A 288,358-nucleotide genomic window follows, 5' to 3' on the forward strand; every position below is an offset into this window, starting at 1 on the left:
AGGCCTTTTACTGAGTGGTTAAGACGCTGGTTAGGATGTACACATCCTATATCCCAGTGCTGGGTTCAATACCTGACTCTGATTCCTTACTCCGGCTTCCTGCTAATGAGACCCTGGGAGGCAACAGTGATGGGGCAAGTAACTGGGTCCTTGCCATCCACATGCGAGACCTGGATTGAGTTTTGACTTCCTGGCTTCAACCTCCTAGCCATTGTGGGCATTTGGGCAATGAACTAGCAAATGGAAGACCTCAATCTCTCTGCCTCTGTCTCTCTCTGTCTCTCAAATAAAATAAATTTTTTAAAAAATCAGGGACAACTAAGGCAAGGAGTCAGGGATATTAAGAATTTGAGGGGCAGCAGTGGTGACATGTCATTTTGGATGGTGGAGGAGGGCTCAGAGGTGTCAGCAGCATGGCCTGTAGCACAAACTGTGTCACCTGCTGCTTAGCAGAGGTAGCAATAGTGGTATCCTCCCTAGGCAGTGCCACTGGGCTGTGGTTCCCATTGGGTAACTTCCGAGGCTCCAGAAGTTCTGTGAGTCACCAATACCTTTCAATAAGTTCAGTTTCTGCTCAAACCAGTTAGGGTTGCTTCTCACTGTTTCCAATTAGACTTTTGATCAATATACAGTTGAAGAACCATATTGTTATGGTTGTGACAATATTGTTCACTGTCCCACTTGGGTTCATTTCTTTATCGGTGGATTTAAGGTCACATATCTTTGTCATTTTGCAGAGAAAGTTCCAAGCACTAACTTCAAGTGCATTTCCTTTCTCACACTCCACAGATTACCTTTATGGTATCCTTGGTTTTCCAAGCTTGCAATCTACTGTCCATTGTGCCATGTGCTTTCTTGCTTTTTCAATGATGTATTTGTTTATTTGAAAGGTGGCATAACAGGGAGAGGGCAGCGAGAGATCTTCCATCTGCTGGCTCACTCCCCAAATGGCTGCAACAGCCAGGGCTGCACTAGGCCAAGCTAGGAGCCTGGAACTCCATCTGAGTCTTCCATGTAGGTGGCAGGGACCCAAGCACTCATGCCTTCCCAGGTGCCTTGGCAGGGAGCTGGATCACAAGCTGGCACTTAAATGGGATGGCGGTGTTACAGGCAGCAGCTTAACCCTCTGTGCCACAATGCCAGCCCCATATGGTGTCCTTTCAATATTCAGGACTCTGCTTTTGGGAGCCCACTCTCTTCAGCTCCCACATGGGCCTCCCGCTCCCTAGGTCTGCTCAACAACTCATAGCCACAGTCCCTTTCGTGATTCTCCTAATTGAGATTCACCACCTCTATGTGTTGTGTATTTCTCTTTCTTGGTTTCCTTTTTCATTTTACTGAATTTCATCTTCAGCTAATTTCCTATGCGAGGCCACGTGTAAAAATAGCCTACTCTGCCCCTACATTTGATTGATAGTTTGTGTGTAGAATTCTAGAATATGACAGCTGTTCACCAAACCCGTGTCCTTCTCTTCCTAGGCTCCCGGTTAGACGGCATTTCCCAGCCTCCCATACAGCTGGGTGTGGCTGTGGAATGTGGCAAGAACCACTGCAGGCGTAGTCTACAAAACCCTCCCATGGACAGTTCTCTATTTATTTTATTTTCTGTCAGGCTTGAGAACAGAAGATGATGATAACCTTGGAAGTTCCGTGTAGGAAACAGGGGAGGTACAAGCCCTCTGTTCTTCCAGCAGTCCTTCAGCTTTTGCCTTTGGGTCTTGTTCAAACAAGAAAACATCCTAGCCTTTCCTGAACATAGAGAAAAGCAGCGAGCTTCCCTAAGAGTTAAGGAAGTCTCATAGGCAAAAAAACAAGTTTGAAATAATACTCAGTATCTCTCCTGATTGCAGTAGGCTGGAATTAGAAATTAATAAAAAAAGGAAAGCTGGAAAATCCACAAATATGTGAAAATTAAGTGACATAACCTTTAATAATCAACCACAGAACAAATCGTAAAGGAAATTAGAACATATCTTGAGATATGCAAAAAAAAAAGGCACAACATAACAAAACTGAGAGGAGGAAGCAAAAACAGTGCCAAGAGGGAAATTTATAGCTGTCATATACATACATAAAAAAAGAAAGGGCAGGCACTGTAAGTTAGGCCACTGCTTGGGATACCTGCAACCCATGTTGAAGTCCTGGCTCACGTCCTGGCTGCTCCATGCTTCCAATCCAGCTTCCAACTGGGTGGCTGTAGATGATGGCCCAAATATTTGGATCCCTGCCACCCACATGGGAGACCCAGATGGAATTCCTGACTCTTGGCTTTGGCCTGGCCCAGTCCTAGCTTTTGTGGGCATTTGGGGAGTAAACTAGCAGAAGGAAGATTCTCTCTCTCTCTCTCTCTTTCCCTTTCTCTTTCTGTAACTCTGTCTTTCAAATAAATGAATAAATAAAATAAGTAGATAAATAAATAAATCCTTTAAAAACTAAGCCTGTATTTTCAAAAAATGTCAATGTCATTGTAATTAAAGAAAGGCTAAGGAACTATTCCAGATTAAAATGGCAAAAAGACGTAACCACTAAATACCTTGAATAGTATGGTCTGAATCTTGAATTAGTTGGAAAATTTTACTATTAAAAGCATCATTGAGACAACTGGCAAAATTTGAGTACAACCTGTACATTCAACTACATGTTGAATTTCTTGATTTTGATAATTGCCCCTTAGTTCTGTTTAAGCAGGTACAAGTATTCATGTGTATGTATTTTAGAGTAAAGAGCATGTTGTTCACAGTTACTCTGAAATGACAGAGAGAGAGAGAGAGAGAGAGAGAATATGATAAAGCTAAACTGTTAACAATGGTTAAAGTGAGTAAAGAGTATTTAAGATTTCTTTGTATTTTTTTCCTGCAAATTTTCCTTAAGTTGATAACTACATAAAAATAAAAGTTTTTAAAAAATAATCTTTGGGGAGTATCTACTGTGTGTCAGACGTTACTGTCAGCATTTGAGATAGCAAACACACTTGGATGTTACCAAAATTCTTTGCCATCATAGGGTTTACATTTCAGCAGGATAAAATGAAATAAACTAGAAAAGCAAAACTATATTGTCTCCTGGGTTGTGATGGTGAAAGGCAGGAAAACAGGCAGAAGGATGAGAAATTCCAGACCAGGACACTTGCCGTTTTAAGCAGGTGATGGCTTAGCTGCCTCTTCTGTACCGCTTGAGACCTTTTCATCCTCACCTCTCTCTTATTCCAGGCTTAGGTGTGCCATGTGCAGACTCCGAGCAACTCTGATGGACATGCAACCTGATAGCCCCACCTACGTCTTATCTCCCATCTTGGGACTTCTCTGTAGATGAGGAGGGATGGGCCACACCTCTCAGTGCACGAACAACCCAGAAGTGCAGGTCATTTAGTGCTCTTCCTGGTCTCACGTCCGACTAATGTGAGGCAGGAGCTTATGGTCATGCACTTCCTTTCTCTTCCACTCCTGTCAATGGAGGGCTACTTTGAATGACTCCTGATAGGACTGAGGAACCTGTCACCCCTCACCCCTACTTTGTCACGCATCCTTGCATCCTTGAACTTGGTTCTGCCATCTTCCCTGCTGGGCTCCTCTTCACATCAGCATTGTCTCAGATTCTATTTTCTGGGGGAAACTAAGTTAAGACACTGGGCGGGTAGGAGCTATTGAGAAGGTATCATTAACTTGGGAACTTACTGAGCATTTATGACAATTTGATGAGCCAGGTTATTCTGTTATCATCTGTTCATCGCTGAGGAAACTGGGTCTTGGGAGAATGACATAACTTGCCCAAGACTACTCTCTGTCTCCTCTCTCCCTTTGTGGTTTTTGAATGCAGCTTTGACAGTTCCCGGGTCTACCAGTTAGGTCAACAGGAATTTAATAAGGAGATTTTTATTGTTGATATTTTTGTTGTTGTCTTTGTTTGTTTGTTTTGATCAATGCTGGAGTTTCCATATTAAGGGAGGATTAAAAATGAGAGTCATGGTGATAGTGATAGTTGAAGCCTTACTGGATCAGTGAGGATAAGCTAGAGCTTGATACGCTACCAAGCAACTTCAGAATCTAGTGGCTGAGAGTAAGATTTGGTTCATGCTCATGTTACATTTCAAACACTTCACTGCAGGGCAACTGAGAGCTTCCACTCCGCAAAGTTTTGTAACCGGGCCAATGGGCGGCCATCACCCGGAACGTGGCTGCTTCGTGTAGCAGAGAGAAAGAGGGTAAGAGGGTGTGCCGGGTGGGCTCACATCAGCAATTCACGTTCTGCACAGAAGTTAGATCAGTGGCAGTCTGTTCACAACTCCTTAGCCGGGACCGCCCCCCTCCCCCAACTAAGAGAAGCAATCCCACCAGGGGGCCAGAAGGCAGAAAACCAGAAATATTTGTTAACCAGCACCGGTGACTGCCACACCCACTGCAAAAACCTCAAGGGGAAATGAAACTCAGGTGACAGGCAAGTTCTTCATGGTCAGCATCTTGTTCCCTTTTTACAAATTATTAATTTATTTAATTTGGAAGGCAGAGATTGAGAGCGAGAGAGAGAGAGAATCTCCCATCTGCTGGTTTACTCCCCAGATGGCTGCAGTGGCCAGGAGTGGGCCAGGCTGAGGCCAGGAGCCTGGAACTCCATCCGAGTCTCCCGTGTGGGTAACAGGGGCTCAAGCCCTTGGACCATCTTCTGCTGCCTGCCCAGATACATTAGTGGGGAGCTGGATTGGAAGTGGAGCAGCCAGGACTCAAACTGGTGCCCATTTGGGATGCTGGCATTGCATGATGTGGTGGCTTAACCCACTGTGCCACTTGTTGGTCCCAACTGTCTTGCTCTCATCTAGAGAATCTTCTTTAGTGATGATGGAGACATAACCCCCTTAGAATTTATATCTGCTTAGTGTTAAAGTCCAAGTGTTTAGCTTCTTGCTAATGTGCACCCTGGGAGACAGCCGTGACGGCTCAGGCAGTTGGATTCCTGCCGCCCGTGTAGGAGATGGATTGAGTCCTTGTAACAGCCCAGGCCACAACAGGGATTTGGGGGATGAACCAGCAGTGGGAGCTCTGTCTGTGTGCCCATCTCTCTCTCACTCTACCTCTCAAATAAACAAACAAAAATAATTTTTTAAAGCAAAAGCTTGACACAAATACACCACCAAAACAAAACAAAAAAACCCAATCAAACAAGCAAAAAAACAAAACAAAACAAAACAAAACAAAACAAAAAAACCCACAGGTGGCAACACTGCTGAAATGAACAGTGAATTTCTTTTTAACCTAAATTTGGCTATATCTCACAGTTTATACATTACCCAAATAGGAACAGAATATAAAAGTGTTACCACTATTTATAAAATTCACTATTTAAAGTCTGCCAGCGTAAATTCTGTTGTTTCAGTCCAGTGGTACAATGAAAATGGAAAGAGCACTCCTGTGTCGATTTGCTTCTTTGTTCTAGATTTTGCATCATGGGAAAAGGTTGATCTTAGAATTTTTCTTGTTAGGACACTGCTTGGGTACTGGCATCCCGTAGTGAAGAGCCTGGGTTTGAATCTTGGCACTGCTCTTGATTCTAGCTTCCTACAGATGTGCGCCCGGGGAGGCAACAAGTGCTGGTTTCCTGCCACCCGTGTGGAAGCCCTGTGTGCAGTTCTGAGTGCTTGCCTGGCTGTGGTGGGCATCTGGGGAGTGAAACAGTGGATGGGAGAGCTCTTTCTGTCTCTGTACCTCTCTGTCTCTCTCTGTCTGGCTGCCTTTGAGATGAAATGAAAATGAATAGATAAAAAAGTTTTTGAAGTCTTTGTCCCGAAGAGTCTATTAACTGTTCTTTGAGAAACGGTTCCTGCCGCACGTAAATCTGACGTTAGCCATTTTTCAACTGAACTGCATATTTCCGCTTATTGATTATGGTGTCCCCATGATGTCTTTATTGAAGAGAACAGGTTATAGTGATGGCTTCCTCCTTGTCTGCATAGCTTTCCACTTTATCACAAACAGAAATGAAATCACCCTCACACAGGTTTCTTTTTTCAAAGCTCTCAGTACTTTGCCTATCTCCTCCTGTTATCGGGAAATGAATTATTGCATAGTTTATCTTAGCATCTCCCAGGTAGCTGCCTTTTGTTTTTCTACTTTACTTTTTATCTCTCTCTCTCTGTCCCCTTTTATAAAAGGCAGAGACATGAAGAGAGAAAACACAGAAAGACAAAGAGAGATTGTCCATCTGCTGGTTCACTCCCCCAGATGCCTACAACAGCCAGGGCTGGGCCAGGCCAAGCCAGGAGCCCCAGATTCCATCCAGATCTTTCGTGTGGGTGGCGGGATCCAAGTACTTGAGCCCTTGCCTGTTACCTCCAAGGGTACACATCACCGGGAAGCTGGATTGGAAGTGGGGGACCCAGAACTGATGTAGGCCCTCTGACATGGAATGTGGGTGTCCCAGCTGGCAATGTGATGGCTGCCTCTCACCATGGACTTGACTTTGGATGGATGGGTGAGTGACAGGGTCAGATTGTAACTTTAGGAAAAGCAGGCTGAGAACAGCGTGAAGCTACATGATTGTGACTCGTCCGCGTGTACTGGGGATCAAGATTTGCATTAAACAAGTACTGAAGGCATTGCTGAGAGGGATATGATTCATCATTTGGGTCTGGAAGTTGGTCGAATGTTCCCTTTATTTTCTCTATTTTTGTTGAGTGTCTGGGCCCTTGCTCTAAAGGTGATAATCCAGGGACTTCTTTATTCATGAGATCAAATTAGGGCTGAGAGTGGAGGGAGAAGCACTTCCTCTCTCTCTCTCTCTCTCTCTCTCTCTCTCTCTCTCTCTCTCTCTTAAAGATTTATTTATTTGAAAGGCATAACTAGAGAGAGAGAGAGAGAGAGAGAGAACGTCTTCTATCAGCTGGTTCACTCCCCAAATAGCCGCAACGGCAGGAGCTGGGCTGATCTGAAGCCAGGAGCCAGGAGCCAGGAGCCTCTTCTGGGTCTCCCACTTGGGTGCCATCTTCTGCTTTCCCGGGCCATAGCAGGGAGATGGGTTGAAAATGGAGCAGCTAGGACTCAACCGGGTGCCCATATGGGATGCGGCACTGCAGGTGGCGGCTTTAACCACTACACCACAGCACTGGCCCCAGCACTTCCTCTCCTGCACACTATCAACTTCTTGCCCCCTCTTGAATGCAAGGCCAGCAGTGAGATAGACTCTCTGTCTCACTTTGCAGTAGCCGTCTCTGTACTCACATCCCCGCCGGTGCCGATCCCGCTCTAGCCCGGCCTCGCGGCTCCCCTGAGGCTACGGTTCCCCAGGCCCCTTTGATGTCCACAGGAGGGGACATGTCTGAGGCCCACAGGAGGGGACAACATTCCCTCAAGGCCTCCTCCTGCTGCTCTGACCTGACCAGGACATGCCTCTTTCTGTGTCCCACACTATCTGCCCTACCCACGCACTGAAGCAACGTTGCTTATTTTTCCATGATTCAAAGGACTCCCCAGGGAAACCTCTTTGCTTGTGGCCTGCCTTGCCATGAGGTGCAGACCCATTTAGGGGCCTGGCTACAGGTGTTGGATCCTGGTTGTATTCGTCCTCCCTCCCCTGGCATTTTCTCCCCGTGGGACGGGACACAAACAGTGTGACACACTGTTCCTTCAGTGCAAAAGCTCATGCAAATAAATCAGGGTAACGGGCTTGGACGTTTATTGCTAAAAATGAAAGAGTTTTAGAGGAGAGAGAGGTTTTAAAAGTAATACATGCTCGGCCGGCGCCGTGGCTCAACAGGCTAATCCTCCGCCTTGCGGCGCCGGCACACCGGGTTCTAGTCCCGGTCGGGACACCGATCCTGTCCCGGTTGCCCCTCTTCCAGGCCAGCTCTCTGCTGTGGCCAGGGAGTGCAGTGGAGGATGGCCCAAGTGCTTGGGCCCTGCACCCCATGGGAGACCAGGAGAAGCACCTGGCTCCTGCCATCGGATCAGCGCAGTGCGCCGGCTGCAGCGCGCCTACCGCGGTGGCCATTGGAGGGTGAACCAACGGCAAAAGGAAGACCTTTCTCTCTGTCTCTCTCTCACTGTCCACTCTGCCTGTCAAAAAAAAAAAAAAAAAGTAATACATGCTCAATGTAGAAGCCATTCGGAAAATGTAAACATGTATAAAGAAATTCAAATTTCCACTAGAGAGGCTGGTCTGCAGGTAAGACACCACTTGAGATGCCTGGGTCCCCTATCAGACTGGCCGGATTTGATGCCGGGCTCTGGCTACTGATTCCAGCTTCCTGCTAATATGCACCCCGAGAGGCAGCAGCAATGGCTCAAGTCCTTGAGCCTCTGTACCCACATGAGAGATCTGGACAAAGCCTCTGGCTCCTGGCTTCTGATCCACCCACTTCCATCCATGGCAGCTACTTGGGGAGTGAATCAGTGGATAGAAGACCTCTCTCTCTCTGTCCCACTATCTCTCTGTCTGTAACTACCTCCCCAATAAATAAATAAATATTTAAAAAATTACATATGCACAATATAGTTTTTTGAAAGTCAGTTAAAGGTATATTTTCATTGTTAGTAAATACAAATGGACATAATTTTTAATGAATTAGCATTCCATTAGTTTATTCTTTTATTTATGGGTTACTTCCAATTTTTTATATTATAAACAAGGCTATGGATTCTAATTATCTCATTAAAAAATACTCCTAGAAATGAAATTACAGAATCAACGTATTTGCACAATAGGATCTATCACACAGATTGCCAACATGCCCTCTAGTAATTCTACTTATGTACACTCTGGCCAGCAGCTGGTGAGAATGCCTAGGTCACATCACTGTGTTTTTGACTTATCCTTTATGCTAACTTTAAAAAGATGTATTTTCTTTTCATTTTCCCTTTTTGTAATGCTATTGTGGTAAGAGCCCTTTACATCAATGCTAGCCTCTTAACAGCTTTGTAAATGTACAACACACTGTTGTAATCCACAGACCCAGTGAGTGACCAATTCTTAAACCCTTTGACAGGATGACAGGTGAATGGCTAAATTCTGTTGACCTCAATTTACGTGGATTTGATTGCTTATGAGCCAGAACGGCTGTTTATTTGTCATTTGTATGGATATTTTTCATGAACTTCCTTATCATGGGCTTTGATGGCTGCCCAGTTTTCCTTTGGAGTATTTGTGTCAAGACAATATTTATGTATTCAAGCAAGGCAACAGCAATTATTACTCTTATTATGTAGAGTGAATGGTTGACAAGCCTCCTACATAAGAACCGCCTGCCACTGGACAAAATGTGGCACAGGGACACCTCTGCAGACCTGTTGGATTGGATTCTCCACATTAATATCAGCTCTGTGAGAGTAGGAACCAGACATATCTTCTTCATCACTCATACTGTAGTGTGCAGCACAGTATCGGCAGGTCTAGGAGCTTAATAAATACTGTCTGAGATTAATAAACTCCCCTTATTCTTTGCTTTTTGGAAGTCTTGCCTGCATTGTATACCTGCCTTCTTATTGCCAAATTAGAGTAGGCAGTTTCACTTCTCAGACCAGTGTAAAACTACATCTTCTGAGTTGGGGGGAAACATGGCTTGAATTCCATGTTATGCTTCAGAGGGAAGGAGGAGGTGACCCACAATGAAAGTTAGGGAGTAGGGCAGCTAAAGGGCATTTGTAGGTCTTCTACTCAAGTCCCGCTGCTTATATGTACTCAATGGGGTTTGTTTGAAGGCAGGGAGAGTGGGAAAGAGGGAAGAAGGAAACAGTAAAGTGTAGTATGGGAAATTTAATTATCTAATGTCTGCCTTAATTTTAACATGATATTACAAAGAGCTTTCAAAAAGGTCATGGAAAATGTTTATTCTGAAAAAGTTATCCATGGATTTGAGAATGTTTTTTTAAAGATTTATTTATTTTATTTGAAAGGTAGATTTACAGAGAGAGAGACAAACAGAGAGACAGACAGACAGAGAATCTTCCATTTACTGGCTCATTCCCAAATGGCCACAAAAGCAAGAGCTGGGCCAGGCTGAAGCAAGGAGCCAGGAGATTCTTCTGGGTCTCCCACACGGGTGAGGGGCCCAGGGACTTGGGCCATTTTCTGCTGCTTTCTCAGGTGCATTAGCAGGGAGCTGGATCAGAAACGGAGCAGCCAGGGATGCTGCCATGGCAGGAGGCCGCTGAACCCACAAAGCCACAGTGCTGGCCCCTGATTTGAGAACTTTTAATACCCAAATAAACTCCCCCTTAATTCCATTTTTTTTTCCAGCACCCTCATATTTACATCTAGAATTGAAGTAAAGCAGAAGTTATCCATTTTTAAAATAGGTATGCTAATAATGTAAATAAAATATTCAGTTTCATCCATTATAACCCTGCATCGGATCAGGGCTAAAGAAATAACCTCTCTGTGATGAAATATCAATGAGGCTCAGAAAACCTGGAGCAGGAATGGATTAATTTGTCAAGAGGGCACAAGAATTTTGAAGTCCTTTTTATGTGAGCCACAGCGGCCAGAGTTGTTGACTATTGTACATGAGCGATTGTGTTGCTGTGCTGTTTCCTGGCCCAGAATTTAACTAAGGTTTCGCAAAGGCAGACAGGGCATCAGAATCTGACGACATGCGTTGTAGCTCTCCATTGGCCCATAACGTCCATGAGGGCAGCCACTTGACTGTTTTGCTCACCACTGAGCATCCAGGTATGGCCGACAAAGTGTCTGGACCACTTTAGGTACTCAGTAAATATTTGTTGATTGAATGAGTGAATGGATGCATTTTCATAAATGAAAATAGTTGATCAGGTACCAAGATTAGGCATTAAATAAATTTTTTGAAAATTCTTCCATCGCTCTACAGTTTTAATTGGAGTTTTTTTGCTTGTTTGTTTTTCTTTTTCGGAGAGTCAAGTCATTTTCTTTTTGCTGTCTAGTGAATTAACTCTAAACTCCTTGGTCAGGCCCGTGAATTCCTCCATGATAAGCTCTCCAGTTACATTCCTAGCATTACTAATGTTCACCTGACACCAGTGGTCCAGCTAAACAGGGACAATTGCTCTCTCGTTTTGTAAAGTGGACCTTTGCATTCTTCTGCTGTTTGATTCTCTCCAGCCAGGTCAACATCCCTTCTCCTCTGTTCAGACTTCCGTCACGCTGCCTTGGTGAACACCAGGATGGCTTTCCCAGCATCCTTTCTCTTCTCTGTGTTGCTTCCCCAATTTCCTTTTGAGAGGGAACCTCCTGCATGTTGGAAGAAGCTCAACTCAGTTACTGGTGCTAAAGAAGGAAGAGAGCAGTTAACATAATCCTACCTGCAGGCTGTGGGTGTTGATTCAATGCATAACAGAGCCTGAGCAGAGACAAATCTTTGCTGGGTTGCTCACTTTCTTTTTAATTTTTATTTATTTGAAAGACAGTTACACAAAGAGGTAGAGACAGAGAGAGGGGTCTTCCATCCACTGGTTCATTCCCCAGATGGCCGCAATGGAAGGAGCTGTGCTGATCTGAAGCCAGGAGCCAGGAGCCAGGAGCCAGGAGCTTCCTTCAGGTCTCTCATGTGGGTGCAGGCGCCCAGGGAATTGGGCCGTCTTCTGCTGCTTTCCCAGGCACATTAGTAGGGAGATGGATCAGAAGTAGACCAGCTGGGTCTCGAACTGGTGCTCATATGGGATGCTGGCATTGCACCACAGTTCCGGCCCTGGTTGCTCACTTTCTAATCCAAGTGAGGTAAGGAGGCAGGTAGCCCTGGAAATTGTTGGTCAACAGGTGGAGCTGACACAGTGGGAGGCAAAAAAGAAGCTGATCCTTGACAGTATCGTTAATATCCCACAAAGCCCATCTTCTACTAGGTTTTGGGTGATGTGAGCCAATGAATCATCTTTATTGTTTAGGAGGTTTCTTTGTTATTGTTATTTGCACACGTACTACCCCTCTTCTTAAAAACTAGCAGTCCAGTCTCCCTCCTCAGCATTTTTTCATATTCCCATTGGTATATAAGGATATCACACGAATATATATATATACACAATATATATATACATGTATATTTAAATATTGCTGTACTATGATTTCCCGCAGTTTGTTATCTGAACAAATTCATTTATTAAACAAATGAAACTTTCAAAGATAGATAAATTTCAGTGGTTATGGAATTAACCTGGGACAATTAATTGATTTACTTTATTTATATGGAACTTTTCTAGTGTGGTTTAAAAATACCTTAGAGGGGCCGGTGCTGTGGCATAGTGGGTAAAGCCACCAACTGTGTTGCTGGCATCCCACATGGGCAACAGTTCAAGTCCCAGATGCTCCACATCCAATCCAGCTCTCTGCTATGGCCTGGGAAAGCAGTAGAAGATGGCCCAAGTCCTTGGGCCCCTGCACCTGCGTGGGAGACCCGGAGGAAGCTCCTGGCTCCTGGCTTTGGATCAGCGCAGTTCTGGCCATTGCAGCCATCTGGGGAATAAATCAGTGGATAGAAGACCTCTCTCTCTGTCTCTACCTCTTTCTGTAACTCTGTCTTTCAAATAAATAAAATAAATCTTTAAAAAGAAAAAAGAAAAAAAAAACCAGATAAATTGGACTTTACCATAATTGAAAACTTTTACATCAAGGGATTATCAAAAAAGTAAAAAGACAACCTATAGAATGGAAAAAAATTTGCAAACTATATATCTGATAAGGGTCATAATATACAAGGAAGTTTATAACTCAAGAAAAATTTCAAACAACCCAATTAAAAATGAGCACCTGGAAGAAGCTCCTGGCTCCTGGCTTGCTCCTGGCCCAACCCCAACCATTGCAGTCATTTGGGGTGTGAACCAGTGGATGGAAGGTGTCTCTCTCTGTCTCTTTCTTTCTCTCTGTATTTCTGCCTTTCAAATAAATATATAAATAAATACTTAAAAGCAAAACAAAACAAAATGCCCCAAGTATATGAGAAATGCTCAACATTCTTCGTCATTAGGGAAATGCAAATCAAACACTCCCAGGGATTCCTGTAATCACAAAAACCGAAAATAACAGGCGTTGGTGGGGATGTAGATAAATTGGAATTCTTGTGCGTGGTTGGTGGAAATGTAAAACGGTTCAGCTCCTGTGGTTGCCGGAAATGCTGAGGTGCTTCTTAATGGATGTGGGGTTTCCTTTCGGATTCATGAAAATGTTTTAGAACTGAATAGAGGTGGTGGTTGCCCAGTATTTTAAATGTACTAAATGCTACTGAATTGTTCACTTGAACAATTGAATGAGTCAGTAGGAGCAAAACATATGTTTAATGCTCAGCTAGCAAATAGTTTTCAAAACTGAATTAATGAACAACTGTTATTCTCAGCTAAACTTCCAAAATGGATAGAGAAGAAAGCAGCATTACCCCAACTGTGGGATGCGTTCCGTGGATGGTAGGTAAGATAAGTAACACTTTAAATAATAGTGCCTCACAAAGTAAGAAATGTGAGTTAACTTACAAGAAACATAATACGTTATAATGGTATGAGGATGGGGAGGGCAGTGAATGGAACTTGGGTGATTAATGGGACAAAGTAGTGTAAAGAAACACACTTCCGATTTGGATTATGAGACCCTGAGTTTTTTGATATCCATGCAGTTTCAGACATATCTCTAAGCCCCTCCGCACTGCAGTTACTGCCTACCTCCTAGAGCTTTTTTAGAAAGTGCTATACAAACCTAAGGTATCATTCAGTGACTGTTTGTGTTGGATGTTTTGTGTATCCTACGGACTGAGAGCTCCCGGGCTGCATTTCCTGGAGTCTCTTGCTAGCAAAGCTCTGATGAAGTGTAGCTCGGGCCAATGAGATGCACTCATCGGGATGTGGGATGTGGAAGGTACAAGGAACAGGTCATTCCTCCTGTATTAGCAGTGGCAGACATGAAAGGTTTGACAGAAAGAAATTTTTGTAGTGAGGATGGACTCCCAAGAGCACTCCTAACAGGTCCTGAGCTGCAGGGCGAGTGGGACTTGGCCGTGATCATCTGTCATTTGCTGGATTTTGTGATCTAAGGGAACAGCAGTCTCCTGACTTGGTGTCCACAGCTGATGTGGAATAGCCTGAAAGTTAGTGCTGGTCTACTCTGAACTTTCCTCTGTTCACTTCTTCCAAAGGCTTTGTATGCATTTGATTCCCTATATTGAATACCTTTCTGCCAGTAGTACCTTGAGTAGTTCCTTTTTTGCTTACTGAACTCTCAACTGAGATACCATGGGTTTCATTAAACTTATGATAAACTGCTATTTTAATAGTACTATGACAGTTAATGTTTGTTGATTGTTTACTATCTACTCATCACCGGATTGAGCGTTTTACATACATAATCTCACTTGGTTCTCCTAAGAACCCTTCGAAGTAGTTTCCATTACTATCCTCATTTTGCAGGGGAACGAGTGGAGGTAGAGAGTCGCATAACCAACTGAAGTCTCAGAGCTGGAAAGCAGCAGAGTTAGGATGTGAACTCAGGTGGTCTGACCCCAGGGATTGCTTCCTTACTCTATCTACATTCTTTAGTTCAACTCTGTACACTGAGGTTTACATCAGGGCTGAATTCAGAAATGCCTGAGAGACAGACAGACCAACATTCACTGGTTCACTCACCAATGCCTACAATAAATAGCAGGGACTGGGGCAGGGCTGAAGGCTGGAGCTAGGAACTCAATCCAGGTCTCCTACATGGGTGGCAGGGACCCCACTATTTGAGTCACCCTAAGCTGCCAGCCAAGGGTGAGAATTAGCAGGAAGCTGGATTGGAAGCTGAGTAGCTAGGAGCTAAACCAGGCACTCCAATATGGAATGTGTGCATCCCAACTGGAGTTGCAACCACTAGGCCAAACATCAACCCCGGAGGCTTTGGGTTTCAGGAGGATGTCACAGCACATGTACTATGTATAACTTACGAAGTGGTATAAGTGGGATCTGCAACAGCACTTGGTAATGGAGCACCCTAGGAGTGTTGCAGCAAACTGAATGTTCATATTAAACAAGACAATGACAATAAATACCCAGAGGAGAGTCTGGTTTATTTATTAAAATTTTAGCTAAAATATAGCTGAACTTAGCTGCAGTACTACCATGGTTTGGATATGGTTTAAGAGATTCCAGAACTGTGAGCTAAATAAACCTCTTCTTTGCAACTTACCCACTCTCGAGTATTTTGTTACAGTAATGGAGAACAGACTAATACAAACATTTCTTGTCAACTCATTCTAGGCACCTGCAGATGTGTAAAAAACCACACTAAACTCAGTCGCTTAAGACAGCAATCTATATTGCTCTCATGGTTCACTGGGTTGACCAGGCTCAGCTGAGACATCCTCACTTGGGATTTCTCATGGGGTTGCATAGTTGTGGCTCGAGGCATCTGGAGGCCTGACTGCTGGCCATTCAAATTGCCTGCCCACAAGGCTAGCAGACCATCTATATGTGGCCTCTCCATGCAGCCACGGGTTCTTTCAGGAGAGTGTCTGAGTTTGGAGAGGAAGTCTGCTAAGAATTGCAGTGACCCAGGGGGAAGCTGCAAGACTTCTCACCATCTGGTAGAAATCACTCAGCATCACTTCCACTTTAGTCTCTTTTTGTCAAAAGTGAATCACAGGGCCCGGTGCTGTGGCGTGGCAGGTTAATTCTCCACCTGCGGTGCCGGCATCCCAAATGGGCGCTGGTTCTAGTCCCGACTGCTAGCTACTCTTCCAATCTAGCTCTCTGCCAGGCCTGGGAAAGCAGTAGAAGATGGCCCAGGTGCTTGGGCTCCTGCACCCACGTGGGAGACCTGGAAGAAGCTCCTGGCTCCTGGCTTTGGATTGGTGCAGCTCCAGCTGCTGCGGCCATTTGGGGAGTGAACCAGTGGATGGAAGACCTTTCCTTTCTCTTTGTCTCCTTTCCCTCTCACTGTCTTTAGCTCTTTCAAATAAATAAATAAATCTTAAAAAAAAAAAAAAAAGTGAATCATAGGACCAGCCCAGATTTAAGAGGAGTTGCATAAATGAGTGTGAAAACTGGGGGGGAGGGGCTATCTATGAAAACTAGCTATCACACAACTTAATTTACAAGCACAAGCATTTACAAGTTAATTAAAAAGTCATGTACATGAGGCCAAAATTTTATCACCCTAAAATGGAGACAAATATGCTATAGCATTGTAATTAAATTTTTAACATTTTTTAAAAAATGATTTATTTATTTATTTGAAAGGCAGAGTTACAGAGAGGGAGAGAGATCTTCCAACTGCTGATTCACTCCCTAAATGGCCGAAATGGCTGACGCTGGGCCAATTCAAAGCCAGGAGCCAGGAGCTCCTTCTGGGTCTCCCATGTTGCGTGTAGGGACCTAATCCCCTGGGTTATCTTCTTCTGTTTCTCAGGCTGTTAGCAGGGAGTAGGATTGGAAGTGGAGCAGCCAGGGCTTGAACTGGTGCCCATGATGCCAGCTTTGCAGGTAGTGGCTTTACCTGCTATACCAAGGCACCAATTCCTTTCTTCTTTCCTCCTCCTCCTTTACCACCTCCTCCTTCTCCTCCATCTCCTCCTTCTTTCTTTTAAAGATTTATCTATTTATTTGAAAGGCAGAGTTACAGAGAGAGAGAGAGGAAGAGGCAGAGAGAGGGATCTTCAGTCTACTGGTTCACTCCCCAAATGGCTACAACTGCTGGGGCTGGGCCAGGCCAAAGCTAGAACCAGGAGTTTCTACCAGGTATCCCACGTGGGTGCAGGGCCCCAAAGTCTTGGTCCATCTTCCACGGATTTCCCAGGTGCAATAGCAGGGAGCTGGATCAGAAGTGGAGCAGCCGGGACTCACTGACACCCATATGGGATGCCAGCCTCAAAGGCTGTGGCTTAACCCACCCCACCATGGCGCCAGCCCCCATTTTTCACTATCTTATAACACTTCTTAATATAAGTGTGCTTTATGAGACATAAGTAGAAGTTAAATAAATGCCATGGTATCTCAGCAGTGGCCAAGTGGATGGTTGAAGTATCACAACTGTTGGTTAAACAGGTGGAAGAAATTCTCCAAAGCTGTAAAAATGCAGTGAGATTTTTTTTCAAATGGTGTGGCATCATTACAGATTTCTGGTAAACCATGACAACCACTTTGGTATGTAATCAGGCACTGGGTGGTTGTGAGCAAAAAAGCAGAGAGGCAGCCTTTATAGAGGAAAACCAGCAAGTCAGTTCTGTTTTTTCTTTACTTTTTTTGGGGGGAAGGGGGAGGAGTCACAGATCCCTTTGGCATATGCAAAATGTTAGGAACTTTCTGCCCAAAAGCATATCTGGTTCCTTCCTTCTCTCAATCCTTCTTTCCCCCTGCTCTCCTTTCCAGTTTTTTTTTTTTTCCTGCTCTGCTCCTCCGCTCCCTCCCTCCCTCCCTCTCTCCCTCCCTCCCTTCATTCCTTCTACAATTATTTAAGGGCAATGATTCTTTTTCTGTTTTTTGTCAACTTTTATTTAATAAATATAAATTTCCAAAGTATAACTTTTGGATTATAGCGGCTTTTCCCCCCAAAACCTAACCTCCCTCCCATCCACGACCATCCCATCTCCCACTCCCTTTCCCATCCCATTCTTTATCAAGATTCATTTTCAATTATCTTTATATACAGAAGATCAACTTAGTATATACTAAGTAAAGATTTCAACAGACTGCACCCACACGGACACACAAAGTATAGAGTACTGTTTGAGTAGTCGTTTTATAAGGGCAATGATTCTGTATCAGACACTCACCAATGAATAGGATAGAGCAGAAGAAAGGTAAGTTCCCCAAGGACATGGCATGTATATTCTGAAGATGGAGAGCTAGGGAAAAAAAAAAAAAAACCCTAAGCCCAGTGCAAAATAAGACAATCTCAAAGTCAGTAACAAACTATACACAAACTCTCACATAGAATTTAATGGAGTTCGCTGAACTTCCATGGACTCACTGCTCTGCAATCAAAAACTTCTCTTTTTAATCCTTTGATAATTTTTTAAAAGATTATTTATTTATTTATTTATTTGAAAGTCAGAGTTACACACAGAGAGAAGGAGAGGCTGAGAGAGAGAGGTCTTCCGTCATCTGCTGGTTCACTCCGCAAATGGCAGCAATGGCCAGAGCTGTGCCCATCTGAAGCCAGGAGCCAGCAACTTCTTGCAAGTCTCCCATATGGGTGCAGGGGTCCAGGGACTAAGGACCATCCTCCACTGCTTTCCCAGGCCATAGCAGAGAGCTGGATTGGAAGTGGAGCAGCACCCATATGGGACGCCGGCACTGCAAGTGGCAGCTTTACCTGCTACGCCACAGCGTCGGCCCCAGGATAACTTCTTTATATAGCAGTGTGCACCTGATTGGTGATCAGCGCATCACGTTTTCACCTACACTGCATACACGGATGTTGATTGATGGAGTATTTTTTATTGTAATGGAAAACAGACTAATACAAGCATTTCTCATCAACTCATTTCAGGAATCTGCAGATGTGTAAGAAACCACACTAAACTCAGTCGCTTAAGACAGCAATCTATATTGCTCTCATGGTTCACCGGGTTGACCGGGTATTGAAACTGGCTTTTTTAATCAATAGAAGGGCACTGGCTTCTTATCAAACTTCACAAGTTACTTGACTTGTGAGTATGTGTATGTGCCCTGCAAGATTTTCCATAGCCTCATCTGCTTCCCACCCCCACCTCAGGGAACTATCTAGTTATCCCTCTTAAAAAAATTAAATGGAGGCAGGCGCTGTGGCTTAACAGGCTAATCTTCCACCTTGCGGCGCCGGCACACTGGGTTCTAGTCCTGGTTGGGGCACCGGATTCTATCCCGGTTGCCCCTCTTCCAGGCCAGCTCTCTGCTATGGCCCAGGAAGGCAGTGGAGGATGGCCCAAGTCCTTGGGCCCTGCACCCCATGGGAGACCAGGAGAAGCACCTGGCTCCTGGCTTCGGATCAGCGAGATGCGTTGGCCGCAGCGGCCATTGGAGGGTGAACCAACGGCAAAAAGGAAGACCTTTCTCTCTGTCTCTCTCTCACTATCCACTCTGTCAAAAAAAAAAAAAAATTAAATGGATCAGATAGCCATGGATTCACATTTCAAAGTTTCAGTTTACAGGAGATTCTAGGAACCAACCCTTTCATCTGTATTTTGAAGATGGGTAATTTGCTTTGGGAGGTTTCTTTTTTTTTTCCCCTCTGTGTTCTATATTCTTATGTTCTCACCACAAATTGTACTTCTGGTCTTCATTAGTCCAGGATTCTGTACTTTCACTTTTGGCAACGTTTTAAGTGCTGCCATTAGCATAGCACATGACTTTTGCAAAAACGAAGTGCAAGTGTGCATCTCTTTTATTCCATTGATAGGAGACATAGTTTTCAACCTTTGGTATTTGTGAGATATTTTAATTAGTACTGCAAATTGTGAGCCCTACCTCCTTTAACTTTTTGGTGACTTATTAAGCTTTTATCCTTTCTTCAACTGGAACAGCACTTTAGTATCACAAAATATGATGTCGGAACAAATATATTCATGGAGGGAATATAATCTAAATGTAATTATTAATTAAAATTACTAGCCTTTTAATCAAAATTATTAAGTGTAATTATTTAGAGCAGAGATTGGTAAACCATGGCCTTATGTGTCAAGTTAATCTATTTCCATAAGTAAATTATTTTTTTTTTTTTTATTTGAAAGGCAGAGTTACAGAGAGGCAGAGGTGGAAAGAGAGAAAAATAGGCCTTTTATCCGCTGGTTCACTCCCCAGATGGCCGCAATGGTCAGAGCTGCACTGATCCGAAGCCAGGAGCCAGGAGCTTCTCCTGGGTCTCCCATGCAGGGTGCGGGGGCCCAAGGACTTGAGCCATCTTCTACTGCTTTCCCAGCCCATAGCAGAGAGCTGGATGGGAAGATAAGCAGCAGGGACTTGAACAGGTGCCCATATGGAATGCTGCCGCCATAGGCAGAGGCTTAATGAAACCCAGCCACTCTTATTCTTGTACATATCATCCATGGCTGCTTTCCAATTTATTATCTTCCCCGCTAAGAAGAAGTCTGTGCTTCCCTTGTTTAGAGAAAAGGTGATTCTACCTGTGTTTCTTTGATAATCATTGACATAGACACCATGGTACATTGACATATTGCCAATTATGCCATAAGCAGATGGCACAGGCATACTGCAGACCTGCCATATGTCAAGCGCTGTGCTAGGGATGTGTAGTAAAAATTCTTTCATTCTTAATTTCTAATGGTATTTCCAAGGTGCTTAATAATGAAAATGATGGCAAATTCTTAAAGTTACAGTACTTAAGAACAGTACAGGATGTATACTGAGGCGACTGGCTGTTGACATTTGTCGACATTATATGGGGATTTCTGAATTTTAATAACACTATAGAATCAGAATGAGTGCTATTATTGAAGCATAAGATTGAGCCAATGGTACTCATGATAGAGCCCCAAAGAAAGTGTTTTTTAAAATGACTCATAATTAACAGCAAAGCATCTGAAATTTCCACCTCATTGTGCCAAACAAGACTGTGGCGGGGTTGTCCCTCCCAAATCTCTGTCAGTCCGTTCACCAGTGACTGGGCTCTTTGCAGTGAAGTCCCTTGAGTGATGCCCCTTGTCTCTGTGGTTCCCCAGGTCTCACTAAGCGATAGACGCTCAGCCACAAACATGGGCTTTCTTAAATTTTTTTTTAAAAAGATTTATTTTGTTTATTTGAAAGTCAGAGTTACACAGAGAGAGAAGGAGAGGCAGAGAGAGAGAGAGAGAGAGAGAGAGAGAGAGAGAGAGAGGTCTTCCATCCCCTGGTTCACTCCCCAATTGGCTGCAACAGCCAGAGCTGTGCTGATCCAAAGCCAGGATCCAGGAGCTTCCTCTGGTCTCCCACATGGGTGCAGGAGTCCAAGGACTTGGGCCATCTTCTATTGCTTTCCCAGCCCATAGCAGAGAGCTGGATGGGAAGTGTAGCAGCCAGGACTTGAACCTGCACCCATATGGGATGCTGGCACTGCAGGTGGCGGCTTTACCCGCTATGCCACAGCGCCAGCCCCAAATATAGACATTTAATTCAGTAAATCTTTACTAGTTTTTCCATGTGCAAAGCAATCTGCTGGGTCCAGTGGGGGCCCCTAATGCAACACCAGTGAAAGCACAAAAAGTTGGTGGAAAAGCAGAATGAAAAGACACATTTATTTTGGTGTGTAAAGATAAAGGCTTATTGGGGCCAGCGCTGTGGCACAGTAGGTTAATCCTCTGCCTGGAGCACTGGCATCCCATATGGGCACCGGTTCTAGTCCAGGCTGCTCCTCTTCCAATCCAGCTCTCTGCTATGACCTGGGAAAGCAGTGGAAGATGGTCCAAGTGCCTGGGCCCCTGCACCCACATGGAGATCGGGAAGAAGCTCCTGGCTCCTGGCTCCTGGAGATCAGCGCAGCTCTGGCTGTTGCGGCCCTTTGGGGAGTGAACCAACAGAAGGAAGACCTCTCTTTCTCTCTCTCAGTCTGTAACTCTACCATTCAAATAAATAGATAAAATCTGTTTTTTGTTCTTTGTTTTTAAAGATAAAGACTTACTCATTTGATGGTAAGGATGGAATAAGCTGCCTTGAGTATATTGTTGATCCTCAGTTGTGGGGATTGTAGAGGAAGACACCTTATGTGTATTATGTGCGTCTTGTGTGAACATTGTTAATTCCCCATGGAGTTCGGGCTTTTGGCTGTTGGAAATGGAGCATGTCCCAATTTGTGTGATCACTCATCTGAGACTTCAATAATTTGGCACAAGTATTTGGGAGTTGAAAAAGTGTCCCCTGTCCTTCAAATTCCTGGTCTGCTTTTACTCCATTTATGAAACTAGTTATACCATTTCCTTGTATCAGGATCATAAAAAATACACTCGTTTTCATAAACCTGGTTCAGAAGAATGAAGGGCGACTCAAAGGCAGGTATAAGTTTGTATTTTCTTAGGAAGTGTTCACATGAGATCAGAAGACTGGAGAGCTACAAGGAGTCCTAACCTCACTCACTTCTTCAAGTCTGTGTTCTGGGGAACAACCCGGGACCACGCCTCCTCCTTCCCAGCCCTCCTGAGCAACACCGTGCACAGCACCCACCCAGCACCCAGTTTCTTCGTGTCAGTTTTCACCAGCTGGAGAAGAGAAATAGTAGCAACAGCACAGACCCGCCGGCTTCAGTAATTCTAGTTCAGGAAGCCTTTTAGTTATGTGCACACCCTAACTTTTCTAGTGTCTACTGAATAAATCATTTAACTGTCAGCTAATTACAGCGTTGGAAAGTTTACATCATTCATCTTTTTATGGCACCTCTTAATGGAAGACTGTGGAGATGGAGCCTCTTGACAATTTCCACGATATAAAAAAGGAAAGCTGACCTACAGAAAGATGGGACAAAGATGAACACTGAGGCAGCCTGAAGCAGCAATGGGATCGGACACAGTAGCCTACTTAATGCCGCGATCTGTGCGCGTGGAGCCAGTTCCTGAGAAGCGACACAAGTGTGATTTGTGTCACAAGCAATGCCATTTCACCGACTGGATGATCTCCAACTTGCCACCGAGCGCTCCGCTTGCTCCCGCAACTACCCCTCAGAGCAGACACGATTAGCCCCCTGTACAGAAGTAGAAAGTGCAAGGTCTGACACCAGATAAGCCCTGGAGCCAGAGAGGAAGAAACCAGCCAGTCTGGCTCCGGGAACCACGCTCTCGTCCCCTACTCTGCTGACAGAGACCCGCCAGGTCTCAGCCATTCTTTTTGACACATCAAGTCGCACACGCCAAGTGTCGGTCATTTCCGTGCAAACGCCTCGAAGCCCTGCTGTGGGTGTTGGGCCTTCCCTGAACTCGCGCCTGCCGCTCAAGGAAGCCGGCTTTGCGCCCAGGGAGTCCAGCGCACCCCGCGCCTCCACCTGCAGCCCCGGGCCCGCGCCCCCGCGCCCGGCGGGAGCGCGCACGACGGGAGCGCGGGAGTGGCGCGCACGTGCCGCCGGGAAGGGGCCGCCCGGGCCGCGCCAAGATGGCGGCGGCCGCGGCCGCAGCGGCGACGGTTGGCGGCGGCCCGTGAAGCGGGCGGGGCCGGCGGCGCGGAGGCGGGGTCCCGGGCGAGCCGCCCTGGGAGGCGGGGGCCGTTTCCATAGCGGCGGCAGGAGGTGTCGCGCCGGGGAACTTCCTGGTTCGCGGGCTCGGCTTTGCCGGGATCCTCTTGGAAGGGAAACAATGGGGCGGAGGGCACTGCGGTAGCCGCCGCCGCCGCGCCGCACCAGCTTGGCCGCCCGGGACTGCCCGCCCTGCCCGCTGCTCGTTGCTCTCGCCGACGGGACCGTCCGGAGGTAAGTTCCTGTCCTCATCCCTCGCCACAGCCGGCCGGCAGGGGCGGCTTCCCGGGGCGACCTCCCGGGCGGGGATTCGGAGTTGGCCCCAGGGAGCCGGACGCCGCCATTCCCGGACCCGGGAGGAGGGGACGCCGCTGCGGCTCGCGGGCACAGCCCTGGAAGCGGGCAGGCTGCGGGAACGTGCGCGGGGTGCCCTCGCCGGCTTCTCCCCGGCTTTGCGTGTTGGGGGGTCTGCGGGGTGATTGGCAGGTTGGCGGGCGCCAGGCTGGGGGCCTCGCGCAGGGGGCCCAGGCGGGGGCTGCGGCTGCCCAGCGCCCGGGTTGGGGGGGTGGGTGGAGCCCGCTGCCCTCTCCCCCGGTGCAAGTTTCGGTCCCGGGGGAGACGAGTCTCCCGTGCAAGTTTCGCTGGCGTCCTGCAGAGTGCGAGCGGGCAGAAGTGAGGCAAACTTCGTGCTCTGAAATGACTGCCTTGGTGCGGCGGAACTGTCTCTCCCTGCGGCGGGGCGAGCTAGGGGGTGAATGAGGGGTGTGGGAGAAGCCCGGGAATCGGTGCACCTTGGCAAAGTTTTGCACAGTAGTTTGGAGCTCACGAGTGTGGGGCGGCGCGGCGTTTGCAGCGCGAGAGCACGGTTCCTCGCAGGTGTTTGAAAGCTGGAAAACGGTGGAAGCCTGCGGACGTTTCTGTAACTTGGACATTCTGTCTCTCCCCTGCCTCTTTTCCACGCAGATGAAGGAGACTGTAGACTTGAGCACGCCTGTCCCGTACGGGACTCGGAAGGAGGCTTGTTGAGTTGGAAAATACCCCATCTTTGGATATAATTTGACACGAATAGAGAAAATAAAAGTGGGGATACTGTCTTAAGTATTGTACTTTCTGGAATAAAATGATTTCAGTCCTACATTAATCCTTTTAAAAAAGAAAAATCTTTGGGGGTAAATATGATTTTCTGGCTCAACTTCGAGAAGTTGCACAGAAGTTTATGATAGATCACCCTGGCCAAGTTGCTCCTATCCTATATTGAGTCTCTGGGACGAAGGCAAGGTGTTTTTTTTTCTTTCCTGAAGTCATCTTAATAAGAATCAGTAAATTAGCAGGCATCAAACGAGTAGAAGTTTATTTGCTTTTAGTTTTTATTCAGCCAAACCCTAAAATTAACAGAAGTTATTTCTGCATTTTGCCATTACTTTATAATCGAAGTTGTAAACATGGTATATAGTTCTTTACTTAAAATGTGTTTGGATTCTGTATTCTACATGGGCAATTAAAGTGTGGCAAAGCAGAAAAGAAAAATATTACACTCAGAAAAGTAAAAATTAACTTGCAAAGAAAAAACAGCCCTAATTGCAAATACAGGTATCCCGAGTCAACAGAAATTCCTTTGCAGATTGTGTAAAGTAATGAGTTGTCACACAAGCATTCACAGCATAATTTGCCAAATATTAAGAATTTGAGCCCTGAGACTTAAGTGTATATGCCTACTTACTGTTTTTAGCTGGGCTGTGTTTCAGGTAAGGATAGTCCATTACCAGGTTTCTTTCTTTCTTTCTTTCTTTTTTTTTTTTTTTATAGATATATTCATTTATTTGAAAGGCAGAGTGACATGGAGAGGGAGAAGGTGGGAGCCCACAATTCCGATCTGTTTTCTCATGTTGGTAAGGGGTGCGGTGTGGGGGGAGGCCCAAGTACATTCCCAGGCACATTAACAGGAAGCTGGATCAGAAGCCGAGCAACCTGGGCTAGAACTGGCAATCTCAGTAAGCAGAGGCTGAACCCTCTGTGCCACAACTACTCCAGCCCTCCCCCCCATTACTAGTTTTAAGAATGTTTTGAGATGCAAATACCTCCTAGGGAGGACTTTGGTTAAACGTAGTGGTGAATGTTTTGAGATGCAAATACCTCCTAGGGAGGACTTTGGTTAAACGTAGTGGTGAGTAGTAGTGGCTGGTTGGGTGCTGTCTATTGACTGACAACCTTAAGTGTTGTAGGGCACCCAGAGAGACCTATCCGCCACAGCAGATGCAAGCTGGCTGGCTGGTCTGTCTTTGCTGTCTGTATCAAGTTATTCTTACATTTTGTAGCCCGTGAAGATGAGTGAAAAAGAGGCCACTAAGTTCAAGTTAGTAGCAAATGGAAAACAAAAACACCTGCTTTGGGTAAAAAGTACCAGGAGTGTTAAGGCAGTTTGAAGTTGTCAGGGCTTGGAATTCGCAAGCTTTTGGAATTGTTGCTTCAGCTAGAGAGGAGACAAGTGATTAAGTTTTCTGGTCTATCTTTGCAGTTTCACTGTAACCATTCTTGTTGTATAACTAGTGCCGTTGAGACCATTAATTATCAGAAAGTTACTGTTTGTCCCTGTATCCCTCTGTGATTTTTGAAAAGGTATATTCTGTTTTCAGATGTGGTTTAATTATATTTGTTGACTCATTTTCCCCTTGCATCTTTACAGTGGAAGTCGATATAGAAGTAATACTTTGAAAGAAATCTGATTTCTAGTGCACTTTTGGTTAGTATTTGGGGATTAGCCAGTGGGACCCAGAGTTATGAAAACATGGATTCTCAGCTGACTTATCTCATTTCCAGGCTCATGCACATTCTTAATTTTTTTTTTTTTTAAAGCTTTCATTTACTTATTTGAGAGGTAGGGTTACGGATAGAGACAGGGAGAGACAGAGAAAGGTCTTTCATCCGATGGTTCACTCTCTGAATGGCTGCCACTGCCAGAGCTGCGCTGATTAGAAGCCAGGAGTCAGGAGATTCTTCCGGGTCTCCCATGAGGGTACAGGGGCCCAAGCACTTGAGCCAACTTCCACTGCTGTCCCAGGCGATAGCAGAGAGCTGGATCAGAAGTAGAGCAGCCAGGACACAAACCAGTGCCCATATGGCATATGGGGGTGGGGGGTGCTTAGCCTGCTACACAGGTCCCTCCATGATTTTTAAAAGCTTATTTCTTTGTAAAATTGGGGAGAATTGTAAATTCTAATTTGTTTATTTGATGAATATTTCAACAGCGCCTTCTGTGCACCTGGGAACCTTGTGTTGGGTACTTGTTTTCAGCCATGTGGGATGAGTCCTTTGAAGTAAAGCACAGGAGGCTATAAAATCTGTAGCTTGGGAACCTAACTTGATTTTGGGGGAGTCAGGGCACATTTTCCTGAGGAAGTGACTTGGAAGACCTGAAGGGTGAGGAGGAGATCATAGGAGAAGCGGAGAGTTGGGTAGGAGGGAAGCTGGGAGAAGAACATGTATACAAGTCGATGAAGAGGTGGTTGTGAGGTTAAGTAGGTCAGAATGCTTGTATGTTAATTCCCTACAGGGCTCATAACTGATTGCTAGTACTTATGCACATAAGACTCTTGGCACCATTCTCTATCCATCTGAATGAAGTGGCTCAGTTTTGTTCTAAAGCCATTATAGAAAGGGAGTCAGCGCAGGTGACTAACCACATTAGACCTGGCGTCTAAAGTCTGTTGGTTCCTTTGCTTGCTAGTTTCTATAGCTGTGAAACTGGCATTAAATATTAAATAAAATATTCTTTGATTTCTTTACAGGGATATTTTATGGTATCTGGGTAGTTTTTTTATTGCATTCATCTTTTGAAGAGCTTACACTACCTTATTTAAAATGCTTACTTCTCACTAAAGTAATCCATCCTAAAATAAGTAGCAGGTAGTTCATTTGCATCTAGAAGGGTCAGGAGTGATTTTGGAGTTTCACACCTTACTTTTTCTCTATCTCTCTCTCTCTTTTTTTTTTTTTTTGACAGGCAGAGTGGACAGTGAGAGAGAGAGAGAGAGAGACAGAGAGAAAGGTCTTCCTTTTGCCGTTGGTTTACCCTCCAGTGGCCGCTGCGGCCGGCGCACCACGCTGATCCGAAGCCAGGAGCCAGGTGCTTCTCCTGGTCTCCCATGGGGTGCAGGGCCCAAGCACTTGGGCCATCCTCCACTGCCTGCCCGGGCCACAGCAGAGAGCTGGCCTGGAAGAGGGGCAACCGGGACAGAATCCGGCGCCCCGACCAGGACTAGAACCTGGTGTGCCGGCGCTGCAGGTGGAAGATTAGCCTATTGAGCCACGGCGCCGGCACACCTTACTTTTTAGATTGTTTTTGGATCTAAAGAGATTACATATGATTTAGCTATTCTGCAAGAGGTACATATTGCACCTATGCACCTTGCTGAAATTGATAGGAGAATAAAAAAAGTTATAATTTTATCCTAGAATTTCCCTTTCACTGAGTTCACATGAATTAAAAACATTGATTTTCTCATGAAATAAGTGAAAGTGCCATTCAAAAGCTTCTTAATATATTAATTTTGTAAGATATTGTTATATAGATCACTGATGGCAAATTGACATTTTATTATGGATTAATATTATTTATCAGTCACTTGGCTCTCTTATGCTTTTAAAAGTTTGTATTTGTTTCCATTTTTATTTGAAAGGCAGACACACCCACATATACACACATACACACAGACAGACACACATATAGAGATCTTCCATCTGCTGGCTCACTCTCCACATCTCTGCAACAACCATTGCTGGGCTGGGTCAGAGCCAGGAGCCTGGAACTCCCTCTGGGCCTCCACATGGGTGGCAGAGATCCAGCTGCTTGAACCATCATCTTTGCCTCCCAGGGTTTCCATTAAGCAGGAAGCATGATTGGAAGTGGAAGAGTCAGGCTTTGATTTGGAACGTTGGCATCTCAAGCATTAGTGTAACCTTTGCACCTAATGCCTACTCAAGGCTTCTTGTTATTTCTTTTTTTTTTTTTTTAATCTTAATGTTTATTTGCATATCCATGATAATGGGAGAAAAGACAAGGTGAAGTATGATTTTGAGTCAGTTACAGGGGCCGGCACTGTGGCACAGTGGGTTAACGCCCTGGCCTAAAGTGCTGGCATCCCATATGGGCGCCGGTTCGAGTCCCAGCTGCTCCACTTCCGATCCAGCTCTCTGCTGTGGCCTGGGAAAGCAGCAGAAGATGGCCCAAGTCCTTGGGCCCCTGCACTCATGTGGGAGACCCGGAGGAGGCTCCTGGCTCCTGGCTTCGGATTGGCACAGCTCCGGCTGTTGTGGCCAATTGGGGAGTGAACCATCAGATGGAGGACCTCTCTCTTTCTGCCTCTCCTCTCTCTGTGCAACTCTGACTTTCAAACAAATAAATAAATCTTTAAAAAAAAAAAGTAAGTTACAGTGAAAAAAATGGACTAGATGGGGAGGCTAAAGCGTAGAAAAGTTAGAGGTGTGAGTGTGTATGTGTGTGTTGGGGGTGCTGGATATTTTTGTGTATTTCCCTAAGGCATACATTAAAAAATAATGAATTGGTATATAATAACTCTTTACTGACAATAATATTAAAGCTAATTTTAGGGGCTGGCGCCATGGCTCACTTGATTAATCCTCCGCTTGCAGAGCCGGCATCCCATATGGGTGCCGGGTTCTAGTCCCGGTTACTCCTCTTCCAGTCCAGCTCTCTGCTGTGGCCCGAGCGGGCAGTGAGGGATGGCCCAAGTGCTTGGGTTCCTGCACCCGCATGGAAGACTAGGAAGAAGCACCTGGCTCCTGGCTTCAGATTGGCATAGCTCCGGCCATAGCAGCCATTTGGGGTGAACCAATGGAAGGAAGACCTTTCTCTCTGTCTCTCTCTCTCACTGTCTAACTCTAGCTGTCAAATTTAAAAAATAAATAAATTAATTAATTAAAATAAACCCTAATTTTAAGAACCTGTTTGTCTCACCTGTTCTGTGTTCATTTTTTTCTCTTTCATTGTTTTGGGTTGATTCTTCAAAAAGTTCATGGAAAATACAAATTATGGAATAACTATGCATGGCTATAAAAACTTTTACAGTTGGGGCTGGTATTGTGTGATAGTTGGTAAAGATGTCGCCTGCAACACTGGCATCCCATATGGGCACTGGTTCGAGTCCCAGCTGCTCCAGTTCTGATCCAGCTCCCTGCTAATGGCCTGGGAAAGCAGCGGAAGATGGCCCAAGTAACTTAGACTCCTGCCACCCATGTGGGAGACCCGGATGAAGCTCCTGGCTCCTGCTTCAGCTTGGCCCAGCCCCAGCTGTTGGGGAGTGAATCAGCAGATGGCGGATCTCTCTTTCTCAGTCTCTTGCCCCCAGCCCCGTAACTGTACCTTTCAGATAAATGAAATAAATCTTTTAAAAAGTTTTTTTACAGCTAAATGGATATGTTGATTTTGTTTCCATGAACTTTTTGAAGTATTCTTGTAATCTTATCAAAGTTTAGTGTTAATTGAGACATTCATTTTTTTTCTGGACGATGCAGGACCTTTGAAACATTTAATTTCTTCCTTTCCTTAATTCATTATGGCCATGTTTAAAAACGCATATATGTCGGGGCGGGTGTTTGGTGCAGCGATTAAGCTGCGCTTGGGATGCCCACATCACTTACCAGAGTGCTTGGGTTTGAGTCCCAGCACCACTCTCTTCCACCTTCCTGCTAATGTACATCCTGGGAAGCAGCTGATGATGGCTCAAATACTTGGATTCTGAGGCCGGCGCTGTGGCTCAACAGGCTAATCCTCTGCCATTGGCGCCGGCACACCGGGTTCTAGTCCTGGTCGAGGCGCCGGATTCTGTCCCGGTTGCCCCTCTTCCAGGCCAGCTCTATGCTATGGCCCGGGAGTGCAGTGGAGGATGGCCCAAGTCCTTGGGCCCTGCACCCCATGGGAGACCAGGAGAAGCACCTGGCTCCTGGCTTCAGATCAGCGTGGTGTGCTGGCTGCAGCGCACTGGCCGCGGCGGCCATTGGAGGGTGAACCAATGGCAAAGGAAGACCTTTCTCTCTCTCTCTCTCTCTCTCTCTCTCTCTCTCTCTCACTGTCTACCTTGCCTGTCAAAAATAAATTAAAAACAAACAAACAAAATACTTGGATTCTGGCCATGCTTGTGGGAGACTCAGTTTGGGCTCCTGGCTCCTGGCCTTGTCCTGTCCCGGTTCCTATGGTTATTTGGGAAGTTGAACCAGTGGATGGAAATATCTCTCTCTCAAGTAAATAGACTTATGTATAAAAAAGTAAATCTACTTAAAATTGCAGTGGCATATTTTTGTTGTTTATGCTGTTACTGTTCAGTAAGATTTGCTGCATTACTGACCTTCCATCTGGAACAATTTTCTTTCTGCCTGAAGAATACCTTTCAGGATTTTTTTTTCTCAGAGTGGATCTAGTTTTGAAAAATTTTCTAACCTTTTATCTGAGAATGTCCTTATTTAGCATTCATCCTTGAAATATATCTTTTCCTGGGTATAAAATTCTGGAATGGAGGGGCTCGCGCTGTGGCAGAGTAGGTTTAGCCTCCGCCTGCTGTGCTGGAATCCCATAAGGGTGCCAGTTCGAGTCCCGGCTGCTCCATTTCTGATCCAGCTCTCTGCTAAGGGCCTGGCAAAGCAGTGGAGGATGGCCCAAGTGCTTGGGCCCCTGTATCCATGTGGGAGACCCAGATGAAGCTCCTGGTTCCTGGCTTCAGATCAGCCTAGCTCAGCTCTGCTCTGATCATTGTGGCCATTTGGGGAGTGAACTAACAGATGGAAGATCTCTCTCTGTCTCCCTCTCTCTGTTTAACTCTGCCTCTTAAATAAATAAGTAAATCTTAAAAAAAAAAAAAAAATTCTGGATCAGAACATACACTGGTTTATGTCAGTTCTTTGGAGAGATTATAAATTTTGGCATCCTTATTTCTATTCAGAAGTTAGCTGTGGTTTTTGCTTCTTTTTTTGGTTATTTGTTTCTTGGGCCATTTTTAATATTTTCTTTTTGACTTTGAATTCAAGATGATTTTCTCTCCGTCTCTATTTCTGTCTCTGACTTTGCCTTTTCGCTCTCGCTCTGTTTCTTGTAGGGAGTATCCAGACTGTTTTGATGCTATGACTTGATATGTTTCATCAATTTTAGAAAACTCTCAACCACCATCTCTTTAAATGTGGCTCTTCTCCATTCTCTTGCTTTGAGCTCTGTTGCACAGTGTTAGCCCTACTCACTGAATCCTCTGTGTATTTTACCGCTCCTTTTGTTTTTTCATACTTTTATTGCTTTTTTGTTTTGGATATTTTCTTTTGATCTGCCTTCCAGTTTACTAATTTTCATCTCTGTCTAATCTGCTATGAAGTATATTCTCTGGGCTTTAAATTTTGGCTGTTATATTTTTCATTTCTAGAATTTTATTTATTTTTCAAATGTGCTGCGACTTTTTAAAAATAGCTTTTGGTTTCCTATCAAAAATTTCAAGCTTTACACATTTCTTTTTGGACAGAGTGAACATGGTAACTCTACTCCAGAGTCCTATGAGTTTTTTCTTATATTTTCTGTATTTCTAAAGGAGTTTTGTCTCCTGTATACTTGCTTGTCTTTGATTGTGTGCTGCTCATTGTGCTTGAAAAAGTATTTCTAGAAGTAATCCCAGGTGTAGGTAAGGATTTTTCCATTGCTCTTTCTTAACAAATTGAAATTTAAAAAATTATTTATTTTCACTTTATTTGAAAGAGAGAGAGAGGGAGAGAGAGAGAGAGAGAGAGAGAGGTATTACCCATCCTCTGACTTACTTCCCAAATGCCTGCAACAGCTGGGACTAGGCCAGGCCAAAGTGAGGAATCAGGAACTCTGGGTCCCCACCTGAGTGGCAGGGTCCCCAATACTTGAGCCATTACCTGTTGCTTTGCAAGGTGCGTATTGGCAGGAAGCTGAATTGGAAGTGGGGGATCCAGGACTTGAACCACTCCTCCAAATGGAATGTGAGCATCACAAATGGCTTCCTAACTGGTATACCAATTGCCTCCCTGGAGTTTTTTTTTTTTCCCCAGTAATGCAAGACTTGGTTTAACTGACTTCTACCTTTTCTTTTGTGAGTCAGTTTCTTGAGCTTTTTATTCCAAAGCAAAGGATGGCTCTCCCTTGGGGCTTCTTACCCTCTTGACAATTTTGTTCTTGGCCATTTGGAGAGTGAACCAGCGGATAGAAGACTTTTCTATCACTCCCCCTCTCTGTCTGTAACTCTACCATTCAAATGACTAAATAAGTAAATATAAATAGCAAAAAAAAAAAAAAAAAGTTTTGTTCTGTATCCCTCAATACTGCCTGATTGCTTCTTTTTTTTGGTTATATTAGCCTCTTGGATACCATTTTGACCAGGCATGCTTTTTCATTGTAGATCCTTTACTTTCTTGGATTGTAGCTAATGTGAGAGAGAGAGAGAGAGAGAGAGAGAGAGAGAGAGAGAGGCAATGTGAGAAAGAAAGAGAGAGAGAGAGCGCAAGTGAGTGAGCTCTCCCATCTGCTGGTTCACTCCCTAAATTCTCACAGCAGCTGGGGCTGGGTCAGGCTTAAGCCAGAAGCCAGGAACTCAGTGTGTGTCTCCCATGAGAGCAGCAGCTATCCAAGTGCCTAAGCCGTCACCTGCTGCCTCGCAGGGTGTACATTAACAGGAAGCTGGGGTTGGGAAAACAGCTGAGATCTGAAGCCAGGCACTCTGATATGGGATATGGGCTTTCTAACTGGCGTCTCAACTGCTATACTGAGTGCTGGCCCACTCCTTCCTTTTTTCAAAATAATAAAGTATAATGTACATACAGTAATACGCACTCATCTTAAACACATACCTCAAAGAATTTTTAAAATTAGTTAATTTTAAAGGCATAGCATCAGAGAGAGGGAGAAGCTGCTCTGCTTCCATTCTGGCTCCCTGCTAATGTGTCTGGAAAGGCAGCAGATGATGGCCCAGGTGCTTGGGCCCCTGCCACTCACGGGGAGCCCCAAGCTGCTGGCTTTGGCCTGGTCCACTTGTGGCTATTGTGACCATGTGTGGAGCAAACCACCAAATGGAAGACTTAGCTGTCTCTCCTTCTGTCCCTGTCACTCTGCGTTTCAAATAAATACATAAGTAAATCTTTAAAAAAAGAGTTTCTGTCAATGTTATTAGTTGTGTCACTATAGGCAGTTCATTATATAGAACATTTTTGACACCCCAAAAGCTTCTGCCACACTCCTTTCCAGTTGGTATTCCTGCCATCCTTACCTTAGACAGCAAGTTCTCAGTTTTCTGTCCCCACAATTTTGAGTTTCCTCACATATTTGTGATTTGTGAAGCTGTCTCTGCATCACCTGGTTTCAGTGAGGGCTGCTGGAAGGCTGGACCTTGTGTGCTGGCTGATGGCAGGACACCTAGATGCTGCCTAGCCGTGTGGCCTCCGCTTGTCCACAACACGGTGGCTGTGTTCCCAGGGAGAGGGAAGATGGAGAGGGGGAGACAAGATGAGGCACGCAGAAGTTACAGCGCCTCTTACGGCTTTGCCTTGGCGCTTGTGCAGTGTTACTTCTCCTGCTTTCTCTTCTTCATGGAGGTAGAAACCTACCCAGGTTTAAAGAAGAATAGGGCACAGACTGTGCATCTTGATGGGGAGAGAAGCTTCTGGAAGAGTGTGTACAACCAGAAATATTGCAGTTGAATGTTATTAGAAAATACAGTCTGCCATAGTGGTAGCCTAACACTGTAATACATTACAGTGTATGTATCCATTCTACTTTTCATAGACACTTGGGTTGTTTCCAGTTTTTCACTATCAGGGTAAAGTTGCTGTGAACATTCACATGCATCTGTGTTGTTGGGACATCTGAATTCCTTGCTTTTGAATATAATCCCTAGCAATGGAATTGCTGATTAATAGGTAGACATATTAGTCTTAGTAGTTGCTACCAGTTTGCCAGAGTGTTTGTACCAATGATATTTTTAACAGTTTAAAACTCTACTCAGTATATTTTTGTCCAGCTCTTTGACTTTAAGCAGGAGGGTTGGTGTGTAACACCTGGTCTGCCCTTGCTGGAGATGCGGGTCCCTTGTCGTGTTTTGTGTGTAACTTTCCATGTACATGTGCTTTGGTTTCCCAGCCAGGTATTTGGATATTGAGAATAGGGACGAGGTAGAAGACCTAATTGTGAAGTAATAGAGTAATTTTGAACGCAGCATCTTAGAATATTAAATCAGTGCTAAGGATTCTAAGCGTGCTTATAGTATTTTATTGTATATTATTATAATTAAATACTTAATTAGCATTCTTAGAAATCAAATTAGTGCTGAAAGTAGTTAACATTTTCAGGCTATATACATTAATCCCAGAAAATAAATTTCTAGGTTTTTTAAAAAAGAGTATTGGAGATAGAATACCATTTCTCTTCACTTTATGTCACATTTTGATTCAGTGTTTTATTATCAATTTGGATTCTAAGATTTAATTTATTTATTTGAGAGGTAGATTACAGAGGAAGAGATAGAGAGAAAGGTCTTCCATCCAGTGGTTCATTCTCCAAATGGCTGCAACGGCTGGAGCTGGCCGGGAGCCAGGAGCTTCTTCCGGGTCTCCCGCGTGGGTGCAGGGGCACAGGCACTTGGGCCATCCTCTACTGCTTTCCCAGGCCATAGCAGAGAGCTGGAACGGCAGAGGAACAGCCGGGACTTGAATTGACGCCCGTATGGGATGCCGCTGGTGCAGGCACATGCTTAGCCAACTGTACCACAGCGCTGGCCTCTTGGTTTGAGTTCTAAGCTTATCCACTCAGCTTGCTTGAACAATAGTTTTCTGACTGTTAAAAAAACATTTCCCTCCAAGGTTAATGATTGACCATCACTTGGGCTTCCTTTGTCTCCTTTACTGTTAGTGATCACTTCGACTTCTCCCAAGTGTTGATTGAATCTGCCCCATTTTATTTATTTATTTTTAAGAAAACAACATTTTGGACCAGTTTGTTTTAGCTCATGTCTGGGTTATTATAATTATCAATTGATCCTACTTATAATACTAAGGAAATTAGAGTCTTTCTAGTTGCCCACTGAATTAAAACCCATTTTTAAGTCATAAATGATACAATGCTGGAAAGATAACTTGAAAATTATATTTCAACTGTATTATTTTATTTATTTATTTATTTATTTTTAACTTTTATTTAATGAATATAAATTTCCAGTGTACAGCTTATGGATTACAATGGCTTCCCCCTCCCATAACTTCCCTCCCACCCACAACCCTCCCCTTTCCCGCTCCCTCTCCCCTTCCATTCACATCAAGATTCATTTTCAAGTCTCTTTATATACAGAAGATCAATTTAGTATAAAGATTTCAACAGTTTGCACCCACATAGAAACACAAAGTGAAACATACTGTTTGAGTACTAGTTATAGTATTAAATCACAATGTACAGCACATTAAGGACAGAGATCCCACATGAGGAGCAAGTGCACAGTGGCTCCTGTTGTTGACCCAACAAATTGACACTCTAGTTTATGGTGCCAGTAACCACCCTAGGCTGTCGTCATGAGTTGCCAAGGCTATGGAAGCCTTCCAAGTTTGCCGACTCTGATCATATTTAGACAAGGTCATAAAAGACAGAGTGAGGATAGTAACCAATGATCCTAAGAGTGGCATTTACCAGGTTTGAACAATTATACAGCATTAAGTGGGTATTAAGACTAAAAATGGATCACTACTGATAGATATGTTAACTACAAAAGTATTTCCTTTGCCATAGCCCTTTTTAACGCATAGTCCTTTGGCAGTGCTGCGTGCTAGGTCAGCTGGAAATTTTAATTCTGGTATTACAAATGAGAAAACAGACTCAGGCAATTGAATTGAATTGCTAGAAATGCAAGGCAGACTTCTCTCAGCCATCCTGCAGCTAACAACACATTCAGAAGAAGAGAACTAAAGAGAAATGGAATAAAGTGGGAATTGAGAGCTTTTTAAGGGACTCTAAATATTGTCAGGTTCCTCAAAACCAAATACATGATATCCTTCAGTTTAGCTGTTATCTGTACAGCTCAGGCATTATGTGCAGTTCTGATACGATGTGGCAAGTATGACATTGAACAAATTTTGAGCCACTTTTGAACTTGCCTTCCCCAGCTCCAGTCCAGTCAAAGCTAAGCCCAGGTTAGTTTTAGTGGATTGGGTGGGCACCAGCTTTGGTAATTGTCCCAGACTCCAGCCCTGGTACAGCCTGAACCTGTTCTGGCTTTGGTGGGTGTGTTGGTTGCATACACCTGCCTGGGCTACAGTGCCCCCTTCATCATCTTGCCGTAGGTTTGGAGTACCCTTGACGCTAGTCCCAGAATGGACTGAGGCCACCTTGGTTTTGGTGGGTGCATTTGGTTGTACATACCCAACTGGAATGTGTGACTTCCTTCTCTCATGAGCCCTAGATGTTTGGAGTACTGTAGACACAAGCAATGCTGTGACCTGAGCCTACCTTAGCTTTGGTGAACATGGTTGGTTGCACGACCTACCTGGGCTGTGCAGCTCCCTTCTCTAGTACAACCCTGTGTTGGTGAGCACCCCAGATTCCAGCACTGCTGTGGCCCAAGCCTGCCCCAGCTTTGATGTGCATAAATGGCAAAGCACATGTATCCCAGATTTGGGCCTGGCACTTGTACAACCCTGGTCACTACCACCAAGACCTGCATGTCCCTGCTAAGCTGCGAGGAATCCCCCACGTTCCTGCTTTCACTGCCATCATTGACAGTGAATGATGCCCTTTAGCATCCAACTGAAACTAAGGCCAGATTTACCTACAAAACCTAGACCTGAAGACACATCTTGAGGAAGCAGCCTTCAATCCATGAAAGTCCCCCTTTAAAAAAGCAGTAGAGGCAACTGATGGGCCAGATGCACACATATCAGCACAGGGGCACTAGAAGCATGAGAAAACAAGGCAGCTGGATGCCCTAAAGGGAATCCAAAACCCTTTAATGTCAGACTCTGTAGGAAGGGAGACTAAATGTCTGATAAAGAACTTAGAAGAATGATTATGGGTTGGAGCTATGGCGAAGCAGGTAAAGCTGCCGCCTGCGGCACTGGCATCCCATGTGACCTCTGGTTCGAGACCGGCTGCTGCACTTCTGATCAGCTCTCTGCTATGGCCTGGGAAAGCAGTAGAAGATGGCCCAAGCACGTGGGCCCCTGCACCTGCGTGGGAGACCCCAAAGAAGTTCCTGGCTTCGGATCTGTGCAGCTCTGGCCATTGCAGCCGGTTGGGGAGTGAACCAGCAGATGGAAGATCTCTCTCTCTCTGTACCTCTCCTTCTCTCTCTGTGTAACTCTGACTTTCAAATAAATAAATAAATAAATAAATCTTTAAAAAAAACAAGTTTTAGAAATTCAGTAAGTCAAAAAATACAAGAGGCCTCGACGACAGATCAAGCAGAAGAAATATTTGAACTTACAGATGAGTTTTTTGAAATATCCAAACCTAAAAAAGAGAAGAAAAAGAAAAGAACAAATGAAAACAACCTCCAAGACCTGTGGAACCCCATTAAATGAACAAATGTTTGAGGTGTGGGGATTCCTGAGTGCAAAGAAAGGGGTAAAAGCCTAGAAAACCTATTCAGTGGCCAGCGCTGCGGCTCAATAGGCTAATCCTCTGCCTGTGGCGCTGGCACACCGGGTTCTAGTCCCGGTTGCTCCTTTTCCTGTCCAGCTCTCTTCTGTGGCCCGGGAGTGCAGTGGAGGATGGCCCAAATGCTTGGGCCCTGCACCCACAAGGGAGACCAGGAGAAGCACCTGGCTCCTGGCTGCGGATCAGCGCGATGCGCCTGCTGGCAGTGGCCATTAGGGGGTGAACCAACGGAAAAAGGAAGACCTTTCTCTCTGTCTCTCTCTCTCTCTCTCTCACTGTCCACTCTGCCTGTCAAAAAAACAAACAAAAACAAACAAACAAAAAAACACAAAACCTATTCAGTGATGCAGTATTTGAAAACTTTCCCAATCTGCAGAAAGATAGGGATATTAAGTACAGAAGACTCATAGGACCCAAGAAAGACATAATCCTCACTTTGACCCACATTACATTCAAACTCTCAAAAGTATAGCAAAGAATTCCCAAATTTGCAAGAGAAAATTGCCAAGTCAGTTTAGGTGGAACCCTCATTAGATTAACAGCAAATTTTCCAGCAGAAACCTTATAGGCCAGGAGGGAATGGAAATATAAGGAATTTGAAAAAAAAAAAAAAAAAGGTAAACTAAGTCATTGCGCATCAATAAAACTTTGAATATAAAAGGTGTAAATCCTCCAGATAAAAGATACAGACTAGCTGGATGGATAAAAAAGCAAGACCCAACAATATGCTGCCTATAAGAAACACACTTCAGGGCCGGCACTGTGGTGCAGCAGGTTAAAACCCTGGCCTGCAGCGTTACCACCTCATAATGGTGCTGGTTCGTGTCCTGGCTGTTCCACTTCCGATCCAGCTTCTGCTAATGCATCTGGGAAAGTAGCAGAAGGCGACCTAAGTCTTTGGGCCCTTGCACCCACATGGGAGACATGAAAGAAGTTTCTGGTTCCTGGGGTTCGGATCCACTCAGTTCTGGCCATTGCAGCCATTTGGGAAGTGAGCCAGCAGATGGAAGACTTGTCTCTCTCTTTCTCTACCTCTCTCTGTAACTCTTTAAAATAAATAAAATATATCTTAAAAAAAACACACACTTCTCCAGAAAAGACACACAAATACTGAAAGTGAATGTTGAAAAAGGTATTTCATGCAAATGGAAGCCAAAAGTGAGCAGGAATAGCTACACTTATATCAGACAAGACAAAAACTGTTCAAAGAGACAAAGGTCACTGTATAATGATCAAGGGATCAGTTGAATAGAAAGGATGATGATTTTGAATGCATGTGCACCTAATACTGGGTTTTTACCAAACATTATTAGATCTAAGGGGAGATATGAGCTTCAATATAATAGTAATAGGGAACTTTAAAATCCTGTTTGCATCATAGGATAGATCACCCAGATCTACCTATAGAGTAAACCTGTATTCTAGGCCCAGAATGTTCTATCCAATAGCTGCAGAGTACACATGCTTTTCATCAGCACAGGGAACGTTGTCTAGGAAAGACCATATGTTAGGCCACAAACAAGTCTCAGCAAAATTTAAAAAAATCAAAATCAGATCATGTATTAGACCACAGTGGGTTAAAACTAGGAGTCAACAACACAAGAAACTCTAGAAGTTGTACAAATACAGGGAGACTGAACAACATTTCTCTGAATGAACAATGGGTCATGGAGGAAATCAAAAGTGAAATTAAATTTCTTGAAGCCAATGAAAACAGAAATGCCTCATCCCAGACTTAGGAGATAGAACAAAAACAGTATTAGAATTAAGTTTGTAGGAACAAGCACCTACAATGAAAGATACAAAGATATCAGATGAACAACTGTATTTCAAGGATCTAGAAAAACAAGTGCAAACCAACCCCAAAGTGATTATCAGGCCAAGAACAAATGAATAGAAACTAATAAAACATAAAAGATCAGTGAAATTAAGAGTTAATTCTTTGAAAAGAAACAAAATTGATAAAACACTAGCTAAGTCAATTAAGAAAAAACAAAAAATAGAGATAAAAGGGAGATATTATAACTGATACCACAGATATACAGAGTATCATTAGGGACTTTTATGAGCAAATATATGCCAGCAGATTGAAAAACCTTGAAGAAATGAATAAATTTCTAGATACGTGTAATTTACTAAGGCTGAATTGTGAAGACATAGAAAACACAATAGACCAATAAAGAGTAATGAGATTGAATCACCAATGAGTCTCCTAACAAAGAAAATCCCAGGACCAGCTAGCTTCACTCTTTAGTTCTACCGTATTTATATGGAAGAACCAACACCAGTTTTTTTTTTTTTTTAAGATTTATTTATTTATTTGAAAGTCAGAATTACAGAGAGGAGTGGCAGAGAAAGAGAGAGAGAGGTCTTCCATCCAATGGTTCACTCCCCAGTTGGCTGTAACAGCTGGAGCTATGCCAATCCGAAGCCAGGAGCCAGGAGCTCCCTACAGGTCTCCCATGTGTGTGCAGGGGCCAAGGACTTGGGCTATCTACTTCTGTTATCCCAGGCCATAGCAGAGAGCTGGATCGGAAGAGGAGCAGCTGGAACTAGAACCGGCGCCCATATGGGATGCTGGTGCTTCAGGCCAGGGCGTTAACCCGCTGTGCAACAGCGCCGGGCCAGCCAACACCAGTTCTTCTCATAATATTCCAGAAAATTGAAATGGAAGGAATTCTTTTAAATGCATTCTATGAGGCCAGTATTTCTTTGATTCCTAAACCAGATTAAGGATACAGAACAAAAGAAAACTATAGACCAATTTTCTTGATGAGCATAGATGCAGAAATTCTTAATGTAATGTGGACAAATTGATTCCAAAAAACATCAGAAAGATCATGTGGGATTTATCCCAGGGATGCAGGTTTCAGCATTTGCACATTTTTACCCTTCATTCATTATGCTTATAATTTGTTATATCAACGGAATGAAGGGTAGACATCATATGATCATCTCAATAGCTGCAGAAAAGGCATCCATTCATGTTAAAGAATGTCGAGTAAAATATGTACAGAATGAACATACCTCAACGTAATAAAGGCCACATTTGACAAATAATAGCCAGTATCATATTGAATAGGGCAAAGCTGAATGCGTTTCCTCTAAAATTTGGAACCAGATAAGGATGTCTGCTCTCACTGCTCTTATTCAGTATAGTACTGGAAGTTTTAACTAGAGCAATTAGAAAAGAGGAAGAAATCAAAGGCATACAAATATAAAAGGAGAAAGTCAAATTATCACTGTTTGATGATGTAATGATTCTATATATAGAGAATCCAAAGATGCTACCAAGAGGCTTAACGTAGTACAGTTATAGGATATGAAATCACCACACAAAAATTATTTGGACTTCTATATACCAATGAAGAACTTGCTGAGAAACAAATTGTAAGAGCAATCTTATTTGCAATGGTCCACCCTCCCCTATACAATATGTTGGAATACATTTAACCAAGAATGTGAGGGACCTCTATGATGAAAATTACAAAACAGTAATGAAAGAAATTGAAGAATACACCAAAAATTGGAAAGATCTCTCATGGAAGAATTAATATTTAAAATGCCCATATTACCTAAAGTGATTTATAGATTTAGTGTAATATTTGTTAAAATATAAATGACCTCATGGCATTAGAACAGTCCTGAAATTCATATGGAGTCACAAAATTCTCCGAACAGTCAATGCAGTCTTGAACAAATACAACAAAGCTGGAGACATCATACAATACCAGATTTCAAGATATGCTACAGATCTGTTGTAACCAGAACATCATGATACTGGCATAAAAAAGGAACACATACATCAGTGGAACAGAATAGAGATTTAAGAAATGAGTCCATGTGGCTACAACCAGCTGATCTTTGACAAAGATGCCAAAAACATGTAGCAGGTTAAGGACAGTCTCTTTAATAAATGGTGCAGCTAAAACTGGATAGCCATATGCAGGAGATTGAGAATTGATACCTACAGTTTATCCCATATAAAAATCATTTCAAAATGAATGAAAGATCTAATTATAAGACTCCAAACTATGAAACTGCTAGAGAAAAACATAGGGGAGAATTCTCCAAAACATTGGCATAGGGAATGATTTTTTGGATAAGCTCCCAAAAGTACAGGCAACAAAAGCAAAAATAGACAAAGGGGGTTATATCAAACCAAGAAGCTTCTACACAGCAAAGGAAACAACTAGTAGAGTGATAGAAGGAGAGAAAATATTTTCAAACTACTCATCCAACAAAGAATTAATATCCAGAATCTATAAGAAACTCAGAAAACTCAATAATAAAAAACCAAACACTGCAGTTAAGAAATGGGCAAACAATCTGAATAAACATTTCTCGGAAGAAATACAAATGGCCAACATTTATATGGAAAAATGCTCGTTATCACTAGCCATCTGAGAAATGCAAATCAAAACCATGATGAGATATTATTTCATTCCAGTTAAATTGACTACTATCAAAAAGACAAATGCTATTGAGGCTGTGGAGAAAAGGGAACCTTTTTATACTGTTGGTGGGAATGCAGATTAGTACAGCTATTATGGAGTAAAGTATGAAGGTTCCTTAAAAGACTTAAAATAGACCTACCATATGATTCAGCTAGCCCACTTCTGGGTATGTATCGAAAGGAAATGTAATAAGCATATAAAACATACACCTGTATTATGTTGCGGTGCTATTCACAATAGCCAAAATATAGAATCAGTCTACATGTCCATCAGTGGATGAATATATATATATACACATACACACACTTTTTTATGTATATACACATACACATACACACAAATGGAATATTAATCAACCGTAAAATAATCACATTTTCTCACTGTAGCAAAATAAGTAGGACTAGAGATCATGATGTTAGGTGAAATAAGCCAGTTATGGACAAATACCATATGTTCTCTCTCATATGAGGAAGTTAAAAATATAGTAAATCTGAACTTAGAATAGCAGTAATTAGAGACTAAGGAGTGGTGAGGAGCTGTTGAGGGAGATTGGGTTACAAGTAGTAAAACACAATCAAAAGCAATAAATTCAGGTTTTCCATAGCACACAATAGGCTGACTGTAGTTCACAATGATGTATTCTATACTGTATAAAAACTGGAATTGAGGAGCTGGTAAGCTCCAAACACAAGGAGATTTAAGGAAGCATGAAATGCTAGTTGCCCATATAGCAGCTGAAAAATTGTACTGTACCTAGAGAAAGGTACAAGTATTTTATTTGTTAAATAGTGATTAAATAGGGCCGATGCTGTAGTGCAGTAGGTTAATCCTCTGCCTGTGGCACCAGTATCCCATATGGGCTCAGGTTCTAGTCCCTGCTCTTCCAATACAGCTCTCGGCTATGCCCTGGGAAAGCAGTAGAAGATGCCCCAAGCACTTGGGCCCCTGCACCTGCGTGGGAGACCTGGAAGAAGCTCCTGGCTCCCGGCTCCGATCATCCCCGCTCTGGCTGTTGGCGGCCATTTGGGGAGTGAACCAGCGGATGGAAGACCTTTCTTTCTATCTCTCTCTCTCACTGTCTGTAACTCTACTTCTCAAATAAATAAATAAAATATTTAAAATAAGAAACAATGATTAAATAAGTATTTAAATTAATGATTCAAAAAGAAAAAAACCGAAACGGTGACAGTGTGACTGATACAAGTAAAGAAGAAGTTGACATGTTGACCAGTGTAAAGCTACTAGCAATTGATAAATTCTCTGGAAACCTGACTTAAATTGTACCTGTAGCAGGGAAATTAGACCTCCTCCTTATCTTACACTTAATTAACATACACATGTAAACAAACCAATGAAACCAAAAGCCTTCTCCCTTTGCTCTCAGGCCCATCACAGCCTTTGATCTTATTAGCAGGAAGTACACTATTGATTTAGTGAACAAGAGAAAGAAGCCTCCTTTCACTCTAGTGGTGATAGAAGATTTGCTATACTTATGCTGGGAAAATAAGTTTCAGAAATTAAGCAATTTTTAAAAAAGATTTATTTATTTATTTGAAAGACAGAGTTACAGAGAGGCAGAGGCAGAGAGGTCTTCCATCCGCTGGTTCATTCCCCAGATGACCTCAATGGCCCGAGCTGCACCAGTCCAAAGCCAGGAGCTAGGAGCCAGGAGCTTCTTCCAGGTCTCCCACGTGGGTGCAGGGTCCCAAGGACTTGGGCCATCTTTTAGTGCTTTCCCAGGCCATACTAGAGAGCTGGATTGGAAGAGGAGCAGCCAGCCAGGACTTGAACCCATATGGGATGCCGGCACTGGAGGCGGCAGCTTTACCCACTATGCCACAGTTCCTGCCCCAGCATTGTGGGTTTTTTTTGTTTGTTTTGTTTTTTGTTTTTGGCAGGCAGAGTTAGAGAGACAGAGAGAAAGGTCTTCCTTCTGTCTTTTCACCTCCCAAATGGCCGCTACGGCTGGCGTGCTGCTGCCGGTGTGCCGTGCTGATCTGGAGCCAGGAGCCAAGTGCTTCTTCCTGGTCTTCTATGCGGGTGCAGGGCCCAAGCACTTGGGCCATCCTCCACTGCCTTCTTGGGCCACAGCAGAGAGCCGGACTGGAAGAGGAGCAACCGGGACAGAATCCGGCGCCCCAACGGGGACGAGAACCCGGTGTGCCGGCGCCGCAGACAAAGGATTAGCCAAGTGAGCCGCAGCACCGGCCCCCCAGCATTGTGTTTTAAAGAGTGTAAGTTGCAGATAGAACATTATTTATAGAAAGCCCAAGATTTGTGAAGGTACATTAGTGAAACCTTTTGTGTGAATGAATCATAACTTTAGTATTAACTGAAATCTTTTTAAAAAGATTTTTTCTGGGGCCAGTGCTGTGGCGGAGCGGGTACAGCCACCACCTGCAGTGCCAGCACTCCATATGGGTGCAGGTTCAAGTCCCAGCTGCTCCTCTTCTGATCCAGCTCTCTGCTATGGCCTGGGAAATCAGTGGAAATGGCCTATGTACTTGGGCCCCTGAACCTGCATGGGAGACCTTGAAGAAGTTCTTGGCTCCTGGCTTCAGATCAGTGCAGCTCCAGCCTTTGCAGCCATTGGAGAGTGAACCATTGGATGGAAGACCTCTCTTTGTCTCTCTCTCTCTCTGCCTCTGCCTCTCTGTAACTCTGCTTTTCAAATAAATAAACAATTAAAATTTTTTTTCTATTTATTTGAAAGGCAGGGTTGAGAGAGAGAGAGAGAGAAAGAGAGAGCGAGCGAGCTTCTGTCTGTTGGTTCATGCCCCAAATGAGCAATGGCCAGGACTGGGTTAGGCCGAAGCCAGAAGCCAGATATTCCATCCTTGTGGGGGGATAGAGGCCAAAGTGCTTGGGGCTGTCCTTCTGCTGCCTTCCCTGGGCGCATTAGCAGGGAGCTGGATTTGAAGTAGAGCAGCCGGGACTCAACCAGCGCCCATATGGGATGTGGGTGTTGTGGGTAACATCCAGCCTACAACAACGCCAGCCCCCTGTAATTAATCTTTATTATGAGAAGATATTACCTAGGAAACTTCCCTGACATACATAGTTGAACTAGTCAACTTTGAATCTAAATTAAGAGAGGAAGAGACTAGAGGGATCATAATGTCAAGTCCATAGGATGGACTTATCTCTGTAGGCAGTGCCTAGAACACTGCCTGGCCTAGAAAAGCTGCTAGGTGAATGATTACTGAGTGAATAATAAGCTTGTATATTTTCTATTTTAAATTTAAAAACAGAACATTAATCATTTATTGATTTATAAGTCAGGAAATAAATTTTTTTGATTGAGGCATCATTTCTGATACTTCTTTCTTGCTGAGAAAGTTGCGTAAAACACATGGCAGGGTATTCATTCATTGTCATGTTTCTTCGAGACATATTTAATGGACATAAGAGAGTCCATTACATGTAAATTAACAATTCATTTAGTCGCTTATTCTTGGATGTTTAAACTGTTTATATTGTTTGTGCTATTACAAATAAAGCTTCAATGAAGGAACTTTGCTTAAGCTTTTTTTTTTTTTTTTTTTTTTTTTTTTGTGGGGCTGGGAATGGTGATGATAGTTCAACAAATAGCAGTTTAGAAAAACAGGATCTAGGAATTTGCTAGAAAATGAATTGGGATTATACAACTGTGAAGGTGAGATCAGAAGCCTCTGTGGTCAGACAGCTGGGATTCGTCAGCACAAATCATTCAGCTCCTTGGGTATCCAGCTGCTTCTACATGTAGATAATATATAATTATGTATCTTTTCACATAAAGCCATCTTGCAATTTATGGTGGAACTGGCCATCATTTGTATTTGTCTTTTACTTTTAAGGATTCCGAGAGTTACTACAAGTGTTTCTGCCTCTTAATTGTGGCTTGAAGATTGTAAATGCATTTAAATCTTTACATGTGATTGGATTTATTTGTTATTTTTATTCATGATTATTTCCTTCCTAACTTTTGGGGGAGTTTTTGCTTTTTCATTTTCAAAACTGTATACTACTACTTTCATACAGTAGACTAATGTTATGTAAGGACTAGCACAGTGCTGTCCATCCCATCTCCTTAAGTCACCGAGCTTTACCAGTGCACTCCTGAATCCCCTCCCCCATCCTCTCCTGAGGCTGGCTTGAGGAAATCATCAGCCACAAAGTGGGGATCTAGTGTTCCCTTGCTTCTCTTTGACAGCGCATTGCATGTGAATCTATTTCCAAACAGGGTCTCATTAAGTTTACATATGCTAGGGCGTTTGTCAGTAGTATCAGTTTGTATGTAAATATTACATATATTTATCAGTCATCTCTTGGATTTATTAATTTTTTAAAAACTTTATTCCAGAATAATTTTAAATTTACAAAACAAAAATTGAGAAGTAGTACAGTTCGCACATAATCCACACCCAGAGTCCCCTAGTGACACCATCTTTTATCAGTATGATATGGATGTCACAATTTCTAAGCCACACACAGTTTTCACTATTATTAACATCTCATGTTAGTATAACATGTCTCACAATTAATGAACAACACCCAGCTTCCTCTAATTTTTTAATCAAACTCCCTGTATCCCTCCCACCCTCCAGCCTCTAGTATTCAACATTTGTATTTTTTTTAGCTCCGATGTGAGGGAGAACATGTGGTATTTATCTTTTTGTGTCTGACTTATTTCACTTAACATGATATCTTCTAGCTCTATCTATTTTGCTGCAAATGACAGGACTTCATTCTTTTTTATGACTGCATAGTTCTCCATTGTGTATATATACCCCATTTTCTTTATCCGTTGATTTATGTTTTTATTTGCCTACCCATGGTTCATTTGTTTCACTGCTTCATAATACTTGATTATGTAATGATAACATAATTACTCTTTTGCTGATGAGAATTCCAGTTTTTGTTTGTGCTTTTACAAACCTTGCTATGGACATTTTTCTGGACATATCTCAGCATATGTGTAAAAGAGTATAGCCATACGTCTCTCTTTTGCTTAGTGTTTACCTGGTCCACATTTTTAATGCTTTTAGTCCCAGGGTATCTGTGTTCTAATGATTTCTTATGAGTAACAAATGCCTAGACTTTTTAAAATACCGTCTTTTTAACTTGAAAGTGTAGTTTTTTTGCACTTAAGTTAATATATTTTCTCTCGTTAGTCAGTTTTGGCCGCAGTGATGCTGTGTAACATGTGCAGATTTTCAGCGCCATGCAACCACAGACATCTATTTCTGGATCACAGGTCTGTAGTCCGCTGAGTTTGGCTGGATTTGGCTGTAAGCTGTTGGCTGGCTTCAGTTGTGTGTCAGATGTCTACTCAGTCTGGGCCCACAGCTGTCTGGGGCACGGGTGTGCAGGAGGCTGTGGGCACACTCAGTGCTCTTAAAACCCCCTCTCAGAACTCTCTTCCACCTACATTCCAACAAGGTGTATGACTACACCCCCACATCCACAGTGCCTGGGAAATGAGATTCAAACCAGATTTGACAGGAATATTCCAATGTATCTTATATGTGAAATTGTGGGTTTATATATATTATACCTACATATGCATTGTATGTAGACAAATTAATTTTTCTCTTGGGTGCTATGAAAACCAGAAAATAGGATTCTTCTCCTCCTCTTCCTCTTCTTCTACTATCCTCCCCCCCACCTCCCCACCTTCTTCCTTGGATTAGGGGAAGAGAAGGGGCATCTGAACATTTGGTCTTGGGTGCTACTGGACTGCCTTGTTGCTTGAAGGGTTTGGTAGACTGCTTTGAAATTAGGTGGGAGGATCGACATTTTAAAACTGTGATGAGCATAAATAATTTTTTTTAAGATTTATTTTTTATTTATTTGAAAGTGTTAAAGAGGAAGAGGGACAGAGAGAAATCTTCCATCCATTGGTTTTACTCCCAAATGGACACACGGCTTGGCCTGGGCTAGGCTCAAAGCCAGGAGTCTGGAGCTTCTTCTTCTTGGGCCATCCTCTACTGCTTTCCCAGGCACATTAGCACGGTGCTGGATCAGAAGTAGAGTAGCCGGGTCTTGAACCGGCACCCATATGGGATGCCGGCATCGCAGGCAGGGGCTTAAGCTGCTATGCCACAGTGCCGGCTCCCATAAGTAATCTTAAATGACTAAAGTTGTAAGTAGTTTATTGTTGTTTTTAAGAACTAGTCCATGCCATTTTATGTTAATTGTAATACATGTATTGTTGCACATTTGTAAACTGTAAAATTTATATGCATTTATTATCTCAGATGGTAAGATATAAGTTCATATGTATAAGTTTATTTTCCTAGTGTTTTTGACATTACTTTTTTTTTTTATTAAACTTTTATTTAATGAATATAAATTTCCAAAGTACAGCTTATGGGTTACAATGGCTTCCCCCTCCCAAAATTTCCCTCCCACCCACAACCCTCCCCTTTCCCACTCCCTCTCCCCTTCCAATCACATCATGATTCATTTTCAATTCTCTTTATATACAGAAGATCAGTTTAGTATATATTAGGTAACGATTTCAACAGTTTGCCCCCATATAGCAACACAAAGTGAAAAAAAATACTGTTGGAGTACTAGTTATAGCATTAAATAAGAGTATACAGCACATTAAAGACAGAGATCCTACATAACATTTTTTTAAAAAATTAATTAATTTTCTATGCCATTTCCAATTTAGCACCAGGTTGGTTTTTTTTTTTTCATTTCCAATTATCTTTATATACAGATGATCAATTCAGTATATAATTAGTAAAGATCTCATCAGTTTGTACCCACGCAGAAACACAAAGTGTAAAAATACTGTTTCTGTACTAGTTATAGCATCACTGCACATTAGACAACACATTAAGGACAGATCCCACATGAGACGTAAGTACACAGTGACTCCTGTTGCTGACTTAACAATTTGACACTCCTGTTCATGGCGTCAGCAATCTCCCTAGGCTCTAGTCATGAGTTGCCAGGGCTATGGAAGCCTTTAGAGTTCGCTGACTTTGATCTTATTCCGACAGGGTCATAGTCAAAGTGGAAGTTCTCTCCTCCCTTCAGAGAAAGGTACCTCCTTCTTTGATGGCCCCGTTCTTTCCACGACATTACTGTTTTTAGTGCTGAAAAAACTCTTGCTGTCTTAACTCCACTCCTTGGAAAGTATTTATTAGACTTCTTACGGTTATGGATAGGAGGGCATTCTGTAGTATGAGGTGCTTTGATATTACCATTTAGGAGTTTTAAATCTAAGGTAAAATTTCTTTTGGTATAAATTTGAACAAGGAGAACAGTCTTGGTCAGAGATTAGACAGGCACAGATCAGTGCCCTCCTGGGTCATCTGTGAGCATTTAATCTATTTTGTGTATCTGCAACACAGGACCGCCTTTCCTTGTCATCATTTAGTGCACGCCAGGTCAGCATGTTCTACCTCTGATCCCAGGGAGGGGAAACACATCTAACAGACTCCATCAAGCACCAGCAAGAAAGTGTACTTATCCTGAGTTAATTTTTATCATGTATTCTAAAACGAACATGCGCATTATATGTTGTTTTAGATTTCCCATAGAACTCATTTCCTTTGGGATAATTATGTTATCTGGAAATAGAATTCGTTTGCTAGCAAGCATGTGGGATGGAGGTCAGGTGATAACGTGGCAGTGCAGTGATGATATGCTGCTGCTAATTACAGTGTGTGTACCATGCTGAGCGTGCAAATGCTGATGCAGTCTGTTTTCACTTTGCAAATGTCCAGTTCTCGTGGATATTATACTACACTAGTAAAGTGTCCAGATGGGGCAAGCATTGTTTTTTCAAACAACATTGCCTTAACTTGGATTAAAAAATAGAAGTCTTAGTATTATTCTCTTTTCTCAATTGGTTAAGAAAATAAAGAAACCTGGGCCGATGTTGTGGCAGAGTAGGTAAAGCTGCTGTGTGTGACTCTGGCATCCCATATGGGCACTGGTTTGTGTCCTTGCTGCTCCACTTCTGACCCACCTCCTGCTAATGGCCTGGCAAAAGCAGTGGAAAATGGCCCAAGTGTTTGGGCCTGTGCTACCCACGAGGGAGACCAGGGTGAAGTTCCTGGCTCCTGGCTTTAGCCTGGCCCAGCCCTGGCTCTGTGGCCATCTGGGAAGCGAACCAGTCAATGGAAGATCTCTTTGTCTCTGTAGCTCTGACTTTCAAATAAATAAATCTTAAACAAACAAATAAAAAAACAAACAAAAAAACCCAAGAAAACAATCATTGCTTGTGATTACAAGGAGTAGCCTGTTAGTTTGTGAAGCATGAGATAGCATGAAGTAATACAAGTGTAAATTTTGTACCTGATCTTAATTTATCTCTGGAATTTTTTTTTAAAGATTTATTTTATTTATTTGAAAGTCAGAGTTACACAGAGAGAGAAGGAGAGGCAGAAAGAGAGAGATCTTCCATCTGCTGGTTCACTCCCCAATTGGCTGCAACGGCTAGAGCTGTGCCAATCCGATCTGAAGCCAGGAGCCAGGAGCCTCCTCCAGGTCTTCCCATGTGGGTGCAGGGGCCCGAGGATTTGGGCTATCTTCCACTGCTCTCCCGGGCCATAGCAGAGAGCTGGATTGGAAGTGGAGCAGCCAGGACTCGAATCAGTCGGTGCCCACATGGGGTGCTGGCACTGCAGGTGGTGGCTTTACCTGCTACACCACAGCTCCGGCCTTTGGAATTTTATATGTTACACTTTGAACCGTTGAACAAACACAAAATTTTACATGAAGTATTTACCAAGTATATTTTAAAAATATTTAGAAAAGAATGCCTTAAAAGGAAACCTACCCCTAAAGGATTGGGTAGGGCTAGTGTGTTGTGAGACCATTTTTCTTTCTACTTTGTTGTTGTTAACCATGTTTTTTTCCACAATGGATCTGTTGTATTTTTATGATAGGTAAAATGGCCATTATTAGAGAACGACTCTAGCAATAACTTGAGTGGTCTTTATTTGCTGACTTACATAAGTCATTTATATGCCACCAAAAGAGACTGAGCAGATGTGTGTGCTGTATTTGCCCTGGATGGAGTGCTGTCTAAGATTTTGTTTAGCAGTGGAGAAGACTCATGAATAAGTTTCTGTGTGATAATTACTTTATCCATGTTATTTCCTTTTTTTTTTTTTTTAAAGATTTATTTATTTATTTGAGAGTCAGAGTTACACACAGAGAGGAGAGGCAGAGAGAGAGAGAGGTCTTCCATCTGATGGTTCACTCCCCAGTTGGCCACAAGGTCCAGAGCTGAGCTGATCCAAAGCCTGAAGCCAGGAACTTCCTCCCTGTTTCCTACACAGGTGCAACGGCCCAAGGACTTGGGCCATCTTCTACTACTTTCCCAGGCCACAGCAGAGAGCTGTATTGGAAGTGGAGCAGCTGGGACTTGAACCAGTGCTCATATGGGATGCCAGCACAATAGGTTGCGGCTTTACCTGCTATACCATAGCGCTGGCCCCCATGTTATTTACTTTTGAAGTAACTAGTTTCAGAAGGAAAAGGTGAATTAAATGGTGATGTTCTGAAGACTGATTGGTAATCTTTGATATTTAATAAATGACAAAAAGGGAGTCTTCTGGAAGTAGTGGAAAATTCTGAGGCAAAATTATTTTCCTCACTTCCATTTAGAGAACTTTATTTTAAAGGTAGATTTTTTTAAAATACTATTTTTTTCTCTGTTTCCTGACTAGGACATGTATTCCTCTGAGAAACCTTGTATAGATTTTGCTGTAATATCTGATTGGGACAGCGTCTGGAGACATTTCCAGTCATGAGTGAGTATGCTTTTTTGTTTCATTTCAGTCATCTTGGGGCATTTGCAGTGTTGTGCTTACAAAAAGAAAAGATGTGTTACTGGGCAAATTGGAATTACGTTATTTCTTCCGAGGTTGACTCTAATCTGATGTCACCCAATACTGTGCACTTGTCTCTATGGAAAAAAAGAGCTGAGTTCCAGTTGTTCTAAGACGGTAGATGTGGTTGATGAAATCTGCCATTAGCTTCTTGGTTGATTTTTGTTCTGTTACCTAAAATTTTCTGTTGTCTACCTATTGGAGGATGACTCTTTAAAAGTAGGAGCAGGGAACATTGCATGTGACCATAGTTAGCAGAGGTTTCATTGTGTGAAATTTAGTAATTGTGTAACATGGGTTAATTTTATATTTAATTAAAAGAATTCCAGTGTTTTTATTCATGTCTTTGATAGAACAAAGAATGGAGGCTCTTTTGGACTTAACCAAATTTGATGCAGATTTTATCTTAGTTCATCAAGGCATCTTATATGTAATATTTTCTATCCATTCCTTTCTACTTCTGCTTGTTAATGGAGAATGAGATTTTACTATTTTGTGTTAACTGTTTATTTTTAGAGGGTAAGGAAGGAATTGAAATTTCACCCAAACTAGTATCTTACAGCAGTTTTGAAATACAGATTTGCTGATTATGGAAAGTTTGGGATTGAGTGAACATTTCCAAAATGGAATATAATGTTAGAAGACTTAAAATTTTTCACATAATATTTATATTGATTGTATTTACCTTAATAGGAAGTAGGGCAGCTTTGCTCATCAGTTTAATTAAGTAGGCAGTTGATAATGGAAATGAAGCTGTTTGAAACCTTTGAGTGCGTTCTACTGAGAGTAGTATTGTAAGTGATCTTTAATTTTTCAGTGGTATACTCTTGTGATTCACCTTGAATAAACAAGGATGGTTGCTACATGGGTTCAAATATAGATTAAGAAAGAAGCAGCTTTGTTGTTTCTGCTCCATTCATATGAAATTTTGTGATACTATTTGTTTACTGTAAAGTGCTCACTACTGAAGGTGATAATGAATTCATGAAAATTATAAGAGAAAGCTTAAATCTGGAAAATTAACAAAATTTTATTTTATTTACATATATATTTAAAGGTTTATTTATTTGGAAGGCAGAGTTACAGAGAGGCAAAAGGCAGAGAGAGAGAGAGAGAGAGAGAGCGCGCGATCGATTGATTGATCGATCCAGAGGTCTTCCATCCACTGTTTCATTCCCCAAATAGCCACAGCTACTGGAGCTGGGCCATTTCGAAGCCAGGAGCTGCCTCTGGGTTTCCCACATGGGGCCTAAAGACTGGGGCTGTCTTTCTCTGCTTTCCCAGGCTATAACAGAGAGATAGATCCTAAGTGGAGCAGCCCGGACTCAAACCGGTGCCCGTATGAGATGCTGGCACTGCAGGTGGTGGCTTTACCCTCTACGCCACAGAACTAGCCTCCAAAATTTTATTTTGTAATTTTGGAAATTACACTTACGTAGATGTGAGTTTTTTAAAGACAGGTGCCCTGTCCAGTGTCTTTCATGAACTTTTGTGTTTGATAAAATTTATTCTGTGTTGCTGCCCCTGAAAAGTCAGCCCTGCCAGTTACGAAGTTAATACCTTGTAAACCTCATGGCATTTCTTAGGTTTAAATTACAGTGGTTGTATTTTATTTGCAATATTTTTAATTGGTTCTTCTCTGTATCAGTTTTTTTCATTTCTGCTTATTTATAGTTTTTTGGCCCCTTTTTTATTATTTTACCTCTTTGTGAATCTTTTAAATGCTTATTTTAACGTGTTCTTCAGATCATTTGATAATTTAAAATTTTGTCTACAATGAATTTATGTTGTGATGGTTGATAATGTGTTTTCATAATGTTCTGTAAATTTGCAGGCACATTCCAATAGAGGCTTTTTTTTTTCTCCTTTGTCCTGTGTCTCTCTCTGTATTTATTTTTGTGATTTGCCCTGCTGGTCTAGCAGATTTGTAGTTGTCTCTGCCTGGCTTTGGAGATCACAGATCAGAATCAGGTCTGTGTTGGTGGATCAGAGCCCCAGCCCCATGGGGACACTGGGAACATCACAGATTTAGTCACTGAGTCAGCTGGCATTAGGTCAGCACCTTCCTATAAGCTGAAGTCTCCATGCAGTTAGCAGAAGTCTTTTCAATCACTTTCATAATTGAAGACTGCCATCTCAGCCACTGGTTTTAAGCAAAGAGCTTGGCTACCCACCCTGCTTCATCTGACACAGTTTTATTTCTTTTTCCTGATAAGGGCCTGAGTCCAGTCAACTTTTGGGTTCAGCTTGCCTCATGCTTTGTGTTACTGTTAGATCTACAGAAATGTTTAACATGTTTTAGGGGCATAACTATGTCACTTTAGTGATTTGTTTTCACATTATGTCTTATTTTGCTGTGTTTGTTGTGAAGAACGGAGAACAGTGCCAGAGGTGGGGGTGTGTTAACTGCTGGTATTAGAAGAGCATCCAGACTCATTTTATATTTAAGATTCTGTTTTTACAGCTTCTGCTCAGTTCCCCAGTTCCTAAAGCTCTCCTCTGTCATCTGTGCACCACTTCTGTACCGGGTGAGCCCTGCTGTACTTCTGTGTAGCACTCTGCTTGCCTCATTCTAGTTCCTTGCTATTATACTATACAGCATCTGCTTATGTGTTTTTTAAGGGCAAAGACTTTTTTTTTTTTGACAGGCAGAGTGGACAGTGAGAGAGAGACAGAGAGAAAGGTCTTCCTTTGCCGTTGGTTCACCCTCCAATGGCCACTGTGGCCTGCACACCGTGCTGATCAGAAGCCAGGAGCCAGGTGCTTCTCCTGGTCTCCCATGGGGTGCAGGACCCAAGCACTTGGGCCATCCTCCACTGCACTCCCGGGCCATAGCAGAGAGCTGGCCTGGAAGAAGGGCAACTGGGACAGAATCTGGTGCCCCGACCGGGACTAGAACCCAGTGTGCCGGCACCACAAGGCGGAGGATTAGCCTACTGAGCCGCGGCGCCGACCTGGCAAAGACTATTTTATTCCTTGTACCAAACACTGCTCCTGGTACTTAATAGGTGTTAAATATTGCAGAGCCATGGGTGTTCCCAAGTAATTTTCATAGTATGTGGTTAAAATAATTGAAAACGATTCTATATGTCATTATTTTTAGGTGAAATGTGAGCTGTTTCATGGGAATGTGTGTGTGTATAGAGGGTGGCATAGGATAATGTGTTCCAGGGGGTGGAGTAGTGTGGGAAAAGCATGAAGGTCTGACTTCACGTAGGTGTTTCTAAGTAGACATCCTGGATTCTAGAAATGGGAAGGGAGATTGGAAAAGCTGGAGGAGGCCAAATCAGGACCCAGGTCATTTATATTCTAGGAAGTTTGGACCGTATCCTTTAGGGATTAAGGAGCTAGTATTAGAGGATTTCAGTTAGGGGAACACCTTAATAAGATTTTACTCTGAAAAAATTATTCTGACATTTTGGTTAGATGTCAATTAAAAAGATGGATTACACAGGCAGTATTTGCTTCTTTTAACTTTGTCTTAATTTTCATTTCTTTTCATGTTCCCTTTAAATTATGTTGAGTTACAGTTTCTTTTTCTTGCCAATCTGATGGTTTTCTTTAGCACAATAAATTGTTCCTAAGTAGACCACTGTATTAATAGGTTAGTGAGTATTGTAACAGTCCTGTATGCAGCAGTTCCTAGGGAATTATAAGTTCCCTAGAAAGTGGGAACTGAGTATATGCAGAATTCCTGTTTTGGGAAAGAAAATAGAAATCCGGTTAAACAGTAGGATTATATGTCATTAAAGTTTGGATAGAGTTTACAAATCTAAGATTTGGGTGAGAATAATGGGTTAACTAATTTTTTTTCCTTAGTATTTCTCTGTAGATTAAAAGATTAGATACTTATGTGTATGAATGGATTTACCTATGAGGATTTCTCAGCTCTTTGCAAGTCATGAAACCCAGAACTTGGTAGTAGTTCAGCACGTGGGAGAAACTGGTGAAGCTTGGAGGTATCTGGCTCTGATATCTACTTCAAAAGCTGAGGGAATCAGTTTTTCTGCTTACCCAGACCATTCTTGACCCAGTAGATAAGTTGTCCCAACTATAAGGCCTATGGAATTTATAAATGCTTATGTTTTCAGTTTCTATTCTAGCTGATATTTAGCCTTTCAAATTCTGAGGTTGAATATGTATTTTGTAGAAAGTGTGCTTAGGTGATGCTACTATGTTCTTGCGTCTTTTATTTGGGGATTGTTTGTTACAATCCACAGAATATCTTTTGGTTTTCAATAAACTGTTCTTATTTTCCTACATGTGTATACTCTGCAGTATTTCACACTTACCAGATTCATTCATTTTATTTTATGAGATAGTACCAAAGATGAAATAAAGTTGTTATACTTGCAGTGTGGTCGTTAATTTGAAATCAGTCTCTTAGATCTTTAGTGGAGTTTGTAATAACAAGGGAAGTTTATATGAAAAGGAAGTGTTAAACTAAAAAATGATTATTTTGGTGGAATATGTTTTCAAAAAGCCAAGAAAAAAAAAAAAAGAAAAGTGATTAATGAAGATGCTACTTTATTTTCTTTTTGTCAGGGTGGACTGATCCTGTTGGGATTTGCAGTTAAAGTTCTCTTTGCAAAATTATTATGGTTAATTCATCATGCAAAAGTTATAAGAATCTAACTTTGCTTTCTTTTTTTTTAATTTTTTTTTTTTTTACCAGAAACCTTTTATTTAAGGAATACAAATTTGCTGCATTTCACAAATACCACCTTAGGAACATAGGATTCTTCCCCTCCGTCCCTGCCCTCCCACTCTTTGAATATTCTTTCATTTCCCCAATACCAGGAAAGTTTTGCTCTGTAACAAGGCCTGTGATGTTATTCCTAAGGGAGTCTTTTTGCATGTGAATTGTCTTCTTCCAAGTGGGCAATTTAAGAGTGAATCTGTTAGGTTGCAGTGTTTGATCCTGCCCTTCGGCCTAAATAATGGAATGAATTTTTTGAGGTCACATGTGGGTATGAAGCATTTCTCATTCGGCTGCAGAAAAGTTACTGGCAGTGAGTAATGTGGGATGTGGTATAACAGAATAGCAGTAGATATCTTCATGCACTGGAGCAGTGTACTAAAAGTCCATGCAGGAGTGAAGAAAATTTGCTTCAACATTTGTTAGAGCAGGTAATATAAATGATTGATCCCTTTGACTCTTAGACCTATCAGTGTGATCATTTGTGAACTAAAATTGATCACTTGGACTAGTGAGATGGCATCTGTACATGCCACCCTGATGGGATTGTATTGGAATCCCCTGGCACATTTCTAACTCCACCATTTGGGTCAAGACCAATTGAGCATGTCCCAAATTGTACATCTCCTCTGTCTCTTATTCCCACTCTTATATTTAATAGGAATCACTTTTCAGTTAAGCTTTAAACACCTAAGAATGATTGTGTGTTAATTACAGAGTTCAGCCAATAGTACTAAGAGTACTAAGAGTCAAAGGGATCACACAAATAAGACTAGTTTCTGCTAACATTAACTGATAGAATCAAAAAGGGAGAGAAGGATCCAACATGGGAAGCGGGATACACAGCAGACTCATAGAATGACAGACGTCCTAAAGAGCACTCTGGCCTCAGAATCAGCCCTTAAGGCATTCGGATATGGCTGAAGAGCCCATGAGAGCATGGTAGGCATGGAAAGCCAAGACACTGTGGCAAAACAAAAAAAAAAAAAAAAGAAGAAGATGACGACGACCTAAATGAAAGATCTCTGTGAGTGAGATCCCAGTGGAAAGAACCGGGCCATCAAAGAAGGAGGTACTTTTCTCTGAAGGGAGGAGAGAACTTCCACTTTGACTATGACCCTGTCGGAATAAGATCGGAGTCGGCAAACTCAAAAGGCTTCCATAGCCTTGGAAACTCATGACTAGAGCCTAGGGAGATTACTGACGCCATAAACAAGAGTGTCAAATTGTTAAGTCAACAATAGGAGTCACTGTGGGATCTGTCCTTAAATTAGGGTCCAATGTGAAGTAATGCTATAACTAGTACTGAAACAGTATTCTACACTTTGTGTTTCTGTGTGGGTCCAAACTGATGAAATCTTTACTTAATATATACTAAATCAATCTTCTGTATATAAAGATAATTGAAAATGGATCTTGATGTGAATGGAATGGGAGAGGGAGCGGGAGATGGGAGGGGTGTGAGGGGGAGGGAAATTGTGGTGGAGGGGGAGCCATTGTAATCCATAAACTGTACATTGGAAATTTATTTTTACTAAATTAAAAATTAAAAAAAAAATAAATGATTGAATAGATTACTGAGTCCCACAGTGGTGGCTAAAAGTTTCTTCTAAATCTTAGGTAAAAAAAATCCTGCAGTAACTAATAGGAGATTTTTACTGAGTATTGGCTAAAAATTCTCTCTAGGAAATAGCCTATATATGTATTTGTTTATTTTACAAACCCTTGTGTCGAGGGCTGACTTTCAATAGATCTCAGCTAGGGAGCTGCTCTGCTATGTACAAAACCCCGACCCAGAAGCAGGTTGTCTGTGAATGGTTTAGCGCCAGGTGCCCCACAAATGAGCATTGCGTGATTGCGTGACGGATGAGATGGTGCCCCGTCTCCCAGGATGAAGGGCTCTCAGCACCTCACCCTGGTCCTGACATGCAACGTGGGGCTTGGTGGGCTGCTGGCAGGAACTGCTAGGGACCAGGAAATAGCCTATTTAGATATACATCCTGTTTTGTGGAAATAACTGTATACCTCAGAAGTTGGCTAAAACAAAAGCAATTTTAAGTTGAGCTGAATATTAAATACAGCCGTATTGTGGCTGGTGTTGTGGTGTAGTGGGTAAAGCTGCTGTCTGTGACACCGGCATCCCTTGTGGGCCCTGGTTTGTGTCACTGCTGCTCTACTTCCAATCCAGCTCCCTGGTAATAGCCTGGGAAAAGCCGTAGAAGGTGGCCCAACATTTAGGCCCCCTGGCACCCACATGGGAGACTTAGATGAAGCTCCTGGCTCCTGGCTTTGTCTTGGGTTAGCCCTGGCTGTTGGCGGCTGTCTGGGGAGTGAAACAGTGGATGAAAGATTGCTTTCTCTGTAGCTCTTTTAAATAAATAAATAAGAAGTCTTTTTAAGAAAAATACACTGTGTCATATAATGGAATCTTGAAAGAAATGTGTTTGTAAGTGTATTTAGTATTCCTTTGTTATATTGAGACTTATGCTCGAGAAATTTAAATTTTTCAGTGTCAAGCATTCTTTTTTCTTTTTTTTTTTAAGATTTATTTATTTGAAAGGCAGAGTTAGAGAGAGGGAGAGATCATCCCTCTGCTAGTTCACTCCCCAGATTGCTTCAGTGGCCCGGGCTGGGTCAGGCTGAAGCCGGGAGCGTTGTCCCGGTCTCCCACTTCGGGTGGCAGGGTCCCAGGCACTTGGACTATCTTTGGATACTTTCCCAGGCACATTAGAGGGAGCTGGATCCCAGGTGAATCAGCTGAGACTGGAGCCTCTGTCCATATAGGGTGCCAGCACTGCAGGCGGTGGTTTAACCTGCTGTGCCACAGTGCTGGCACCTCAAGCATTCTTTTTTAAAAACTGTATTTCTTTATTTAAGAGACAGAAAGAGAGCTACCACCTGCTGGTTCAGTAAACAAATGCCAGGACTGGCCCAGGACAAACCTGAGTGCCAGGAATGCAATTTAGGTGTCCCACATGGGTGTCAGGGATCCTGTTACTTGGGCTGTCACCTGCTGCCTTCCACAGTGTGCATGCCCTGGCAGGAAGCTGGAGTTGAGAGCGGAGCTGGAAGAGAGTGGGACTAGCACTCCAGGTGGCCTATTGAGTGCTGGGCCGGACACCTGCCCAGAGTAAGGTTTTAATCCCCATGCCAGACACCCACTCTGCAATTTTCTAAATTCTGAATTGAAGTAAGAGTACCCTAAATTACCAAATGCCTTTTGCTCAGATTTACCAGTTGTTTGGATCTTGTTCGTTTGTCTTTCTCTTTCCTTCACACATACACCTCTATACCTCTGCTGTTGGTGAACAAAATGGGTCTGTTTGAGGTATTGCCACATAATCAACCTCAAGTGGGAGTTGCTTGGAGATAGACTTTATTTACTTGTGACATGTAAGGAGACAGTGGGAAGATGTATCTCTGGGAAAGCAACTGCCTTCCTGGGAAGCACTTTGCCCAGGCGTTTATAGCAAGGATTAGGGGAATGTCTTAGATTAGAAAAAGGGACGGGGGTGGGCCCTTCCTGCTTGTAGTATACATCTTCATACATGAGTTCAGAAATCTGACTCAAATTGTTTTCTGCAGCTCTCTGTATTTGTGTGGCCTGGCCTTCTTAGTACAGTGGTGCAAGATAAACTTCCCTGGAATGTACTCTGAAAATCATGCTCAAGTTTAAATTGTTTCATACACTTTGCTCACATTCCTATATGTCCTTTAGACCCAAATCTTACATGCTTAGTTATAGTTTATTAGTTATAAAATATTGATTTGTTAGTGAAACATTTTCTGTGAAAATCTTGTTTCCTTTTATTAGAAGTCTCTTAAATTTTTAGCATAAATGTGTTTACTATAGTAGTATATGCTTAGCAGATCTTTTAAATTATTTGTACTAATTATATCTTAAAGTTTCAAACTAGTAGTATTGTAATACTATTATTGTTCAAATCTGTGTAATTTACCTAATTTTTGTAAGCCTATCAGTACAAGTTTTCTTGTAGAGCTACAGTCTGTTGCGTAATATAAATGCCTTTGGTATGTAAATCAACTTCTATTAGAATTTTTCCTTACAGTACTAGCCAATGCGCTCCAAATGATGTCTTTATACTAGTTTAAAGATCTGCATTCTTAAGGGAACTCTTTAAAATTCTCTCCTTAAATACTAAGTTTTCTGGTGGCAGTACTCTTCAAGTTACCACAGTTGCAGAGACTTGGGTTCGTACACGAGTTTTACTGATAACTAGCCATGTTTGGATGGTGTGTAGCTTGATTTCTTTAACATCCTTCTCCCTTACTCACTTATAAATGGGAGGACTGGACTAGATTACACTAGATTAGAAAGAGAAGCCTTCTTCTAGCTCTAAAATTTATGATTAAGTACTTGAGAATGTTACTGTTTCCAATTTTGCCTTATAAGAACGCATCTATTGGCTCAAACAAGAGTATACCCATATTAAGCTAAACTAAGAAAAACCACATGATTTGGGGCCTACTGGTGTTTCTCAGAGTTGGAGTTTGTGTCTTGGTTGCTTTCTGGAGTAATTGTTGCAAATGCAGCCCCACGTTCTCTGTTCACTCTATGTGTTCTTGTTATTTACCCCCTGTCCAACTGGTTGGAGGAATTGTTACTGGATTCCCAAAACTGGGCCCACTTGCCCGGAGAACAGTAAGCCAGTTGTTGACATGGTGGTGGTGGAGTGAGTAGATACATATTGCGAAAGCATAAAGGAGCTAGGCAGCTATCTCTTAGTTCCTGGGCTCCTTGAGGACTTTGAAGTTGGGATTGAGAGGCACGTGTTCTGTTTCTGTCCAGGTCCCTGCTTGGTCTGCAGTGCTCGTGGCCCCCTTGGGTTGCTCAGTGATGTTAGGTTCTTTGGGGGAATTTTGATGATGGCAGAGTAGGCTCCAGTCAGGCAGGTTGTGGTTACTTCCTGGAAAAGAAACCCAAGACAAGACGGAGCATCAAGATGTTATCTATAGGCAAAATAAATGACCTCATGGGTCTTGTCTTCAGGGACCTTGTAGAGCTGGCCTCACTACTCCCTCAGTTTAGTGAGTTTATTTCAGTAAAAGCAGGGCAAGGAAACTTGAAGCGAAGGGAGGGAGGCCAGGAAACTATGGGATACTAGGACCTGACAGTATCTGGCAGCTGTGTCAGAGTCACTGTGCACTGCTCTCGTTTCATTCTCTTTGGAATTAAAATTCAGAAAGGAATATATGAGGGGCTGGCACTATGGCATAGTGGGTTAGGTTGCCACCTGGGGTGCTGGCATCCCACATGGGTGCTGGTTTGAGTCTCGGCTGCTCCACTTCTGATCCAGCTCCCTGATAATGTGGCTGGGAAAGCAGTGGAAGATGGCTCAAGTCTTTGGGCCCCTGCATCCACGTGGGAGAAGCAGAAGAAGCTCCTGGCTCCTAACTTCTGGCCATTTGGGGAGTGAGCCAGCGGATGGAAGAACTCTTTCTCTGTCTCTTCTTCTCTGTAGCTCTGTGTTTCAAATAAAATGAATAGTTTTTTTTTTTTTTTTTTCCCCTAGAAGAGGGGCTGGAACTGTGGCAAGTTAAGTTGCTGCCTGGAGTATGGACATCCCATATGGGTGCTGGTTCAATCCTTGGCTACTACTTCCAATCCAGCTCTCTGCTATGGCCTGGGAAAGCAGTAGAAGATGGCCCAGGTGCTTGGGCCCCTGCACCCATGTGGGAGACCCAGAAGACATTCTTGACTCCTGGCTTCGGATTGGCCCAGCTCTGGCCATTGTGGCCATTTGGGGAGTGAACCAGTGGATGGAAGATCTCTCTCTCTCTCTCTCTGTCTCTCCCTCTCTCTGTAACTCTGCCTCTCAAATAAATACATCTTTTTTTTTATGAAGGAAATATATGAATTCATAAAAAAATGGAATAAAAAAGGTTTGTTTTTCCATAGATTTTTTTTTGCAGTACTTTTGATTATGTCAAATCAGTTTTCTTAAGTATTCATCTTTTATCTTTTTCGTTTCAAAAAATGGAGTTTGGTTTGATTTTTTACAGTTCTTTTCTTTGTTCTGTGCTATTAGAACTGATGTACTGGTTGGGAAAAAAAAAATCCCTATCTCTTTTCCATGAACTTATTTAAAGCTGGATTTCTATTTGTATTTCTCACTTATCAGAAGATGTAATGGAAAGCAGAGTTTGGTAAGTTATATTTCTTAATATCAACCTGAGTTTTTTAAAAAATTTAATAATGTTTGGATAGCTATATATTTTTGGCATTAAATACAAATAGGCATTTTTTTAAAAAGTGTTATTTATTTGTGAGGCAGAGTTACAGAGAGAGGTAGAGACAGAGAGAAAGAACGAGGTCGTCCATCTGCTGGTTCACTTTTCAAATGGCTTCAAGGGCTGGAGCTGCACTGATCTGAAGCCAGGAATCAGGAACTTCTTCTGGGCTTTTCATATGGGTATAGGGGCCCAAATACTTGGGCCAACTCCTCTGCTTCCCCAGGCCATTAGCAGGGAGCTAGATCGGAAGAGGAACAGCTGGGACTCGAACCAGCACCAATATGGGATGCCAGTGCCACAGGCAGAGGCTTAACTTACTATGTCACATTTTCTAGGCATTTTCTGCTAAGGAATTCACATTTTAGGCATCTTATGATAAGGAATTGGAGGTTGTTGTAAAGGATTCTTCTTGTTTCCCAGAAGTATGAGATTAACATTAAAAATTTAAACTCTTTCTTCATCAAAGTTTATCTAAAGAAGTATTTTGGTCCTTTTTTTTCCTTTTTGGAAGTAGGCAAGGTGACTGACAGTAATTCTTGCTTCTTAACACTGGAGGTTAGAAAGAGTCAGGAATAGAGTGAAAACATCTTCCCAGTTCTTCCCTTTACTCCAGTCTGCCATCGCCACTGCAAGCTGTTAGGCCTTTTTTTTTTTTTTTTTTTTAATATGATTTATTTGAAAGGCAGAGTGACAGAGAACGAGAGAGCATTTCCATCAGTTGGCTCACTCCCCAGATGGCCACAATGGCCAGGCCTGGGCCAAGCTGAAGCCACGAGCTTCATGTGGGTCTCCCACACGGGTGGCAGAGACCCAAGTGCTTGGACCATCCTGGTGCTGCCTTCCAAGCACGTTAACAGAGAGCTGGGTTGCACTCATACTGACATTGTAGTACAGGCTGCCTGTGTTGTAAGCATTGGCTCAACCCATCCTGTCGCAACATCTGCCCCGAAGCACTGAGCTTGATCTCTTCACTGGTCAGCCTTATGTTCTAATAGATGCAAGGTAGAGGCTAATAGATTTGCTTGATTATAATGTAAAATGTTTGTGAAAAGCAAATATGTATATGTGTATTGAGTTTTTGATGTGAATTTAGAATTATTATTATTGTGTATTGTCATTGATAGTAGATATAGATGAAATGTTTTGGTTTAAGAGAGGGGGAACTAGGTAGTACAGTGTTGGTAGAGCATTATGAACATATTTATTTGTGACAATTATGGTACAACAAAGTTTGTATTTAATTTTCAAACCTGCATGAATTTGCTGTTTTAACCGCCACAACTTAGGTTTACATGCTGAGTGATTGATTCAGTCCATTCTAATAGGACCTCTGAGGTGTAATTCATTGGTATGCTTTGTTATAAAAAATGTTTCTGGTAGCAGAAGTAACCTGGACGCTATGAAAGAGAGGATTTACTTACTGCTCAGGGGAAATCTTTGGGTACCATTAGAGGCACTCCTGTGGATAAGGAACTGTTTGTCTTTATTGCCATGCAGGTTGCTCATGGTCTCCTCCAGGTTGCTATATGTGGAGACAATAGAGCCATTGTAGCTTTTTAAAAAAGGTGTCAGCCATAGAAATTTTATGGGACCTTTATACTATGTACCTGTGGTATAATATGTACATGGATATGCAAGGGACTTAACACAGGACGGGAGAGAAACCCCACCCTACTCCTGAGTACCCAAACAGCTTTGTGCTTCCCAAATGATTCCTTAGCAAGAAGTTAATTCTGCACTTAAAAAAATAAAAGTTACTTTAAAAAGTTAACTTGGTTTTGCAAAATTTAGTTCTGACTCTCTGATAACTAAAATATGATAGCAAAGTTGTTTGCCGTTAGAGATTTTAACTGAAAATACAGGCTTTTCCAGCTCAGTGATGAGTTACTTTCTGATGGAAATTAGCAAAATCTAGAGCCACAAAATTTTCCTTTTCCTTTTTAGCTTTCATTAGTATGTATCTTTTCCAAGCAGGTCAGTTTCTAACATCTATCTCCTTACCAATCAATTCAGTTTTTTTTTTTTTTTAAGCAGGATCAGTTATTTATTTTTCAGTTTTGTTTCTGAAAAATATCTCATTAATTGTTAAACCATTTGAGATTTGGTTGCATCAGTCATTCCCCCTCTGCCATTTATGTTTTAGCTTGTAGTTCTGGAAATCCAAGGATATTCTCTTGCATAGCCACAATAAAGTGATCACATATAATTAAATTGATCTAATTCACGACCAGTATTGCCTTGTTGAAAATTTCCCCAATAATGTCCTGTATGTCATTTCCCTCCTGTAGTACAGGATCCAGCTGAGTATTATTCATACATTGCATTTGATTTTCACATCTCTTTAGTCTCCTCTCATTCGGACCAGTTCTGCAGCTTTTCTTCATGCTGTTTATGTTTCTGAAGACTGCAGACCGGTTCTGTTATAGAATATCTTAGTAGAGGGCTGTCTGGGGAACAGACATGTTATGTTAGGTTTTCCATAACTTTTGTGACTGGTTGGGGGGAAGCCTTCTTTGAAGAGAAAGGAGGACTGCTGATGATCTTGATATATTCTGCTGTTTTTGCTCTGTGGTAGAAAAATGTGCTGTTTCTTCTTTAACTGAAATAGGATTTAAGTATCTTACATAAGAATGGGACTTATTGTTCTGCTTTACTAGTTTTTGTTTTGCTTTTATTACAAAGGCTTGAGGAAAATGGTAATGTTTTCTAGAATATGAGATGACTATTTTGAAAGGAGACAACACTTGACTTTATCAAGAAAGATGCCTTTTAGCATAATTCTTCCTTTGAATTATGTTAACACAATCTCAAGATGCTACTGAACAAATATTATAAAGCTACAAAGTATTGCAGTATTGAGTGTAATTTTTTTACCAATAAAATACTGTGGTTATTCTTAAAAACATTGACATTGTTTCTATAAGTATGAGCCGTTCTGTTAACCTGATACCTCTTTGTCTTTGTCCTGATTAACGTTCTTCAGCCAAAAATAGATTAAATGAACATCTCAGACTTCTGATTTTCAATTTCTAGAGATTTATAGGTCATATTAGATTTTAATGTGAAATGTCAAGATACTGTCTATAGTTTAATAATTGTAAGGTGTGATGAAAGAAAGTAAAGTTGCAAAGGATGGGAAATTCAAAATCAGAGTTAGACAACTGTCAAAGTTAGACAACTAGGAGACACATCATAGCATAAACTAATTGTTAAAAATATTTTAAGAGTCACGGTGTTTGAATCTTTGATTTTAAAACATTTCAGGGAAGGGAATTATGGTTTTGAATACATAACAATTATGTTTTTTTGGTATAAGCAGAAATTTAATGAACCCCTACATGTGTATTGCTTCTGTGTGGTCTTTTGCTGAGAATAAAATAGACAAGGTCCTTTGCCTCATAGAGCATACAGTTAGAGGGGAAGACACATAGAGTTAGAGTGGCACCACGTTGTTAATAGGAAAAAGGGAATTCAGGAGTCTGTGGGAGCAGGGAAACCTATTCTCAGGGATGGAGGGAAGTCCACCTTGAGGACATTGTGCTCCACCTGAGACCTGCCCATCTGAGGGGGCAGGAGAGCATTCTAAACAGAGAACAGCATGGAGGAGATCTGGTGTCGTGAGATGGGAATAAGATTAAGAAGTGAGGGACAGATTCAGTATTGATAGAAGTACATGGTTTGGGGCCGGCGCCTTGGCTCAACAGGCTAATCCTCCGCCTTGCGGTGCCGGCACACCGGGTTCTAGTCCCGGTCGCGGCGCCGGATTCTGTCCTGGTTGCCCCTCTTCCAGGCAAGCTCTCTGCTGTGGCCAGGGAGTGCAGTGGAGGATGGCCCAAGTGCTTGGGCCCTGCACCCGCATGGGAGACCAGGAGAAGCACCTGGCTCCTGCCATCGGATCAGTGCGGTGCGCCGGCTGCAGTGCGCCGGCTGCGGCGGCCATTGGAGGGTGAACCAACGGCAAAAAAGGAAGACCTTCCTCTCTGTCTGTCTCTCTCACTGTCCGCTCTGCCTGTCAAAAAAAAAAAAAAAAAAAAAAAATTAAAAAAAAAATTAAAAAAAAAAAAGTACATGGTTTGGAGGAAAGTATGTTTGTAAATTTAGTTGAGATAAAGACTCTACTTTTGCCTTCATGTTATACTATTTCTAGTCTGATTTGAAATAATCTGTTTTGTCTTCCCAAACTTTTTGTCTTTAGAATTATAATCGTAACAGTGAAATAAATACATTCTGAAAATTAGGGGACTAGGTCATTGGTTACCATACTGTGTTAAAGAAGCTATTTGCATTTTTGCATATGACCTTCTGGTATTGTACAGATAGTATGTATTTTTATATAATTGCACTTATAGTTTGCATGCATCTTATATTCAGATTTCTAACACTGACTAGTGTTTAAATAGTTTAAATAGTTGTGTTTCTGTAGTTATTTTAATAATTTGAATTCATAATTATCATATTCTATAAAAGTAATGATAATCATAGCTTATTTAGCCATTTCCCTAATTTTTGGTTGTTTAGGGAGTCTCAGTTTAAAGAAAAATTATTTGAGAAGCAGAGAGCGAGAGAGACACATACACACAGACAGCGGAGACAGAGTGTGTGTCCACTGGTTCACTCCCCAGATGCCTGCAGTAGCTGGGCGAGGCCAGGCTGAAGCCAGGACTCAATCCAGGTCTCCTGTGCAGGCAGCAGGAGCTCCCACTTGAGCCATCAGGTGATATTGCCCTGGGAGCGCACCATCAAGAAGCTGGCGTCTAGAGTGCAGCTGGGGCACTCTGGTATGGGAGGCTGGTATACCATCTGGCACTTTTTATTTTATTTCTAGTAAGATTTATTTGTTTGAAAATCATAGTGTCAGAGAGCTGACATATTAACTGCTAGGCCACATAACTCACTCTGTGGTTCAGTTTTTAAAAAGTATTTACACGGGGCTGGTGCTGTGGTGCAACAGTTAACTAACGCTCTAGCCTGAAGCGCCGGCATCCCATATGGGTGCAAGTTCAAGACCCAGCTGCTCCACTTCTGATCTAGCTCTCTGCTATGGCCTGGGAAGGCAGTGGAGGATGGCCCAAGTCCTGGGGCCCCTGCACCTGCATGGGAGACCTGGAGGAGGCTCCTGGCTCCTGGCTTCGGATTGGTTCAGCTCTGGCCATTGCAGCAATTTGGGGAGTGGACCAGCGGATGGAAGACCTCTCTTTCTCTCTCTCTCTCTCTCTCTCTCTCTCTCTCTCTCTCTCTCTGCCTCTCCCTTCTCTGTGTAAGTCTTTCAAATAAATAAATAAATATTTTTTTAAAAAAAGTATTTACAGAAAGAAAATCACTATTGAATTTGCTTTTTTTCCTTTACACTGGAATTAATCCCATAATCGAGATTTACATTATTGAAATCTGTTTTGCCTATGTCTCTTCCCTTTCTAAGAATAATTGTACCCATTTATAATTTCTCTGGTAATTGGTATACAAAGATATCATTATGTAGGCTACTCAAAATAACATTATGTAGCTTTCAGTTGCGTTATACGATTTTTAGATAGGGTAAGTTTTAAAAAAATTGTGGTAAAATCCGAATGATGAAATTTACCATCTTAATAATTGTAAAGTGTATAGTTCACTGGTGTTAAATACATTCACACTGTTTTCCAACCAGCCTGTGGGGGTAAAGCATAGGCTGCTATAAGATACAGAAAAATTCCTCTGGACAAACCCATTGTATAAGACATGGCTGGTGCAACCCTTTGGAACTGGCTCCAGTTTCTCGGAGCCATCTTGGCCAGATCTATGGACAGCAGCAGGGTCAATATTATCATCAGTCTAAATGGAATAGGGTGACATGGTGCCCCTAATTCCCAGGTGTCCCTTGTTGAATTTTCCAGGCTTCCGCTGTGTGTTGACCCGTCGGCTCCCAGGTGTGAGACTGGAGCAGGGCTGTATGTTCCTCAAGCCTGAGCCATGTGTAGATTGACCAGCTTCCGGTGTGGTCACAGCAGGGCAGTGGGCTCAGAGGGTGACTCTGAGGGGCTTTGGGGATCTGCGGTCACTGTCCACTTGGCAGCAGCCTTTACTGGACACTGATGCCCCCAGGCATCTGTACCTTTAAGGCTGTGGGAGTGGTTAGAAGCACAGGGTAGGCTCCCTTCCTTGTGTGCCTAAGGGGTCCCCTGTGCCAGTCTTTTCCCCATAGGAGGTCTCCTGGCCTGTGAGGGTGCACTGGATTACTTAGGGGCATGGGAAGTCTAACACCCACCGGGGTAACTGGGTTATTGCGGCCAGGAGCTGTAGCTGGGCATGGGTTTCTAAATTTTCCAGTTTTCTCCTGTCTCCGGGAAACTTTATAGGGAGAGGGGCCTGCCAGACAGAATCTCCTAGCTGAGAGCTTGGTTCCTGTCTGGGGTGAGCATCTCCCTCTGTGGAGAACTGGAAGCAGTACTGAAGTCCAGGGTAATTGGGCCTCCTGACAGCTTCCTCACGGCGTGGTTCAGGCTCCGGTTCATGCGCTCAGCTTTCCCTGAACTCCGAGGCCGGGAAGCTGTATGTAAGTTTGATTCCATTGGTACGGCCTTCGCCGGTCCTGTGTGACCTCAGCCATGAAGCAGGCCCGTTATCTGACCCAGCAGAGGGAGGCGTCCGATGCCTGGGTGAAATCTCAGTCGGCAGAACCCTGTACCGTCTCTGGCTTTCCCAGTTCCGGTGGGGAGTGAGTGCCTCCACCCAGCCCGAGGTACAGGCAGTACCCCGCAGGTGTCCGTGGCCCCTGCTGGGCAGTCGTTCAGCAAAGCCCACCTCTGGGTCTCCAAACAGGCTTTGTCCGGTTCTTTGTATTCCCGGCGACTGGGAGGGCCGCTGTTTGGCATTGTTGCGGGCACAAGTGCAGCATCTCTGGGTTATGTTTTTGCAAAGTGTGGGGAGTTTGGCCGCATAATAAGAGCAGTTTCCCAGAGCTTCTAATGCTGTTTTTCCCATGTGAGCGTTTTCATGAAGCTGATGAAGCAGGGGGTGGGCCAGGTGACCTGGGACAAAGAGGCGTCTGTCAGGAAGAGACCACCGTCCGTCCGCACTGGCGATACCCTTTTCTCTTATCCAGTTCTCTTCCTCTGGGGCACACTTTGGGTGTTCAGGCAAAGCCGAGACAATATCTCACCAGGCGGGGTCTAGGGAGTCATTGTCATGGCTGTCTGTTTTGCCTCTAAGTAACAGGTGTGGGCTCCCAGACAGCTTCCAGGAGCTGTAGGATCTCAATTTGGTTTTAATGGCCTCTCCTGCACTGAGAAGTCCTCGTTTCCTGTACAGAGCTCCTTGTACGTGGATGGTGCTGAAAGCATATCTTGAGTCCGTGTAGATGTTTACTTGCTCAATTTCCAGGGCTCTGATTAAGGCTGGCAGCTCTGCCCGTTGTGCTGACCAGCCTACTGGGAGGGCCCCTGATTCTCTTGTTTCTGTTTCTGTTACCACCTCATATCCTGTTGAACGCTTACCATCCAGCAGGAATCTTCTTCCATCAGTGTAGAGGGTGAGGCCAGGAGCAGGCAGAGGCTGGTCTGGGAGTAAACCTTCCTGGTCGTTTCAATGTGGTTATGGTCTGGAGGACCTGGCAGAGCAGGTAGAAAGGTGGCCCGGTTCAGCGTTTTGACAGTTTGCAGACGCACCCTGGGGTTCTCACAGAGGAGGCCCTGACAGTGGCTCATACGTGGGTTGGTGAGCTAGTCGTGCCCTCGTGATCCATCCGGACTGTGACTGCGTGTGGGAGCTTAGTGTTTAGGGTTTGTCCCATACTTGGTCTGTCTGCCTCTTGTGCCAGGAGAGCAGTAGCAGCTAGAGTTCATAGGCAAGCTGACCACCCAGCTGCCCCTGTGTCTAACTGTACGGACAGATAGGCCAGAGGTCACAGCCAGGGTCCTCTGTTTTGGGCTAGGACACGCAGAGCCATTCCCTTTTTCTCATGTACGAACAAATTGAATTCGTGGGTCACATCAGGGAATCCTAAGGCAGGTGCCTCTAGTAGAGCTTTTTCAAGAGCAAGAAAGGCCTCTTGCTGTTGCCCCCATTCAAATCCTTTTTCTCCTTCCTTTGTAGCTTTATAGCGGTGCGTATCCTTGAGTAGTTGGGGATCCAAATGCGACAGAAGCTGGCTGCCCCTAGAAATTCTCAGACCTGTCTCCGGGTTTTCAGAGTTGGGAGGGCCCAGACTTTTCCATTGAGTGATCAGTGGTAGAGAATGGTTGGTAAGAAAATCAGTTGTCCCCCTTGTATAGTGCTGTCTTGGTCAGCCTGTGGGGGCCTCTGATCTCTCACAGGGGCCTTTGGAGTGCTTGTTCTCTGGAAATGCCACTGCTTCTACCACTTTTGCCACTGCCACTGTAGCTGCTGCCACTGCCTGCAGCTCTGTCTTGGGAAAAGGAGACGGTAGCCACCTGTGCTCGTGGCTCTGGGTTGAACGGAGATGCCTCCCTATCTGTTCAGGTGGGGGATGGAACGGATGATGCTGGACTCTCTGGGAGAGGAGGGGCTCCTGGCCTCACGGGGGGCGGGGAGTTGGGGGGAGATAGGGAGGCGAATTGATGGAGAGACTGTGGGAGTCTTGGAAGGCCCTGGGCCTTTTGACTGCGGCTGAGTCCTAGCCACAAGAATTTTGCTCTGTCCCTGTCTGCCAGTGCAGGACCATATCCAAGGAGGTTGCATTAATGCACACTTTGTACGGGAACTAGCCTGGGTGGTCTGCCTGGCTGGTTATCATCAGGCACACCTTCACTGTGACCTCTTGAACTCCTGTGCTGGACTCCCACAGCATGGCAGCCCAGCAGACAGAGCAGCAACTCATCTCTGATGGGCAGGGGGCTCAGCTCTCAGATGGGTGGAGGGAGCGTCACAGAAGCCACACCTCCCCCCACAATGCCTGGCTCAGAGCGTGTCAGCCTCGGCCCGCCATCTAATTGGCCTGGCCCTGCAGCCCACGGCAGCCCCCTCCTCTGCACCCACTTCCCGTGGCTGCTGCCGTGGTGAGCTCCACCCTTATCCTAGATGGGGAGTGGCCTCTGGCAGCTGTTTTACCTTACAAGTCATCTCTTCCACTTCACACACACTTTTTTTTTTTAAGTTAAACCAGTTCTTTTTCTAACTTTGTAAGATCTACCTTAGAGGCCAACATAATAAAGCTCTGATTAACTAGTAGCAAAACAAGCCTGGCAGATTCCACAGAAAATTTTTTTCTTTTAAAGCAGTGATCTTTCTAGATTCAAAAGAGAAATGTGTGGAAACTCAACGTCCAGTTACATTTGAACAAAATTAGCAGAGAAGCCATTACTTTGGCAATTTTATGCATGAGATTGTTGTTTATCAACTCTGTCTCCCTAGATTTTAAATTGAATTTGAGCCCAGTCTTTTACCAAACAAACGCCCCAGGACGACACCTAGTCAGCATTCAGATACCTGAGACCATCTCCGAAACAAACCTATTCAGGCAGCTGCAAGATGGGTCCCAAGGGTGACTGTGGGCCAGGGCCTGGGTGTCCCCGGGGGAAAAGCTCACTGGAGATTGTTAACTTAATTCAGAGAACTTTCGAGTATCGCTGCTCCGTGCTGACAGAGTGCTGACCTTTCTCCTCCCCACTCCCAGCAAAGGAGTGGAGTTAACAAATCACAAACCGGAGAGAGGAAAAAAGTCTAAAATGCACCCCCCCCCCCTTTTTCTCAGAACACATTTTTATGCTTGCGATCCTTCTTAAAGTTTTGATCATACAGTCTAGGACAGTTGGTTTAGAATGGGATTCTCCCATAATGTGCCACCCCTGATCGATGTCACCAAACATCCAGACTGTGATCGCTTCACCCACCTCGCTGCTCTCCTTGTGGGGAACATGGAGCTGCAGATTAGGGCTCAATCAGACTCCGCAGCGGCAGGGCCCTGGAGCCACAAACACATTCACCCCCCAACACACACACTTCTGTTACAGCAGACAGGTACCTCCCTGTGAGGACCCCGCGGGAGCAGTCACAAGGATTGCCGTTTCAGGGACCAGGTGGGTGCCTCCTTGTGAGGACCCAACAGGAGCAATCATAAGGATTGCTGGGGGTGGGGTTGGGGATGATCAGTCTCCCGCTTCCACACAAAGGCGGGCCTCCTACCGTGTCCTGAAGTCCAGGAGGATCTGTCCACTTGTCCTGTTCAGTCAACCGTGGGGAGTCTGTGGGGAGCGGGCTATGGCTCAGGGAGTTAGGATCCCAGAGCATCTGGAGGCACCTTCCAGTTCTCCTTGGGGCTGCTCCCTGGACCCAGCTGAGTCCTGCAGGTGGAGGCTCATGGGGCCAGCCTTGTTTGTTTGTACACAGCGGGGAGTCTCCCAGCACTTGTGTCCCTTTCCCAGCACTTGTGTCCCAGCCCCTACACCTAATTGTTACAGAAGTCAGGTGTGGGAAAACTCCCTATTCTCAAACAGGCACCAGAGACAGGAGAGGATCCAGAGCAGTTAGCTAGGGGACTCATCTAGAATCATTTCCTGAGAACTGAGCCACATCCCCAGGTTTCTTACAATATTTATAGGTTCATCAGCATCATGCCTTAGCTGTTACAGCATTGGTGGGTTTAAATTGCATCCTGTGTGACTCAGGACTGCTTAGGGGGAACTAGCCTATGTGACTTAAGACCAGACTTTCAGTGGTTGATGGGTCTGGTATGTTTATAAGAGACACCTGGGAAGATGTATAGGACAGATTTATGACTGGAGTTACAGAGAGCAGAACTTAGGACGTCTTCCCTCCGTAGACAAGATAGCAGGGAGAGCTGCTTCACTAGCAGCCACTTTTCAAGGTTTATGTTTAGGGGGTAGGGATCCGCTTTCCTTCCTTTGTCTCTGGGACCTTATTTCCTCTACATTATTGGATGTATATACCACATTTTGTTTATCTGTCGATGAGCACATGGTCACTTCCACCTTTTGGCTTTTGTGAATATTGCCGCCATAAACATGGATATGTAAGTATATGCAAATATGGCAACCATAATCATGAATATGCAAGTATATGCAAATGTTGCTGCCATAATCATGGTTATACAAAGATATACCTACTTTTACTTCTTCTGCTTTTCATTTTTTGAACTGCCTTACTGTATAGCAGAGCGCTGCACCAATTTATGTTATGTAAGGGTTTTACTTTCTCTGCATCCTTGTCAATACTTTCTGTTCTGCTGATTATTTTTTTTTAATATCCATCCTAGTGAGGTGATATTTCCTTGTTAGGCAAGGTAATTTTTTTTATGTGTCACTATTTACATTTTTTTGTATAATATAGTTCTTAAATTGTCTTTTCTACCAAAATAATTAATGGAAATTTTGATTCTAAACTTTGGATACTGCTTTTATATCTCCAAAAATGTATTAGGAAGCAATGTAGCTCTTCTATATTTGTTGGAATTTTGTGTTTCCTTTGGGATCTGGGTCATTGTGTGATGGTTGGAAGAAAGAGAACTCATAATACCCAGAAAAGGCAGAGGTGGAAGCAGGTTTCAGAAAGGGTGGAAGAGCGGAACATAGTGAGTACCAAAGATGAGTGATGTGTCTGTCACGGATCCTGTTGCTGGTCTTCCTTTCCTTTTGTAATTAATGCTTTAGGATGACTATGAATTTCATATTGGAGAAACTCTGCAACCATCTCTTTGAATAATGTTAGAGAACTTTTGTGTTTATATTTTCAGGCACTTTAGTGAAGTCTGTGCAAGTACCTTTTATAAATTTTTTTGTGTATGTGTAGAGATGGATGTTTGATCTTAAATGTGATATTATATCGAATTATGGTTTATTCCAAGGCCATAAACATAGACCTAAATGCTTTCTTTAAATTTTTTTTAAATTTATTTTTTATTTTTATTTTTTGACAGGCAGAGTGGACAGTGAGAGAGAGACAGAGAGAAAGGTCTTCCTTTGCCATTGGGTCACCCTCCAATGGCCACCGCGGCTGGTGCGCTGTGGCCGGCGCACCGCGCTGATCCAAAGGCAGGAGCCAGGTGCTTCTCCTGGTCTCCCATGGGGTGCGGGGCCCAAGCACTTGGGCCATCCTCCACTGCACTCCCTGGCCACAGCAGAGAGCTGGCCTGGAAGAAGGGCAACCAGGACAGAATCCGGCGCCCCGACCAGGACTAGAACCCAGTGTGCCGGCGCCGCAAGGTGGAGGATTAGCCTATTGAGCCACGGCGCCGGCTTTTTTTTTTTTTTTTGACAGGCAGAGTTAGACAGTGAGAGAGAAAGAGAGAGGTCTTCCTTTTCCGTTGGTTCACCCCCCAAATGGCCGCCATGGCCGGCGTGCTGCGGCCAGCGCGCTCTGCCGATCCAAAGCCAGGAGCCAGGTGCTTCCTCCTGGTCTCCCATGCGAGTTGCAGGGTCCAAGCACTTGGGCCATCCTCCACTGCACTCCCGGACAGCAGAGAGCTGGCCTGGAAGAGGGGCAACTGGGACAGAATTCTGCGCCCCAACCGGGACTAGAACCTGGGGTGCCGGCGCCACAGGCAGAGGATTAGCCAAGTGAGTCGCGGCGCTGGCCTCTAAATGCTTTTTTTTTTAAAAATTTTTGACAGGCAGAGTGGACAGTGAGAGAGAGACAGAGAGAAAGGTCTTCCTTTGCCGTTGGTTCACCCTCCAATGGCCGCCACGGCTGGCGCGCTGCGGCCAGCGCACGGCGCTGATCCGATGACAGGAGCCAGGTGCTTCTCCTGGTCTCCCATGGAGTGCAGGGCCCAAGCACTTGGGCCATCCTCCACTGCCCTCCCGGGCCATAGCAGAGAGCTGGCCTGGAAGAGGGGCAACCGGGAGAGAATCCGACGCCCCGACCAGGACTAGAACCCGGTATGTCGGTGCTGCTAGGTGGAGGATTAGCCTGTTGAGCCATGGCGCCGGCCCTAAATGCTTTTTAATATCTGTTTTTTATGGTAGCCAAGTTTTAAAAACTAAAAAATGTCATTTGATAGCTTTGTTGGAATCCAGAGCAGGTCCAGATTGTCTGAACGCTGTTTCCTCTGAGCTTTTGATTTTGAAAATGAAGTCATACTTAAATTTCCTTATTATGACTAGGAAATTCTTTTTCCTTCTTTATTTGTGTGTTCATCTGCATGTGGCTTTGGAAAGTTAAAAGAGAAGTCAGTTCTACACAAAGGGGCATTTCCTTTAAAAATTCAAAGTGTAGTAATTAGGAAGTTAGAATATGTTCAGTTATAGTATATTCTCTATGACCTAATTTAATGCACACTGTTTTTCCATTTAAGGGCACACTCTCCCGTCATCCTGTACTTTCAGGAGTCATCTCAGTTGTAATTCAGTAATTGGTTTTGTAATTATGCGTTTAATGCTCATTTCTCACGGTCAGGTGGAAGGAGGTGGATCACCACCGTAATGTAGCAGTTGACATGGCACTCCATATAGTAGGTGCTTACGTCTCATATAAATTAGCAAGATTTTATTGCCTGCAAAGTGCATTTAGGGTGTACAGTCGGTGCCTTGGAAATTTCTCACTGTTGTTAAGATAAGTTGGAGGTATACACACACACACTCACACATACATACAGATATATGTATATGTGTATGTATGTGTATACATATGTCTATGTCTATGTGTATGTATGATATTTGTTTCTTTAAGTGGCCGAGAGAGATAGACAGAGGTCTTATCTGCTGGTTCACTCCCCAAATGCCTGCAACAACTAGGAACTCAATGCAGGTCCCCATGTGGTGTCAGGAACCCAGTTACTTTAGCTATCATTGTTGCCTCCTGGGGCCACAACAGCGGGAAGCTGGATCAGGAGCTGGAGCCTGATATTGAATTCAGGTACTCTGATTTGTGATGTGGGCATGTTAATTGATTTTTTAACTGCTAGGTCAAAGGCCAACCCCGTAGAATATATTTTTATTTCTCATGTTTGTGGGTATTAATTTGCATATATTTATGACAGTTTCCACTGAGTTTCTTTTCTCCATTTAACAAGCAAAACAACTGCCCTTTGGTAAAATATTTTTAAAGACTGACTTTAAAAGAACTGTTAATTAAATCAGTAGAGGTATTTTTGTTCATGGACAATGACTATCATATAATCTACTCTCAGTTTATGTGACAAAAGAGGTATTGTCATCCATAAACACATATTTCACATCTTTTGTTTTAATTTTTTTTCTATTAAAAATCCCATGAAGATAGTTGATTAGTTTTTTTTTTATTTTTTTAAAGACTTTATTTATTTATTTGAGAGGCAGAGTTATAGATAGTGAGAGGGAGATACAAAGAGAGAGGTCTTCCATCCACTGGTTCACTCCCCAATGGCCCCAGTGGCTGGAGCTGGGCCTATCCAGAGCCAGGAGCCAGGAGCTTCCTCCGGGTCTCCCACATGGGTACAGGGGCCCAAGCATTTGGGCCATCTTCTACTGCTTTCCCAGGCCATAGAAGAGAGCTGGATGGGAAGAGGAGCAACCAGGACTCTAACTGGAGCCCATATGGGATGCCAGCCCTGCAGGCAAAGGATTAACCTACTGTGCCACAGACCCATTGATTAGCTTTTGACAGTGTTAATTTTTACATGGATTATTAAGATTGGCTGTAAAAACATCTGAATACTATTTAGAAAGAGATTATTATAGGCTTTTAGGTATAGAAAAGATGTGGAGAAAAAAGCCAACGAATTTTCTTTTTTATAATTGTTATATTTTATATTGTTGAATTTGAAATTTTAGAACAAAGTGATTAAATCCTACTTTTAGAATTTAAGTAGAATGACAAAGAAATGAAGTATATTAACTGATTTATCAACCCAAAGTAGAGACCTGTTACAAAAAGGTTTGTAATTTAATATTTAGTAGTCTTTTTCTCTTTGGAGGCCAATTGAAATCTTGAATATTTAAATTATTTTTATCATTAGAAAGGTGATCTTTCACAATTTCCCCTCCTCATTTATCTACATGTTCTGAAAAAATGACAGTAATTCTAAAATGTATTTCCAGGAAAGCCAAGAAAATCTTCTGAAGTGGGTTAAAAAAATCTGAATCGTTGCCAAAAATGAGAAGATGCTAGGTTGTTATTCATATGGTCAAAATAATTTGTATACATAGAGCACAGTCTGTGTTTATTGCATAAAAAATGTTGATGAAATATCTGAAGGTGTTAACTTACATTAGTTTTTCAAGAATATGTATAATTTTACCTAATTTTTGTAAAATCCATACCAGAAAAGTAGTTGAAGAAGTAAAAAAGATTGTTAGTGCTATCTCTGTATGGTGAGCCTAGATTTTTATTTTTCTTGGTCTACGTTTGAATTCTTACTTTTCTTTAGTGAACATGCATTGTTTTTAAAATAAGAGCAACTCTTAAAGATATGTACTGACAAAAAGAAAATAGGGGGCTAATAATTACCTTCTGGTTCTTTAAGATTCTAGGAAATCGGTGTGAATTGTTTACAACATTATTTTCTATTAATAATGTACTTTTGCTTTAGAATTATATTCTCTTTATAATTTAGGATTACAATGAGTCTCTTTTACTTAGATCCAAAGAAAATGCTCCAAACAAAATGCTTTGGTGCATTTTCTCATGGTTTTATTAAGTGAATGTGAGAAAGAATACAAATGAGGTTAATCTGATTCTTTCCTTCTCTCTCTTTTTTTTTTTCTTTTTCTTTTGGTGAAGGGAGTTCAGAGATTTCTTTCCTTTGCCTAGCTGTTTTTCTTTATACTTTCTGCTGTAGGTTATTTCCTGCTGTTGATCTCTTTTATCTGAAAGAAGTTGAGTTTCACCTTGTATTGTCTTTTCTTTTTTAAAATTTTAATTAATTTACTTGAGAGGAAGGTGAGGAGAGAAAAATAGAGGGGGAGAATAGAGGAAGGGAGGGAGGGTGGGAGGGAAGGAGAGAGAGAGAGAGAGAGACAGACAGACAGACTAAAGCCTGCAACTGGAACTCAATGCAAATCCCCTATGTAGGCAGCAAGAGCTCAGTTACTTGAGTTAACATCATTGCCTCCCAGAGTCTACATTAGTAGGAAGCTGGAATCAGGAGTTGGAGCCAGAACTAAACCCAGGTATTCCAGTGTGGGTTGTGAGCATCTTAATAGCCCCAGCTTTGTATTTTCATTTAGAAAAGGAAAATGAATTTGGAAAGTACAAATAGTTTAGAATAGATAATGATTACATTTATAGTGATGGCATTTGTTTCTCCTTGTTCTCTCGTTCTTGTTCTCTCACATTCTTCTTCGTACACTGGATTTGCAAGTGATCAGGAGGAAAAGCAGGTCAGCAGTTTTTCAAATTAGTCAAAAGTTAGTGATTTTCGGTGTGGGTATATGTGTTACCAGTTTTGCTTTATCAAAATGAAGTATCTAAGGCAGGCTGGCTTTGTAAAGAGAAGATGTTTATTTAGCTCACGGTTTTGGGTGCTGGCAGTTCATGATTAGGCTGCCTATTGATTCAGTCTCTGTTGAGGGCCCAATGTTGGATGGCATCATGGTGGGAGCACATAAGGGATGGGGAAAGGAAGGAGGGAAAGAGAGAGAGAGAGAGATCTTCGATTCACTGGTTCACTCCCCTAAATGACCTCCCACATAGGATGGCAAAGGCCCAACGCCCAAGTACTTGCTCCATCTTTGGCTGCTTTCCTAGCCTCAGTTGCAAGAAGCGGGATTGAAAGTGGAGCAGTCAGGACTCGAACTAGCACTCTGATATGGGATGCTGGTGTTGCTAGCAGAGGCATAACACCTCAAATACATGGAAAGTGCATAGAAAGTGACTTGTAAGAAGTTAAAATTGTTTGGGTAAATGTGCTAGACTCATATATCCGGGGGTTGTAGGTATCAGGAGAGGAAGAATAGCTAATTAATGTCATGAGGAAATTAGGAGGGCTTCTCTAAGGAGAGGACAAAAACTAGATCTTGACGATCTGAGTAGAGGAAATAGGAAAGTCCCTGTAGGTAGAGGGCATGGCATGCACAAAGACAGTCCTCAGGGCCTGGAGCGAAGCCGTCCTAGCAGGAACTCCAAGAGGTGTGTCTGCGGCGATAGATGGAGACCAAATTCTGTGTTTAGGAGTTTGCAGACAGGAAGCCATTAAGGTTTCAAACAGGGGCGTGATAGCAATTTGTGGTTTGAAAGAGTTTTCCGTATGGTCCTCTTCCAGTATTCTCTGTGCTACAGTTTCCCTGATTGTCTTTTGAAAACTGTGCTGTGACCTCAAAATTGGATTCACAGCTACTGTGCTGCGTATCACATTCTTCTTGGTTAGGAGCTCCTTGAGTCTCTAATTATCAGCACCTACCTCTCATATAGTAAGAACTCAAATGGCTGCTTGTTGAGTGCAGTAAACATTACTTACATGATCTTATTTATTTATTTATTTATTTTTTGACAGGCAGAGTTAGAGAGAGAGAGAAAGTTCTTCCTTTTCCCTTGGTTCACCCCCCAAATGGCTGCTACGGCCAGCGCGCTGCGCCGATCCAAAGCCAGGAGCCAGGTGCTTCCTCCTGGTCTCCCATGCGGGTGCAGGGCCCACGCACTTGGGCCATCCTCCACTGCACTCCTGGGCCACAGCACAGAGCTGGACTGGAAGAGGAGCAACCAGGATAGAACTTGGCGCCCCAACCGGGACTAGAACCCAGGGTGCCAGCTCCGCAGGCAGAGGATTAGCCAAGTGAGCCGCAGTGCAGGCCACTTATGTGATCTTAAACATGCCACGCCCCTCACCCCCAGTGTTGTGGTAATAACAGCAGCTGGCTTTTTTGTACGAGCAAGAGGGGAGGAGGGAAGACCCTGATATGCAGAATTTATTCATTTTTGTGGGGGTATAAAAACACCCATGACAGGCAGTGTTAGGCTGCCAGTCAGTGGCTATTAGGCCAGCTTGCACCAATTATCTAAAAATTGTCTTATGAGAGCTAACACATCACCACATGTACTCAGGAATTAGTTTTAAAAAATAAACTAACCTGATCCCTCATGTTTTTAGGTTACAAGTGATTATTTTCATTATATTTTTCAATCCTGCAGTTAAAAAGCATGATATTTTGTTAAATATCGATATTTATTTATTTATTTTATAAAGATTTATTTATTTATTTGAAAGTCAGAGGTCTTCCATCCGCTGGTTCACTCCCCACTTGGCTGCAACGACTGGAGCTGCGCCAGTCCAAAGCCAGGAGCCAGGAGCTGGGAGCTTCTTCCGGATCTCACGCGGGTGCAGGGCCCAAGCACTTGGGCCATCTTCTACTGCTTTCCCAGGCCATAGCAGAAAGCTGGATTGGAAGTGGAGCAGCTGGGACTCGAACAGGCACCCATATGGGATGCTGGCACTGCAGGCGGTGGGTGGCTTTACCCATGACGCCACAGCGCCAGTCCCATTTTTTTTTTTTTTAAGATTTATTTATTTACTTGAAAGTCAGAGTTGCACAGAAAGAAGGAGAGGCACAGAGAGAGGTCTTCCATCAGCTGGTTCACTCCCCAGTTGGCTGCAACGGCCAGAGCTGTGCCAATGCGAAGCAAGGCCAGGAGCTTCTTCCAGGTCTCCCACGCAGGCGCAGGGACCCAAGGACTTGGGCCATCTACTACTGCTTTCCCAGTCCATAGCAGAGAGCTGGATTGGAAGTGGAGCATCCGGTACTCAAACTGGCACCCATATGGGGTGCTGGTGCTGCAGATGGTGGCTTTACATGCTATGCCAAGTGCTGACCCTGAGACAGATTTTCCGTCTGTTGGTTCACTCCCACAATGGCCTGGCCCCACCCAGGCCCAAGCCAGGAATCTGGAATTCACTCAGGTCTCCCATGTGGGTGCTAGGGGCCCAGGCACTTGGGGCATATTCCATTACTTTCACAGGCACATTAGCAGGAACATCCAAGACTCAAATCAGCACTCTTATGGGATGCTGGCATCACAGGAGGCAGCCTACTTTGCTGCATCACAGAATTCAGCCCTGAATTTTCCTAACATGATACAGAATGTCTGTGAAAGCCCTGAAGCAAGCATCATCTTTTATTGGAAGATGCTGACTGTACCCTGTTTAAAATAAACAATTAAAAAGCATCCTTGTTAGAACCACTCGCTTCTAATATATTGACAGTACTAGCTAGTTAGTGCAATGAAACAGAGAGATTCTAGAGGCATAAAAAGGAGAAATGAAATTCATCAGTTACAGATGATGTGTTTGTTTATGCAGAGCAAAACCAAAGGAATTCACAAGTAAATTATCAGAAATAAAGATTTTAGGGGCCGTTGTTGTGACTGCTTCACTTCCGCTCCAACTCCCTGCTAATGCACCTGAGAAAACAGTAGACGATGTGAGCTCCTGCCACCTATGCAGAAGACCCAAATGAAACTCCAGCCCTGGCTTTTCTGGGCCATTTGGGGAGTGAACTCATGGATAGAAGATCTCTTTTTCTGTGTCTCTGTCTCTCCCTCTCTCTTTGTAACTCTGCCTTTTAAATAAATACATAAATAAATATTTAAAAAGAAGATTTTAACAGTGTACTTTCTGTATGAAGCTAATATACAGAAAAGTCATTTGTATATTTACCTATCAGCAGTGAAGAAACCTTTTAAAGAGACTCTTATTTTCAGTGTGTCAAGAAAAATCAAATGACTAGAAATAAATTTAATGAAATATATTTGAAATTATAAGGAAAAATAATCAAACTTTAAAAAGATATTAATAAAAGAGACCAAAAAGGGGAAATAAATGTACTGTGTTTTTGGACTACCTTTTATCATAAAAATATAACTCGTTTCCAGTTGACATACAGACCACTGAAATTCAAATTAAAAACTACCATCATTTATGGGGAACTTTGGAAGTGGTGGAAAGGTAAAGATGTCACAGTGTCTAGGATACTTCTGAGTAACATCAAGAGGGAGGATTTTCTCCATTAGAGAGTGGGACTCACTAACTTGTTTATGGTCACAGTGACTATGGGACTATGGGACTCTGGGATGTTATATGAGGGTACTTAACAAGTTTTGGAAAAATGAAAATAAAAGATATGCTTATTTTGGTACAAAAAACTTTGAAATCAATGCATAGTTTTTTCATTAATATACATTTCCCGTGAACTTTTTGAAGATCCTCCAGCTATATAGTTAGAATTTTATTTTCTAATTTGTGATAATTTCAGATTTCGGAAAATGCTGCAAGAACAGCATAGATAATCCTCATATACTCTTATCCAGGTTTCCTGAATGTTAACATTTTACCATACTTACCTTCTCACTGTATGTTAGCATTCTTTTTTTTTTCCAAACACTGAGCCAGTGGAAGTGTTTTCCCTTAAATTAATCAGGATGTATATCCTAAAATCCAGTATGTTCTATTTAATCTTTATAATGCAGTGGTCACAGAAAATTAACACTGATAGCCCACAGACTGTACTCATTTTCACGTATCACCAATTGTCCCAAACTGTCACAAATTTTCCTTCATATGGTCTGGAATCATGTGTTGCATTTAACTGTCCTGATTCTTATTCTTCTCTAATTTTTTTTTTTTAAGATTTATTTACTTATTTGAAAGTCAGAGTTACACTAAGAGAGAAGGAGAGGCAGAGAGAGAGAGAGAGAGAGAGAGAGACAGAGAGACAGAGAGAGAATGAGAATGTCTTCCATCTGCTGGTTCACTCCCCAGTTGGCTGCAATGGCCGGAGCTGCACCTATCCGGAGCTTCGCTGATCCGAAGCCAGGAGCCAGGAGCTTCCTCTGGGTCTTCCCATGTGTGTGCAGGGACTCAAGGAATTTGGCCATTTTCCACTGCTTTCCTAGGCCATAACAGTGAGCTGGAGGGGAAGTGGAGCAGCCAGGACTCCAACCAGTGCCCATATGGGATGTCGGCACTGCGGGCGGTGGGTTTACCTGCTATGCCACAGCGCTGGCTGCTCTTCTCTAATCTTAACACTTCTCATTTTGTCCTTGTTGTTCGTGATCTTGGCATTTTAAAGTGTACAGCTCACTTACATGTATCAGAGTTTGTAGTCAGATATTTTTACTGATGCATTGTGTGCTTTTAAAAAAAATGAGAAAATGAGAGAAACAAGAAAAGGCTGTCAGTTTCTTAGTGGAAAACTAAGGATTGACAGAAGTGAACTAGAAAGTTCGATTGGTTGCTGTGTGATTTTCATTTTCAAAGCCAATACTAACAACACTGAGAGGATGCTATAATTGACATTTTTGGAAACATGAATCCAGAAATTCAGCTATTTCTCTTCACTGAGCAGATATGCAGCATAGAGTTGATTGAAAGGATCATGTCCCACATATCCCATGTCCCCTACTCCCACCACCCCCAATGGAAACAGAACAGTACTGGGAAAGAGCAAAGCTAACAGAAAGTCATCTCTCAGAAATCTTTTTCAGGAGGAAGGATGTTATTTCTCAGGAGCTACAAACATGGAAAAAAAAAATAGATGTTTAACACCTATGGGATGTTCAGAACTGCCTCAGAAAATGGGAGGAATAGAAGGAATTAGGGAAATTTGAATTGCGTTCAGTTTACATGCTTGTCTATATCCAGTTTTACGGACTTCATTAAGGACCACAATTTTGATTTGAAGTTGCAAGCTTGGCCTTTGATCCATCTGAATTCTTACTTTAATTTCAAGTACAGGCATGCTCATTAGAGAGAATAGATATTTCGGATATTCGCCCTGTTTTGTTCTCTATTTGCCAAGTATTTTCTTAGTGTCATGGGTTTGTAGCACTGATCTCTTAAGTTAGCACCCATATGTAGAATATATTATGGATGGATATATATGTATATGGTGTGACACCTCTTCCTTGTAGAGCTGAAAACTTCACCCTGAATTTTAAAACTATATTTTTACAGAGGAGGTTTGATGGCAGAGAAAGAAGGACTTGTGAGTTTTGGATTCTGTGTTTAACCTTGATTTGCAACCTAGCTGTCCAACTGAAAAATGGGAAAATAACATAGAAGCCTTCACTGTCTGAAGGCAGAGGAATTGCTTTTGACTTGCTTTGGATGGGATCGATTATTTTATGGTATATTAGAAATATCAATAAATGAGAAGGAAAGAAAAATAGGAGAAGACAGTAGGCAGTCTATTAGAGGATAAAATAGCTGGTGAAGAATCCCATTAATAAATGTAACAGTACACCACAGTGAGCCAAATGTCACTTTTCATTTTTAATTAACTCTATAGATTGATTTTGAGAAGGACCTCCATGTGATAAATAGAACCTATAACAAAAACGTTAACTATTAATTGAGCATTTGTTGCAACATGGCTGTTAAAATTTATCTGACAGAGTAGTGGTTGTACTTTTCTGAAATTTTCTGGTCCATGCCTCTGGTGCTGAGAGCAGTGAATTTAGGGAATGTATGTACATGTGAACTTAAACTGTATTCATGTACAAGGATGTCAGAGGTATGTGAGTGTGTTTGTGTGTGGGGGGAAGGCGGAGGAGTAGGAGGAAGATGACAAGGAATTTATAAAATGGTTTTAGGAACCATATCTTTTATGTAAATCTGGGAGCTTAGAGTTAGCAAGATAGATTTTTATTTTTATCCACATTTTTTCCATTTCAAATATGATATTTTTGAGAAATTGGAAAATAGTATTAAGACTTTAAACAGTGCAGGGTATTTCAGTTGGCTACTTAAAAACTTCATGTAGCATCTGTGATCCACTATATGAGGATTTATGGTATAGCACTTTATTTTTTCTGCATGACTTTTTGTGAGGATATATTTTTATTCTGCTTACTGATTTATGGAAGATTACCTGCAGTTTGTTTTGTTTTGTTGCTAACCAGTTAATGCTTTGCAAGGTAATATGTTTTGGACTTTACAGATGGGTTTTTACATGTGCCGAAATCATTTTGAATCCATCGTTGTAAGATGATACAGTGATCCTTTCGTTGTTTCTTATGCACTGCTTCAGAGCCTTCATGGATAGCTAGGCAAAGCATTTATTTCTCTGAAGTTGAACTGTGTTCCTGCTTGAGCGTTCTGAAAGCAGAAATGCAATGAGCTCTTGATGATGAAACCTGTTGGATTTCTGTAGGGAGCAGCTGGAGTCTTTGGCTTGTTAACTAGCAATGATTCAAGTCTTACAGATTGTAAAAGAGCTGGTGACACCGTCAAGGCAAAAAACAGCCACAGTGAAGAAAGGTAGGAATCTCATATAATGAACACTTTACGGCACTCAGATTTTGATAAATGCTGATAAATGCTAATCTAGAGAACAGCTATGAAGGAGTTTTGAGTTTCTATATGTGCTTTTGCTCTTCTGATATATTTTTGTATTTGATAAGGATCAGGTAATGGCATAATTGTTAGCATACATCATTGTTTCTGGTTTTAAACAACAGATTAAGAGCTTATTTTATTTAAAAGTACAAAGAATAAGGGGATATTCTAACATTGCTACTGCAACAGTATTTTTTGCATTGTAACTATCTTCTGGCATGATGTATTTTGGTGACAGGAGAATAATTTCTATAATTCTTTTATTTTAATATTAAAATATAAATATGCATGACAGAAATCAGAACAAGCGAGGATTCTTCCAATAGCAGGGAAAAAGAATAGATGGTTATTTGTGTGAGTGATAATAGTTATAAATATGAATTTAGCCGATGAATGGTAGGTTTATTGTGCTTTTTAGTCTATAATTGCCTTCTTCTATTTATGATTAAATACTTAGTGTTGTTTATATTAATACTAGTCCTATGTGTATAAAACATGTTCCTGGGACATACTGAGGTACATTTTCAAAAATTTTTAATTGTATATCTGGTTCACAGGTCTCAAAATGAGGTAATGTAGATACGTTTTTGAAGGAACACTTGTATTGCTTGTTAAACGTTTCAAATAGTAAATCTCTAAAATAATAATTAGGAATAGATTTTTAAAAATACAGGCCATAAACTAGATTGTTAATACTGACAGTTTCACTGATCTGTGGTATAAAGTTAGTTGATAAATTTACCTATCAGTTTTTCTACATGTGAGATGTGTTGTGCCATTCTGGCTTTATATAAAGATTTGAATAGTATAAGTATACCTTAGATGATGTAAAATATCAGTTATTTTAGATTTTTTTTCTTTAACATGATATGGGCTGTACTTTAAAGTAAAGCTTGAGGTTCCTTTTGTCCTATGTAAAATGATTTATGGTGGTGGTATGCAATAGCATTGTGACATACAGTACAGTCAACCATACACAGAATATTTGAGACTGAAATAAACCTTAGAAATTTTGTTGTCTTATCTCTTTATTTTATAGAAGAACATGGTATTTAAATGATTGAACAAAAATGCATCTCGAAAACAGAGAAATTATGATCATTTACCTTTGGAAATGTGGTAATATTATTTAGGATACTTTGCTTCCTATATTCTACTTTATTTCTCTTCCATTTTCTTTTGAAATAGACTACATTCTGATTTTTAAAAACTTAATACTTTTACTCTGGGAAAATATAAATTAGTTAATTTAATCTAAATCTCTGAAAATGTCAAGATTCATGTAGTTTGGCCTTTAGTTAGGGTTTTTTTTTTTTTTTTTTTTTTTAATCACAATGTATCTTGTAGCTTTGTTTCTAGTCACAATTATAGTTGTATGGGATGTACCCAGGGGGGAAAAATAGTGTTTTCTTGACTTTCAAAGTGTGTATGTGTGTTTGTGTGTGTTTGTGTGTGTGTATGGGGTTTTTTGAAAAGTTCATGGAAAATGCATATAATGAAAAAACCTTGCATTGATTTAATTTTTTTGCACCAGAAATGAACATCTTAAAAATAATTTTTTAAAAAGTGTTTGAGGGGCCGGTGCCGTAGCTCACTTGGTTAATCCTCCGCCTGCGGCACCAGCATCCCATATGGGCGCTGGGTTTTAGTCTCGGTTGCTCCTCTTCCAGTCCAGCTCTCTGCTGTGGCCTGGGAAGGCAGTGGAGGATGGCCCAAGTGCTTGGGCGCCTGCACCCGCGTGGGAGACTAGGAAAAGCACCTGGCTCCTGGCTGCGAATCGGCGCAGCCGGCTGTGGCAGCCATTTGGGGGGTGAACCAATGGAAGGAAGACCTTTCTCTCTGTCTCTCTCTCACTGTCTAACCCTGCCTGTCTAATAATAATAATAAAAAAAAGCCCACCAGATTATTATCAAGCCCCTTCTATCAGGTTCTATTTGCCTCTCAATCAGAAAAATTACTTGTAGCTTAGACAGCACCTTTCTTAGCTCCTCTAATAATGACTCTGTCCTTTGTCCTAGGCCCTGTCTAGTGCACTTGGGCCTCATTGCTTTGTAATCATAACCTCTACTCTACCACCAATGGCTCTACTCCCAACCTGTGTGTACTGATGGTCCTCTTCCCCACTTAATGCTGTATAATTGTTCAAACCTGGTAAATGCCACTCTTAGGATCATTGGTTACTATCCTCACTCTGTCTTTTATGACCTTGTCTAATATGATCAGAGCCGGCAAACTTGGAAGGCTTCCATAGCCTTGGCAACTCATGACGACAGCCTAGGATGGTTACTGGCGCCATAAACTAGAGTGTCAATTTGTTGGGTCAACAACAGGAGCCACTGTGCAGTTGCTCCTCATGTGGGATCTCTGTCCTTAATGTGCTGTACATTGTGATTTAATGCTATAACTAGTACTCAAAGAGTATGTTTCACTTTGTGTTTCTATGTGGGTGCAAACTGTTGAAATCTTTATACTAAATTGATCTTCTGTATATAAAGAAAATTGAAAATGAATCTTGATGCAAATGGAAGGGGAGAGGGAGCGGGAGAGGGGAGGGTTGCGGGTGGGAGGGAAGTTATGGGAGGGGGAAGCCATTGTAATCCATAAGCTGTACACTGGAAATTTATATTCATTAAATAAAAGTTAAAAAAAAAAAAGTGAGAGGAAGACAAACAGAACTCCCCTCATCTGATTCACTTCCCAAATGCCCACATGTTTGGGGCTAAGCTGGGGCCAGAGCCAGGAACCAGGAACCAGGAATTCAACCCCGGCCTCCCACGTGAGTGGTAAGAACTCATGACATGAGCCATCACTGCTACCTTCCCAGGCCTGCATCACTGGGAAGCTAGAGCCAGGAGCTGAAGTTGAGAAGGAAACCCAGGCCCTCTGATGTGGGATGTGGGTATCTTTAACTGCCAGACCAAACACCTGCCCCAGCAAACTTGCCTTTTATTCTACTTTTCCATGAACTTTTTGAAGTTCCTTCATACCTCATATGTGACAGCAAACACCATATAAATAAATGTAGTAAGTGGCTTTCTTCTTGACTTTTTATTTTTTCAGAATTTTCTGTGGTTAGGGAAAACAGAAGAGGCTTATACATAGATTCCTCCCCTCTCCTTGGAAGCCTGTTTCTTCAAACCACCCCCCCCTTTTTTTTTAAAGATTTATTTATTTATTTGAAAGGTAGAGTTAGAGAGAGCGAGAGAGAGAGTGAGCAAGTGAGCTTGAGATCTTCCATCTGCTGGTTTACTTCTCACATGGCAGCAATGACCAGGACTGGACCAGGCCAGAGTCCAGAGCCCAGAGCCCGGAACTCCATCGAGGTCTTTATGTGGACAGCAGGGGCACTTGGGGCATCTTCCACTGCTTTCCCAGGCACATTAACAGGGAACTGAATTGGAAATGGAGCATCCAGGACTTGAACCAGTGCTCATATGGGATATTGGTGTTATGTGTGGTAGTTTAACCCACTGTACCACAATGATGACTCCGAAACCTTTTTAAAAACCTCCTTCTTTATCTTTTAGTTAACAGATTTACTGATAATTATATCCTTTTGCAAAATATTATTACCTTTTACCTTTTTTTTTTTTTTTTTTTTGAGAGGTGGAGAGATAAAGAGACGGCGATACTACTTTTCACAGATGCTTGCAGTCACTGGGCTGGGCTAGGTCAAAGCCAGGAGCCAGAACTCCATTCAGGTCTCCCACAGGAGTGGCAGGGAACCAGATTCTTGAGCCATCATTTAATACTTCCAAGTGTACACATTAGCAGGAAGCTGAAATTGAGATTAGGGTCATGGCCCTAACCTAGGTACTTTGATTTGGGATATGGCCATTCTTTTTTTTTTTTTTTTAAGGTTTTATTCATCTGAGAGGTAGAGTTACAGACAGAGGGAGAGACAGAGAAAAAGGTCTTTCTTCTGTTGGTTCGCTCCCCAGATGGCCACAACAGCCAGAGCTATGCTGATCTGAAGCCAGGAGCCAGGAGCTTCTTCCCAGTCCTCCCACGTGGGTGGTAGGGCCCAAGCACCTGGGCTGTCTTCTGCTGCTTTCCCAGGCCATAGCAGAGAGCTGGACCGGAAGAGGGGCAGCCGGGACTCAAACCGGCACCCGTATGGGATTAAACCTGTGCCACGGCTCCGGCCCCCATTTTTTTTTTTTTTTAAGATTTATTTATTTATTTGAAGGGCAGAGGCAGAGAGAGAGAGGGAGAGGTCTTGCATCTGCTGGTTACTCCCCAGATGGCTGCAATGGCCAGAACTGTGCCGATCCGAAGCCAGGAGTCAGGAGGTTCTTCCAGGTCTCCCACATGAGTGCAGGGGCCCAAGGACTTGGGCCATCTTTCACCGCCTTCCCAGGCCACAGCAGAGAGCTGTATCGGAGGAGGAGCAGCTGGGACTTGAACTGGCGCCCATATGGGACTCTGGCACTGCAGGCGGCAGCTTTACCCGCTTCTCCACAGTGCTGCCCCACCCTGTCCATTTTAAACTGTAAGGCCAAACACCCACCTTTACTTATTTTTAATGTTTATAATGTAATAATTTTTAAAAGGAGGTTTATTTATTTATTTATTTCAATGAGTTGCAGAGAGAGAAAGAGAGGTCTTCCATCTGCTGGTTTACTCCCCAGTTGGCCACAAGGGCTGGAACTGCACCAAGCCAGGTTCCAGGAGCTTCTTCCAGGTCTCCCATGTGGGTTCTGAGGTTCAAGGGCTTGGACCATCTTCTGCTGCTTTCCCAGACCATAGCAGAGAGCTGGATCAGAAGTGGAGCAGCCTGGACTTGAACCGGTGCCCATATGGGATGCCAGCACTGCTGCCCATGGCTTTACCTGCTGTGCCACAGCGCCGGCCCCTATAACATAATTTTTAATATTGGCATTCTCGTTGAGAAAAGTAAGTTATGCAGACAAGTGTAAAACACTGACAGATATGAAGAGAGTTTTTTGTTTTGTATTTATTCGAAAAACAGAGTGACAGATATTCCATCAGCTTGTTGACTCCCCAGATGCCTGCAACAGCTGGGGCTGGGCTAGGCAGAAGCCAGGAGCTCAGAATTCCATCCTGGTCTACCATGTGGGTGACAGGGATTCAAGCACTTGAACCATTAACTGCTGCCTCCCATGATGTGGGTTAGCAGGAAACTGGATCGGAAGCGTAGCAGCCGGGATTTAAACCAAGCACTGTGAGACAGAATGTGGCGGCTTAACCTACTGCACCATAACACTTGCCCCAAAGAAGAGAGTTTTTGAATCACTTTTTAAAAATGTTATTATCAATTTAGATAGATTATATAGAGATTACAGCATTTCTAAATAATATATTCACATTATTCTTAGTATGGAGAAATTGATTTGTGCAGGAAAATTGTCTTAAAGTATTAAAGTAGAGGATGACCCACGCTCTTCATTTTATATTTTTGGTAGCTTGGAAAGCCTGATACCCAGGTTTATTAAAAATATCCCTAAAGCTGGGGTTGGTGTTGTGGTGTACAAAGTAAAGCCCAAATGGGTGCAGGTTTGTCTTCCGGTTGCTTCAGTGCCTATCCAGCTCCCTGCTAATGGCTTGGGAAAGCAATAGAAGATGGCCCAAGTGCTTGGGAGCCTACCACCTATGTGGGAGACCCAGATTAAGCTCCTGGCTCCTGGCTTTGGCATGGTCCAGTCTCAGCTTTTGTGACCATTTGGAGAATGGACCAGTGGATGGAAGATCTCTCTCTCTAACTGAAAAAAAAATTTTTTTTTAAAAATTCCTAAAATAAGAGATTTTGAGTGAGGCCCTGAAAGTTTCTTCTGATAATAAAAACATAAGGTTTGGGATCTGACCTACCTTTTTCATTCCCACTTTCATTTCTTAACACCTCTTCAGGATTATTGCAATAGCCTCCTCACTCATTTTATTCAGTATGCATGCCCTGCGCACTTACTGCATCTTGGATGCAAGGCTACACAGATGTATCCTAAACAAACTCAGATGTAAGTGGTCAGAGACAAAAGTCTGGAATTCGAATAGGATAAGTGTTATAATAGGGCTTCATGGGAACTGCAAGGAGGAAAGTGTGGAACTGATCTTAGTTTTGTAGTGAGGAAAGTGAAGGAATCAAATGCTCTGAGGATTAATGCTGTCAGGTGAGCCAGATCTTAAAGGATACAGAAAGGCTGGGTAAAGTGGGGGATGAGTGAAGAGAACATGTGTAAGTTAAGAGAGGACAAAATATGTTACAGAGAAAAGGCAAGTTATTAAATGTGATTAAAAAAAAAAAAAGTAGGTTAAAGGGAGGAGGCTTTTAGCTTAGCACCTGTGTCCGCCATCAGTACCTGGATTCGATTCCTGGCTCTGGCTCCTGCCTCCCACTTCCTTGCCTCCCTGGGAAGCATGGTGAGGTTCCTGCAACCCACACGGGAGACCTGGATTATGTTCCCTGCTTCTGGCCTTGCCCCTGGCTGTTGTAGGCAATTGGGATCTCTCTTGCTTTCTCTTTCTTTTTCTTGGCCTCTCAAGTAAATAAAAGATATATGAAAAAATTGTTAAAAAAGTCACAGAATAGTGGAGATGAGGATGGAGGTGCCCATACATGAAGAGACCACGTGTAGACCATCTGAAGAAATTTGAAAATATTCTTAAGGTGTTAGTGGGAGAAAGTAACTGGTCATTTAATCTGTGCTCCATCCTCCCATTGCTGCCTGAAGTGGTTTTCTGAAGCACTTCATCGTAAGACCTGGAGTTTGGACTGAACCTTCATTTTTGGCTGTGCCACTAGATTCTCCCCCGCTCCCCTGCCCCGCCCTGCCCCCTCTGTGCCAGCTCTGGCGGAATACTTGGAGTTTCCTAAACATGCTGCTCCACCTGGACGGCAAGTTTTTGAGCTCCTGTCTCCAACATTGCATTCCTTCTCAGATCCAACACCACCCCCTCCAAAATGCAGGTTCCCTGACCTTTTCTCCTGTCACCCATCTAAGAATCCTTTTTCTTCATATCCTCTTAGCAGTTCACTTTCACTTCTATTACCTATACCTTTTAAATTCTGTATATGATGGTTATGTTTATTAAATCAGTAAATGTTACTTGAAATACCTTTTACCTTACTGAACATTTTTGCTTGCATGCTGTGGTAAATAATTTAGATAGATAATTTAGGTTGTTGTCACGATATTAGATTAAGTTACATATTAAAGTTAATTAGTTCAACAGTGGACAGAGACTATGTAAATAACCCCTTTGTGATAGTTTGTAACAGATGAGTATTTTCAGCTTATATTTAAAATGTGCTTATAGTTTGCTACATGTGTTAACACTTCAAACTCAAAAAACTGAAGATATAACATTTAGTATACTTCACTTAGTTGTAGGTTTGTAGTTCATTATGATTGACAAAGAGCTTTTTGCTCTTGACCAAAAAAGAATATAACATGGTAACAATTACTAAAGGAGAATTTGAGAAATGGATATTGTGGCAAACACTGTCCACTGCCCACTCAACTGCCATTCTCTCTTAAATCTTTGTTAATAACAAAATTTTGTTTTTGTTTGGAATAGTATTTTGCTCAATTACAAAAACAACAACAAATGAATTGTACTACCAGCAGCCTGTAGGGGATTTCTGGGAGTTGTGCCTTCTGAGACAGTTGTCACCTTTGCTTCTTTTTACCTTTGCTTTCTTTGGCAATTCTTGCAATTGTAGCAACCGTAATGTGACCATGAGGACAAAAACACCAGTGGCCTTAATGTACATTTATACTAACGCTGAATTACCTTTAGACTTCTTGGTTAGAGCAACAAACCTGCCTATTATGGCATCCAGTGTGATGAAGAATAACTTCAGAAACAAATGTGTGTCATTTAAATATAAATTCTTGTAGTAAACAGTCTAAACACTGTTAAAGAGGACTTTGTTTTCTGCTGGGTTTGGGTGGTGTCGATGAGATTTCCTTACTGCATGTCCTAAGGTGAAACATGGAGCAGGGCTGTTAGTAATGTGGTAAGAGGGGTCCCGACACATCAGAGGCCATGATCTAACCACCGTGGGGTTTCCGGCAAGTCCGTGAATGGCCCTGTGCCATGGAGTTGGCCAGCCAGTATGTAATGAGATGTTTTCTGGGATCTCAGAGGACACTGACGTGCTCTGTTCCTTGAAGCCACTGTTTGGTGTGTATGTGGTAACCTCTTGGATTACAGTAGCAATTTATAATGCTTCCCTATGTTTATTCTTGCCATATGCACACATAGTGATTAAGTTACAGTAGTCTTAACAAAGTTTTACATTTGGCTTGGTTATGAATAGCTTTTAGAGATTTTCAGTTTATTGCTAAGTTGATACACAGTTGTGTGAGTGATTTAATGAAGGAAGAAGGCAGCACAGAGGAGCGTAGTGAGCGTGGACTCTTTTGGGGCAGTTTGGGGATTCGGTCCTGGATTCCTGGATTTGTTTGTTGACTAGCTGTGTGTCCCTTAACTTCCCTGTGTCTCAGATTGTTTTTCTGAATAGCAGGAATGATAATAGTCTGTACTTCACAAGGGTGTCAAGGATTGAATAAGGCATAGAAAGGACTTAATTGTAAGATCAAATATAACCGACTGTTAATATTTTTATTGATTTTGCTACTTTTATCATTGTTCTTAATTACTGTTGTTGCGCTCCTGATCTCTTAGATGACTAATAGTTGTTCATGTCTAAGACAGAATACATGGCTCTATGGACAGTGATTCAGTATGGTGATGTTTATTAATCTTTTTTTCAATAATTACATATTTGAGAGAGAGGGAGAGCAAGCTCACTTGTGCATGCATGTGTGAGAGCTCTCATTGCTGGTTCACTCCCCCAGTGCCCACAAGGGCCAGAGGTAGGCCATGCTGAAGCTGGGAGCCATGAACCCAATCCATTGACTTCAGCCATCGCTGCTGTTTCACAGAATCTTTATGAGTAAGAAGCTGGACCTAACCCAGGTACTCCAATGTGCAGGCATCCTAATTGGCATCTTAACTGCCAGGCTATATTCCTGCCTCTAGAAATCTTTATAATAGTGTCAGTTCTTTTATACTTAGAAAACTTTAAGCAACTTATTGTTTACATTTAGAAATGTAATACTTGAATAAAAATTGTGTTTATGTTGTGGGCAAAGTTAGTTGAAGAAAGTTTTATCAAGGCTTTACTTGATTTAATAGAGATCCTGATTAGTAGCCTTTTTTGGTTGATTGATTTGAAAGGCAGAGTTACAAAGAGAGAGGGAGAGACAGAGATAGAGATCTTCCATCCTCTGATTCACTCCCCAAATGACTGCTATAGTCCTCGCTGGGCTGGGTTGGGCTGAAGTGAGGAGCCAGGAGCTTCTGGGTCTCCCACGTGGTTGCGGGGGCCCAAGCATTTGGGCCGTATTCTGGTGCTTCCCCAGATGCATTGGCAGGGAGCTGGATGGAAAGTGGAACAACCAGGACTCAAACCAGTGCCCATATGGGATGGCAGCATTGCAGGCAGCAGCTAAGCCCATTATATCACAATGCTAGCCCCAATAGCCTATTTTTAAAAAAACACCATTATAAGAAAAATGAGCCAATTTTATATTGCTCATTGCCCAATGTACACTGTCTTAACTATGGTAAAGAGATTTTGAAGTAAAAGTGCATTTTTCAGTCATGCTTGAAACTCCTTGGTTATTTGAAGGATTTTCTTTGAATTGTTTAGCTCCTAAAATTGATGGCTACCTGGGCAGCATTCCTCTCTTGCTTGTTATTGAGGCTATCAAGCAGTCCTGTAGGAAAGAGTATTGTTGGAACTTTCCAACATGGTAGCTGCTAACCACATGTGGCTACTTAAACTTTGGAGTTAACAGGAAGTAAAAGGAAAACTCCAGTTCCTCAGCTGTAGTACTCAGAAGACCATTGCAGGAAGTCCTGTTGGGTACAGTATGCAGCGAGACTGCCTGGGTTCAGGTCTTCAACTCCCTCCTTACTATTCATGCAGCCTTGGGCAAGTTGTTGAGTTTCTCTGTGCCTCAGTTTCCTCATGTGTAGAACTGGACTGATAGTAAGGAACAGGCATTCTCATAAGGTTATTAATTGTGTATTAAATGAGTCAACATTTGTGAAGTGCTTAGAACAGCCTAGAACATAGTAAATATGTGTTATTTGTTAAATAAATGTGCATGATGTTCAGGTTTAGAGTGCTTTGTAATTTATTAATGTATGTTGATTATCTTTTTTGTTCTTCCTGTATTTTCTGTTGCCTTTTTGAGAAAAAATTATATATACACCAACTAGTTTAAATATATTTAAAATTTTTTTATATACATATAAGATTTATTATGTATTTGAAAGGCAGAGTGACACAGAGGGAAAGATCTTCTCTTCATTGGTTCACTTCCCAAATGGCTGCAATAGCCAGGGCTGGGCCAGGCTGAAGCCAGGAGCCAGGCACTCCAGCTGGGTCTCCCATACAGGTGGCAGGGGCCCAAGTACTTGGATATGTCCACTGTTTCCTCAGGTACATTAGCAGGCAATTGGATTAGAAGTGGAGCAGCCAGGACTTGAACTGGCACTCAGACATGGAATGTTGGCATCATAAGTGGCGGCTTACCCTGCTGCGCTGTGGCATGGGCCCTATATTTATATTTGTATTTTTCCATTTTTTTTAATTTAAAAATTGATTTTGACTGCTCACTGCTTTCAGGATGAAGTACAGACCTCTTTGTCAGCCATTTTAGGAACTCCAGCCTGCCCTTTTCAACTCATCTTTCGCTGTCCCATTCTGACTAGTTGTTCCATTTGTCAGTTAATCATTGCCTTTGTTGTTGAAAATGTTTAATGGTAATGGTTTCATCGCCTCAACTGGTGCATGAGCTCTCCCAAGATGTGTAGCATTATAATCTGTATATAGTAAATGTTCAGCATATGCTTGTTGGATAAAAGTGTTTTCAGTTTTTGAAATGGAATCAGTATTTCTATTAATATCAAAGCTGCATTTGTTCAAGTAATCCCTGCAGTAAAGGGAATCTGAAACCCATCCTGCCATCTGTGATGTCAGCATGAGCAATGTGCCTCTTCTCACAAGCCTCTACTTCGTTCTGTCCTTGTGTGTCTCAGTGCTGAGGGGCAGGACGACAGTGTGATCGCTGCCGTTCACTGGCCTACAACATGGTGACCCTCCTTTCTGGATGACCCTTCTTAGAGGATGCTGATTTTACCTTGTTTCTCATTTCTTTAAATTATCGCCTGTCTTTTGTGGCGATAATTATACATAAATACTCAAATGAATGCAACAAAGGAAAAGCGGGGTCAGCAAGAAAGAAGAGAGGCAGTCGGCATTTAGCCTAGAGTGGTTGGGATGCCCATATTCCACATCCGAATGACTAGGTTCCATTCTCAGCTCTGGCTTCTGAGCCTGACTTCCTGTTAATCCAGATCCTGGGAGGCAGCAGTGATGCCTCACATAATTGGGTTCCTGCCACCTTTGTGGGAGATCTGGATTGTGTTCCCAGCTCCTTGCTGAGGCCCCAGCCTGTATAGGTATTTGCGAGTGAACCAGATGGGCGCTGTCTGTGTAAGACAGTTCCATTTCTTAGTTAATCACTGTTTTTGTTATTGAGCTCCAGATGGAAGCTCTGCATTAGGTAGTCTCCCCTCCACCCCGCCCCCACCAGTTTGTCAAATAAATTAAAACACACACACACACACACCTAATTTAACAAGTAAAATGTAGTTTTTATGTTTCTTTTTAAAAAAAATTTACTTGAAATGTGGCTTACAGAGAGGGTGAGACACAGAGAGAATCTTCTAAATGCTGGTTCAGTCTCCAAATGGCTGTAAGAGCCAGGTTGGGCCAGGTGAAGACAGAAGCCTGGGACTCTGTTTGGGTCTCCCATGTGGGTGGCAGGTGCCCAAGCACTCAAGCCAACTTTCACTGCTTTCCCAGGTAAGTAAGAGCAGCCAAGACTCCAACCAGCGCTCACATGGTATGGTGGCATTGCAGGCAGTGGATTAACCTGCTGCAGCAGAGCACCAGCCCCTTTATGTTTTTATAATAATGACTTCTAGGTATGATTTAGGTTATTTTTCACTTTTTTTTAAAAAAAGATTTATTTATTTATTTGAAAGGCAGAGTTACAGAGAGGCAGAGGCAGAGAGGGAGGTCTTCCATCCGCTGGTTCACTCCCCAGATGGCCACAATGGCCAGAGCTGGGCTGATCTGAAGCCAGGAGCCAGGAGCTCCTGGTCTCTGGGTCTCCCACATGAGTGCAGGGGCCCAAGGACTTGGGCCAGCTTACACTGCTTTCCCAGGCCACAGCAGAGAGCTGGATTGGAAGTGGAGCAGCCGGGACTAGAACCAATGCCCATATGGGATGCTGGCACTGCAGGCAGCAGCTTTACTGGTAAAATGCTGCAGTCTTACTGTGGTGCATTCTACATCCTGGACACCATCCTAGGCTCTAAATCCTGCCGCCATTGCTGGAAGCAGGTGACCACATGGCCCAACCACAGATGTCAGCTCCACCCCCATCCTAATGGGATTTGCTGCTCTTACTTTCCTGCCCACCCCCGGCCAAGTTTTAAGAGGACCTGTTCTGAACATGTGGCTCGCTCACTCTCTGTCTCTTGATCTCTTTGTCTTACTCTCTCCTTCTGTCTCTTTTCCTTCTTCACCCTTTCCCTCTGATCTGTCTGGTTTCCCCCACCAATAAACCCTTTCCCTTACTCTGGTGTTTGGTGTGTTTTGTGGTGACCTTACAAGCTTTACCCGCTACTCCACAGCACTGGCCCTTTATTTTTCACTTTTTTTTTTTTAAGATTTATTTATTTATTTGAAAGGTGGAGCTACAGGTAGAGTGGTATAGACAGAGGGACAGAAAGAGAGATCTTCTGTGTGCCGCTGGCCAGGTTCAGTCCAGGAGTTGGGAATTGCATTTGGGTCTCCCATGTGAGTGGCAAGGGTCCAGGTAGTTTGGCTATCATCTGTTCTTTTCCAGGTGCATTAACAAGAAGCTGGAATGAAAGTGGAGGAGCCAGTGTTGTAGGCTAAAGTAGGCCAAAATTAATATTTCAGGCTCTTGTCTTTTACTTAGAGAAGAATTCTAAGCACAGGCCCAAACAAGACATGCAGCACAGTAAGGTTTAGAATTTATTTAGAGAGTGAGGGGAAAACACAGGACCATGAGGGCTTTATTAAGGGAGAGTGGGCCAAGAAGGGTAAAGGGGGAGCTCCATACCAGTTGTTTCCAGGGGTCCGTGAGGAGAGAGGGAGCAGGCCAGAGAATGCGAGCAGGTCATGTGGGCGAAAGAACTGGGGAGAGCAGCGTCAAGTCAAGGGCGCAGGCGGGCCCAGAGCTCTCCAGGCCTCTTATTCACTTCCAAAAGGGGAGTGGTTACAGTCTGATTGACAAGTGAGTGGATACAGGTGAGATTGTGGGGACCAGGGTTGTGTGGCCTCCAGCTTTTGAACCTAATCCATCTCCTTGACCAGTCTCATATCACCAGCACTCTGATATGGGATGCCAGTGTCACAGGCTGCAGCTTAGCCCACTGTGCCACAACACAAGCCCCATGAATAATGTTTGTAGCTGAAGACACTAAGACATCTTATGAAGTACTGCTTCAATATCTTGTGTTGCTTTCTTGGGTGTTTTAGAGGTGGCCTAGGGGACAGCTGGGAACCATTAGAGCAGGGGTACCAAGTTTCCTCTAAAGATTTGTTTGTTTATTTCAGGGGTAGAGTTGTAGACAGAGGGTTCACTCCCAAATGGCTGCAATGGTCTGAACTGGGCCAATCCGAATCCAAGACCCAGGAGCTTCTTCCAGATCTCCCTTTGGAGATCTCCCATGTGGGTGCAGGGGCCCAAACACTTGGGCCATGTTCCAGGCCGTAAGCAGGGAGCTAGATCAGAAGAGGAGCAGCTGGGACACGAATAGGCGGAGGCTTGACCTACTACTATGCCATAGCACTGGTCCCTAGAATAGCTTTTTTAATATACCTGTACATATTACCTTGTAGAATACGTATTTGTGATTATTATTATTTTTAAAGCTGTCATGTTTATTAAACTGTGAGCTTCCAGAGGTCAAGGACTGCAACTCATTGTTCAGAAGAAAAGTAATTCTGAAGTGGTTCATGAGCTTGCCTGGTATTTATTTCTGGAGAGCTTATCATTGAAGTGATGAATGTGTGCATGTATAATGGATAATTGATAAATTTAATCAGTTGACTAATTACTAAGAGGATTCAATTCTTACATTATTTTATTTTATTACTGAAACAGACTGCCCAGTAGACATTATGAACTGAACATCCTCTCGAGAACAATTAGGTTTGCTGGGAGTTATTTTACTTAGAGTACTTCTTGGAATTAAATGTTTGGTTGCACGATTCTCTTGATGTAATTTAAATGTCATTTAAGTGTGCTGCAGTGCCTGCATTCAGATAACTTGTTACCCTTCAGACATCCAGTGTGGTTTCTCTCCCATTTGGCAGACACCAGATGCAGTGATTAATAAAGGTCATTGTGCTGCTCCCTCGTGGAGAGCTTCTAATGACTGTCACCTGAACATCTGCTGGTTCCGAAACAGCCAACAAAATGTAGATGCTCCATTTGGAAAACGTGGCTTAAGCTCATCTACATTCCTACTTGGGAACAGTTGAATATTCCTTTAGGTTTTAAATGATTGTGAGAAAGCCTTTTGTCTTCCCGGAGTGAAGTGCCCGTCTAAAATGTCAGTGAAAGGCTTTTTGGAATGACTGTCCTTGATAAGACTGGCTTCCTGCAGGCTGCATTCTCCTGCAGACTGCCGGTTGTCTGGGTGCAGAGCGGGGAAGAAACAGTGGCTTTCTCTCTGAATTCTGATTGTCCTGTGAAAGCTTGACTCGGATATGTGAGGTTTGGAGTTAAGCTGAAAAGAAGAAAAAACTTTACCCAGACTCTTTTGGAAATTGAAAAACAAAGAATTGGTTTGTTTATTATGGGATTTTTGAAAACAGCTCTAAGTACTTCAGAAGGCTTTTATTTTGGCTGTTTTATTTTATTTTTTTATTTGACATGTAGAGTTTTAGACAGTGAGAGAGAGAGACAGAGAGAAAGGTCTTCCTTCCGTTGGTTCACTCCCCAAATGGCCGATATGGCTGGCGCTGCGCTGATCTGCGTTGCCAGGTGCTTCCTCCCTGTCTCCCATGCGGGTGCAAGAACCTAAGCACTTGGGCCATCCTCCACTGCCCTCCCAGGCCACAGCAGAGAGCTGGACTGGAAGGTGAAGCAACCCGGACTAGAACCTGGGGTGCTGGCGCCGCAGGTGGAGGATTAGCCAAGTGATATGTGGCGCTGGCCCAGAAAACTTTTATTTTGAAGTAATTATGGATTCATAGGAAGTTTTGTAAAACACAGTACAGAGAGGTCCCATGTACCCTTTTCTCGAATTTCCCCTGTGGTCACATTTTTACATAAATAGTTAAATATTAATACTAAGATTCTGGCATTGGTGCAGTTCACAGACTTTATTCGTATCTCGCCAGTTTGACATGCATGTGTCATGTGTGCGTATGTGTGTAGTTCTTTGCAGTTTTATTCTATGTAGATTTGTATAACTGCTGTCAGGGTCAAGATTACAGGGCTGCCCCTCACCATAGATTTCCCTGGTTCTACTGCTTTCTAGGCTTACCTACCCTCCTTGACCTTCTCTAACCCCCTGGAGCCACTAATATGTTCTCTATCTCTATGATTTTGTCTTTTTGAGAAGGTTATATAGATGGAATTGTATATTATGTTACTATATATTATGTTACTTTGGGAGATTGGCTTTTTACTCAATATAAATTTTTTCATATCTGGATTGTTTTTTTTTAGTCCTGGTGATATTCCATAATAGGATATACCAGAGTTTGTTTAACCATTTACACACTGAAGTATATTTGTATTATTTCAAGTTTTTGACTCTGATAATTAAAGCTCCTAAACACGTTCACAGACAAGTTTGTGTGGACATGAATTTCACTTCTCTGGGACAAATAACCAGGAATGTGATTGGTGAGTCGTTTGATAAGTTGATGTCTAGGTTTTTTTTATTTTTAAAGATTTTATTTATTTGAGAGGCAGAGTTACAGAGGGAGAGAGAGAGAGAGAGAGGTCTTTCATCCACTGGTTCACTCCCCAGATAGCTGCAGTGGCTGGATCTGAGCCTATCCAATGCTAGGAACCTGAAGCTTCTTCTGGGTCTCCCACGTGGTTACAGGGGCCCAAGCACTTGGATCATCTTCCGCTGCTTTCCCAAGCCCTAAGCAGGGAGCTACATTGGAAGGGGAGCAGCTGGGACTCGAACTGTTGATAGTATGGTATGGGGGTGCCATAGGCAGAGGCTTAGCCTACTACACCACAGTATCAGCCCCAATGTCTAGTTTTTCAAGAAACGACCAAAAGACCAGTACTATTATTTCTTCCAAAACTTATTCATTAATACCTAATAAAACTCAGACACTGACAGGTTAGCCATTTCACTGAAGATCATGCTCTACAGAACAATTATGAATCAAGAGACAAATGAAAATTTGATATAACAGACAAATTGCAGTACAAGTACACATGGCCAGTAACTCATGAAAAGATGTTAAATGTCAAATAATAGAGGACTGTTTAGTGTTAAGATTACATTTAGATGCAAGCAATTAAAAATCTGGCTAAGGGACAGAAATAGTCCAGGGTAGTGGACTCGGGAAGGCGGTTACAGTGCTGAGAATGCCTTTAATTCCCAGCTCTTTTTGCTTTCCTCTTCAGCTACATGTCGTCTTCCATTTGTCCTCCTGGTTGCAAGATGGCTGCTGCATCTTTGTCCCTAGGTCCAAGAGCCAGTCCAGAAGAAAAAGGAAAGGGAGAAATCCAGAATGGATATCATTTGAATCAGAAAAACAAAAACTTTTCCTCAAGCCATCAGCCAGAAGTGTATCACATAGCTGCTACTAGCTAGCAGGGGGCTGGGGAAACAAGTATTTTTTTTCCTAAATTGGTGAATTCTTGCTGAAAAGATTGTGGTTTTGTTGGTAAGGGAGATGTGAGAATGTTGAATAAGAAGTAGCAGTGTTTGAGAATGAAGATATAAATGATATTGAAATAGCTTTTACAACTATGACTGGCTAAAATTTAAAAAAATGAATAATGTCTAATGTGATGCAATAGGTACTCACATGTTGTTGGTGAAAGACGGTATACTTTTTTGGTGAATATCTTGGTATTCTTTATCAAAATTAAAAACCGTGTTTCCTCTGGCCTATCAATGCTAGCCTGTGACTCGGTATCTGCAGAGATGCTGTTCCTGTGCGTGCACACAGAGATAAACGGCATGCCGAAAGATCTTCACTGTAACGTTATTTACACAGCACCAAATCAGTATTTCTTGCCATCTGTAGAAGAAAGGTTAATACTTGATGGTATATTCCTATGGTGGAGTACAGTACAGTAAGCCACTAAAAGAATAAGCTTGATTTATCTGGAAAAATATTTGTGAAATATATTTGAGGGGCTGGTGCTGTGGTGTAGCTGGTTATAGCCCTGGCCTGCAGCACCAGCATCCCATAAAGGTGACAATTTGAGTCTGGCTGCCCCACCTCCGATCCAGCTCCTTGCTAATGTGCCGGGGAAAGTAGTAGAAGATGGCCCAAGCCCTTGGGCCCCTGTACCATATGAGAGACCCAAAAGAAGCTGCTGGTTCCTGGCTTCAGATTGGCTCAGCTCTGGCTGTTGCAGCCATCTGGGGAGACCTGTCTCTCTCTCTTTCTCTCTCTCTCTCTCTCTCTCCCTCCGTCTTTCAAATAAATAAAATAAATATTTAAAAAAAGAAAGAAATACATTTGAGTCAGAAAAAAATGCAGTGCAAAACGCATGGCAGAGTTATCTTGCCTGCTCTCTTATTTGTAGGTATGTATTTATGTGTGTTTTTGTGGATGCATGTGTGTGGTATTGGGGATACATCCTGTTTTGGAATGTGCAGGAGACAAAAACATTATTGAAACCACCCAAACCAGTTAACACTTGTTGTGAGGGACTTGATTTTATTATACATTTCTGTACTGTTTGAATATTTTCCAAGCATGTTTTAACTCTTGAATTAGAAGGTAAAACAATTTGTAATAGCTTTTATTTTTTTTTTAGGTGCTTGCAGCACAAACAATATTTTAAACCATTCTGGATGAAACTATTTAAAAATTTTATTGTACCATCTTATGGCAGAGAATATACTAAATATTTTTTTTTCTTAGTAATTCAGAGCCTAATGAGATATTAGGGCTGCTTGAATACACTCAAAGTAGATTTAGATGAGGTACTTTAAAATTCTTCCTTGTAGTATTTTTTTTCTTTCTAACTCCTTTAGGCAGGCAGTTATTTCTTGTACATTACTAATGTATATGTCTATAATCGTTCTGTCCTATTTCTAATTTTCGACTCTGGCTTTGTTGAGAAGGAAGCAACTATCATCTTGGTTTTAATTTTGTCTAAAAGTTGTTCTGAGTAAAAAGAGAGTAAGTTCTGGTGAAGGTTTTAAGAGACTTGTTTATGAGTGAGGTAGTGAACTTTTTTGTTATTTGAATACCTGTTTGTAAAAAAATTATTTATTTGAAAGGCAGAGTGATGGAGACAGAAAAAGAGAGAGGAGTATAATCATCCATGCACTGGTTTGCCTCCCAAATGCCCACAACAGCTGTGGCTGGGCCAAGCTGAAGCCAGGAGTTGGGAGCCAGAAACCCGATCCTGGTTTGCACATTAGCAAGAAGCTGGATTTGAAGTGGAGGTGGGGCTTGATCCCAGGCAGTCTCTTTTGGGATGTGGATGTCCAAAGCAGAAGCTAAACCTGCTGCACCACAGTGCCCGCCCCTGAATACCTTTTAGTTCAGTTTTGCTTCTGGTATTTAGCACCCCCCCCTCGCTTTTTGGCTTACCTTTGAGTCTCAGCTGTGTTATAGCTTCTTGAGATGGTTTTATAAGTGAAGGGTTGCTAAACTTAGAAATCGTTTAAAAACGGATAAGCTCAGCAGTGTTGGTTCCTCTTTCAGAGAACATTATTACAGTACTAAGGAAAGGGAGTAGTGTGTTTTAGGGCAGAGTTACATAGGAAAAAAAAAAAAAAACCCTGAACCTTAACTTTTGCATATTCTTTGTGTTATTCATAGTGAAGTGATTCTTGCCTTTGGTGACCAGTAAATAGTCAACTCTTTGTAATTTGGTGTCTGAAGCTTAAAAATTAAACTGGACTTGAATCCTTGGCACTGTACTAGCTGAGCGGCCTTACTGACTGTGCTGAATTTGGGGCCCATGCTGTGGTGTATCAGGTTAAGCCATTGCCTGCAGTGCTGGCATCCCATATGGACCCTGGTTGCTCCACTTCCCATCCAGCTACCTGCTAATATCCCTGGGAAAGCAGCAGAGGATGGCCCAAGTACTTGGGCCCCTGCACCCACGTGGAAAGCTCAAATGAAACTCTGGCTCCTAACTTTGGCCTGGTCTAGCCCTAGTCACTGTTGCCATTTAGGGAGTGAACCAGTGGATGGAAGATTGCTTGCTCTCTCTCTCTCCCTCTCTGCCTCTCCCTCTCTATCTAACTCTTCCTTTCAAATAAATAAATGAATAAATCTTTTTTTAAAAAGCTAATTTTGTTTACTATTATGTGTTTTGTAATTGCCTAGATGGCACATTCAGAGAGCACAGTAGAGTCAGTTTATGTAATGTATCTAGCACGGGACATTACCTAATAATTATTATTATAAAGAGGTAATGGGAGTTTTGAGATTTGCATAATGTATTGTATTTTTTAAAACAAGACCATGTTAATTTTTTATCTCATTTAAAATTTTTTTTTTATTTGACAGATAGTGAGAGAGACAGAGAGAAAGGTCTTCCTTCTGTTGGTTCACTCCCCAAATGGCCGCAACGGCCGGAGCTACGCTGATCCGAAGCCAGGAGCCAGGTGCTTCCTCCTGGTCTCCCATACGGGTGCAGGGGCCCAAGCACTTGGGCCATCCTCCACTGCCCTCCCAGGCCACAGCAGAGAGCTGGACTGGAAGAGGAGCAGCTAGGACTAGAACTGGCGCCCATATGGGATTCCGGTGCCGCAGGCGGAGAATTAACTGAGAGCCACGGCACCGGCCCCTTATCTTATTTTTATAGAATAATTATAACCAGTGCAGAAAACACAGACAACATAGAATATAAAAGTTGAAACTTAAAGAAAAAATTCCTCTGAAATAGCCTTACTCTGTTACTATTTTCTTGTCCATTATTGCAGTGTTTTTTCATCTGTAAATATCACTTAATTTATACATATGATTCCATATCAATATAATGACCTAGTATGATGTGGTGGTGTCCCAGTTTTGCAAATAAGGGAAGTGAGGCTGTGAGAGGCCAAGATCAAAGAGCTAGGAAGTGGCGGGCGCCGCGGCTCACTAAGCTAATCCTCCACCTGTGGTGCCGGCACCCCAGGTTCCAGTCCCGGTTGGGGTGCGGGATTCTGTCCCAGTTGCTCCTCTTCCAGTCCAGCTCTCTGCTGTGGCCCAGGAAGGCAGTGGAGGATGGCCTAGGTCCTTGGGCCCTCCACCCGCATGGGAGACCATGAGGAAGCACCTGGCTTCTGGCTTTGGATCGGCGCAGTGCGCCGGCTGTAGCAGCCATTTGGGGGGTGAACCAACGGAAGGAAGACCTTTCTCTCTGTCTCTCTCTCTCACTTTCTAACTCTTCCTGTCAAAAAAAAAAAAAAAAAAAAGAGCTAGGAAGTGGTATAGCTATATTCATACTCAGTACTGATGCGTTGTTGGATTAAAGTAGGACTTCCTTTTCTTGGAGTTAGAAGAAGTTGTCTGTTTCTATAATCAGTTTCTCACCATTTATGTTTGTTAAAGGTTAAACTGAGGTTTAGGTTGTACCTTCTGATTGTTTAAGAAAGTGAAGTATGGGCTGGCATTTGGCGAAGTAGATTAAGCTACCCCTTGAGATGCCAGCATCCTGGCTGTTCCACTTCTGATCCAGCTCCCCGCTAATGTGCCTAGGAAACCATTGGATGATGGCCCAAGTTCTTGGGCCCCTGTACACGTGTGGGAAACCCAGATGGAGTTCCTGGCTCCTGGCTTTGGCCTTGCCCAGCTCCGGTTGTTCTGGCCATTTAAGCAGTGAACCTGTGTATCTGTAACTCTGCCTTTCCAAATAAAGTAAATAAATTTAAAAAAAAAGTGAAGTAGGTTTAAGCTTAATTTATTGTTTTTCACATATTACTGTAGTGCAATGTTACTTAGATGACATGTGTATGTTTGGAGCCCTATACATGTTGAATTGCAATTTTAGAGATTTAAATGAGACTTTTTACTACCTCAAAGTGATTATTGTACTCCAAACTATACTGAGTCTTATTGTTATGCTTGGGATGTACTATGTGTATATTCTGGATGATGGATTACTGAATGGTTTGAAAAATTAAATATCCTGAGTATTTACATATTGATTTATAATGTAGCAGTTTTTATTTGGGACAGTGTTGTTACTGTTTTCCCATGTGCACCTGCCTCTCTTGTCAGTCATCTTCTTTCATTCTTACTGTTTATAATACAGCTGTGACAGTAGAGATACAATAACCATCTTGGGACCATGAATCACTTTAAAGATGGCAGTTTTAAAGGGGATGGAGGAAAGAGGGGTTGAAGGAGCCTGGTTTCCTGTTTACTGCAGTCTCTCTATTAAACCTTGATGACTTATGTCTGGATTTTTTAGACATCAGGAGACAAATTAACATTTTGTCTTCTTTTTGCCTTACTTTAGGAGTTTTGTGTTATATCAAGATAAATCTGAAACTAATGAATAAAGTTTCAGTGACTGGGTGTGAATATATATTCCCAAAACATAGTAAAGGTCATTAGATTTTGGCACATATAACAGCTGACATCTACCTGAACAAGCAGACTCATGAGTGCATTATTTATTATTTTTGGTTTCCTTTCCCAAATACTGTGTCTCTAATTACCATCTCTAATTGCCACATATGTAAACGTGGAAATTCAAGGTTGTGAGATAAATGTTATTGTAGTGAAAAACTTGAACTCAAGTGTTGTTTATTAGTTCTTCTTGTTATTGGTTGATTACTTATGGCATGCCTACCAAATAAACGTAATAGGCCACAGTTGGGGATTACTGTATACTGCTTTGAAACAACTTTTTCTTTGTGTTGAATAAATATTGCAATTCTGTGGTCAAAAATGTAGTTGTGGAATAATGTGCTAGTAGGGCAAATGAAAAAAAGCTAGGGATGATTGAAAAGAATATGAAACAAAAATTGAGATTATATGTAGAGGAGTGAAGGAAAAACGTTAAAAATGATGCTGAGCTTTTGAATTTAAGACCTAGAGTGATAATGTTCTTTCTATGGTAATAGGCAAATTAGAAACGGGTCCCTGCAGTGAAACAAATGTTTCATTACTTAATGCTAAAAATGTATTTAACTGACAGTGTTTCCTATCAATATGTATGGATTTCTGGTACAGTATGAATAATGTTACACCAATATGAAAGACTTCTTAATACTATTCCACCCTATAGGATACTCACCAAACCTGTGATTGCAGTTTTACTCCTATGAGTTCCATAGCCACCTGTGTCTGTAGACTGTATTTCAAGGACTAGTCTTAAAACCACTTAATTGTTATGCTTGTGGCAAAACTGTGACCCACATTGAAAATAAGAATTCAACATAAAGCAGCATTATTTCTTTATCTTAAAAAGAATTAAGACTAACATCTTACAATTTATAGTAGTGCCTCCACATTTTTGAGCTATGCATTTCAGGATGACTCACTGTCGTGACTCACTTGTTTAAGTTCACTGTCATTCAAAAGCTCTTTCATTCTGCTTTTCTTTTTCTGGTTTTTATTTTTTTCTCAATGAATAGAATTATTGTAGAAAGTCTCACATTGATGAATATAACCTTTGTTTTTTCTTAAGTGGTGTGTATATGCCACGCCTTTAGGCACATTGAAAGCTTTTATTAATGGGTAGCACTTTGAGTTAAGTTTTGGCAGGAAATAAAGTTTAGTGAGTTAGTAGTGTGCTAGAATAGCAAGACAACAGACTCTTGTTAATAGAATGAATGTGTAAATACTGTATTATTTACTTTAGTGAGAATATGCATTTATTACGTAAAACTATACTATAAATTTAGTTGTAACGACTTGAAGTTATTCCAGGACGCACTTTTAGGCCTAGTCAGTATCTTTGATAACAAAGCAATTGAGCTGACTCAGTTATTTCAAAGAGTATTTAACCAAACCAAATCCAGGGAAATAATTTGAGTAGTCATTAGAGTTTATGATGGGATCTGATCCGTAACTCAAGATCCTAGGTGAGTAAAAGTAAACAATTTTGTAGAAACTCAGAGGGTTTTGCTGTGCTATGTGTAGACGTTAACACACAGTCGAATGAACAGGACACGGTAAGAGAGGCCTGAGTTTGATTCATGGCCCCAATCTCGGGCCAATATTAATTTCCTTAAGTCTCAGTTTTGTTCTCTCTCCAGTGACTTAAATGAGACAGTTACTTCTTTTAGTTTGATTTTTAAAATTTACTTGAAAGAGTTAGAAAGAGAAAGAGAGAGAAAGAGAAATCCATTTTCCATCCACTGGTTCACTCTGCAAATGGCTACAAGCGCCGGGGCTGGGCCAGGCTGAAACCTGGAGCCTGGAACAACATCCTGGTCTCCCACATGAGTACACGGGCCCAAGTACTTGGGCCGTCTTCTGCTTTCCCAGGCATGTTAGCAGGGATCTGAGTTGTAAGTGGAACATTCAGGACTCAAGCTGGCCTTCATATGCGATGCCAGCATTGCAGGTGGCAGCTTAACCTGTTGTACACAACATGGGCCTCAAGACAATTCATTTTCATTGATGTAGGCATCCAGTCATTTTACTGAACACTAGTTTGGCCTTAGACGCTGTATTAGGCACTGGTTACAGCAGTAAATAAAATAGCATAGACTGATATGTAGGCCCAGTGGAGAATACTAGAAAAAAGCAAATTAGCAAATTAATTACAAATTTTGTATTTTCTGTAAATAAAGATACCAGCCCCATAAAATAGAACAACATAGGGAAGATCTTGCTGAAGATCTGCTTCGTAGATTGAAATGGGAAACGTGGTAGGAGACAGTTACACAGAGTGGAGAGAATTACAGAGGGAGTTACAGTGAGGTGGCTCTGAGGCAGGAATGAAGTCACTTTATGAGCCTTGAAGGAAGTAAATAGCTTCCAAAATAGGTGCCATAAAGTCAGTGCATTAAAACTATTGTATTTCGTACTGTTCACCTCTGAGTTCAGTTATCTGATTTTGATAGCAGCCTATAAGTGACTAATTGGGGCATAAATTTAGTCTTTCTGTGAAAACAGAAAGATGTTTCAGAGCAATAAAATTTGCAGTGATTAGTGATTATTCAAAATGTGAGATCTTTTGTTTTTTCAGATTTACTGAGGTATAATTTACATGCAATAAAATTCATTCATTGGAAGCACACAGCTTGATGAATTTTGGTAATTATATATAGTCACAAAACCACTACCACATCCTGACATAGAAGAATTCTTGTTTTCTTGTGTCAGTTTGTCCTAGTCACCAGCCTTAGGCAACCACTGATCTGCTTTCTGTCACTCTTACTTTGTGTTTTCTAGAATTTCATATAACTGGAGTTGTGGTGGTCTGCTTCTTCGTTAGTTTTGTGGTATGTTAGCAGTGTTTTCCTACAAGTAGTATTCTGAAGTATGGATTAGAAACAACTTGCTTATCTTTTCACCAATTCACCAGCTAAAAAGGCTGTGTTCATATTTTGAGAAATACTTAGGAGTGAGATGACTGAGTAGTGTGGTCAGGTTTATGTTTAACTCAGTAAGATACTTCTTTCCTTTTCTAGTATGACTGTACCATTTTGTATTCTCACTTGTACTGAGAGTTCTAGATGCTGTGAACCCTTGTCAGCCTTGGTAGTGTCTGCGTTTTCAACTTAGTTCATTGGTACCTTAGTAGTGATAGCTCAGTGTGATTTTAATTTGCATTTCTCTAATGACTAATGGTACTGAGCACGTTTGTATAAATGACATTCATATATCTTGTGAAGTATCTGTTTTTTAAAATATTTTACCTATTTAAAAATGGGATTATTTTAAGAATTCTTTATTCTGAATGTAAATCTTGTCAGATACTGTTTACAAGTTATTTTCTCCCAGTATGTGTTTTAATCTTTCATTTTCTGTATATATCTCTTGAAGAACAAGAGCTTTTACTTTCAATGAAATGTACTTTTATCATGTTTTCTTTTATACTTCGTGCTTATTTAGTTAAGTCTTTGCCTAACCTAGTATTATAAAGATTTTCTTCTAGAAATTCAGTGCTCTTACATAAAAGTCTGTGACTTACTTCAAGTTAGTTTTTGTGTACTGTAGAAATATAGTCCAAGGTTCTTTCCCCTCTGCCCTCACATAGGTACCTAGTTATCCCAGCACTTTGTTGAGAAGATTTTCTTTTCTTCATTGAAATGCTCTGACATTTTTGAGCATAGAGGTCTTGCTATTATGCATAACCATCTTTTGTCAGTAAGATTTTAAGCCAGACAACAGAACTTCTCAAAATATAAATGAACTATTTTATGATCTCACTGGTGAGTATATATTGTAAGAGGTTGTGGAAATAATCAAGGGTGAACTACATTGGGGCTAATTCTACTAAGGGGATACTTCTTGGAAAGATAGAAGTGATGTTAGTATTTTAGAATCTTTACTTAGAGAGGAAGAAAATTTTACACCTAATTAGTGATAGATGATTATCTTTAGGAAAGAAATTAGAAACTTATTATTTGTTTACTTATTCATTTTAGCTACAGAGAATCCCCATTCACAGATTTGCTCTCCAGATGCCTGCCAACTACTCTTCTTCCTTATTGATTGTGAGCCTCTTCTTACACCTTTCATTCAAACTTTTTTGGAATATAAACTTAGGGAACCCTAGTAGCTACTTTATTTTGGGTATAATGCTTTGTTTTTTTTCTTTCTCACTAGAGAAAGTAAAGTAATCACTGTAGGTTTTTCTTCTGTTTCCCTTTAGTCTGTGAATGTAATCAAGCCCACATTCTGATGTATTTCTGGGGTGGACACTTGGCCTAACATGCTATATTGGAGTACTTGAGTTCAAATCCTGGTCCAACTCCTGACCCTTGCTTCCTGCTAATGCAGAGAAAACCTGGGCTACAGGGGTGATGACCGATACAGTTTAATTACTTCTACCCACATGGGAGACCTGTGGGTTGTGTTCCTGGCTCAGGCATTTGGAGAGTGAACAACAGATGGGAGTTCTTCTGCTGTCTGTGTTTGTCTGCTGCTCTGTAAAAAGAGAACCCAGGTAGATTATGGTAACTGGAAATCTTTGTTTTCACCAAAAAGACAACCCAAGGAAATGTTGGAAATGAGGGTTTTCTGGGTATTAGAAAGGTGTAGTCCTGTATGATCATACCGTAGAGTAGAAAAAGGTGACTGGGGAGTAGGTTGTCTAATGATTTTATAATTGGTTGATACACAGTATTTAAATTAATATTTATTTTTTAAAAGATTTCATATATTTATTTGAGAGGTAGAGTTACAGACAGAGGGAGAGACAGAAAGTTTTTCCATCCGCTGGTTCACTCCCCAAATGGCTGCAGTGGCTGACGCTGAGCCGATCCGAAGCCAGGACCCAGGAGCTTACACACACATGCAGGGACCCAAGCACTAGGGTCTCTCCTACTGCTTTCCCAGGTTTTAACAAAGAGCTGGATTGGAAGAGGAGCAGCTGGGACACGAACTGGGCCTCACATGGGATGCTGGCACTGCAAGCAGAGGCCTAGCCTACTATGTCATGGCACTGGCCCTTAAATTAATTATTGATACCAGTCAGAAGGATGGTCTTAGTGTGTCCTGGAGTCTTCGGTTATCCAGCAATTTTTCAGTGTTAGGATGAAAATTTAGTTGTGATTATTGGATTTATGAGGGGAAGGTGGGAGGGTACAGAGTTGAAGGAGATAGCTAAAATAAGGTTATGAGGCTGGCACTGCAGCTCAATAGGCTAAACCTCCGCCTGCGGCACTGGCACACCGGGTTCTAGTCCTGGTCGGGGCACTGGATTCTGTCCCGGTTGCCCCTCTTCCAGGCCAGCTCTCTGCTGTGGCCAGGGAGTGCAGTGGAGGATGGCCCAAGTGCTTGGGCCCTGCACCCGCATGGGAGACCAGGAGAAGCACCTGGCTCCTGGCTTTGGATCAGTGCGGTGCACTGGCTGCAGCGCGCCGGCTGCAGCGGCCATTGGAGGGTGAACCAACTGTAAAGGAAGACCTTTCTCTCTGTCTCTCTCATTGTCCACTCTGCCTGTCAAAAAAATTAAAAAAAAAAAAAAAAGGTTATGAAATTAGGCTAGACTTGGCCGGCGCCGTGGCTTAACAGGCTAATCCTCCGCCTTGCAGCGCCGGCACACCGGGTTCTAGTCCTGGTTAGGGCGCCGGATTCTATCCCAGTTGCCCCTCTTCCAGGCCAGTTCTCTGCTATGGCCCGGGAGTGCAGTGGAGGATGGCCCAAGTGCTTGGGCCCCGCACCCGCATAGGAGACCAGGAGAAGCACCTGGCTCCTGGCTTCGGATCAGCGAGATGCGTTGGCCGCAGCAGCCATTGGAGGGTGAACCAACGGCAAAAAGGAAGACCTTTCTCCCTGTCTCTCTCTCTCACTGTCCACTCTGCCTGTCAAAAAAAAAAAGGCTAGACTCATGGACCAAAATAAAAAAAAATTAATTAACAATGATAAAATGTCAAGTTGTACAGTGAGACTGAGAAAACCGCTAGGAGAGGATGGAGCTATGTTAATTAAGTGCACACTGATGCAAACCCATTAAATTGACTTGGCAGGGGAAGAAGTGAATGCCTGTTTGCAGACCCATACAGGTAATTGTGCAATCCTTCTCTTCAGATAAGCCTTTTTTTGGGATTATCATGTTGAATTTTGGGAGTTGAATTTCAAAGGGGATTTAATAAGTGTCATGTATTAAACCATGTCAGTATATCAACGATATGTATGTGGAGAAGACCAATTTTGTTTAGAACTAAAAGGAAAACATTTCTAATAAAAAATTAAAATGTATCAAGGTGGAATGGGCTGACTTGTGATTTAAACTTTTTGCTTCTGGAAGTGTTAAAGGAGAAATTAAATGATCGCTTACTGAGATTTTATAGAGAGGTAAAATCATTTGTGGGGAGTTAACTTTAAGATTATTTCCAATTGCTTTAACTTTAAAAGGCATTTTAACTTTTGCTTACTTAGATACTACACAGTCATTTTAATGGTCAAATTTGTCTTTAAGTCTTTATTTCTAATAAATACCTTATGTTTATCTAGTACTTAAAAGTTTTAAAAATGCTTTTGTGAGGCTGATTTAATGTAATCCTCACCAGAATTTTATGAGTTGGGCAAGAAATATTTTCTAATTAGTAGGCAGCTGTAGCTTAATGATTGCTTGGATAGGTTCTGGATTCCAACTGTCTGTGTTCAGATCCTGCTATGCCACTGACTGTGAGACATTTGGAAACTTCAGAGTAGCTCCCTTTCCTCATCTATAATTTGGTTATAATAATAGTGCCTGCAGCATAGAGTTGCTTCATTTTACAGGTGAGTGTAATGTGCTTGAGAAAATAGGCTTCAAACATTATGATATGCTTTAGACCCTACTGGACACACAGTGGGCATGTAGTAAGTATTAGTTCATGCTGTTGCTGACATTTTTTTTTTTTTTTTTTAGATGAAGAGACTTAAGCTCATACAAGTTACAACTTGTCCAAGTTGTCACGCACTAAGTGATAGAGAAATTGTTAAGAATTCCTTTGAATGGGACAGTACTAGAATAAGAAATTGAATAAAATTACTGGAATGTGGACTGATTTTATCAGACTGTTGTGAAACTAGTGATTGTAGGTTTTGGGAAAGCCAGAGTTTGCATGTGTTTGCAGATATGCGCGTATTCCAGACATAATTCAGTAGGAAAGCCCTTTCTAAAGCTTGTTATAAGATAATCGCATTTTCCAAAAGATTTATGTTATTTGATAGTGATTAAAGGGAAGTAGGCAATTATTTTCAGTTTCTGTTGATATTACCAAACAATTTGAACTCTTGGTTTCTAGATGTGCTTAGACTTCTACCATTACATGAGCCAAACTAAAGGCATCTCCTGGAAGAAAGATCCAAATTGACTCTTCTTTTTAACATAAAAACGGAATGATTTCACAGAAATTCTGTTCTAATTCAGTCTTTAACCAATGTGTAGTTTTCTGTTCATCTTAGAGACGACATCATTGTATGATAATATAGTTGTCCCCTGTAGATTGTACGGTATTTTTTTTTAAAGATTTACTTATTTATTTGAGAGGCAGAGTTACAGGTTAGAGAGAGAGAGAGAGAGAAAGAAACAAAGAGAGAAACAAAGAGAGGTCTTCCATCCGCTGATTCACTCCCCAAATGGCCGCAGCTGCCAGAGCTGGGCCGATCAGGAGCCAGGAGTTTCCTCCTGGTCTCCCAAGTGGATGTAGGGGCAGAAGCACTTGGGCCATATTCCACTGCTTTCTCAGGCCATTAGCAGAGAGCTGGATCAGAAAAGGAGTAGCCTGGACACAGCCTGACGCCCATATGGGAGGCTGGCACAGCAGGTGGAGGCTTATCAAAGTCTGCCACAGAGCCGGCCCCTGCATGATATACTTTTTGAAGCTGAACCTTATACCTTTCTCTCATTGCTGCTAAGGTCCTGTGGTGAATACATCTTTCATAGTAAGAGTTCTTTTATTCATTTGCAAGGTTCGAAGCATCTTGTCTTGATAATCTGTTTCTCAGTACCTTTTTTTTTTTTTTTTTTTTTTTTTTTGACAGGCAGAGTGGATAGTGAGAGAGAGAGAGACAGAGAGAAAGGTCTTCCTTTTTGCCGTTGGTTCACCCTCCAATGGCCGCCGCAGTAGCGCGCTGCGGCCAGCGCACCACGCTGTTCCGATGGCAGGAGCCAGGTGCTTCTCCTGGTCTCCCATGGGGTGCAGGGCCCAAGGACTTGGGCCATCCTCCACTGCACTCCCTAGCCACAGCAGAGAGCTGGCCTGGAAGAGGGGCAACCAGGACAGGATCGGTGCCCCGACCGGGACTAGAACCCGGTGTGCCGGCGCCGCAAGGCGGAGGATTAGCCTAGTGAGCCGTGGCGCCGGCCTCTCAGTACCTATTTTTAAGTATTTATTTGTAAGCTTTGCGCATAGGGAGTTGTGAAATTGTCAAGCATTGATAGTTTTATTGGAAGCAAAAGAGCCTATCAGATTAGCTCTATTAAAAATGGTCAATTAAAGTAATTTACCATTAACAATGATAGTAATATAATGTGTCAGCAAGTTCATTAAAGTCTTGAGTATTAATTCCTTCTCATGTTCTTGAGAAAGACTGTTGATGGCAAAATTATGGTTGGCAAGGTCAGTGTCATATGAGAAATACAAGATTAAAGAAAAAAATATCTAAAAAGCTTTAAGGTGTTTTTGATAGTGCAGTAAATTAAATTTCAAAATGACCTAGATTTGTTAGCACTGAAAAAAATCTCCTCTGGTAGATGGATTGATCAGAACAGTTTTAGTGTGATCCATTGTGACAGATTTATCCTGTAAATTTACTTGGTTTGTATTTATTTTTAAAATATTTGAACCAGCCAGCCCTTATTGACATAAAATGTGTTGGCTTTAGCATTTGTATTAACCTTTGAGATTTGTAGCTCCTGGGGCTAGCTTTGTGGCTTGTGGGTAAACTTGCCTTTTGTGACACCAGCATCCCATATGGGTGCTGGTTTGAATCCCGGCTGCTTTACTTCCCATCCCGCTTCCTGCTAATGTACCTGGGAAAGCAGCAGCAGATGGCCCAAGTTCCTGGGTCCCTGCTACCCATGTGGGAGACTTGGAAGGAGCTCCAGCCCTGGCTGTTGCAGCCATTTGGGGAGTAAACTAGTGGATGGAAGATTCTGTTTCTCTCTCCCTCCTCTTGTACTGCCCTCCCCAACTCTGCCTTTCAAATGAATAAATAAAATATTTTATTTTTTTTAACTTTGTAGTTCTCAGCAAAAAGTTTACCTTTTTATTGTTGCGGTTAAAGATATACTTTTCTGAGTGTGGTCTTCTGTTCATTATCAGTGAAGGTGGAATATAGATACTTAATCCCTATCTGCTCGTCACATCTTCCAGTGGGTATGCCTGAAATCACAGGTAGTGCTGACCCCTGTCAGTACTATGTTTTCTCCTATACATGTATGCCTGTGATAAAATTTAATTTATATTTTAGGCATGGTGAGAGATTACTACCAATAGCTATAAAAAAGGGGATAAATTAATATTATAGTCAAAAAGTTATGTGAATTTGGCCTCTCTTCCACCCCAGAATATCTTATTGCACTGTACCCACCCATCTTCTTCTTCTTCTTCTTCTTTTTTTAATTTATTAGATAGAGCTAGACAGTGAGAGACAGAGAGAAAGGTCTTCCTTCCATTGGTTCACTCCCCAAATGGCTGCCACGGCCGGCGCTGTGCCGATCCGAAGCCAGGAGCCAGGTGTTTCCTCCTGGTCTCCCATGTGGGTGCAGGGGCCCAAGCACTTGGGCCATCCTCCACTGCCCTCCTGGGCCACAGCAGAGAGCTGGACTGGAAGAGCAGCAACTGGGACTAGAACCGGGCGCCCATATGGGATGCTGGCGCTGCAGGCGGAGGATTAACCAAGTGAGCCGGCCCTCGCCCATCTTCTTGTGATGTGAAATGATTCAATACCCGTGTGATGAGAAGTCAGTTGAAGGACTCAGGCATTGTGAAGTAACGTTAATACACTGTGTGTTGCTTGAACATAAACACTGCCATTTTGTGACAGTCAATCTGATAACTGCCATGGCTAGGTGACAAACGAGTGGGAACTGTGTACAGTGTAGATCCGCTGGACAAGGAGATGGTTCATGTCCCCGGCAGAACAGAGTGGGATGACATGAGCTTTTACCATGCTGCTGAGAATACTGTGCCATTGAAAATTTACAGATTGTTTATTTCTGGGATTTTCCATTTAATATTTTCAGACTGTGACTGACTGCTGGTAACTGAACCTGCAGAAGTAGAACTGCAGATAAGGGGAGATTGCAATAAATGCTTTGGGTCTGGGGGTGGGTTGCCCATCTGTAGTGGGTGGGATATTGAGCAGAAGGGAAATGAAGAAGAAATGATAAGTTTGAAGACCTGTCTTTGCTGCACAGCATTCCTGTTGCGATAACTGCCAATGAAATGGCTGTTCTTTGCTGTGGAGTCTAGCTTTTTATTGCGGTGCCGTGGTTTTGCTTCCTTGTGGTAAGGGTGAGTTTCTACCATTCTTGAAGGTCTGAATCAAATGTTCCTTGTAGGCAAACCTTTTCTCTGTTTTTTCCCTATCAGTTTCCTTGTAGCATTTTAAAAAAGATTTATTTATTTGACAGTCAGAGTTACAGAGAGACAGAGGCAGAAAGAGAAGGGAGAGGTCCTCCATCCGCTGGTTCAGCCCCCCAGGTGGCCGCAACAGCCAGAGCTGTGCCTATCCGAAGCCAGGAGCCAGGAGCTTCTTCTGGGTCTCCTATGCGGGTACAGGGGTCCAAGCACTTGAGCCATTGTCTACTGCTTTCCCAGGCCATAGCAGAGAGATCAGAAGTGGAGCAGCCGAGACTCAAACTGGCGCCCATATAAGATGCCAGCAGTGTAGGTGGCGGCTTTAACCCACTGCGCCACAGTGCTGGCTCCTCCTTGTAGCATTTTTAAAAATGGAACTTATCAATGAGTGTTTTTTATATTATTTACAATTGATTCCTTTTGTATCTGATTCCCTCAGGAGACTCTGATCTTTTTGAGGCACTGTGTTCTACCCATATTTGTATTCATTAGTTAAATTATGAACACCATTTATTACCACTGTATTCATGAAGATTGGTAAGCTTAGTCCATTTTGTTTTTCTGATGGAGAGCTGGCCTTCCTATTTTTTTTTATCTGATTTTCATTTACTTGTGTGATTGGCTACCAGGTATTACATATGGAACTTTTAGGTCTCTATAGAGATAGGGCAGAATGATTTCTTCCAAAATTAATTTTATACCTTCCATCTAAAATTTCCTAAGAAAACTAGTGAGCAAGTTTTATATCTCAGTTAGCACAGTGTTTTGTTAAAACGATTAAAATGTCTTTGGAAAAATATAAAATAAATTTCTAACTTAGGATATCAATGTGATCTGTCTTTGTATCTCTAAAACATTTATTTATTTATTTAAGGATTTATTTATTTGAAAGGCAGAGATACAGAGAGAGGAAGAGATATTTTCAGTCTGCTGGTTCACTCTCCAAATAGCTGCAAGGGCTGGGGCTGGGCCATGCCGAAGCCAGGAGCCAGGAGCTTCTTCTGGGTCTCTCACTAGGTGCAGGGCCCAAGGACTCAGGCCATTTTCCGCTGCTCTCCCAGGTGTATTAGCAGGGAGCTGATTTGGAAGTGGGCTTGAACTGGTGCCCATATGGGGTGCCGGCACTGCAGGCAGAGATTTAAACTTCTATGCCACAGTGTCAGCCCCTAAAACGTATTTTATAATGATGACAATAATTTAGAAAGTGCAAAGATGTAAAGAAGGAAGTAAAATTATTTTTTCCTTCTCTTAAAAGTATCCATTTATTATGGAGCATTTGATTCCAGTGTTTCTCTTTGTAGGTGGTTTTGTTTTTAGTTTTTGGATTTCTTTTGTTTGACTTTCCATAGTAGGCTAATGATAAATTGTTTACTATTGGTGTAACTAGACTTTAGATGACACGATTTTGATAACATTATTTTTCAATAAGATTGATTCATTTGAAAGGGTGGGTGTGTTTTGGAGATCACTTGGGTTTTCATCTGCTGTCTCATTCCCCAAATGGCTGCAGTGGCCAGGGCTGGGCCAAGCCAAAGCCAGGAGCTGAGAATTCCAATGGAGTCTCCCACATGGCCCAAGTACTTGGGTCATCATCTGCTTCCTTCCCAGGCAAATTAGTAGGAAGCTGGGTAGGAAGCGGAATAACCAGGACTCCAGCTGGCTCTCTGATAGCGGATGCTGCTGTTGCAGATATACATTAACTGATGACTGGATAAAGAAAATGTGGTTTATATACACAGTGGGATACTGCTGAGCCATAGAAACGAGTGAAATATGGTCTTTTGCCACAAAATGTATTAATCTGGAAACCATTAAGCTTAGTGAAATAAGCCAGACCCAAGAAGACAAATATCATGTTTTCTCTGATTTGTAGAAGCTCGTATATAGAGTCCAAAAATACCTTGAATGTATAAGAGTAAAGTTGACATTCTGTGATTTGATTATTGTTTATAGCCCTAGCCTATATTTCTATGGAACAGTGGTCTTTCTACTTTTTGCTTGTTGTTCACTATATTTAGTTGGATATTAAGCCTTTTGTTATAAAATAAATTGAAAGTATGTTATCACAAAAAAGTAAAAGAAAAGGAAGGAGGTTGGAGGGGAGAGAAGCAGGGAGGGAAGTATCATTATGTTCTTAAAACTGTATCTGTGAAATACATGAAGTCTGTTCTCTATATTAATAATAACAAAGTAACTTTTAAAAAGACTGGCAGCTTTATAGAATCAGTGGAGTAAAACTTTGGAATGTTAGATATCAACATATCAAATATATACTATTAAAAAGTCATTGTTTTCAGATCTAGGAAGATTTTTCTTTTTATTGGAATAGGATACTAGTTTGCAGTAACACAACCAGGGCACACTGAAATCACCTTACCCACTTCCTGGTCACTGCGCACTAAGTAGTTTGTCGCTAACTTCCAGTCTATTAATTTGGACATACACAAATACATTCTCATTGTCCACCTCGCCCTCTCCTCCTCCTCCCTGCCCTCTCCCCGCTTCCTTCTTCTTGTTCAGCCCCTTCCCTTCCTTTCCTCTTTTCCTTCTTAAACTTTTGGTTACACATGCGCAGGAGCTAGCCCTTGGAGATGTGTTTTTGAACTGAGTGTCTGACACTTATGTAGCCTTAGGACAAACTGTTTAACATCCAAGTTTCATTTGTTTTGTTTGCAGACTGCATAAATGATGATTTCTGTAAAATTTAGATGATAATGGAGCTGTTTTAATATTAAACTAGCTAAAATATGTACCTAGCACAATACCTGGTAAATAGTAAAAGCTCATTAAATGGAAGCTGTGACAAAGCAATTATTCTTCCTGCATCATCTTCAGTTTTGCTACAGCTTTTCTGGCCTTTTTTCTGTTCAAAAATATCTTTTTTTGTTTCCTGTTAAGAGCAGTTCCCATCTCTTACCCTTATTTGACACTATTTTGAGAATTCCCATTAACAGATCCTGTTGATAAACCTTTGTTCATTTGCTTGACATTTTATTTATTCAAAGATCACTTGGAACCATTATGAGCTGCCTGGAGTCTTACAGCCTTGCTCTGAGTGTCCCTTCTAGAACTTAAAAAGCTATGTGATCTTTGCAAGTTAATTAACCTAACAATTATTTGATCTGTTTAATGCATAGCAGTGATACCTTCTTATAGTTTATGTGTGAGATTTACTGAGATACTATGCATAAATCATTTAGATTGTATGGAATAAATACTAGCTATTACTTGTGAACCAGGCTCTTAGTTGCTACTTATCTAAGCTCCTGATGAGTGACTCCCATATATTTGGCACTTTTGATGTTCATGATATCAAATAAATCTTACAAGTCACCCTAACATCCTGTTTACTAGCAGAATGTAAGGAATTCATATCATAGTAAACATACTGAAATATTTATACATAATGTTACTTAGGATTTGTTAGTTGTGTTGAATCCAGTTGTATATTGTGAGAATTACATGGTACTATGATTGGAGTTTAAGGTACTTTAAAAATGATCACCTGATATGAACACTTACAATTCTTATCCCATTTTGTGTTACTAAATTGCTGGCTTTTGGTGGCCTTTATGGTCCAAGTTGGTGTAAAAGCCATTCATGGACCAAGTAATAGATACATGGCTAAAAGCATGATAATAGAGGTCTTATGTACTTCTCAGTTGTCCAAGGCAATTAAGTTTTGGTTTTGTGTATCATTTTGGGCACAGTTTTGATTTTGTGTTTTGTGCGTGGTTGAGAGTAGAAAAGGTACCATTGGGTTGAGAATAGGGTTTACCAGACTGTGTGAAATTTGTTATTTATTATCAGGGTGGGCAGCCTGTGAATTCTCCTTCATTTCTTGCTCTCATATCTGGTCTATTAGAATTTTCTGTAATTGCACCATTTCTTTTTAGTACCCATTGAGTCAAAGTTGACAAACTTCTGTAATATTGAGTATAACTGCATATGCTTATGGTTCTGAATGAGCTGGGGAAAGAGTTGTGAAGCTTATATAAAGGAAGCATATTCCATAGAACCCTATGGTTGTTGAAGTTAATTACGAAGGCACTTCATTTATTATCAACTCAAAGTGTAAAGTATTTCAGTGCAGGGGCCAGCATTATGGCACAGTGGTCATGCCGCTACTTGCAATGCCAGGATTCCATATTAAAGTGCTATTTCCAGTCCCAGCTGATCTGCTTCTGATTCAGTTCTCTGCTGATGGGGAGGCAGGGGAGGATGGCCCAAGTGCTTGGGCCCCTGCCACCCATATGGGAGACCCACGATAGGGTTCCTGGCTCCTGGCTTTGGCCTGAGTCAGACCCAGCTGTTGTACCCATTTTTTGGAAGTAAAGCAGTAGGCAGAAGGACTTGCTTACACACTCACTCTTGCTCGTTCTCCCTCCCAGCCCCTCCCCTACTCTCTCTAGTCGTCCTCCTTTCTGTTTCTCTGCTTCTTAAATAACTAAATAAATAATAAATAATCTTTTAAATTAATTTCACTGCAGTTAATCTCAATATCTATTTGGTGATTATTGTGTTAATTTTTTTGCATGTTTCTTGATCATTTCCTTTTATTCTGAAATACACAACTGAAAATATAAAGAAAGGATACAGTTGCTTTTGATCAAACAGCTTCATTTACATTGTTCTTCAATTCTTCAAGACACCATTCATCTCCACTTTGCACAAATAATTGGCAACTTCAAATGGTGATAAAGGAAAACTACTGGCATCCAGGAAATACAGGTGTTGAGAGGTCATAGGAACTGCAGAAAGATTCATTTCTAAAGAAAGAAATGTAAGACAAGCAGAGGTGAGAAGAAATGACCTGCTTATACTTCAAAAGAGCCTGTGCTTAGAAATATGGCTTTGAATTCCTGCTCTGCCATTTACTTCCCATGTGACCTGAGTTATTACTTAAATCTCCCCACCTCAGTCTCCCCATAAGTAAATTGGCGATAGCTATAAAGCTGACATGGTTGATTTTGAGGGTTAAGTGAAATCATGACAGTTAAATTCCTAGTTCCATGTCTGGCACATAGTAAACTCAACAGCTTATAAGATGTTCACAAACAAGAAGCTGCTACAAACCGCTCCTGTGTCATCTACTAAAACGATTGTAGTGCTGGAAAAGCAACTAAGGTATAATCTTGGGTTTGTCAGCAGCTGTAGGCGGGTTTAAATGGGTAAAATGACTCATATGTTGGTCATGGTTCTAAGTATCTGTTGTTGGCAATTTTGTCATTCAACCCTGCCTCCAAATGTGGGAATTACATACATACAAGCATTCAGCAGTTAGTAATTATGTTTCCCATCAGTAGTAATGGTACTTAAATATTGTTACATCACTCCATATCTTTTCTCTCTGTGAATCATCTTACACATAGGTCTATGTGTAGGAGTGACTAGTGTGATTTGGGGGGATTGTGGGGAGTCAGTCATGATGCTGTTCATTCTCCTTGAGATGTAAGACATAGGTGATGGACCAGCAGAGATCGGAAGGGCTCTGTAGGGAGATACCAGGGCTTATCAGACTGGTCCACTTGGGTGGACATACCACATGACTAACACAGCTGGCCAATCCCAGACTCCATCCCGACCCCCCTGGCACCCCTCCCCCAATTCATCCCTGCCTGGAGAGCAGTGGGGGAGAGCATGCACACAGCAACAGGCACTGAGAGACAAAACAGGAGCTGAACCTGCCTTTCTCAGGGACTTCTTTCAGACCCCAGAAGTCCTTCTGCCCCCTTGGACAGGGGGAAGGAGGAGAGAAGAGAGTCCTGGAGAGTTGCCATGGCCAAAGTCCCTTCACATGGACTTAGATGGCGTCATGACAGCACACACAGCAAGGTGAACAGAAGCTTTGAGTAAAACAGTGAGACTGTGAGTAGGTGGAAAGCAAGTGGAAGAGTAGGCTGGAATGCAAATGTAATAGGTAAGTCTCTGGTGTCCTTCATCTTCCAAGAGCCCTCTACACCATTTAAAATAGGATTGAAGGGCTTGTAAATAGTCGGAAGTACTAATGTAGAGATGGTAGTGAATTCTTGGATCTGAATTTTAAAGTCTTAATCAAATTTGAAGTACCACCTTGAACTATAACTTAAAAATTGAGTAAATAGAAAAAGCCAAGCATCTTTTGCAGAAGTGTACTTTTTACAGTGAAGATAGCTTCTAAGTCTAATTTTAAACATAAATTGATACAGTAAATGTCTAGTTGAATAATTCATGTTAATAATATTTTAGATGATTATTTTGATCCTAAGAAATATTTAGTGAGCTTCTACCATGTACTAAGTGCTGCGATAGATAATAGAGGTATCGCGATCAATAGGTTGCTATCATGTATTCATGATGATTATACTTTATTAGGAGAAGCAAGAAAATAAATATATCCAATAAAATATTATAGTTACTATAAGAGATACAATAAGTCAAAAGAAGCAATGTCAATTTTCCCTTACTGCAATGGATAGAGAACAGATTGGACAATGGGTAGGGGTCAGACTTAGCCTACAATTACATTTTTTATTACATTTCAGAAACAAACCTGTATAATAACCAGTCTGAAAGAATTATATTATATATTGTTTTATAAAATTGTATTTTATGGGGCCGGTGCCGTGGCTCACTTGGTTAATCTTCCACCTGTGGCACTGGCATCCCATATGGGCAACAGTTCTAGTCCCGGTTGCTCCTCTTCCAGTCCAGCTCTCTGCTGTGGCCTGGGAAGGCAGTGGAGGATGGCCCAAGTGCTGGGCCCTTGCACCTGCATGAGGGACCAGGGGGAAGCACCTAGCTCCTGGCTTCAGATTGGCGTAACTCCGGCCGTGGCAGCCATTTGGGGAGTGAACCAATGGAAGGAAGACCTTTCTCTCTGTCTCTCTCTTTCTCTAACTCTGTCAAATTAAAAAAAAAAAAAAAAAGAAGGTAAAAGTTTTTTTTTTTTTAAATTGTATTTTATAATGAGCCTTTGCAGGCAGTTGATATTAGGAATTTAAAAAAAATTTTTTTTTCTCATCTTTCTAGAAATTAGGAAGCAAAAATATAGAATAACCGCTCAGGAGTTATGTTAAAACTATAAATATTTTCTTAGCCATAGAAATTTTAAATACCTATCTAATAGGTGCTCTGTTTTTTTAATTTTTAATTTTTTAAAAGATTTTTATTTATTTATCTGAGAGGTAGAGTTACAGACAGTGAGAGGGAGAGTCAGAAAGATGTTCTATCCATTGGGTCACTCCCCAAACGGCCACAACAGCCAGAGCCGATCAGGAGCCAGGAACTAGGAGCTGCTTCTGGGTCTGCCACATGGTTGCAGGGGCCCAAGCACTTAGGCCATCTTCTGCTTTCCCAGGCCATAGCAGAGAGCTGTGTTGGAAGAGGAGCAGCCAGGACTAGAATCAGTGCCCATATGGGAAGCCGGTGCTGCAGGCAAATGGAGCATTAACCTACTTCACCATAGCATAGGCCCCATCTGTGTTTTAGATATTGGTGGTACGTCCTCTACTTAATGATCTGAAAAAATAAATGCTTACGAACAAAACAGACCTACCAGTTATCTACCATTGATCTTTTTGCTTGCAGAAGGAAATATGGGACACAGAGAATTATAAGTACTTTATAAAAGGGAGGCTGAGGTGGCATCTGGGAAGCTGGAAGGGAAATCATTTGAGCAATAGTATTTATTACAAACACACTGACAAAAGAAGACTGGCAGGTGCAGTTAACTTGATTGTCTTACAGCCCTGCTAGTGTTGCAAGGTCTTGACATCACCCCAGCACCCCGCATACTACTTGCTTGGCAATTGGACTGCTACGTCAGAAGACCTCTGGTTGAAGAAATGTATTCTGTAACTTTAATGAAAATTTTAAAACATGATATAATGGAAGAACCAATAATGCTGATAGTGACCAACTAGAAATATTTTAAATAGAAAGGTATAAAATCTATTTATGCTGGAAAACACAAATAAAAGTTAAAATTGAAGAGCATTTAAGCTTTTATTATTTATCAAGCAATGCATTTAAAAATATATTGGGACTTGGTAGGAGGGGAGAGTGAGAAAGAGAGAGATGAGAGGGAGAGACTAGCTTCCATCTACTAGGTCACTTCCCACATACCTGCAATAGCAGAGCTAGGTTGGGCCTGAAGTTGGGAGCTGGGAATTCAGTCCAGTCTCCCTGTGGGTGGCCCAAACCCTGTTACTTGAGCCATCACTGCTACTTCTACAGTCTGCATTAGTTGGAAGAGAGAGTCCAGAGCTGGAACTGAGTATCAAACCCAGGCACTCCAGTATGGGACACTGACATGTTAACCTCTAGGCCGAATTCTCACCCCAGACAATGCAAGTTAAACTAGAGGAATATGAAAATATATCTAAAAACTTGAGGGGCTCTTTTGAAGACAATATGTGGACATTATGGTGCTGGCTCTTTCATGTATCTCACCTTCATTGGCTGTCCCCCTCCTTTGTCATGATATTTATACTGTTTCTGTAATTGCAGTTAGGGTCAGGATCCTTTGTTGTTCCCAGGTGAACATGAGAAAGAGGGAAGGAAGCCAAATTATTTTTCCAAGATGATTACACTAGTAGGATAAAGAATGAGTTAAATGGATTTTTGAGGCTGTATATATTTTTAAAAGATTTATTTATTTGAAAGTTAGAGTTACACAGAGAGAGGAGAGACAGAGAGAGAGAGAGATCTTCCATCTGATGGTTCACTCCCCAATTGGCCGCAATGGCAGGGGCTGCGCCGATCCGAAGGTAGGAGCCAGGAGCTTCCAGCGGGTCTCCCACACGGGTGCAGGGACTTGGGCCATCTTCTACTGATTTCCCAAGCCATAGCAGAGAGCTGGATTGGAAGTGGAGCAGCCATGTCTTGAACAGGCACCCATATGGGATGCCAGTGCTTCAGGGCAGGGCGTTAACCAGCTGCTCCACAGCGCTGGCCCCCGAGGCTGTATATTTTTTAAGGACATTTGTTTAACATGAAATTAATGGGGCTCTAAGAGATGGGAGGAGGACTGGGCTGGAGTGTAGGGAGTATGGGATTGGATTGTGGATGACCTCCCCTTGGAGGAGGGTAGAGGGGCAGGAGGAGATACTGGACCAGCTTTTCTCATAGGAACAGTGCCATAACTTAGACTATCTCAGAATGCTACTTTAGACAGACTGTCTCAGGCAGAGGGCAAGTAAGGGTATATAAAGCTTTCAGGACCCCACATTTCACTTCATCTTGCACAGAACTACCCGTCAATATAAGTGGTATTTCAGATATTTTGCTGCTGTTTCTTTACATTTTTAGTTGTGCTTTGATGTTGACCTGCTTAATTCTGCTTATTCTTCCTCTGAGCATTCTTTAGATCCACAGCATGGCAAAATAAATGCCAAAGTTTTAAACAATGATATCCATAAGATCTGAACATTTAAAATAACTTTTATTATTAGAATATCTTAGACCATGGAGCAGTAACATAGTGATCATAAATAAATACAACTGTTACTTAGAGACATTTGGTTTTTGTTGAAAGATAAGATGGAATTAAGGAACTCAAGGTGTAGAAACAAGTAACTGGATTTTTTCAGGAAAATAAAAGAGCATTTTCTATCTGAATCTATTGAACAGGAAATGAAAGCCATTAAGAACTGAAGCATGGAGCAGCTTCAGGGATGGGCTATTTATTTTTCTTAGCCTTAAAGGCCTCTGGAGTGCTGTCTTCTGTGATCTTTTGTGTCAGGTACTGTTTTTCTCTCTGCAACTATACTTTGTCTTGGCTTGCTGGTAGTATTTTATTTATTTGAAAAGCAGAATTGCAGAGGGAGAGGGAGAGGGAGAGAGAGAGAGAGAGAGATGGCTGCAATGCCCAGGGCTGGGCCAGGCCTAAGCTAGGATCCTGGAACTCCATCTGGGTCTCCCACATGAATGGTAGGAACCCAAGTGTGTGGGCTATCTTCTGCTGCTTTCCCAGGAGCATTGGTAGGGAGCTGGATCTGAAGTAGAGTAGCTGGGACTTGAACCAGAATTCATATGGGATGCCATTGTTGCAGATGGTTGCTTAACACACAATGCTGGCCCCTACTGGTAGTTTCTGATTCCTTGTTTTTTCAACTTTGGTCAGCATTGCCTGTTAAGCTCTTTACCTCCTGATGCTTTATTTTTTTTTTAACTTCCATTGCAAATTGATTGATTCTGTGTTTCTCAGGAGAGGACTGGTTGAGTAAATTAGGTTAATACTTTAGGATACTTCACAGTTGTGAAAGAGCTTGAGGTGGAACCCTTGGTGTACTGGAGCCAGTCCCATTGTAAGCTTGGAAATTAGTCACCATGGTGGGAGTATTTGCAGCATGGAAATTAGCAGGTGCCAAAAAACAGAGCTCATCACCTCTGCCCCTTCTCATCAGGACTGGCTGCTGAGCCTTTATCTACACACCACTGGGTAGATGTATAGTGTGCACAATCTCCAAGATATGCTGCTAAGGAAAAAAAGAATCATAAAATAGAGTTACTTGTAGAAAGATTCTAGTTTTTAAATAGAAAAGGGAGAACGAAATGCATGTCTAGTACTTGAATACATGCAGAGTTTTGTATAGTGCAGAGAAAATTTTTAGTTGCTTTTAGGCAGTGAGACTTAGGTTTGCAGTAGGGTGTGTGAACATGTGTACAGCTGACCAGAAGTCAGTTTTGGACACTGTCTGCAGTTGATTGTGAACATTAATTGCCAATAAAATTTTTACATAAATATAATCTCAATATAATTTACTTCATCCTCAAAGGTTATGATGAGGTATGTAGAAAAAGAAATGTAACTCTAATATTGAAAGTACTGAGGTTGGGGCTGGTGCTATGGCACAGTAGGCTAAAGCCTCCGCCTGCAGTGCTGGCATCCCATATAGGTGCTGGTTGTGTCCCAGATGCTCCACTTCTGATCCAGCTCTCTGCTAATGGCCCGGGAAAGCAGCAGAAAATGACCCAAGTGCTTGAGCCTCTGCACCCATGTGAGAGACCCGGAAGAAGCTCCTGGCTCCTGGTTTCTGATCAGCCATTGTGGCCATTTGGGGAGTGAACTAGCGGATGGAAGAGCCTTCTCTCTGTCTCTCCCTCTCTCTGTCTGTAACTCTATCTTTCAAGTAAATAAATTTTAAAAATCTTTTAAAAAAATGCTGAGGTCAAATAAATGTACTTTTCGTATGTACCCGCAGATCCCAGCCGGGGCCCTTTGTACTTTCCTTCATGTTTGGACTATGACTTTCATCACTCTGGTTCTTGTTTGCCCTGAGATTTCTAGTAGTCCCCTCATTCTCTTTTTGGAATATTTATATATGCTTACATTTATATATACTTATATTGCTAATAATATTCATGATCTGGATGTGGCTTGGAATTCACTTTCTTCTTGAAGACATTTGTAGTGTCTTGTAATGTGGACTGGTTGCTTTCTAGGCAGTTATACATTTGGCATCTGGAAATGTGTAAATATAGTCTCCTGTGGTTTCATAGATCCTGTGTTTGCTTCTCTTTGATTCAGTTAAAGAAAATTATTCTGACAGTTAAAAAATTAAGGCAGACTTTATTCAGGACTATTGTGATAGGTGTCAAGACTGTCAAAATAGAGAGGAGAGATAGGTTTCAACTCTCAATGCAGTAAGGACAAGTGGGAATTCATAAGCAGTGAGCAGTCAGGCAGGTGCGAGGTCAGTGGATGAAAAATTACTAGGAGGAGACATCAAGGGTAGGAGGATTGTTGCTTAAGGCTGGCAGGTGATCAGGTATCAAGGGTGGGGAATGAGGAATCTGACCAGATGTCGAGGATGATCAAGTATCAAGGGTTGGAGGATTCTTGCCAAACTGAACAGAATTTGTACTAAAACTAGCCAGGGTAGAATGATGATTGGGCAAGGCCAAGGCAGAGAATTGTCAAGAAAAGGGCTCAAAAGAACCTCACTGAAGTTTGTTCAAAGAGGGAGTCTTCCCCAGTTCCTTTTGTTATTGGTTTGTTTTCTATAATAGGTATTCTCAAGTTCTTTTTTTCAAAGAAACATTGCATAGACTGTAAACTTTGAATCATGCATTCATGTTATTGTAACAAAGTACCACAAATGTGGTGGCTTAAACAACACAAATTTATTTTCTTCAAAATCTGGAGGTCCAGAGTCTTTTTTTTTTTTTTTTAAAGATTTTATTTATTTATTTATTTGAGAGGTAGAGTTACAGACAGTGAGAGAGACTGAGAGAAAGGTCTTCCTTCCATTGGTTCACTCCCCAGATAGCCACAACTGCCAGAGCTGCGCCGATCTGAAGCCAGGAGCCAGGAGCTTCTTCCCAGTCTCCCATGTGGGCCCAATCTCTGGGACCATCTTCTGCTTTCCCAGGCCATAGCAGGGAGCTGGATTGGAAGAGGGGCAGCCGGGACTAGAACCAGCGCCCATATGGGATCCCAGCACCGCAGGCAGAGGATTAACCTTCTCACCATGGCGCCAGGCCTGAGGTCCAGAGTCTTAACTCAGTGTCATTAAGTTTAAGATGTCAGCATGTCTAGTTCCTTCTGGAGCTTCCAGGGAAGAATCTGTTTCCTTGACTTTTCTAGATTTTAGAAGCTGCCTCCTTTCCTTGCCTGGTGACTGACCCTTCCTGGAATCATTGCAACTTCTTGCTTTCAGTTTCACGTATCCTACTTCCTCCTCCTCCTTCTTCTTCTTCTTCTTCTTCTTCTTTTTTTTTTTTTTGACAGGCAGAGTGGATAGTGAGAGAGAGAGAGAGACAGAGAGAAAGATCTTCCTTTTTGCCGTTGGTTCACCCTCCAATGGCTGCTGCAGCCGGCGCATCTCACCGATCCAAAGCCAGGAGCCAGGTGCTTCTCCTGGTCTCCCATGCAGGTGCAGGACCCAAGGACTTGGGCCATCCTCCACTGCCTTCCCGGGCCATAGCAGAGAGCTTGCCTGGAAGAGGGGCAACCGGGATAGAACCAGGACTAGAACCCGGTGTGCCGGCGCCACAAGGCAGAGGATTAGCCTGTTAAGCCACGGCACCGGCCCCTACTTCCTTCTTGACCTTCTCATCTCCAGTTCATGGATTCTGTGATCACATTGAGCCCAGCCATGCAATCCAGAACAGTCTAGATCAAGATTCTTAATTAATTACATCTGCAAATCCTTTTGCCGTATGGACTAACATTTAGCAGTGCCAAGGACTAGGCTGTGGCTTATATATATGAAGCAGGGGAAGTGTCATTTTTTTCAACTTACTGCCCTTTATAATATCTAAAATGTTTTTACTTTCCTCATATTTGATACAGAATGTCCTGTTCATGATAGTTTTTTTCCCCAGAACTTCAAAACTAGTGCTTCAGTATCTTCCTAGCTACTAAGTTAGATGCCAGTCTGGCTCTTGTGTCTCAGAAGATGCCTTGAAATTTTACACTCCTCTAAACTTCAAAGATTTGTTTGCCCTGGGTAACTTTTAGAACTGGCATAAACTGAGCACGATTTTAAATTTGTTACTGTCCAGTTATGTAATTAATGTTTATAGGCATGCCTTTAGCAGGGCTGTTGGTTCTGTAGAGGTTTCCAAATTGTAGGCCCCTGACGATTTAACAGAAAGAAACAATGAAGGAAAGAAAGAATGGCAGATTTCACAGTAACATCTTATAGTATTTACACATGTTGTCTCATGAAATACTTGATTCAACGTTATATGTGATGTTAGCTTTAAACACTCAAAACTGGGGCTGGCACTGTGGCGCAAACACTGGCAACCCATATTCAAGTCGTAACTGCTCTGCTTCCAGCTACCTGTTAATGTGCCTGGGGAAGCAGCAGAAGATGGTTCAAGTCTTGGGCCCTTGTACCCATGTGGGAGAACCTGATGGAATTCCAGGCTCCTGGCTTTGGCCTTGTCCAGTTCTTGCCTTTGCTGCCTTTTGGGAAGTGAACCAGTGGATGGAAGATCTATCCTCCCTATCCCCTTCTCCTTCCTCTTCCATCCCCTTTTCTCCTTCCTCTCTTTCTCCCTGTCATTGTGCCTTTCAAATGAAATAAATCTTTTTTTAAAAAGTTCAAACCCACTTCTTTAGCATATATTTGCTTACTCTCTGAAACAGCAACTTTCTGATACCCCTGGGAGGTAGCAGTTGATGGCTCAAATCCTTGAGTCCCTGTCACCCTTGTGAGAGACACAGATGGAATTCCTGGCTGCTGCCTTTGACCTTGCCCATCTATCCACCCTTCCCCTTTGCTTTGTCCCTCTTCCTTCTAAATAAAAAAAAAAAAAAAAAAAAAGAATAAACATTTAAGTAATTTAAGAATTACAGATTACATTGTTATAAAATATATTTGAGGAAACAGCATTTTTATGTGGCTTTAGTTTCATGTGTAGCAGTTAAATTTTCCTTTGTTGCTCCATGACAGCTTTAGTAAAAGGACTGAGAATGCGGCTAATTTTGAAGCAGAAGGGAAGGCTGCTTGTTGAAAACCCCTGATTGTTAGTTGCTGGAATGTGGGGTGTAGGCTGTTGTGGTTCATAGCTGGGATCTAGTCTGAAAGACATGTTTCACTCTCAGTAAATATCTTCTTTGTTTGAATATCTGTAGTCTGTGGAAGGAACTACAGTGAAATCTTTCTTCCCCCTTTGAAAAAGATAGAATGTATCTCAAACTTATTCTTTCCTGTGCTTGTTTCACAAAAAGTTTCAAGTAGAACTGCCTTCCACTTTTCCTTGTTTCCTTATTAGTTGCAGAATGTGTAAGGTAGCACCTGATGCTCTTGGTATGCTCCAGAACTATAAAGTACTAATGAAGTCTTGGAATAGTTAAATTATTCTATGAGGACTGAAGCTGTTCATTCCCAAGGCCAGAGTGATCATCTCACAAAGGGTAAAGTACTTTTCCAATCTTTAATTGTTGATACATTTTACACTTACCTGTCAAAATGCACACTAGGAAAAATGGTCTGCTGTTAATTTTGTTTCACTGGATTAAATTTGAAATTTGGTAACTTTATCTGAATTGTTAGTGACACTCAGATACAATGCTTGATTTTAAAGAATTCTAATTCAGTAAGATACTTGATTCATAAAGGTTCTTGGGCTTTAGATGGGATTTTGAGCACTTCAGATCTTACAGTATTCAATTTTTAAAAAGCTTGTTAAAATCTGTAGTTGTCACTTTCAATGAATTTGTGCCCATTTCCCCGTGTGGTTGAGTGTTTCATGTGTACTTGAGGATTCCGATCTGTCTTGCAGCTTACCTCTCACACTTGGAAACTTTGTTCTAGCAAAGCTAAAGTCAGTAAACATAATTCATTAAATTTGACTTGGATAATTTTGTTTTTTTTTTTTTTAAACTAAAAGCCTGGTGAAGTAAACAGGCTGATATTTAAAGTAAGTTGATACATATATTTTTCCACGTTTTTATTTATTTATTGACAGGCAGAGTGGACAGTGAGAGAGAGAGAGAGAAAGGTCTTCCTTTGCCGTTGGTTCACCCTCCAATGGCCGCTGCGGCTGGTGCACCGTGCTGATCCGAAGGCGGGAGCCAGGTGCTTCTCCTGGTCTCCCATGGGGTGCAGGGCCCAAGCACTTGGGCCATCCTCCACTGCACTCCCGGGCCATAGCAGAGAGCTGGCCTGGAAGAGGGGCAACCAGGACAGAATCCGGCGCCCCAACCAGGACTAGAACCCGGTGTGCTGGTGCTGCTAGGCGGAGGATTAGCCTGTTGAGCCATGGCACCGGCCTCACGTTTTTGTTTTTTTTTTTTTTTAATGATGGGAACTTTTCCTTCAGCTACCTTTATTATGACAACCATATGGAGTTATTCTTTACTTACCATGGTATTTTGGCAACAAATGGCACTGTATTTCAAACCAAGTTTTCCCAAATAAACTTACTAATCATAGATTTTATCAGGTAAGGAGGGCATGCATTTATCATATGAATTGATGGGATTAAGCTCTGATTAAATGTTTATTTGATAATGACTTGCGAAGTACCAATGAACATAGCTGTCAGTGTTTAATAGGTGCCTGGAACTTGGTGCACACTTGCACACAGATACAAGACAGCTGTTTATGTCGCTGTGTTCAGTGTTTTGGGGTAAACTCTGTTCTTTTGGTGGAATTTCTAAATAAACAATCATGTGAGAACCAAAGGAAGCATTTCAATATAATTCTTAATAATGTTGTCAACTACAAGTCATGTAATACGAAACATGATTTAAATATAGCAAACCTTGCATAACAATAACTACTTACTCTATGGAGATGGTTGCCTTTCAGTGTGGCTTATTAAATAATGTCTTTAAACTCAGGATTGGGAAAGATTAGCATTTTCATTTGGTCTCCTCAAGGATTTAAAAAAAATTTTTTTTAAAGATATTTATATGAAAGAGAGAAAGAGGGGGAGAGACAGACAGAAAATCTTCCATTTACTAGGTCACTCCCTAGATGGCCACAGTGACCAGAGCTGGGCCAATCTGAAGCCGGGAGACAGGAGTTTCTTCCAGGTCTCCCATGTGGGTGCAGGGGCCAAGCACTTAGGCCATCCTTCCGCTTCTGCTTTTCCCAGACCATTAACAGGGATCTGGATCGGAAGTGGAGCGGCTGGGACACAAACCGGTATCCCTGTGGAATGTCCCAGGCGGCAGCTTCACTGGTTATGCCACAGTGCCGGCCCCTATTCAAGGATATTTGGCTACATGTTTTTAAGTTTTTAAAAATTACTTTTTGAGAGGCAGAAAGAGAAGTGAGGGGCGAGCACACGTGTGTCCTCTTGCTCTCCTATTTGTTGGTTTATGTTGCCAGGAATCAAACCCAGGCAAAGTGGGATGTGGGCATCTTAACTGCAAAGTTAAATGCCTGTCCCAGATTTAGCTGTATTTTATGAAATTAGTTGGACTTTAATTCCACTTTATTTTTAGAATGCATTCATTAATATTATAGAAATTTCTCCCCATGTAGAAATACAAGGATAAGAAATTTTTAAGGAAATTTAGAGATCTAGAATTTTGTTTGGTTTTGTCTTTTTCATGATCTGTAATTTTATTTTTAATTCCAAGTCTTGTGATCACATAATTAGAAATTTTGTGCTGATGGTGTATCTCATCTACCTTAGTCCTTCTAATGAGTTGGCAAAAGCGCCATTACTAAACACAAATACATAGTAGTTCCTCAGTTTTATGTGTTTTCAAATAGCTGCTTATAGACAATCCTGAATTTTAACTTAGTCTAGTAGTAACTTAGTCTAGGTAGTAAAGAATTCAAAAGTGGAGTTTAACTTGTTAGTTCACCTGGTTGTGCTGACTTTCAAAGCACCTGACCTTAAAGATCATCTACAGGGTCTGGTGCTGTGGCGCAGTAGGTTAATCCTCTATCTGCAGTGTCAGCATCCTATATGGGTGCCAGTTCTAGTCCTGGTTGCTCCTCTTCTGGTTCAGCTCTCTGCTATGGCCTGGGAAAGCAGTACAAAATGGCCCACGTGTTTGGGCCCCTGCATCCGTGTGGGAGACCCAGAAGAACCTCCTGGCTCCTGGCTCCTGCCTTCAGATTGGTGCAGCTCCAGCTGTTGCCATTTGGTGAGTGAACCAGTGGAAGGAAGACCTTTCTCTCAGTCTCTCCCTCTCATTGTCTGTAACTCTACCCCTCAAATAAATAAATAAAATCCTTTAAAAAAAAAAAAAACCCTTTATATATGTAAGCCATACTAAAATGCCTTTCAGTAAGTAGAAGGCAGCAGTTTAGATACAGGACATTCTAATTAGATTGACATAGCTAAGACCAGAAATAAAGTAGACATTTCTGTCTATTTTCAGCTCCTGCCTTTAGTGGGTAGAGAACACAAGTGAGTCTTCCTTGGTCCTGGGACAGTGAAGTAATTTCCCCAGCATTTTTTTTTTTAAAAGACTTATTTATTTATTTGAGAGTCAGAGTTAACACTGAGAGAGAGAGAAAGAGAGAGAGAGGGAGGGAGGGAGGGAGGGAGAGAGGGAGGAAGAAAGAAAGAGATATCCTCCATCCGATGGTTCACTCATCAGATGGCCGCAATGGCTGGAGCTATGCCGATCTGAAGCCAGGAGCCAGGAGCTTCTTCCTGGTCTCCCATGCAGGTGCAGGGGCCCAAGCACTTGGGCCATCCTCCATTGCCTTCCTGGGCCACAGCCGAGAGCTGGACTGGAAGAGGAGCAACTGGGACTAGAACTGGCGCCCATAGGGGATGCTGGCGCTTCAGGCCAGGGCTTTAACCCACTGTGCCACAGCGCCGGCCCCTCCCCAGCATTTAAATATAAATCCATCTCCCAAAAGGTTTTGGGATGGCATTCACAGTTTTTGTGAAAAGTTGAACATTATTAAGTCCAATCATATCCTTAGAAGGGGAAAACAGTAGGGGCATTTTCTGAACTGGAATTATACCAGAATTTCAGTAAACCCAATCCTATTTATTTAACCACACAAGGCAGTCTTAGACTGTTGAACAAAAATAGTCTGTCAGTCATTCATGATCTGAATTCTGGTGTATGAGAATTAAATTATGTTGTAGATATAAAAAAGTCTCGGGACATTCCTGATTTGTAATAAATAAGGCAGTGGCCAACTATTACTCATTAGTAGCTTTTTTGAGATAAGCTGTCAAGTCTGCCCTTTCGTTCTTTGTCTTAATGCTAGCAAAGATCATTTTGGTTCCAGAGTTGTATTTCTTGGGGTTTTCCAAATACTCCATCAGAGTGTCCCCTCCCCAGGTGATACCTTTATTCCTGTTGGCATCTCTGTTGGAGAATCCAACAGCCTGACCTGTCTTCCGTGCAAACAGACCATGGAGATTTGGTCCAGTCTTATGCTTGCCTCCTTTTTCCGAGATGTGGCACTGGGCACATTTCTGAACAAAAATCTTGCCTTTCTCAACATCACCCATTTTTAACTCGCTCATTTGTTGCTCGTACTTCACGGCCCCAACAGGGAAGCTGGATGTCCCGCTCTCTCGAGAATCTTTTGTTTTGACTTAGAACAACTCTTCTGATTATGTTGAAGTACATCATCTTTCTCCTGGAAAGTCAGTATGTAATTTTACCTACTTCCAGTTAAGACCTCTGGTAAATGGTTAAGTTCATTTCTGGAAGTCTCTAGACTGAAAATGTGTAAAGATCTGCTTCTTGCACTTTGTTACAATGAAGTTTTTTGAGGGATACTTTGCAATTTCATTACTAACTCCATCCTGTTTATTCATTGTTCTGTTAGAAATATAGTTGAAACCCCTATAACTGGTATGAAAAATAAAGGGCTGGTGTAGAATACATTCCAAGAAAGCCTTCAGCTGACCCATTTGTCCGCATCACTAAAGAAATTCACATTGAGTCTCTCTGATAATAGAAATGAGGTTTAATAAGTAGTCACACTCCCTGGTTTGAGTTAAATGTCTAATAATATATATTTCCCTATCTTTTGGTAGGAGTATGAGTTTAATGTTTTAGAGCTGAGAACCAGAAGAGGGGAAAAAGGAATTGACAGGCTTGTAAGTCTAAAGTAGGATAATGAATATGTGTATAATTGCATTGATAATCTCAGACTTCTGTTTGCATTATTATGAACCTCTAAGCAATCAGTCTGTATTTTTATTTTATTGAACTATTCCATTTTTTAAAGGGTTTATTTTTTATTTATTCAAAAGAGTTAGAGAGAGGTGAAGCAACAGACAGAATCTTCGGCCTGCTAATTCACTCCCCAAATAGCTGCAATGGCCTGGGCTGGGCCAGGCCAAAGCCAGGAGCATGGAGCTTCTTCTGAGTTTCCCACATGGTTGCAGGGGCCCAAACACGTGGGCCATCCTCTCCTGCACTGCTTTCTCAGGCACATTAGCAGGGAGCTGGATTGGAAGAGGAACAGCTGGATCTCCAACCAGTGCCAATGCAGGCTTAACAGTGCCGGCCCCTCTTTTCTATTAGTCACACTTTCCGTAAAGAGTTGCAAATTGACATTTTGTAGTCAAGATGACAAAAGCAGTAACATAAACATTTTCATAAGTAAATTTTAAAAAATGTACCAATTCTCGTATTGCTATTTTTACTATTACATAAAACTTTGTGCTTGTTTGATTATCTCATTAACATAAATCCCTAGAAATGGAATTGATGGATAAGTGAAATGCCCATTTTTAAGATTTCTGTTACATGTTACCCTGTTACTTTCTAGAAAGATTGTATACACTTATATGTTTTCCTGAGAGTAAGCAGCTGCAGACTTCCCCACACTGTTGTCAACACTGAGTAAGGTCAGTGCATTTTTTGGGTTGGTTTGGAATATGTTCAAACTGATATTTTAAAGCTTGTTATTTCTTTCGTTGCTAATGAGGTTGAGTTTTTCCATGTTTTGGCTTTTAAATTTAGATTTTCCTCTTATCAGAGCTGTACTTGACTTAAGAGATTCAGTAGTGACTTAAGAGATTCAGTAGTATATAAGAATTGTTTTGCAAATAGCTGACTTCCGTACTCTTCCATCTTTACTTGTGGCTCCTTTTGGGTAACCCTAGCCACAACCCTGGCTGACTCCTTTTGTGTTTCCTCTCATAGTGCTGGGTAACATGCCTGTGTTGCCACTTCCTCCTCCTCAGTGTTGGTCTTGTCCATTGATCTCTGTCTTTGGAGAATGAAGATTTGATTGTCTGCTCTGACCCACTTTCATGCGCATCCCTTCAGCTCTCAGGGAATCGATTCTCTGTAATCAACTGTCTTGCTTTCAACCATCCATACCTCTCCTCAAGAATCTTTTGCTGGACCTTTTGGGGAGGGAGTTTCTAGAATCCCAGTGTTGTCAGTTTAGTGGGGTTTTAGTGGAAATAGATGTAAAAGTATGTGTTCCATTTGCCATTTCTAAATGCAAATTTTTCTGTATCTGTACTAATCATTTTTATAGAGTAATAGTTCAAATCGGAGGCCTTGGGATCAAGACTGTCTGAATTTGAATACTGGCTTAGCCTTTTGTTAGATTTGTGACATTGGACAAGTTGTCTAAAATCTCTAAACGTCAATATTGTTAGTGTAGGATTTATAATGATAGCCACCATAGAATGTTGTAAGGATGAGGAATTATAAGGCGTGGTAAAGTGCTGAGTATGATTTCTGCTGCCTGACAGTATCTTTGTATGTGCAAGTACTTAGTAAGAATACAAACTATACCCATAGTTGTTGGTACTGTTGTTAACTTTTGTGAATTTCTTGCTTAGGGCCTTTGTCTAGTTTTCTGCTGGGATACTATCTTTTTCTTCTTGATCAGACATGTCTTTTGTATGATCTGTCATTGTTTTTTTTTTTTTTTTAAATTTTTATTTATGATACTTGGGATATGTATTCATAACCATTTTATTTCATGTTGTGATCTCAGCTTTTGTTGTCAGATTTGTGTGTGTGTTTAAAATTTATTTATTTGAATGACAGAGTGAGACACAAACGGGGAAGGAGAGACAGAGACAAATCCTCCATTCAGCGGTTCACGCCCCAGTTGGCCACAATGGCTAGGGGCTAGGGCTGGGGCTAGGGCTGGGGCTGGGCCTGGCCGAAGCCAGGGATCTGAAGCTCCATCCAGGTTTCCCACCTGGGTGGCAGGAGCCCAAGGCCATTAGCAGGGAATTGGATTGGAAGTAGAATAGCCAGGACTACTTGAAACTGGGCTCGCGTGGGATGCTGGCACCTCTGGTATCGGCTTAACCTCCTGCACCACAATGCCAGCTCCAAGAAACTAGATATTGATAAGAAAGAAGTATATGTATACATGTATATGCTGCAAAGCTGGAGGCACATAGATCTGTGAGGAGATTCTTACAATATTTGAGGCATTTGATAAAGAGAAGTGAAAGCTAAAGGAAGACATGAATTTTTTTTAATTATTTGAGACATATTTTGTAACTCCTTCAGTTGTGTCTGTGGTAGTTCATTTCATTGAGAAATTAATTTTTTTAAATGAAGTGGCAACACACTTTTTTTTTTCTTTGAGATTTATTTTATTTATTTGAGAGGCAGAGTTACAGACACAGAAAGGGAGAGACAGAGAGAGGTCTTCCATCCACTGGTTCACTCAACAAATGGCCGCAACCGCTGGAGCTGGACCAGTCTGCAGCCAGGAGCCAGTAGCTTCTTCTGGGTCTCCCATGTGGGTGCAGGGGCCCAAGCACTTGGACTGTCTTCTACTGCTTTCCCAGGTGCATTAGCAGAGAGCTGGATCAGAAGAGGAGCAGCCAAGACATGATCCGGCATCCATATGGGATACCTGCACCGCAAGTGGAGGCTTAACCTACCACACCACAGCCCTGGGCCCTTAAATTAATTTTTAAAAGCCTGTTTGAATTGTCATTGTCTTTCCAAGTAGGTTTCATTTGAAAACTTAGAGCTTTCAGTTTCTACCTTAGTCCCCCTTTCTGTGAAGTTTTAGATCCAAATTTGACTCTTGAGTCATCAGATTTATCATGTCCCTAAGTTTATGCTGCATTAATGAATTTGCTTTCTTTTGAATATCTTAGGTGATGTTGATATGTTGATATTCCCAAGTTGGATATCAATATGTCAATTTATATTCCAGAGTTGAATATCTAATATATTCTTGATATGTTGATATTCCAAAGTTGTAGTTATAGACACTCCATTCCTTCATTAGTTTGATTTTGCCAACTTGTCATTTTAGGTAGTATTGACTTTGTTTCCTTTTTATACATTTTGTCTTAGTTCCATAATTAACTTTATGATTCTTCAAATAACAGTTCCTCTAAATTTGATGTCTCTACAGATTCAGACCAGGATGTAGCACTCAAACTTGCCCAGGAGCGAGCTGAAATAGTTGCTAAATACGACAGAGTAAGTATCTGTATTTACTCTTTGAGCAAGTTTTATTAGAAAAATCATATAAATAGAAATAGATTTGCTTTTTGGAGAGCTTAAATTACAGAAGCAATTTGTTTACTTCATAGTAACATTGAAGTCATCTTTTTAAATTTAGCTTCATTTTCATATTCCCTTCACTCTGTTCCTCCAATTCATCCAGTCTAGTCTCTCTTAACTGTTCCTCCAGTACACCAGGCTTGCTCCTGCCTCAAAGCCTTTGCACTGCCTAGAACATGTGTACGCTGGCTGTCCTCGTGCCTCATCGCCTCACATTTTTCACATCTTTATCCGGGGACTACTTCCTGTAAAGTCTTCTCTGACTTCCCTCTGTGTGCACTGCCCCCAGTATACACCCTGGCACTCTGCAAGCCTTCACCGTAACATTTATGTACATTCTATATGTTTTTCTTTGTTTATTGTCTGCTCTCTTTCATAGAATGTAAACTCTGAGGGCAGGAATTTCTTTGTTTAATATACTCTTATGTCTTAAATAACTAGAACAGTTCTTAATTCATACTAGATATTGAATAAACACTTCAGTAAGTGAATCTGTAGGATTAAATACCCATTGTATTCATAATCTATATGTACTATTCTAAAATTATCATAGATCTTAGATTTTGTCTTCATATATTTATAAATGATTTTCATTAGCACTTTACCCTTACATTAATATGGAATTTGGCTTTTGATGTCCTGAAAAGTCACAGTTGTTTATGATTTACATGTCTTTATTTTTCTACCTCCTGAGTTCTATAATGAGTCATAGAAGTGATTTATAAATGTCACTAGCATGTAATTATATTATCTGTTAATGTTTATTATTTGTGAGAATAAAGGGGCATGAAATTGTAGGAAGCCATCTGGACCATGCCCTGATTCCAGGGAGACATACAGACAGCACTCAGCTTAGCTGTTATGATCGCAGGGTTCGTTTTTCAGTTGGTTGTTTAGAACATCAGCCAGAGTTTCCTATTATTCGAATTAGCTTTTAATGTGGTCCGTGAAAAACCTAATTAATTTCTTTCAACTGCTTAACTAATATAAAAACCAAAGTACCATCATTCATTGATGCTTCTGTGCCTTCCCCTACCCCCGCCCCAGTTAACCAAGATGACCATTGTGTTAAGATTTGGGGATTTGTAACAGAAATGATATCCAGCAGTCTTTGCCCACAAAATGCTGAAAGTTTACTCAGAGGCAAAAATGAACAGACAGTTACAAAATATATTCACTCATTTGGAAGTATTCATAAGACGTTTGGATGTTTGAGTCTAAAATTTGAGAGAGTTACATTTGAGATTCCTACAGTGATCAGTGTTAGTCAGCAACCTAAGAGTAAGTGATATCTGGGTGAGAATAGTGGGCTCAGAACAGAATTCTGGGTAGACGAGCAATTAATTACCCATGAAGGGCATGTGTTTGGTCTAGCAGTTAAGATGCCGTTTGGATACACACACACCATATCAGAGTGCCTGGATTCGAGTTCTGGCTGCGCTTCTGATCCCAGCTTCCTACTAACGTGCACCCTGGGAGGCAGTGGCTGATAACTCAAGTACTTGAGTCCCTGCCACTCACGTGGGAGACCTGGATTGAGTTTCAGGCTTGTGGTTTTGTCTTGATCTCGCCCCGGCTGTTGGAGACATTTAGGGAGTGAAGCAGTAAATGGAAGTGTGTGTTCATTCTCTCTCTCTTGAATAATTAAGTAAATAAATAACAAAATCAATTAGTTGAATAATTTTTAAAAGTTATCCTTGGAAAAAACCCATCAAAAGATGAGTTTTAGAGGCATAAAAGGAACCAGTAGAGGACGGTATTGGAGAAGAGAGTGAGAGATTGATTAGATAAGGGCTGGGGAGTTCCACTGGGTCTGATAACTAGAGGGTCAGCTTGGGCCCTGGCAAGAGTAGTTTCAGGGCCAGTGTAGCTATGAAGTAAACGTGTGAGGAGACAATGTGAACAGCCTACTTGTAGGAGAAGTTTGGATGCCACGGCAAAAAATGCTTTTTCCCAAGTATTATTCACTGTAAAATGTTTAAGTTTGGTTGTTCATCCTTGAGTGGCATTCTCAGCCTCTGTGGCTCCTCTTTCTTTGCCAGCTTCCCCCAGGAACCCTAGACTGATGCAGCCTCAGCTCCCTGTGAACCTAACTTACATTGTTTGTAAATAGGAAAATAGTGATTACGTTGCCAGAAACTTAAATTTAGAGAAAAAATGGTAAGGCTGATAATGTCTCATTTCTAACTCTTACTATAATACGTAAAAATAGCCCTTGTGTTTTGGTCTTTTATCTTTAAGAAAATATTCAATTTTGTAAACTTGCAGCAGCACCCATTTTTGTCCTTTATTTCAGGGACGAGAAGGTGCAGAGATTGAACCTTGGGAAGATGCTGATTACCTTGTTTACAAAGTTACGGATAGATTTGGCTTTTTACAGTAAGTCCCAGAGATTGAAAGCTAGCTGTTTTTTTTTTTTTTTTGCATAGTTTCTATAATCACTTATTATATTGATTTTCTATAATTTTAATAGAATTGGTGTGACTGAGATTACAGGGTTGGTCCTGCAGTTTGATTTTTGGTACTAAATTCCTAGCATTTTCAACTTCTATGATTAAAATTGAAATACAGTTAAGAGTATAATCTACTATTCTTTGTATTTTAGTAAGAATTTTAATTGCAGTAAATGAGTTATATTAATAATTTAGCAGAATTGAATACAAATGGGAAATAATTGGCATTTTAAGAGTAATTATAAAACATTTTATTTTATATAAAAGTATTTTAAAAATAATTAGCAGTTAGAACTTCAGTGTTAGGCAGCCTAAAAATGAGAAATGAAGGGAAATGCCGTGATCTTCCTTATAGTTGTTAATGTATTCATGATACTGCATCCTAAAATTGATTCCATTTATCCTTAGGAAGCTACATAAATAGATGGGAGAGGTCTAGTTAAAGTTATTAGTTATCTGGTAATTAGTTATTAGTTATCTGGTTAAAGTGATTTTGACGCTTAGAAACATCCTGCAAATGGGGACAGCTGTTTTGTGCAGCACTTACGACATTTCTCCAGATGCCTCTGTCACGTATCAGAGTGCCTTGGCTCTGCTTCGTTTTCAGCTTCCTGCTAATGCACACACTGAGAGACAGCAATGATGGCTCAGGTACTTGAATCCCTGCCACCCACATGGGAGACCTGGATGGAGTTCACTCAGATATACTCTTGTAGTTGCCTTTCTTGTAAACAAGAAAAAAACAATAATTTTATTTTATAATATCACTGAATTTTAAAGGAAAAGCATAATTTCTTGTGTGGTTCATAGCAATAACTTATAATGCTCAGACTTTGTTTTTCTCCTGTTTCATTTTTTTATTATTGTGATTATTTCATTTTGAAATATTTTGTTTCATGCTTTTCTGAAATTAAAACAAGCCAGACAAGCAAACAAACAGAAACCATTCTAGGAGTTAGAGAATGTCTGTTCTGGAGTCTGCTGTTATCTGGTCAGTTAACCTTTTCATGCTTCAGCTGTAAGACAGGAAACAGTAGCTGCTTTACACATGAGGGGATGTCAGAAAGTTTGTGGAAAGCTGGAAATAAAAAATAAAGTCTAAAAATTTGGAAATTTATTGTGTAGATTTTTAGAGTATGCATTTTTTAATGAACTTTTTGAATATCCTAAAACTTAAGAGTATTGAGGCCTTGAAGAATGAAATGTAAGAATATTTTATAAATTTCTAAACAAATATAAAATGTTATTACTGTATCATGATATTAGAGTATCTGAAACATTCTCCAGAGGAATTAGAATCGGGACTGAGAGCCGTATTTAACTGTGATGAAAATACTGTTCTCAAATTAAACCACCACCCCCACTTTATTTTTAAAATCAAACTTAGCCACAAATGTGACAGGAAATGATTGCACAGTTGTTTAGGTTAATCAGCAGATCTAGGGTATGTGAATAACATTTTGAAGGACAATTTGAACATGAAGATTTTTGAAATGTAGTGAGTCTCAAACTTGCCTGCATGTTAGGATCAGCTAGGAAATAAAAAAATGTCTTGCTTCTGTTCTGGATTTTGAATCAGAAGGTAGACTCTCTGCTATTTTTATCTTTCCAAAGTATTTCTGATGGGAGTGAACCGTTGTAACAGATAATATTTTTATTGTAAAATGGTCTGATTTAGTATGAAGTATATATGAAAAAGTTATGCATTTCCAAAAGATCTGCTAATTACCTAAATTTTTTTTCTTGATGCGTGAAACACGGGCTTGGCCTTAGAAACAAGTAGTTCTGGCTCAAGAGCCAAACTTATATTTGGCAGTCTAAAAATTATAGTTAGTTATTTCATATTTATTTTTTGTTCTTCATGCTGAGTTCCACTTGGCTTTAGTGGAAAAATCTTAGTGACTTATCTTAATTATATTAGCTGATGTTTGCGGAGCACTTATTATTGTGGCAAGTGCTGTTCTAAGCCCTTTACATTGATTAGCTCATTTATCCTTTGGGAAACTCCTTGGGGAAGGTGTACTTTTTAATCTTCTTTTTATTCTAAAATTTTATTTTTTATGTATTTGGAAGGTAGAGTTACAGAGAGAGGAGGAGAGACAGAAAGAGAGATCTTCCATCTGCTGGTTCACTCCCTAAATGGCTGCAATTGGCTGGGCCTGAGCCAGGCTGAAGCCAGGAGCCCAGAGCTGCTTCTGGGACTTCCATGTAGGTGCTGTCTTCCACTGCTTTCCCAGGACTTTAGCAGTTAGCTGGATCAGAAGTGGAGCAACCAGGACTTGCACCGTTGCCCTTTTGGTTATTGCAGGCGGAGGTTTAACCTGCTAGGCCAAGAAGCTGTCCTCTTTATTGCCTTTTTAAATAGACTGAATCGCAAAGAGGTGAGGTGACTTGCCCAAGCTAAACTGTGGCTAATGTTAGATCTAGGTTCTGGCGCCATCTTGGTAGTCTTCCTGCAGAGTCCCTATACAGCCTGTTATTGCTTTCTTGTACTTTGCATAAGAGAAACATGGAATAGGTGCTTTTGTCACCATTGGCTGCTGGCTTGCCTGGGTTCCTTTCAGGATAATTGCAGTTTGGAGAGATGAAACTAAGCAAAAGTTTAATGAAGTGCCTTCCAAGGCAGGACCAGGGCAATTGCAAGACCATGTGGCAGCCTTTCTTCCTGGTTTGGGGCTTTTATCCCTGAAATATGAGGGGCATTGACTAGTGATGTGGCTGTGATGCTCATGATTGGGATTTGTGATTGACAGCTGGGAGTCGCATACTTTTGGTCTCTGTGCTTCTGTGGTTACAAACTAGACTTTTCTAGTTTGTCATTTAAACCTCAGAGTGGATGTTCTTGAGTGGGTTCCAGCAGATAGCAGAGTTCCTGGCCCCCCTCCCCCTCGGATGAGGGTTTTGTGGCCCCTCCCTAGTCAGTCATGTCAAGTTATCTACCAGACACTTAGAAATGCCTAGAAAAAAAATTGAAGGGGAAAATAGAGTACCTTAAGGAAAGATGCTGTTTGAAATGATCGAAGCTCACTGCTTTTTTCTGAACATGAATACAGTGCAGTTCTCATACTATTACACTGATTTTGTAAATTTATTCTATAAATAAAGTTCTAAAGCAGACAAAGTAAAATAATAATAAGGCAGAGAAATAGATTTTAGTGTAATGCTAGGCCTTGTTAAATTTCACCTAAGTCATTGAATTTTGTTAGAATGCCTAATATCAGTAAAAACTTCCGCCAGAGGTTGCTTTTAGTGACTTTTATGTCATTGTAGACTGGATTTTTTTACATGTACTTGGATATTAAACTTCCTGTGGCACCTTGATATAGAGAACATTTCCTTCTGTTTTCATAGTTCTTTGTAATTTTTATTGGTTCTGCAATGAAATTGGGGTTTAACTGTCAGTGTCAATACAGTAAAGTGGCCAAAAATTACTTAGTAGCCTTTTCTGAAGGTTGCTGAGTTCACATCTGAGTATAGTTTTAGAAACTGTACTTAATTGTTATGAAATATGAAGAAGTAAAAATAATTAACAATGATGGTGAAGGACTAACCTGATTTTATAATAGATTTTACAGTGAATCTTATAACTCCTGCCAAACCAGCCTGGCTTGGTGGTAGAACAGCACTGTCTTTGCTGTGTAACCAGCAGTGAGTGAGGTGTCATCCCCAGTCTGTGTGGCTGTGATTGAGTTACGGCTGGAGAATGGAGAGACAGAGCCTGTGAAAGAAGTTGGGAGAACTTTAACATTTTAGTCAAAAATAGTCACTGCTAGTCAGCTTAAGAAAGAATGCTTGGTATTTGGACAGATAATGCTTTTAGTCATAAGTTATTAATAGAAAAAATTAAAGAAACTGTACCAAAAATAGGGGAGATAAAATTAATGTCAAGGATCAGATTTTCAACTCCTTATCAAAATATGTATATTTATAAAATTCAGCAGACTATATGTAGTTTACTGTGACTGTGTAACAGGATGAAAACCAGGATATAAGGTTTTTTTAAATTATTATTATAAAGAGTATCTGTTTGGTTACAGGCTTATAAATTTTGACTAGAGTGAATCTAACCTTGGATAAAATTTATTTTAAAACCAAAGTGAAATTTAGCCAATATATTCAATACTTATGGATTTTTTTAAAGATTTATTTTATTTATTTGAAAGAGTTACAGAGAGAGGTAGAGATAGAGAGGTCTTCCATCCGCTGGTTCACTCCCCAGATGGCCGCAACGGCCAGAACTGCGCCTATCTGAAGCCAGGAGCCAGGAGCTTCTTCCCTGTCTCCCACAGGGATGCAGGGGCCCAAGCACTTGGGCCATCTTCTATTGCTTTCAGGCAATAGCAGAGAGCTGGATTGGAAGAGGAGTAGCCATATGGGATGCCGGTGGGGCAGGTGGAGTATTAACCTACTGCACCAGCCCCTACTTACTGATTTTAACAAGTTAAATTTTAAGTTTCCAAATGAAAGTTGTTCTCATAGTTACAGAATATTCTCTGTGACCTGTTGGAAGTTACAGACACATACATGCTAATTAGTAAATGTATTTAAAGTTGCATAGTAGATGAAAAATGTATCCAGTTAAGGCCCCTCTCCTTCCAGGGATGACTGTGTTGTTGTGTCTTAATGCATTTCTCTGAAGTACAGCCATGTGCTGTCAGCCCAGTGTTTGCTCTAAGTGGCCTTTAGGTGCCCTTAGACCCTTGTTCTCGATAGCAGGAATTGGCAAGCATTTTCTTTTAAAGAACCAATATTTTTGGCTTTGTGGGCCCGAGGGTCTTTGACACAACTATGCAACTGTTATGTTTGTACTCTAGGCAATATATAAATGAATGAACATGGCAGTGTTCTCTTAGAATTTATTTACAAAGACAAGCAGCGAGCTAGTTTTGACCCATGGACCCTAGTTTGCTGACATAAAGGAGCACTCATTCACCCAGATTGTGGTCCTTCCTGATAGGTGACAAGGTAAAAATCCATCATCCGTGCATGCAGGCCTGTGTTCATCCTTCCAGTCATACATTCATTCAGCAACATCTTTTTTTTAAAAATTTATTTATTTATTTATTTGAGAGGTAGAGTTACAGACTGATGGAGAGACAGAGAGAAGGGTCTTTCATCTGCTGTTTCATTCCTCAAATGGCCACAATGGCCAGAGCTGAGCCAATCCAAAGCCAGGAGCTTCTTCCAGGTCTCTCACACAGGTACAGAGGCTCAAGGACTTGGGCCAACTTTTTTTTTTTTTTAACATTTATTTATTTTTAAAAAGATTTATTTATTTATTTATTTATTTGAAAGTCAGAGTTACACAGAGGAGAGGCAGAGAGAGAGAGAGAGAGAGAGAGAGAGATCTTCCCTCCAATGGTTCATTCCCCACTTGGCCGCAAAGGCCAGAGCTGTGCCGATCTGAAGCCAGGAGCTTCTTCCGGGTCTCCTATGTGGGTGCAGGGGCCCAAGCAAGCCTTGGGCATCTTCTGCTCTTTTCCCAGGCCATAGCAGGGAGCTGGATCAGAGGTGGAGCAGCCGGGTCTCAAACCGGAGCCCATATGGGATGCTGGCGCTTCAGGCCAGGGTGTTACATCACAGTGCTGGCCCCTGGGCCATCTTCTACGACTTTCCCAGGCCATAGCAGAGAGCTGAATTGGAAGTGGAGCAGCCAGGACTAGAACTGGCGCCCATATGGGATCCTGGCACTATAGGCAGCAGCTTTACCACAGTGCCCTCCCTGGCAATTCCTTATTATTATTATTATTATTATTATTATTATTATTATTATTATTTTTGCCAGGCAGAGTTAGTGAGAGAGAGAAACAGAGAGAGAGTTATAGACAGTGACAGAGAGACAGAGAGAAAGGTCTTCCTTCCATTGGTTCACTCCCCAAATGGCCGCTCTGGCTGGCGCTGCGCTAATCCGAAGCCAGAAGCCGGGTGCTTCCTCCTGGTCTCCCATGCGGGTGCAGGGACCCACGCACTTGGGCCATCCTCCACTGTCCTTCCGGGCCACAGCAGAGAGCAGGACTGGAAGAGGAGCAACAGGGATTAGTTACCCGGCACCCCAACCGGGACTAGAACCCGGGGTTCCGGCGCCACAGGCAGAGGATTAGCCAAGTGAGCCACGGCGCTGGCCGGCAATTCCTTATTTTACAGTTTTAGTGGAAGCTTTCATTTTAGTTCATAAATCCTGGGGACAGTTTTTTTAGTCTGATTTTTTTCCCCTTTTGGCAGGCAGAGTGGATAGTGAGAGAGAGAGGCAGAGAGAAAGGTCTTCCTTTTTGCCGTTGGTTCACCCTCCAATGGCCGCTGCGGCCGGCGCACCACGCTGATCCGAAGCCAGGAGCCAGGTGCTTCTCCTGGTCTCCCATGCGGGTGCAGGACCCAAGGACTTGGGCCATCCTCCACTGCACTCCCGGGCCATAGCAGAGAGCTGGCCTGGAAGAGGGGCAACTGGGACAGAATCCGGAGCCCCAACCGGGACTAGAACCCGGTGTGCTGGCGCCACAAGGCGGAGGATTAGCCTGTTAAGCCACGGCGCCGGCCTCATTTTTTTTTTTTTTTTTAAGATTTATTTCTTCATTTGAAAGTGAGAGCTATGGAGAGAGAATGAGAGACACATCTTCCATCTGCTTGGTCACTCCCTAGACGGCCACAACGGCCAGGGCTGGGCCAGGCTGAAGCCAGGAGCCTGTAGCTCCATCTGGATCTCCAGTGAGGGTTCAGGGACCCAAACTCTTGGGCCATTTTCTGCTGCTTTTCCCAGGCCATTAGCAGGGAGCTGGATTGGAAGTGAAGCAGTAGAACCACATTAGCACCTATATTGCAGATGGTGGCTTTACCTGCTACTCCACAATGCCAGCCCCATGTTATTCTGATTTTTAAGTCATTTATTTGAGCCAGGAGTGGGAGTGGTGGTTTGGAGTAGAGGCTGGCAAACCACGACCTGCAGGCCTAGTCCAGTGCACCACCTGTTTTTGTGAAAGCTTGGTAGGAACAAAGCCACACTCGATTTACATGGTGTCTGTGGTTTCTTTTGCATTACAACATCAGAGTTCAGTAGTTGTGGACAAGAATGTATGGTCCGCAGAGCCTATACTATTTATTATTAGATATTGACCCTAACAGAAGTTTGCTTTACTGAGTCCTGATCTAGGGTAGTGTTGTTAAGTAGAACTTTGTGTAGTTACGGAAGTGTTCAATATGGCAACCTCTAATTACTCAACCTTCATGCACTTGAGCTGAAACAGATGACACTGAGTTATACCATGTTAAATTTTAATTTGCTATAAATAGCCACATGTGGCTGCTGTACTGGACAGCATAGGTCTGGAGATTTGAAGATGGAGACTATTGTAATTATAGAAGTTATTGTTTTATATTGCACCCAGTGGAATGTAAACTTATGTAATTCCTGTAGTAACTAATAAGTACTGACTATTGTGTGTGAGTGTGTGTGTGTGTGTATTTATATAGCCTTACAGTTGTGACAGGTCTGCATGATCTCACTGATAACATACATTACCTTCCTTCTGCAGTGAGGAGGAGCTCCCATATCATAATGCAGCTGTGGAACGGGTAAGTCCAGCTCTTCATGTATTCATAGTTACCGGTGAGTTGCCAACCTACCACTGTTGTGATCTGAGTGCCTGATTGCTCATGTCACTGTCAGAAAGCAAACTAATGATGAAATAAGTGTGGGGCACTTGATGCGACTCTGATAGATACGGGAGAGGAAGGAAAGGTAGCAGTTGCCAGAGAAGACGTGCATTTTGGACTGCTGTGTCCCAGTCTAGACTTAGAATGGAGGGCCTTCGAAGAACCCAGTGGCTCAAGCCCTACCTCCATCTGTGAAAATCAGCCTGTCTGCGCCACGGGCCCAGCTTTCCAAGTGATTCTCATACCCTCTGGCTAATCACATGTGCCATTCTAGACCAATAGTTCTTTGGAATGTAACTGTTCGATGATAATTTAATAAAGTCCCCACCCTCAACAGCAAATGTTTTCTGTAGTCAAATAAGTAAACTTGTCAGCACTTTGTAACTTTCCCTCATTACACTCGCAGTGGTCCCATACCTGGGTGTGCATGAGAAGTAGGCACTGAATGTTTCAAGGCTGCTTAGAATCTCTCTTCCCCTCATTTATTTCTGTACCAAAAAATGAATTGTAGAATCAAAGTGAAGGCTTGGATTGGAATTTCCTCATTTTGTGAATGTTTGATTAGAGAAAGAAGCTGACTTTCATTTAACAGAGGAGAAATTAGAAATGAAATTTGAAAAATATTTTAGAAAAATCTTTGTGAATTCAAAGCTTTCTGAAAATCAAATTTGTATAAAAACCTTAATATGTAGACAAAATTGCCATTTTCCTTATATGAGGAAGCTTCAAATAGTTTGTAGAAAATGCACATTATTCCATTTTTTTCAGAACTCTTTGAAGCTGCCTCATATAGAGATCCCAGTAGGAACTTGCTACAATTGAGTGGTCTTGTCATGACCTGGTTCTTTGTTAGCATGGAACCCTAAAGGTTTTGGCAAATGAATTTGTTTCTTTTAATAGTTATGTTATTGAGTAGCAACTGTGTATCAATCAGTAGACTAACCGCTCCCTCCGAAATAGATTCTCACTGTCCAGCATCTAAAGGAAGATCAAGTGATGGAAGAGGTCAGAGGGTACTGGGAGAGCATATTATGAGTGAAATGGAATGGTGTTGTTGTTCTTGGGGAAAGCAGGTTCTTTCTAATTAAGGAATGAATGAGAAGGAAGTGACGATAATGATGAGTACATTAGGTGAATTCTGCCACTGGTGAACTGTGTATCTGCCCATTTGGAATGAGGACTTAAGGATTCGTTGGACCTCTGACCATCACCTCTTGTTCAGTGCCCGGACTTCACTGTTCCTGTGGCCCACTGATTCCACTACTGTATTATGTCTTCATTTGTATCTTCTCTGCTAGCTCAATTCTGTTGTAAGCCATTGCAAATGATCCCTCACTTGCCATGGTTCGATGGTTCTGCCCTCAGTATTTCTTACGTTATGATTTTGTGAAAGCAGTACATGTTTGGTAGAAACTGAATTTTGCGTGTGATATCTTCCCAGGCCCAGCACCATGTATGATGGTCTCTCCCAGCATTTCCAGTCAGCCCCACGGTCATGAGAAACAACCCACACTCCACAGTGTAGTAGGTTTCTAAGCTAGGATGTTCTATGGGTGGGTTCAGTGCATTTTCAATTTAAAGTAGCTTTATCAAGATGTAACCTCATTGTAATTCGAGGAGCAGCTGTGTCATCACTCAGCTATAGCCTCAACTCTTTGCCTGCGTTCTTGCTTTTAAGCTAAAGTGCAATGCTAGGTGAAGCCAGCTTTCTCCTGCTCCTCGTGCCTGCAGTTGTGCGGCTAAGTACGCCTGGAAACATCCAGCTGGCTGACTGGTTGTACTTTAAATCCATGATCAACTGGACCATGAGAGTTGCCTGGAGTCCTACTCTTTCTGTAGTCTCCCTTTCCCACTGTTTGAACCTGTTCTCCTCAGATCTCCAGCGTCTCCATCTCCATCTCCATCTCCATCTCCGTCCTTTCTCAGCTGCTGCTCTTCCTTCGGATTTCTTAGAAGGAAGTCCTCCCAGAAGCAGCCAGAAGAGAGCATCCACAAGCTGCCCCCATCCCTGTGAGTGCCTGTCTGCTCTCCCGAGAGTGCAGAGTTGCTTCTTCAGGGACCCAGATCCAGCGTTCTTCCTCTGCCTCCTGAATTCTTCCTTGTTTTCCATCACAGTGTGCTGTTACTACTCTCATTAAGAGAAGTCTTTTGACCCAATTTCCTCCTCAGCCATAGCTCTGATTCTGTTTCTCTTAATAGCAAAACTCATTTAAAGAGGTATCTCTACATTTTCTCTTTTCCATTTTTCCTTACACTTCTAATCAGATTTGAACCCTGCCCGGTGACTCTCACCGGGCTCTCTGATTACGTCTCCTGGGTTACATCGAGCAGTCAGTTCTCAATATTTGTCTTGCCTTACTCCCAGAGCATTTGATGTGTTGATTCCTGTCTGTCTGAATACATTCTCTTTCTTGGACTTCAGAACCCAGACTCCTCATATTATTTGTTCCAGTGGCTCTTTCTTATTCTCTGTCTTGTTCCTTCTCCCAGCTCTCTACCCCTGGCGACACCATATGTCTCAGGCTCTTCTGTCTCCTCGTATCTTTTTCCCTTGGGATCTTTTGGCTTTAAATGCCTACTATATGTTGATGACTTAGCTCCCTGTAGCCCCGACTTACATATCCTGCTGTATGCACCTCAGTGTCTAGGCTTAAATGTCTTGACTTGCATATGTGCTTGGATGTCTGATAAATGTCTGAACTGCAGTTTCTGTCATTCTCTTGAAATCCATTCCATGGACAAACTTCCCCATCTCAGCAAATAGGAGCTCCAGTCTTCTTGTTCACTGTGAAATCTTCTGAGTTATCTTTGACTTTCCTTCATACCTGATGTCTCCTCTGATGGCGTCTCATTGCCTCTGCTTCTGCTGTTCTGGTCCACTTTGGTCTCTCTTTTGGAGCTTCCTGTCTTCCTGGTTTTGTCATTGCTCCTTCCCCGCAGTTTCTCTGTTCATTTAACAGTGAGAATGCTCCTGTTAAATAAGTATCGTGTCACTCTCTGACTGGGACTTGATGTGGCTGCCCATCTCCCCCAGAGGAAAGGGCAGGAGCCTACATGGTCTTACAAAGCCCCGTGTGATGAGGTTGCTGTGAATTCTGGCCTCTCCTTCCCCCTTTCCTTGCTTATTGCTTGCTGGCTCCTTAGATCTCATGAGCATGCCACTAGATGGCTTCTTTCAGGCATTTTCTACTGCTGCTTCCTTTCTCGTGGTGCCCTGTCCCTGACCCATAGCTACAAGGCTGAGTCCTCATCCCTGTGACATATTACTCCGATCTAAAATTGGAAACTGTCCCTCCCCTCAGTGGTAATTAGCCTCCTCATTTATTTTTATTCTTATATTTAGCACTTAACACTTTTCCACATGCTATATATTTTTTCTTACTTCTTTATTTTGTCTGTTTTCGCCACCAAGGGGTGACCTATATGAGGGTAGGTTTATTTTCTTCAAAATGCTTTTGTTCATTGCTGCATCCACAGGATATAGAGTAGTACTTAACACGCAGTCTGTGTCCAGTAAGAGTGGGCTAAATGAATGACTTAACGAAATGTAATGACTTCTCTGTAACATTAAGTACATTGATTTAAACATTGTCAGAGATGACCCCTTCAAATGTTGCAAAGTCCTGCATTTAAAAAATTAGGTAAGAGTTGCAAGAAAATAACAAATATCTACATTTGGCAAAATAAAATCCTGCAACTCAATATTTACTGCTTTTCCCAGTGCCCCCCTCCCTCTTTGTGTAACTTACTGGTCCAGAAAACCCAAAAGTGTTCACACTGGTAATTTAGATGACTCAAGAAATATGACAGTGAAGAAAAAGAAGAAATATAAGACGGAGCTAGCAGAGGATGCGTGCTGGAGGAAGTTTGTTTTTAAATTTTTGTTTTTTAATAGACATGCTTCTACAATAAAACTTCTTACCAATGGAATTAGGCTTACGATTTATTGATTGTTTAGCATTTAATATGAGGGTACTTCAAAAAGTTCATGAAAAATGGAATGAAAAGATATATTTGTTTTGGTATAAAAAGTTTTGACATCCATGCATAATTTTTTCATAAATACATTTTTCACAGACTTTTTGAAGACCCTTCATGTGCATAGATTTTAATTTTTTTGCACCAGATCAGCATCTTTTAGCTGCATTTTCCATGAACTTTTTGAAGTACCCTCATAATGGGGAATTGATAAAAAGTGATCTCTGCCTTCATAATTTATTTGAAAATAAGACATAATTTTGTATTTAGTTGTGTTACTCTCTGTGCTTTGGGAGAAGGACAGGTTCTGAGGCTGCTGATGGAGGTTCCCCATGGCCTTTCCTACATACGCTGCACTGAGACTGTCTGACCTGCCTTTTACAATTTTGGTTTCTTTAAAGTAGAATGGAAACGTTTTAGTTCATCATGTCCTCCTCACCCCAGAGTTTTTCTGGCTTAAGTTAATATATTCTGTGGTGACTACCTAGTCCTAGTGGGCAAGCTCTACTAATTTAAGGAAACTAATACAAAAGTATTTTACTTAGGTTTTTTTTGATTGTGCGGAATCAGTGGTGATGATAGCCTGCTGCAGTGTACAGTTTTACAAAACACCCACGAAGCTGTACTTCTTGCCATTTGGGAAGACTAGTACGTTAGTACATCATCAGGTAATCATGGTTTGACTTCCAGCTTTGCCAGTGTATTATTTTACATAAGGCACCCTCTGTTTAAAATAGGGACGGTAATCCTCCCTCCTAAGAGGATTAATGTTGGTGTTTGCAAAGTGCTCTGAATTCCCCCCAAACAGACACTGAAACCAACACACGCACTTATTATATTTAGTCTGTAGAGAACAGTATTAATAATGGATTATATTGTTTCATCCAGCTTATTGATGTTTTTAATAAGGAGGAAAGGAAGTATAAAGCTATGAATTTTCATTGATTCGGCTTTTCATGTAGTGCAACATTTTGCATTGCATATAGAATATTGGAGTCTATTTTTCCTTTAAACTTGGTATCTTAATTTTACATAATGTGAAGTCTTATTCAAAATACATGGCTGATACTTTTAATGTTGAGGCATTCTGTAAAAACAGACCTTGTCCTTCTTAGACTTCTTGTCCTATCCTGACCTCTGCTGGTGAGATCCTGGCATGTGTGACTCCCATCAGTTTCATTGGTGTTGATGCGTCCTAGTTGTAAAGAGATGAAAAAAACAAACTCTAAAGGTGGGAAAAATTGTTTTTCCTGTTCTAACACTCAGCATAGCACACCACAATTCTGGTCATCAAGATATGTGTGATTTTTTTTGTTTTGTTTTCCACACACTAAACAGTTCTCCAGTGGATACTGAATGGGTATCCAACAATTTAGCTCAGTCTCTTAGCTAACGAAAGCTAGCCCCGACCTCACTGACCTACATTTGACAAAATAAAATCTGGCAACGCAGTATTTACTACTTTTCCCACAAGACTATTCCTCATGTCAGATACCAATTGAAAGCCCAAGTTGTCACCTGTGCTTCTGACCAACAGGCTGTAAATCAGAGGTTTCAGTGACCCCTGCCCCCCTCTTCAGGCTCAGTCATTTACAGAATTCAAGGAAGTGTTTCGCTTACTATCTATTATAAAAGGATGCAATTCAGAAATAGCCAAATGGAAGATGCTGAACACTAGATATGGGAAATGGTCACAGAGCTTCTCCCCTGCCCAGTGTGCCACCCTCCCAGGACCTGTATGTGTTCACCAACCTGAAGCTCTCTGAACCCCATAGTTCAGGAATGTTTTTATGGGGGCTTCAGCATAAAGCATGATTGATTAGTAACTCAATCTCCAGTCCCTTTCCCACTCCAGGAGAGTGGGGGTGTGCTGCTGATCCAGGAACCCACCAAGAGGTAAATCATTAGATCAAAAGAAGCACTTATCACTCAGGAAATGTCAAGGGTTTCAGGAACCAGGAACTTGGGGGCAGATACCAATAAATGAATTTCCTATGTTACAGTATCACACTAGTATTCAAACAGGAGTCATAAAACACCTGAAGACTTCAATTTGAACAAAGTGCTAAGAGTTTTTTATTCCAGAAGACAAAAGCTGTTTGCACTTCTTTTTTTTTTTTTTTTTTAATTTATTTTTATTTCTTTGAAAGGCAGAGAGACACAGAGAAGTCTTTGATTCACTTCTCAAGTGCCCGCAGCAGCCAGGGCTGGGCCAGGCCAAAGCCAGGAGCTGGAAATCAGTCTGGGTCTCACATGTGCATGGTAGAGACCCAGGCACTTGAACCATCACCTCCTGCCTCTGAAGTTGTCCATTAGCAAGAGCTTGGAATCAGAAGCGGAGCTAGAACTCAAACCTATGCACTCCAATGTGGGATATGGGCATGTTAAGTGATGTCTTAGCTGCTGGGTCAAATGCCCACCCCCAGAAAAGCTGTTTCATATCCATCCATGCATTGTGTTTACCTTTAGCTTTTACTATCCAGATTATTAGTCCTATTAATAGTGGGAGGAACCTTGGACCAGACAGAAGACAAGCTTTGTGGAGTATTTAACGAATAATTGTAAAATACTTAACTGTTTAACTAGTCCTACATAGGATTAAGAATATAGTCTCAGATCTTTGGAGGTTGAGAGGTAACAAGGAAGATACTGGTTCTGGCTTTATTCCTTACATCTTCCTTGCCCCAATAAGAGAAACCAATTTTGACTTGGCAAAACTTAAGGTGATAAGATATTGTATCTGAGGCTGGCGCTATGGCGTAGTAGGTTAAACCTCCATCTGTGGCATTGGCATCCCATATAGCACCAGTTCAAGTTCCAGCTGCTCCACTTCAGATCCAGCTTCCTGCTAATGGCCTGGGAAAGTGGTGTAAGATGGCCCAAGTACTTGGGCCCTTGTACCCACATGGGAGACCTGGATGAAGCCCCTGGCTCCTGGCTTTGCATCAGCCCAGCTCAGGCCGTTGTGGCCATTTGGGGAGTGAACCAGAGGATGGAAGACCTCTCTGTCTGTAACTGTGCCTCTCAAATAAATAAAATCTTTTTTTTTTTAAAGATATTGTATCATAAGCTTTAAACAGAGGTTTAATTCTTCCTTATAAACAGCTCATGGGAAGGAAAGTTCACAACAGCATACTGTTTTTTTGCCAGTGGAAGAATGGTGAGATTGCACAGGGAATGTACGATGGACATAAAGACCTCTGCATTATGTTCCTTTGGATATATGTTCTGATATTCTGAGAGGAGTAGGATTTCCTTATGTCAGATCTCCGTACAATTTAGTATATTGCAGTGATGAGCACATCTAGCACCAAGATCTTAATATTTTATACCATTTTCCGTTAAAGAGAAACGTGGTTTCTTAAAGTAGTGGCTGATTGTAGGTCTGAGATCAGGAAAGTATCATAAGGTGGACTAGAATATGCCAGAAAACAAAGAATTGGTAACAGACTAATAGGGTGTTTCACAAGGACCAGTTTTAAAGTGGAGAAATGGATCAGCTAGGGAACAGTCCAGCCAAGTTTGGGACAATTTGAGATTCAAAAACAATCATGATGGTAACAGATTCTAATATGTTGAATAAAATAATCCTTTAGACCATAGTGGTATTTAAAGGGAAAAGGGCCTGGAGAGAAAAACTTCTCAGTGTCAAAAATTATTATCTAAAACTGTATCCCGTAGATTATTAATAACAAAAGGGAATTTCTTTTTCAGTTAATGGAGAAACTAAGCAAATACTACCTTAACAAGTACTCAACTTATGGTATCATTTGATAATGTTGTAGATTGGCACTGGGTGGCCCTGATGAGTGACATAAAAGATACAGCACCATCAGGTAATAATCCTGCTAAATTTTTTAAAAAAAGATTTATTTTATTTATTTGAATGGCAAGTTACAAAGAGAGAGTGGGTGAGAGAGAGAGCTTCCATCCACTGGTTCACTCCCCAAAATGGCCACAACAACCAGGGCTGAGCCAGACTGAAGCCTGGAGCTTCATCCAGGTTTCCCATGCAGGTACAGGGGTCCAAGTATTTGAGCCATCTTCTACTGTGTTCCCAGGCACATTGGCAGGGAGCTGAATTGGAAGTGGAGCAGCCAGGACTGGTACCCATATGGGATGCTGGTGCTGCAGACAGTGATTTAACCTGCTATACCACAGCATTGGCCCACAACAGAATTATTTAATACCAATTTTGTATAGGCTTCAGACATCAGTAGTTCTGCCTTTTGGCAGCATTTTGAAAAGCATTACCAACATGATGGAGTTATAGCATTTCTACCATTATGCTACATAAAAGATAGCATTATAATTTACTTTTCATTACTAACATATTATAGTGATCAAACTGCTGTCAAAATAATACTCTGATTTTGGTCTCTGTATTTGTATTCATTTTCCTTTCCACCCTTTCACCTAAGTTACTTCAGAGTGCTATTAATTCATTACTTCATAGTGTTATTTAATGATCTTTTCTTATGCAAGTTCTGTTCAGTTTAAATGCTGTTGTAACACCACTTCTTTAGATGATGAAATTAAAAAGATGAGCATATGTCATGGTCATTGTAATCAAGGACTTCATACTTTAATAATAATGTGATTTGGAAATTTACACCACTTAGAATAGAAGTGTCAGAATGATCATAACTCATTTTTATAGATGAGACACCTGAAGTGCAAGAATGTTATTAGGCCGGCGCCGCGGCTCACTAGGCTAATCCTCCGCCTGCGGTGCCAGCACCCCAGGTTCTAGTCCCAAATGGGGCGCTGGATTCTGTCCCGGTTCCTCCTCTTCCAGTCCAGCTCTCTGCTGTGACCCGGGAGTGCAGTGGAGGATGGCCCAAGTGCTTGGGCCCTGCACCCGCATGGGAGACCAGGAGAAGCACCTGGCTCCTGGCTTCAGATCGGCGTAGCGGGCGGGATCATTAGCGGCCATTTGGGGGGTGAACCAATGGAAGGAAGACCTTTCTCTCTGTCTCTCTCACTGTCTAACTCTGCCTGTCAAAAAAACCCCCCAAAAAAACAGAATGTATTAGTCAGATTTTTGTTACTGCAATGAAATACCTGAGGAAATTAACTTTAGAAAGAGAAAAGGTACATTTGGCTCACCGTTCTGGAGGTTCCAAGATCCGGTGGCCTCATTGGTCTGGCCTCTGGGAGGGTGGTAGATAGGAATGGCAGAGCATGTGTGGAGGAGTGAGCGTATGAGGAGCCAGGAAGCTGAGAGAGCCGGTGTGCCCAAACTCTATGATCACCCTCTTCAGAGAGTTAGAAACTAAGGACCTCCTATCAGGCCCCACCTTCTAAAGCAAGGGTGGGGAATGTCCAGCCCATGGGCTCTATAGAACCCGTGAAATCATTTGGTTTGACACTACCAAGGCAACCGCAGGCAAGACTCAAGATCCAATAAACCTAGCAAGCTAATTTATAAGTCGGTCGTTTTGTAGGGCCTGAGACTGATGATATAGATAACCAAATGGCCCTTGGCAGAAAAAAGGTTCCCCACCCCTGGAAATCTGCAACCTGGAACATATCCAAGGTTTATCCTTTTCTTTTTGTTGCTGTAGGGGAAAGAAAAGCATGCGCAATAGTTCATAAGATTGTACTTGTGTATGTATGTGTTTTGCCCTTGTAGTATGAGAATGTATAGAATTCAACATAATCTACACACAAAAGCATGTTTTTAAAAAAATAAAGAATGACTACTTTCTTAGTGATTCACTGATAACATGGAGGATAGCAACAGACCTGCTGGATCTTGACGGGGTTGTTGCTGGCAAATTGTATGTTATTTTACTCTTGGGTTCACTTACTTGTTACTTTCTTGTTGGTGGGAAAAAAAGGATTATGCTTTGAAGGAGTCAAGGAAGAAAGTGCAGAACAAAAACAAAAAATACCAAGTGGCAGTAAACATCAATCTTGATTTTTATCAGTTTGCTCTTTTCTACATCACATGTAGCAGAAATATTAACTGGGTTTCAGTGCCCCACTAAGTTTTTTTTTTTTTTTTAAGATTTATTCATATGTTCAAAAGGCAGAGTTAGAGAGGTCCTTCATTCACTGGCCCACTCCCCAAATGGCTACAACTGGCGGAGCTGTGCCAGCCCAAAGCCAGGAGCTTCCTCTGGGTCTCTCACGCTGGTGCAGGGACCAAGCACTTGCGCCATCTTCCACTGCCTTCCTGGGCCATAACAGAGAGCTGGATCGGAAGTGGAGCAGCCAGACCAAACCGGTGCGCCTACATGGGATGCTGGCACTGCAGGCAGTGGCCCCACCCCCCACGCCACAGTGCTGGCCCCTAAGTTTTAAAATTAAACACTGCTGTACTCATTTGTAGCATTTTATCACTAATAATATAATGAAGAATATGCCTAACCTTTTGAAAAATGGGATTTATAACCAAGTAATCTTTTCTTACAAAAAAGCCCATCAAGAATTTTAAAAAAGCATTGAAAGGTAAAGTTTAAGAACACCCTAAAGATAAAATTCTGTAAAAATATTCTGATTGCTGAGATTTTCTTTGGATTTTATGCTTCTTTTAGATCTAAAAATACTGGTGGTGGGTGTATACCATCTGCCAATATAATGACTGCCTGCTTGGGGCTGGATTGAAGCCAGTCTGTACGGAGCGATTGCTTTCATCCAGGAGCTGTGGTTGCCTGTGCTAGGGCAGAGGACCTGATGGAAGCAGGGTGTGCCTGCTGAGAGTGTAGTCCTGGCTTTGCAGCTTACTAGACGCCCTTGGTGCCTCAGTTGCTTTACCGGGTAGTGGAGATGATCAGAAGGAACTACCTCACGGGGTTGCAGTGAACATACATACATCTTTGAGCATGAAGTGTTTTCTTAGAACGATTTCCTCTCCTGTGTGTTCTTCTGTTTCAGTTGTTTTTTATTCGTATGCTGATTACACTTGCAGGTGGGGGGCGGGGGCGGGAATCTGTGGTCCTGGAAACTCAGGAAGTGAGGAGCAAGTGCTTTTTGTCACCTTCTCCGTTCCCCACCTTTGCCCCAAATCTCAGTTTAGCATGACACACAAGATCCCTGTCTCCTTTGACAGCCTCATCTCCTAATGCTTCCTTTATTAAACACTTTGGAAAAATTGTGAGCCTCCCCCTACTTCCCATGGTGCTGAATTGTCTCAGAAATCAACCTATTCCCATGCTGTCTAGAGTGTTCTTTCCCGCATTGTACTTTTAGATATAAACCCTAATACTCTTTCAGTTCTTCCATTAGGGATCATTTTCTCTGACATCCCTGGTGGATTTGACTTCCTCCATCGTGACCTTGCCATTACTTTTCCTGCCTCTGTGTCACAGCACCTGGCACAGTACTGTATATTTCCAAGTCAGTTACCCTTGGCATACAGTGAACTTGTCTTGGGACAGCATGTATACGTGTATGTATGTAAATTTTTCCTAGCACAGTGCTACTTATGTGTTATTCACTCGATAAATAAGTAACCAGTTTTCCTTTAAGAAACCAGCTCTTTCACCAAAAACATTAATGTGCTTAAATTCAGTAAAATGAAAAGGAAGAGAATTGAATTTTCAAGTTGTGTTTTCATTGTTTCATAAAAGATATTTCAAAATATTTTAAAAATTTCTTTTTTGTTTAAATTTGTAGAATACACAGATTTCTGAGATAAATTTTAAAGTGTTGGAAAATTTAATCAGTTATCTTCTTAATCTTTTTTCTTAAGTGTAGCATTGCCTGTGAATCTTAATTTGAATTATGGAATATTATTGAGATAGCTCTAATATCCAGATTAATAAAAGCTAAATAAGATATTTGCTATCTATTAACATCTTTTAATAGTCCTTTCTAGCAAAATTTTCTCTTTTTTTTTTGTAATTTTCAAGTAAAAAAATCTTGAACAAGCAGTAACAATAAATTTGATTTTTTATTTTAGCAAAAGCATCTCGAAATTGAAAGAACTGCCAAATGGCTGAAAATGCTAAAAGGATGGGAAAAATACAAGAACACTGAAAAGGTAATTTAAAATAATTTCATTTCTATATGAAACAAAATAAATTTCAAGTAGATCTTCCCAGTGAAAGTTTTTCTGTAGTGTTAAGGCTGTTTTATTTATATTTGTTTTTGACATTTGAATTCAGTTTAGCAGAATACCTCAGGTTAGGAGTCTTTGTGTTGTAATACCCAATTCCAATTGCTTTCAGCAATCGGGAGACTATTGGATGGCCCAGACGTAGGGTGGATTGCAGTAGTGCTTTAATTCAGCTGTTCCATGATGTTGCTGGCAATTTCGTTTCTTCCATCTACCCTGCCTTATGCAGTGTCAACTTCCTCTTGAGCTCAGTTTGTTTCCTTTGGGGTCAGAAATCACAGGGGCAGTTCCAGGCTTCCTATGGAAATGTCACACTGCTCAGAAAGAGACAGGGCTGGCCTCCGAGTGCTTCCTGAAGCAGAAGCAGTGTCCAGATGCTTCTGCCAAACTTCCTTTTGTGTAAGTCTTTTTGTTCCGCATACAAGTTGTGCTAAATTGTAAACCAGTTAAAGAAAAACGCGTGCATCCATTGTTACCACCACCAGGCTCATCATGAAAGTCTTTAGTGGGAAAGTGAAAGCTTCTGGCAATTTTCCAATGTTCTAATTTTTGCTTGAAAGGTCAAATGTTGTCAGTGTCAGCAGATACAGTGTGAGTTACTTCCTTGATGTGACAGGCTCACTTCCTTTACTTTTGAGACATTGTCTGCTAGATACTCCCCCAGATCAGACAACAGTAGTGGGCTAGTTAGCTGTGCTTCAGGTAGTAGCAGTGTTTCGCTGGCAGGTGGGGAACACGTTGGTTTAGATGATGGTTCAAACCATTTAATAAGTGCTTTTTTTGAGACACTCATCGTACTTTGGTATGCGGCAAAAACTCCATTCACACAGACACACACACACACACAATCTTCCCATTTTGTCCGCAACATTTAATAAGATATGTATTTGAGATTTACTGTTTGAACCAGGTCATTCTTCTTCTTCTTCTTTTTTTTTTTTTTTATTAATTTATTTATTTGAAAGAGCCACACAGAGCGAAGGAGAGGCAGAGAGAGAGGCCTTTCATCTGCTGGTTTACTCCCTAGTTGGCCGCAATGGCTGGAACTGTGCCAATCCAAAGCCAGGAGCTAGGAGCTTCTTCCGGGTCTCCCATGTGGGTGCAGAGACCCAAGGACTTGGGCCATCTTCTACTGCTTTCCCAGGCCACATTAGAGAGCCGGATCAGAAGTGGAGCAGCCAAGACTTGAACTGGCGCCCATATGGGATTCTGGCACTGCAGGTGGCGGCTTTACCTGATGAACCACAGTGCTGGCCCCTAGGACATTCTTAAATGAAATTTTTTCCTCTAAGTATGGGGAAGGAATCTTATAATTCCTAAGTATGGAGTAACTACAGCCTTGATTTGTGCCAACTTGTGCCAACATGCAGCAGTTCTAACACCATTGCTTTTCTGTTGGCATGTGCAAAAGTCAGCACAGTGGAGGTGCAAAATAGCCTGTTGTCCTTATTACAAAAAGAATTGTGACCTTATGGTTTGTACTTTGAGAACCATTGACATCTCCGCATCAGCTCCTTTATCTGAATTGAGATAATAGTACTCGTTTCAAAAGGTTGAAGCTTTAATGGTTTAATGAACATAGAGCACTTATGTTGTACCCTGCATATCCTGAACATTCAGTGGATGTTAACTACCACTAATAGTTTTTTGGAGGCAAGCTGGACAATAAAAAGATTTTAAAGGTTAAGAAAGACATCTTCTATAGTGTTTAAAAACCCAACTGAGTCGACTGTTGGGATTTTTCTATATTTCCTCATATTTTTTCCCATGTAATTCTTTTCCCTCATTTTGTGTAGACATAAATCATATGTCAGTATTTGCCAATAAGAATTCCAGAGTACATCAGTTCCTTGAATTTCAGTAGGCTGTACATAGAAGCAGTGTAGCCCCATGGTTAAGAGATACTGGATCCAGACTCTCCTGGGTTCGAACTGCAGCTCTGCCATTTACCAGCTATGTGAACTTGGAGGAAGATATTTCACCAGCCTCTGCTGTGGGTTGTTCATCTCTGTAAAATGGGAGCAGAAACGGTACCTACCTCGCAGTGTTGTTGTGAGGATCGAGTGATTAATTTAGTGAAATACTTAGAAAGTGCTTGACACTTAATTGTGCAGTCAATAAGTGTTATGTATTATTAAATGAGAAAAGGCCTCTCTGGTTAAATAAAGTAAGGAAAATCAGAGCTAAGCAAAACTAAGCAGTTTCTTTAGTATAGGGATCTAGCATTCTTTAGTAGTCTTTTTTAAAAATTATTTATTTATTTGAAAGATGGAGTTACAGAGAGGCAGAGGCAGAGAGAAAGAGAGAGAGAGGGAGGGAGGGAGGTCTTCCATCTGCTGGTTCATTCCCCAAATAGCTGCAATGGCCAGAGTTGTGCTGATCCAAAGCCAGGAGTCAGGAGCTTCTTCTGGGTCTCCCGTGTGGGTGCAGAGGCCCAAGGACTTGGGCCATATTTCGCTGCTTTCTCTGGCCACAGCAGAGAGCTGCATCCTATGGAAGTGGAGCAGCCAGGACTTGAACCTATGCCCATATGAGATGCTGGCATTGCAGGTGGCAGCTTTACCTGTTATACCACAGCGCCAGCCCCACTAGTCCTTAATATAAGGGGTTAATTTTTAAGAGCAGACTTTAAATTATGTGAAAATTAACTATGGAAAAATTTTTGTCTTGGGGTACCTTGAAGGGCTAATGTCATTTTTCATTTTGAACATCCTTAATATTTTATTTTCATCAAGAGTGAGTTCATTTTGGGTTGTTGATTTTTTAACTCTGTTTTAGTACATTAGGTTTAGAACTCATGGTGTTTTTAAGAGGAATCACTTCAAAGTAGAATGTTAGCTATACCACCTTGCTCTTGTTTAATATCATGGGGCCTCTTGTATTGGCTTAACAATTGACAACTACTTTACCTTATGTCTTTGTGGAAAGATTACTCAAGCGGCAATTACAGAATAAAGTTCAATAAATTGCATCTTCACTTTGTTCTCACATTCAGTCTAATAAAATACTTGTAGAATTATATGGCTTTATGTGCTTCTTTCTCCATATGTAAGTATGTGTGATATATATAATCTATGAAAGTAGTAAGCCTCTGTTAAAATGAATGATTCTTCTGGGTCATTATTCTGACAGTAACTCTAGCTAATGCGGTTTCCATTAGGAGAGATTTTTTTTAACTTCCATTTAATGAATATAAATTTCCAAAGTACAGTTTATGGATTACAATGGCTTCCCCCACCCCCATAACTTCCCTCCCACCCACAACCCTCTCCTCTCCCGCTCCCTCTCTCCTTCCATTCACATCAAGATTCATTTTCTTTTTTTTAAATTTATTTTTATTTTTATTATTTTTATTTTTTAATTTTTGACAGGCAGAGTGGACAGTGAGAGAGAGTGACAGAGAGAAAAGTCTTCCTTTTGCTGTTGGTTCACCCTCCAATGGCCGCCGCGGCTGGCGCCCTGTGGCCGGCGCACCGTGTTGATCCGAAGGCAGGAGCCAGGTGCTTCTCCTGGTCTCCCATGGGGTGCAGGGCCCAAGTACTTGGGCCATCCTCCACTGCACTCCCGGGCCATAGCAGAGAGCTGGCCTGGAAGAGGGGCAACCGGGACAGAATCTGGCACCCTGATCGGGACTAGAACCCAGTGTGCTGGCGCTGCTAAGCAGAGGATTAGCCTGTTGAGCCACAGTGCCGGCCAAGATTCATTTTCAATTATCTTTATATACAGAAGATCAGTTTAGTATATATTAAGTAAAGATTTTAACAGTTTGCACCCACATAGAAACACAAAGTGAAAAATACTGTTTGAGTACTAGTTATAGCATTAAATCACGATGTACAGCATATTAAGGACAGAGATCCTACATGAGGAGTAAGTGCACAGTGACTCCTGTTGTTGACTTAACAAATTGACACTCTTGTTTATGGCATCAGTAATCACCCTAGGCTCTTGTCATGAGTTGCCAAGGCTATGGAAGCCTTTTGAGTTCACCGACTCTGATCATATTTAGACAAGGTCATAGTCAAAGTGGAAGTTCTCTCCTCCCTTCAGAGAAAGGTACCTCATTAGGAGAGATGTGATGTAAAATTTTAAAGCACTCTGCATAGCTATAATGCTGAAATCATTTGATGATACACATGGTCCAATTTGGTGTGAAACAATGCATCTTATAAAAGAATTACTGTTTTCAATTCATATCTTGTTTTAAATAAGTAAAGTAAAAAGTAGCATGGATTTTTGTCTCTTCTAAGGGAAGGTATGTTTTTTCTCCATGGATTCCTTACTTACATAATAGTGATATAAGTAAATTATTAAGAGTCAAAGGGATCACACAAACAAGACTAGTGTCTGCTAACACTAACTGATATAATAAAAAAGGGAGAGAATGATCCATCATGGGAGGCGGGATACACAGCAGACTCATAGAATAGCAGATGTCCTAAACAGCACTATGGCCTCAGAATCAGCCCTTAAGGCATTCGGATCTGGCTGAAGAGCCCGTGAGAGTATTTTAGGCATGGAAAGCCAACACGCTCTGGCAAATTAAAAAAAAAAAAAAGAAGAAGAAGAAGAAGAAGAAGACCTAAATGAAAGATCTCTGCCAGTGAGATCCCAGTGGAAAGAACCGGGTCATCAAAGAAGGAGGTACCTTTCTCTGAAGGGAGGAGAGAACTTCCACTTTGACTATGACCCTGTCAGAATAAGATCGAAGTTGGCGAACTCAAAAGGCTTCCATAGTCTTGACAACTCATGACTAGAGCCTGGGGAGATTACTGACGCCATAAACAAGAGTGTCAAATTGTTAAGTCAACAACAGGAGTCACTGTGTACTTACTTTTCATGTGGGATCTGTCCTTAATGTGTTGTCCAATGTGAATTAATGCTATAACTAGTACTGAAACAGTATTTTACACTTTATGTTCTGTGTGGGTGCAAACTGATGAAATCTTTACTTAATATATACTAAATTGATCTTCTGTATATAAAGAGAATTGAAAATGAATCTTGATGTGAATGGAATGGGAGAGGGAGCGGGAGATGGGAGGGGTGCGAGTGGGAGGGAAGTTATTGGGGGGGGAAGCCATTGTAATCTATAAACTGTACTTTGGAAATTTATATTTACTAAATAAAAGTTTTTAAAAAAATATCTTGAGATTAAAAATATACCTTTGGTAGAAATATTTGGATTTTTAAAAATATTCTGTTTTTTATTTGAGAGGCAGAGCTATAGAAGAGAGAGGGAGAGACAGAGAGAGAGAGAGGTCTTTCATCTGCTGGTTCATTCCCCAAATGGCCACAACTGCTGGAGCTGAGCTGATCTGAAGCCAGGAACCAGGAGCTTCTTCCAGTTCTTCCACAAGGGTGCAGGGGTCCAACCACTTGGGCCATCTTCTACTCCTTTTAAATAGTTAGGAAACATTTGGGCCATAGGCAGACATCTGGTTTGGAAGAGGAGCAGCCAGGACACCAAGTGGCACCCATATGGGATGCTGGTGCCACAAGTGGAGGCTTAGCCTTCTACCCACAGCCCTGGCCCCAAGAATGTTTGGATTTTTAGAACCCAAATATTTATGTTAAAGAAAAAAAGTTTCCACTAAGATTCTGTTGTCTGTGTGTTGGTACCTAGATACGTCCCTAAGTACCAATAGTACTGTGTTTTAATTTAAAATATAGTCTGTTAATGGGGGCCGCATTATGGCTTAACAGGTTAATCCTCTGCCTGCAATGCTAGCATCCCCATATGGGTGCTGGTTGGAGTCCCAGCTGTTCCACTTCTGATCTAGCTCCATGGTAATGCAACTGGGAAAGCAGCAGAAGGTGGCTCAAGTGCTTGTGCCTCTGTCACCCATATGGGAGACCCGGATGAAGCTCCTGGCTTTGGCCTAGTCCTGCCCCGGCCGTTACGGCCATTTTGGGAGTAACCAGGGGATGAAAATTCTCTGTGTCTCCCTCTCTTTCTCTGTGGCTCTGCCTTTCAAATAAATTAAATATATTTGTGTGTGTGTGTGTGTGTGTGTGGTCTGTTAAATTGAAGTTATCTCTGTTAATGAAGATCATTGTGATTTTACTGGTCACAATATCATTTTCTCTAAGCTGTGTCACAGCAGAGTTCCCCGCCACCATGTATTAGTCAAATAACTGAATGGGCCTGTGAGACCATATTACTCTGCATTTTATTTTACTAACCACGTAAAAGTAAATTTCTCAAGGTCACATAGCTTGTTGGCAGCAAACTAGAGATTCTGTGTCCAGACTCTAAAGTTCATTTAATTGCACCATCTTTTATGCTTACTTTCCCTTTTGGCATTTGTCAGTGGCAGTTGGGAAGGAAATAGAATTTAGTTATGAAAGGCAATAGGACCTTGTGAATGGTTAAAGGTTTTTTTAGATCCAGATTTGGAAGACTGGTTCTGTTTGGAGGCAGAGACAAAGGAGCCATTGGAGCAGGGTAATTAATGAAAATGGAGAGTCAATAAGGGCTCGGAGTGTGAACTTTTGTTTTCTGGGGTACACTTGGAGCCTTGTGGTCCCACAGAATTACATCAGCCTTGCTGTGCTAAAACGTTTACTTACTAGTGGCCAAAATTTCATGGATTGGCATTTATCACTGTTTTGAGATCACTGAAATTAAAACAAAGTATTGGAAATATTAGCCACTTGATGGAAATTTTTTTAGTTCATAAATTTTTATTCTTTTTTAAAGATTTTTATTTATGTATTTGAAAGGCAGAGTTACAGAGAGAGGAAGAGACACCTATCTTCCATCCACTGGTTCACTCCTCAGGTTGCCACAGTGGCCAAGGCTGGGCAAGGCTGAAGCCAGGAGCCAGGTGCTTTATCCAGGTCTCCCATATGGCTGGCGGGGCCCAAGGACTTGGGCCCACCTTCTCCTTCCTTCCCAGGCACATTAGCAGGGAGCTGGATAGGAAGTGGAACAGCCAAGACTTGAACAGGCACCCATGTGGGATGTTGTTATCATAGGCTGGGGCCCAACCCATTACACTACAACACTGGCCCCCGTTGATAGATTTTTAAATGTAACTATAGGACTGAAATATATAGCTTGATTTTATTGGCAAATGAACAGAGGTGCTGAAAACAAAAGGTAAATTTTAGGCAAATTTTTTTTCAAGATTATTTGTTTAAAAGAGTTATAGAGAAGGAAAGAGAGATTGATTAATCTTCTATCTGCTGGTTCACTCTCCAAATGGCTGCAATGGCCAGGGATAGGCCAGACTGAAGCCAGGAGCCAGGAGTTTCAACCAGGTCTCCCACATGGGTGCAAAGTTGGGCCATCTTCCACCGCTTTCCAAGGCACATTAGCAGGCACCTGGTCAGGCAGCAGTTTAACCTGGCATACAACAGGGCTGCCCCTCAGGGTATCTCAAATCTGTGAAATAAATTTGTGTTACTTTTCAAATTGGGTACTAAAATGTTGTGTAAGACCAACAATAAAAATTCTGCATCATGGTTGTTAATTATGAATAGTCTGAAGTCAGACTACTTGAATTTGAATTCTTATTCCACAGTTTATTTTGAAATACTTACTTAACTTTTGTTAATTTCCTCACTTGTAAAATGACCATGGTACTAATAGTACCTACCTCTTCAAGGATATAGTAGTAGTAAAAATCGTAAGTTGATTTAGAGACACAAAGCACTCTCCGTAACTATAACACATAGCATAATGTTGGATCATAATAAATAATCAGAAAACATTAGTGTAATTATTATTACCAATGCCATTATTATGACTTGAACCATCATTATTCTCACATATAACCCCACCTTCACTCTCTTTCCCTGACACATTCCTATAAATCCTTCAGTACTGAGTTATTGTCATTTTCTCTAAAGGAAACGTTTCCTAACTCTCTCACACAGAATCACTTCTTCCCCTCCCCAGTGACTGGGTGAGAGCCACCATGCTGAACCAGTAAGAAGTGTCAACTATAGCAGACTTTCTTTAAAGATTTATTTATCAATGGACATGAATGTTGAATACACAGGAAATTTTGCAAGTCTAGTTTACAGTCAATCCACAGCCTTTCTGTAAATGTTCTTTTGGTTAGAGTTTTTTACAAGTTAAAACTTTTATGATTCTTGTCTATTGAAATTTCAAATTTGAGGCATACTGTGTTCATACTAAAAGAATAAAATGGAAATAGTGTATAATGATCTAACTGAATCAACTTCACAGTATTCACAGAAGTTACTGTAAATTGTTACTTACTTACTTTCGCCCACACAGTTTCCTGAAACTACATTGTGACTTGTTTACTAAAGCTTTAGTTTAAAAAATGTTAAGTAGTGCAATAGTATACAGTGAAGCTCTGCCTGTTGATTGTCATAGCTCTTCAGTATATCGCTTACTAGAACTTACTCCTCCTTTTCTTAGCCATAGTGTTCAAATATATTGTCTTGCTCATAAAGATAGTTATGTACCTGTTCCTAACCTTGCTCTTTAAGGGCTGTGTTTGTTTAGTCATGTCCTGATCTGGACACCTAGTTTTAATTTTGAAAGTGTTACTAAGTACATCATAATGACTGTAATAATTTTTATGTTATTTTGAATAGAGTTGAGGAAAAAATAGAAATACAAAGAGATGGAGAGTGTACTGAAGCTTTTGATTCTTAGGGCAAAAGCAATGACCTTTCAAGGACCCAATGAGTTGATAGTGTTAATGATTTATGCCTAATTTTATTTAAAAGTGATGTCTTTCTTTAATGGAGATTGATCAGTATTTTTGTCTGATCAGATAGGATTGATGTCATCTAAGACAATGACAAAGATTTTCCTGAAGAAATTCCAAGATTTGAAAAGAGGACAAGAAAGAGAGGGGAGAATGGGAATGTGTGGATGTGTGTGTGAGAGAGAGAGAGAGAGGGAGACGAAGCTTGCCAGTGGAATTAGCTGACGTGTGAGGGTGATGGGAATGAGTCTGATCTACTCTAGAGACCCCTGGTCGTAGGAAGATGACTGGGGGTTCCATAGCGTACTCTGTTCTCTATGAAGACACTTCTGGCCAAAGCATCCTGTTTACTATTTGAAGCACCTGTCTGATGTTTGGGGGTAAGAGAAGAAATTAGGTATCAAGCAAATTATACCAACAGGGAGTGTGGAAATCAAATTGTATAAATTAGGAAAAAGTACTGTCTGTGGTACCACTAGAAGGGCACTTCTGTGCTGGTGTGAGCATTCTGACATGCTGGGCGTTCTTGATGTCTTCTTGTTAGTCTCCCCTTCTGTGTCTCTGTCTCTTTATTGGGATCTGATCAACAGACGACAATACTTCAGTGTATCAATTAATCAAAAGGTATCTGTTAATTATCACAGATACTTCAAAAATAAAAAACTAATGTATATTAATTCAGTCAGTTGAAAGGATTAGTACAAGCTCTGGTCAGTTTGTAACTTCCAGTTTTCTTTTCTTTTAATAAGTTTCACAGGAGAATTTACAAAGGAATCCCACTCCAGCTCAGAGGTGAAGTCTGGGCTCTCCTTCTTGAGATCCCTAAAATGAAAGAAGAAACAAGAGACCTTTACAGTGTGAGTAAATAAAGCTAGCTTGTTATTTCGAAATTAAAAAGTAAAATCCACTTCTTTTAGCTTTCAAGGTAGTGTAAGATATTCATATCATAACTTAAAAATTATTCTAAAACTATATTGCGTTGGGTAATGGAGGTCTGTTGGTTTTGTGGATGGCAGTCTAATTTTCAAACAAAAGCTTTAATAAGAATTCTGTTGTTGATGTCACTTATTGGTAAATATCAAATGCTTTTTAAATATATAAATGATCAATCAGTATTGGATTATTTTTGTGGGGAAAACTGACTAAACTTTAGTTGTTTGCAACGTAATATTAATACAGAGATCTTCAGTGACACATTTAGAGTTTATGGAAAATAACACCAGAAATTTATCTAACACCTGCCTATATGTGATTCTTTTCTTAAAAGGGTGAAAAAAAAGAATTTGCCTGTAAGATTATTATGGTATTTCTATTAATAAAAAGTTAAACTTTTGTCTGAGTAATTAGTAATGCTTTCCTTGAATTAGGTAATACATTAAATTTGCCTTCTTGTCATCTCAGCTGTCTGCTTTCTTTTATTTTTAAATATGACTTCTCCAAGGCAGAGAGAGAGACAGAGAGAGAGACAGAGCTTCCATCGCTGGCTCACGAGTCAGATGTCCCCTACAGTTGGGAATGGGCCAGGCCGAAGCTGAGAACTGGGAACTCAGTCCAGGTGTCCCATGGGAGTAGCAGGAGCCCAGTCACTTGGGCCATCACCGCTGTTGCCTCCCAGGGTCTGCATTAGCAAGCAGCTGGAGTCAGGAGTCAGAGCCAGGTATCAAACCCAGGCACTCTGATATGAGATTGCAGTGTCTTATCCACCAGGCCAATCACCTACCCCTTTCTTTCTTCTTTAAGATTTATTTATTTATTTGAAAGGCAGAGTTGCAGAGAAAGAGAATCTTCATCCACTGGTTCACTGCCCAAATGGCTGCACTAGCTGGGACTGGGAGGCTAAAACCAGGAGCCAGGAGCTTTTTCTGGGTCTCCTACATGGGTGCAGGGCCCAAGGACTTGGGCCATCTTCTACTGCTTTCCCAGGTGCGTTAGCAGGGAGCTGGATTGAAGTGGAGCAGGCACTTGCACTGGCTCCCTACAGCATACTGGCACTGTGGGCTGCAGCTTAACCCACCACACCACGCTCTGGCCCCAATAGGCCCATTTCTAAACCTAAATTTTATGTTAACCTTTGAAAGGCATAAAAGTTTATTATCTAAAAATCTTTGACCCCTAGATATTGAAATATGTTCCTTAGAAGAAATTAAAACAAAATGAACAAAAGTTTATAGTTTAAATCTAGGCTGAAGTTGGGAGTTGAGAACTCACTTGAACTGAAAATGCCAGTTATTAAAGGCATGTTAGTGTTCCCTTTTTAAAATTAAAAAAAAAAAAAAAAAAATGGGGCCAGTACTGTGGTGTAGCAGGTAAAGCTGCAGCCTGCAGTGCCGGCATCCCTTATGGGCACTGATTCAAGTCTTGGCTGCTCCACTTCCGATCCAGCTCTCTGCTATGGCCTGGGAAAGCATAGAAAATGGCCCAAGTGCTAGGGCCCCTATACCTGCATGGGAGACATGGAGGAAGCTCCTGGCTCCTGGCTCCTGGCTTCATATCAGCACATCTCAGACTGTTGCAGCCAGCATATGGAACCTCTCTCTCTCTCTCTCTCTCTCTCTCTCTCTCTCTCTCTCTGCCTCTCCTTCTCTGTGTAACTCTGACTTTCAAATAAATAAAATTTTTTTAGAAAATTTAAAAAAATTAATTGACACGTGATTCATATTTATGGAATACATTGTGGTAATTCAATGCATGTATAGAATTAGAAGAGTCAAATCAGGGTAATTAGCATTTTCATCTCTGTAAAAGTTTATCACTTCAGGCCAGCATCGTGGCTCACTAGGCTAATCCTCCGCCAGTGGCGCCGGCACCCCAGGTTCTAGTCCCGGTTGGGGCGCTGGATTCTGTCCCAGTTGCTCCTCTTCCAGTCCAGCTCTTTGCTGTGGCCCGGGAAGGCAGTGGAGGATGGCCCAAGTGCTTGGGTCTTGCACCCGCATGGGAGACCAGGAAGAAGCACCCGGCTCCTGGCTTTGGACCGGCACAGCACACCAGCCGCAGCGCCCCAGCTGTAGCAGCCATTTAGGGGGTGAACCAACAGAAAAGGAAGACCTTTCTCTCTGTCTCTCTCTCTCACTAACTCTGCCTGTCCAAAAAAAAAAAAAAAAAAAAAAAAAGTTTATAACTTCAGTGTGTTGGGGGTTTTTTAAGTTCTTTATAAGATACAAGATAGATCATGGTAACCATAGTCACTGTGTTGTGCTGAAGCAGCTGAACTCCTTCCTGCTGACTGCGGCTGCGTTTTGGTTCGTGTTTTTCCAATCCCTTTATTCATCCTCTCTTCTTCCCTCTATAGCCTCTGCTGACCACTCTTCTACACTGTTCAGTGACATCAGCTTTTTCAGCTTCCTCCTAAGAGCAAGAACTTGTAGTATTTGTCATTGTGTGGCTCTCTTATTTTACTTGGCTTTGCTGCTCTTTGGATATTTTTTTCTTTTTTGAATATTCATGTATATGTATTATATATATATATATTTAGGTATAATTTCATCAAGATGAAGGGTAGTAAGTGCTGGTTAATTTAAAGAGTCTCTCATTTTGTGTGAACAAAACATTTTTTGGAGGCCGACGCTGTGGCGTAGCGGGTAAAGCAGCCACTTGCAGTGCTGGCATCCCATATGGATACTGGTTCGAGTCCCGGCTGCTCCTGTTCCAATCTAGCTCTCTGCTATGGCCTGGGAAAGCAGTAGAAGATGGCCCAAGTCCTTGGGCCCCTGCACCCACGTGGGAGACATGGAAGAAGCTCCTGGCTCTTGCCTTCGTATTGGCACACTTCCTGCCATTGCAGTCAATTGAGGAGCGAACCAGCAGATGGAAGACCTCTCTCTCTCTGCCTCTACCTCTGTAACCCTTTCAAGTAAATAAATAAATCTTTAAAAATAAAAACACTTTTTATTTAGTTGCTTGACTTTACACATGCCATCTGTTTATGTCCCAGGATTTTAGACTATCAGTTACTTTAGACTGTTGATTAGATATTTGTTTTTAGTGTCACAGTTTTAGAGCCAGTGTTCAAAACGAAATATGTAAACCATAGAACCCCAGCATTTAGTACGGTACCCCAGTACCAGGTGTGTGGTATGTGCTCAGTAAATATGAGTTTCATTGATGAAAAGTAGAAACTAACAAAAGTAGAAAGTCCTCTGTGGACCCTCGGATGTGACTTTTAGCTGTAGCCACACCCCACCAGCCCAGTGCCTGAGCAGCAGGAACTGTGTCCTCCGGAGCACACAGTTTTACAGGACATGAAGCTTTAAGCAGTGTGCAGGGCCAGCTCTAGCCCAGTCTCAAGGGAAGAACAGCTCTTGCCTCGTCCCAGCTAACAGTCTTTAGCCGCCCTTAGCTTGCAGCTGCACCGTTGCGTCTGACTTCGCCTCTTTTGTCACGTGACATTTTTCTCTCTGTATCTCTGCCTGTCCTGATGAGACCCCCTTAATCCAGTTTGACCTCATCTTAAATTAATTACATCTGCAGAAACTGATTCCAAGTAGGTCATATTGAAAGGTTCTGGACTGCCATGAATTTTGGGAAAAGACTATTCAAATCCAGTATACCTCAATACAGTGGTAATTTTCAGTTATACATAAAGGTTTTTCTTATATGCAATAGAATTATCCAATGACCAGTTAATATGAGAGAAGGATTTAGTGAAAATGTGTAACGAAAACAAAGATGCTTTCGAGTCCATAATTTTCAACACCATCACAGATGTCACTTTTGTTTATTTATAAGTTGGAATTACAGAGAGAGGGGGAGAAACAGAGTCAAGGGAGAAGGGGAAAGAGAGATTAATTGATTTTCCATCTGCTGGTTCACTTCCCAAATGGCTGCAACAGCTGGGGCTGGGCCAGGCCGAAGCCAGGTACCTGGAGCTTCTTCCAGGTCTCCCATGTAGGTGCAGGAAGGCAAGCACTTAGGCCATCCTCCGCTGCTTCCCCAGGTACATTAGCCGGAACTCCACCTGGCGTCCATATGGGATGCCGGCGCTGCAGATGGTAGCTTAACCAGATGTGCCACTGCACGCTGGCCCCCCTAGGTGCTATTTTTACTGTTTGATTTTCTCCCAACATTATTTATTGCTTAACCAAGTCTTTCTTTTCTGGCCACTCTTATTGTCCTTCTACAAAAGTGGTACACTTTGTTCTGTACACATGCTCTACTACCTGGGACTTCAAGTTGGAGTAAAACTACCTTTTAAAAATCTATCTTGATTTTTCTCAAATGGGTGGAATTATTAGGAGCCTGGAATATATGAGCACTCAGTCCTTGAAGTTCCCCCAATGACCTGTTTATGCTTTCTTGGAGCAAAGCTCTGGACAAGGTGCTGAGGAGCATACCAAGAGGAATAGATGCAATGTCAAGAAACTTTTTCTTCTCTGTTGGGGGAAAACATGATTGTGTAGGAAGTGTAGCATTAGTTATTATGGATAAATACAACAGTAAAATTAAAACTTGGCTGTGTTGGGAAGAGGGGATGAAATCACCTTCATGGTTCATGCCGACTCATGGAATGGGTGGTGCCTAAAGAGGGGCTTTGTTTCCAAAGGAAGGAGAAAGAGGGGATGCATTTTCAAGGCGCATTATGAGACATCTCCTGACCCCTTCCCTTTGATTTGGATGTGATAAGTTTTCACCTGGAGCTTCGTGTTACTGTCATTTAAAGATGTACTATCTGGGGGCTGGTGCTGTTGCCTAGTGGGTAAAGCCGCTGCCTGCAGCACCAGCCTCTCATAACTCCCAGCACCCCTAACATCCCTCCTAGTCCTGGCCCGAGACTGGAGGTTTGTTATTTGGTGAGGATGAAGCAGAGGACTCTGGACTGGGGAAGACACAGACGCTGCTGAGGGTGGGGCAGCTGTCAGGAAAGCAAGAAGAGTGGAGATCCTGGGTTCTGGACGGTCTAGCTTCTTCCCTCAGCTGAACTCCAAGAACATGGGCAGCCAGGAGTTTTCCTCCTGACAGGAGACTGGAAGAGCCTTCTCTAGGCACATGATCAGTGTAAGGAAATAAATCCAAGATACTGACTATATAGGACCCACCATATCTGCCTGACCACGTCACTCCACAGTGAACACCACAGTATGGAAGGGCCACCTGGGCACCCCGGTTTGTACCAGCTCACTTTTCAGTAAAAACTATTTATTTCAGGAAAAAGGGACTAACATAAAAGACAAATGAAGGGAAATGGCAAAAAGCAACTTGTAGGAGACAGATATAGAGCAAGAAGAGAAAGTTTTAAACTATTGTTAATATGTTCAGAGAAATAAAATAGATATTACAGCCATAAAACAAGCACAGGATGCTATTAAAAGGAACACTGGAGAACAACAAAGAGTTTATGGGTATTTAGAAAAATGATAGCAATGGAAAACTAAAGAGAAATGAAAAATTTAATTGGAAAATAATGATTGAGAGAATTTCCCAGAGGGTATATTATAAAGGCAAAAACTAGAAAATAATAGAAAAAAAATGTAAGAGAAGTAGATGACAGCTTAGAAGATTTCACACTGTAGTAATCAGAATTTCAGAAAGAGAAAATAGGAGGAGCAGAGAGTAAAGAAATTGACAAAGGAATTATTGAAGAAAGTTTCTCAGACCTGAGAGACGTGAGTATTGAGTTTTTAAGCTTGAAGGGATCCATCCAACGTCCAATCTTGTGGAAGCAAGTCCAGATGTGTGAAGCTCTTGAGCATTACAGGAAAAGTCCATACACTTCTCAGGAGACAAACAGATTGCATATAAAGAAACAAGTATTAGAATGGCAGCACTGGAGGCCAGGAGATAGTGAAGCAGTGCCTTTTGAGCAAAAATATTTTCCAATTTAGAATGACAAAACAGCCAAAAAGTTGAATGTGGAATTATCAGGCATTCAAAATTTCAAAAACTCCAACTTCTATACATCCCTTCACAGGAGCTAGTAGAGAATGTGTTCCTCCTGAGCAGGGGAATAAACCAAGAAAAAAGAGATGTGAGATCCAGGAAATAGGGGACCTCACACAACAGAAAAGCCAAGGGAGGACCCGCAGGCAGTGAAGGGAGATGCTGAGAGCCACGCTGTGCAGAAGGCCTGGAGAGCGGCCGCGCAGCTCTGGGAGAGAGGTCTTCAAGAAGAGTAAGCTGGTGGAGTACCTTTCTGTGGGGACATCAGAGGAGACCATTGATAGTGAGTTTGGGATTGAATGTAGTATGTAGGAAACAAAGCAAATCAACAAACAAGGCAGTAGTTAGCTGCACCGAAAACCAAAAAGTCACGCTGGAATGGATGAAACATCAGTAGATTGCAAGGCTTGGCCATGATGAGCTTTCACATCATAGTGCAAACTCTGGAAAGTTCTCCATCCTAAATTAAGATCTTACTGTGTTAGCAGGATGGAGGGGAGGTGATGGGAAGTGCGGGAAGAGTGAGAGGATGGGAGTAGGATAGATGGAGCCCTGAAAAGAAGGGGAACTTTTGTCTACCTTTTTATATTGTTTTGATTCTTTAACCATGAGAGTAATTTCCTATACCCAAAACCAATTTTTATTGAGTTATTTTACTATTTGTCATAGAATTTTCAACAAGTGATTTCTGTAAAAATGTACATTCTTCTCTTTTTCTTCTTCAGAAATTAAAACACAGAGCACGGGGTTGTTCACCTGATATCAGACAAATAGACCTTGATGTCAACCGCACATTTAGGGACCATATTATGTTTAGAGACAGATATGGTGTTAAGTAAGTAAACTTTAATATTATGAAATGGAAATGGCATTTATAAATAGTCTTTATCAAAATCTTTATTAGCTTAAAATGTGATTAGGATGCAGTTTTGAATAAGAGCCTAAAGATTTAAGCCTTTACAGATCCTTTCAATCCACTTGTGAATCTTAGAATCTAATTTGACCTCAGTTTTTTAACATTTGATATAGTAAGTGCTGTACAAGTGGTAAATGATCATTTTATAATCTGGAAATTCTTAGAAACATAGATATTTTCATTGAAAATCATAGAAAAATGGAAGATTCTTTATGTGAAAACTCTGTCAATGATCAGTATATCTCTGTAACCTTGACTCCCTCATCATTTATGAATAAATGAAACCAAAATAGAGAGAAATGAGTGAAATAAAGTGAGAAATGAAAAAACTGCGTATAACAGAACAATACTAGTACTACACATTGAAATATCATTGCTGTGACAATTTATGAATGAAAGGTATAGGTTTGCTAACCTGTGTGTCAATCAGGGTCCGATGTGGTGAAACAGAAACCAATGGAAAATACATAGTCAGAGATGTGTGCACATGTTGGCTCGTCTGCTTGTGTGGGCTCACTAGGAAAATACCGAATCCATAGAGCAGTCCTTCAGGAAGGCTGGACTCTTGAGCACAAGCTGAAACTGCTGTCCATAGGGAGATTTTTTTTTTTAAATTTTTTAAGATCTTTTTATCTGAGGCAGAGAGAGAAAGGCAGACAGACAGAATTCCCATTTGCAGGTTCATCCCCCAAGTGTCTGCAGTAGCTGGGGCTGAAGCTGAGAGTTGAAAACATCATCTGGGTTTCCTGTGTGGGTGGCAAGAATCCAACTATTTGAGCCATCACCACTGCCTTCCAGGGTCAGTACTGGCAGGAAGCTGGAGGAAGGAGCTAGAGTTGGGAACTGAACCCAGATGCTCCAACATGGAATGTGATGTCTTAACTGCTGGGCTATCTGCTCCTAAAGACAGAAATTCTTCGAGGAAGCCTCAGATTGCCTTTGTGGTCTTTTAATTGAATCAGGCCTACCTAGATTATCTAGAATTTTCCCCTCTACTTAAAGTCAGTGGTTTGTGGATTTTAATCACATCTACAAAATTCCTTTACAGCAACACCTAGATCAATGTTTGAATAATGAATGAGGAATCATAGCTTAGACAAGCTGACACACAAAGCCAGCCATCACAGTCCATTCTTGTCAACTTGGTACTTATACAGATCTCTTAAATCATTCTTAATTTCCAAATAAGACTATAACAGAATCATACTTCTGCCACAAGCAAAACAGCAATTATGCTTATAACAAAATAGGTTAATCCTTGCCCCACAAGAAGATGCCAGGTCCTTGGGTTATATTTATACTTCTGTTTTGATAACCTTAAATACTATAACTATTAATAGTATATTTTGTTTTACTATGGGAGAAGCTAAGAAAGAAAAAATATATGTTTATACAAACATATTCTTACCAAATTAAGAAATAAATACTTGTGACAGTTAATAGTCATCATTTCTGTGACTGGCCATGTGGTTATAGTTGTCTTCTTCCACTGCCCATTCCCTATGTCCTTTGCCCTTAGCAAGTTACTTCAGCTGGCAATGGTGACTGAAACTTTGATTCCTAAAAATTCTGTGAGTTGTGTTTTTCCATTGACTTTAATCACAGTGCCAAGTAATATTAAGAGATGCCCAAATGTTCTGTACTCCACACATACTCCTCCTCTGTCCTTTGTAAAGCAGCAACCCATTTTCTCCTTGGCAATCAGGATCTATCTCTCTAGCCAGCACATTTAACCTCCTTCATTGCTTGGATTGAGAGGTCGAAGAAATGCAAAGTAGTTGCTTGGCAGTTTCAGCGTCCAGTTCAGTAGAATCATTGTTATGCCTCCGGGTGGAAGCATTCTTCCTTGTGGATTGGTGAGTCAGTAGGGATAATAGTGAGTTTAGCTGCTCCTATCCACTCCTTTTCAATCCTTGGATCCCCAAATCCCAGCTCTTTACATTGGAGGCTGATTTAGAGCATATCTAGTTTCCTGGGAACGTCGCCCCAGGCCTGCAGGGTTTTGCAGCTAGCTGAGACTGCACCTGAGACTTTAAAGGGCCCCCCTTCCTGTTAAGCCAGCTGCTGCTGTCGATGGTTTGAGAGAGGGGGAGGGACAGAGAGAGAGAGAGAAATTCAATGAAAGTGAATAACCAGTTTAAGAAACTTTGAAATTCTTTGTGATTTTTGATATAAATTCCATCAGAATGAATGTAATCTACTCTCAGATTTAGACCGTTTCCAGTATTGTTTTGGTTTGAACTCAGGATAATTGCTTTATTACAATAGTAATTTTATGTAAACTATTTGTTTTCAGTCAGCCTGTTTGTTTCTTAATTTTATAATTTAAAAAAATTCAAATTTTATAATTTGTGAAACTATGTTTAATATTTTTTTTCCTCTAGGCAACAATCTTTATTTCATGTGCTTGCTGCATATTCTATTTATAATACGGTAAGTTGGAGCTGGCCTGGTGGTGGTTCTCTGAGAAGTGCTCCTAGGAGGTGGAGGTAGTCTTTGGGTCCTCCGTACCTCGCAGGGCCCTTCTAGGTGCATGACTCCATCTCAGCACTAGACGGCCCTACGGTTGGTTTAACTCTCTGGTTCTCTTTATCAGGTAGCCCTGAGGTCTCAGAGCAGAGATGATCTAGAAGTGGAAAAACCTAGCTGTGACCACAATACCCCAGTGAATGCCACTTTCCCTCTCCCTTCATACTATTTTGTTTTGTTGCTAGTTTTAATTTGATTTTTAAGCAAGGAAGACTGGGAATGGGCAGGATAGAAGGATAGACTTCAGTGGCTAGAGTACTTTTACTTGACTCTTGTCAACTTCTCATTATTCCTGGGTGGTCACCTTTCAGTATCATGTTTTATTTGTTAAGTACTGCCCATGTAGGATCCCACATATGCTAACTGGGTGTCCCAGGAGTAGGCCACAACTAAACTGTCCGGTGGTGGACATGCTGTTCTTAAGGCTTTGTCTACATTGTGGGGGAGAAGATACTGTGGGGAATGACCTAATATGTGTGTTAAACACATACCCGCGTGACTCGGTTCCAGGGGGAGTAGCCTTTGAACCTTCAGAGGTATCATTTCTGTTATAATTAAAGCCTTTAAGTTGTAGGAACAGAAATTCACTCCAGCTAGGGAATATTAAAGACGAGTTTGTGGAAGGGACCCTAGTTTGTGGAAAGGGGCCCTAGCTGGACCGCAGGGAAGTTGAGACTCGAAAGTGAGGAGCAGGTGGTGAGAAGGATAGCTGTATTTTCTGTCTCCCACCCCGGGACCACATGTCTCTCTCCGATTATTTCTCTGAACTATTTATTCCATTGTTTTCCTCTCCAGATTGCTTCCTTTGCGTACTTGCCAGTTGTCCCATGGCTGCAATTGCACACACAGACTCAGTGTTACCGTTCTGTTAAAGTCTGTAACCCCATCTGGTGACATTTGCTCTGGCAGCATCCACTCTGGCTGTGTTCACGTATCCTGGAGAACTTGGCCAGCAGCTAAGCAAAAAAGGAAGAGCAAGCTGAGACCTGTACATAAAATGAAATAAATGTTAGTGTTCTTTAAAGAAAATGTAGCAATATTGATCAGAGGACAGTAAAAAATATATATGTGTAGATTTGGACTGTGTCTATACCGGTACATTTATTTTTGAGCAGTTTTATTCTTTCATAGTGACATAATGCAGTGAAGATTATCTGCAGAATTTCCCATTAAATAATATGCCTAGACGTATTCTGATTTTTATTTAGATTAGGATTTCCTATGTGCATATCTATGTAATTTGAATGTAAAGTCCCCAGTTTCTGTGTTGTTTGCTCTAGGAAGTCGGGTACTGTCAGGGGATGAGCCAGATCACAGCTCTGCTCCTCATGTATATGAACGAGGAAGATGCCTTCTGGGCCCTCGTCAAACTCTTCTCGGGCCCCAAGCACGCCATGCATGGTAAGAAAGCCCCATGCTTTATTGTAAGGAAATAAGAGACAGGAAGAAACGGATTCAAACAAAAATCTGAGATACTTGGTAGAGTTACGTAAAACAATCTGAATGTTTCAGGGCTTATTCAGTTAATTAGGGTTTGTTACCTATTTCAAGTTTCTTCATTGAACTTTTCTAAACTTCTCATTCACATTAATTTTTCCTTTGTCTTTTCCTCTAGAGCATATTATTGTCATTTAGCAATTCTTTCCTTACTTACTCTCAGTCAGATAAAACTAATGTAGATTGGGAGGAATTTAGAAAAAGTCCTATTTTGGGAGGGAAATAAAAGATGTCTTTTGACTAAAACTTTCAGACAGTCATGCAGTTACCATTTCAGTGAAATGCTCGCTATTGACTGGATATTGTGATGTATAATCCTTGTGAAAGACTGTTAATTGAGGAATTATTTTTAGGAATTTTAAGGAAATGTATATAGTAGTTTTATATTTCTTTTCTTTCTTTCTTTTTTTTTTTTTTTTTTGACAGGCAGAGTGGATAGTGAGGGAGAGAGACAGAGAGAATGGTCTTCTTTTTTGCCGTTGGTTCACCCTCCAATGGCCGCTGCGGCCGGCGCATCATGCTGATCCGAAGCCAGGATTCAGGCGCTTTTCCCGGTCTCCCATGCGGGTGCAGGGCCCAAGCACTTGGGCCATCCTCCACTGCCTTCCCGGGCCACAGCAGAGAGCTGGCCTGGAAGAGGGGCAACCGGGATAGAATCCGGCGCCCCGACCGGGACTAGAACCCGGTGTGCCGGTGCCGCAAGGCAGAGGATTAGCCTGTTAAGCCACGGCACCGGCTGTAGTTTTATATTTCAAGTGTGGGTTTTAGCTCTTTCAGCTGTAAAACAATCCATTTTGCATAAAAGGCAATAATGTGTTGTAGGTACTTGATCATTTAGTATTTCAGACGTCAGTGCTCTCATGGTTTTAAAGTTAGCATGTTGTTTTTAATAACCTTATCCTTGAGAGTATGCACAGTGAACTTTAATTCAGAGAGCTTTGATTGCAACTTATCTTGGAAATAAAAGTCATACTTGTCCATATAATGCAAAAATTATTTTCTTAGTGCCATCCATGTGATAATATCAAATTCTAAATGATTTTAATACTGGTTACTCTAAGAACAGCTTTTAAAGTGCTGTTTTAATATTTTTAAAATTATAAACTTCCACAGTCCATTATTCATTAAACTCCACAGTCTTAGTATGATTTTTATGGGGGTTTTAGGGTTGTTGCAGCATGTGGGTGTTTGCTGTTATCTGTCTCCCTTCATGTCCATTGCTAATTATTTTAACAATATTATTTGCTTTATAGCAATTTCTGGGTACTTCACATCCCATAAGTAACTCTAAAAATTAAGAATGTGTTGTTTTGTCGGGTTGCCATCCCATAGGCAATATCATTTAAAAAGCTAGCTTGAAGGAAAAGAATTCTTCCTGAGGAGCCTTCCCTTGGCTTTCCTGTGGCATGGCTATGCTGATCTATCTTGAATGCAGTGGAATGTTACAGCTTAAGTGATGTGTAACTGTGTGGGAAGCAGTCTAGTTTTAAACCTGTTTGATAGCTTACCTCAGCAGTTATTGCCAGCAGTTAATTTATAAAGCAATATTAATTCTATCCTAACATTTACACTTACATATACTTGGATACTTGTTTCTATGTATGCCTATGAAGTTTTATAGTAAAAAGTTACTCAGTTTTTTGTATTTCCTATATAAGAGTAGTACCACTTATAAATGTCTGGATTCAAAGTTGGGACTGAAAAAGATGTGATTTGAAATATCAAGACTGGGACAAAGCTGAAAAGTGAAGAAATATTAAGTGTCTTAAGTATCCTTGAATTAGTTGTTCCTGAAGTACACTGATTGTTTACAAAATATTTATTCATTTGCAAGGTAGAGTTGCAGAGAGGAAGAGACACACAACAGAGGGAGAGCTTCTGTCTGCTGATTCACTCCTGCACAACAGCCAGGCTGAAGCTAGGAGCCAGGAGCTTCAACCAGGTCTGCCAGAGAGCAGGGACCAAACACCTGGGCCTCCTCCATTGCTCTTCCCAGGCTGTTAGCAGGGAGCTGCAGCGGAAGTGAAGCAGACAGGGCGTGACATCCATCTGGGATGCCTGCATTGTAGGCGGCCCCTTTACTCAACGCCGGCCCCTGAATTGACTTTTTCAAAGCCAGACTTTCGCTGAAATTTTTACAACTCCCAGTACTATCAAATTGACCATGAAAGTGGGACTGATAAAGGATTATAGATTTTTTTTTATGAAGTAGTTTCAGTGGAAAATATCACTAAGAGAGAAACAGAGTCTGTATTTCTGGAAATTTTTACACACACCTTGAAAAACTGAAGAAATAGTTCTGCCCAGTAAATTGTAAAGCAGTGTTTCCCAATGGCACGTTCCTCAGGTTTTTGGAGGAACGTAGTTTCTTTTCTTGGAAACAGATGTTCTATGGGGGAACAATGAACCCCTCTTTCAAATAGGTCTACGAGACTGAGTTAAAGAAAAATAAATGTTAATGAGTCTGAAAGACAGCTTAGAACATTAATAATTTAATGTACATCATGAATATACAAGATAGATAGATATATAACATAAACATGTCCCCCTGGATTCTTTTTTAAAAACGTAGGACTATTCACATCTTTCCAAGTTGCATACAACTCAGGTCAGAAAACACCAGTGTGAAGAAATCATAAAGTTCATAGAGTACGTATCTTTTTTAATAAATTGTATAAGTACCTGAAAGGAAGCTTGTGAATAAAAATAGCTGTAAAGTTCAATCAGTTAAATATACAAACTTAATATTAGCTTCTGTTGTTTACAATTAGTTGCCTCCTAGAAATCTCAAAGATTATATTGTATAGTTGGGATAAAAATGTGATTTTTGATATAGCATTCATCACGTAATACCTATAAGTTTTAGCTGATGTTAAATATAGCTTAGACAAAATATTTTAGATGTGATAAAAACTTTAGATTTGTGATACTGATGAACGTGTTTGAGTAAACTTGAAAAAAGTAATGCAATATTTATTATATAATGTACTAACAGTAAAACAAAGTAATAAAAAGATTAGGGCAGCCTATAAAAAGATTTAGGCATTTGAGATACAGGTCCGTGTTTTTGTTTTTGTTTGTTTGCTTAAAGATTTATTTTATTTATTTGAAAAGCAGAGTTAGAGTTATCCTCCAACCATTGGTTCACTTCCCCAAAAGACTGCAACTGCCAATGCTGGGCCGGGCCGAGGCCAGGATCCTGGAACTCCAACCAGGTCCCCCTCATGGGTGGCAGGGGCTTAGGTACTTGGGCCATCCTCTACTGCTTTCCCACAGTGCCAGCCTGTTTTTGTTTTTACTTGAAAGGCAGAGTGACACAGAGAAAGGGATAGACAGAGGGAAGGAAATCTTTAAGCCATTGGTTGGCTCCCCAAATTCCCACAAGAGCGAGGGCAGTGCCAGGCTGAAGCCAGATGCCAGGAACTCCTTTCAGGTCTTCCATGTGAGTGACAGGAACCCAAGTACCTAAGCTATCATGTGCCACCATCTCAGGTGCATTAGGGAGAAGAAGGATCAGACACAAAGTAGCCAGGTCTGGAATCAGACACTCTGATAAGGGATATGGTCTCCCAAGCTGTAGCTTAAACCAGTGCACCACTGTCCCTCCGTGTCTTAAAAGAATAGATAATCTTGATAAATGGCTTCAGTTTCATTTTTTTTTAGCATCTTAGTGTCCCTTTTAGTTCAGAAATATTCAGTCCTCTTTAATTATTTTACAAACTTTAGGAGGTCCTTAGCAAATACTAAGCTAAAAGTTTTATTATCCAAAGCTTATATGTAAGTACTTATTTGATGGGAATGAGAAATATTTTGGTAACCAATGGATGTTTCTTTTCATTTTGACAGTTACAGATGAAAGAAGTATTTTGTACTTTTAAATTGGAAATTTTTCTTCGTATTGTTTATGAAGTATTGTGTTTATGTTTGTATTCTAGGCTTTTTTGTCCAAGGTTTTCCTAAACTCTTGAGGTTTCAAGAACATCATGAAAAAATATTGAGTAAATTTCTGTCCAAGCTTAAGCAGCACTTGGTAGGTAAATACGCTATTGACCCAATACCCAACAGTGGTAAGATAAAGCTAGACTAATTAAATTCCGTCTTTGATCCGTTACCTTACTAACATGGTAGATTTCAATTACTATGCAGATATAATTTCCAGTTATTTGAAGAACATTAGATATGTAAAATATAATATCGATGGACTTTCATAGTCCTAATTCATAGATCCAGACTTTTTCTATGCAGTTGATAAATACAGACAATAAAGTTTTAGAGAACACAAAATTTCTTAATTATTTTTGAGGTTTTTCTTAATAGCATGAAAGGATTTTAAGGGTCATACAGACTCTTAGTGAATTATATATATGTTCATTATTAAGCAGTAGTTTAGTAAAACAGATAATTTACCATATAATATGAGCATACTTCAAAAAGCTCATGGAGAATTGTATTAAAAGATAAGTTTTATTTTGGTGCAAAAAATTTTGAAATCCATACGTACAAGAGGTCTTCAGAAAGTTCATGGAAAGTGGGAAAATGTGTATTATGAAAAAAACTTGATGAATTTCAAAATTTTTTACACCAAAATTTATTGCTTTTTTTTTAAGATTTATTTTATTTATTTGAAAGGCAAAGTGACAGAGAGAGAAAGAGAGGTCTTCCATCTGCTGATTCACTCTCCAAAAGACTGCAATAGCTGGGGCTGGGCCAGGCTGGAGCCAGGAGCCTCGAACTCCATCCAGGTCTTCCACAAGTGTGGCAGGGGCCTAGTACTTGGGCAGTCAGTGATCCACTGTCTTCCCAGGCACATTGGCAGGAAGCTGGATTGGACTCAGAGAAGTACTTCACTATGGGATACCAGCATCACCAACAGTGGCGCACACCGCTGCTCCAGGATGACAGTCCCCAAAATTGATCTTTTAATTCACTTTCCCATGAGTTTTTTGAAATGCCCTTTTATACTAAAGAAAAGGTATGTGTTGTATTACTACCCTATGTGAAATTTATTCTTGGGGTGATTTTGAAAAGTAACATTTTGGGAGAAAAAGTTAGAATAGAAAAAAAAAAATCATGGAAAATATTTTTAATGAGATGATTACATGATTTGCTTTAACAGAATAGCCCTCCTAACTAATATTTAGTATTAGATTGTTATATTTGTTTGCTGCAGTCCCAAAATTGTGAGGTCTTTGTTGTTTCAGGATTCCCAAGAAATCTACACCAGTTTTTATACAATGAAATGGTTTTTTCAATGTTTCCTTGATCGTGTGAGTATTTGTTTACAAAACTCAATCATAAAATTATAACTGTAAGATCAGGGAAAGCTGTTGACCTTGTTTCTGTTTTGTTTTGCCTTTAATTATAGACTCCCTTTACCCTAAACCTCAGAATTTGGGATATCTACATCTTTGAAGGAGAACGAGTTCTTACTGCTATGTCTTACACAATCTTAAAGTTACACAAAAGTAAGAAAAACTCCATTTCTCAGTCCCCACTCGTACTTCTAATTCACTGTCTTTTAATAATGGTTTTTAAAAAATCATTGAAAATCAGTGGAAAAATCATGATTTGAAAATTTACTTTTGTTGGTTCTTTTCTTTCTCTCTCTCTTTCTTTTTTTTTTTTTTTTTTTTGGCAGGCAGAGTTAGACAGAGAGAAAGGTCTTCCTTTTTTCATTGGTTCACCCCCAAGTGGCCGCTATGGCCGGTGCGCTGCGCCAATCCGAAGCCAGGAGCCAGGTGCTTCCTCCTGGTCTCCCATGCAGGTGCAGGGCCCAAGGACCTGGGCCATCCTCCACTGCCTTCCCAGGCCACAGCAGAGAGCTGGACTGGAAGAGGAGCAACCAGGACAGAATCTAGTGCCCCAACTGGGACTAAAACCTGGGATGCCGGCACCGCAGGCGGAGGATTAGCCTAGTGAGCCGCGGCGCCAGACAGTTCTTTTTCATATTAGGATCTCACTATATTGTAGATATCTTTGATTCTTTTCTCTTCATGTCAGTTTCATTTTTCATGCTTAGACAGTAGAATGCAATTTGATAGTTTGATAAAAGTAATCTTAGTAGGTGTTGGTTTCCTTGGGGACCACTGAATTTTTTCATTGATGTGATCTCAAGTTTGTACCAGGAGAACAGGGAGACACCAGAGTGAAAAGGGCCCAGGAGAACATTTCTATTACTGTTTCCTCCAGGGGAAAAAGCATCCAGCTCTGGGTTGCGGATGGGGACCTTGCAGATCTGTCTCTGCCCGACTGCTCTGTGGCCTCCGGGGCAGGCACAGGCAGTGCCTGTAGCTCATAAATGCAGCAAGGCAGTACTGGCTTTTCGTTTTTACAGCTGATGGCTTTGGTCTTCAGTTGTAGTATTTCAAGGATTCTGTGAATTTGATATACTGTGTGTTACCTTAAAATCAAGGGAAGAGGTTTTATTTTCGTTAGTATGAAGAATCTTGTTCATCTTTCAAGTCTCAGTTCAACCTTAAAACTTATGTGACTCCTCTTGTAGCTCAGCAGAAAAGGGAATCATTGAACACTTAAGAACCTGGTATATTACTTCTAGGCCTTACGACAGTTTCACATGCCTCATATACTCTGCTCTCGTACGTTATTCTGGAATAGTCTGTTTGGTCTCCTGACTAAATCATAAGCTCGTTGAATGTATGAAGTGGTGTTGGTGGTTTTTCTCTATGCTGTGCTTGGCATTGTTCTAAGTGCATGTCAGGTTTTTTAGTGTAAGATTGTTTACTTGAAGAGAATGGACTTCAGGAGGGCCAGACCAGCCATACCCTAGATAGGAATGAAGAATCCCTTTAAAAGCACTTGTGTATCGCGTATTCTTTTCAAGAAAAGCATTCAGCAGCATAGTGATTTATCTCCCCAACACACAGACATGAGCTCCAGAACAAAACGATGGTGGGGATGGTTGTCCTGCAGACTCGGGCTTCTGTTGTGAACCGTCTGCAACCCTCCCTGTCCCACCCTGCCACCCCCTTTACTGCCTTTCTCTCTGGTTTATGAGTGGCTCCAAATAGAGAACAAAGATGTAATTTTTATTGAGGGATTTGTAATGTTTCCCAAACAGTGAAAAAATACAAGCATAATATTCTATTTCTTCATAACTCTGTTTTCCCTCTTAAATTGTTTTTCTTATATGATGCTGGATTAATTTTGAAAAGTGAAAAATGTCTGCACCTTTAGTAAGTCAGCTTTAAGTGTAACAGTTACTTTATATGCCACCATATCATTAGATTACATAAACTGTGGAAAAATCTCTCTGCTGATAGGTTTTCCTTGTCTAGGGCCACAGCTCAAAGACTGAAGTTCCTTCAAAACCACAGAAAGTTTCCAAAACCGGAAGGCGGTTGTGGAGAGACGCTGGTCAGGGAGGCAGCGTTTCAGGGAGGTAGAGAGGGAGTTGTGGAACGTGGAGTGCTGTCATGCAGTGTGGTGGCTGCAGTTCATGAGTCATGTGCAGTGTACCTGCCAGTCGTCGAGAGGGGAGATTTTAATATTCTCATTCCAAAAATTAGTATGTGAGGTAATGGACATGTCAGCTTGCAACATAAACCTGTATCCAAACATACTCTACACCATAAGTATGTGTAGTTTGTTACTGGCTAATTTAAAAAAAAAAAAATGAAAACAAAACAAATCTGTCTCTGGACTCTGTAACCAGTGGTTAGCTGGAGGTTGTAGGTTGTAGGAGACATTCATTTCTTTTACTCCCTTTTGTTTTCTTCCTTATTGCCTTAAAAATATTTGGAGAGGTTGTCACTGTAGGTTCTTCACACAGTAATTGGAAACAGGCTGGTGTTTGGCAAGCAGTTGACACCGCTTGGGATGCCCACATCCCATATTGGAGTGCCTGGATTGGAGTCCTGCCTCTGCTTCTGATTCCAGCTTCCTGTTAATGTGCACCCTGTGAGCAGTGAGTGATGGCTCCAACACCTCAGCCCCTGCCGCTCATGTCAGAGCCTCAGGTCGAAGTCCTGGCTCCTGGCTTCCCTGTGGCCCAATCCTGGCTGTTGCAGGGACTTGGAGAGTGAACCAGTGGATGAAAAATCTCTGTCTGTTTCTCTTTCTCTGTCTCTCTCTCCATCTCTGCCTTTGAAATAAATAAAAATGAATAAATTTTAAAAATTTTAAAAATCAGAACCTAAATACCTATTATTAGAAGGCTGAATAAATTATGACGCATGTGTGCAGTGTATTCTTACATAGTTATTATGATGATGTAAAATCATTTTTTTGAGATGAGGGATATCAATGACACACTATTGAATGGGAAAAAGCAAGGAAGTGAATAATTAGTATAATTTAGTTTCGTGAATTGAGGTTCATATATACTCAGAATTATATGTGTACTTGTAGGTGATTGGGATCTTAGTTTTACTTTCTGCTTTTTGTCAATATTTGAATATTTTTCCAATAAAACTAATTTTATAAGTAGAAATAAAACTTGCAAATATATTCTTTTTTTTTTTTTTTTTTTTTTTTTGAAATTTGAAACACTAATAAATGCAATCTTAAAAGTGGATTTGCGGCCGGTGCTGCGGCTCAATAGGCTAATCCTCCGCCTGCAGCGCCGGTACCCCGGGTTCTAGTCCCAGTTGGGGTGCCGGATTCTGTCCCGGTTGCCCCTCTTCCAGTCCAGCTCTCTACTGTGGCCCAGGAGTGCAGTGGAGGATGGCCCAAATGCTTGGGCCCTGCACCCGCATGGGAGACCAGGAGAAGCTCCTGGCTTCGGATCAGCGCGGTATGCCAGCCGCAGCATGCTGGCCACAGCGGCCACTGGGGGGTGAACCAATGGAAAAGGAAGACTTTTTTCTCTGTCTCTCTCTCTCACTGTCCACTCTGCCTGTCAAAAAAAAAAAAAAGAAAAAAAAAAGGTGGATTTGCCTATGAGGGTTGCTTCACACTTTGTAGGTGATCTCTCTGTGTCTCTCGGCTTCCAGAAGCTTAATATGAATGCCCAGATGTGGTTGTTCTTAAACCAAAGAGAAAATGTTCGGCAGTGTTCTCCTACCTTGTCTCTCCAGTGAGGTTATCTACTTTTCTCTGTGACTGCTTTAATAGCAGAGAGTATTTTTGTCTTACATCTATAATACCACGTATAAATTGTATACATGGCCTTTTAAATGTCCTGTTTAAAAAACCGCTGCACTTCAATAGAATATATTATCTTCTCCATCTGAAGTAAACTGCTGACTCAGCATTGTTATTTCTCTCATCCTCTCTTAGAACATCTAATGAAATTGTCTATGGAAGAACTTGTAGAATTTCTTCAGGAGACCTTGGCAAAGGATTTTTTCTTTGAAGATGATTTTGTAATAGAGCAACTTCAGATTTCTATGGCAGAGCTAAAGCGGGCAAAATTAGATCTTCCAGAGCCTGGTAAGAGATAACTAACTACCCACAGATATTTTATATATAAATTACAATTAAGATTGGTTAATGTAGGCCACTTCTTTTTCAAAGTGTAAACATTAGACATGTAATGACATAGTGTATATTAGTGTTTTGACATTGCTTATGGCTTCTTCCCTTGTTTTTAAGAAAAAAAAGGTAACCATATTAATTAAATCTGTTTCTCCTATTAGGATAGCTCCAGTGTTCTTACTTAAAATTAAAAATCTGGTTGACAAACAGTACGGTTTTTTAAGAAGTAACCATGGGCTAGCGCCGCGGCTCACTTGGCTGATCCTCCGCCTGCGGCACCGGCACACAGGTTCTGTACTGGTTGCTCCTCTTCCAGTCCAGCTCTCTGCTGTGGCCCGGGAGTGCAGTGGAGGATGGCCCAAGTGCTTGGGCTCTGCACCTGCATGGGAGACCAGGAGGAAGCACCTGGCTCCTGGCTTCAGACCTGCGTAGCGCACCAGCCGTAGCAGCCATTTTGGAGGGTGAACCAACGGAAGGAAGACCTTTCTCTCTGTCTCTCTCTCTCACTGTCTGACTCTGCCTGTTGGGGAAAAAAAAAAAAGAAGTAACCATGAAAGTAGTATAATAAGTACTTTTTACTTCCATCATCTCATTTTGTAAAACTGTATGCAGTAGTAGAGCAAGTAATAGCCACATTTTTTAAAAAACAGATTTATTTATTTGAAAGGCAGAGTTATAGAGAGGCAGAGGCAGAGAGAAAGAGAGAACTCCTCCATCCACTGGTCCATTCCCCACATGGCCCCAATGGCTGAAGCTGAGCCAATCCAAAACTAGGAGCCAGGAGCTTCCTCTGGGTCTCCCACGTGGGTGCAGGGTCTCAAGCACTGGAGCCATCTTCTACTGCCTTCCCAGGCCAATTGCAGAGAGCTGGATCAGAAGTGGAGCAGCCAAGACTCAAACCGGCACCCACATGGAATGCTGATATCACAGGCGGTGGCTTTCTCAGCTAATGCCACAGAGCTGGCCCTGATAGCCATGCTTTTAGGGGACATAAAATTAAGCAAAATAAGCCAGACCTAGAAACTACTACTGCATATTCTAGCACTTATACATGGAAGCTAAAAAAGTCGACTTCATAGAAGAGGAGAGTAGGATAGTGGTCACTAGAGGTTAGGGAGGGTAGGGTGGTGGATGGAGAAAGAAGTTGCATAGGGAGTACCAGAATATAGGTAGTATAGGGGAATAAATTTATAGTTTACAACAATTTACTGTACATTTTATAAAGAATGAGAATTTGATGGTTTCTAATACAAAAAAAAGATAAATGTTTAAGGAGATGGAAACGCTAGTTACCCTAATTTGGCCATTGTACATTGTATGTATGGTATATCAAGTTATAACACTGTACCCAGTAACATGCACAATTATTATATGTCACTTTAAAAAACTACGGGCCTGCATCGTGCCATAGCAGGTAAAGCTGCCTCCTGCGGTGCCAGCATCCTTTATGGGTGCTGGCGTGAGTCCTGGCTGTTCTACCTCTCATCTGGCTCCCTGCTAATAGGCCTGGGAAAAGGAACAAGAGATGGCCCAACAGCTTGGGTCCATGCTACCCATGTGCGAGCCCTGGAAGAAGCTCCTGGGTCCTGGCTTTTACTTGGCTCAGCCCTAGCTGTTGTGGCCATCCGGGGAGTGGACCAGCAGGTGGACGATCCCTGCCCCCACCCCGTAGTTCTGACTTTCGAATAAATAAATCTTAAAAAAAAAAAGTCTAAAAGAAAAAGGCCCATTTTATAAATAAAGAAGCTAATACTTGATACTTAAATATTAAGCTGCAGAACCATCAAATGGTTTTACTTTGGTAAAGATTCCAGTTTTTCTGAAGATTAATCCAGGGCTCTGCAATATGCTGCAGTGTAGATAATACATTTTATTCACTTATTTCAAGACACTTTTTAGTACCTACTGTTAGGTTTTCAGCTAGGTGCTGTGTGAACATTTAGAAACTGAAGGGAAAGCTGCACATTTTGCTCTCAGGGTATGTACAGGAGGCAGAATTTACACAACAAACAAGCATGAATGGGACAGTTACAGGACCGGAAACAAGGTAAGTGGAGGGAGGGGCAGTGGAGCATAAGAGGGAAAAAATAAAATGTAGACAGGTTGCAGTAGGGATTACTTTTAAGAGTTTTGACTAGGTATTCATAGTGTGTGATTCCTGGGGAAAAAGTTGTTTTGCCTTTTTCCTTTCTTACCATTTTCAGTGGGTGGGTGTGGAAGAGACTACGGAAGTGTGGAGTTGGGTGAGAGATGCAGAGTACTGATCCATGCCTTCAGGCAGAAGTGGACGGGCATTTCTCTATCAGCGTGTCGGATGTGTCTCTACGGAAGAAATGCAGGATTTCTGTATATGGGAAATACGTTTTTCTCTTTAGTAAAATAAAATCCAAGATGCTTTGCTTTAATTTATTTGAGAGGGGCTCTTCTCTGAGGTTTGGTCAAGGTCATTGAGATTCACTAGAAAACAAACCCTCAGCAATAATTGAGGGTGGGCCTAGGCCTCGTGAAAGCATTGCCTTTGCTAAGTGAGGTCAGCCCTCCCTTGTTCAGTACAATATGTCCATTTTCCACTAATTTTTTCCTGTAGCAGGAAATGCACATGGAATAGCAATTACTAGACTGTTGACACTTTCACATTTATTTTTAAGTATCTTGGTTACTTTTAAAGAGTTTAAGGTAAGTTTTAGTGAAAGACACGTACAAAGAAAATAATACATAGTATACAGCAATGTAAACATAAGATTAAAGTTCAGAACCTGTGTGTCTGATGGGATGGAAGATGTTGATGGTTTTTCCAATCAGCAGCCACCTTTTGCTGTTTACTGTGTGACACATCCTGTGGGTGCTTCCTTACTTCATCCCTGCAGATAACTGCCCTGTTTGCAGATGAGGAAACTTAGTAATAGTCTGTAGGATCTTTTCACTAGGAAATGATCAGTTGGTGGTGGAGAGTAGGGCAGGGAATAAAGGGAGAGCAAGGGGCCGGCGCTGTGGCGCAGTGGGTAAAGCCACTGCCTGCAGTGCCGGCATTCCATATGGACGCCGCTTTGAGTCCTGGCTGCTCCATTTCTGATCCGGCTCTCTGCTATGGCCTGGGAAAGCAGTAGAAGTTGGCCCAAGTCTTAGGGATCCTGCACCCATGTGGGAGACCCAGAAGAAGCTCCTGGCTCCTGGCTTCAGATCTGCGTAGCTTCAGCCGTTGCGGCCATCTGGGGAGCTCTTTCTCTCTCTCTCTCTCTCTCTCTCTCTCTCTCTCTCTCTCTTTCTCTCTGTGTCTGTGTCTCTGTCTCTCTGTGTGTGTGTGTGTGTGTATCTCTCTCTCTGCCTCTCTGTAACTCTGCCTTTCAAATAAATAAAATAAATATTTTTTGAAAAAAGGGGGAGCGCGATAGGTACCCAAAACTGTAAGGTCGGATGTTGCTCTGATCATACTGACGGTTAAGATAGAATGTGATAAGTTGACTGCATTTTTTGTCACAGTCATCTTGCGTCCATATTTCTACTAGTGCAGCAGTTACTTTAGAGGCCTTTTTGCCCCCTTTCACCCGCTCATTGTTTTCCTCTAATTTCTTATGAACTCTATATGGAGCGTAAGGTGACTAAATGAACATGATACAAAGAAATTCTAAAGTCAAGCCTATCCTTTCAAAAACATGCGTGAGGGGGTGGTTTCTGGCACAGTGGTTAAGAATTACTTGGGATACGCACATCCCCTATCAGAACACCAGGGTTTGAGTCCTGGCTCTGCTCCCAATTCCAGCTTCCTGTTAGGACCATGGGAGGCAGCAGGTGATGGCTTAAGCATTGGGATCCCTGGCGTTCACTTGGACACCCAGATTGAGTTCCTGGCTCCTGACTTCAACCTGATCCAGTCCCAGCTGTTGTAGGCATTTGAGTTATTAAACTAGATGGTGGGAGATCTCTGTCTGTCTGTTGCTATCTCCCTGCCTTTCAAATTTACAAAAATCTGGAAAAAAAAAAAAGTCTAAGATTAAAAAAAAACGTGAATATGTTACTTCTTTTTGGCTCTTTGTATACTGCATCAGTTTGTACTCTCACCAGTAATGTATGACAGGACCCCCCCCCCTCCGCCCAAATACATGGTGGTGGTAAATTTTAAATTTTTTTGCTGTTTGGATAGAGTATCCCATTGTTGTTTTAATTTTAAGTTGAATATATTTCATATATTTTGTTGGGCATTTTTATTTCTTTTTCTGTGAACTTCCCTGCTCATCATTTTTGTATTAATCTATTCATTTTTCTATTAGCCTATGCATACATATTCTTAGCAAATTAAGAAGATTGACCCGTTTATTATATATTACATAATATATAATTATGCATACATATTTTCTCCCTATTTTTTTTTTTTAAGATTTTCTTCGTTTATTTGAGAGGTGGAGTTACAGACAGAGAGAGACAGAGAGAAAGGTCTTCCACCCGCTGCTTCATTCCCTAAATGGTTGCAATGGCTGGAGCTGGGCAAATCCGAAGCCAGGAGCTAGGAATTTCTGCCACGTCTCTCACACAGGTTCAAGGGCCCAAGCACTTGGGCCATCTTCTGCTGCTTTCTCAGACCATAGTAGAGAGCTGGATTGGAAGAGGAGCAACTGGAACACGAACCGGCATCCATATAGGGTACCAGTGCCACAAGTGAAGGCTTAGCCTCCTACACCACAGGGCTGGCTCCTCCCTATGCTGCTTGCTTCTATGACTTATATAAAGAATTTTACATATGCTGGTTGAGGTTATTTTTTTTATTGCCTGTGTTTCTTATAATTTTTATTATTTTATGTTTAAATCTTTTTCTAACAGCTTTATTGAGGCATAATTGTACACAATTAAGTCTTTAGCTCATCTGGAATTACTTTTTTGTTTATGAGGTAGGAACTTAGCTTTGCTTATTTTCCAACCAGCGAACCAAGGGGATTAATGGCATTTATTAAATTATAATTTTGGTGTTTTATACTATCCCATTGATCTCCACTTTAAAAATTACAAATAGTTTTAATATCCATTAAGGCTTATTTCCCTTCAGTGTTTTGTATTTTATATTGTCAAGTTACAGAAAAGAATCCACTAGAATTTTAATTGTAGTTGTATTGAATTTAAAGACTTTTGAGAGAAAAAACAATACTTAAAATGGTATTTTTCAAAGTAAAAGCTTTTAACTTTCAGTTTAACTTTAAGTTTTTATTATTTGTTACTTATTTATTTGAGAGGCAAAGAGACAGGTAGACATAGAGAGTGTTCCTGCCCACTGTTTCACTCCCCAAATGCTTGCAGTGGCCCAAAGCCAGGTGCCAATAATTGAATCCAAATCTCTCACGTAAATGCCAGTGACCTAGGGACTTGAACCTTCACTGCTGCCTCCCAGGGTCTGCAGTAGCAGGAAGCTGGAGTCAGGTGGGTATCCATGGCACTTCAAGGGGGACTGTAAGTTTTTTATACTAGGCCGGGGCCGGCACTGTGGCGCAGTGGGTTAAAGCCCTGGCCTGAAGTGCTGGCATCCCATATGGGTGCCGGTTCTAGTCCTGGCTGCTCCTCTTCCAATCCAGCTCTCTGCTGTGGCCTGGGATGGCAGTAGAGGATGGCCCAGGTCCTTGGACCCCTGCATCCGTGTGGGAGACCTGGAGGAGGCTCCTGGCTTCAGATCAGCATAGCGCTGGCCATTGCGGCCATCTGGAGACTGAACCAACAGATGGAGGACCTCTCTCTCTGTCTCTACCTTTCTCTGTAACTCTTTCAGATAAATAAAATAAATCTTTAACAAAAAAAAAAGGCACTAGGCCAAACACCTACCTCTAAATTTGTTTTTTAATGGCCTTGAGTAGTTTGTTTTCTTCATGTGACTGTTGCAAATTTGTCTATCTGATCCAGCCTCCGTCACACGTCATATAAAACCTGGCCATTGGCAGATGGTTATTAGACAGCCCCAGGTGTAATACACACTTGCCAGTTTGCCAAAGACTGTAACAGGCAGTTCTCCACTGCACTGCCGTCAAGTGGGGCTTCACAGAGGAGAGCACAGAGTGAAGGTGGGGGCTCCTGAGTCTCACGGGGATAATCTTTTTGTTATCACTGTTGTAAATCGAATCTTTGTGGGTTTTTTTTTTTTTTTTCTAACTGGCTAGGAAAATCTGGCATGTTTTTATTTTTCTAGACATTGTATTTGGTTGACTTGTGATTGTATATCTAAAATCTTAGAAAATCTAATCTTCAAGAAATAGTTTTTTTCTTCGTTTTAAGTATTCATGGTCATTCCTTTTTCATCGTAAAGTATTCAGCTTTTGTTTTCTCTCTCTCTTTTTTTTTTAAATCAGAATAGATGTTCAAGTTTTGTGAATGCTTTTTGGGCACAAATGTGTTAATTTTTTTTCTTCTTTGAAACCTTTTAATATGGTGAATATTGGAAGTGGTGAACCATTGTTGCACTTCTTCAATAAACTGCACTTACTTGTAATGAAGTATTCCTTTGTAGCATTATTAGTTTATACCCACTAGTATTTTACTTAACATTTAAAATTATTCCTAAATGAGATTTCATTGCAGTTAATTAAAATGTCTGTGTAATTGTCAGGCTATGCTAGCTTCATAATTTGGTAGCGTTCCTTCCTTCTGTTCTGAAAAATTTCATGTTTTATTGAAATTGTTTCTTAACAGTTCAGAAATACACTTGTGAAACTGCTTTGGTCTAATATAATTGTTTAGGAAGAGTCACTCTTTGGTAACTTTTTTCTTTTTTAGTTATTGCTTATTGTTTGTCTTCCAAGTCAATTATGCATGATTTGTATTTTCCTAGAAAGTTGTTCATTTCTAGTTTCTAAATTGATTTGTGGAGTGTTTTGCAAAGTAATCTTATATGGTGCTTTTATCTTTATATCTGTACCTATTTTACATTGGCGCCTCTAATTTTCTGCCTACTTTCTCCCTCTCCTTCATTAAATTATCCAGAATTTAATCTTCATTGACATGTATCAAGAATCAACTCTTGAATTTATTTCTGATTTTCTTAGCTTATTTCCTTTTTTCTGGAAAGTCAAATGCCTAATTCATCGTTGTGTAATTCATTTTATCTATCTATGTTTTGTAGTTGCTACTGAACCATTTTAAAAACTTCATTTAAAGGTTTTATTTATTTACTTGAGAGACAGAGACAGAAACTTCATCTGCTGACTTAGTTCCCAAATGCCTGCAACAGACAGACTGGGCCAGGCTAACGCTGGGACTGGGAGCCAGGAGCTCAATCCAGATCTCCCACACAGGGGCAAGAACCCGATTATTGGAGCCATCACCGCTGCCTGTTAGAATCTACAGCAACAGGAGGCTGGAGCCAGGGTCCAGAGCTGGCAGTTGAACCCAGGCACTCCGATGCGGGCTTTGGGCATCCTGACTGCCAGGCCAAATGCCTGCTCTGCGGACTTTGTGGTGAAACTTTTCAAATTTTGGGAAAGAAGGGAAGCTGGGCCACATGTCTGGCACAGGGTTTAAGATGCCACGTGGGAGGCCGGCACTGTGGCTCAATAGGCTAGTCCTTCACCGTGTGGCGCCAGCGCACCGGGTTCTAGTCCTGGTCGGGGCGCCGGATTCTGTCCCGGTTGCCCCTCTTCCAGGCCAGCTCTCTGCTATGGCCCGGGAGTGCAGTGGAGGATGGCCCAAGTGCTTGGGTCCTGCACCCCATGGGAGACCAGGAGAAGCACCTGGCTCCTGCCTTCGGATCAGCGCGGTGCACTGGCCGCAGTGCGCTGGCCGCGGCGGCCATTGGAGGGCAAACCAACAGCAAAAGGAAGACCTTTCTCTCTGTCTCTCTCTCACTGTCCACTCTGTCTGTCAAAAAAAAAAAAAAGATGCCACGTGGGATGCCTGCAGCCCATATTGGAGTGCCTGGGTTGGAGTCCCCGCTGACCTTCCAGTTCCAGCTTCCTGCTAATGCACACCCTGGGAGGCAGCAGTGATAGTTCACGTAGTTGAATTCCAGGATCCTGGCTTCATTCTGGCCCAGGCCCTGCTGTGCCGGCATTGAGGAGTGAACCAGCAGGTGGAAGCTCTATCTATCTCTGTCTGTCAGTCTTAAAAATAAATAAATAATTGTTTTTAAAAATAGGGAAATTTATAATAACTCTCTCACTAGTGGTCCCGCCCCCATCGCTGCTGTTTACCTATCACCAAGCTTACTGAATAATTTTTCACTGAAAATAAAGACATCAAGATACTTGACACCAACTACGTCAGTATCTGTGTCCAAGAAACAAGGACCTCCTCTGGCCAGCTGTGCTATTGTCACATCACCAAAAGTAGCAGCCTAATTCCCCAGTGTTATGCCAAGTACATGTTGGAGTGTATCCACTTGTCCTCTAGATGGTCTTTATTTTTTTTCTGTTTTTCAGATGGCACAGATTTGCCAGAGATCCCTGTGTCACCTGGAGTGTCCCACATGATGGAGTTGTATAGTTTTCTTTCCTCGTGTCATTTAACTGGTTCTGTTAGCCTCTATATTTTCCACAAACTGGAAGTTAGATGTAGCAGTTTAATTAGATTCAGATTAAATAGGAGGCATGCAGTGATTGCTTTTATTACTATTAGTGATCCTGGGTTTGTTAGTGATAATTAGATCTCTGTTTTAAAGCTAAAAGTTTTTGTTTAATTAAGAAAGAAATTTTGGTTAGTGAGAAATCTGTGGAATAATGTCTCGACACTGAACAGATAGCAGGTTTCCTTTTAACTCCTCCTCTGATGATTTTTAGCTTCCTTTGATAATCTGTGTCTGAACCAAAATTTTCTTTAGAGGTTACAAAATAGTGACTTTTCAGATTCATTTATTCTACATTTTTGGCATACTTTTCTGTCTCAGCGTTTTCCATCTCTCAGCATCAGCAGTGCTTTGGGTGCCTTAAAATGCAGCTCCTGCTGAAAAGGAAGAATAAATGCTTAAATTTTTCTCTTTGCCAACTTTCTCTTCCATTATCTTGTGTTCAGATGAAACCATTTGACAGAGCTTTTGTCAGTTATTGCAAGTTGTTCTGGTTAGAGGGTCAATTTTGAGGGGCCGGCACTGTGGCCTACTGGGTAAACCCACTCCCTGCAGTTCCAGCATGCCATATGGGCGTTGGTTCAAGATCGCTGCTCCACTTCCAATCCAGCTCTCTGTGTGCCCTGAGAGGGCAGCGTAGGATGGCCCACGTACTTGGGCCTCTGCGCCTGTGTGGGAGACCTGGGGGAGCCTCCGGGCTTCGGATTGGCCCATCTCTGGCCGTGTGGTCATTGGGGAGTGAACCAGCAGATGGAAGACTCTGCCTCTGCCTCTGCCACTCTGTAACTCTGCCTTCTAAATAAATAAATGAATCTTTTAAAAAAAGTCAATGTTAATCCACGGTGACAGCCAGTTTGAAGAATCTGGAGATTATTTTTCTTCAGCTAATTGAGAGACCAATTTTTGTTTATCTTTTATTTTAATTCTGAAAATATGAAACCAAAGGAACCTTTTTAAGAAAGTATTTTGGTTCTCGTGCATCTTTCTTCCCTAACGAAATTTGGAATTTTTATTTTGTTTATAGAAAGTAAACTTTGCCAGCTCTGTATTGCATTTTCACCTTTGCATGGCTGTTTGTGCTGGCGGTGACAATTTTAACCTGGAGCAGAGGAAGCAAACGTACACTTGGGCTTGTTTGCAGCGCTGCCTCTCATGCATCTCAGTTGGGAATTATCGTACACTCCGTCCCGCAGAAGTGTTCTGTGCTGGTCTCGTTTCCACCTCTCCCTCTCCAACAGTTCCTCCCTTCCCCTTTTTGGTCAGTGGTTCCTTCTCTCTAAGTCACCTGTAAAATAAGCTGTATGAAGTTATGCCTTCTCCGCACAGTCCCTGCAGCTCAGACTTCCCAAGGTCACAGCAGTGACTTCCAGACACGTCCTTCCGTCCGTGACCTTCCTGGGAGCCGCGAGTTCCAGACCGGTTTGGACCATCTCTTCAGTGAGCTTCTTAACCTGCTTGCCCCTCAGGCAGTGCAAACTGGATGTCTAAAACTGAGTCCGTTCTCTTCCTACCCAGCCCCCAAACCATTTCCTGTTTCTCCTCAGTATTTCCTGTTACGATTTCCCTTCCCCCTGCCTCTCTCACTTCAAAACCTGGTTCTCTTTTATATACAGTTCAGTTGATAACAGCTACAATACTTGTAAATTTAGTGAATTTTAACATTCTAAGGGAGCTTCGGTTAATATTTGTTTTACAAAATTCTACAAATTTCATTGTATTTTTAAAGAAACAGAGACAATGGAGCTAGAACAGAAGTTTAAAATCAGAAGTTTATGGGTGGTAAAACCGCTGCTTGGCATGCGCACGTTTCATGGCTGAATGCCTGGGTTCGGGTCCCAGTGCTGTTCCTAACTGTCGCTTCCTGCTACTGTGCACCCTGAGGGAGGCAGCATTTGATGGCTCAAGTGGTTGGTTCCCTGCCTGCCAGATTTAGGGGCTCCTGGCTTAGGCCTGCACAGCCCCAGCTGTTGGGGTGTTTGGGGAGTAAACTGGCTCTGCTCTCTTTTTCTCTGCCTCTCAAAGAAATAAATTTCAAAACCAAAGGTTCAAATCAATGACTCGTTTAAATATTTTAAATTGATACAAAAAGGCCAACTTGTCCAGTTTCTCTTAAACATAGATATGTAAAGTACTTAAAAATACTACAAAGGATTGCTTGGTATTAAAATTGGTATTCATGGACCACACCCAGGTGTGTACCCATAAGCATGGTACCAGCGATTTTTATTTTTTAATTATTGTGAAGCTTCAAACAAGCTTTATAACTTCTATGATTATGAATTCCTTTCCTTTAATTACTTCTGTAACACTCCACACTGATGTTTGGAAACTCTCCCTTATTTAAAAAAAATAGAGTTTGTTACTTGTTGTATGTTACAAAAGAACTATAGACTTCGGAATGCAGTTTAAAGATGACATATGCCATGCCAACAAATGCCTTGTATCCTATGGCACTGCCATAATTCAGATTTGTCTTTATTTTGGAAATAAAAGTTCACTGTAATTTTTTTCATTCACATTGTTACTTTTTTTTTTTTTTGAAAAAGAAAAGAAAATGTGAAACACAGTTTAGTCCTCATTATTTATTTGTAGATCCTGCAGCATCATGTTGCAATTAATTTTTTGGAAGTTTCTGTTAAATGTAATATTGCTTCTCTTGTTACCATACTGATTCTATTTATAAATGTAATTTGATGGGCAGTAAAACAAAGTGTCCTAAAAATTTAAATAGAGAAAATGCCTATAAAAAGTGCTCTGTGTTATCCAAACAATTCATACTATGAACTTCACTCCTACTGTTGTATGCAGTTCTCACTATCATGCAAATAAGCTTAGATAAATAAAACCAATAGATCACCATAAAAAATACTAAATGCAAGCAGACTTTTTAGCAGGGAAAAAATACAGAATAAGTGGTGTTTGATTTTCTTAAACTGTTCCAGACTTGGTTCCAGATCTTCAGGACTTGTCTAGAACTCTAGAAACGTTTTTCTTTTTCCAGATACATTTTGGGGGTACTTTGAGTCCGTTGAAATGTGAGCTAGGACTCCAGCTGAATTCCCACCAGTGTCCACAGCTGTCAGGCTGCCCCTCTTTCTGTATCTCTAGGTTAGTGCCCATTGGATGGTTTTGTCAATAGTCTGAACTCTGGGTTATAGCTGGGTGTCACTTACTGCTTTCTCAGGGAAGCCTGCATCTTCCCTCCCAGCAGGTTGGATTTTGCCTTTCTCCTTTGCTTCATTGTTTTAGTGACCTTGAACCTGGTAGAATTCTGTTTTCTTCTCAGGTTTACTTTTAATATGGTAGGGCCGTAGTTCTTACAGTAAATGACATTTAGTTTAATTCTGAATAGTTTTCATGGGTGTTCTCCCATCAGTATAATTCTTACAACTTATAGATGAGATTAAGTATGGACTCAAGGTCACACAGCTTCTAAGTGGTAGCCCTCTCATTTGACCGCAGGCCTGATCCAAAGACAGTGCTGTCCATTATGCCATGCTAGCTACTGTTACTTACAGGTCCCAGTGTAATGGGAGGGGGATAGGGCTGCACTTTTACATGAGTGTACCTTTGACTCTGCTTCTTCAAGAATGCCCCTAGCAATTCTATGTGTGCCATCCATTCTGCATAGTTTTCTTTCTTTTTTGCTTTTAAGATTTATGTATTTATTTCAAAGTGTTACAGAGAGAGGAGAGACAGAGAGATAGATCTTCCATCCATGGTAGATGGCCACAACAACCGGGGCTGGGCCAGACTGAGGCCGGGAGCCAGGAGCTTCATCCGAGTCTCCCACATGGGTGGCAGGGGCCCAAGTACTAGGGCCATGCTCCGCTGCATTCCCCAGGCCTTTAGCGGGGAATTGGGTGCTGGCAATGCATGTGGCAGCTTTACCTGCCACATCACAGCCCTGGCCCCATTCTACCTAGTTTTCACAACTTAAGCATCACCACCTTCCTGGTGCCTTCTCAGTTAGTGTCAGACCCCAGAACCATAGAATCTGATCACCTGTATTTTGTGCCTGTACCATACTCCTGTGCATGTTTTCACCCTCACACTTCCAGTGTTTGACCACTCCTGTTGGTCTGTATGCCTCAATTAGACAAGTAAGTTCCTTGAGGAAAGTGACATTGCCTGTGTATCACCAGCACAAACATAGTGCCTGGCATAGAGTAGACATTTAGTCAACATTTTTTTAGTAAATAAGTAAGTTCTAATATGTTTTTTAGATTAAAAATTCCTCCTAACTATAAAAAGCTAGCACAATGCAGGTTTCTGGGGTGGTGGGTCATTCTGTATTGTGATTACCCCCACACACATTAAAGAAGTCCATTTTATCATGTATTGTTTTTTAAAGAAAATGGCACTACTTTTTAAGGATTTAAGTGGGTTTTCTCTTTTTTTCTTTTTGAGAGACAGGAAGAAAGAGATCTTCCATCTGCTGGTTCACTCCTTAAATGCCCACATCGGGTAAGGCTGGGCCAGGCTGAAGCTGGGAACCAGGAACTCAGCCTGGGTCTCCTACCTGGGAGGCAGCAACTCGCTGCTTGAGCAGTTACTGCCTGCCTCCCAGGGTGAATGTTAGCAGGAAGCTGGAACTGGGAGTGGACAGGGGACTTGACCCAGGTTCTTGGTATGGGCACAGGAGTTCTGACCACTGTATTTTTGTTTGTTGTTTGTCTTAAGATCTATTTATTTATTTATTTGAAAGTTGGGAGTTACAGAGACAGAGAGAATCAGTCTTCTATCCTCTGGTTTCACTCCTGAGATGGCCACAATGGCCAGGGCCTAACAAGCAGATGGCCCATGATTGGGTTCCTGCTACCCTATGAGGGCCTGGATAGAGTTCCCTGCTCCTGGTGTCGACTTGGCCCAGTCCCAGTTGGTGTGCGGCATTTGAGGAGTAAACCAGCAGAGCTTGCCACCTCTCTCTTTCTGCCTTTAAAAATAAATAATTAAGAAAAGAACTTGCTATTTGATCCAGTAGCAGATGATAGAACAATAGAATAATAGAATGATTTGCCTTACCGAGGTCTCCCACTACTTCTTACTGAAAACAGCAGGGCAGTCAGAGTACATGGCATTCTGTTGTGGAAATTTAAAAGTAGGATGCTGCTCACAAGGGAGCACTTTACTGTAATTATATATCGGGATGCAAAAAAGCTGCTCATGCCCCCAAGGCAATTCTTCGGCAAGTCTTGTAGTTGAGTGCGATGGCCACTGGGTGGTGACAGAGACCAGAGTAGGATTCAAGATTGACAAGCCTGAAGGGACTTATGGGGGACACTTTCCATATTTAGGGACAGTTGTTTTTTGTGGTGGTGGTGTTTTAAAAGAAAACATGTTAAAAAAAAATCAAACATTTTTGTCTTTATTCTAAAATGTCTCCAGTTACATGTTTTTGAAGCATATTATTGTCATTATTAGCACTGTTGTAAAATTCTCACCACTACAGATAATCACACATCAGTGAAAAACGTCCCCAATGAGTTATTTTGATGAAAAACATTGTATGTTATATCTGATAGGAAATGTGGTGATTCCTACCTCTTTATTTTTATTATTTTTTAAAGATTTATTTTATTTATTTGAAAGAGATACAGGGAGAAGTAGAGCCACAGAGAGAGGTCTTCCATCCACTGGTTCACTCCCTAAATGGCCGTAATGGCTGGAGCTGAGCCAATGCAAAGCCGGGAGCCAGGAGCTTCTTTGGGTCTCCCACATGGGTACAGGGGCCCAAGGACTTGGGCCAACTTCCACTGCTTTTCCAGGCCACAGCAGAGAGCTGGATCGGAAGTGGAGCAGCTGAGACTTGAACCGGTGCCTATATGGGATGCTGGCACTGTAGGTCAGGGCCTGAATGCACTGTATCACAGCACCAGCCCAACTTCCTACCTTTTAAGGAGGAAATCAGTAAACTTTCATTTTACTGAAGAGGAAAGTTTTAGATAAGAAGCTGTAGTGGGGTGAGCAAAAGCATTGCTGTGTCTTTGAAAAGAAGCCTTGTACAAAAGCATAGATAGTAAATAGTAAGTATACTGCCTAGCTGAATGTTTTGACGTCAGTTAGGCTTGAATCTTTTAGTTACAATAAGTTGCTTAAACGTGAAAGTAGATCTATAAACCAAAAGCCTTGTACACAATGTGTGTGGTAGGGTGGGTGGGGTAGTTCAAGGTTGAAATAGTTCTAAAAAAGATTGTACTGAAATGCTTCATGTTTTGCTTAGATCTATTTTTGAGAGAGAGAAAACAAGTAGAGGGTATTTAGCGTCATATGAAAATATTAGTGATGGTGGCATTTGCCCTTCCATGCAAATTGAGTAGCTAATCAAAAATCACCTTCCCAAGGAAGTCAGATACGTTAACGACCTTAGTTAACGACCGCAGAGATGAGCTGGCCTGGGCACAGAGGCCTTGTGTTTGAGAGGCTTTGGCCCTGGTCTGGTTTGAGCTCACCAGCACATCCCAGCCCATCCTAGGTTGTCTGTGGCACCTGTCTTTGGCTTCACTGTTCCTGTCACCTCTGCTCCCCTCCGTTATTTGCCTCCCGGGACCTGTCCCCTGCTCCCTGTCCCCCATCCTCTCTCCTCACTTCCTTCCCCGGATGTCTGCTTGCTCCTCTCACTCCTTTTCACCCTGCTCCTGCTCCTGCTCCTGGAAGGCACAGCTGTCCTCCGCAGGCGGTGCTGGCCTGGGCGTCCCATAGAGCCTCCTCCCAGAGAGGTGAACAGCATTACTGCCATGTCACACTATCCAGAGGTTTGGGGCGAGTTAGGGAAGTGACTTGTGTGGGGCATAATCCTGCAGTGTCATCTGGCAAGAGGTATTTCTGGTAGAAGTTGATCCCAGCATCATGGGCCATCTGTTGGTTAGGCGTGTTAGCACTCAGCACGCATCCTGGTCACAGATCACCACGAAGCAGGCGAGTGAGCTGAGACTGAAATTAAGCAAAGCACACACTGCAGCCTGGCCCTGGCACCGGTGCGGGCGCCTTTCCACCGTGCAGTGCCTCCTAGCCTAGCTTCCTTCACTGTCCTTGAAACTGGAGCTCTTAAACCATGTCTATTAGTTAACTCTGTATTTCTCTCTTCCTTATTGAAAATCTTTATGGAGGCAGAGAAGCTGTATCCTTTAAATGGTTTTGTACCTTTGAAGTAGTTCCCATGTGCTTCTGGTTCCCAATGAGCAGTTGTCATTCAGGAGCTAATTAGCTGCAGTGTTAATTTGTCTGTACTGGATTCCCTGCCAGCTCCACTCCCAAGCCCTGTGACACATGGACCATGTGTGTTTATGACCTGCCTATAAGGACAGTGTGCCATTCTCTAATTCACATGAATTATACATGCAGTATAATGAGTGTGTATTTTGTCAGCACCTTGCCTGTCATTCTATTACTATTTCAGATATTGTGGGAAGAAATACAGTAGAAGTAGAACTCACTTTGGTCCATAGAGGGAAGGGAAATGTGCTGTGGGCTACCATGAAAAAACTTTCAGATGCTGCTTTTGAATTTTTGGGAGTAGCCTTAGATGTTTTTCCTCTTAGGGTACAATTTGACCTCTTACCCGCTCAAATAATGGGGCATGTTAAATTTGTTGTTAATTCTAATATGACTTTTAAATATAAGCCAGTCTTAAGGTAAATGTTTTTCTTGCCCTTTATATTACAAAATTAAATATCTGTACATGATGACGCACCCCCTTGCATGATCTCCTGTGACACTCCGTTCCTTCTCAGGTTTTTCCTCCTCCTGAGAAATACATGACTCACATCCGTAACACACAAGTGACCGCGTGTCCCGATGAATCTTCCATGCATGCAAAGGACGTTGGGTTGAGCGTCTGAGGATATCGCACCATCGCGTAGTCAGCGAGGCAGCCTTTGCTCCAGAGGTGCTCAGCTGTCTCTCTCGGTCGTCTTGCTTCTCCGGCCGCCTTCTTCCCCCTCTGCTCTAGAGTTGTGGTTGTTACTGTAATCTCACCCACCACATTTTCCCTTTATCAAACCCTCAGGTGGCTCCCTTCTTCACTCTTCCCTACCCCGACAGCGTAACCAATGCCAGGAAAATGACTCCTTCCTTTGGGAAGAGAATAACCAGTGAACTGAGGGGCCTCTGGGATCCATTATGAAGGCAGATATTATTCTTGTTGTGTGTTACTTCCATGTTTTCAGAAAAAAAAAAAAGAATTTTAGAATGGGAAAAATTTGTATAAATATTGGTAAGAGCACCATGAAGCCTAATGAAGCTGAACTGTGACTAAAAGGCCAGCTATTTGTTGCGAGTGAGCATGTCCTGGAACACCCCTCTGATAGAGGAACTTATAGATGAGGTTGCAGTGGTTGTCAATCGTCTTTGAAAACTGTGGAGCCAGACGAGTGTTTGAGAAAAATAAAAGTTGTATAATATAAATCACATATCAGTAAATGTGAGGTCTATCTGAAGCAAGAATCAATAGATAGATTAGTTGGAAAATGGATTTTTGAGTGCTTGGAAAGCAAAGAATGTGATCATTAATCATGGCCACATTGGGAATGTCATATCTGATTAATATGATTTTGTGTTTTATTAAGATTGCTCATTTAGTGAATCAATGCTATTGACCTAGTGTATTCAGATAGAAAAAAAGCGTTTCACAAAGTCCTTTGGGTAATAAGTTAAAAATGTTGTTTTACAAGTCATACACCAAAACTACAGATTAGTATTCCATTAATGTTCTGCTTATAAAAGAGTATTATTTACTTTTAAACTTCATACTTTTTTATTGAGCAAGCAATGCATGTTTGTAATAGACAGATTATGTAGTAGTTAAGCAAAAATAATGATTATTTGATCTAAAAGTACTTTCTGGTATTAACCACTATTAGTATTATTCCTTATAGCCATTTTTATAGACAAATAGAAGTTTATACCTATATATCATTCATAATACATGAGATGATACTATACATACTGTTTATAACTTACTTTTCTACTGGTTAATGTAAGCAAAATGCATTAACATGACAATAGACTTAGACAAGTTTGTTTTATCTTCCATAACTTACTTCACCATATTTTTGATCTGAAATTGTCACTTAATTTCACCTTTATTTATCTGGAAGACAGCATTAGAGAGAGAGGGAGAGACAGGGAGGGAAATCTTCTATCCACTGGTTTACTCCCCAAGTGGCTGCAATGACCAGGCTAAAGCCAAGAGCCCAGGACTCCGTCTGGGGTTCCCATGTAGGTAGCAGGGGCCCAAGTTCTTTTTTTTTAATAGAAAGCTTTTATTTAATAAGTATAAATTTCGTAAGTACAACTTTCGGATTATAGCGGTTCTTCCCCCCATACCCGCCCTCCCACCCCCAAACCATCTCACCTCCTACTCCCTCTCCTATCCTATTCTTGATTAAGATTCATTTTTAGTTATTTTTATATAGTAAGTAAATATTTCAACAGTTTGCACCCACATAGACACACAAAGTATAAAGTACCGTTTGAAGACTAGTTGTACTGTTAATTCTCATAGTATAACACATTAAGGAAAGAGGTCCTACATGGGGAGCAAGTGCACAGTGACTCCTGTTGTTGATTTAACAATTTACATTCTTATGTATGACGTCAGTGATCACCTGAGGCTCTTGTCATGAGTTGCCAAGGCTATGGAAGCCTCTTGAGTCCACAGACTTCGACATTGTTTAGACAGAAGCCCAAGTTCTTAGACTGCCTTGCACTGCTTTCTCAGCTGCCATTAGCAGAGAGCTGGATTGGAAGTGGAGTGACTAAGACTCGAAACGTAGCCCCTGTGGGTTACTGGCATCACGGGTGGTGGTTTAACCTGCTTTGCCACAATACTGGCCTCAAGCAGTTTTTAAAATAATACAGTTTTGAACATCCATATAGGAAATATTTTGTATATTCTTTAATTATTGTTTTAGAGCAAATTCCCAGAGGTGGAATTGCTAGATCAAAAACCCAAGTGTGCCTTGTCAAATTGGATAATTTTTTTTTTAAACTGTAGCACTTTTATTTCTCCATATATAAGCGTTGCTGGGGCCTAATGTTCTCACATAACAGTAGAAAACCAAGATTTATTATCTTCTCTTAAAGGATCAAAAATTGTGTACAAAAACTAAGTAAATTAAAAGATGAATAAATTTCATGTCCATTATTTAGTTTTCTGTTTATCTGCTCTGTTTCTTCCATGAATTTCCTGACCATGTCTGTTATTTATTTTTTTTCTACGTGGTGTGCTTCATTTTATTATTGATTTTTTTAAGAGTTCTTTTACATTTCGGAGAAGTTGAAGGTGCTTTAGTTTTGGTCCTTCCTTTTTCAGTATTTGCTATCAATCACTTGGATGAAAGCATTGATAGCATGATGTTTAGATTTGTGGATAACATTGCAGAGGGACTTAAAAGTAACATTGAGTTCCATGGAGAGCTCAGGTTGAAATGGTGAGTCAGAGTAAAACAAACGGGTGAGAATCAGCACAAAGCACCTCATTGAACTTGTTCAAAAACAACTATATATAAAGGTGTAATAATAAAAACCAGTTACCAAGCATCCAGGATATGCCGGGAAATACACTAGATTTTTTATATAATGACTCCAATTTTCACAGCAATTCTATAAAATATATATTACCATCTTCATTTGTAAATGGGAAACAGGAAACTCAGAAAGATTACATAAACTTGTCCAAGTTCGCACAGCCTGTTAGGGAAAGAGGTGGGATTAGCTTGTTGCTGTGGACTAGGCCTTGGAAATACTCAGGTTAACAACATTTGGGGAACAGTGTCTGGGAAAAGGGCCAGCAGAGCCAGAGGACTGCCAGCATAGCCGATGCATTTTCTACTGCAGTGTTCCAGATAAGAGAAGTAATCATCCATTTTTTCCCTGGTTCAATTACCTAGAATATCAACCTAAATTCTGGGTTGCTACACTTAAAGGGTATAATTTCATCTTCTTCATTGTCAGTAAGTAACTGTAGCTGAGTGTGTCTGGAAAGTCCATATGGAAGCCAACCTCAAATTGACCATTCCCAAAAGTAAGTTGGTGAGCATTAAGACATAGAAAATGGCATACAGGAATCTGCCAAGTGCCGGAAGCCTAGATGTGCCTACAGATTTGTTACTGCCTATGTCTACTTCCATGTTTGTTCTGTTCTCATTTTTGCTATGGTTATGTAATTTTGAATTACCGTTTTGGTTTCATTGCATTGTTGGCATGGACAACGTGCTGGGACCATATGAGCAATGATCATAAGTAGTAAAGTGTGTGACTCTTTGCTGGCAGAGAAAGGCAGCCCTCACATTTGTTTTTAGTCAACCAAACCAGTTTTGAGATTTAGAATGCAGTCCTTAGGAAGCTCCCCTTTGAAACACCTGATTTCCGATGAATTGTGTGTCATGGCTTGTGGATTCATACACATTGAAGACGGAACCTGAGCACCTGCACTCTGAGATGAGAAAAGCATCTGGAGCGTTCACCTCTGTGTTCAGGGAGAGCAGGGCAGTGGTGGTGCCAGGTGAAATCCGTTCCTTCTAAAAACATGTTACATTATTTCCTATGAACTAACGAACTTAATGATTCTTCATGCTGGCTGCAGGAAGCCGGCTGTGGCGGGGAGGGGCGTGGCTCTGAGGCTCAGAGCGGGAATCCCTGCGTGGAGTCTGATTCCGTCCCTGTGACAGCACATCTTGAAGGCGCTCTTTCATGCCGCAGTTTTGCTTTGCTTTCTAACAGTTACGCTTTTTGTAAGATTCCCACTTGCCAACCTGATACGGGTGTTCTGGTGACTGGCTGATATATATATTAAGATTTATTTATTTTATTTGAAAGGCAGAGTTTCAGAGACAGAGAAGGAGAGAGAGAGAGAGAGAGAGAGAGGTCTTCTATTTGTTGGTTCACTCCCCAAATGGCTGCAACGGCGAGAGCTGAGCCATGCTGAAGCCAGGAGCTTCTTCCAGGTCTCCCACATTGGTGCAGGGGCCCAAGGACTTGGGTGATACTCCACTGCTTTCCCAGGCCATTAGCGGGGAGCTGGATTGGAAGTGGAGCAGCCAGGAATTGAACTGGCCCCGATGTGGGATGCCGGCACTGCAGGCAGTGGTTTAACTTGCTATGCCACAGAGCCGGCCCCAGTTGATATATTCTGATGGAATTGCAACTAGCCATTAAATTAGCCGATCACATTACTATGTTCTGCCCTTAGAAAGTTGTCAGAAAGTGAGGACTAAAACAAAGGACATAATTATTTTTATTACCTCGACCTTCATATCTGCTTTATGATTTGTTTGCTGGTGGTTATTTGCTTCAGGAGTGGGGAAACTTTTTTTCTGCCAGTGGCTATTTGGATATGTATAACCTCATTTACGGGCCATACAAAATTATCACCTTAAAAATTAGCCTGCTGTAGATGTATTGAACTTCGAGTCCCGCCTGTGGTTGCCTTGGAAAGGCCTGCTGAAATTATTTCACGGATATTCCCCACCCCTGGACAGGGAAGATTGAATTCATATGCTTAGATGGGACTAAATGGATAGCTGTTCATAAGCTGATAACAAATTCTGAGGGCTACTAGACAGATCTCATTTCTTGTTAGTTTATAACCTAATAAGCTGAATAACTGCTTGTGAATATCTTGACTTGGGCTACATTTAAGTCAGCTTTCTGAATTCCATATATATATATTATATATATATATATAATATATATATATTTAAAGATTTTATTTATTCATTTGAGAGGTAGAGTTACAGACAGAGGGAGAGACAGAGAGAGAGGTCTTCCATCCGATGGTTCATTCCCCAAATAGCCACAACGGTTGGAGCTGCACCGGTCCAAAACCAGGAGCCAGGAGCTTCTTCCTGGTCTCCCACGTGGGTGCAGAGGCCCAAGGACTTGGGCCTTCTTCTATTGCTTTCCCAGATCAGAGCACAGAGCTAGATTGGGAAAGGAGCAGCCGGGACTAGAACCGGCGCCCATATAGGATGCCACGCCACAGGTGGAGGATTAACCCGCTGCGCCAAAGTGCCAGCCCCAATTCCATATATTTTAATGGACAAGTCAGAAACTAACCTGAAGTGCATCAGGTCATTTCACGTATAACATTCATAAAAAATGTAGAAAAGTTTTCTCATTGACAAGCTTTTTAAAGTTTGACTTGTCACTTAAAATAGTTTGTTCACATATCATAAAATATCTTTATCACAAAAAGGTACAAGGACAGTGTTGGTCTAGCCAACTGCTGCTGAATGGTGTTTGCCTGATTTTGAGTGAGAAGGGAGCCTTCGCTCTGCTCATCCTCTCGCAGTTCCTATCTAACGCTCTGAGCACGCAGGTAGACTCCACTTTAAATATCTACCTGAGAAGCACGGTGTAGTTTAGGAGTAAATAGCCAAGGCCCTGGAATCCACTCTGGGTTTCAGTTCTGGGCCGGCCAGCTTAGCTGTAGGCCCTTGAGCGTGTTAATCCTTGCCTTAGTTTTCTCATCAGTGAAGTAAGGAAAATAGTAGTGACTGCAGCTTTGCCAGTGAGTGCTTTGGTGTTGGCCATTGGTGGTGCTCATGATCATTACTGACTCCCACAGTCCGTCCGCCTTTGCAAGTGGCCCTTCCATGACAGACAGCTGCTCGTGTCACTCTCTTGCTGAAAAGCCTGTGTTAAGGTGCAGCTGACTCAGAACAGAGTTGGAGAGCCTCACCATAGTCTCCAGGGCCCTGTGTGACGTGACTCTGTCTGTCCTTGGACCTTACCCTGGCCATTCTTTGGTTCCCTGCTCTGTGCCACCCTCATTATTTTTAATATATAGTTTATTTACTTGAAAGGCAGAGTGATAGAGAGAGGTCTTCCATTTGCTGGTTCATACCCCGGTTGCTTGCAACAGCCAGGGCTAGGCTGTTTTGGCCTCCGTTGTGGTGACAGGGACCCACATACTTGAACCATTACCTGTTGCCTCCCAGAGTGCATATTAGCAGCAGCTGGGTTGGAAATGGAGCTGGGACTCAAACCAGGCACTCTGACATGGGATATGGGCACGTAAAGAGGCATGTTTTTTTATTATTTTTTTAAGATTTTATTTATTTATTTGAGGTAGAGTTATAGACAGAGGGAGAGACAGAGAGAGAGGTCTTCCATCCACTGGTTCACTCTCCAAATGGCTGAAACAGCCAAAGCTGGGCTGATTCAAAGCCAGGAGTCAGGAGCCAGGAGCTTCTTCCAGGTCTCCCACATGGGTGCAGGGGCCCAAGGACTTGGGCCATCTTCTACTGCTTTCCCAGGCCATAGCAGAGAGCTGGATGGGAAGAGGAGCAGCCAAGACTAGAACTGGTGCCCATATGGGATGCTGGTGCTGCAGAAGGAGGCTTTTTACCTGGTTCACCGTAGTGCCGGCACCAAAGAGGCATCTTAACCTGTGCACCAAATGCTCATCCCACCCACGATGGTTTTCATTACTTTTCACACTTGTCTTCACAGCACTATGCACAGTAAGAATATGAGGTCTGGAAGAACAGAGACTTCACCTGTCTTGTAATGTCCTTGTGTAGCCAGTACCTAATAGTTACATTATGCTTTGTTGAATGGATGAATAAATGCAATAAACTGTCATTGCCCAATACTGGTGCATCTGTGCTTTCAAATATATAAAATACATAGTTTGTGTAGATATTTTCGAAGTAAAATTAAATTCAGGTAAAACTCATCAGAAGTTTCTCTAGGGCTTGATGAAGATGGCACAGTAGGAGACAGCAGTGAACTGGGGTAGCAGTGCAGGTGTTCATTCAGTTCCTGCCACCGTGACCTCTGAGACACTGCCCTTCTAGAAAACACACGAGAGACATGAGCTGTCTGGAGCCCATGGACTCCAAGGAGCTGCCCCTGACGGAAGAGCAGAGGGGGCCTGGGAGGAGCCAGGCCCTTCCACCTTGTCTGGAGTGGCTTTGTGTATATTTGCTTTGTAGTAGGGGGTTTCACGGCCTGAACAGAAAGCCTGCTTTTTTTTTCCCCTACAAGTCTTAGTGCCGTGGAATTGGAAGAGTATGAAGGTCATGTTTAGCTCAGTCACTCTGACAGTAGTGCAGTCATTCAGAGGCTAGTGTTTCTTCCTCATTCTGTCCTCCCCACCCCACAAAAGGCCATTGAATTTCTTTTCCGGGAGAATTGTGTGAGGATAAATAAGGAAACTTTCATCACTGAGACTGTGAGCTACTGCAACACAAAGACCATGTCTATGTGCTTGTCACTGACGTCCCATTGTTTGGCACAGTGCCTGAGGCAGCGCAATGGACAAATGGGGGATTTGAGGAGAACAAAACTGGTTTTTAAGTGGCAGTATCTTGTTTTGTAATAACAGGTGAAAAACATATGGAACTCCTATAAGTGAATCCGTTCCTTTTTTCAAGGTGGCGTTTACTGGATATATATATATATTGTAATGAACAATTTTTTTACACTCTGTTTACTAAGTGACCAATTTGTTATGCCTTTCCTCAATTCCTCATGAACGTTCTGTTAATTATTTGAAACCTAAAGCTACCCGATTTGTCTTTTTAAAATTTTTTTTTATTATTACATTTAAATTAGGATATTTTTAGAATGTCAGCTTTCAGACAAAAAGCACATTTTTCTTTTTATCAGAAAATTTTACTATGGGAGATAGTTAAGATGAGGATAATAATAATCTATTTATAGGACAACTTTGAGACCGTAGTTGGTCAGCAGTTGACTTTTATATTTGGCAGAATGCTTGAAAAAGTTTTACTGAGATTCTAAAACCATTTCAGTTGAGGTGTGTTAAAGTGAGAACTACTTAAACTGCAGATGATGTTAGAGATAAAAATATCGGTTTTGCATTATTGAAAAAGCTTGTACCATATGCTTTTACAAAATGTATGGCATATGATAGAGTTGTATGAACCTTACCTGTACGTTTTCACGCACACACTGGCTATGAGATTTTGAGATTTAATATCAATATCTCTTAAAAAATACTTCTCATCAGCTCTAAAATTGTGTGATGTAGAGATATGTGGTGTAAAAGGCACTTGAAAGAGGTTGTGGGGAAAATGGAATGAAAAGCAAATTTATTTTGGTGCAAAGAGTTTTTGAAATCTATGCATAGTTTTCCATAAAACACATTTCTATGAAGTTTTTAAAGACAGCTTGTGTGTGTTCTTCGGGGCATGTGTGAGAAGTGTGCAGTTATTAGTAATGGGCTTCTTACGTTGGATGCAGTCTACTCGTGCCTTTGATTTACGTGTGCACGTATCTTTCCTTAGGTAAAGAGGATGAGTATCCAAAGAAGCCTCTGGGGCAGCTTCCGCCGGAAGTTCAGTCTGGCGGCCTGACTCAGCTGAGTAACGGACAGAGGAGCGTCGGCAGGCCCAGTCCCCACACCAGCGGCAGGAGAGAAAGCGGAGCGTCGCCCTCCAAGAAGCACGAGCACTCCCCGCACCACCCGAGCAGAACCGGGACGCCGGAAAGAGGCAGGCAGCCGAGGCGGAAGTCGGTAGACGAGGACAGCAAAAAGCTGAAAGATGAGGCCGAGTTTCCAAAAAAGCTTCCTTCGGCCCCGCAGGACAGTTCCCAGCACTATAACCACGCGACTGCTAACCAGAATAGCAATGCCACTTCGAATGTCAGGAAGGAGTTTGTGCCCAAATGGAAGAAGCCGTCAGACACGGCCGCCCTGGAGAGAACTGCGCAGTACGTCTTGGAAGGACACGGCAGGGCAGCGCACCCCACCCTCCCGGTCACCGCGCCCAACGGGAGGCAGAAGATCAAGGGCTTGGACGCCGAGGACGGCAAGCGCGGCTCCACCGCCTCGCAGTATGATAACGTCCCTGGGACGGAACATGAGGCCGGAGCTGCTGTGGAGGGTGCTCTGGAGAGAGCTTACTCTCAGAGCCCCCGGGACGCCGGCTACCCCAGCAGTCCGAGAAAGCACGCGGAGCCCAGCCCCAGTCCCTCCAAGGTAGCCAGCAGGTTTGCTTTGAAAGCGCCGCCTCCCGGGCACGCCAGGTGCCCGTCCCAGCTGGAAGGGGAGGAGCGCAGGCCAGTGCCCCCACCGTCTTACAGCAACCCCCCTGTCTACCACGGGAGTTCGCCGGAACACACGCCCGCTGCTCGGAGCAGCTTCGCGTCCCCACCGTTCAGCCCTGGGGCTCAGGGGAACCCTTCCCGGAGGCCGCACGGCTCCACTCTGTCCGTGGGGTTTTCCCCTGAGAAGGCCCACGGCCGGCCCGCGCCCGTCGTCCTGCCGTCTAGTCGCATTGAAGTCCTTCCTGCTGAGACTGGTGCCGGGGGCTACTCGGGCAGGGCAGGGTCACCAAAGAACGGAACGTTCCTCATTCCTCCCGTGGATTATTTGCCAGACCACAGGAAGTGGTCCGAAGTGGGTTACAGGTACAGACCTGACACGCACGGCCCATCGTGGCCTCCGGACGCCAGCCGTAGCCACTTGAGCGGTTTCCCGAAATACCCCGCCTTGCAGCACGTGCCCTTCCAGGACCACGACCTGCCCGCAGTCTCCGTCGACAGCCCAGTGCGGTACAGAACCTCGCCAGCTGTCGAGGACGCCAGCCCGTCCAGGTATCAGTATTCAGGGCCCTCGCCGCCAGCCTACCACTACAGAAACCGGGACGGGCTTTCTGTTCAAGAATCAGTATTGCTGTGAGACCGTTATCCGCCCTCGCTCAAGACAACTGAACAGAACCCGTATGAAATCCACGTTGCTAGATCGATGATTGCCAAAGCAGTATTTTCTACTATTGTAAACAACTCGCACAGTTCTGCTGTATGTTAGTAACAAAAAATATACAGAAATGTTTTCATCCCCATGTAGATGCGCTTAAGAGGAGCATTTTAAATTGCATCACCACTGAACCTGGAAACAGCAATAGCGTTTAGGGGTGCACGCACAATAATCACTCGTTCCTCAGTTCCATTGATATCTTCCTCCAAAACCTGAGCGTTTTTACTCTTATTGGCCCATTCTATTTTGACTAATGTTACGAAGCACTGAACAACTAGAATAGATATTTTTTAAGCTCTATGTAGTAAAACATCTTTTAATAGTTATAGGCATCGATGCATACGTATTTGGACACAGAACTGAAAAAAACATTTTTAAAATGTGCTTTTAATCGAGATCCCTGAAATAAGCCGTTGTTCGTCTTCTCGTTAAATTGTCTCTTAGTCCAGTTTCCCCCATTTCCTCAATCCAGGTCCTGACTTGACTGGAGAGTCTATGCTGACTTGGTTAGCGCAGCAGCTCACAGAGTGCTTATCATTCACCTTCAGTGGCCGCCCTTTTCTTTATCAATCTGAAAATTAAAGACTTCGGAGTGAAAGGATAGCCATTTAATGGTGCTTAAAATTAAGGCAGTTAACGTAAGTTTATGGCCAAAGGTGCAGCACTCAGAGCATCCACTTCCCGAGGCAGGTCGTAGTGTGTGTGTGCCCCTTGCTCTGGTCTGACTCCTGCAAAGCTCTGAGCAGACTCCAGAGCTCCCCTGGGGACGCCTCCACCAGGTCATCCTTTACTGATGACCTGGCACCCACGTGGACAGCAGGATAGCAGCTAGGTTCCTTCTCGCTTCTGCCCCTTAACTCCATGCGGGGGCACACGAGATCTTTCTCTGCCCATCTTTCTGTATAGAAGTGGATATCATCAGACGTATCCATGTTCAAATTGTTTTTCAAAAATCCTAATTATTAGGAGCCTAGAATTTTGATCTTTAAAAAAAAAATGATATGACTTTCATACTTTCAAAATTCTTTTTTCTGCTTCAGAGAAAAAAAATTCAAGTTCATGGAGCGTGGGAAGCAGGGATGTTTTTAAAAATATTGTTATACTAAAGTTACCAAGATACTGGCAAAGTTTTGGGGATTCCCACAAAGCACGGCCTTGTGTTTAATCAGAGAGCTTGTTTTCCACATTTCTTTGCTCACATTTGAATAGTGGAGAATTAGAAAACCTAACATTGCTGGTTCTTCCTGTTGCAAGCTGGGGCTTTAAGCTTTCAAGGTACAAAAATATGTCTTTTAAAATCAAAGTAATATTGGTTTAGCTAGTGAATGTGACAGTGATTTTTATGTATATAATGAGTCTAATGTAATTTTAATCAACAGTAATAATGTTATTAAATGTCAAAACAAATTCAAGTGTATTAAAGCTAAACACTACACTGATGCTAAACAAAATCCTGATAAAATAATGGGGCTCTTGATTTAGATCATGTGGAAGCTAAGAAATAAATGTATATAAAGATGTAGTGAGGATATTACTTCCAGTGTTTAACCTCTGATTCTGTGATGTGTAATAAAACCAAGCTGTACAATTTAGTTGATGATGGCAGCATCTGAGCTGCTCCAAAAATATATATATCAACAGTGGTAAATACTGTAGATTTTTATATATATATATGCCAAATATATATATACACACACACGCACTATTTTCCTATGTTATCTATGACATTTTTTATCTGTATACTTTTTGGATGTGATTGTTTTTAACATGCTAAAAGTAATAAGTGCATTTTGTTTTGTGTCTTTGTGTGCATTTTTTTTAAATTATAGCAGAAGTGTAGAGTCAATGATCCTTCTGAGGCTAATTCTCTTCTAATTTAGTAGACGTTGCTTGGTGTTGACCTGCGTTACTTTACCTGTTACGTGTTCATTAATTATCTATGTTGCATGATTATTAATTATCATTAAGATTGTAATTAGAACTACACACCTTTGTTTTATTTAATATGAGATTATTGTTAGCACTAAGGTATTATTTCCAATTCTTCCCGTTATAAAATGTAGCCCTCGTTTTTTAAGTAAGAAACTTTAATTTGAAATTATTTTGCCAGAATACAATTTATTCTTTCAAATTTATTTTTTAATAAAGGGTAATGAAATTATGATAAAAGAGGAAATAATATTGGTAAAGTGGATCAAAATATATTTATGAAAACCATAGTTGGTAAGGATTTCGATGGCGTGGAGACTACTCTAGCCACGTGTGCTTGGTGTAGATATTTTGCTATGATTCACCATAGTTTTGTCTAACAAATACTTTGATATAGTTTTTATTTTATTTTTTATATTTAACTTAAAAAGTTAAAGAGACCCAGAGTCTCAACAGGTTTTAAAATGTTGACTGCTTTTCAGGTGTTTATATTTTTTAAAGTTTTTTTTTATGGAAGGCTTTTTTAAAAATTCAGATATCTCAAAATATCAGTCGCAGAATGTTTCTTGAAAGGATGAAGAGAATCAATAGGAGCTTTCTGGAGAAGAGTAATAGGTGTTTACAGACGTGGTTGTTTACCTGTATTTTCCCATTTTAAGAATGGTCAATGCTAAATGCTGTCACACGCTGTGTGTCTGTTAAGCAGGCCTCTGCAGTTATGTTGCAAACACAGAAACCAGAAACCATACCTAGTCAGTACTTTGCTGAGATCCTATTTACTTTTCACTTTTTTTTCCCTTAAGATTTATTTATTATTTATTCGAAGGTCAGTGAGAAAGAGGGAGAAAGATATCTCCCATCTGCTGGTGCAGTTGCCAAATGGCCACAACAGCCTGGGCTGGGCCAAGCCAAAGCCAGGAGCCAGAAGCTCTGTCAGGTTCTCCTACGTGGGTGCAGGGGCCCGAGTGCGTAGGTCATCTGCTGCTGCCCACCCAGGCGTGTTAACAGGGAGCTGGATCAGAAGTGGAGCAGCCGGGGAGTGGTGCTCCCATAGGGGATGCCGGTGTGGGCTTAACCTGCTGCGCCCCAAGGCCAGCCACTGTGTCCTCTTCGCTTTGATGATCCAAGAAAAACGTGCCATGTCTACAAGTGGGGGTTTGTTCACAGCCGGCCTAAGCTGTGTCTTCTAGAAATAAGGTGATTCTGGTTGCCTTTTAGAATCACAACTTTAATTTGGTGTGCACTTGACTGTGGTTGTACATCTTAATCTTACTCAAATTATGATTTGGGGACTTTTAAACAAATTTTAATAACTTTTAATTGTGTTTGTTTAATAAGAATAATGCATATTGATCAGATGAATTTCTTTTAAGACCCAAAGTAGACTGGGACAGGGGAATCCATTTCGGTTTTTCAAGCATTTATGCATTTCACTTCCAGGAGGATTTCTAGTTGTCTGTAAATCACAACATAACTGCCACCATTCTATATGAGAAAAAGGGAACCATTTAGGATTTCCTAAGAGTGGGCCTTGCCTTTTGGCTGTTCTTTAGAAATGTCTGGTGAACTTCTGCTGGTGTACCCACCCCAGACCGCTTAAATCAGCACATCTGGGATGGACCCGGGGCGTAGGGTGATCGTGCTGTTCCCCTGTGAACTAAAGGTGGGTCACTACAGAATTCCCCTGAGAGTGATTGTTTCATGTTCCCCCGTGGGCTATCGGAAATGCTGAACAGATCGGGAGTTTCAGAATTTAGAAACACTGATGTCCCAAAGGTTCGAAGAAATCCCACTGCAAAGATGCACGTTGCTGGCTGGCTTTGTGTCGAGGACCACTGGCGGTGAGGACTCTGAATGACTTCCTGGGGGGAAGTGATGTCACCCCATGTATTTTCTCTTTGGCTACTTAACAAGGCTACTTCACGGCCTTGTTAAGATTTCCATTTTCCCAGGCTACCTGTGTCTCATTTTCGTAAACGATAAGCTTAAAAACATCCCGGCTGTTTAGCAGGCTAAGCGCATTTTAGGACCTGAGAAAATGCTGACTGGTCCGCGTTTGGCTTAGTCAGCATCTTACTGAGCATCTGGCATGGAGGACTGTGCTGAGTTCCGGCTTCAAGATGCACGTCAGGTTTTGTAATCAGCGCGTCTCCGTGCAGTGTTGGAGCTAGGCACAGGCTGTCCCTGGAGGCACACTAAGGCAAACTGTGAACCGACCTTGAGGGACTTGGGGAAGCCTTGTGAGGGTCGCTGACCATGAAAGAACTAACGTAGTGGACAGACGAAAGGGATCATTGGGGGTGGCGATTCTCCACTCTGATGTGGGGTGTGGGGGATGGGGTAGAGGGCTGAGAGAGGTTCCAGATCGGGAGGGTCTTGCATGCAGCTAATCTTGATCCTCATCCTAGGCAGGTTCTGCGGGGGGGCTTTGTTTCCATTTCCCGTGTGGCCCCTCCAGGCTGTGGAGGTCCAGTTTGAGGAAGAAGCCTGGAAGTGGTTGGAAAGACAGGAGGCTGTGGCAAGTGTTTGAGCAAAAGGTGGTACAGCCCTGAACGCCAGGGAAGAAGTCTTGGAAGGAAAGATGTTTAATTAGAGAACTAACTACTACATGAAATTGTCTTAACAGTTACATGAGCGTAAGCCTAATAAGAAAACTAGCTAACACTTAATGATCGCTGTGTGGCTGGCACTGTTCATGGAATCCTCACAATGGCAGAGTGTCCGCTCAGGTAATGCCCACTTTACAGGTGAGGAAACTAAGACACAAAGTTGAATACTTCCTGAGTGAAGCAGCTGGTATGAGGACTCGAATCCAGAGCCTGTTCTTGCCTCCCTCTCCCTGTATGGAGTTAAGGAGGCGTGAATTTGTCTGTCATCGTAACATTGATCTGTACTGAGTTTATACTGAGGTGATTTTTTAGTGAATTTCAGAGCTGTGCAAACCGTCCCGAGCAATTTGAGAATCCCTCTGTCAGAGGGAGCGAGCTTGTATCCGATTGCTGTCAAACCTATTCCCCCTCCCAGCCTCAAGCAGCCAACAGTCCACATTCTGTCCTGGTGTCTCTTTTCTGGACTTCTCACACGAACAGCATCACACAGGATTCCGTGTTTTCCATCTGGCTTCTTTTGGTTCAGCAGCAGAGCTCTCTGAGGCTTGTCCATGTTGTGGTCTGTGTCAGTAATTCCCTTTTTCTTGCTGAGTAGTACTCCATGGGATGGTTAGGCCACGTTTTGTGTATTCATTCACCAGTGGATAGCCATGTGGATCGTTTGCTTGTGCTCCTTTGATCACTTGTGTACAAGCCTTTGTGTGGGATGTATGTTTAACTGTTTAAGAAAGTGTCAGGCTATTTCCCAAAACTGTTGTGCATTTCCACCAGAAATAGGAGAATTCTGGTTCGCCACGTCTTCTCCAGCACTTGTGCTTATCTGTCCTGTGTTGTTCAGAGCCAGCCTTAGGGTTGTGAAATGTGGCCAGTGATGCGGAACAACTTCTCATGTGCTTGTGAGCAATGTGTGTATCTTCTCTGGTGAAATACCGATTTAAATACTCTGCTTAATTTTATTGACGAGTAAGAGGTCTTAGTATAATGTGGGTACAGACATAAGACACGATCTGTGAGTGTTTTCTCCCAATCTGTGACTTGCCTTTTCAGTTTCTTAATCCTGTCTTTTGAAGTGCAAATTTTGAATTTTAATGAAGTCCAACTTAATAGTTTGTTGTTGTCACATGGATTGTCCTTTGAATACTCTTTCTGCCTAACTCGAGACCATAAAGATTTTCTCGCAGGTTTTACTCTGGAAATTTTTTCATGGTTCTCACTAAGTTTGGGCCTGTAAGCCATTTTGAATTAATTTTTATATGTCTTACAAGGTAACTGTATGTAAATTCCTGTGTGTATGGCCTCAGCACCATGTATTACAATGTTTTTTCCTACTGTGCTTCTGTCAGAAGTCATTGGAACATACTTGATTATGGTGAGAGGTTATTTAGGTTTTGAAACTGGGCACTGTGTTTCCCAACAGCGTCGGTTTTCAGGATTGTTCTGTTACGGGGTTCTTCACGCTTCTGTGTAGACTGTAGGATCTGCTTAGCAGTTTCTGCAAAAAGAAAGTCCACCAGGACTTTGGTGGGATTGTTTTGAATCTGTGTCATTTTTTAAAGATTTATTTGTTTATTGAGAGACAGAGTTAGAGAGAGGGAGAGACAGAGATGTTCCATCCACTGGTTCACTCCCCCAGATGGCCGCAACAGCCAGAGCTGAGCCAATCGGGAGCCAGGAGCCAGGAGCTTCTTCTGGGTCTCCCATGTGGGTAACAGGGGCCCAGGGACTTGGGCCATCTTCTACTGCTATCCTAGGCTATTAGCAGGGAGCAGGACCGGAAGTGGAGCAGCCGGGCCTGGAACCTGTGCCACAGGCGGGAGCTTAACCTACTACGCCACAGCGCTGGCCCCAGCTCTGTTTATTTTGATCCTTATTTTTTTTGTAGTTTCAGTGTGTGCCTTGCACTTCATTTGTTAAACTCCTTCCTGTGTTACGCTCTTGGCCACTGGGCTGCTTGCTTTGATGCCTGTGCTCTGAAATGTGGAGTCTGCTGTCCAGGGCAGACAGAGTCAAGGTGGATCTCCCCGGCCCCCCGCCCGGGCCGGAGGGTGGGGGGCGGGGCTGCCGTCGGGTCACATGAGTTCTGGAGAAGGAGCTGGTGTAGTGTCAGTAGGAAAGCGATTGCTGTTTTGACATGGGGATTGACAGGTGGTGCTGTCAGACAGGCAGTTGGCCATGCCGCAGAGGGATCTGGGAGTCGCCAGCATGAAGGAGTTGAGTGAAGCCTCGAGACGCCTGGCCCGGGGAGGTGAGCAAGCCGAGGGCCCAGGGGACTGCTGCTGAGAGCAGAAATTGCCTGAAACTGGTAAAGACGGTTTGCAGTTATCAGCCAGATGTGCACCTGCAAGTAATTTCAGTCAGTAGAGTTTTCGGAAGGAGAGTGAAAACAGTGTCCCCGTACATTTGTCAGTCTGGTCCAGTGGACTGGGGGTTGCTGTAAATACATTTAAGAGGTGCCAGAGGGGCCAGCATTGGGGCAGGCTGAGTTAATGAACTACCACCTGCCGTGCTGGCATCCCATACGGGTGCTGGTTCAAGTCCCGGCTGCTCCACTTCCCATCCAGCTCCCTGCTAATGTGCCTGGGAAAGCAGCAGAGCACGGACCAAGTGCTTGGGCCCCTGCACCCACGTGGGAGACCTGGATGGAGTTTCTCGCTCCTGGCTTTGGCCTGGTCCAGCCCTGGGTGTTTTAGCCGTTTGAGGAGTGAACCAGCAGATGCAAAACTCTCTCTCTCTCTCTCTCCCCCTCTGTCTCTCTCTCTCTCTTTCTCTTTTCCTCTCTCGTTGCTCTGCCTTTCAAGTAAATAAAAACAAATGTTTAAATGAAAACAGAGGAGCCAGAGGGAAGGAACCTAGGAGCCCTGGCAGCTGTGGATGGAATCTGTGCTGTTCGAGTGCCTGGTGCTTGGGTTAGAACTCTGGCCTTGAACTTTGCACCTGCAGCCAAGCCCTGTTCTAGGTTCTGGCGAAACCGCGCTCCCTTTTATGAGGTTTATTGCATGGGGTGCGAGGAGTGAATGAGCTGGTGTGTGTGTGGTGCCCAGCACAGCATCATCCCCACAGTCAGGTTGAATGTCATCTGTTAGTCACATGCCACCCCAGTGCCAGGTCTCAGCGGCCGAGAAGGATGTGGCCCTGTCCTCACGGAGCAGAGGGAGGGTGGTGAGGAGCACGGAGGTGAAGAGGTGAGAGTGTGCAGGGGACGTGCAGGAGAGACAGCGCGGTTGGGATGGTTCGGGAGATGGTTGGTGCCATGGCTGCAGGAGGGATCAGCCGCAAGAAACACTGCAGGTACCGGCCGAAGCTTTGCCGTCGGGAGCTTTGCCGTCATCTGGTGTCATTCCTGGGGCCGCCGCGAGATGGCCGCAGTCTCGGGCACAGCGGGAAGTGACGCTCAGCTACTGAGCAGTGGCTGCAGGGAGGCAAGGGGCCAGTGAGGGCTTTGGAGGAGGGGTGCGTGTATCTGGGAAGATAATGTTAGAGAGACCCACCTGACTCCAGAATTCTCCAATACTTCTACCGTCATCCCTTGCCTGTGCTGGTTTGTTACTTTCTGTTTCTGTAAGTATTAAAACACCAATTACTAAACTTTGTGTAATACAGACTTTTCACTTCGTGAGGAAGCAGATGACGGTAATCGGAACATAAAGCAGGCAGCGTGGAGACAATCGTACCACCTTGCTACACAGATATTTCAGTTTTGCCACCGCACACACAGAGATGTGATTGAGAAATGGCATGGCTGCAGGGATGCAGAAGTGAGCGTTTCTGTAAGCTCAACCCGAGTCAGCAGTGGACTGTGGCTCCCAGCTCAGCCAAGTCCACCGCAGTGAGTGCCGCGGCTCTGCCACAGAGGCCTGGCCAGGATCTGAGCAGGTCCCTGGGCCCGCTGGGGCTGGGTCTCTGATGGGTGCCCTGGACGTCCGAGGAGAGCAGAGTTGGAACTGGGTTCTGCTCCCAAGACGATGGAGACTGCATCCCTACCCTCGGCACATGCTAGGGGCCATGGTGCCCTGTGCTGGGAGCAGTCTGGCAGGGAAAGTGGACAACATCATGGTGGCCCAGGTCTCTGGCGGGACCCGAGTGCCAAGCCTGGAGATAACTGGAGAGGAAGGACGTGGCTTGAAGTGGACATGCTGGGGGGTGCAGCCATGAGAATGAACAGGGACACTGGCTGGTCGCCCTGACCGATGGGGCAGCCGTTGGAGGACCGCACAGGGCAAGGAGCAGAAGCAGAGGTTGACACGGCCAGAGTTGCTCCCATGGAAAACGCCACTGAGGAGAGTGACCCTGGGAAAGGAAGAACAATGGCGGCCCTGCACTTTGTCGGTTTGGTAGAGCAGGCTGGGCAGTGCAGCCTGCACTTGGCTCTGACCTTGCTACTTGGTAGCACTGTGACCTTGGGCAAAGCATATCCCCTTTCCAGGCCTCACCTTTCTTAGGTGTATATTATGGTGGGCATGAGAGAAAGCAGAGTGGGGATGATAGAAGTGGGGCATCTCGGCCATGGTGCCAATGAGAATCATGTGGGCAGGCATCCAGGTCACACCAGACCACTGAAACCAAAATCTCTCGGGTTAAGGCCCGGAATTGGGTTTGGCTGGTTTTTGAAGCTGGACACCGATATGGCCCAACATTTCATGGTTCACTGATCTGATCCTTCCCCGGAATGCACCTGTGTAGGAATCTACTGTGGGCTGTCAGAGTCCCGAGCTCCAAACCCTGGCTGCGAGACCACCAAGGGGCAGCCTCTGCTAACAGGCAGTGTTCTGACCCATACAGAAGGAAAGAAGGTGTCGCTCCGCGTTTGTTTATCCTTTTAGCTCCCACATCCATCTCCAGCAACTACCAAGAAGCCACTGTGATTTTGTTTAGGGGTTTTCATGTCGGAATGAACACAGACTAGGAAAAGAACTTAGAAGGGAACCTCAGCTTTTACACTAACCTTGCTGGACCTGTCTCATGAACAAGATGTGGGAGTGAGGCCTTCCCTGCAGGGTGGTTTTTTGTTGTTTTGTTTTTGAAAGGGAGTGTGGGGAACCGCAGGCTGGCCACCTGTGGGAACCTCCTCTACACGGTTTGCAGCAATCGGTGGACCACAAGGCCTACGAAAACAACCAGGTGAAACAGATGAAACAGAATGGACTCTGCATAAACAACTAGGAAGAACCAGGTGAAACAGATGAACTTTTGACCTGAGGCTATACGCGCCCTTTCATCTGATTGGACGATATCAGCATAAAGGGACATTGGGATCTGGGCGGGCCGGCGGCCGCCTCTTCTCTTTTCTCCTCTCTCCACTTTCCTTTTGCCCCCACAAGTAAAAGTTCCTTGAGAACCGATGAACAGTGACCGTGTCGTGACTGCGTTGGACCCTCGCTGGCGAGGGTCCGACAAATGGTGCTGTGACTCGGATAGACCGGTCGCTGGAAGCAGGAGAAAAAAAAAATTAGAAAGTGCATACACAGGAATCTAGGCGGGTGATAGAAAAAGCCTAGGATTGGTACCGCGGAAAAAAGGAATAACAATGGGAAACACTCCCCCGACAATCAAGTTGTCTTTGAAAAAAGTAGCAGGGACGCTCGTGAAAGCAAAAAAGTAGCAAAAAAGTAGCGAGGACGCCCGTGAAAGCGGGCCGCTGTAAAGCGATGAGTTAGAACAGGAACAATGGCGTAGGGTCGGAAGATAATTGAGAGCAGCAGAGAAATCGCCTGAAGTCCTTAGGCTATGGCAACTGATCGACCAAGCTCTCCGTAATGACTCGGAGGAAATAGCAGCCCTCTTAGATGAAGGGGCTGACTTACTAGAGGAAACGCAGAGAGAATCTCAATCTGGGAGCCTAGATGGAGACAAAGAGGACGGAGACAGAGGACCAACATGGGTCGGGACAGAGAGATAGAGGATGAGAGACCCCTTCCTTCTGCACCCCCCTATGCGAACCAAGACTCTCCCCCCTCCAGAGAACTCCTTCACAAGAGAGACAAAAGGCGGGGGCTTCACTCCGGAACCTCAAGAAAAACGGGCAGGAGGACGAGGCACTCCCCCCAAGTGGGAAGAATATCACCACATAAATCAGGCTTTCCCTGTGATAGTGGACACCCAGGGCAACTGGGGATGGACCCCCCTGGACCATAAATTGTTGAAGGAATTAGAACAATCAGTACAATTATATGGACCACATGCTAACTTTACTAAAACGGTCCTAGATAACATAGGCACCAATGGACTAGTCCCAGAGGACGGGAGGAACTTAGCTAAGGCAGTGCTTGGTGGGGGAGACTTCCTCCTCTGGTCCGCGGCTTACAGAGAGCTCGCGAGGGCTCAGGCCCATGCTAACGCTAGGAACGGTCAGCCAGCCTGGAACGAGGATATGCTAAATGGGGAAGGAGCTTTTAATGACGAACATGCCCAGGCTAGTTGCCCTAATGAGGTTTTGATGCAAGTGAGAGAACTAGCTCGGAGGGCGTGGAAGGTCATCCCAAGGAAGGGGGAAATCAGACACAGCTTATCCAAGATTACACAAGGCCCAACAGAGCCCTATGGTGATTTTGTGAACAGATTGATGGAGGCTGCCGGCAATATCTTTGAGACCATGGATGAGGCTATGCCTTTAGTCCGAAGGTTAGCCTATGAACAAGCAAATAAAACCTGCCGTGAGGCTCTAAGACCCTGGCAGCACAAGGACATTCCCACCTTTCTAAAAATCTGTAGGGATGTCATGGATGAAGTAGCCTCGGGAGAGCACGCAGCAGTTGCCATGGCCAAAATTATACGCAATAACGGGCTAGGACAAAGATGTTTTAAGTGTGGAAAAGGTCACATGAAAAGGGAATGTACAGAACAGAGACAATTGGGACGCCAACCAGTGAAGGACTTCTGAAAATTTACCTGCTAAAAAACTAGGATCTAGGGAACTCTAGTAAAACAGTTCCTGGAAATTGGGCCGAAACTATGAGTCAAGGGCAGGCAGCTGCAGTTTGAGATAAGGCACCAGATAAAGGCATGGGAAGCACCCAACCGCCCCTTATCTGTAGGTCCCGGCAGACGGCAAAAGTATGCAGGGTATTTACTGCACGCCCCCGCCCTGCTTGCTTGGGAAACTGCCCGAACTGCCCCCTTCCTTAGCCCCTTACCCAGTAACCATTAACATATCCAATGAAATTGTAACACGACTAAATATGCTAATGTTGTGGTTTAAAGCTTTAAATACCCTGAAAAACTGATGTTCGCGGCTGCTCTCTCTGCACTACACTAGAGGGTGCTATTGAGACAGCCCATTTGCAAATGAAATAAACTTCCTCTTGTTATTACAGCGGTTGTTGGAGTGGAGGTCGTGTTTCTGGGGTCCGGTCAATTTGTGGGACGCCTGCTTAAGGGGTCTTACATTTCTTGGGGGCTCGTCCGGGATTTGGAACCCCAGATCCACCCTCCATCTCCCAACCGGAGGTAAGTCTTTTCTGTTCCGTGTATTTTTGTGTGTTTTATTGTTTGTCTGTACGGGCGATAGAGCGTCCGGGCGATAGAGCGCCGAAAGAGTGGGAAGCCAGTAGTAGGCAGGACAGACGTGTCCGGACCCCTGGCTTCAGCCGTGGGGGGACGCCCCCAACGGTGTATTGGGGGGAAGGGAAGGACTTTGTCTCCCTCCTCCCCCGGGGAAAGGCTGATAGAGCGGCCGACCCCATCTGAAGTTTTGTTTCAGTTTTGTTTCGTCTGGGAAAGGCTGATAGAGCGGCCGACCTCATCTGAAGTTTTTGTTTCAGTTTTGTTCTGTTCTGTTGTCGCGCGCAGTGTCTCTGTTTATCTTGTGATTGTGTTCTGTGTTACGGTTTACTTGCCTTTTGTCATTAACATGGGACAGGGACTAACTTTGAGCCTTGGCTGGACTGCGCACTCAGCTCTCTGCGTCTTTGCTGGGCCGCCCGCCTGGCCTGGTCGGGTGTGGCCTCTCCGCTCGAGCCTCCCTCCTTCCTCCTCCCCCGAGTCTCTCAGGCTCTGTCTGGAGAGGTGCCCATCCATCCTTACAGATGTCCCTTCCTAATAAACCTTGCTGTTTTGCCTCCCGCTGCTCTCTGTCTCACGCCTGAATTCTTTCTTGCGCGAAGACAAGAACCCTGCAACTTTGAGAAGACATCGGAGGTCAGTATTCCTTCCCTCAAGCGGGACTGGATCTGTGGAAGTGACCGTTGAGTGTCCGGCACCCCACAGCTCTCCGAGAACGCGGAGTCCCCCCGGCCACGGCTTAGCTACGGCCGAAACTCCAGAGGGATTGTAAGGAACGGGAGGGCGATTAGGAAGGCTTATGGTAGCTTTGGTACATCTTAAAGTTTTTGTGAGCTATTACTGTTGCTGGGCTTTGATTGTCTGAGGACTGAATCTGGAAAGGAGCTCAAGTTAACTATCTGTTTTAATTGACTGTTTGCAGTAGTCCTAATTGATCTGGCTTTGGCTAAATTATAGGAGGTTCCCAGCACTCTTGGTGAAATGGCGCACCTACCCAACCCCACGGCCAGTCCTGCCAGGCCCCGGTGTGCGCAGTTTTCCCTGTAAATGGGGGACCACAGCCTTTCTCTGCACTCTATTCCAGTCCACGTGGCCTGCTGCACCCAGGCAGGCATAGCCAGATATCCCTATGGAAAGCGCCCCCCCCCCCAGGGCTGCTTTTTTTTTCCTCTCCTGGAGGAATTTCCAATTCAATACTACTGCTGGCCTTACCTAAGGGAGCCAGAACCTTAAGCCATTAACCCTTTCCAACCTGATGGGTTTTTCTCTTTGCAGTTAATGGAAGCCTAAGCAATGGTTCATATGCTGATGTCTAGTTCTTTTCTGTGCTGCTGTCCCTGACTTATCTGATGAGATAAGTGCCTTGAAGGTTTCACGTTTTTCTATTGCCATTATGAGTCTTAATTGGGAAAACTGCAACGCAAAGTTGTTTATGTTGTTTATCTGTTTTCAGTGTTTGAGTGATTACCCAACTGATCAGAAGTGTACTAATTGTTGGCTAAACCGCTTGACTCTGACAGCTTAAATTCTAAACCGAGTCTTCCAACTTTGGGCTTCCAGTCGGATCCCTGGAACTCTCAAAGGATGAGACTCTAAAATTTGTTAAAGTAACAGCTGCTTGAGTCAATTCAGATTATGTGAAATGTATTAAAATGTTGTAAATGGTGTCAGACCTATGCTGTATTCATGTTTTTGCTTTCCAGCTAGAGTGGTCTTATAAAAATAAGAGTAAATTTGTGTGTATACAAGCCTTTATGTTGTTAACATTGGTTCAGAGAATTAAGTTAATGCCAAAGCCCTTCGGTTTGCTTGGTAGCTCACTTGCTCGGTTTTACACATGTCTTTGATATGCTTTAAACATGTTTCTCTTAACGATGAAGATCTTTTCAAAAGTTGTGTCCATGTTGGCTGTCCAGGAGGAGTTATTCTTATGTTACTTAAAAGCATGGAAATGTAATTTTGACTTTTAATTCAGATAATGGTGTGGTATTCATTAATAACTCGGTGTCTTAAGCCATCTAGGCATCAATGCTAAGCAAAATGTAAAAAAATAATATATTGTACTTTTCACATCTTGAATTCGATAAGAGAGATTGTTTAAGTTTGTTAACATGTATTCTCATAGATTGTCTATACATAACAATTCAAGACTATGTAAAAGTAACTACAGGTGTAAAGTTTCAGAAGGTGTAAGCAAGTCATAAAAAGTTTTAAAAGGTTTACAACTTTAAAATTGTTTAAGTTAAGTGCTAATGCCAAAATTACATTGACCTAAAGTTAAAGTCTGATCTTCTGTTACAACAATGAGGTTTTTAAAAAAAAAAATTGTGCACTAATGTTAGTAAATATCTGGAAATGGTCTAAGTCATAAATCTTGGAATCTGTTTTTGCAAAAACTGTAATGTCTATTTTAACAGTGTCTGCTTAATCGGTTGCTCTGCCATTTCTAGAGTTAGGTCCTGTAAGCTCTTTTTGACTCTGTTAAATAGTTCTAAATTATGTGAACCCTTATGTTTAAGGTTTTTATTTCTGGTTTATTCGACAAACAAGAAACATAGAATTCATGTTCTGCCAAAGTAATCTATTGTGTACTCTACTGTCTCTGTTAAGTTCAGATTAATGAAAAGTATTGTTAAGTATTATGATCAGATCTGGTTTAAAAGTGTAAAAATCACCCTGACTAATGAATGGCTATCATTTCAGGATGTTAAGGAATTTTATTTCGACCAGGTACTCTTAAGTTCTCTTGGCACCTTTAACAGACTTTCTGAAAATCAGAATTCTAAATTATCCGGACTTTTGACATCCCCAGAGGGCCCCTGGACATGTCAAAAGAGATATCTCTCATCTTGCAGAGATAATAACTAATCGGCTGTTTAGATTAAAAGTGGTGCCAAGATGTAAAATGATGCTAAACTTCAGCTATAAACGTGTTTCTTTCTAGCTGCTCCAGTCTCTGGCTCAGAAGCCAGATCCTTTAAAGAGGGACTGACGAAGTCTCTGTCCAGCTAATGCTGAACAACCAGGCATTGCTAGTTCAAATGTATTACTAGTTTAAATGTGGATCAAATGGGAGGTCTAGCCAAAAGGGAGAGAGTGTTCCAAAAGAGACTTGGAGACGATGGGAAATGGTTATGCGGCAGGTGCTAGAGAACCAGATTCCAGGAGTCCAAGAAAACTCTAGTGTCCACAGGCTACACGGTGAAAGCCCAGAAGCCCAGGAAGTCAGTCTGGAGACCCGACTCAGCTGCCTCACTTCTCCTCTTTTCTCTTCCAGAAGGGAAGTTACTACAGTTCTGCAGGACTCTCCACTGTGATGTACGGTTTGATCCCCTGACCTTATGTAAGGAATGGTTGACCTTTTCTGTAATAATGCCTGGCCACAGTATGGAGGACCAAACAGCATAGCCAAAATAAGAGGTTAAACTATAAAATAATGTGACAGCTAAATTAATTTTTCAGTGTACATGGTAAGTGGGCAGGACTCCCCTTTTAGACCAAATTGAGGGATGAATAAAAGGTTGTACTGATGACCTTAAAGTATGCAAGCAGGTCACCACAGTTGATCTTACCTAAAAGGTCATAGTTCTCCTCATGGGCACGGTCTTAACTCGCAGGAAAATACTAAGTGTCAGAATTTGCCCATGACCATAGTTTTTTAGCTCACCCTAATATTAAAAAAAAAATCAGGGTTGGGTTGAGCACCCCCTTGACTGACATAGAGGCTGCCTCCTTGGTCTATTTCATTAGAGACCAGGAGAACGAGGAGCAAGCTAGCAGCAGGAGCGATATAAGGATAGGCAACAGGCTAATCTATGGCTTTCTGCACGGTGATCTGCCGTCAAGGAGACCCAGCAAGGCCAGTGCACCCCAAACAGCACCTGTTGCTGATATAAGAAGCCAGGGCATTGGGCAAGCAGCTGTCGAGACAGAAACTGTCTTCTGTCAGCTCTGCCAAGAGCACAGCCACTGGACACGGAACTGCCCTGGGTGTCGAAGGACTCCTGGTTCAGAACCGCAGACCTTGTGGCCCCGAGCTAAAAAGCCTTTAGCTCTGCCCAGCCTCTGCCTAGATTCTAGCTCCAGCCACTGCTATTGAGGGGATGGCCTAGGGTCAGTGAAACGCAAGTTGCCTATTTGTACCAGCCTCCTATTAAAGCTCTCCTCCTAGTCTAGCCAGGTAATGCAAGTCAACAGGGTGCCTCCCTTAAAGGAGATTCACATCTCTTGCAATTCTCTTCCAGCACCCCCTGGATAGGTCTGGGCCTCACACACCCAGCCAGGCCTTAAACGTCTATCCAATAGTATTAAGCTTAGAGAAAGTCTTCCCTGCCAGTTCCTAAAAACAGGACTTTCAGTAACAGCTAACTCAGTCCTGCACCTATTCGGACAGGTCCTCACTGAGGACTTAAAGGGACTGTCTCTTGAGGGGGGGTGCACAATAATCCATAATGTAGATGATTAAATGTAAATAATTTGTAGTCTGTCTCCTTTCCCAGTCTGAGACTCTAGTCTAGAGTCTTAACTTCCTAGCAAAACTAGCTACTAGGTATCTGGAGGAAAACAAAGCATTGCTAGTCCATTAGAGTGTTAATTATTTAACCCTTATCCTCTCCCCTGGGGAGAGAAAACCAGCCCCAGAGAGGATATGGGCCATGCAGCAAATTCATGCCAGTTCCAGGGGAAAGTGGTCCCCTCCACTCCTGTACTGAGGCTATAGACTTGATCTGTGCCAACAGAAGGGACCTAAAAGACAGCCCCCTGACTAATGCAAATAAAGTTTGGTTTATAGATGGAAGCAGCTTTGTCAGACAGGACCTGCTGCTCAGGGTATGCAACAGTTACAACATGGCACGTTATTGAAACATGCTCTGCCCCCAGGAACTTTTGCTCAGCTAGCAGAACTGATTGCCTTAACCAGAGCTCTAGATCACACAAGGGATTTTTAAGGCATCTTCACTCTGCATGGAAACCTTAGTCTTCTGGTGAAGTAAGAAGAGCCAACCAGGCTCTATGGAAAACATCAAGTATAAAAATGTGTGCTTGGTAAGAAAGGTTCAAAAGGAAAGAGTGTTGTTGGTAAAAAGGGCTAAAAAGAAAAGAGCTTTTTAAATAAGAAAAGGACATGGTTTGTAAGAATGACTTTATCCTGATGGCTAGTTTACTCTAGACTGGAATGAAAATGGTAAAATGTTTAAAGTAAGTTAAAGAGGGTGTGTGAAAGTCACAAAAGGTTATAAAAAGAAAAAGTGTTAAACATACTAACTACTGCTCCAGGGGGTATCTGTGCCATGCTCCAGGAAAAATGTTGTCTCTGAGTCAATCAGACTGGACAGGTACAAACCCAAATTTGTACTTTTCCTGGACAATTCCAAACAGCTCCAGGACCAGGCCAAGCAGGGCTGGGATTTCTGGCCTAACATCTGGTCATGGAAATCTTGGCTATTTCCTCTCCTTGGCCCAATAACTTCTGTAATCTTGCTGCTTCTCTTTGGACTGTGTGTTTTTAATGCCCTTGTTCATTTTGTCTCTAGCAGACTAAGAGCTGTTAAACTCCAAATTGTCGTCAGATAAGGCTTCCAGCCCATCCCACTGGACGACCTGAGCAGCCCCCTGGACCGAGCAGCACAGCCTTTCTAAGGCTACTGTCACATACCATAAGACAGATAGCAAGGGGAAATACCCAAATCTCCCTCGACGCCCACATGCCAGCTTTGAAGAAGTTACAGAAGACAGAACTCCATCCATAATCCCAAAAATTTTGGGTATTCCTCTTGAGGGGAAATGTTAGGTAGGAAGTCAGTCATGAGCTTATGTGTGTGTGACAGGCCTAAAGAGAAGACAACTATATGCATCTGCATCTCAAACACCCCGCTCCCTTCCTTTGTTTCAGACCTTCAACAGAGGATATAACAGAGACAGGGGTTAAGGGGGATCCCTAAAATTTTAAGATTAAAATTGGCCAAAAACAAAAAGGGGGGAATGAAGGACTTCTGAAAATTTACCTGCTAAAAAACTAGGATCTAGGGAACTCTAGTAAAACAGTTCCTGGAAATTGGGCCGAAACTATGAGTCAAGGGCAGGCAGCTGCAGTTTGAGATAAGGCACCAGATAAAGGCATGGGAAGCACCCAACCGCCCCTTATCTGTAGGTCCCGGCAGACGGCAAAAGTATGCAGGGTATTTACTGCACGCCCCCGCCCTGCTTGCTTGGGAAACTGCCCGAACTGCCCCCTTCCTTAGCCCCTTACCCAGTAACCATTAACATATCCAATGAAATTGTAACACGACTAAATATGCTAATGTTGTGGTTTAAAGCTTTAAATACCCTGAAAAACTGATGTTCGCGGCTGCTCTCTCTGCACTACACTAGAGGGTGCTATTGAGACAGCCCATTTGCAAATGAAATAAACTTCCTCTTGTTATTACAGCGGTTGTTGGAGTGGAGGTCGTGTTTCTGGGGTCCGGTCAATTTGTGGGACGCCTGCTTAAGGGGTCTTACACCAGGACTGTGTCCTCGATGCGGTAAAGGCAACCATTGGGCAAATGAGTGCTATTCCAAGCAAGATAATGCAGGCAATCCGCTTCTATTGCCCACCAGATCAAGTGGCCAGAATAGTACATTCCAAAAAAAAGAGTGGCGGGCCCCCACACCCAGGGGCCCGAAAACTCAATGGGTGAGAGGACAAACCATGGGGGGAGTAGGACCGTCTCAAAAGAACCGGCAAGCGTTTACTGCACAGAGCTGCGAGCCACCAACTATTTAGTATTAACACCTCAAATGGGAATCCAGGCAATAGATGTGGAACCTCGGGAGCCCATGGATGATATCCACGGTTTAGGCGTTACTATAGGAAGGGCTACAAATTCATTAACGAGGCTTATTCAGTTGCCTTGCTCAAAGCTCAAAGTAATGTTCCAATCTACGAAGGGGATAGTGCAGCTGTTGCCATTGCAGCCCGTTGCTCAGCTGCTAATAATAAGCCTTGTAAAGGATACTAGAGGTAATCAAGGAAAGCATTTTGCAGCCCTCACTATGACTCTTGGCGAGTGCCCACTATGGACTCTTATTATCAAAGGAAAGGCAATCAAGGGGCTGTTAGATACGGGCGCAGATGTATTATCTCTGAACAAGACTGGCCTCCTTCATGGCCCCTCCAGGAAGGGGATAACACCTTGGTAGGATTGGGCACCACTGTTGCCCCATCCCGAAGCGCGCAAGTGCTAGACTGGAATGATCAAGAAGGCACCACAGACAAAGTACAACTTTAAGTGTGTGCTATCCCTGTAACTTTATGGGGGAGGGACGTCTTAGAGCAACTTCATTTGCAGACCTGTTGTTGGCAGCTCCGAGAAGACACCCTAGAAAGAGCGTTTACAGAAGGTTGAAGAACGCCTTAAAATCACGCAGATGCAAAGACGCCAGAGCTGTTTGCACGTGTCGGTGGACACGTTCTCTGGAATTGTGTCAGCCACGGCTCTAAACAAGGAACTCAACAGGTTATTCAACACTGTCTACAGTCCTTTGCCGCTTGGGGGGGGGGGTGCCCAAAATTATTAAATAATGGGCCAGCGTTCACTTCGGCCCGTTTTGCTACATTCTTAAAAGAATTCGGCATAAAGCACGTTACAGGTGTGCCCTATAATCCCAAAGGGCAGGCAATAATTGAACAGACTCACCTATACTTAAAAACTTTAATAAACAAAAAGGGGGAATAGGAGAATATGCGGTAGCTAATTGCGATGCATTGGCTATAGCTCTATATACTATAAATTTTTGAATAGGAAAAAGTGTGGCAAAACTGAGTTCATGGTGTTTAGTGATGTACTTGCAGTATTGTTTGAAGAATTGTTTTGTCTTAAGGGGAAAAAGATGTTGCACGTGATCTGTACTGCACCAAATCAGCAAAGTGAGCTGAGTTGGATATATTTGAAGGTATTTTGAAAGTTACGTTCAAGGCTAACACCTAAGCTTTGTGTAATGTAAATAAGAATGTTTTTGTATCAGTTTTTTCCTTTGTAAATGGCATTAACATTGTTACTTGAAGTATTGCTTAATCACTTTTGTTGTCCTGAGGACTTGAATTTCAAATTTCCTTACATTTCTCATACAAAAATCATAAATATCTGTAGTGGTCCGACAGGCTATCTTGCTATGTATCGCTCTGACCCTCAGCAACAGATATGGCTTGGCATGATGAAGCGGTAGCCAAAGATGGGTAATCACTGGCGAGTGCCCCTAGCAACCTAAGAAGCAGGTGGCACGTCACTGGGAACCTAAGACAGGCACAACTCCGTGCCATAAATAACAAAAAAGGGGGAGCTATGGGGAACCACAGGCTGGCCACCTGTGGGAACCTCCTCTACACGGTTTGCAGCAATCGGTCGACCCCAAGGCCTACGAAAACCAAGTGAAACAGATGAAACAGAATGGACTCTGCATAAACAACTAGGAAGAACCAGGTGAAACAGATGAACTTTCGACCTGAGGCTATACGCGCCCTTTCATCTGATTGGACGATATCAGCATAAAGGGACATTGGGATCTGGGCAGGCCAGCGCGGCCGCCTCTTCTCTTTTCTCTTCTCCCCACTTTTGCCCCCACAAGTAAAAGTTCCTTGAGAACCGATGAACAGTGACCGTGTCGTGACTGCGTTGGATCCTCGCTGACGAGGGTCCAACAGGGGGAAAGACAGACAAATCTGCCAACCACTAGTTTGCTCCCCAAATGCCCACAGTAGCCTAGGCTGGACTGGACCAAAGCCAGGAGCCTAGAACTCAGCCTGGGTCTCCCATGTGGGTGGCAGGGACAGAACTGCCTTGAGCCATCACCTGCTGCCTCCCAAGGTGCTCATTAGCAGGAAGCAGGGGTGTGACGTGGCAGGCAGAGCTGGGATTGTAATCCAGGTTCTCCACCATGGCGTGCGGGCATCCAAGGCTGTGGCTCAACCACTGCACCAAACAGCCGCCCCTCTACACAGGAGTTTTCCAACAGGCCCTGGAACACAGACACTCAACAAATGTGAGTGAGGAATCCAGATGTCTGTGTAGGGAGAAGGCTGATGACATTCACAGCTTAGAGGACTTTGTGCCCCCAGATGTAGCCCAGGCGGAGGATACTGAAGGAAGGGCACAGATAAGCACACAGTTAATAAGCCTGTCCTCTGTTCCCATTAAGTAGAGAAATTGACACGGTGATTGACAGAGGCCATTGACAAAAAGAATCGTGTGCGTGCCCGGCTAGGGAAAGGAAAATTACTTTCTAGCGAGGGACCGTTCTACCAGGATCAGACTGTATGGAGTGTCTTTGGCCCAGCAAGATTGCTTTTACAACCAGAAAGTTAAAAAAAAAAAATCTGTAAGAGGGTGTCAGTTGTCCCGTTGTTATACAGAAAAGCTGGAAACAGCCCGAATGTCTATCCTTGGAGGCCAGGTTAAATCACGTGGAAGAAGGCTGTTTGCCCTCTCCAAACACAGAGGTAGCTTGCTTGCTTGCTTTATTTTTTTTTTCTTTTTAAGATTTATTCATTTACTTGAGAAGCATAGTTACACAGAGAGAGAGAGAGAGATCTTGCATCTGCTGGTTCACTCCCCAAGTGGCTGCAACAGCCAGAGCTGCGCTGATCCAAAGCCAGGAGCTTCTTCCCAGTCTCCCATGCGGGTGCAGGGGCCAAGCTCTTGGGCCATCCTCCACTGCACTCCCAGGCCACAGCAGAGAGCTGGATCAGAGGTGGAGCAGCTAGGACTCGAACCAGTGCCCGTATGGGATGCTGACACCACAGGTAGATGCTTAATCTACTATACCACAGCGCCGGCCTCAGAGGTGGCTCTCTGTGTGCTTCCAAGGAGACAAAGTGATGCTTGCTAAGGAAAGGAGCTTCAGAGCATCAGGCAAGGTGTCCTGTGCAGACATCTCCATCTCCCCGCCTTGCCTCAGACCAGCGGGAAAGCACGGTGGTGGCAAAGGTGGGTTGGAGGTGGGAGTTGCTGACCGTGAGCTTGAGAACCACGAGCTGTCAGGAGGATCGTGAGAAGTTGTTTGCACGAAGTCTCTGAGGCCTTTTAGGACAAAGATTTTGGAGCTGATGGCCCCTGGGATGTGAGAAGCAGCCACAGTGAAAACACCAGGGGCCACCATTTAGGCAGCAAGCAAGCATCCGAGGCACTTTGGGACTTCAGTAAAGGCTGATCCTCGGCGGAGGGGCTCACACCGCTGGCCCCCTCCCCTGATAGTCTGACTCCATTACTGCTCTTTCTCCATCACATGGTAGGGGGAGGAAGCAGGGCCAAGAAACATAGGAGAGGTTCCTGGGCTCGGCCTTGGAAGATGAGAAGTCTCGCGGCTCCGAGACCCCCATGCAGAAGGGTGCTCTGTTGTTTTGGCCATGGAAGCCGAAGGTCAAAACGATGCTAATGAGTGAAGACTTGAGAAACAACAATAATTCTCAAATCCAAGAACCTCAGAAAGTCCAAGACCTCGAAATACCGAGGGGGCCTCAGATCAGATGCCTCATCATCTCTTCCTGCAGAATAAACCAACATTGGGCTCCAAGGCTGCTTTTTCAAAGGCTGTCGGGGAAGCGGCTCCATGCACTAGCATTTAAAGGAACCCTGGAGAAGTGTTCGTGTCAATACCAGCTCGATTGTGTGGTTTCTAGAAAATTAAATTCTCCAGCCAAACCAGATGCTAAGCCCCTGTCCAGGATCAATATACTATTAGATGCCCTGAAACTCATCAGCATCCGATAGCTATTCATTTCTGGATAGGATTTGGGAAAGAACTTCAGAGAAGGAGTGCAGGCTTGAGAAAGCTTTTGTGACACCAGATGGAGTGTGTGAGAGTCACCGGAGACCTGGAACAGGAGCTGTACAATATATTAAAAATCCGCCCTCCTCTGTACATTAAGTCTGAGATAAGCTGGGGAAGTGTAAGAAACAGGAACTTAATTAAAGCTGATATAAGAAATTATGACCAAAGCAGAGAAACCCAGCAGCTCTTTTACCATTAAGGAGTTCGTGGAAAGCAGGGGCAATGTTGGTATCCAGAATCCAGTCACCTGTACTGAGGACAAAGAGGCAAAAAAGACTCTGGCCTAACCAGACAAGTGCCCCCACATCGGGGGTGGGTGTCCAGGGACCCCCAGGACATCCTGGGTCACAGCCAGTGCCAGCAGCCTTAGCCGTGGGTCCCAAATGTCCCCAGTTCTTATTGGCATTGGACAGGAGGAGGAACAAGCCCAGGGTCCTCAGGAGACTTGCCCAAGTGCTCCCATGTTGGCAGGGACCAGAGCTGCCTTTCCCAATGCCTGCTCTGTCCCCAGGCAAGCTGAAGTCAGCAAACAGAAAGGAAGGAATGGACCCTGCATGGGGTGCACCTGCCCGCAGCCGTGGCCCCAACCCGAGTGCCCCCAAAGACGATAGCGAGCTGGGGAGAGTTAAAAGCAGCCAGCAAACGGAGCTGCCTGCACAAAAGCAACGGTGTTTGCGCCGGGTTCATATGTCCGCCCTGGACTCCTACGTAGACTGCTCCATGTCACCGTGTCTAAGGCCCTCATTGGACAAGAGTGTTATTGACCATCTACTAAGTGCCTGTAAGTGTCCATCAGAGCAAAATTAAGTGCTGTTCACTGCACTCTTAATAAGGAAACACCGGCTACCATCAGGGAAGCCTCAGTGACACTTGCTTGAGTCTTGCAGTCACTTTTTTTTTTAAGATTTATTTATTTGAGAGACAGAGAGGTCTTCCATCAGCTGGTTCACTCCCCAGATGGCTCCAACAGCCAGAGCTGCACCCATCCAAAGCAAGGAGCTTCTTCCAGGTCTCCCATGTGGGTACAGAGACCCAAGGACTTGGGCCATCTTCTACTGCTTTCCCAGGCCACAGCAGAGAGCTGGATCAGAAGAGGAGCAGCCGGGATTTGAACCAGCTACTCATATGGGATGCTGGCGCCATAGGCGGAAGCTTAGCCTGCTACACCACAGTGCTTGGGCCTCTTGCAGTAACTTTTTACTCAATCTATCTCAAATCTTACCCTTGGAAGCCCAATTTGGATGTCATTTGTCCTATTTCCTGAACTTCAGTGGCTCTCCCTGATGTCACGTTAGATCCGCAGCACTCGCATGGCCTCGTTTTCAAGGCCGTCTGTGATACACGCCTGGAGCCCCCTTTGCAACAGGGGGTGGGGGGCTTCTGTCTCTGCTGGTGGGGGTCCCAGGCTGCCTTTGGCAATGACAAAGCTCAGGGTGGGCTGGGGGTGTTTGTGTGCAAATATGAAGGTCCTCTCAAAGCTGGAGTCAATGGAAGTAAAAGAAAGGCTTATTGGGCATGAAAACATTTTAAAATCTGTGCATATGAGGAGATCTTCAAAAAGTTTGCGGAAAATAAGTATTTTAAGGGGCCAGCGCTGTGATGTAGCAGGTAAAGCCATCGCTTGCCGTGCCAACATCTTATATGGGCTCTGGTTCAAGCCTCAGCTGCTCCACTTCTGATCCAGCTCTCTGCTGTGGCCTGGGAAAGCAGTAGAAGATAGCCCAATGCCTTGGGCCCCTAAACCCATGTGAGAGACCGGGAAGAAGTTCTTGGCTCCTGGCTTCAGATTGGCTCAGCTCCGGCCATTGTGGCCAGTTGGGGAGTGAACCAGCAGATGGAAGACCTCTCTCTCTCTCTCTTTCTGCCTCTCCTTCTCTCTCTGTGTAACTCTGACTTTCCAATAAATAAATAAATATATCTTTTTAAAAAAGAAAAAGAAAAAAGTACTATGAAAAAACCATACAAGGAGCCGGCGCCGCGGCTCAATAGGCTAATCCTCTGCCTTGCGGTGCCGGCACACTGGGTTCTAGTCCTGGTCGGGGTGCCGGATTCTGTCCCGGTTGCCCCTCTTCCAGGCCAGCTCTCTGCTATGGCCCGGGAGTGCAGTGGAGGATGGCCCAAGTGCTTGGACCCTGCACCCCATGGGAAACCAGGATAAGCACCTGGCTCCTGCCTTCGGATCAGGCCGTGGTGGCCATTGGAGGGTGAACCAACGGCAAAGGAAGACCTTTCTGTCTGTCTCTCTCTCTCACTGTCCTCTCTGCCTGTCAAAAACAAAACAAACAAACAAACAAAAAATACAAGGATTTCAAATTGGGGGAACACCAAAATAACCTTTAGATTCCATTTTCCCACAAATTGATGTTTATTTTTATTTAAGAGAGAGAGAGGGAGAGGCGGGTCTTCCATCTATTGGTTCCCTTTCCAAATGCCCATAACAGCTGGGGCTGGGTCAGGCTGCGCCAGGAGCCAGGAACTCATCCAGGTCTCTCCACAGGGGTGGCAGGAACCCAGGTACTTGAGCCATCACCTGCCTTCCCAGACCCACCAGCAGGAAGCAGGCTCAGAAGGCAGAGGTGGGACTGAATCCCGAGCACGCTGAGATGGTCGCAGGCTGCAGACGTCCCAGGCTGCGGCTTACCCCACTGCGCCACGGCATCCTCCCTCCGTGAACTCCTGGAGTGCTCTGGTAAGCAAGGGGCTTTTCTGACAGGAGAGAGCACCAAGGAAGGACCGCTGGACTTGGAGCGTCGTGGGTTGCAGGCTTCTCGCTTGCTCCTGCAGGTGCCCGTGACGTGTGTTAACCCCCACGCCCCAGCCTACTGGCAAAATCACACGGTATGGCATGGTTTGCCACTAGTGTGCCTACACGCTTTCTGTCTGTTCTCTGTCACTTTGTCCCCTCGCGAAGCTAAGTCTCTCTTCACCTCGAATCACTTTTTGCAAAATCCCATATCATATTCATAGGTCAGACTTCAGTTAGAGATCTCCATTCGATGGCCTAGATTTCTCAAACAGCTCTTCTTACACAGCTTCCAGCTACACAGAATGCTTTAGGGAATCTTTTACCTTAACTAGAAGCTGCTTTGTAAAGCCTGTTGCCCAGGTCCCTGACTGTAAAACGTCCATGTTCACGCAGATCCCCTGTGCCTCCTGCTCAGATGCAGCTTCTGATCCCGTGCGTCTGCAATGTGCTCTGAGAGTCTGTGTTTCTGATGAGCTTCCGCCTGAGGTCGATGCTAGTTCCAGGGACCATGCTGCAAGTAACAAGGATTGAAGAGCAATCAGGAGGGAGTTCAAGTTCCCCAGCCCCAGCCCACACACTACGCAGCTCGAAGAGGCAGCTGTGCCAAGTGGCTCATGGAACACCTGCTAGTTTCCTTTATAGAAACGAGAGCATGCTTTGTCTTCTTCCACGTTTCTAGATTCCCTTCCTTCCTTCCCTATTTACTAGAAAGAGAGTGAGTGAGAAACAGATATCTTCCATCTGCTGCTTTACTCCCCAGACGGCCACAGTACAATGGCCAGGCCAAAGCCAGAAGCCTGGAACTCCATCCGGGTCTCCCATGTAGATGGCAGGGGCCCAAGCACTTGGAGCATCTTCTGCTGTTTTCCCAGGCGCGTTCGTAGGGAGCTGGACGGGAAGTGGAGCAGCCGGGACTCAAACAGGTGCCCATATGGGATGCTGGGATTGCAGGTAGTAGCTTCATCGAAGAGCCACAGAAGCCGGCCCCTGTGTGTTTCTCAGGCTTAGAACCCTGAAGGCTGCTGCCCGGCTCTCGGAGATGGCGTTTCTCATTTTCAGAAGGCAGTTCAGCCAACTCAAGGGAAGAGGGTAAGCTGTGGCTTTCTGGGGTTTCCTGTTGGCACTTTTTGCCTACCCGTGTCGCAGGCAGGTAGGCCACACTCATGTAGCAACAGTTCTTGGGTGGCCGACACGCACCCCTCGTTTGCTCCAGTTTGTGTGTGTCTACAAGAAAGGGAGATAATGAAATTTAGCTTAACCAAGCTGTAGGTTGGAAGTTATAACCTACCTAATTCCTTAATTAAGCTATCAATTAAGGCTGTGTCTGTGCCGCCTGCTATGCCTGGGCCTTGTGCCATGTGGAAGTGCCAGCTCCCGCGGCCCATCCCTGCAGAACCCAGAGCGCCCAACAGTCCGTCTTCAGCTGCGGCTCTCCTGCCTTCCCTGTGGCTTTCTCATAAGGGATTTTCAAAGGTACCCCATGGAGGCGCAGCGCCCAGCTCATTTGCCCAGGGGACGGGGCTGCCACGTGTTCGGGCTGGCCAGCAGTCTTCAGCTGGACCTCTTGAGGCTCCTGACCGCCCCAGTGAACGTCTGTGTTGACCGTTGGCTCAGGGACCAACCACCCTTCTCACCTTTGGGGGCCCAAGTGTCACCCCAGGCAGCAGCACAAGGCACAGACCCCAGGGAGAATGAAAAACCGAAGCCAAAGACAGAGAGAGGAAGAAGGCCCCTGAGGGTAAGATACATGGCAAGTGCATCTTGGTAACCTACACGGTGGTCAGCAGTGCTTAGTGAGTGACAACAGAAAAGAGCTCGTGTGTGTGAAACACAGCGTCAGCACCCACCACCTAGGTGGCTTCAAGCTCTTGTCTTCACCATGCCCAGGGCCTGGCAGAACATCTGTGAAGTTCCCTCCTGAGATCCTGAAGATTAACTCATTTCCTCTCCCAGAACATTGGCTTCCTTTGGGTCACTGAGCTCCTGGTCCCAGGCTGCTGCCAGAACCTGAACTAAAACCAATGTCCTGGGGTCTCCAGCTCCGGATGTTTCCCATCTGCAAACTGCAGGGCAGGTGCAGCCCCATGTGTACCCCTGGGAGCCAGCAGGTGGTGGTAAGTCAAGTGGACGACTTGCCACTGCCAGTGCCCAACAGCCTTTCCAAGAGCTGGCATTCCAGAGAGAAGGTTTGACCTCTAAGCTGGTTCCATTCTGCACTCTTGGCTAATATCTTTATTCAGAGCGAGTGGCTGTGTCCCCGTTCACCAATGAGAATGATGCCACCTGCTAACTGTGGCCCCACTGTGCCGCCCCTGAAGGGAAGACACCCAACAAGCCACTGGTCTCCCCTTCCCTACTGAGGAGGTACCAAAGGTTTCTTTGTTTTCATTTAATTCTTATTTGTTTTTGTTTATTTGAAAGAGAGATGTAGGGGTGGGTGTGAGGAGGGAGGTGGAGAGAGATTCCATCCACTGGTTCACTCCCCAAATGCTGGTGACAGCTGGGGATGAGTCAGGCTGAAGCCAGGAACCCCAGAACTCCATGTAGGTCTCCCAGGTGGGTGGTGGGGACCCAAGTATTTGAAACATTACTGCTGCCTCCCAGGGTGCCCATCAGCAGGAAGCTGGATTCAGGCACAAAGTTGGGACATGAACCCAGGCCGGGGTTTAACTGCTGTGCCAAGTGCCCACTCTTCCAATTTAGTTCTGAAGCTAAGCATGGATCAGCTTGGGTTTGGAGTTCCTGGCTTTGGCTTGGCTCAGCCCTGGCCATTGCAGCCATTTGAGGAGTGAACCAACACATGGAGGATTCTCTCCCTCTCTCTCCTCCCTTCTCTCTCTAAGTCCGCCATTCAAATGAATAAAATAAGTCTTTTTTTTTTTTTTAATGGAGTAAGAGTAAGAATAGCCTATGGTTAGTAAGATCTTCCCATATCCAGGCACTGTGCAAAGTGTTTTGCATAGATTGCCCTGTTCAATCCTTGTAGCTGCATTATTTTCTGTTTCAGAGATAAGAAAATTAGTGGTTGTGCCCATTCACAACCTAAAGAAGCCTCATACAACACAATAATCGATCTTGCCTGTTTGATTTTTCTGTCCTGAGCACACAATTCCCTGGCGGGCACTGGCTTCCCACGCTGCGAGTGAAGATAGGTGCTTGCCCTTCTCTGGGAAGGAGAAGGTGGTGCCCAACAGCTGGACCAGTGAGAAGCACCTGGAGCCATCGCAGGATGCAGGTCTCCCGGGGCACCTGGAGCCATTGCAGGGTGCAGGTCTCCCGGGGCACCTGGAGCCATTGCAGGGTGTAGGTCTCCCGGGGCACCTGGAGCCATCGCAGGGTGTAGGTCTCCCGGGGCAACCAGAGCCATGAGCTCCGCCATGTAAGGAGCCACTCAGGAACCGCCTCGGCCCAGGGAACAGGTGCCCTTTCTCTCCTGCTGAGCAGCGAGAGGTTATCAGTCCTGCTCTGTGCCTGGGGGGGGGGGGGGAGGCAAAGAATGAGGTCTCTGGGGTGCCCAGGGGAGGGGGGCACGCCATCTGTCCAGTGCCTGGCAGAGCAGAGTGTTGAACTTGAGAAGCCAGGAGAATGGACATGTCCAAGGTTAACAACAGAGTGACCCACTGGGCTTTTAAACCAGAACCTTCTAGAAGAAGTCAGCGAGGAGGTGAGGAATGGGAAGGCAGGTGTGAGGGGGCAAGGCCAGGGTGTGCTGGGTTCCTTCGTGTGTGCTTAGGCCGGGAAAGCGACAAAAGCCCACGGCTGCACCCACGTGGGAGACGCAGATGGAGTTCCTGGCTTTGGCTTGATTCAGCCCTGGCCATTGCAGCCATCTGGGGAGTGAACCAGCAGATGGAAGATTCTCTCCTGGGGAGGAGTGGAGGGGACTGAGGAGTGGAAGGGACCACTGATGGCATCCCACTTCCGGGGGCGTGTTATCCCCTGCTGAGTAACAGAGCACCCCAAAACAAGTGGCTTAAAGCACCCTGCGTCGTCATCAGCTCTCACAGCTCAGGGGCAGCACCGCTGTGTGAGCCCACGCTAGCAATGTCTCTGAGGATCCTTCTCTACGGTCTGGTACCTGGGCAGGGGTTCGAGGAGGGGGGAGGGGGGCGGATGGGGGGCTCCTGGGGGCGGAGGAGATTTTGTTCATGGTCTTCCTAGCGCAGTGGCTCCCACACAGGGACACTTCCCACCTGGTGGCTCAGGCTTCCAAGCTGCATGTCGCCAAAGAGAGAGTGCACCAGGTGGAAGCCGAGGCCCCTCTTCTAGCCGCCAAAGATGGGCAGGTGCCTCTTCCTCTGCGGTCTTAGCCACAGGCGCCTGCAGCTGGCCCTCCTTCAAAATCAGAGGTCTCACCTTTTCCTGCAAGGCGAATCGCAGAATTTGCTGGCTTATTTTAGCCCGCACACGGGCCAGGGAGCAAGTCGGGGGTCTCGCCGTGGTGCTACATGTCCAGGGTGAGTTTCGGGATGCCCGTAGCGGCTGCTTGTCTGGGTGAGCTGTGTGCAGGGGTGGATGCCTGCAGACAAAGTAGCCTTGGCTGTTAAAACGGAGCGAGCCAGGCCTTAGCCAGGGCAGGCTCCCATGGTACTGAGTGTGGCACGGACGGTTTGTGGAGTGCCTGGAGCAGAAATCGGCCTGCTGATGGCTAATTAGGAAAACCCAAGTGGGCGTCGGGCTTGGGGGAGCCCAGGGCAGAGTACACAGGGTCGCTACTGCTGGTGTGTGGGAGTTCCCCGCTCCCCCAGTAACCCAGAGACTCCCTGCACTCAGCTGAGTTTATGCTGTGCACAGGTTTTTGCTCAAGGCCACCACGGCCGATCTGCTAAGCCGTTGTCAACATGTAGCAGCAGTAACAGCTGGGGCTCTTGTTCAGTGCAGCTAGACAATGAAGACGCACCTGAGTTGCGCTGCAGGCAGGTCCCTGCCCTGGTTGGTGCGGTCTGCCCACCGCGCTGTCTTGGGGCTTTCCCGGGCTGACCCAGCCTCGCCCAGTGAGCCTGGGGAATTTTCCACTTTGGGTTCCAGCATCAATGACCTCCTCCTGCCAGGCTAGGCAGGTTGCCCGGAGGCCAGACCTCAGGCAAGCACGTCTTGGCAGGTAACTCGGGAGTGTAGTTTGACAAATGCTGCAGGTGTTATATATAAATAAATCCATGTTGTGGCTTAATGGGTTAAGCTACCACCACCATGTGGGTGTCGGTTCAAGTCCTGGCTGCTCAACTTCTGATCCAGCTCCCTGCTAATGCACCTGGGAAAGCAGCAGAGGATGGCCCAGGTCCTTGGGCCCCTGCACCAACATGGGAGACCTGGAAGAAGCTCCTGGCTTAACCTGGCCCAGCCCTGGCCATTGCAGCCATTTGGGGAGTAAGCCTGTAGATGGATGATTGTCTCTCTCTCCAATCTGCCTTTCAAATACATAAAGGAATCTTTTTCAAAAATAGTAAGTCAACAAAGAAAATCAAGAGAAGGGCAAATAAATTTGAAAAACTGAGTTCAGTAAGAGTAAGCAGGTGTTTTGTTGTTGTTGTTGTTTTGAACAAGATTTCTCTGAGCCTTTGCTGTGCCACCAAGCCCTGTGCACACCAGGATTCGTGGCATCTTTCACACCTTGTTGGCCCTGGCATGTCAACATCATCTGTCAGCTCTGCCGATGACTTTGGGATAAGTTGTCCTGGGTGAGGGTTACTCAGCGTGTGGCCCATGGGCTGGAGCCGCCAGGATCCCTTGTTTCCTGGCCGCAGCCAGACATTGAGAGTAAGCTTTCAGATCCTTAACTGAAACTTGCCAGAGTAACTGTTCTTTTTTTTTTTTTTTTTAAGATTTATTTATTGGGGCCAGCACTGTGGCGTAGTGGGTAAAGCCGCCACCTGCAGTGCTGGCATCCCATACGGGCGTCGGTTCGAGTCCTAGCTGCTCCACTTCCAATCCAGCTCTCTGCTATGGCCTGGGAAAGCAGTAGAAGATGGCCCAAGTCCTTGGGCCCCTGCACCCGCATGGGAGACCCAGAGGAAGCTCCTGGTTCCTGGCTTCGGATCGGCACAGCTCCGGCCATTGCAGCCAATTGGGGAGTGAACCAGGGGATGGAAAACCTCTCTCTCTCTCTCTCTCTCTCTCTCTCTCTCTCTGCCGCTCCTCTCCTCTCTCTGTGTAACTCTGCCTTTCAAATAAATAAATAAATCTTTAATTTTTAAATATTTAATTTTTAATTTTTAAAGATTTAATTATTTGAAAGGCAGAGTTACAGACAGGCAGAGAGGCGGAGAGGGAGGTGCCTTCCATCTGCTGCTTCATTCCCCAGATAGCCACAAGCCCCGGAGCTGCACCAATCTGAAGCCAAGAGCCAGGAGCGGCCAGCGCCGCGGCTCACTAGGCTAATCCTCCACCTATGGCGCCAGCACCCGGGGTTCTAGTCCCGGTCGGGGCGCCAGATTCTGTCCTGGTTGCTCCTCTTCCAGTCCAGCTTTTTGCTGTGGCCTGGGAAGGCAGTGGAGGGTGGCCCAAGTCCTTGGGCCCTGCACCCGCATGGGAGACCAGGAGGAGGCACCTTGCTCTGGGTTTCGGATCAGTGCGGTGCGCCGGCCACGGCGGCCATTGGGGGGTGAACCAACAGAAAAGGAAGACCTTTCTGTCTCTCTCTCTCACTGTCCACTCTGCCTGTCAAGAAAAGTATCAAAACAAAGTTGAGAGGGCCTGGGACTCTAGTAGGCCTGTTTCTCTTCTTATTTTTCCTCACCCTTCTTCCTACCTACCTTTTTTTTTCTTTTTAAGATTTTTTTTTTTTAAGCAGAGTGACACGCAGAGAGAGGGATCTTCCATCCACTGCTTCACTCCCCAGATGGCCACAACAGCCAGAACTACGCCAATCTGAAGCCAGGAGCCAGGAGCTTCCTCTGGGTCTCCGACGCGGGTTCAGGGGCCCAAGAACTTGGGCCATGCTTTACTGCTTTCCCAGGCCATAGCAGAGAGCTGGATCAGAAGTGGAGCAGCTGGGACTCGAACCAGCACCCATATGGGATGCCGGCGCTGCAGGCAGTGGCTTAACCTGCTACGCCATAGCACTGGCCCCCTTTCTTTCGCCGCTCAGCTGTTCTTCCAGGAAAACCTTTGTACGGCACCATGTTGGCAACCTTCAGGAGCTGCGTGGCCCCGTGCTCAGCTCCACTCTCCACACTCGCTCTCCCCCACCATTGTGTCTGTCTTCTGTGAGCTGCAGGGGACAGAGGTCGCCCTGCAGGTTCAGTGTGAGCTGGGATGGCAGCAGCTGCAGGGACATCACAGGTCATGCGGTGGGGCTTCCCCTCTGATCTCATGGCCCACGTACATGCGTTCACTGTCTCTGTGTCTCTGCCTTTTAAGTAAAGAAATGCAATGGGCATTTGGATGCCGCTTGGGATGCCTGTGTTCCCTGTGGGAGTGCCTGGGTTCAAGTCCTGGCTTCGCTTTGGATTCCAGCTCCTTGCTAATTGCACCCTGGAAGACAGCGGTGATGGCTCCAGTGATTGGGTTCCTGCCACCCTCGTGAGGGGCCTGGGTGGAGTCCCCTGCTCCTGGTTTAGGCTTGGCCCAGCCCCGGCTGTTGTGGGGCATTTGGGGAGTCAGTCAGCAGATAGCTCTCTCTCTCTGTGTCTCTCTCTCTCTGTGTCTCTCTCTCTCTCTCTGTGTGTGTCTCTCTCTGTGTCTCTCTGTCTCTACCTCTGCCTTTCTTTTTTTTTCTTAAAGATTTTATTTATTTATTTGAAAGTTAGAGAGTTACGCAGAGAGAAGAGAGGCAGAGAGAGAGAGAGAGAGAGAGAGAGAGGTCTTCCATCTGCTGGTTCACTCCCCAGTTGGCCGCAATGGCCGGAGCTGCACCGATCTTAAGCCATGAGCCAGGAGCTTCTTCCAGGTCTCCCACGTGGAGGCAGGGGCCCAAGGACTTGGGCCATCTTCTACTGCTTTCCCAGGCCATAGCAGAGAGCTGGATCAGAAGAGGAGCAGGCAGGACTAGAACTGGCGCCCATATGGGATGCTGGTGCTTCAGGCAAGGGCATTAACCCGCTGTGCCATAGCGCCGGCCCCTCTCTCTGCCTTTCAAAATAAACAATTAATAAAGAACTTGATATTTGATCTGGTAGTGAACAATAGAGTAATCTGCCTTACCATGATACTCCCCCCCCAAACCAATTCTTACTGAAAACTGTTAGGACAGTCACAGTACACATGTTCTGTTGTTGAGATTTAAAAGTAGGAGGCAGCAGGTGATGGCTTAAGTACTTGGATTCCTGCCACCCACTTGGAAGACCTGAATTCTAGGCTTCTGACTTCAGCCTGGCCCAGGCCCAATTGTCATGGGCATTTATGGAGTGGACCAGTACTCTCTCCCCCTTTCTTTGCATTTCAAACAAATAAAATTTTTTTCAAAGAAAAAGAACAAGAGGAAATGTAGATGGCCTAGTATTTCATTGTCAAATGCGCGTTGAGGGGGCTGGTGCTGTGGTATAGCATGTAAAGTCATCGCCTGTGGTGTTGGCATCCATATGGGTGCTGGTTCAAGTCCCAGCTGCTCCACTTCCTATCCAACTCTGTGCTATGGCCTGGGAAAGCAGAAGATGGCCCAAGTTCTTGGGCCCCTGCACCTGCATGGGAGACCCGGAAGAAGCTCCTGGCTCCTGGCTCCAGATCAGCCCAGCTCAGCTTTTGTGGCCATTTAGGGAGTAAACCAGCAGATGGAAGATGTCTCTCTCTCTCTCTCTGCCTCTACCTCTCTGTAACTCTGCCTTTCAAATAAACAAACCCTTAAAAACAATGGACATTGATGAGCAGGTCTTCTGGAAGATTGCCTTGTTATCAGTGGCAGTAGCCCTCAATCCTGGGGCCCCAGAGGACATTTGCAATGGTAGGAGGCACATTTGATTGTCACAGTGGGGTCCCATGGGAGTGCAGCTGACAACCAGCGGGTAGAGGCAGGGACTCGGCCGCACGCCCTGCGGCACGTGGGACAGCCACCCACAACATAGAACAGGGCTGTGACGCTCTAACAGGCTCTATGTGAACTCTATTTGGGCTGGTGGAGATGAAAATCATTTCTGTCCAGTTGAAAAGATAACCTGAAAGCTTACAGCTTATTCCTCTGTAGGAAACTAACCAGCTTTGCATCATTCAGTACTAACCTGGCACTCCAATTGCAGCCGTTCTTCGTTAAGTTCATGAAAGATATCCACTTCCTAAAGTACTCTTGGTACCGTCTCCCTGTTCCCACCGTTGACTTGTGAATTCAATAACGTCTCTGGCAGGTGCGTGTTTTGATGCTCTAACAGTTATCTATTGTCGTGGAGTGGGTTACCCCAGAACTTCATGGCTTAAAGCGTCACACAGTTTCTATGGGTAGCGTGGTCTGGCGTGGACCATGTCCTGAGGTTCTCTGAGAGCGATCCAAGAGAAACTGAAGAGTAGGCACTGGGTCTCTGAAGACTTAAAATTAAAAGCCACATGCTTCAGTCCTGCCACACTCTGTTGGTGAGTCTGGTTCAGGGTGGCCCCCCCTAGGAGTGAGGACATCAGAAGGTGGGATCCTAAGGGGCTGTCTCGAGGCTGGCAGCCCCAGTCCTCTCTCTGGGCTTGACTTGCATGCTTCCCACATGCAAAGTGTGCTCAGCCTCTCAGGTCCGCCACAGCGGGAAGTCCAGAATCTTGTATCCAAATCAGGCCTATGTGTTAATGTGGCTCTGTAGGTTTAGTTCTTTTTCTTTTTTTTAAACTTTTATTTAATGAATATAAATTTCCAGTGTACAGCTTATGGATTACAATGGCTTCCCCCTCCTATAACTTCCCTCCCACCTGCAACCCTCCCCTCTCCCGCTCCCTCTCCCCTTCCATTTGCATCAAGATTCATTTTCAATTCTCTTTATATACAGAAGATCAATTTAGTATAAAGATTTCAACAGTTTGCACCCACATAGAAACACAAAGTGAAACATACTGTTTGAGTACTAGCTATAGCATTAAATCACAATGGACAGCACATTAAGGACAGAGATCCCACATGAGGAGCAAGTGCACAGTGGCTCCTGTTGTTGACCCAACAAATTGACACTCTAGTTTATGGCGCCAGTAACCACCCTAGGCTGTCGTCATGAGTTGCCAAGGCTATGGAAGCCTTCCAAGTTTGCCGACTCTGATCATATTTAGACAAGGTCATAAAAGACAGAGTGAGGATAGTAACCAATGATCCTAAGAGTTGCATTTACCAGGTTTGAACAATTATACAGCATTAAGTGGGGAAGAAGACCATCAGTACACACAGGTTGGGAGTAGAGCCATTGGTGGTAGAGTAGAGGTTATGATTACAAAGGAATGAGGCCCAAGTACGCTAGACAGGGTCTAGAACAAAGGACAGAGTCATTATTAGAGGAGCTAAGAAAGGTGCTGTCTAAGCTACAATTAAGTTTTCTGATTGAGAGGCAAATAGAACCTGATAGAAGGGGCTTGATAATAATCTGTTGGGCTTTAGGCCTTGTGAGTTAAGAGGCCCAGACCTATCTATCTCTTCACATGGGGTACATCCTAAGGGAGGTGTGAACCTCCTAGGGGAAGGCATTCTGTTGACTTTCATTACTTGGCTGGCCTGGGAGGAGAGCTGTCCAGGTAAAGGCAGGGGGCATCTCTAACAAGAAATTTACAGTTCTGCCTGCAATGTTGCTGACCCTACTTGGCCGTCCCCTCAGCTGCAGTGGTCACTTTGGAAGTTGGGCTGAGTGAAGGGCTTTTCAGCTTGGAGCCAATAAGATCTGTGGCTCTGACCTGGGCATCCTTCGACTCCAGGGCAGGTCCATTTCCAGTGATCCAACTCTTGGCAGAGCTGCCAGGTCTCTTCACAAGTTGACTTCTGCTGAAGCCCAGGCTTACCACATTGAAAGCCACTGCAGTGCACTGGCCTGTTGTGTTTAGCTGTCCTCCTATAGGTTCCTATGGACTTTTTCCAGCCACTTCTATTGTATTCAGTACTTTGGGATGGCTCTGTAAACAGATGAAGCCAATAATGTATTAACAGTACCAACTGAGAGAAAGTATGGTTAACGGAGGTTACTAAAAAGAAAAAGCAATTCAAATCAATTGGCAATCTACAAAAAGAGTTAAAGATTTTAAAAGCTATTATTAAAATTGCTATATTGGTCTATTATGCTATGTTATATGTGTGTACATATTGTATGTCCACATGGGGAAATTTTATTAAGAGTTTTATTTTAAATGGCTTATAGATAAGATTGTCCATAACTTTAAGCTGCTAAAATCAATCAAAGATACATTTTAATTTGTGTGACCTGAATCTGTGTATCATATGTTTTAAACTTGTTGGTAGAAAGAAACTAAAAACATTTTATATGTTTGGCTTAAGTTTACTGGTTAAACAAACTACACCATGTTAGATATTTAAGAGGTGTTTTCAAATACATGATTCTTAAAATTTATAGAAGGCATTGGACCTTCTGGTAAATGTTTTCTTAAGTTGTTATCTAATGGTTGAAACTGTTTGCTAAGTATTCATGTGATATTGCTATTGTCAGCAAGCGATCTAGGACTTGCTCCCTCATTTCTCTATTCTAAGCCCAACTTGTTCTTTCATTTCTCTATTCTTTTCAAGGTAAGAAACTAATTCTATTATGAAGGAATCTGTAGGATGCACAATTTAATCTTTAGACCTTATAAAAGAGATGGCTAACATTTTTCTGTAATAGCATAGCCAAAATAAGAACTTTTTTTTTTTTTTTTTGGACAGGCAGAGTGGACAGTAGAGGGAGACAGAGAGAAAGGTCTTCTTTTTTGCCGTTGGTTCACCCTCCAATGGCCGCCGCGGTAGGCGCGCTGCGGCCGGCGCACCGCGCTGATCCGATGGCAGGAGCCAGGTGCTTCTCCTGGTCTCCCATGGGGTGCAAGGCCCAAGCACTTGGGCCATCCTCCACTGCACTCCCTGGCCACAGCAGAGAGCTGGCCTGGAAGAGGGGCAACCGGGGCAAAATAAGAACTTAAATAATAATCTCATAGCTAGATTCACTTCGCCATCAGCGAAGTATACAGTAAGTAGAAAAAACCTCCCTTTCAGACCAAAGGGAAAGAAAGTTTTAAAGTGAGAATATAATTTTCCTCATGGGCATTGTCTACCTTAGAAAAACTACTACAGAACATGCCTGTGACTATAGACTTGTAGTTCAGGCCACCGAAAATTAGAGATGGGACTTGGGCACTCCCTTGACTTGCATCCTCTGGTCTGCTTTAACACAAACCAGGAGGAAAAGAAAGCTAGGCATCAGAAGCAATTGGTGGCAGGCCTATTAATGGCTGATCTGTACAGTGATCTGCCCTCAAGGAGACCCAACAGTTCTTTTTCTTTTCCTTTTTTCTAAAGACTTATTTATTTATTTGAGAGGCAGAGAGTGCGCGCGAGGTTTTCCATCCGCTGGTTCACTCTCCAGATGGCTGCAATGGCTGGAGCTGGGCCAATATGCAGCCATGAGCTTCTTCTGGGTCTCCCACGTGGGTGCAGGAGCCCAAGGGCTTGGGCCATCTTCCGCTGCTTTCCTAGGCCCTAGCAGAGAGCTGGATTGGAAGTGGAGCAGCCAGGATACGAACAGGTGCCCCTATGGGATGTTAGCACTGCAGACGGTAGCTGTACCCACTACACCACAGCGCCGGCCCCAGGTTTAGTTCTTTGAGTACGGATGCTCAAGTCTGGTTGCTTTGCATCTGCAGTTTGAGAATTTTAAACAGTTGTCTGCTCGCTGTCCCTAGCACACACTTCCAGCCACATACAGCTGGACCAGCATAGGATCATTGCTACAGCCCTTTTGTTCAAAGAGAGTGGAACTTTGAGAAATGCAGAAGTCACTGGTTCTTAGCAGTTCTGAAATCCAGTAGGGTGTACATGAACAGCTCCCGGGAGTAACTTTCCATGGCTCTTGGCTTCACTCTGTCCAGGTGTATTTTTCAGATTTATTTATTTGAAAGAGTTAGAAGAGACAGAGATCTTCTGTCCCCTGGTTCATTTCCCAAATGGCTGCAGTTGATGGAGGTGGGCCAGGCCAAATCCAGGATCCAGGGGCTTCATCCAGGTCTCCCATGTGGGTGGCAAGGGCCCAAGCTTTGAGTCATCTTCCACTGCTTTCCCCAGGCCATTAACAGGGAGCTGGATGGGAAGTGGAGTAGCAGGGTTTTGGACCAGCGCCCATATGGGATGCTGGTGTCACTGGTGGCAGCTTTACTGGCTAGGCCACAACACCAGCCACTCTCTAGGATTTCGGTTGCAACATCTAAGTCTCCCTCTCTCTCTCTCTCTCTCTCTTTCTCTCTCTCTCTCTCTGGCTGTGCTTCAGTAGTTTTCCCAGCCTGCTTCCTACATGTTGAAGTTGCAGATCTGGGGGGCATCTTTGCAGTTTGTTCTATTTCTATCCTGTGCTAAGAGGACAGTGTTTCTTCCAATACAATTCTCTTAGAAACTTTATGGATATTTTTGAATCTTAGTGGGGCTCTATCTGTTGAGGGAAAAAAAAAAACCTGTCCCACAGATATCTTTTTTTTAAAGATTTATTTATTTATTTATTTGAAAGGCAGAGTTACAGAGAGAGTAGGAGAAGCAGAGAGAGAGATCTCCCATCCACTGGTTCACTCCCCAGATGGCCGCAATGGCCAGAGCTGCACCAATCCAAAGCCAGGAGCCAGGAGCTTTCTCTGGGTCTCCCACATGGGCGCAGGAACCCAAGCACTTGGGCCATCTTTCATTGCTTTCCCAGGTCACAGCAGAGAGCTGGATTGGAAGTGGAGCAGCTAGGACTCGAACCTGTAGCCACATGGGATGCTGGCACTGCAGCTGGTGGCTTTACCTGCTACACCACAGCGCCGGCCCCCACAGATGTCTTTAAAGCCCTTTTTCTACCCTGGTTTTCTACTGGTAAGACCAAGGGACAATATTCTCAAGTATCGTAGAATCCCTGTGATTTTAATGGTTCTGTGAGGCTCTGCTTTGAATCTGTCTTAGGTCTGAACAAAGAATTCTAGAATCTGTTAGGGACTGAGCTGTGTTCCATAGCAAATTGCTCTGATGAATGCCTAATCCCCAACATGAATGTATTTGGAGATGTGATTTTTTAAATTTATTTGACAGGTAGAGTTATAGACAGAGAGAGAGACAGACAGAGAGAAAGGTCTTCCTTCCATTGGTTGACCCCCCAAATGGCCGCTACGGCTGGCACTGTGCAGATCTGAAGCCAGGAGCCAGGTGCCTCTTCCTGGTCTCCCATGCAGGTTCAGGGCCCAAGGACCTGGGCCATCCTCCACTGCCTTCCCGGCCACAGCAGAGAGCTGGACTGGAAGAGGAGCAGCTGGGACTAGAACCTGGCACCCATATGGGATGCCGACACCGCAGGTGGAAGATTAACCTAGTGTGCCACGGCGCCAGCCCTGGAGATATGACTTTTAAGGATTTAATTAAGGTACAATGAGGTGATGAAAATAGGACCTAACCCAATAGGACTGGCGTCCTTGTGAGAGGGGGAGAGACAGCAGAGACCCCAACAGCTGTGTGAGGACACAGGGAGTGGGCAGCCACCTGTACTCCAGGAAGTGAGGTGTCAGTAGAAGCCAACCTCAGTGGCCCCTTGAGCTTGGACCCCCAGCCTCCCGCCCAGTGAGAAAATAAGTCCTCTGATCTCTGGCATTTTTTTTTTTTTTTAATGACAACTCAAGCAGACATGAGTATGAACAGTCACCCTCCTGGATTGATTGTTAGGCCATATTTTTCTGACCATACTCACTGCTTGATGTTTGCCTGGGAGCATTTTCTTAACTTAATTTTATTTTTTTAAATAGATGTTATTTATTTGTTTATTTGAAAGACAGAGTTAGAGGCAGAGACAGAGACAGAGAGATGGTAGAATTTGGGCCAGGCAGAGCTGAAGCCAGGAGCCAGGAGCTTCATCTGGGTTTCCCACATGAGTGGCAGGGGCCCAAGCACCTGCGGCAGGTGGATCAGCAGGGAGCTAGATTGGAAACGCAGCAGCCAGGACTCCATTGTACCATCACATCAGCCCCCATTTTCTGGATTTCAGCACATTGGCCATCTGGACAGGTTAAGAATATTCAAAACTCAGAGAGACGGGGCCCCCTTGGTTGAACAGTCCTTCCATTAGCTAGCCACTCCCTTCCCGTGTTCTGAAGCATCGAGAATTGTGCTGGCACCTGCTCCTCTCTGGCCGTCTCCTCAGCCACACAGCCCGGGAGGCAGGCGTGGATGCAGGCCACTGTGCCGGTAAGCTGTGTCCTGCTGCTGCACAGCTCTTCCCAGTAAGATTTCCTGCTTTTCTCAAAGCCTTTATGCTAAGACTTCATTTTTATTCAAATACTTTATTTTAAAAAGTTTATTTATTTGAAAGAATTGGGGGCGGGGGGTGGGTAGAGAGAGAGGTCTTCCACCTGCTGGTTCACTCCCCAAGTGGCCACAATGTCTGGAGCTGCGCTGATCCAAAGCTAGGAGCCAGGAGCTTCTTCCATGTCTCCCACGTGGGTGCAAGGGCTCAAATATTTGGGCCATCTTCTACTGCTTTCCCAGGCCACAGCAGAGAGCTGGATCAGAAGTGAAGCAGCTGGGGCTTGAACCGGTGCCCCCTATGGGATGCTGGCACTGCAGGCTATGGACTGCTATGCCACAACATTGGCTCCAGGGGAAATGATTTAAATTCAGATTTAATGCCAGATTTCCCAGATTTTAAATTCAGAGTTAATGTCAGATTTCCCAGAGGAAAGCACGCCCACAGACGCACTGAGTGCAGAGCCCAGACTGGCGGTTCTGCCTGCCCCAAAGCCCTGCGCTGGGTGGCTGAACGTGAGCTTGGTGCGGAGGACTGGCCAGTCTAACCCCGGTCTCACAGCTGCCTTCTCCCTCCTCAGGGGCGTGTCCACGGGCCTTGGGGTCCTTCAGCGGGGCCGCAGCTTGCTTTGCCAGGGAGTGGCATCAACTTTGTGTCGCAGTGTGCCTTGTCTGTTCCGCTGCCTTGGAGCTGCTGGGCACTCCCGTGGGGCCTCTGGGAGCCGGGGGTGGGGGTGTTGCGACACGCCTCATGGGGCGCTCTGGGGCTGGAGTGCTCTCTGTTTCTTTCTTCAGCGTGTCTGTTGCTGTCTGGCCTTCCAGATGCAAGCAGGTCTCGGCGGCAGCTCTTGGATTTATTTACCCGCGCGTGTGTTCCCGGAGCTCTGTGTCGTTGCCAAAGGGTTTATGGCCTCTTAAAGTTTCCGAGCCTCTGCTTTGATGGGCACAGTTTGTTGAAGAGAAGTGCCGTTCGGGGAAATGACTGGTTTACTTCGACCGGATGACGGATGAGGGATGAGACTTCCCTCTTACATTCAGAGTCGTCACGCTGCCTGGGCACCTGCCTCCCGCACGGGGGTGCGCTCGTGAGTCCCTGCCTCGCTTCCCCCACGGCCCCGCTGTGTGCCGCCCCCAGTGCTAGGCTCTGTCGTGTGATTGATGGGACTGTCCACTGGCTGCAAGACTCCTCCAAGAACTCCAAGCCGCAATGCAAAGTGGCAGCCGGCGCAGGCATTGTTTAAGTTAGGAGACAAGTGCCATCTGTCCTGGCCGTGCCAGGCTCTGACACTCCACGTTGCCTACGTTGGCAGCACCTCTGCTGAATGTGCCCGGTTAGCCCAGCTCCTGTAATAAATCACTGTGGACTGACGGCTTCTACACAGCAGGAATCTGTCTCCCACAGGCCTGGAGGCATTGTCAGATTCTGGTGAGGGCCCACTAGTTCTCTCTCTCTGTGCCTCACGTGGAGGGAGGGGAGAACTCTGGTCTCTTGAGCCTCTGGAAAGGGCGCTGCTGCTTTTTAGGGGGGGAGGGTGCGTGCTCATGATCAAACCTCGTAATTCCATCCATCACCCTGAGGCTTGGGTTGTAGCATATGGGTCTGGGAGAACAAAGATTCAGTCCAGGGGCCGGTGCTGTGGTATAGCAGGTAAAGCCGCTGCCTGCAGTGCCGGCATCCCATATGGGCACCAGTTTGAGTTCTGGCTGCTCCACTTCTGAACCAGCTCTCTGCAATGGCCTGGGGAAGCAGTAGAAGATGGCCCAAGTGCTTGGGCCTCTGCACCCACGTGGGAGACATGGAAGAAGTTCCTGGCTCCTGGCTTCGGATTGGCGCAGCTCCAGCTGTTGAGCCCAACTGGGGAGTGAACCAGCAGATGGAAGTCCTCTGTCTCTCTCTCTCTGCCTCTCCCTGCTGACCCCCAATCTTGGACTTCCAGCCTCCCGAGTCAGGAGGGAGGAAATGGATTTTTGTTGCAGTCTGTAGCACTTTGCTAATGGCAGCTGGAGCAGGTCATCTCTCTTTGCACCAAGGACCGGCTCTTGCTGGCTCAGTTTGCCTACCGAATAAAGTGGGTCGACTTGCCTGCACCTGCTCACTGCCACTGTGCTGGCGCTCAGGGGTCAGAGCACCAGGCCAGCCTGTACGGCCCACGTGACGCTGTCTCTCTCACATAACATCTGAGCCAAGGCTCCCTCTGCTCCTGCAGCACTCGCCCGGGCACTATATGGGACACGGGACAGTCAGGGTTTTAGGGACAGACCATGTGGGCAAGAGATAGAAGTATGAGTGCAGATGTGCTGCGGGAAGTGGCTCACCTGGTCATGGAGGTTCACGAATCCTACGTGCTCTGTACAAGCAGGAGGCCCAGGCAAGCTGGTAGCATAACTCGGTCCCAGCCCGAAGGCCCGAGACCCAAGGGAGCCAGCAGAGTGATTCCCAGTCTGGGGGCAGGAGGAGATAGCTGAGCTGGGGCAAGCAGGCAGGCATCTAAAGGGGTCCCAGCCTCTTGGGTGCAGTCTGCAGACCTCAGAGGGCTGCATGAGATCCACCCCCACTGGGGAGAGGCCGTTTCTCTTCTCATCCGGTAATGCCTCCCCTCTCCCCCTGCCCCCAGACACACCCAGATGCTGTGTTTGATCAGGCTGCTCCTTAGCCGGTTACGGGGACACATGGGGGTGAGCCTATCCCCCCAGCCACTTTCCCCACCTGCCTCCTGGGGAAGTGGGAGAGGTCGGGGAGCCCAAGGCAGCTGTGTGAGAGGAAGGGAACAGAGGGCACAGGTGATGGGAAGCCATGTGTGTTACAGCAGTGACCTTGCCCCGTGAGGAGCCGGGCTCAGTTGCCACCTGTAGTCTGGAGGTGTGGGCCACATGCCCCCGTTCCAGAGGTGCAGGGGGGTCTGGAGGAGTGTGCTGAGGATGGGAAGGGTGGGCTTGGGGGACCTTCTGGGGCAAGGGACGTCTTTTTTTTAAGATTTATTTATTTGAAAGAGTTACACACACACAGAGGGAGAGAGAGAGAGAGAGAGAGAGAGAGAGAGAGAGGTCTTCCATCCCCTGGTTTGCTCCCCAAATGGCCGCAATGGCTGGAGCTGCTCCGATCCAAAGCTAGGAGCCAGGCGCTTCCTCCAGATCTCCCACACGGGTGCAGGGACCCAAGGACTTGGGCCATTCTCCACTGCTTTCCCGGGCCACAGCAGAGAGCTGGACTGGAAGAGGAGCAGCCGGGACTTGAACTGGCGCTCATATGGGATGCTGCCACTGCAGGCAGTGGATTTAACCCACTATGCCACAGTGCCGGCCACCAGCATCATTTTTAAAAAATAACTTAGGTGGCACTAACAGTCATCTCAACATACTCCTATCTGGGGGAATTATTTTCAAACCCATCACGTTTGTGAATGAGGATACTGATGCCGTGTGAGTCAGGTCGGTGCCCCCAACACCCCCTTTTCAGAGTGCTCCGAGGGCCCGAGCAGCTTTGGTCTGTGACACTGGCAGACAGCTGGGCACGGCAGGGGCAGCCCTGAGCGACATCCTGGCCCCGGCGTGGGCTGGCCCTTTGACATCTGTGACATGAGGTCCAGTGGCTCTCTCCCTTTGGAGTCCACTGGCCACAAGTAACAGCAATCAGGCACACAGCTGGAACACAAACTCTCATAAAACCAGATGTTCAGAGGTCGCTGTTTGCTGTCTTCCCCTGGTTCCTTGGATCCTCGCTATTCACGGCTGTGGAGTGAATGTGCTCACCCCCAACACACACGCACATGAGACATGTGTTGCAACCATGTCATCAACATGGTGGTATTAGGAGGTCGGGCCTTGAGAGGTGGTTAGGTCGTCAGGACAGGGTCCTCCTGACTAGGGGTAAGTACCTTCATAAAGACCCCACAGGCAGCTCCCTCTCCCTCCCCCATGTGAGGAGAGCTGGAAGGCAGCTGTCTATGAGCCAGGAAACAAGTCCTCATCCTTCACAGGCTATGCTCATGTTTTGATCTTGGACCTCTGAGTGAAATACATTTCTGTTGTTTACCTATAAGCTACTCCATGTGTGCTATTTTGTGAAACAGCCCAAATCACTATGTCTTTGCCTCGTGGTTGCAAAATAGATGCTACAGCTTCGTACATCAAGTCTGTGTTCAAAACAAAGGAAGTGGAGAATAGAACCAGCTGTGTTTATCTTTTTAGTAAAAACAAACAAACGAAAAACAGCCAAAGATTTCCTATAAGTATTGTTGACCAACTGTCATTTAGATTTCCATAGCTAGAAGTGGGTTGCATGGCTATCTCTAGGTAGGCATTTGCAAGAACAGTTGGAAAACTGGCCACTGCCAACAAAGGTAGAATGGACGTCGTGTAGGCAACTGACAGGTGGTGGCTTGTCGGGGCTTAGTTTTGAGAATCATATTGGGCCGGCGCCGTGGCTCAATAGGCTAATCCTCCGCCTTGTGGCACCGGCACCCTGGGTTCTAGTCCTGGTCGGAGCACCGGATTCTGTCCCAGTTGCCCCTCTTCCAGGCCAGCTCTCTGCTGTGGCCCCAGGAGTGCAGTGGAGGATGGCCCAAGTGCTTGGGCCCTGTACCCTATGGGAGACCAGAAGAAGCACCTGGCTCCTGCCTTTGGATCAGCGCGGTGCGCCAGCCGCAGCGGCCATTGGAGGGTGAACCAACGGCAAAGGAAGACCTTTCTCTCTGTCTCTCTCTTTCTCACTGTCCACTCTGCCTGGCAAAAAAAAAAAAAAAAAAAAAGAGAGAGAGAGAGAGAGAATCATATCTCCATGTCAAATAGCCCAGATGGAGATTTATTTACGATATCCTCTTTAGAACAGTCTTCTCACCGGCTGTCTGACATCAACAAAACTGCTGCTACAAGTGACATTAGTCACATCCCGGCTGAACAAAACTGGGGTGGGACCTTGGCCAGTTTAGACGAGACTGCTGAATGTCGTGTATCTCCCTGCTGCTCTGTTCAAAACATTGGAGTTGGGGCAAAGAAAATCAAGCAGGTGGATGTGAGTGTTCATGAAGTGAAGGGGTGAGGAGAGAACCCCTTTGACAAAGGAAACCCTTTCCATACCAGGGGCCGGTTTGTTTGCAAGAAGGGGGGAGGGCAGAGGGAGGAGTGGTGGTTGCCCGTGGTTACCGAAGCGCACTACGTTCCTGATTGGTGGGCTCCCTCCTGGAGAGGCAGTGCCAGCCTGGCTGCTAGGCTGCTGGAGAGATTTCACTTATGCAAATGAAACAAAGCTAGGGGCGGGGCTTGGGAGCCCAGTGCAAAAGGATTTTTTTTTTTTTCTCTGCTAATTGTTGGCTAAGGAGGTCTCTTTGATTTAGTGGAGGGAGACCTGATACAGAGCGAGTGTTGGTCCTGATATTTCTGACAATAAAAAAAAAGACAACTTATTTTTCGATTCAAGATAAAGTTAGGTAGCGGTTTGTAAGAGGTAGCATTTTGAGTGCTTTAGTACCACATTGTTCTTATAACTACAACCTACGATAAGCTTAAAATAATCTGTGTGCTTGTTGGGTAGGCGTTTGGTCCAGTGATTATGGCACCCACTGGGATGCTCACATCCTGTGTCAGAGTGCCCAGGTTCGAGTCCCAACTCCGGCTGCTAATTCCAGCTTCCTGCTGATGTATATCCTGGGATGCAGCAGGTGATGGCTCAAGGACTCGAGCCCCTGCCATCCAGGTGGGAGGCTCAAATTGAGTTTTGGGCTCTCAGCTGTTGCAGGCATTTGGGCTGGGAACCAGTGGATGGGAACGCGCTCTCTGGCTCCCAAATAAATAGAAAAAAATTGCATCTATGTTTATGTAGAAGATTATATTGTAAAAAGAGCTCCTACCTGACCTGTGGCTCCTCCCATTCTCCCAGCTGTCCTGGTGGCTTCTGCACACACACACACACACACACGTCTCGTCAGGTCCAGAGGAGGCTTTCCCCCCAGGGGGACCGTGACAAATGCAGATCTCTCTCAGTGACAGGAAGAGTGCCACCAGTCCCCGTGCCACCCCCGAGCCGCCAGGCTGGCTTGCCCAGCTCTGCTCCCTGGCGAGCTGTTGCTTCGCGCCTTCCAAGCGCTTGGCAGGTGCCCGAGCCTGTCTCCCTGACAGCCCGGGATGCGCCGCTTCACTGGAGAGCTGGCAGCGTGGAGGACCCTGGAGGACCACTCCTGCCTCTGCTGAGAGCTGGTGGGAGCGGAGCTCAAGAAGATAAAGCAAATCCCATGAGCGAGGGGAGGCAGCACCACAAGTGAAGTGTCGTTTGTGAAGACGGCTCTGCGATGGCTGGATTGCGTCCCTCTCAGCTCGCCGGGGAGGCTGTCTGCTCTCTCCCCTGAGGGCTGTGTGGACGCTCAGATGTTGGCCAAGGACCCAGAGGTAGCCCTGCTCGCCTGTGCATTCAGGTCCTTGACCTGCGCTTGTAAGAACCTGAGCTGGCTCTGCTTCCCGGATGTGCGGTTTGCTACCTGCAGGCTGCATCTCCCTGCAGGCTTCAGGCATGAGGTCCGGCTGGCCTTCTGTGACAGAGCCACCTCGAGACCCTGCCCCCTACGTGGGAGACCCAGGTTGAGGGCTGGCTTCCTGGCTTCTGCCTGGCCCAGCCCTGAGTGCTGCGGGCATTTGGGGAATGAACCAGCAGGTGGAAGATCTCTCTGTCTTTCAAATAAAGTGGGAAAAAAATTGTGAGAATCAGACCTCACGCTGGCCTGCGTCCAACGCGTCAATGTCCCACGGATGGAGGAATCCACGGGGCTGGGGGCTGTGGAACCCACTCCCCACCCCTCCCGCTTCTAGGTCATGGGACTCTGGCGTTCCCAAGTCCAATGCTAGCAGTTGGCCAGGCCTTGGCACTGGGCTCTTCCTTCTAGCTGTGTCCAGCCCTGGACCTGAGGGCTTTCCAGGGAGCTGAGACATCGCCATCTGTGTGTGCAGCGTTCCTGGCGGCATAGGAAGATGTGAGGAGTGGGAAGAGCAGAGAGGGAGACATAGGCAGTCTCTCCCAGGCTGCCATGTTCCCGTGTGGCACCCCGAGCAGCCGAGAACCTGCAACAGAACACTGGCTTCCGTGTCGGTATGGACTCCAAGCAGGAGAGGGCCTCCGTAGCAGCTTGGCTTCTGACTTCAAATAGAAAGGGTCTTCAGAAAGCTCGTGGAAATGGGTGTGGTGAGAAATTTACATAGGAATGTCAAAAAATGTTTGCGCTAAAATAAACTTTTTAATGCTGTTTTCCAGGTTTTTTTTCTCTCTCAGCTGTTTTTTTGTTATTGGAAAATGGTTGCTCTTTAGCTGGAAATGATCAATACAAGAATACCTCTTATATGCTCTTTTTGTCTTTTTTTGTTTGTTTGTTTTAAGGAACTTAGTCATATATTAGGATCACAGGGTCAAAGTAAATGCATGATAATTACTACAGCATAATTCTCATTCATCCTCGTGTTAACATGATATTAATACAAGGAGAACAGATTCCATATAGTTCACAGGTACAGTTCCAAGAATATGGTGATACTTCCTCCCTCCCTCCCTCCCTTTCTCTTCATACATATGTGGGCCTCTCTCTGGAATTGTGTCTCAAGATCCACAAACATCAAGGCCCATCTATACTTAGTTCTCATTGTTTTGTCCATTCTATTTTAGAATTATATACAATTTTAACAATTATGAAATCTAATTTTTTAAAAGGATTCCCATTCCCTAGGGGCCGGCATTATGGCGTGGCATGTAAAGCCACTGCCTGTGCTGCTGGCATTCCCTATGGGCGCCAGTTCATGTACTGGCTGCTCCACTTCCAATCCAGCTCCCTGCTAATGCGCCTGGGAATCCAGCGGAAGATGGCCCAAGAGCTTGGGCCCCTGCTACCTTCGTGGGAGACCCAGATGAAGCTTCTGGCTTTGGTCTGGCCCAGGCCTGGCCATTGCAGCCATATGGGGAGTGAACCAACAGATGGAAGATCTCTCTGTCTCTGTCTGTAGCTCTGATTTCAAATAAATATATTACTTTTTTTTTAAATATCAAAATATCAAAAGCACAATGAAATAGGTTGAACTGGGTGTTGAGTTGGTGAATAAAACCACCCAGAAAGGAACTGGTTCACATGACTGACTATATGACACAACACTTTGATTTGCAGTCCTAGTCGGGCGGTGTTCTCGGGACAAAAAGAACTATGAAACAGTGTATGCTGTATTCAATAATAATATTGTTTGTGTTAGGCACTTGGGTCTGAAACGGTGTCTATTGTAGGATAAAGCAGATGACTGGTGGTGTCATTGAGAACTATTTGGCATGGCAGGAAGTTCAGGTGTATAATTAATGAAATAAATAGAAACCCTGTAGTACTGAGTTTTAATTGGAGGTTTTAACATGGATTAAGCATGCTTTTAAAAAGAGAAAATATCTCATGACTTTATCCAATAAAGTGATTTAGAAATAATGACTAACTCAGTAGTGATAAATACCCCCTAGAACCTAATTTGATGCGTCTGAATATCTGAATCCATTACCTTGAAAGAGAATCAGCACTGAACCCTCATTTGGGCAGAAATATCTTTAGGATGAGCCCAGACTATCCTGTCATAACCAAAGTGTCGGGGATGCTGGTACTCGGGACCAAGGCCAAAGAGGCTTGCCCTGGGCAGAGATTAAAAAACCTTTGAGCATCCGTAAGGATCACAGTGTCACTTAAAAAAATTCTCACTTCTGCCTACACATTATTTTGAGATCTGTGAAATAAAAGATGAGACGAACAGAGTGGAAAGTTCGTCTTGGTTTCCCTGTATCAGCTGTGTGGCAGGGCAACCCCATAATTGGTGAAGAGCGTGCCACTCTGTAGAAGTCCTGCAGCTGGTGAAGAGGAGAGAGTCACATAGTCAGCAACCACGCCTGGCAGCATTGGATCCGTGCAGACCATGATCGATGCTTATCAGCAGCAGGTGATGCATCACCAATGAAATCCTTTTCCCGGAAAGTCCAAATATAGATGTGATCAAGCCGCGGCCAGCACTGTAGTGTGGTAGGTTAAGCCTCCACCTGCGGCACTGGCATTCCGTATGGGCACCGGTTCACATTCCAGCTGCTCCTCTTCCAACCCAGCTCTCTGCTGTGGCCTGGGAAAGCAGTGGAGGATGGCCCAAGTGCTTGGGCCCCTGCACTTGTGTAGGAGACCCAGAAGAACTCCTGGCTCCTGAGTTCAGATCAGCCCAGCTCCAGTCATTGTAGCCGTCTGGGGAGAGAACCAGTGGATGGAAGCCCTCTACCTTTGTCTCTCCCTCTCTCTGTAACTCTGCCTCTCAAGTAAATAAAATCTTTAAAAAAAAATGTGATCAAGCCTTCGGATCTCACCACAGTGTACAGGACATGGGAGAGGAGCATGCCCAGTAACTGGCACCTTGGACAGGCACTGTGAAATCGGGGCTGCAAAATCATCTAAGAACAGATGACCTGGTTTCTTCAGTGAGTAAGTGGCGTAGACAAAACAGACAAACAAACAAACAAACAAAGCACGAGAGCACAGAAACTTACAGCCACGAAGAGACGAGATTGACTAGTTGTCATCGTGAACTTCTCGTGGATTCTGATTCAAACGGACAAACAGCACAAGTACAAAGGTTATTTCACAATTGCACGATTTACAATGTGAAGAAATTCTTGCTTGTTAAGGAGTAACACTAGTTTCACCATTAAGTTTTATGGATGAAATGGGATCTGTGTCGACATACTTGTGGGATAGGAGAGGGAGGGAGTACACAGGAAAAATAAGATTGGCAGTGAGTTGATGGTTACTGAAGTTATAGGACGGTCATCCTGTTGATTGTGTTTGAAGTTTTCCATAATCAAAAGTTTAAAAAGATCTTTTTTAACCTTCAGTTTTTATAAAAAATAGATTTTATTTTTCAGAGCAGTTTTCAGTTGCCAGTAAAAATTGAGAGGAAAGGACCAATGATTTCCTGATACTCCCTCCCCCTCTGTCCAGCCTCTCCCCTGACTGCTAGAGCGGTGCCTTTGCTACAACAAATGAGCTTATGCTGACACACCATCGCCCAAAGTCCACAGTCTGTTAGGGTTCGCCTTGCTGTTGTGTGTTCTTTGGGCTTGGATTTTTCCTCTCTTGGGTTTTGCTGTCTCCAGAATGTCAGATGGTTGGATTCACATCCTGTGTAGCCTTTTCAGATTGGCTAGTTTCCTGTAGTAACACATCTAATTTCCTCCCTGTCACCACAGCCCATTTCTATTTAGTGCTGAATGGTATTCCATCGGAGGGACCAGAGTCTATCTATTCACCCACCAAAGTACAACTACAAATAAGTGATTGCGTCTGCAGGTTTGTGTAGATAGAAGTTTTCTTTGGGTAAATCGCAGGAAGCATGATGACTGGGTTGTGTGTGCGGAGTTTGTTTTGCTGTGTAAGAAACTACAAACTGTCTTCCAAGGTGACTGTATCGGTCTGCACTCTCACCACCAATGAGAGAGTTCCTGTTGCTCCGCGCCCTTACTAGCGTTTGGTGAGTGATTGTCTATGTCCTTTTTCTGCTGCTGTAACGGGATGACCACAGACTGGGTAAATTATCAGGAGCAAATATTTAGATCTCATAGTTCTGGAGGAGGGCAAGTCCAAGATCGGAGGGCTGCATGGGAGCAGCCCCTTCTTACCATGTGATACCCTTGCCATGAAAGGCGTCACAGGGAAAGCGAGCCTGGGGGAGAGGGGAGGGGTGCAGGAGAGGGCATGTGCACAAGAGCACATGTGTGCGAGAGAAAGCCAGTTTTCTATAGCTAACAGGCTCTCATGATACTGGCATGAACCCCTCCCACCAAGAGAGACGAACCCTTGTGACCTATCATCTCTTAACGGTCTCTGCTCCCATTCCATCATAGTGACAACTCCGAGCCAACGTGAGCCGTGGAGCGAATGTTCAAACCACAGCAGTGATTCTACAAGTTCTGTAGTGAGCTCTCATTGTTTCCACTCTGATTTCCCTGATGACATGTGATGGGAAACATCTTTTTTTTTTTTTTTTCTTCTTCTCAATACAAAGCAATGGCAGTATTTATTTTTTTTAAAGTCAATGTTAAGTTTTTCCAGCTTTGTTGGGGGTACAGTGGACAAATAAACAGTTGTATAAAATTAAGGTTACAAGATGCTGTTTTGATATATGCATGTATTATGCAAGGATTGCCCAATCAAGCTAATGAACATAGTTTTTTTTTTCACATGCTTATTACCATGTGGAATGCCTTTCGTGTGCTTGTTTTCCATTTGTACATCTTCTTTGGTGAGGTGTTGGTTGAAGTCTTTGGCCCATTTTTGAGTTGGGTTGTTTGTTTTCCTGTTATTGACTTCTAACAGTCCTTTGTATGTTTTGGATAATAAGCCTTTTATCAGATAAGTCTTTCATACAATTTTCTCCCAGTCTATGACTTGTCTCTTCCCTCTCGTGACAGTGTCTTTTTGCAGAGCAGAAATTTCAAATTTTAAGTCACTGCAGCTTATCAATTCTTGCTTTCATGCGCTGTGCCTTTGGTGTTAGATCTAAGATGTCATTGTCAAATCCAAGATCACCTAGATTTTCTCTATGTTATTTCCTAGCAGCTTTACAGTTTTGAATTCTACATTTAGGTCTGTAACCCATTTGAGAATAATTTTTGTGAAGAATGTAATAGCTGTTTCTTGATTGATTTAATTGCATGTAAATGTGCAGTTCTTGTAGCACAAGCTCTTGAAAACAGTCTTTTTACTCCACTGTAATACTTTGGTGCCTTTGTCACAGATCATTTGGACACATTAACATGGGCCCATTTCTGGATTCCCTGTTCCGTGCCATTGATCTACCTGCATGTCCTTTTGCCAACACCATGCTCTCTTATTTACTGTAGCTTTATAGTAAGTGTTAAAAGTCTGGTAGAGTTAGTCCTCCAACTTTGTTCTTTGATACCATGTTGACCAGGCTGGTTCTTTTGCCTCTCCCTAGAAACCTTTAACTCAATTGTCAATATTTGCCTAACAACTCATGGGGATTTTGATGGGGATCGTAGTGCATCTATAGATCAGGTTGGAAAGAACTGACATCTTGATGATATTACATCTTCCAATCTATGATTATGGCACATTCCCCCATTTATTTAGTTCTTTGGCTTCTTTTTATTTTTTATTTTTTTTTTAAATTTTTTGACAGGCAGAGTGGACAGTGAGAGAGAGAGAGAGAGAGACAGAGAGAAAGGTCTTCCTTTTGCCATTGGTTCACCCTCCAATGGCCGCTGCAGCCGGTGCACTGCGGCCGGCGCATTGCGCTGATCCGAAGCCAGGAGCCAGGTGCTTCTCCTGGTCTTCCATGGGGTGCAGGGTCCAAGGACCTGGGCCATCCTCCACTGCACTCCCGGGCCATAGCAGAGGGCTGGCCTGGAAGAGGGGCAACCAGGACAGAATCCAGCACCCTGACCGGGACTAGAACCCGGTGTGCCGGCGCCACAAGGCGGAAGATTAGCCCATTGAGCCACGGCGCAGACCCTTTGGCTTCTTTTATCAGAGTATTATAGTATTTCTCATGTAGGTCTTGTACATATCTTGTTCAATGAATACCTAAATAGTTAATTTTGAGGGGTGCTAATATAAAAGCACTTGTTTGTTGCTGATGTGCAGGAAAACAATAGACTTTTCTATATTGGCCTTGTATTCTGCCACCTTGTGTAATCTCGTGTCAGTTCTAGGAGGTTTTTGTGTTGACTCTTCTAGGTTTTCTACATACATGGCCATGTCATCTGTGAACAAAGACAATCCTGGTTCTTCCTTCCCAAGTGTCTCCTTGTCATTCCCTTTTCTTATCTTGAAGCGTTAGTTAGGACTTCCAGTGCGATGTTAACAGGAGTACTGAGAGGGTGACATCCTTGCTTTTCTTGCTGATCTGACTGGGAAAGCCTCAGTTTTCTCACCTCAGTACCAGCTATCAGTTTTTTGTTGATATTCTTTGTCAAGTTGAGCAAGTTGTCCTTTTCCTAGTTTACTTAGAATTTTATCATCAATGGGTATAGACTCCTGTCAGATACTTGCTCTGTGTCGGTATGATTACGGGACTTTCCTCCTTGAGCTTGGTGACTGGTGGATTATAATTGGTTTTTGGATATTCAACCAGCCTTGCATGCCTGGGATAAATCTTACTTGGTTGGTATATCATTAACTTTATATATCATTGGATTTAATATGCTAGCATATTGTTGGGAATTTGTGTATTGATATTGATGAGAAATAGAAGTCCATAGTTTTCTTTTTCTTTAAAGACTTCATCTTTTTGTTAAAGACTTATTAATTTATTTGAACAAGCAGAGTGACAGGGAGAAAGAGACAGAGACAGAGAAAGAGTTACCATGTGCTGGTTCACTCCCCAAATGACTGCAACAGCAGGGCCAGGCTGAAGCAAAAAGACTGGAACCAAATCCAGGCCTTCTATGTGGAATGCAGGGGCCCAAGCACCTGGGCCACCCACCCACCCCCACTGACCTCCCAAGCACGCCAGCAGGGAGCTGGGTCAGAAGCAGAGCAGCCAGGGCTCAAACTAGAGTTCACTGATACAGGATGCCAGTGTTGTAGGAGGTAGTCCAACTCACTGTGCCACAATGCCAGCCTGTATGGTTTTCTCGTTATGTCTTTGATTTAATGCTGGCCTCATGGAATGAGGAAATATTTGCTGTTTCTATCTTTTGAAAGATGTCATAGAGAATCACTGTAGTTTCTTAAATGAGGAGTAGAATTCATCAGAGAACCCATCTGGGCCTGGTTCTTTCTGTTTTGGTTGTTAACTATTGACTCAATTTTTCTAATAGATAGATGCCTATTAGGCTTGTCTATATCTTCTTATGTGAATTTGGGCAGATTGTGTCTTTTAAGGAATTGATCCATTTCACCTAGTTTATGAAACTGGACAGTTGGGCAATAATTGTTCACACTCTGCCTCCATTATCCTTTTGATGCCTTTGGGACCCCTAGAGAGGCCCCATCTTTCATTTCTGATATTACTCATTTGAGTTCTCTTTTTGTTTCTTATCCTGGCTAGAGACTTACAGACTTCATTGTTCTTTTAAAAGAACCGGTCTTTCATTTTGTTGATTTTTCTCCATTGATTTCCTATTTTCAAGATCATTGATTTCTGCTCTTTTATCACTTATTTTATTCTGCTTACGTTGGATTTCAATTTTCTCTTCTTTTTTTCTAGCTTCCTAAAGTGAAAGCTTAGATGATCGATGTCAGCTCTTTCTTCTTTTGTAATCCATGCATACGATGGCATAAATGTTCTTCTAAGCCATGCTTTCTCTGTGTCCTACAAATTTTGATGTTCTATCTTCATGTTCATTTAGTTCAAAATACTTGTAAACTTTCTTTGGGGTTTCTTCTTTTGCCTATGTGTTATTTATAAGTATGTTGTTTAATCTCTAAGCATTTTGCTATTTTTGTAGCTATCCTTCCCATATTGACTTCTGTTTTGATTCCACTTTGTTCTGAGAACATTCTATTTATTTATTTTTAAATTTGTTTATTCATTTGAAAGGTAGAGAGAGACACAGAGAAAGACAGACCTTCTACCTGCTGATTCACTCCCCAAAACCCAGCCACAGCTGGGACTGAGACAGGCCAAAGCCATGAGCCTGGCACTCAGTCCAGGTCTCCCACCTGAGTGGCAGAGAATCAAATACTTGAGTCATCACCTGCTGCCTCCAGGGTGTGCATTAGTAGGAAGCTGGATCAGAAGCAGAGCTGGGTCAAACCTAGGGACTCCAGGATGGATGTGGACATCCCAAGTGGCATCTTAACCACTGTGCCACATAGCTCCCCTGCCCCATTCTTTTAAATTTATCCTTTTATGTATATTATGGTATGTTTTATGGCCCAGAGTATGGTCTTTCTTGGTGAACGGTCCTTGGAAGCTTCATAAAACAAAGCGTGCACCTGCTGTCTTTGGATGAGGTGCCCTGTAGACAGGCATTCTACCCAGCTGATTGATGTTGTTGAACCTACTATGTCTTTATTGATTTTCTGCCTGCTGGATCTGTCCAGTTCCGGAAGAAAGGTGTTGGAGTCTCCTAGTACTGAATTCGTCTGGTTCTCCTTGCACTTGTGTTAACTTTTTGTTTCATGCACAACGACCCTCTGTTGTCATTAAGGATGGCTGTGTCTTCTTGGGAACTGTCCCCTGCCCCATCGTTACGTAGTGTGCCCCGCAGTCCTGGCCTCTTCATTGCTGGTAACTTTGCATGCTCTGGCTCCTTTGATGAGTATTAACGTGGTGTCCCTTCCTCCATCTGTTTGCTTTCAATCCTAGGTGTCTTTTTTTTTTTTTTAAGTAGGTTTTTAACAGATGAGATAAAGCTCAGTCTAGTTTTTTGACCCACTCTGACAATCTTTGCCTATAATTCATGTGTTTTGACCTTTGCTCTTTAGTGTGGCTGCAGATCAGTTGGGTTGGTATCTCCCACATCTGTTCCTGTTTGCTACTTGGTGCCCTTGTTTTTGCTCCTATTTTTTCTTCTACTCTTTCTCTGCCTTTTGTGATTTTGACTGAACATTTTATGATTCTGTTTTTTCCTCCTCTCTTGGCATTTCACATGTATTTTTTTAAAAGGCAAAAAACCCCCTATTTTTAGCAGTTGCCCCAGCAGTTGCAACATACATTTACAATTCGTCCATGTCTACTTGCCTCATAGGCACCTAGGTAGCTTACAATAAAATGATCCTAAATTAAATAAGCCAAACACAGAAAGACAAATACTGCATGCTCTCCCTCACATGTGGGAACTAAAACAAACACAGCAAATAAACAAACGAACACAACTCATTCTAAACACAGAATGTTGTTATTAGAATGTAAGAGGGGTGGGGGAGACAGACAGTTTGACTAAAGAAAGTAGGAGAAGATGAGTGTGGTTAATTGCTTGTGATGAATAAATTATACTAATGTGAAATGTTAATAAGGGAAGCAGGGAGTGGTTTATGGGTTTTGACAAATATTGTTAACAGTTAGAGATGCTGGGTGTGAGCTAGATATAGGAGCTCTGTACTATTTCACAATATTGTCTTTTGTAAATTTAAAACTATTCTGAAATAAAAAGTTAAAGTAATCCTAATTTGTCCCCGCCATCCTCGGTGTGATTGTTGGCATGCTGATATTTCATTTATACATAAACACACACACACACAGGCACAAAAATACCAGGGCACTTCAGAAAGCTTGTGAGAAAAAGGAATTAAAACATAAACTTATATTGGTGCAAAATTGTTTGAAAACCAGGTATATATTTTTCTTGTCACACATTTCCCATGAATTTCTTGAAGACCCTCATATAGAGCATACATAATTGGCCATGTTGTAGCTATGATTATTCTATTTATTTATTTAAGATTTATTTTATTTATTTGAAAGACAGAGTTACAGAGAGGGGGGGGGGGTGTCTTCCATCTGCTGGTTCACTCCCCAAATGGCTGTAAGGGCCAGAGCTGAGCCAGTCCAAAGCCAGGAGCCAGGAGCTTCTTCCAGGTCTCTCACATGGATGCAGAGGTCCAAGGACTTAGGCCATCTTCCACTGCTTTTCCAGGCACATCAGCAGGGAGCTGAATCAGAAGTGGAGCAGCCAGGACTCGAATCAGGGCCCATGTGGGATGCCAGCACTGCTAGGCCAGGGCTTTAACCCACTGCACCACAGCACTGGCCCTAGCTACGATTATTTTAAACACACTGTTAACAACTAGGTCAGTTAAAGATCAGGAAAAGCAAAGTGTTTTACCCTCCCTCACTCACTGCTTGTCTTAGGAGCCTCGTTTTTTTGTGTAGATCTGAGTTTCTGACCCGTATCATCCTCTCTCACCCTTAAGAACTTCTTCTAACCTGTTTGGCGAGGCAGGTATATTGGCAACAGATTCCCTCAAATTTTGTTTGTCTGATAAAGTCTTTATTTCTCCTTTGTTTTGGAGAATGACTTTGTGTGGTGGGGGGGCTGGGGGTGTCCTTTCTCAGACTTCTCTGTCTCTGTTTCCACTGCCCATTGCCCGCCTGTTCTTCCATGCTAGCATCTTTATGCACCAGAGCTCTCAGCATCTGAACCACAGCTGTCTTTAAGTTCCTGGTCTGGTCACCCCAACATTCCTGCCATACCTGAGTCTGGTTCTGATGCCGGATTGGTCTTTTCAAACTGTGGTTTTGTTTTGTTGGGGATGATTGGTTTCTGCTTGTTTGCCTTTTAGATGTTGTTGTTATTATTATTATTGTTATTTTTGGATAGCAGATGGATGTGATATGCTGGCCAAAGGAACTTTGGTCACGTGGTGTGCTGTGGTGGGAAGGAGGTGTGTTGGAGTCCTGTGAAGGGGTCTCAGTCTTCTGTGGAGCCTGTGCCCTTAGACTGAACCTCACACATGCTTCCCTGTCCTACCTTATCCCTCCCAGCAACCAGGGTCTCTGGGTGCTGCACCACCCCCCCAAACATCAGGCCTGAATGAGGTCCCCGGTCTGGTGTCCCCTACAGTGAGAGAGAAGTACGCAGCCTCGCTCCCCCTATACTGAGTCCATTGTCATCGGTGCAGTGGGCCCTGGGTAGGATGGTCCACAGGAGGTCAGGTAGGGTCCGCAGGGACTCCCGGCCTCACCCGCTGTCCCCCTTGCTGTCCTGAGGGTGTTTTTTCTGCCTGCAGGGTTGAGCTGGCCTCATTCCGTCACACCCACGTTCCAGTCCCGGTGAGGCAGAATAAGAAGAAAAGGGAGGTAAGGAATTTTTGTTTATTTTTTCCTACTATTACACAATTATGCTAATATTTTATTCATTCAAAAGCACTCTGCAAGAAAATATACGTATGGCTTCCAGTAGGAATGAGCCTGGTACCAAGCTCACAGATTTGAGTTTACAAGGGAAAAAAAAAAAATGGGTTCTCAAGTTCAACAACAAGAGTTTTCTTAGGAAAACCACCTGCAGCTTGAAGAAATCACTATTGCTCTCAGACCATGGACCAAAATTCAGCCAAATAGTGACATCTAAACGCAGAGTTGCTGGGAAGTGTACTCCTTACTGGGATGTTGTGTGCACAGAGAACATTCGAGAAGTTCTGCTACTACAAGGAAGAAGGGAGGAACAGAGACCGGGCCTCAGTTCACTGCCCGTGCCACACCTAGCCTGTCTATGGGGTCAGAGCCTCCCTCCTCCTGGAGACTGTTCCTTAAATCTCCTTTGTGTGGAAAATTAGAGACTTTCTGTTCGTGGTATCCCTTCACCCAGCTCACAATTCAAGTCAGAGCAGACGTGAGGGTGGTCATGAGAGCCGCGGTCTTTCTTTGGTTTGGCCATGCCAAACAGGGCTCCTCACTGCACTGGTCCTGGTGCGATTGTGACAACTGGCCACCCACCATGTACCGGAATATCCATTTTGCACTGGTAATACCTGTAGGGAGTTACATGCATTATTTCATCGACCCTCCATACAGCCTTAGGAGGTAGGCATTAAAATCTCTGTTTTCTATCATAAGAGCCTCTGCCCAGGACTGTCACTTAAAGTGCTTTCTCACCAAGTTTGGGGCTCAGAGGTCCCCATGGACAGAGTCCCCTAAAAGGCAGCATAGGACCTGAAGATTGTGACACTGAGACAACACCCCCCGGGGCCTGCCAAATAACTCAATTAACCTGGAGTTTGCTGTGGGACCTGTATAGCTGAGCCACTCGCTGTCTCCAGGGAGGGAGCTGCGCCTCCCAGGGAGCTCAGGGATTCCTTGGGATGCTGTAGGACAAGCACTGGAGCTTCCGCCCAAGTCTACTTTGACCCTTTAGACATTGTGTTGGGTATGTGACAAGTTATGCACACTCGAATCAGCACGGTCCTAAATACATTTCGTGTATAAATAAATATACACACGGAAGTGCAGGCTTGGCTGTTCACATGGCACAGTGTACAATCCACAAGGTGGGGAAGCAGATGCTCCTTCCCCCACCCCCATGTAGCCCCCCATACCCTGGAAGGAGCAGCATCTTGCACCTGGGTCAGATGTATGATTCCAGCTGCTGGGAAGGTGGCGTGCTGGTTGGGTGCGACTCGGGCTGTCGGGCTGTACGGGTTTCTCATGGCCAATGATGAATGCCCACGGAGCTCAGAGAAGGTGCCTACCACATTGAGGGTTCTGGGGCTCTCCTTTTCAGGGTACAATGTGTCCTCCTGAGATTCTTTCTCCTTCCCCGATCTCTCTGGAGTTTCAACCCATGCCCCCAACCTCCTTGGCCTGGGCCCCAGATTCTTCCAACGGGCACCCAGCAAGTGGACCCCTTTCTTGTTAAAATGGGTTCTCGCTCTATGCCTCAGCACAGACCACCACTGCCAAATGCCACAGGCTGGGCGACTTCAGATGTTTGTAGGTCACAGTTGTGCAGGGTGCAAAGGTCAAGGTCAAGGCACCTGCCACTTCCTGGCTGTTGGCTGGCTGCCTTCTCAGGTGGTCTCCCTCTCGTAAGACCACTGGTTCCAACAGACGAGGAACCCCATTCCCAACCCCTGCTTGTACCCTCACTTATGTTGACCCCAAAAGCCCTCACACTAAATGCAGTACCACTGGGGCTTAGGGTTTCAACATAGGAATGGGGGGGCCAATACACTTCAGTCCCAAGCATCCCCATAGCATACCCCCTCTGTTCACACAACGATTAAGTAATGGGAGACCCGTGGCCACAGAGACACACGGGGAGCACTGTGCGAGCCAAGGTGTCCAAACCTGGGAGTGCCAGGTTGCCAACCAGCATAGCATGAGCCACTTTCCCTCCACCCCACCCCACCATGGCCTTCAGAGGGAACCAGCCCCACCCACAGCTTGACCCTGAACTTCCAGCCCCCACAACCGCCCTCCTTGTTCAGTTCAGCTGTGTCTTGGCGAGGGAGTGGGGCTTTACTAGGTCCCTCTGCCTCCTGCTCAGCGGGTGCCAGGGTGTGAGGACGGGTGCCTCGGGTGGCGCCCTTGTGTTCTCAGGCACTCTCAGGGTAGGGGTCTGCTGTCACCTCCCTGGGCGCTCCCACACTCCTGTTCTGCTTCATGGCCCTCTGCTGTTTCTCTCGCATTCTCTCCAGTTGTTCTCTTTTCTGCTGTAGTTGGCCTGGCCATAGACCAATGGACTTGCTCTGGGAGGCAGTAATTAGTATCTTCCAAATCCAGAGTGAGGGCATTATTTTTACTGATTGCTGAACACCAACAATCACCCAGAAATGTGCAAACTGAATTATACAGAGTTTTTTTATCTGACTATCTGTATTGAAGCGGGTAGAATGACCTGAAACCACTAGGGAGAGGGGATCTGTGCCTTTCACACATGTGGGCTTTCTCGTCTCTCTCTGTCTCTGCAGTGCCTTAGAGAGAACTCTTTTCTCTGGGTAGAGTCAACAAAGGTGTCACACAGAACTTTCTAGAACATTTTGCCCCCACACTTTTTCAACTGCTCCAACCATTCCTCACGAGTCCTGTTTCTAAATTCTCTGAGGCCTTCATTCTCCATTCTCTGAATCCTTTCTTTTTTCTTTTCTTTTGTAAAAAGATTTATTTTTATTATTTGTTTGAAAGTCAAAGTTTCAAAGAGAGAAGGAGAGGCAGAGAGAGAGAGAGAGAGAGAGAGTCTTCCATCCGCTGGTTCACTCCCCAGTTGGCCGCAATGGTTGGAGCTGCGCTGATCCAAAGCCAGGAGCCAGGAGCTCCTTCTGGGTCTCCCACGCAGGTGCAGGGGCCCAAGGACTTGGGCCATCTTCTACTGCTTTCCCAGGCCACAGTGGAGAGCTGTATTGGAAGTGGAACAGCTGGGACTCAAACTGGCACCCATATGGGATGCTGGCACTGCAGGTGGCGGCTTTACCCACTATGCCACAGCATTGGCCCCCTGAATCCTCCCTTTTTTTTCTCCACACCTGTTGCACAGTGACAAACGAACAGGTTGGTCTCCTTCATCTCCCTTCCAGTGAGTTCAGTGCTAAGCTTGGTCAACAGGGGGCATGAGAGGAACACTGCAGGGGGAGGTGGTCTTCCATTCCGTTTTGCTTTTATAGCCAGTATTGTCTTGCTAGTCAGTGCTACATGCATGGGAGGGCACCCAGTATCCAGTGGTACCCCGTCCTAGCACATGGGCAGTTTGGGAGTCCTGGGCCCCCGGTTCACCACCGCCCCAACGGTCCCCCAATCCGTGCTCCAGGCCTCACAGCAGCAGAAGGGGCTGATGCCTCTGTATTCTCACCCTTGCTCACCTGTGTCCTGTGGGGCTTTTGTAGCTGCCCAGTGGCACTGACGAAGAAAAAGCATTGGCAATTTCCATATATGGAAACTGGGAGGAATAATGGAACGCCTGTCCGGCTTTGGTGAGGCAGGGCCGGTGTGAGTTTGGTAAGGCACCGCCCCTTTCCTACTGTGGGACCTTGTGCACTTGCCCTCTCTGGGTATCAGGTGCTCATCTGTCAAATGGGGGCGGCAACAGTGCCTGGCTGTGGGCTGCTGTGATGGTTAAGTGGGTTAGTTCTCATAACAGGTGTTTATTAAAGATGATGGTGATGATATTAAGATGATTGTTGGCCGGTGCCGCGGCTCACTAGGCTAATCCTGGGTTCTAGAACCCTGGGTTCTAGTCCCGGTCAGGGTGCCAGATTCTGTCCTGGTTGCTCCTCTTCCAGGCCAGCTCTCTGCTGTGGCCTGGGAGCACAGAGGAGGATGGCCCAAGTGCTTGGCCCTGCACCCACATGGGAGACCAGGAGAAGCACCTGGCTCCTGGCTTTGCATCAGCGCAGTGCGTCGACCGCAGCGGCCATTGCAGGGTGAACCAACGGAAAATGGAAGACCTTTCTCTCTGTCTCTCTCTCTCTCTCACTGTCCACTCTGCCTGTCAAAAAAAAAAAAAAAAAAAAAAGGTGATTGCCTGACTGCGGCCGTGGTGGAGCTCCTCAGTAAGTCTTTGCCACTGAGCACGGAGTGCACACTCCATCCTTTCCTCCAGCCCAACTACACACTAAAACCCTTCGAAGATCAGGCTTGGGCTGCGCTGTGGCGCAGTATTCTCAACACTCACATGCAAATGAATGAACTTGGACCCCTATCGCATGCCATACACAAAAGTCAGTTCAAAATGGATTAAAAATTTAAGCACAAGATCCACAACTATAAAACCTCTAAACGAAAACATAAGGGAGACACCTCTGGATGTTGGTCTTGACAAGAATTGTGGATATGACAACAAAATCGCAGATGACAAAAGCCAAAACAGACAAGGGAACTCAATCAAACTTACAAGCTTCTGCACAGCATTGGAAGCAGGCAGAGGAGTCAAAAGGCAACCTTTGGAATGGGAGAAAATGTTTTCAACCATTCATCTGCTATATAGGGTTAACAATCAAGGAGCTACTATGATTCAGTAAGAAAAAAATTTTGATTTAAAAAGTGGGCAAAGAGGGGTTGGTGTTGTGCACTGTGGCATAGCAAGCAAAGCCACATCCTATATGGCCATGAGTTTATGCCCAGCCACTCCACTTCCGATCCAGCTCCCTGCTAATGGCCTGAGTGAGCAGCAGAGGATGACCCAAGTGTTTGTGCCCCTGCCACCCATGTGGGAGACCCAGGTGAAGCTCCTGACTCCTGGCTTTGGCCTGGCCCAGACCTGACCATTGCGGCCATCTGAGGAGTGAACCAGTGAATGGATGATCGATCTCTCTCTCTCTCTCTTTTTTCAAATAAATAAGTCAATATTTAAAAAAAAATCTATAAAAATTGGCAATGGACTTGCATAGACATTTCTCCAAAGACAAAATACAGGAGTATGAAAAGGTATTCAACATCACTAAGCACCAGGAAAATGCCAATTAAATCGACTACCAAAGCATGCTCTTTAATAACTTCGTGCAATGCTATCTTACAGACAAACACTTTTTTTTTTTAACCACGTGCAAATTTCCTATGAGCTCCAAATCCACCCCTCAGTGTTGCACAGTGACAAACGAACAGGTTGGTCTCCTTCAGCATCTCCCTTCCAGTGAGTTCAATGCTAAGCTTGGTCAACAGGGGGCGTGAGAGGAACACTGCAGGGGAAGGTGGTCTTCCATTCCGTTTTGCTTTTATAGCCAGTATTGCCTTGCTGGTCTGTGCTACATGCATGGGAGGGCACCCAGTATCCAGTGGTACCCCGTCCTAGCACATGGGCAGTTTGGGAGTCCTGGGCCCCCGGTTCACCACCGCCCCAACGGTCCCCCAATCCGTGCTCCAGGCCTCACAGCAGCAGCAGGGGCTGATGCCTCTGTATTCTCACCCTTGCTCACCTGTGTCCTGTGGGGCTTTTGTAGCTGCCCAGTGGCACAGACCAATGCTGGCAGAGGCAACCCAGGGGATGGCCAACCATCCAGGGATCTATAGCCACACTCCCCCAAGGCTCCCCTTCCTCAGCAACCCTCCCTCGTCCCTAGGGTACCCAGCGGCATTCTCTCTCTGTCTTCAAGTTGTTCTCCTACCCCTGCTTAGTCGTGTCATATACTTCATCTTCCCTTGTTCAGATTATTGTGTGGTTCCTGTCTCCTGATTGGCCCCAGACTGAGCCAGTCACAGAAGAGAGTGTGTTAAGCCTGATTTGTTTTTAAAGGTTTATTTATTTATTTGAAACTCTGAGTTACCTAGAGAAGGAGAGGCAGAGAGAGAGAGAGAGAGAGAGAGAGAGAGAGAGAGAGAGGTGTCTTCCATCCACTGGTTCACTCCTCAATTGGCTGCAATAGCCAGAGCTGTGCCAATCCAAAGCCAGGAGCCAGGAGCTTCTTCCAGGTCTCCCACGCAGGTGCAGAGGCCCAAGGACCTGGGCCATCTTCTACTGCTTTCCCAGGCCATAGCAGAGAGCTGGATTGGAAGAGGAGCAGCTGGGACTAGAACTGGCACCCAATTAGGATGCTGGCGCTTCAGGACAGGGCATTAACCCACTGTACCACAGTGCCAGCCCCTCCTATTGACATTTTAAAATTGAAATTGGGGTTCTGGTGGGTATTGTATTGAATTTTTAGATAGCTTTGGGTAGTTATGGACCTTTCAGCAATATTGTCTTAAATATTTTATTCTTGATGCTATTGTGAGTGAGGTTGTTCTCTTTTTAAAGATTTATTTATTTGTTTACTTATTTATTTGAATGCAGAGCAACAGAGAGGGAGAGAGAAAGAAACAGAGAGAGAGAGAGATCTCCCATCTGCTGATTCATTCCCCAAGTGACCACAAAACCAGCTGTGGGCCGGTCTGAAGCTGGGAGCTAGGAACCCCACCCAGGTCTCCCACATGGGTGGCAGGGGCCCAACGACTTGGATTATGTTCTGCTGCCATCCCAGGTGCATTAGCAGGAATGCTGGATTAGAAGTAGAACACCTAGACCTTGACTGGTGCTCACATGGGATCCCGGCGTCACAGCCAGTGGCCCAATTCACTGTACCACATCACCTGCCCCTGGGCTTGGTTCTTGATTTTGTTTTTGGACAATTCATTGTTAGTATGCAGAGATACAACTGGGATGTTGATTTTTGTATCCTAGGATTTTCTTGAATTTTTAAATTAGTTCTAACATGTTTTTGATGTAGTTATCAAGGATGTGTGTGTGTGTGTGTGTGTGTGTGATGTTTCTTGCAAGTGGACAGTTTTATTTCTTCCATTATAATTTGGATCTTTTTATTTCTTCTTTTGCCTATTGCTCTGGTGGGGCTTCCAGAACTATTATATGGCTATATAAACTATTATATGGCTATTATAAAGTATACGTACAACACGAGGCTGTAGGAGAAATTGAAACCCTTGTGCACTTTAGCGAGAATGTAAGGTAGTGTAACCACTATGAGAAACAGAATGGAGGCTACTCAAAAAGTGAACAGTAGAGCTACAATATGATCCAGCAATCTCACCTCTGGGTGTATATCCAAAAGCATTGCAATTGGATTCTCTGAAGGGCTGTCTATATTTGCATGATCTGGAGTCACCCAGATGTCCACGACAAATGAATGGAGAAAGAAAATGTCGTAGACACATGGCTTCTGGCTTTGGAATGGCGCAGCGCGCCGGCCGTAGCGACCATTTGGGGGATGAACCAATGGAAAGAAGACCTCTCTATCTGTCTCCCTCACTTTCTAACTCTGCCTGTCAAAAGAAAAAAAAAAGAGACAGAAGATACCTAAAAACGAACTATGAACAGGCCCTTGATCTCGCAGCATCTTTTTCCCTAGTAGTGGCTGAGTTGTGTCGTGGAAGGGTTTTCTCATGAGCAGCCCATATGGTTTTTTTTTTTTTTTTTTAAATTTTATTTGACAGGCAGAGTTAGTGAGAGAGACAGAGAGTAAGGTCTTCCTTCCGTAGGTTCGCTCCCCAGATGGATGCTATGGCCCGCGCGTTGCGCCTATCGGAAGCCAGGAGCCAGGTGCTTCTTCCTGGTCTCCCATGCGGGTGCAGGGCCCAAGCACTTGGGCCATCCTCCACTGCCTTCCTGGGCCACAGCAGAGAGCTGGACTGGAAGAGGGGCAACCGGGACTAGAACCCGGCGCCCATCTGGGATGCTGGCACTACAGGCAGAGGATTAACCACGTGAGCCACAGCGCCGGCCCAGAAGCCCATAGGTGACATGTGCAGTGTTATGTGACATGGCCCCTGCACACCTGTGCCCCAACTCAGGCAGGACTTGTGGGCGACTGGTTCTGTCTGTGCGCTTTGCTGTCATCTGCAAACTCTCTGATTGTTCCTTTTGTATTCAGACAAAAATTACCGCGGTGTGCCTTTTATTGTCATTGCGGTTATTAGTCTGGCATTTAAAGCCACGTGCCAAGCGGCGCTCCGCAGGAGGGCTGGGCACCACCCCCTCCCCCCATCAAGGTGACGCACAGGGGTGTCCCCCAGGTTGAGTTTCTGGAAGAGACAGCCGCTGCGCAAATGTCAGCCGGGGACGGTTCCCTGACCTGCTGATGGGCAGGCCCTGCTTCCCTGCGCGGGGGGCGCTCCGTGCTCCCTCAGCCGCTGAGCCCTGACCCCTTCTTCTGACAGTTATTGCTTGATGTCGAAAAGGCTGCAGTGTGGAGCCATCCAAATCCAACAGCGGAAGATGGAGCAGCCACCACCTCACCCCGCCCTCCCGTGCCTCACATGAAACTCGGGGCCACAAGGCTGTGGCAGGGGTGGGGGAGTGGGGGGTACGAGTGGGGGGTGGGCGCATGGGAGGTTCCAGAGATTTCTGTGGAAGGACAAATAGCGTCTTGCCAGCCGCCTTAACTCTCTCCATGCCGGGGCGGAGGTCTTCAGGAACTAGCTCCACGGGGGGGGGGGGGGGGGGGGGGACCCTGGCCACGCATGCGTACACTGTAGCCTCAAAGGCAGGGGGCTGGCTAGCCCCCTCCAGGATGCAGCAGCTTCCTCTCCTGGAATCTGATCAAAGAAGCATCAGAAACAGCTTCTCTCTCCCTGTCCCGACAGATGCCCCATGTAAAACCCCGGGCTTTACTGCAGGCATACAAAAGAGGGCACAGGGGGAGTGGGGAGTCATGGGGGTCGTCGCTGTTTGCTGGCCGCCTCCTCCCCCTCCCCCTGGCTGTCACTCATGCAGTGCCCATGGCCTGCTCCACACCGCACTTGGCCTTCTTGGAAGGGCTGGCTCCTCTGGAAAGATCCAGGGTGCCCAGGATGGGAGGGACCAGCCTGGCTGCAGGATGTGGCTCCCCAGGCTGAAGCTGCTGGAACTTCCAAGATACAAGCTTCAAAGGCAACAGTGACATTGCATTTGACCTCGTGACTTCTCCCACCCAGCTCAGTGCTCCGGGCACAGGGGGCGGCTGGGACAAAACGCAGCTGCTTCCGGGCAGGACTGAGACCTGCCGTCTGTGGGTGGTGGGTCACCCTGACACTCGTAGGTTTGGAATGAGGATGGCTGCCCAGGGCGGCTCCCGAACCTTCTGTGAAGCTTCTGAGCGAAGCACTTCAGGGTGACTGTTTCATGTGCACCCTTTCAGCACCTGTCCCGACGACTGCTGGGTGCCAGCACTGCCCTGGGTGATGCCTCACAGCACTGGGCAGAGAAGAGAGGTGGGCTAGATCAACACTGTCTGGCATATCATTCAGCCTTAAAGGGGGGGAGGGGGACAGGCGCTGTGGCATAGTGGGTAAAGCTGAAGACTGCAGTGCCACATCCCATATGGGCACCAGTTCAAGACCCAGCTGCTCCACTTCTGATCCAGCTCTCTGCTACAGCCTGGGAACGCGGTAGAAGATGGCCCAAGTGCTTGGGCCCTTGCACTTGCATGGGAAGACTCGGAGGAAGCTCCTGGCTCCTGGCTTCAGATCGGTGCAGCTCCAGATATTGTGGCCAATTGGGGAGTGAACCATCGGATGGAAGACCTCTCTCTCTCTCTCTCTGCCTCTCCTTCTCTCTCTGTGTAACTCTTTCAAATAAATAAATAAATCTTAAAAAAAAAAAAGGAAACTCTAATACAGGCTACAGCAAGCCCATCACAAAAGGACAAATACTGTGTGATTCCACCTATCAGAGGTCCTTATAATAGTCGAATTCACAGAGACAGGAAATGCAGTGGTGTTACAAGGAGCTGGGAGGAGATAGATTGGAGAGTTCAGCATTGAATGCATGA

At 43.4% G+C, this 288,358-nt stretch overlaps 2 protein-coding genes across 5 annotated transcripts; one reads left to right on the plus strand and one right to left on the minus strand.

Moving 5' to 3' along the window:
* The first annotated feature begins 23,081 nt into the window (after positions 1–23,081).
* Positions 23,082–221,605, plus strand: USP6NL (USP6 N-terminal like). 4 transcript variants are annotated; one of them, XM_062210916.1, is made up of 15 exons: positions 23,084–23,274; positions 51,816–51,899; positions 141,316–141,383; positions 143,764–143,846; positions 151,447–151,486; positions 163,455–163,535; positions 173,053–173,160; positions 179,902–180,011; positions 182,477–182,525; positions 183,902–184,022; positions 188,054–188,148; positions 189,320–189,385; positions 189,484–189,583; positions 193,356–193,508; positions 218,343–221,605. In XM_062210916.1, exons 2-15 carry the CDS (start codon positions 51,896–51,898, stop codon positions 219,737–219,739), a joined length of 2,475 nt encoding a protein of 824 aa, XP_062066900.1. In that variant the 5' UTR covers positions 23,084–23,274; positions 51,816–51,895; the 3' UTR covers positions 219,740–221,605. The 4 variants fall into 4 exon arrangements, with proteins under 4 accessions (XP_062066901.1, XP_062066900.1, XP_062066903.1 ...); XM_062210917.1 differs by lacking the exon at positions 173,053–173,160 and having other exon boundaries at positions 23,082–23,274; XM_062210919.1 differs by lacking the exons at positions 23,084–23,274; positions 51,816–51,899; positions 143,764–143,846.
* LOC133773870 (cytochrome c-like) lies at positions 137,097–137,458 on the minus strand. The gene has a single exon (XM_062211420.1). The coding sequence runs from the start codon at positions 137,456–137,458 to the stop codon at positions 137,144–137,146; it is 315 nt and encodes a 104-aa protein (XP_062067404.1). The 3' UTR covers positions 137,097–137,143.
* Positions 221,606–288,358: the final 66,753 nt, after the last annotated feature.

The sequence above is a fragment of the Lepus europaeus genome, chromosome 14 (assembly GCF_033115175.1).
Source record: "Lepus europaeus isolate LE1 chromosome 14, mLepTim1.pri, whole genome shotgun sequence".
NCBI lineage: Eukaryota > Metazoa > Chordata > Mammalia > Lagomorpha > Leporidae > Lepus > Lepus europaeus.

Excerpts from the sequence above, each read along its gene's own strand:
- USP6NL (XM_062210916.1), top strand. Across the intron at positions 180,012-182,476 it reads AGAGACAGATATGGTGTTAA|GCAACAATCTTTATTTCATG; the intron begins GTAAGTAAACTT and ends TTTTTCCTCTAG. Across the intron at positions 184,023-188,053 it reads CCCCAAGCACGCCATGCATG|GCTTTTTTGTCCAAGGTTTT; the intron begins GTAAGAAAGCCC and ends TTTGTATTCTAG.
- LOC133773870 (XM_062211420.1), bottom strand. The coding sequence starts at position 137,458 with ATGGGTGATGTTGAGAAAGGCAAGATTTTTGTTCAGAAATGTGCCCAG.